Genomic DNA, 288,358 nt, shown 5'->3' on the forward strand with positions numbered 1-288,358 from the left:
TTTCCTACCCTTACCACCTGGGGGGCGGCCCGTCAGGAAGTCCAGGATCCAGTTGCAGAGGGAGGTTTTTAGTCCCAGGGTCCTTAGCTTAGTGATGAGCTTTGTGGGCACCATGGTGTTGAACGCTGAGATGTAGTCAATGAACAGCATTCTCACATACAGTTGAAGTCAGAAGTTTACATACACTTAGATTGGAGTCATTAAAACTCATTTTTCAACCACTCCACAAATTTCTTGTTAACAAACTATAGATTTGGCAAGTCGTTTAGGACATCTACTTTGTGCATGACACAAGTCATTTTTCCAACAATTGTTTACAGACAGATTATTTCACTTATAATTCACTGTATCACAATTCCAGTGGGTCAGAAGTTTACATACACTAAGTTGACTGTGACTTTAAACAGCTTGGAAAATTCCAGAAAATGATGTCATGGCTTTAGAAACTTCTGATAGGCTAATTGACATCATTTGAGTCAATTGGAGGTGTACCTGTGGATGTATTTCAAGACCTACCTTCAAACTCAGTGCCTCTTTGCTTGACATCATGGGAAAATCTAAAGAAATCAGCCAAGACCTCAGGAAAATAATTGTAGACCTCCACATGTCTGGTTCATCCTTGGGAGCAATTTCCAAACGCCTGAAGATACCACGTTCATCTGTACAAACAGTAGTACACAAGTATAAACACCGTGGGACCACGCAGCCATCATACCGCTCAGGAAGGAGACGCATTCTGTCTCCTAGAGATGAACGTACTTTGGTGCGAAAAGTGCAAATCAATCCCAGAACAACAGCAAAGGACCTTGTGAAGATGCTGGAGGAAACAGGTACAAAAGTATCTATATCCACAGTAAAACGAGTCCTATATCGACATAACCTGAAAGGCCGCTCAGCAAGTAAGAAGCCACTGCTCCAAAACCGCCATAAAAAAGCCAGACTACGGTTTGCAACTGCACATGGGGACAAAAATCGTACTTTTTGGAGAAATGTCCTCTGGTCTGATGAAACAAAAATAGAACTGTTTGGCCATAATGACCATCGTTATGTTTGGAGGAAAAAGGTGGTGCTTGCAAGCCGAAGAACACCATCCCAACCGTGAAGCACGGGGGTGGCAGCATCATGCTGTGGGGGTGCTTTGCTGCAGGAGGGACTGGTGCACTTCACAAAATAGATGGCATCATGAGGAAGGAAAATTATGTGGATATATTGAAGCAACATCTCAAGACATCAATCAGGAAGTTAAAGCTTGGTCGCAAATGGGTCTTCCAAATGAACAATGACCCCAAGCATACTTCCAAAGTTGTGGCAAAATGGCTTAAGGACAACAAAGTCAAGGTATTGGAGTGGCCATCACAAAGCCCTAACCTCAATCCTATAGAAAATGTGTGGGCAGAACTGAAAAAGCGTGTGCAAGCAAGGAGGCCTACAAACCTGACTCAGTTACACCAGCTCTGTCAGGAGGAATGGGCCAAAATTCACCCAACTTATTGTGGGAAGCTTGTGGAAGGCTACCTGAAACATTTGACCCAAGTTAAACAATTTAAAGGCAATGCTACCAAATACTAATTGAGTGTATGTAAACTTCTGACCCACTGGGAATGTGATGAAATAAATAAAAGCTTAAATAAATCATTCTCTCTACTATTATTCTGACATTTCACATTCTTAAAATAAAGTGGTGATCCTAACTGACCTAAGAGAGGGAATACTTTTTACTAGGATTAAATGTCAGGAATTGTGAAAAACTGAGTTTAAATGTATTTGGCTAAGCTGTATGTACATTTCTGACTTCAACTGTAGGTGTTCCTTTTGTCGATATGCGAATTGTAGTGGGTCTAGGGTTTCCGGGATGATGGTGTTGATGTGAGCCATGACCAGCCTTTCAAAGCACTTCATGGCTACCGACGTGAGTGCTACGGGGCGGTAGTCATTTAGGCAGGTTACCTTCCCTTTCTTGGGCACAGGGACTATGGTGGTCTGCTTGAAACATGTAGGTATTACAGACTCGGTCAGGGAGAGGTTGAAAATGTCAGTGAAGACACTTGCCAGTTCAGGTGCCGTTCGGGCAATTTCAAGTATTGATTGGGGATTTATTTGTGGATGAATGTAACTGTTTTTATGGGTGATTTTTGATGTTTTATTTGTGCTTACCATGACTGTGTTTTTGTATTCTAATATGTGTGTATATATACAGTGGGGAAAAAAAGTATTTAGTCAGCCACCAATTGTGCAAGTTCTCCCACTTAAAAAGATGAGAGAGGCCTGTAATTTTCATCATAGGTACACGTCAACTATGACAGACAAATTGAGATTTTTTTTCTCCAGAAAATCATATTGTAGGATTTTTTATGAATTTATTTGCAAATTATGGTGGAAAATAAGTATTTGGTCACCTACAAACAAGCAAGATTTCTGGCTCTCACAGACCTGTAGCTTCTTCTTTAAGAGGCTCCTCTGTCCTCCACTCGTTACCTGTAATAATGGCACCTGTTTGAACTTGATATCAGTATAAAAGACACCTGTCCACAACCTCAAACAGTCACACTCCAAACTCTACTATGGCCAAGACCAAAGAGCTGTCAAAGGACACCAGAAACAAAATTGTAGACCTGCACCAGGCTGGGAAGACTGAATCTGCAATAGGTAAGCAGCTTGGTTTGAAGAAATCAACTGTGGAAGCAATTATTAGGAAATGGAAGACATACAAGACCACTGATAATCTCCCTTGATCTGGGGCTCCACGCAAGATCTCACCCCGTGGGGTCAAAATGATCACAAGAACGGTGAGCAAAAATCCCAGAACCACACGGGGGGACCTAGTGAATGACCTGCAGAGAGCTGGGACCAAAGTAACAAAGCCTACCATCAGTAACACACTACGCTGTCAGGGACTCAAATCCTGCAGTGCAAGACGTGTCCCCCTGCTTAAGCCAGTACATGTCCAGGCCCGTCTGAAGTTTGCTAGAGTGCATTTGGATGATCCAGAAGAGGATTGGGAGAATGTCAGATGAAACCAAAATATAACTTTTTGGTAAAAACTCAACTCGTCGTGTTTGGAGGACAAAGTATGCTGAGTTGCATCCAAAGAACACCATACCTACTGTGAAGCATGGGGGTGGAAACATCATGCTTTGGGGCTGTTTTTCTGCAAAGGGACCAGGACGACTGATCCGTGTAAAGGAAAGAATGAATGGGGCCATGTATCGTGAGATTTTAAGTGAAAACCTCCTTCCATCAGTAAGGGCATTGAAGATGAAACGTGGCTGGGTCTTTCAGCATGACAATGATCCCAAACACACCGCCCGGGCAATGAAGTAGTGGCTTCGTAAGAAGCATTTCAAGGTCCTGGAGTGGCCTAGCCAGTCTCCAGATCTCAACCCCATAGAAAATCTTTGGAGGGAGTTGAAAGTCCGTGTTGCCCAGCGACAGCCCCAAAACATCACTGCTCTAGAGGAGATCTGCATGGAGGAATGGGCCAAAATACCAGCAACAGTGTGTGAAAACCTTGTGAAGATTTACAGAAAACGTTTGACCTGTGTCATTGCCAACAAAGGATATATAACAAACTATTGAGAAACTTTTGTTATTGACCAAATACTTATTTTCCACCATAATTTGCAAATAAATAAATTAAAAAATCCTACAATGTGATTTTCTGGATTTTTTTTTCTCATTTTGTCTGTTATAGTTGACGTGTACCTATGATGAAAATTACAGGCCTCTCTCGTCTTTTTAAGTGGGAGAACTTGCACAATTGGTGGATGACTAAATACTTTTTTCCCCCACTGTATATATATTTTGTGTTTATTGTGTATTTTATATTGTATTATACAGGGCACATTTGGAAAAGAGACCTAGGTCTCAATATGTCTTCCCTGTCAAAATAAATAAAACAAATATACATTACCGTTCAAAAGTTTGGGGTCACTTAGAAATGTCCATGTTTTCGAAAGAAAAGCAATTTTTTTGTCCATTAAAATAACATCAAATTGATCCGAAATACAGTGTAGACATTGTTAATGTTGTAAATTGCTATTGTAGCTGGAAATGACTGCTTTTTTATGGAATATTTACATAGGCGTACAGAGGCCCATTATCATCAACCATCATTCCTGTGTTCCAATGGCACATTGTGTTTGCTAATCCAGGTTTATCATTTTAAAAGGCTAATTGATCATTAGAAAACCCTTTTGCAATTATGTTAGCACAGCTGAAAACTGTTGTGATAATTAAAGAAGCAATAAAACTGGCCTTCTTGAGACTAGTTGAATATCTGGAGCATCAGCAATTGTGGGTTCAATTACAGGCTCAAAATGGCCAGAAACAAATAACTTTCTTCTGAAACTCGTCAGTCTATTCTTGTTCTGAGAAATGAAGGCTATTCCATGCGAGAAATTGCCAAGAAACTGAAGATCTCGTACAACGCTGTGTACTACTCCCTTCACAGAACAGCGCAAACTGGCTCTAACCAGAATAGAAAGAGGAGTGGGAGGCCCCGGTGCACAACTGAGCAAGAGGACAAATACATTAGAGTGTCTAGTTTGAGAAACAGACGCCACACAGGTCCTCAACTGGCAGCTTCATTAAATAGTACCCGCAAAACACCAGTCTCAACGTCAACAGTGAAGAGGCAACTCCGGGATGCTGACCTTCTAGGCAGAGTTGCAAAGAAAAAGCCATATCTGACTGGCCAATAAAAAGAAAATATTTAAAAAAAGATGGGCAAAAGAACACAGACACTGGACAGAGGAAGATTGGAAAAAAGTGTTATGGACAGACGAATCGAAGTTTGAGGTGTTCGGATCACAAAGAAGAACATTTGTGAGACGCAGACCAAATAAAAAGATGCTGGAGGAGTGCTCGATGCCATCTGTCAAGCATGGTGGAGGCAATGTGATGGTCTGGGGGTGCCTTGGTGGTGATAAAATGGGAGATTTGTACAGGGTAAAAGGGATATTGAAGAAGGAAGGCTATTACTCCATTTTGCAACGCCATGCCATACCCTGTGGACGGCGCTTGATTGGAGCCAATTTCCACCTACAACAGGACGATGACCCAAAGCACAGCTCCAAACTATGCAAAAACTATTTAGGGAAGAAGCAGTCAGATGGTAATCTGTCTATAATGGAGTGGCCAGCACAGTCACCGGATCTCAACCCTATTGAGCTGTTGTGGGAGCAGCTTGTCCGTACGTAAGAAGTGCCCATCAAGCCAATCCAACTTGTGGGAGGTGCTTCAGGAAGCATGGGGTGAAATCTCTTCAGATTACCTCAACAAATTGACAACTAGAATGCCAAAGGTCTGCAAGGCTGTAATTGCTGCAAATGGAGGATTCTTTAACGAAAGCAAAGTTTGAAGGACACAATTATTATTTCTATTAAAAATCATTATTTCTAACCTTGTCAATGACTACATGTCCTATGCATTTTGCTATATTTCCTATTCAAACTAATTTCATGTATGTTTTCATGGAAAACAAGGACATTTCTAAGTGACCCCAAACTTTTGAACGGTTGTGTATAGATTTTTTAAAATCAGAATTATTGACCTCACAATAAGCCAGATTCGATTAACTTACATTGTGGTACTGAAACTTGAAACAGCAGCCGCGCGCAATCAATTGGAAATGGACAACTCATGGTGTTGAAAGTAGGCAAATTCATGTAGGCATAATTGACTTCAACAGTCTTCATTTTAATTTGACTTTACTAACAACAAGAGGGCTTTGTGTTGGAGCCTATTTCTTCCTATTTACGAGGCCTACCTGTTTAAAACCAAGACTCGAATTGAGGGGGTATGACAGCGTATGCCATAGGCCTACGTTTTATTAAAGAAAATGGCAAAAAGCACAGGCCTACCTCGTGTTAGCTTAAGATTTTGAAGAAAATAAACCGGATCCGATTATATAAAGTGATCTATAACAGTACTTTGGTCCGCAATGCTTTATGCTAGACTCCGATGCATATGGGTATATCATTGTATATCACTGATTCATTTCTTTGACATTCAGAGGCTAAGCTACAACCTTCTATAGCCGAGGAGACAAAAAATTGACTTTGCTTGGGTAATCTAATTCTGTCACTATCAATTAATTAAGCTATTCACTCTCTGTACAATAGAACAGGGGTTCCCAAACATTTTCACTCAGGCTCCCCTTCCAGCATTGGGGAACATCCTTACCGTGAAATGCTTTCTTTTGCCATGTCTAATGTGTATTCATGTGATATTTGAGAATTTCAAACATTACTACAAAATCTATGGGCAAAAGAACCTGGCTAAAAAAACATTAGCTGACATGGTCTAGTTGATCTGGACATTTCTGACAAGTTATAAATAGCTCTCTAATGTATGGAATGACTGACATGACAAGAGGAAAACTGATGATACACTACACAATTTCAAAATTACACCTTGTGCATTCTACTATTACAACTTTGAAGAGTACTGAGTTCCTTTACATTTTTCTGCGTCGGTAGGCCTACTCTGACTGGGATGGAATGATACCATGCTCAGATTCCTAATGATTAAATTATTTACAAACAGGGACAGTTTCGTTGCAAACAAGACACACTGATTTGGCATTGGAGAAATATGATAAGATAAACACATAGGCCTATCTCTCTGTCCATTCTTAGCCTGTAATTTCTGTAATTTGAGTGGTATTAAAAAATATTCTGCTAATATGTAAAATGATGTAGAATTGCATGAAAAGTTTCTAAAAGCCATTTTTTTTCTCAGACATGCAAATACGATGATAGATTCATGCAATGCTTTTACTATAAAGGAGATCTTTCCACCCCTACTCTTGTCCACGGTGATCTGCGAACCCACAACCTTCTGGCCCTGTGCGCTATAAAAATTCCTACGATATCATGTAATGCTTACAGGGCGAAGAACGGTTTCTAAAACTGCATATCTAAGGCTCTGGTCTGTCCAAAAAGTGAGGGTAAACAGTAGACATGTTCTCTGCTATCCACTTTATGTTTTAATTATTATTTTGGGTATAGGGGAGGGTCACTTTGTTTTTCAAGTGTTCAGGGAGGGTTTAGGTAACCCTAACCCTATTTTGCAGAAGGGAGGGCCATCCATTTTCATTTCAGAGAGGTACCATTTTTTATACTGAACAAAAATATAAACGCAACATGCAGCAAATCTGACCATAACTCTATCCTCCTGATTCCTGCTTATAAGCAAAAACTAAAGCAGGAAGCACCAGTGACTCGGTTAATAAAAAAGTGGTCAGATGACGCAGATGCTAAGCTACAGGACTGTTTTGCTAGCACAGACTGGAACATGTTCCGGGATTCTTCAGATAGCATTGAGGAGTACACCACATCAGTCACTGGCTTCATCAATAAGTGCATTGATGATGTCGTCCCCACAGTGCCGTACGTACATACCCCAACCAGAAGCCATGGATTACAGGAAACATCCGCACTGAGCTAAAGGGTAGAGCTGCCGCTTTCAAGGAGCGGGACTCTAACCCGGACGCTTATAAGAAATCCCGCAATGCCCTCCGACGAACCATCAAACAGGCAAAGAGTCAATACAGGACTAAGATTGAATCGTACTACACCGGCTCTGACGCTCGTCGGATGTGGCAGGGCTTGAAAACTATTACAGACTACAAAGGGAAGCACAGCCGCGAGCTTCCCAGTGACACAAGCCTACCAGACGAGCTAAACCACTTCTATGCTCGCTCGAGGCAAGCAACACTGAAGCATGCATGAGAGCACCAGCTGTTCCGGATGACTATGTGATCACGCTCTCCGTAGCCGATGTGAGTAAGACTTTTAAGCAGGTCAACATTCACAAGGCCGCAGGGCCAGACGGATTACCAGGACGTGTACTCCGAGCATGTGCTGACCAACTGGCAAGTGTCTTCACTGACATTTTCAACATGTCCCTGACTGAGTCTGTAATACCAACATGTTTCAAGCAGACCACCATAGTCCCCGTGCCCAAGGACACTAAGATAACCTGCCTAAATGACTACCGACCCGTAGCACTGACGTCTGTAGCCATGAAGTGCTTTGAAAGGCTGGTCATGGCTCACATCAACACCATTATCCCAGAAACCCTAGACCCACTCCAATTTGCATACCGCTCCAACAGATCCACAGATGATGCAATCTCTATTGCACTCCACACTGCCCTTTCCAACCTGGACAAGAGGAACACCTACGTGAGAATGCTATTCATTGACTACAGCTCAGCATTCAACACCATAGTGCCCTCAAATCTCATCACTAAGCTAAGGATCCTGGGACTAAACATCTCCCTCTGCAACTTGATCCTGGACTTCCTGACGGGCCGCCCCCAGGTGGTAAGGGTAGGTAACAACACATCTGCCACACTGATCTTCAACACGGGGGCCCCTCAGGGGTGCGTGCTCAGTCCCCTCCTGTACTCCCTGTTCACCCATGACTGCATGGCCAGGCACGACTCCAACACCATCATTAAGTTTGCCGACGACACAACAGTGGTAGGCCTGATCACCGACAACGATGAGACAGCCTATAGGGAGGAGGTCAGAGATCTGGCCGTGTGGTGCCAGGACAACAACCTCTCCCTCAACGTGACCAAGACAAAGGAGATGATTGTGGACTACAGGGAAAAAAAGAGGACTGAGCACGCCCCCATTCTCATCGACGGGGCTGTAGTGGAACAGGTTGAGAGCTTCAAGTTCCTTGGTGTCCACATCACCAACGAACTATCATGGTCCAAACACACCAAGACAGTCGTGAAGAGGGCACGACAAAGCCTATTCCCCCTCAGGAGACTGGAAAAGATTCGGCATGGGTCCTCAGATCCTCAAAAAAATTCTACAGCTGCACCATCGAGAGCATCCTGACTGGTTGCATCACCGCCTGGTATGGCAACTGCTTGGCCTCCGACCGCAAGGCACTACAGAGGGTAGTGCGTACGGCCCAGTACATCACTGGGGCCAAGCTTCCTGCCATCCAGGACCTCTATACCAGGCGGTGTCAGAGGAAGGCCCTCAAAATTGTCAAAGACTCCAGCCACCCTAGTCATAGACTGTTCTCTCTGCTACCGCACGGCAAGCGGTACCGGAGTGCCAAGTCTAGGTCCAAAAGACTTCTCAACAGCTTCTACCCCCAAGCCATAAGATTTGACGAGATTTGACGTGACTTCCGTCTCGTTCCGCATTGTCTCCGTACTGCTGTGCTGTTTGTTGCTACTTGGCTACCTGCCAAACTATTCACGTTTTACTTTTAATAAACGTTTAATCAATCTTTGTGTTCAACAAATTTACCAACTTTTTAGTTTTGTCCTCACTCATCTTTTTTCGTTAAACTTTTTCACCCCGGACGTTTATCCCGAGACAGAAGAGTCATTTTCCTGTGCGTTTTAGCTGCCAACTTTACGTTATTTTCCTTTTTTCCATCGCAACTTTTTTCCCTTATTCAACTTTTTCACTCCGGACGCTTTATCTGGACATGGTTCATCAACATCTTCAACAGCCGAAGCTAAGTAGTAACATTAACATGATGTCTTCTAATTGCAGTCGCTGTACTCATAATATACAGGAGAACGATCGCCTTACGGCGAAAATAGCTGTGCTACAAGCCCAGCTTCAGACGCAATCGTTAGGCAAGGGTAATCTCAGTGTAGGAAAGGAAGAAACAGCGTCTGTGCCACCAGTAAGTACAGACAGTAACGTTAGTATAAATCCCCCCGCACAGTCCCCGCGCAGCCGGACAACTTTCTCATGGCTTCTGGAGGGAAATACTGTTGGAATGCTCAACCGGTGTCGCTCATTCAGCCGACAGAAACCTTCAACCGGTTTTCCCCATTATGTAGCGAGTCGGAGTCTGAGTCTGAGTCTTCTCTAGTCTCTACTCCTCCCGTTACGGGGTCTGAGACGCCGAAGGCTCCCACCATTAGCTCTGACAAATTGAAAACCCTAGTCATTGGCGACTCCATTACCCGCAGTATTAGACTTAAAACGAATCACCCAGCGATCATACACTGTTTACCAGGGGGCAGGGCTACCGACGTTAAGGCTAATCTAAAGATGGTGCTGGCTAAAGCTAAAACTGGCGAGTGTAGAGAGTATAGAGATATTGTTATCCACGTCGGCACCAACGATGTTAGGATGAAACAGTCAGAGGTCACCAAGTGCAACATAGCTTCAGCTTGTAAATCAGCTAGAAAGATGTGTCGGCATCGAGTAATTGTCTCTGGCCCCCTCCCAGTTAGGGGAAGTGACGAGCTCTACAGCAGAGTCTCAGCACTTAATCGCTGGTTGAAAACTGTTTTCTGCCCCTCCCAAAAGATAACATTTGTGGATAATTGGCCCTCTTTCTGGGACTCACCCACAAACAGGACCAAGCCTGACCTGCTGAGGAGTGACGGACTCCATCCTAGCTGGAGGGGTGCTCTCCTCTTATCTACCAACATAGATAGGGCTCTAACTCCTCTAGCCCCACAGTGAAATAGGGTGCAGGCCAGGCAGCAGGCTGTTAGCCAACCTGCCAGCTTAGTGGAGTCTGCCAATAGCACAGTCAGTGTAGTCAGCTCAGCCATACCCATTGAGACTGTGTCTGTGCCTCGACCTAGGTTGGGCAAAACTAAACATGGCGGTGTTCACCCTAGCAATCTTATTAGGATAAAGACCTCCTCCATTCCTGCCATTATTGAAAGAGATCGTGATACCTCACATCTCAAAATAGGGTTACTTAATGTTAGATCCCTCACTTCAAAGGCAGTCATAGTCAATGAACTAATCACTGATCATAATCTCGATGTGATTGGCCTGACTGAAACATGGCTTAAGCCTGATGAATTTGCTGTGTTAAATGAGGCCTCACCTCCTGGTTACACTAGTGACCATATTCCCCGTGCATCCCGCAGTAAGGCGGAGGTGTTGCTAACATTTACGATAGCAAATTTCAATTTACAAAAAAAAATGGCGTTTTCATCTTTTGAGCTTCTAGTCATGAAATCTATGCAGCCTACTCAATCACTTTTATAGCTACTGTTTACAGGCCTCCTGGGCCATATACAGCGTTCCTCTCTGAGTTTCCTGAATTCCTATCAGACCTTGTAGTCATAGCAGATCATATTCTAATTTTTGGTGATTTTAATATTCACATGGAGAAGTCCACAGACCCACTCCAAAAGTCTTTCGGAGCCATTATCGACTCAGTGGGTTTTGTCCAACATGTCTCTGGACCTACTCACTGCCACAGTCATACTCTGGACCTAGTTTTGTCCCATGGAATAAATGTTGTAGATCTTAATGTTTTTCCACAAAATCCTGGACTATCGGACCACCATTTTATTACATTTGCAATCGCAACAAATAATCTGCTCAGACCCCAACCAAGGAGCATCAAAAGTCGTGCTATAAATTCTCAAACAACACAAAAATTCATTGATGCCCTTCCAGACTCCTTCTGCCTACCCAAGGACGTCAGAGGACAAAAATCAGTTAACCACTTAACTGAGGAACTCAATTTAACCTTGCGCAATACCCTAGATGCAGTTGCACCCCTAAAAACGAAAAACATTTGTCATAAGAAACTAGCTCCCTGGTATACAGAAAATACCCGAGCTTTGAAGCAAGCTTCCAGGAAATTGGAACGGAAATGGCGCCACACCAAACTGGAAGTCTTCCGACTAGCTTGGAAAGACAGTACCGTGCAGTACCGAAGAGCCCTCACTGCTGCTCGATCATCCTACTTTTCCAACTTAATTGAGGAAAATAAGAACAATCCAAAATTTCTTTTTGATACTGTTGCAAAGCTAACTAAAAAGCAGCATTCCCCAAGAGAGGATGGCTTTCACTTCAGCAGTGATAAATTCATGAACTTCTTTGAGGAAAAGATCATGACCATTAGAAAGCAAATTACGGACTCCTCTTTGAATCTGCGTATTCCTCCAGGGCTTAGCTGTCCTGGATCTGCACGACTCTGCGAGGGCCTGGGATCGGGAGAGACACTTAAGTGTTTTAGTACTATATCTCTTGACACAATGATGAAAATAATCATGGCCTCTAAACCTTCAAGCTGCATACTGGATCCTATTCCTACTAAACTGCTGAAGGAGCTGCTTCCTGTGCTTGGCCCTCCTATGTTGAACATAATAAACAGCTCTCTATCCACCGGATGTGTACCAAACTCACTAAAAGTGGCAGTGATAAAGCCTCTCTTGAAAAAGCCAAACCTTGACCCGGAAAATATAAAAAACTATCGGCCTATATCGAATCTTCCATTCCTCTCAAAAATTTTAGAAAAAGCTGTTGCGCAGCAACTCACTGCCTTTCTGAAGACAAACAATGTATACGAAATGCTTCAGTCTGGTTTTAGACCCCATCATAGCACTGAGACTGCACTTGTGAAGGTGGTAAATGACCTTTTAATGGCGTCAGACCGAGGCTCTGCATCTGTCCTCGTGCTACTAGACCTTAGTGCTGCCTTTGACACCATCGATCACCACATTCTTTTGGAGAGACTGGAAACCCAAATTGGTCTACACGGACAAGTTCTGGCCTGGTTTAGATCCTACCTGTCGGAAAGATATCAGTTTGTCTCTGTGAATGGTCTGTCCTCCGACAAATCAACTGTACATTTCGGTGTTCCTCAAGGTTCCGTTTTAGGACCACTATTGTTTTCACTATATATTTTACCTCTTGGGGATGTTATTCGAAAACATAATGTTAACTTTCACTGCTATGCGGATGACACACAGCTGTACATTTCAATGAAACATGGTGAAGCCCCAAAATTGCCCTCGCTAGAAGCCTGTGTTTCAGACATAAGGAAGTGGATGGCTGAAAACTTTTTACTTTTAAACTCGGACAAAACAGAGATGCTTGTTCTAGGTCCCAAGAAACAAAGAGATCTTCTGTTAAATCTGACAATTCATCTAGATGGTTGTAAAGTCGTCTCAAATAAAACTGTGAAGGACCTCGGTGTTACTCTTGACCCTGATCTCTCTTTTGACGAACATATCAAGACTGTTTCAAGGACAGCTTTTTTCCATCTACGTAACATTGCAAAAATCAGAAATTTTCTGTCCAAAAATGATGCAGAAAAATTTATCCATGCATTTGTTACTTCTAGGTTAGACTACTGCAATGCTCTATTTTCCGGCTACCCGGATAAAGCACTAAATAAACTTCAGTTAGTGCTAAATACGGCTGCTAGAATCCTGACTAGAACCAAGAAATTTGATCATATTACTCCAGTGCTAGCTTCCCTACACTGGCTTCCTGTTAAGGCAAGGGCTGATTTCAAGGTTTTACTGTTAACCTATAAAGCGTTACATGGGCTTGCTCCTACCTATCTTTCCGAGTTGGTCCTGCCGTACATACCAATACGTACGCTACGGTCACAAGACGCAGGCCTCCTAATTGTCCCTAGAATTTCTAAGCAAACAGCGGGAGGCAGGGCTTTCTCCTATAGATCTCCATTTTTATGGAACAGTCTGCCTACCCATGTGAGAGACGCAGACTCGGTCTCAACCTTTAAGTCTTTACTGAAGACTTATCTCTTCAGTAGGTCATATGATTGAGTGTAGTCTGGCCCAGGAGTGTGAAGGTGAACGGAAAGGCTGGAGCAACGAACAGCCCTTGCTGTCTCTGCCGGGCCGGTTCCCCTCTCCACTGGGGTTCTCTGCCTCTAACCCTGTTGCAGGGGCTGAGTCACTGGCTTGCTGGTGCTCTTTCATGCCGTCCCTGGGAGGGGTGCGTCACTTGAGTGGGTTGAGTTACTGACGTGATCTTCCTGTCTGGGTTGGCGCCCCCCTTGGTTTGTGCTGTGGTGGAGACCTCTGTGGGCTATACTAGGCCTTGTCTCAGGATTGTAAGTTGGTGGTTGGGGATATCCCTCTAGTGGTGCGGGGGCTGTGCTTTGGCGGAGTGGGTGGGGTTATATCCTTCCTGTTTGGCCCTGTCCGGGGTTTCTTCGGATGGGGCCACAGTGTCTCCGGACCGCTCCTGTCTCAGCCTCCAGTATTTATGCTGCAGTAGTTTATGTGTCGGGGGGCTGGGGTTAGTTGGTTATACCTGGAGTACTTCTCCTGTCTTATCCAGTGTCCTGTGTGAATTTAAGTATGCTCTCTCTAATTCTCTCGTTCTCTCTTTCTCTCTGAGAACCTGAGCCCTAGGACCATACGTCAGGACTACCGGGCATGATGACACCTTGCTGTCCCCAGTCCGCCTGGCCTTGCTGCTATTCCAGTTTCAACTGTTCTGCCTGCGGCTACGAAACCCCTACCTGTCCCAGACCTGCTGTTTTCAACTCTTTAATGATCGGCTATGAAAAGCCAACTGAGAGACCTGAGCCCTAGGACCATACGTCGGGACTACCGGCCGTGGTGACTCCTTGCTGTCCCCAGTCCGCCTGGCCTTGCTGCTATTCCAGTTTCAACTGTTCTGCCTGCGGTTATGGAACCCCTACCTGTCCCAGACCTGCTGTTTTCAACTCTTAATGATCGGCTATGAAAAGCCAACTGAGATTTATTCCTGATTATTATTTGACCATGCTTGTCACTTATGAACATTTTTGAACATCTTGGCATGGTTCTGTTATAATCTCCACCCGGCACAGCCAGAAGAGGACTGGCCACCCCTCATAGCCTGGTTCCTCTCTAGGTTTCTTCCTAGGCTTTCGCCTTTCTAGGGAGTTTTTCCTAGCCACCGTGCTTCTACACCTGCATTACTAGCTGTTTGGGGTTTTAGGCTGGGTTTCTGTACAGCACTTCGAGATATTAGCTGATGTAAGAAGGGCTATATAAAATAAAATTGATTGATTGATTGATAAGACTCCTGAACAGCTAATCATGGCTACCCGGACTATTTGCACTGCCCCCCCACCCCATCTTTTTACGCTGCTGCTACTCTGTTAATTATTTATGCATAGTCACTTTAACTCTACCCACATGTACATATTACTTCAACTACCTCAACTAGCCGGTGCCCCCGCACATTGACTCTGCACCGGTACCCCCCTGTATATATAGCCTCCCTACTGTTATTTTATTTTACTTCTGCTCTTTTGTCTCAACACTTTTTTGTTGTTGTTTTATTTTACTTTTTTATTACAAATAAATGCACTGTTGGTTAAGGGCTGTAAGTAAGCATTTCACTGTAATGTCTGCACCTGTTGTATTCGGCGCATGTGGCCAATAAAATTTGATTTGATTTGATTTGGTAGAGCATGGCGCTTGTAACGCCAGGGTAGTGGGTTCGATCCCTGGGACCACCCATACGTAAAAATGTATGCACGCATGACTGTAAGTCGCTTTGGATAAAAGCGTCTGCTAAATGGCATATCATTATAATATTATTATTATTATTATTAAAACTACACATTTTAGAGTGGCCTTTTATTGTCCCCAGCACAAGTTGCACCTGTGGAATGATCATGCTGTTTAATCAGTTTCTTGATATGCCACACCTGTCAGGTGAATGGATTATCTTGGCAAAGGAGAAAATGCTCACTAACAGAGATGTAAACGAATTTGTGCACATTTTATTTGAAAAAAAAAAAAACGTTTTTTGTGCGTATGGAACATTTCTGGGATCTTTTTTTTCAGCTCATGAAACATGGGACCAACACTTTACATGTTGCGTTTATATTTTTGTTCAGTATAAATAATGTTACTACCTTACTACTTTTTAGCTACTTAGCAACTACTTAGCCTGTTAGCTAACCCTTCCCCTAACCCTAACCTAACCTTAATCATTTAACCTAACTCCTAACCCTTACCTTAACCCTATCCTTAACCCAAAACTTAACCCTAACCTTAACCCCTAACCCTAACCCCTAGCCTAGCTAATGTTAGCCACCCAACTAAAGTTAGCGTTAGCCACATAGCCACCTAGCTAACACTAGCCACAACAAATGGGAATTTGTAACATATCATACGTATTGCAAATTCATAACATACCACTATCATACGACTTGTAATTCGTAACATATCATATGAGTTGTAATTCCAAACATACCATACGAAATGGATGATGGACATCCACAAATTAATACAAACCATACCAAACATAACATATCACACTAATTTGAGTGTCCTGGATTTTTGTTTACAAATGAGTCCAGGTTGATTAAACACATGGAAACCATGTGTTTGATGTATTTGATACCATTCCACTGATTCTGCTCCAGCCGTTACCACGAGCCCATCCTCCCCAATTAAGGTGCCACCAACCTAATGAAAACTTAAGCGAAAAAGTACATTTTGTGTGCACTATGTCATCACGGACCGATTTTTATCCGCAACTGGTGGGAAAATGCGCATTAAAAAAATGTGGGCCCCGCTACAGATGGCTGATAGGTCCGATAATACAGGACTAGTAAAGGCCCAGTGCACTTACTTTTGTGTAAAGAAAATAACAATTCAATTTCTTGTAAAAAATACAATTATTTTCCCCCCGTTTTTTTCAGGTGGTGCTGCAGCACCCTCAGCACCCCTACTTCCTGCGGCTATGGACCTCACATGCTCATAGGAAATGGGAAAGTGGGAAGTGGGAAGTGGTAAATCCGACATGATTGTGTTCAACTGCTTTTGAAGTCGGAACAATTCTTCAACCAATAAGATTTTATTTAGCTTGATAAGCTAGCTAGCTAGCATTGCTAATAATAAAGTAAGCTCGCTTGGTTAGCATTGGCAATATGGTCAAACTAGCTAAATTATACATATTGATAAGGTTGTAATTGTCAAAAACTGATTTGTTTTGGTCAGTGGTGAGACATCACAACTTGGCAACTTGGGTAACAATATTTTCTCTGAGTTTCCCACTTGTATGAAAAAATGTATTCACTCACTAACTGTAAGTCGCTCTGGATAAGAGCGTCTGCTAAATGACAAAAATTAAAATTTTTGTAATTCCGACTTGGAGGGTCATTGAAGTGAAACTTCCCACTGGGAACTAGGAGCTTCCAATAACTCAGATAGCGCGTGAACGCAGTATAATAACCAAACTTGCGATTTCTAATGTTCCTGATAGGTCGATAGGGCGGGACTAGGGAGTGTTTTAGTTTAATTGTAGTCTCATTATGACATGAAATCGACTGATCTGCTGAGGGGTATACTACAAAGCAGGATCAATGAGTTAGCCAGCTAACTTGCCTAAATATTCTGAAATAACTATTTTTTTTTTTAATTGAAGGATAAGCTTGCATGAGCAGTGGAACACAACGATCATCCCCTGTTAGTAGCATTCTAACGCACATCTGCCTGCAGTTCTGTCCCGTGGTTGCGATTAGCCAAAAAGGTTTTAGTACTCTATTGTTTAAAAACAACAAGAATGTAAACAAACATTGTATACCTTCAAAATATGGTTAAACTATCTCTTGGATGTCATGGACTGCCAGTCCTTGCATCTAGAACGCTATTTTTGATATTTTAAGAGGGGTTACATATCCCTGGCTCCATTCCTTAGTTGTATACCAAAATAATTGACAACTCTATGTCTTTACTAATAATCTGTAAACACGAAATAATCTGTAAACAATCTGTATTACACTTATCTTTGTTCACAATTGTCTATTTCTGATACCCACCCCCACCCCCACTTCGCATGTATACTCATAATCATCACCACAGGGGATGAAGATGGCCACATGAGGGCGCCAGAGCCTCAATAGTCAGAGACTTCCAGTCTCAGTAATCAACTGATAAGGCTGCAGCTCAGTGAAACCCATGGCCATATTTTATCGTCTGTCCTTGATCACCTCTCTGTTTGATCTTTGTCATGGTTTGTTCACGGCTCACCGTACTTCTTAAAAAATTTAATTTAAGATGTTATGTATACCCAGGCAGTAAAAATACCATCATCAACATGTAAAATAGTATGATTGACCATTAGTAGCCTAAGCATGCACAATCAGTTCGCATGTTAGTAAGTATTATGTACGTCAGCTCTTTGGGGATACGGGGCAGTGGAGAGCATTTTGGGTATTCTACCCTAAAAGAAGTCCAGCTTGGATGTAATTTTCTCATTTGCATTCACAGTGGTCTATGTCAAAGCATTTTGATGGAGTTACAGTAATCATCAATTTATCTTATGCATTTGTTGTTCTAAATTAGGCATGCCAGTTAAAACTGTAACCTCAAAATAGCCCACATCCAGACCTCTTTAATTCCCAAATCAGAGTCTGATTAAATAGAATGAGTTCTTCCCCCTAATTTGCCCCTTGAACTCATTTTAGGAACAGGAGGACAGCTCTAAAGTATAAGAGGCTGCCAGATGAGTTTAAATACCTTGCAAACAGATTGGAGTCTTTAGGATATTCCTATAAGCAGAGCTTTGAGGATGAAATGCTGATACCAAGCTAAAGTGGGACACTCTCAGGGGCGGGGCCTGGAGGGTGTTTGGGGGAGGGGATACTCATCTTTAGACTTAAATGTGGCTGGCTGCACCATACAACTCAATCTATGTGCAAAGGAAATATTAAAATCTCCATTTTTAGAATGTTGAATTATTCAGGCTACTAGTCACAGACATGAGATGCTTATAGTTTTCATATTGATGTTATTGTGGCTGTATAAGATACCATAATGAGGCCCAACGCCCAAAATCTCATAGCTAAGCTAATAAGCCTCTGGACACCTTTGTCCAAATGCTGGCTACGTTGAAGTTGAATGAAGTTGACAAATAATCTGTAGCCATATGCGATCATTCAGTCTCCAAAGAAAATGAATACCTTCATAAGTAGCCTACTTCTTCAATAAACAAATCAGTGCAGTGAACCAAGTCTGCACAACAATGACTACCTGGATAAATTCAGCTCTTTTAAAATATGTCCCCATTACCCTGTGTTTAGTCTTTCTGTATTGGGGTGATATTCTTGTCAAGTGTATGGCCTGATCTTCCTCATCAGAAAGGATATGTGCTCTCTATATTGTAGGCTCCTGAGGCCAAGATCGAGGGGGAAAAAAACATATTTTTTGGTACTGTCAGGAAAAACAGAATCTTACCAACAATGGCAATCATTGCTGTTTGATTATCGAGGATATTTGTAACAATTCTTCACTTAAAACCGCCAGGCGACAATATTATTATTGTTTTTTTTACTAACCTTGAACCGAATGTTTAAATTTTTTCTGGTGATAGTGATAGAAGGTATAATACATAATACACACGATTAAACGCTGTTATGTAATTTCAATTTTTCACTCTTTTCTATACCCTCTGTCATTTGCTGGGATGTAAACTCTCTCTGATTTGTTACATGGACATGATCATATCCTCATCAGTCGAGAGTGTAGTTCCTTTTAAAATCATAGCCTTGAGAGTTACAGTACTGTATATCAGCAAGAATCCAATCACACTCTTCATACTGCATCCCTCACAATTTCAGAGCAAAATAATTTCAGTTTATCTGATCAGATATGTTTCAATATAAACTGGGTGTTTCGAGCCCGAAATGCTAATTGGCTGACATATACCACGGGTATGACAAAACATGCATTTTTACTGCTCTAATTACGTTGATAATAGCAATAAGGCACTTCGGGTGTTTATGATATATGGCCAATATACCACGGCTAAGGGCTGTGTACAGGCACTTGGCATTGCGTTGTGCGTAAGAACAGCCCTTAACCATGGTATGTATATTGGCCATATAACCCACCTCCTCAGGCCTTACTGCTCCATTAGACCACCATTGCACTACTAACTCCTCATTACAAGACTACAGTGTTCCCTTTAAGTCTTAATGAATTCAGATTTCATATGAATTGTTTGTTATTAATCACATGGAGTCCAGTTTTCATGTTCTGTCTTGATGAAGGCATCTCAGGCCTCCATGTGAACACTCATGCCGTTGGTCACAAGATGGTGAGGGAAATACAAAGTGACACCTTGTTTTCACCCTGAGGGTATTGTCTGCCTACCTTCCAATGATATCTTTGTGTTGAACCGATTGTGCTGTGGTCTTTAAAACCATAGTGTTACATCACTCCACATCAGTATGATCAGGCCAACAGTTTAGTTCATCTTATTGTACAATGATGTGTAGCCAGGATAATAAAAAAATTAAAATTAAACCATTCATCTCTAATTGATTTGAAAATATCAGTATTTTACATTGACAGGTATCTCTTTCAATATTGTGGATATTCTGAATAGTCAGGATGCTGGTATATATAAAGAGAGAAAACATCACAGTGTGCATGCACTAATGTACTATTTAAAATACGATAAATTTTTTACATTACCAGACTGCTTAAAAGCTATGATGAAGCAAGTATGGTCCTTAGATTTTTCTACAGTATTCCTGAGGAGTTCTAGATAGCACTCTTTGTCCTGTATAATTTATTGGTGTAGTAATTGCTACAGGTGTAATTTGAGCTGTTCCTTTGTATCTCTGGAACACTTATGTGCCATTGTCAGTCACTGTATAGCTTTAGACTAAGGATGGCAGTCGTGATGAAAAGCGCCATAAAGGCTTTTAAATAGATCATTTTTTCCCACCCAACAATAGATGTCATTTCAGGCGCACAGATGGATTTTTGGGGTAACTCTTTGTGAGTGTTTGGAAACATGGGAGGCCGAGTGGGGAAGGCTGTGGTGCTCTCCGTTTAACCTCATCTTAACTGTATTGCGTGATAGAGAATTACAGAGGATTACTCCTGCTGTGAGTTGTACTGATTATGCAGTGTACAGTTGTGGAACAGTCACTACATAGGGAAAGGCCCGGTGTGTGTGATGAGCACCTACACTCTTAGAAAAAAGGGTTCCAAAAGGAGAACCCTTTTTGGTTCCAGGTATAACCCTTTTGGGCTCCATGTAGAACCCTCTGTAGAAACGGTTCTATATGCAAATCAAAAGGGTTCTACCAGCAACCAAAAATTGTTCTTTAAGAAGTTTCTCCTATGGGGACAGCCCAAAAAACCTTTAAGGTTCTAGATAGCACCTTTTTTTTCTAAGACTGAACCTATTGAAATATTCCCCTCACTCTCCCTATCTCTGGCTTTTGATCCTCGTCCTCTCCCTCCCCCTCACTGAACTCATAGAGGGGAGAACAGGTCTCATGGTAAATCTTTGGTGGAATATAAATTGGTTATGATTATGTTGCCTCATTTCTGTTTCATGATATGAAGGCATCATTTATTTAGGCTACATGAAACAGCAGTACAACAGTAATACAAGACATGAAATATCAAGTTTTTTCTTTCACTCCTTATTTAATTTACAGGCTACATTTCAGTGTTCAGTGTAGTACACGTTAGGATTCAGTAAGTTTACATTACTTCATCTTCATAACCTGTTGATTGAGAAAGGGCATAAGATTAGCTCACACCCCACTCTTTGAAAACAACAGAGTTTCTATTGGAGCAGCTAGGACCTTTAAGAACATATGGCGCTTCCACCTGAACCCAATACGAACTCAATCATCCCAATTATTAGCTCAGTTGGCACAATTGGTCATTTTAAAACCCCAGTACACTGAGTGTAAACCCATGTCTCAAAATGTTGAGTATAATTGGGAGGCAAGTTTATTTTCAAAATATCACTTGTAACCAAAAGCACTCCAATGTAAAGGGTCAAGGGTTTTGACAAGAAAAAATAAATGTCAAACCAGGATAAAAATTACAGCTTGTGCTATGCTGTAAACCTCCACACAAGACTCTCCAGCTAAGCTGCCTGTGCTGTCCCCTAGGTACAGGGGCTTGTGAAAGTATTCACCCCCCTTGGCATTTTTCCTATTTTGTTGCCTTACAACCTGGAATTAAAATGGATTATTTGGGGGTTTGTATAATTTGATTTACACAACATGCCTACCACTTTGAAGATGCAAAATATTTGTTGTTGTGAAACTTGAGCGTGCATAACTATTCACACCCCCAAAGTCAATACCTTGTAGAGCCACCTTTTGCAGCAATTATAGCTGCAAGTCTCTTGGGGTATGTCTCTATAAGCTTGGCACATCTAGCCACTGGGATTTTTGCCCATTCTTCAAGGCAAAACTGCTCCAGCTCCTTCAAGTTGGATGGGTTCCGCTGGTGTACAGCAATCTTTAAGTCATACCACAGATTCTCAATTGGATTGAGGTCTGGGCTTTGACTAGGCCATTCCAAGACATTTAAATGTTCCCACTCAAGTGTTGCTTTAGCAGTATGCTTAGGGTCATTGTCCTGCTGGAAGGTGAACCTCCGTCCCAGTCTCAAATCTCTGGAAGACTTAAACAGGTTTCCCTCAAGAATTTCCCTGTATTTAGCAGCATCCATCATTCCTTCAATTCTGACCAGTTTCCCAGTCCCTGCCGATGAAAAACATCCCCACAGCATGATGCTGCCACCACCATGCTTCACTGTGGGGATGATGTTCTCGGGGTGATGAGAAGTGTTGGGTTTGCGCCAGACATAGCGTTTTCCTTGATGACCAAAAAGCTCAATTTTAGTCTAATCTGACCAGAGTACCTTCTTCCATATGTTTGGGGAGTCCCCCACATGCCTTTTGGCGAACACCAAACGTGTTTGCTTATTTTTTTCTTAAAGCAATGGCTTTTTTCTGGCCACTCTTCCGTAAAGCCCAGCTCTGTGGAGTGTACGGCTTAAAGTGGTCCTATGGACAGATACTCCAATCTCCGCTGTGGAGCTTTTTTGTCTCTCTCTTTTTTGTCTCTCTGATTAATTCCCTCCTTGCCTGGTCTGTGAGTTTTGGTGGGCAGGTTTGTTGTGGTGCCATATTCTTTCAATTTTTTAATAATGGATTTAATGGTGCTCCGTGGGATGTTCAAAGTTTTGGATATATTTGTATAACCCAACCCTGATCTGTACTTCTCCACAACTTTGTCCCTGACCTGTTTGGAGAGCTCCTTGGTCTTCATGGTGCCGCTTGCTTGGTGGTGCCGCTTGCTTGGTGGTGCCGCTTGCTTAGTGGTGTTGCAGACTGGGGCCTTTCAGAACAGGTGTATATATACTGAGATCATGTAACAGATCATGTGACACTTAGATTGCACACAGGTGGACTTTATTTAACTAATTATGTGACTTCTGAATGTAATTGGTTGCACCAGATCTTATTTAGGGACTTCATAGCATAGGAGGTGAATACATAGGAGGTGAATACACCACTTTTCCGTTATTCATTTTTTAGATTTTCTTTTCATTACACTTCACCAATTTGGACTATTTTGTGTATGTCCATTACATGAAATGCAAACAAAAATCAATTTAAATTAGGAAAAACGCCAAGGGGGATGGATACTTTTGCAAGGCACTGTACCTAGGTTGAATTCTGTAGTAAGAAGCTTATTCTGTTTGGAAAAAAACTGTCTTTACTACTGTACAGGACATAATCATGCTAATTGCAAACGTAAAACTCTTTAAATACATGCATTTACCTTGAATTACCACATTTGTTATAACTTGCCAATTTCTATCCCCTGGTAGCAAGTTATCTTCTATTAGAGGCTTTGTTAGTGAGTGCCAAGTGACATTACCCACAGAAAACACTGGGAAGCTTGGTAATTAGGCATTAATGACCTACAACAAGAGAGTTCTCAGGTTCTCTCTGTTGACTGAACAGGTTCTCAGGTTCTCTCTGTGGACTGAGCAGGTTCTTCACTAATGCCAGGAGTGCTATTAGGCAGCGTAAAGGAATTAGGATAGAAATACAGGTGGATGTTATTGTCTGGTCTGTGTCAACACTTACTGTTTCATATTTTAGATAGCTACAAATTTAAAACCACATCATCATGCCACACCATTGAACCAATTTGTATTTTACGTGCAGGCCTATTTGATTTCCGGGCGCCTGTTTGTAAAGCACATTGATTTCTATCCAGGCATTAAATGTGTTTAGAGCAAACCTCTGCCTTGATTGATGGAAGGATATTGAAATGTCCTCTCTCTGTTTCCCAATCCATTACACTATACACACACAATCACACTGAAGGAGCAAGGCTCTGATACTGAACGTTCCCACCAATCATGCTGGCTGTGATCATGATGAATGTTTTATGGCATTACTAGAACTGGTGGTGGTAGTCACCCTGCTTGCACTTGGCCTTTTCTGTAAACAGTCGTTAGCCCACCCATGATGACCAAATTTATAGGTAAGAGCTTCCAGTGGGGGACTGCTGCTGTTAGGTGTTCTGAAAGAGGTTTTGAATGGAGCTACAGATGCATGTTATATGATAGGATAGTGGTAGGTGGGATACTGGTGATGCAGAATGGGGGGGAAATGAGGGGTAGTTTCCTTACCATCTGCCATAGAGCTATACATACGTGAATAATGTGTACCACAATGTACTTCTCTTAAAATAACCAAATTCAACCCACACAACTTTGACAATCTTATAACCAATTGCTTCTTATATGCAGAATAAGTAATTGTAAGTCTACAAACGCTTCTCTCCCTTTGTTTTTTCCCCACCATAAATGGTTGATTCTTTTATCTGTGATTCTTATAAGCGGAAACCACTGTATTTGTAGGAGGATAATGCTAAAGGATAGTGCTATCTCTGTTGCAAAATGTTACTGTTACTCAGACTGTTATGTCTCATGCCCATTATTGGGAGTGATGTAACCTTCTTTTTTGGATAGAGTGGAAAATCTAACTAAATCTGCAGCGCCATGGGGTGCAGCCTTTAAGTGTATTCATTTTGCCTTTGCCATCTGATCCGAGGGCACACTGCTCTGCCAGGACTGATACTGGGGAGGGCCATGCCCATTTAGTACCCACAGCACAACCAGTGGCTTCCACTTCATATTGTGCCCAACCAGTCGCACTTTGACCAGTATTAGCGCAGTCGCTGGTTCTGGTAACACTTTACATTAACTTGCTATTATACCTGTGTAATAACCATGTTAGTAACAGCTATTTAGTTATTGAAATCTGATTGCATAGTAATGGAGTTCAAATAAAAATTTATTTGTCACATGCCACGAATACAACCTGTGTAGACTTAACTGCAAAATGCTTGCTTACAAGCCCTTCCCAACGAATACAAAAATAATAATACAAAGAAAATTAATAACACAATAAAATAAAATACACAAGAATGGAGCTATATACAGGGAGTACCAGTACCAGATCAATGTGTAGGGGTATGAGGTATTTGAGGTAGATATGTTCATGAAGGCAGGGTAAAGTGACTAGGCATCAGGATAGATAATAATAAGAGTCAAATAAAGAAAAGAGTAGCAGCAGCAAATGATGAGTGTAAAAGTGTGTGTGTATATGTGTGTTTGTGTTGTGTTGGTATGTGTGTCTGTGTATGTGTGTTTGTGAATGTGTGTGAGAGTGCAGTGTGTGTATTGTATATAGTGTGTATATATAGTCTTGTGAGTGTGCATAGTGTCAGTGCAAGATAGGGTCAGTGCAGATAGTCCAGATAACCATTATTTAACTATTTAGCCGTCTGATGGTTATTTAGCAGTCTTATGGCTTGGGGGTAGAAGCCTGTTGGTCACGAGAGCCAATGCTCTGGTATCGTTTGCTGGACGGTAGCAGAGTGAACAGTCTATGGCTTGGGTGGCTGGAGTCTTTGTAAATTATTCGGGCCTTCCTCTGACACGGCCTGATATAGAGGTCCTGGATGGCAGGGAGCTCGGCCCCAGTGATGTACTGGTCTGCCCGCTTTGTGGTCGAGGGTGGTGCATTTGCCATACCAAGCGGTGATGCAGCCAGTCAAGATGCTCTCGATGGTGCAGCTGTAGAACCTTTTGAGGATCTGAGGGGCCATGCCAAATCTTTTCAGCCTCCTGAGGGGAAAGAGGCGCTGTTGTGCCCTCTTTATGACTGTGTGTGTGGACCATGTTAAGTCCTTAGTGATGTGGACGCCAAGGAACTTGAAGCTCTCGACCCGCTCCACTACAGCCCCATTGATGTGGATGGAGGCGGGCTCTCCCCTGTTTCTCCTGTAGTCCACGATCAGCTCCTTGGTCTTACTGACGTTGAGAGAGAGGTTGTTGTCATGGCAACACACTGCCAAGTCTCTGACCTCCTCCTTGTAGGCTGTCTCATCACCGTCTGTGATCTACCACCATTGTGTCATCAGCAAACTTGATGATGTGGTTGGAGTCGTGCGTGGCCAAGTAGTCGTGGGTGAACAGGGAGTACAGGAGGAGACTAAGCACACACCCTTGAGGGGCCCCGTGTTGAGGGTCAGCATGGCGGAGGTGTTGTTGCCTACACTCACCACCTGGGGCCACCCCGTCAGGAAGTCCAGGATCCAGTTACAGAGGGAGGTGTTCAGTCCCAGGGTCCCCAGTGTTGAACGCTGAGCTGTAGTCTATGAACAGCATTCTCACGTAGTTATTTCCCCTCTTGTCCAGGTGGGAGAGAGCAGTGTGAAGTGCAATTGAGATTGCGTCATCTGTGGATCTGTTGGGGCGGTATGTCAATTGGAGTGGGACCAGGGTTTCTGTATCTTGACTGCTCCTTATTTCACTAACAAAGAACGCTCAAACCCATAACCATTACAAAGTGATTACTAATTCACCATGTAACCGCATGTTAATACAATGTTGTTACTATAGTAACAACATTACACAGGTAGAGAGCTACTGTTACTGTTTTACTACCTTGTTTGATGTATGCAAGGCTTTCAAGTGAGCTCATAATAAAAAATGAGAAACACAACAAACACATTGTGATAAAAACATTGGAATGAAATTAAACTAGCTGTGAAGCCTGTGAAAAGACATGCAAGTAGCTAAGGCAAAAAAATATAACATTTCATTTCCTAACAAAGCCCACCCATTGATTTTTGAATACTCCAAATGTTGAATGTGCATACTATTTTCCGGCCTTTTACATGGATTTTGCATTTTAACATTATATTCATACTATTCTGCAGTACTGTCTTTGCAATATTGCTGTAGAACTGGTCATTGAGGACCGGATTTTTCAAGATGAGCCATTGTTTGGAACCCGAGAGGCCACAGTACTGCGTGCACAAGCTGTTTCCCAGGCTGAAGCTCAGCAACACAGCTTGAGAAGCAGAAGTCCCCTTCAGTCGCTCTCTTTTTATCCCCCTTTTACCTTTATTTAACAATCGCTCCTTCTCCACTCCAACAGCCACCCCCAAACACTCAGTGAATAAAGTTAGTGCAACATGCGGCCCTTAAACCCACCCCAAGACTGCTGCCTGGCAGCCACACTCACAGAATTGTTTGTTAATAGTCCAATTAGATAATTGCCATCTTTCACTCCTTTTCCTCTCTGTTTCCCATAAAGGAATGAATGGTGTTCAGGGAGGGGGGCAGCTTGAAGAGGGCTTCTGGCCCCACAAGGTGACGAGAAGGGCCGGAGAATGTTCCTTGCACAAGGCCATTGGTTTGAATTGAATCATTGTAGCCTAATCAATGGTCTTATTGGATTACTGGCAACTGCTGTTCCCTGAGATATTGTCGCTCTGACAATGAAAATAGCTAAAAGTTGGTGGGTGGGTAGTGGGGTGGAAGGAGAGTGCTGGAGAGGGGGGCCGTTCCAGGGGTGTGAGTGTAGGCACTAATGACAAGTTTTGTCCCACTTTTTGTGTTTTTCAGATTGTGCAGGTTAAGATTATATGTGGTGCATATATTTGAATGGTGGGGACGCGGCTTTAATGACTAGGACCTTTGGGTTACTTTTCGTGCTGTTGTTTGTCGTGCTGAGTGACTTTAACACAGTTCCTGTTAAGCAGAGCTGGGTGGCTTTTGTGAATCAGCTGTCGTGGCCAGTACAAATTCCAATTGGGGTGGATTCACTTTTTTCTGTATCCTCTGTCTCTCCGCCTCTCATTTATTCTCTCTCTCGCTCTCTCTCTCGCTCTCTCTCTCGCTCTCTCTCTCTCTCTCTCTCTCTCTCTCTCTCTCTCTCTCTCTCTCTCTCTCTCTCTCCCCTCTCTCTCTCTCTCTCTCTCTCTCTCTCTCTCTCTCTCTCTCTCTCTCTATCCGTCTCTCACTCCCACTCGCCTGGGATAGCACTATAGTGGTGAGAGCTGTATGTTGCAGAGGGACGATCATTGGCGAAAGACACAGTAAATGCGATTAAAGTTAGCCATCGTGGCCAGACAACCAACTCTGGAGAAACATTGAAAATGGCTGGCCATGTTTCAGGGATCGAAGAATGAAGTGCCTGGGAACTTTTCTGGAAGTGTCGTACCGCTGTGATTGTGTCTGTGTGCTCAGGAAGGCTTTTTTGCAAAGTGAGACCAATAATTTCTCTTGATTCCCTTGCTGAGAGCTGGCTGACAGAGAGGGACGGAGCGAGCGAACCCCTCCATTAGGACCTGATATATTTCCCAAACAATTTAGTGTATTCATGAGGCTACGCAAATGTGGAGGCAGCAAAATTACCGTAATCAATTGAAACAGTGAGCGTGTGTCGTTCCATGGCTCTGATTATTTGGAGATCATCTATCAGCCTGATGTGTATGTAACAAGGCGAGTGGGCATTAAATCGCTGTTGAGTTTCAGTGATAAGTCCATGATCATTGGGCAAGTGAGTTGGACAACGATAATAGGGCACCTTGGCGGGTGAGGCAAGTGTTTCCCGAACATTAGGTAGCTGACTGTGGTCTAAAAGGTGCTGTTTTAAAACAAAGTCACACTGTTGAGACAACACAACGTGCAATACTCTCTGAAATCGCTTTTTTTCACCTGACAAAGGAAAAAAATAAAGAAACATTGAAGAGGATAAGTTAGTATGGAGGTCAGATACAACCAAGAGACAGATCCAGGGATGAGGCTGAAGAACGGCATAAAGGATGGGAAAGATAGCAAGGATTCCCAGGGAAACCTTTCCAAAACCTTCCTAAAGGATCAGCAGGAGTCCTTCTCGCCATCTGGGACGGTGGAAAGCTGTGAGAAGAACCGGGGGAGCACGGGCGACCCGGACTACTGCCGGAGAATACTTGTCCGAGGTGAGAGGATTTCCACTCATATTTACTCCTGTTGCAGTGTATGGGCTCTATTTACTCATTGCTTTAGTTTATATGTATCCACAGTATGAAATAAGATCATTTGCTATGTGAGATATGCTGAATTGCCAGACTGATGTTTTGGATATGGGATTCCAGTATAGGCTTTGTGTAGACTCAAGAAGCGTAGAAATAGCTTTTGGTTTCATAGACATACTGCTACATTGTTCCCAACCAAATTCTCTGTTTTTATACTGTATGTACAATATGTTTGAGGTATTGGGATCGATACAATTTTTCAACCGTTAGAATCGTTATACTTATTCATTCGACTTTATTTATTTGACACCAAGCAGCAAATTTCCCCCTACCGCTATTTGGTTTATGTTGTTGTTTTTATCTCTCTTTCATTTTCAGAAAAATAACAGGAAATTAGGCACCATCAGTTAACAATGCACTATAGTCCCGTTTGTAGCTTCCGGGGCATTCTTGGGTGAGAGTACAACATTATGCCAAAGAAGAAGAAAATAGAAAAACACACACCCCCACTCACTCTTATCTGTCTCATGGTAGTTTTAGTCATTGTAAAAGTATTTTTGGCTTTATCCTTAAACCATTTTGAATTCAAAGTAAATACAAACATACATTTTTTTTTGCACTTTTGTAAAAAATAACTATGTGCATATTTTTATGAATTTTCTTCTTTATGTTACATTTTACATTTACATTTTAGTCATTTAGCAGACGCTCTTATCCAGAGCGACTTACAGTTAGTGAGTGCATACATTTTTCATACCGGCCCCCCGTGGGATTCGAACCCACAACACAACCCTGGCGTTGCAAGCGCCATGCTCTACCAACTGGCCTTACTCCTGTGACATACTCCTTCTATCAAAATGGTTTGCATTCACCAACAATTGGGTTTCTTCTGAAATTGAATTATACAGCACACTTATAGAATCATAGAGCACATTTATTTAAGATATTAAGTACATTTGGTTTGAAAATTAAGGATGAATTTCATGCTACTATATATAATCTATCTCCATTAAAATGCTATTTTATTTGAAAGCAATATTCACACAAGTTTCAAATCATAAGATACACAGGTTTTCACTATCTTATCTTATTCTGATACAGATGATGAATAAGTAATACTAATGGAGGTCAAATGCACTTGCTTACATCATCTTGTTCTAAATAATATAAGGTATTTCATATGTAGTTAATACAAAGACATTAGTTAATTGTTATGTTGTTTTAGTACACTTTCTGAGTGTCATCTGGCCTCAGGGGTAAATTGTAACAGAATAAGCGCACATCATTTATTTAATCTGTTTAACACAGTTGGTCAAACATGGAGACTGTTTGAAAACATGAATATATCCTTGCTAATAGGTATGGAAATAATTTAGCAACTAAATGAAAACTAAATTCAAACAAATGTTTATACTTTCAGGTTATCTTTTGCTGCTTTTAGATGATGAGAGAAATAATCATAATTTAAAAAGTAATAATACATTTTAGTTCATTGAGTAAATTCTTAAGAAATAACCTTTTTCTATTATCTTTTCTATTTTCTCTCTTTTTTATTAAGTCATTAAATGCTCATACAGTTATGGAATAAATATCAAGTTATCTAAAGGTATATCCTTTAATTATTTTTTCGTTTACATTACAAAAGTACAACTTTTTAATTACACATTACATTTTGATTGTAGAAAACTATAGGGGGGAAAACTATTTTGAGGTTAGTTTACTCAATTTAGGAGAGAGTACTGATTGAGATGATAAAATATGATCATTTAGACTAGCGTATTGATGCAATTAAATGGGTTGACCAAAGGAAATGATCACAATAATAAATAAAAAAGTATCATTGTATTTTGTAGATGTTTTATACTTTTGATCAACTTTCTTCTAATTAAAGACTGTTTTTTTTGACTGGTTTTAATGTGGTTGAGGTTATCCCCTAGTACATTTGGAAAGTACACTAGTTGGTTGGGAAAATGTCAGTGTATTAATTTAAGTAATGCATATTACTGTGGTTGATATTGTGCATTTTATGCATTCATATAAATAATGTACCATATTCATGTGCATACCTGGATGGTTAATTTTTCAATTTTGCATACATTCTTGGTTATCTGAAAACATTGTATTGTATTGTGTGATGTAATTGAATAGAAATCCTCAGTTTTATTACCCTAAATGATGTATTTTATTATGTATTTAATGTATTTTACTTCGAAAATACAGTAAAATCATCATAGATATCTTCATATAGCTTTATGCTATGCACTGCAACAAGACCTAAATCTTTCATTGACGGTAATCATTCATTTCATGGACAACAGAAGGCCTACACATATTACTAAAAATTATGAATGGTCATTCTAATGTTGTGATAATGATGAGCCAAAAGTATTTCTAAATTTGAATATAGTTATCATTGACAAATCTTCAATGGTCACTTGTTCTTTTTTGTAGATGCCAAAGGGTCTATCCGAGAGATCATTCTGCCAAAGGGACTGGATTTGGACCGTCCCAAACGAACCCGGACCTCTTTCACTGCAGAGCAACTCTATCGTCTGGAGATGGAGTTCCAGAGGTGCCAGTATGTGGTTGGGAGGGAACGGACAGAACTGGCCCGCCAGCTAAATCTATCTGAAACGCAGGTAATTCAAGCAATACAATACATGTACCTATTTCACTCTGGCCATCAGTAAATAAATACCAAATCCACATTCTGTGTTATCATAGATATGTTATGGGTCATTCCACAAATAGAGTGCCTTTTGGGTAGTGTAATTTGGTCCAAAATAACTATTTTTTTCACCTAATTTTTACATTCTGTCAAAAGAGCACATGCTCAACTTCATCAAAAATATGTTTTCCCATCTCAAGACGTTAAGTAAAATAAAAAAGACTATAAAAGTGGAAATTAAAGTAATAGGGCTGACCGTAACAGGGTTGACCGTAACAAAGTTGACAATTTCATCTTAAATCAGCCATAACTCCACCTGTGACAGGGGAAATTGAAGCTTGTTGTGTGCAACAGGGAGGGGCAATTGAATGCATGCTTTACAAAAAATTTTAGCTAGCCTGTCTATCTTGTGTAACAGGCGTAACATGTTATGCTCGATGCACTCAGTTTTCTACCACAAAACACCAGCAAATGGCCAAAAGGAGTAGAACCAGTTCACCTGCTTTTACACTATGATTTGACTATTAGATGTTCAATGTTTATTTTGTTAATCACTAAATCACAATAAATAAATAATAATCTTCAGAAATTACTTTGTCAAAGCAACAAAAGAACAAGGGCTTTACAATGATGGTGAAAACTTGGTGAAATCTTGGGATTAAGTGGGTTACAATCTTCCTAGAAGTCGGACAAACATGAAAACACTACTATTGGAATATTTAACATAGTTTAGTTTAGTTAGAGCATAGATGTATTTGATCTAACTGTTACATTTAGTGGTTTATCAAAATGTACACAGATAATGTCACAAGGACATAAAAGGCACTCTATTCGTGGAACGACCCTTATGTATTTCAAAATCTTATCTCAAATGTGAAAAATAGTGTGTATGATTACACACATTTATGTAACTTACACAATGCTTTCTACGTTGTCATCATGCTTATGTAAGCATATCCCATTCCAATACAATCTATTACAGTTTTACTATAACCCTGACATTTTTTATTTAGCGTACTGATTAGTTAATAAAAAAATATTTTTGGAAGATAATTTAGAAAAAGGCAGACTGCTTCACTGATCATATAGCTCAAGCAATAGTACTGTTGAGTTATGATCATATACAAAACTAAAATCAAATCAAATCTCTTTCATTGTATTTAGCCTAGTGAACTATGCATCTCGTTTCACTGCTATCCCAACGAATTCTATAACCTTGTTAGCCTAAATTGTTGCATTAAGGAGGCTCATTTTCAGTGCAGAAAAAGTATGTTTCTAGTCCACAGGTCTTAGCTATGGGGTCAGGGAAAGGTCACACTGCGCCCACTGTGGGTGAACTGTATTTGCTCTTGTCTGCTCGTTCTCGACAAGAGATACCAAGCTTAGTCACCCTTCAATGTATAATTTTCACTTCAGGGAAATCTTGCTCTCTGCTTCAGAGCTTAGTCCAAAATATTTGGAGCACAATTTTATTTATTTATCTTGCAAGCTGGCTAATGGCATAGTCAGCCACATTTACCTTATATGTTTATTACGTACGTCATGAATGTTTCAGTGGGCCTAAACAACCTTGACCTTGGACAGAGGTCATACTGCAGCATTAGACACGTGTTTCAATTATAAATGTTTTCCTGACCAATACATTTGGACTAATACATTTGATGCTTTTATTTTGTATTCAGCTACAGTATTCATGTAGTTTACCATGTCAGCACACAATTAATTCAGAATTCTTTGGTGGTTTTTAGAATAGAATAATAGTGCTTTAGACACACAGCCCTTAGGTCCCCATTCATAGGGAGGACAATAGGCTTGAATGTCTTAATGTATTTTCACATGCAGCATTAAATGTTGCACGCAGCCATGCTCCTTGATTGCATTAAATCTTCAAATGTCTCCTTCATGCGTTGATGAAGTGGTCTCTAATGATGGCATCATGAAATTAACATTTTGTTCCAATGCACTCTTGGGGTGTTACATTAAGAAACGACAGCCATTTGCTGAAGTGTGCACACCTAATCATCTTTGTTTGGGTTGCTGGCTTCAGAGCCCCTCGTTAGACCTTGTTGAAAATGTATCCTCTCAGATAAAATATGTTCTCCAATAATTTAGGATATTCTTATAACATGAGGGAATATGGTAATCATAATGTAATTCCTTACTTCCGGAGTGTAAAATAGATTTGCGATTGACCCACTAACCTTGGGAATTTACTGAGTTGTTTATCTACAACAACTACATGGAGGAAAACATGCTATTCAGATGTGATTGAAGTAGCTGCAGTTTGAGGTACTGTAGCTGGAGGCTCATTGATTGAGACACATTCACTCTAATTATGGTCCGTATGAAAGCAATCGGGTTTAATTGCCACAGACTTGATAGAGGTGGGGAAATACATGAAGAAAACTGAAGAAAAAAATACAAACTCCTATTATCCTTTTTGGAAAAGGAATATGTAAAATAGAAATATATAAAATGCAAATGGGAAAAGAGAGGTCTATTTTCATTGTTGAATGACTATCAAACATGTGGAATGCAACATGTGGAATGCAAATGCAGTTACATTACCTCTTCAGCGTGAAAATGGCCTTTCACAAACACGTTTTTTCTTTATCCACATGAATAGGAATACAATAGCCATGTTTATCTGTATGCGCACTTTACTTTGTTATACTCCTGTCCTTGTTACAGTATACTTCAGACACACACACATACATACAGTATATACTCATTACTATCTGACCCTGCTTTTGTTACTTTCATGTCTTTGAGTTCATTAATTATTTTGAATTTTCATAAGATGAAAAAATGTCATGGAAATACATTTTATTCATTTCTAGCTACATTATCACTAGGAGAAAAATATGTTATAAAGTCATTCATGCCTCCTCTTACGGAAAGTGTTGTTCAAGTTTAGACCACAAACACAGTACTGTATAGTATATGTGTGACTCTGATAACATCCATTAATGTGACGTTGATACGTAAATATTTATATGGCATTAGGTTGTGATTTCATCCGTATTTCTGTAAATTAGCTACTAAATCTATCAAGGCCCCCTGGTCCAAGTCCCTGATCGTGCTACCAATGTTATTACTATCACAATTCAATTCATGTGGACATCAAAGTGTGACCTATGTGGTCCTCTGTAGCTCAGCTGGTAGAGCACGGCGCTTGTAACGCCAAGGTAGTGGGTTCGATCCCCGGGACCACCCATACACAAAAAAAAAAAAAAAAAATGTATGCACGCATGACTGTAAGTCGCTTTGGATAAAAGCGTCTGCTAAATGGCATATTATTATTATTATTATTATTACCTATACTGAGACCACAAGGGAATTCATAATTATTCACAACAATCCAAATTATTCAGTCATTTTCTACAAACATTGGTGTTGCAATAAATGCCTACAGATATTAGAAAATAGTACATATTAACCAAAGTATATTAATTTGGCTTTTGCAAATAGACCCTGTTGCTGAAGGTCTCTATTGCTTATTTTCTGGCTGATTTTGGAGCGGTTTTCTGTCCTCCCTCAAGGTTAAAGTTTGGTTCCAGAACCGACGCACAAAGCAGAAGAAGGACCAGGGCAAAGATTCAGAGCTGCGCTCGGTGGTGTCGGAGACGGCGGCCACCTGCAGTGTATTGAGACTCCTGGAGCAGGGCCGGCTCCTCACGCCGCCAGGCCTGCCGGGGCTCCTGCAGCACTGTGGCAACGGCACCCTGGGTGCCGCCATGCGAGGGCCCTCCATGGGCATGGCCAGCAACGGAAGCAGCAGCAGCAGTGGTGCCAGCTCAGGGACGGCTGGCGGCAGTCCCCCTCTGCCCATGGTGACGAGCTCAGGGACGGTGGCGGGTCTCCAGAGCTCCCAGTCAGCTCACGGCCTGTTCAGCTTTCCCATGCCCTCTCTGCTTGGCAGCGTGGCCACCCGCATGTCCTCCAACCCGCTCTCCATGGCCGGCTCCCTGGCCGGGAACCTGCAGGAACTGTCTGCCCGCTATCTGAGCTCTTCTGCTTTTGAACCTTACTCACGGACCAATGGAAAGGAGAGTGTGGACAAAAACGTTTTGGAATGATGTTTTTCAAAGGATTTTGATTCGTTTCGCTGTTCTCCTTGCTTTTTATTGTCTTTGTTTTGTTTGTTTGTTTCACCCTCTTCTGTCATGTTTGTGTTGTGGTTGTTGTTCATGTAAATCCAACTGAACATCTGATGCCTCTCAGAGGGAGGAAAACAAAGATATACACATGTACACATTTTCATTCTTACTTATGCACTAAATTAACATGTTATCTCCAAGTTCTGAATTTCAATACATATTATCAGAGGAACAAATATCCATAAGATTACCAAGGGGCAGCATTTTATTTTTTTTGCCACATTTTCTCACATTTATTTATCTGCAATAGTAATCACAAAGAAAACACATAAAACGAGTCTGTTTATGTTTGGGTAACACATCACAAATGTTTAGCTACTGGAGGTAATTGACACATTACACACAAAGTTTTTGAGTGGTTGGCCAAGGGTGTAACATGATGGTACCTTTTTGATTTTGTGTTTTATTATTTGCTTGTTTTGGGTAGACTTGTGTCACAGTGTGTAGACTTAGAGTTATCAAGCACTACAGCTTGTGCAATTCAGGTGACAGACTGTCAGTTTAGGACGGCATGGTGAACTTGGAGTTAATTCGGCCCTTTGTCAAATATGACATTTCCGTTTACGGAAATATCGCAGGTCTCTTTTTCCATTTGCAGATACTCATGAGGAACACAGGTATTTAACATACAAATTCCATTTACATATGCAGTTTTGCAATATTAAGCTACAATAACAGTCTTTTATACCAGTTTGTATTTGTTTTTATTTTTGGCCCAAAACAAACTAAAGAAAAATGTTGTCATACAGTATGATAGTTAAATGGTTCTGTGTTAGTTGTTTTCTAAATGGTTTTGTGAGGGTTTTCCCAATATGATTTTTAACACAGTCTAAATGTGTGACTTTCATGTCTTAAAGATGCAGTATTCCACTTTTTCGTCTGTGATTTTAATAATATTAGAGTGGTAGTCCAGATTTCCATGTACAGAGAAGACTTGGAGAAAAGCTTGGAAATGTGGGGTAGGGCAAAGAAAGTTCTGGGAAAGCTTTTGAACTTCAGAAAGCTGCTTGCATAGTTGGATATACAGAATTTAGCTTGATGCAACATGATTGAAAACGATGCAGAAGGTTTTGCAATCTTTAAGACAATGACTTTTCTCGTGTGAAATGTTTTAAGATCAGTCACCATTGCGGAAGGTTTAGAGGGAAATTAGCATGAGGTGACTGAGTAAAATTACTGTAGTATAAAAGAAAAGAAAAAAATGAGAATTGTACCTAAAATTGTTATTTTATTGTAAATTATTCACGTCTGTAATTAATAGATGATTAGTATATCTGCAAAATAATGAATGAATGAATGTAAAAGAGGGGGGTGATAAATCAATCAAAGCTCCTTGATGCTGTTGTTGTGGAATATCTTGAACTTTGTGAAATGTGTGGTATGAGTGTGGATACATATTATATATATATATGGCTACCAAAAAAGCCAAGTGTGTTTGTTTTTTCAATTTCCTTCATGGATTCGTCTTGATGACAATCCAGTTATGATAAAAAGGCCATGTTGTACCTTCATTGACAATGGGTTTGAATAGCAGTTTATTTCACATTTTTTGGGTATTCAAATGAGGTCTTATGCCCTATGAAGAGACCTTCTTCTGTATTATTTTTGGTTGCAATGCTACTTATTGTAGCCTATTCAGTGTCTAGTGAAGCACTATAAAGGAAATGCTGACACAAGGGTAAGGAAAATTGAGTTCTTGAATTAGTCCCCCTAAGCTGGTAACCAGGATTGTGTTCAATAGTAGCATACGTGTTTTGGGGGAGTGTTTTTGTTTGCTACCTTAACCCTAACCATAACCACTGCCTCATGGGTAAATATACAGTACAGTGAGCTGCAGATGGAATCGCTATAAACATATCGTGTAATACAGTAAAATAAATAATGATAAGAGCATAGAAGAAAACTTTTTTTTATGTTGACACATTTTTACTCTTTAATTAATTTAAAAAATAGTGCACTTCAAAATGTTGTATTTACAGTATGGTCTTGAATATTACCACAAAAGTCAAAGTTAACTGAATAGAGATAATTATAACATAGAGGAGAGGAAGTGAGAGTACATAGTCTTAGATGCAAAACTATAAATGTAACCAATAGTTTGCCAAATTCAAAATCACAAATTCAAAAATTTGATTGAGGGAATGAAGGAGGCTAGGGAGAGGTGAAGAGATATAAAAAATATGGTCTGACTCACTTCTACAAAGTTTCGGAACTAGATGGGGTTAGTTGAAAGATTACAATTGTTAAGATTGTTATAGAACTGTCAAAATGGACACTGAAAAAACGTTGTGTCTGGAAGCCAAGCTATGCAGCGAAAAGAGCCTTTGCAGTCTCTGTCTTCAAGAACCCTTGGAGGCCTTTTCATTAGTACTGTTTTCTATGGAATAGGAAAAAATCCCACTCCGGCCTATGAAAAGAATTGAGTTTAACCATTCAAAACGCAAAAAAACGTCACACAAGGGGGTGGGGAGCAGTTGCAGTGGTCTTAAGTTACATTTTAAGATGCAGTTCCATTCCATCCATCTCTCTCTCTCTCTCTGCTGTGGGTGTGTGAAGTGATGCTTCAGTGGCATTGGAAACTGAGGGTCTTTTGTCTATCAGCAGTATAAGCGTTTTGACCACTGTGTCTTGGGAATCTCCCTGGAGAAAAAAACAAAAAAAAACACATCTTAAAAAAGCAGTTGCAGTGGTCAAAACCATGAAAGTCTGGCGACAAATATGATGATAACAACAATAAAGGTAGTACAGGGTTTCCAAACAAATAACCCACCATGTGGCTAAATGGCTTAATACCCCTGGAGTGGCTACTGCTCTACCATACTACATGTGTACCAAATTGCACGACTGTGTGTTAAACAGCTTTCTGTTTGTTTGAGTCAATGGAAATTGCATAAAAATAAGATATTTTCAAATGTATTAGCGTTAGCTTATATCAGCTAAGTTCATTAAGTTGTACCTGGTACATTGGCTGTCAATTATTGTCACATATTGAAAAATTCTATAGCTCTCTTTTGCCACAGCAACAACTTAATATGGACCAGTACAAAGAGCATGCACACAAAAGTACATGGCAATTCAACCAGTGATGCATAAATAAAGAGGAGAATAATCCAATATGGCTGAAGTTATGGTTCCACGTTAGACATTTATTTCCCTGTGTGCAGATGGAATTTGATAAAAATAATGTATATGTTTTTACTTTGATACCTAACTTTTAATTAGTAAAATTAGCATTTTAGTCATGTGTTACTGTGAAATATATGCTACAAGGAAACCTGACGATACGAGAACAGTCTGTGCCATTTAAATATTTGAACTCAGAGTGCTGATGCTGCACCTCCTATTACATTTGGGCTACCATGGGAACACAAAACCCTGTTCAGATTTAACATGCCATATAAAGTTATAAAACATTTCAGGACATGTTTGCTATGGGTCTTAAGTAAAATGTTAGGATGCAGTTCCATTCCATCCATCTCTCTCTCTGCTGTGGGTGAGTGAAGTGATGCTTCAATGGCATTGGAAACTGAGGGTCTTTTGTCTATCAGCAGTATGAGCGTAGACAGTGAATCTTACCTTTCCCACTGTGTCTTGGGAATCTCCCTGGAGAAAAAACAGTCATTTATACCAACCTTAGGTCTTAGGTCAAAACATGGATAGCCATTTTGAAGGAAAGGCTTGGCTGAACACAAATATTATAATTTTCAAAATATTGTCATTTCCATAATTACTTTGGAGAGGAAAAATTACTATTATGAATGTTACACTCTGTTATTAATGTTATAGAGTCAGATTTCTTGATCAAAATCTATCATAACACATTTGTTGAGATCTGGACAAATGTAAACAGAAGCCATAATACCTTAGAACTACATAATTACAGGTAGCTTGAATAGCATACTGCATAGGCTAAAGCCAGGCACCACACCCGAAATAGAGTATTTATTTATCGTTATATATATCAAAATAACCATTACCAGTTGAATGTAGACACAAATATGACATTATTATACACTTTCTGAAATATTGTATTAAAATATGCAAATTAAGCAATACACATTTGCCTATTCCGCCATTCCCACTCTTCTACACTTTTCTAAATTAACACGTCAACTTCATTACAAACACTGGGGGCCAGTTGTGAGTGGAAAAACACTCATAAAAGTATGCATACCAAAATATAGCCTATAGGATAATTAGGAACGTGGTTTCATTTAGAAAAGGCAACGATTTTTCCTCTGGTTGACGTTCTGCTGGAATTGCCAAAGTAGTACCTTCATAGTTTGTTTAGTCGTAAAATCATCTCAAATTTGGACATTAGAGGACCTGCAGTCCAGGTGACCAGTGCACATGGGATTTCACATATTCTTACAGTGCCTTCAGAAAGTATTCATACCCCTTGACTTATTCCACATTTTGTTGTGTTACAGCCTGAATTCAAAACGGTTTAAAATATTTTTTTCTCACCCATCTACACACAATAATGACAAAGTGAAAATATGTTTTTAGAAATGTTTGCAAATGTATTGAAAATGAAATACAGAAATATACAATTTACATAAGTATTCACAACCTTGAGACAATACATGTTAGAATCACCTTTGGCAGCGATTATAGCTGTGAGTCTTTATGGGTAAGTCTCTAAGAGCTTTGCACACCTGGATTGTACAATATTTGCACATTATTCTCTGTCAATGTTGATTATTGCTAGACAGCCATTTTCAAGTCTTGCCATACATTTTCAAGCTGATTTAAGTCAAAACTGTAACTCCAGAGTATATTTGGCCTTATGCGTTTTAGATGATTGTCCTGCTGAAAGGTGAATTCATCTCCCAGTGTCTGGTGGAAAGCAGACTGAACCAAGATTCCCTCTAGGATTTTTCCTGTGCTTAGCGCCATTCCATGTATTTTTTATCCTGAAAAACTCCCCAGTCCTTAACGATTACAAGCATACACACAACATGATGCAGCTACCACTATGCTTGAAAATATGGAGAGTGGTACTCAGTAATGTGTTGTATTGGATTTGCCCCAAACATAAGACGACGTGTTTAGGACAACATTTGAATTGCTTTGTCACATTATTTGCAGTATTACTTTAGTACCTTGTTGCAAACAGGATGCAGGGACTTTTGTAAAAGGGCTTTATAAATTAAAACATAGCAATGTATCAACCTACGTGACATCAAAGAGGGCCAACCAACTTTCTGGTAGAGAATGCAGTGATGAGTACTAAAATTGTTGCCCGTAATAAAGCGCAGTGCGCTATGATAAACGGCATCTAACGGCTTTAATGAAGTGGCAACAGTGTTCATATAGATGATGTGGCCATAGTCTAGGACCGATAGGAACATCGACTGAATATTCTGCTTTCTACTATTTAGCGAGGGGTAGGACCTATTTCTATAGAAGAAACCCATTTTTATTCTCAGCTTCTTAACTAACTCATCAATATGCTTTTTAAAAGACAGCTTTTCATCTATTCAGGTGCCCAGATATTTGTAAGCAGGGACACGATCAATATGGACACCATCCAAAGTACATATGATTAAATCATCAGTTATTTTTATGAGCTCTAGAGAACAACATACAGTATACTTAGTTTCAATACTAATTTTAGGTCAATAAAGTTGTTCTGTAATACAATGAAGGCAGACTGTAGTTCAGATAGAGCCCGGTCAACCATGGGGGCAATGGCATACACAACAATATCATCGACATACAAGTGCAGGTAAAATGTTTTTACAGACAAGTCGATAATGTTAATGTAAACAGTACAAATTACAGGACCCAGAATCAACCCCTGAGAGACACCTTTCGTAATATACAGGAAACCTGATCTAACACCATCAGTGGATACACATTTAGTTCTATCTGTCAAGTAATTTTTAAACCAGTTACATGCAGCCTGGTCTAGGCCAATTGAGGAAAGCCTCTGAATTAGCAGTGAGTGATCAACAGTATCAAAAGCCTTTGACAGGTCTATGAACATTTGTTGTGTGTAGATGGGTGAAAAAAAAAAAAAAAAATTAAATTCAGGCTGTAACACAACAAAATGTGAAAAAAGTCAAGGGGTGTGAATACTTTCTGAAGGCACTGTATATGAAGGCCTCCACTCATAAGCAAGCTAGAACCACTGGGGTGGGCTATCAGCTGATCATACTAAATCTAATCAAATCAAAGTTTATTTGTCATGTGCACAGGATACAGCAGGTGTAAACAGTACAATGAAATGTTTGCTTGCAGCTCTTCCTCAACGTTGCAGTAATACTAAGTCATATAAAAGAAATACACACGAGAAATACAAAAAATATACACTATATACAAGATCAACATCAGTACCGATTAATGAAAGGGATACTGGTGACAGTTGTGTAATCAGGGTTAAAGTTAAAATGATTGAGCAGCAGGATAAATATAATAAATAGTAGCAGCAGCGAATAAGATGATTGTGTGTAGATGTAATAATAATTTTGGTGCTTATATTTGTCCTGTTCAAATTCATCCCAAAGGTGTTCGATGGGGTTGAGGTCAGGGCTCTGTGCAAGCCAGTCAAGTTCTTCCACACTGATCTCAACAAACCATTTCTGTATGGACCTTGCTTTGTGCACGGGGGCATTGTCATGCTGAAACAGGAAAGGGCCTTCCCCAAATTGTTGCCACAAAGTTGGAAGCACAGAATCGTCTAGAATGTCATTGTATGCTGTAGCGTTAAGATTTCCCTTCACTGGAACTAAGGAGCCTAGCCCAAACCATAAAAAACAGCCCCAGACAATTATTCCTCCTCCACCAAACTTTACAGTTGGCACTATGCAGTCGGGCAGGTAGTGTTCTAATGGCATCCGCCAAACCCAGATTTGTCGCCGGACTACCAGATGGTGAAGCGTGATTCATCACTCCAGAGAGCTTTACACCACTCCAGCCGATGCTTGGCATTGCGCATGGTGATCTTAGGCTTGTGTGAGGCTGCTCGGCCATGGAAACCCATTACATGAAGCTCCCGATGAACAGTTCTTGTGCTGACGTTGCTTCCAGACGTAGTTTGGAACTCGATAGTGAGTGTTGCAACCGAGGACAGACGATTTTTACACGCTATGTGCTTCAGCACTCGCTGGTCCCGTTCTGTGAGCTTGTGTTGCCTACCACTTCGCGGCTGAGCTGTTGTTGCTCCTAGACGTTTCCACTTCACAATAACTGCACTTACAGTTGACCAGGGCAGCTCTAGCAGGGCAGAAATTTGACAAACTGACTTGTTGGAAAGGTGGCATCTTATGACGGTGCCACGTTGAAAGTCACTGAGCTCTTCAGTAAGGCCATTCTATTGCCAATGTTTGTCTATGGCGATTGCATGGCTGTGTGCTCGATTTTATACACCTGTCAGCATCAGGTGTGGCTGAAATAGCCAAATCCACTAATTTGAAGGGCTGTCCACATACTTTTGTATAATATATTGTATTTCCACAATATCCCCATACATCTTATTACCTGGCCTGTCTGGGGGGTGTAACAGGCTGCGTAGTAAATTAAATGTATTCGGCACTATCACACAAAAAATGTAGGCACAATTTTGTCCATATCAATGTCATTTGCAATAACAAAATATTCAAAGTGTTCTGTATATGAGTTCAACAGCTCAATACTTTCATCAAACTGTCCAATGTTTCCATCAATTCCAGCCATTTTTCGTTCCTCAAAAGGCTCCTGATTGTCACTTACTTCATTATTGTCCTTAACATGGTAACGTTCTGTTCTGCCACAGCAATATTTCCCTCAGTCACGTGATCTTCATTCACGTCACTCTCTTACGTTTAATCCTCAAATTTGCTAATTAAGCAGTTTTTAATTCCAAAGTTAGTCTTCACAGTTGAATAAATGTCCTTTCCTTTACTCACTGTATATTCCTCCCTTTTTAGTAATGTTGTTTTCACAGACTGTACCATGGAAAATAACAGATTTAAACTTGTAAAAACTGACTTCTTCCAGACAGAATATTTACTGTAGGTTCAGACTTACTTTTAGCAAAACTTTTGTTATGTCTAGTGGGTTTCATAACTACGTCTTTAGAACAATTAAATAATGATGAGACGGGAGACAGGAATTCAGTTCAACCATTTATCTAGAATGTGATCATCTCAACACACATAACCCCCATGATGCTCTGCGGCACAACTCTAACAATCAGTCCGTGCAAAGCCAGGTGTTACAGAACATTTTATTTCAACTTACTCGGTCGGTTGTCTGGGTGATTAGTCCTTATACCGTTGGGAATTTAAGATAAAATATCCAAAATAATGTATTATTAAACAAACTTTCCAAATGTGGGTCTGCTGCCTGACAAATCACTTCCTCACTGCTTCACCTCATGTCAAAGTAAAAGTCCTGCACATGCACCATATGTGCCCAAGTAAGCGATAGCTTGCAGATAACTTTTATTTCGACATGAGGTAAGCGGAGAGGAAGTGGGTCTGCAGCAGACCCATGTTTGGAAAGGTACAGCGACTGTCAACCCAATACCTTAGCCAAAAAAAAAACTTTAAAAAATAAATTTAAAAAAAAAGTGACAAAAAGAGGACTGAGCACGCCCCCATTCTCATCGACGGGGCTGTAGTGGAACAGGTTAAAATAAATAATAAATAATTGGTCATTTAGCAGACGCTCTTATCCAGAGCGACTTACAGGAGCAATTAGGGTTAAGTGCCTTGCTCAAGGGCACATCGACAGATTTTTCACCTAGTCGGCTCGGGGATTAGAACCAGCGACCTTTCGGTTACTGGCACAACGCTCTTAACCATTAACCATTAAGCTACTTGAGAGCTTCAAGTTCCTCCACACCAAGACAGTCGTGAAGAGGGCTCGACAAAGCCTATTTCCCCTCTGGAGACTGAAAAGATTTGGCATGGGTCCTCAGATCCTCAAAAAGTTATACAGCTGCACCATCGAGAGCATCCTGACTGGTTGCATCACTGCCTGGTATGGCAACTGCTCGGCCTCCGACCGCAAGGCACTACAGAAGGTAGTGCGTACGGCCCAGTACATCACTGGGGCCAAGCTTCCTGCCATCCAGGATCTCTATATCAGGCGGTGTCAGAGGAAGGCACTAAAAATAGTCATAGACTGTTCTCTCTGCTCCCGCACGGCAAGCGGTACCGGAGCACCAAGTGTAGGTCCAAAAGGCTTCTTAACAGATTCTACCCCCAAGCCATAAGACTCCTAAACAGCTAATCATGGCTACCGGACTATTTGCATTAGTCAGTCGTCCCCCCTTTTACGCTGCTGCTACTCTGTTTATACACACAAGGGGGGAGCAGTTGCAGTGGTCTTAAGTTACATTTTAAGATGCAGTTCCATTCCATCCATCTCTCTCTCTCTGCTGTGGGTGTGTGAAGTGATGCTTCAGTGGCATTGGAAACTGAGGGTCTTTTGTCTATCAGCAGTATAAGCGTTTTGACCACTGTGTCTTGGGAATCTCCCTGGAGAAAAAAAACAAAAAAAACACATCTTAAAAAAGCAGTTGCAGTGGTCAAAACCATGAAAGTCTGGCGACAAATATGATGATAACAACAATAAAGGTAGTACAGGGTTTCCAAACAAATAACCCACCATGTGGCTAAATGGCTTAATACCCCTGGAGTGGCTACTGCTCTACCATACTACATGTGTACCAAATTGCACGACTGTGTGTTAAACAGCTTTCTGTTTGTTTGAGTCAATGGAAATTGCATAAAAATAAGATATTTTCAAATGTATTAGCGTTAGCTTATATCAGCTAAGTTCATTAAGTTGTACCTGGTACATTGGCTGTCAATTATTGTCACATATTGAAAAATTCTATAGCTCTCTTTTGCCACAGCAACAACTTAATATGGACCAGTACAAAGAGCATGCACACAAAAGTACATGGCAATTCAACCAGTGATGCATAAATAAAGAGGAGAATAATCCAATATGGCTGAAGTTATGGTTCCACGTTAGACATTTATTTCCCTGTGTGCAGATGGAATTTGATAAAAATAATTTATATGTTTTTACTTTGATACCTAACTTTTAATTAGTAAAATTAGCATTTTAGTCATGTGTTACTGTGAAATATATGCTACAAGGAAACCTGACGATACGAGAACAGTCTGTGCCATTTAAATATTTGAACTCAGAGTGCTGATGCTGCACCTCCTATTACATTTGGGCTACCATGGGAACACAAAACCCTGTTCAGATTTAACATGCCATATAAAGTTATAAAACATTTCAGGACATGTTTGCTATGGGTCTTAAGTAAAATGTTAGGATGCAGTTCCATTCCATCCATTCTCTCTCTGCTGTGGGTGAGTGAAGTGATGCTTCAATGGCATTGGAAACTGAGGGTCTTTTGTCTATCAGCAGTATGAGCGTAGACAGTGAATCTTACCTTTCCCACTGTGTCTTGGGAATCTCCCCTGGAGAAAAAACAGTCATTTATACCAACCCCCTACCCCCACCCATTATCTCTCTTCTACTGCAGTCCAATTAGACAGAAGGTCGGGAGATTTTGTAAGTGGGGGGTCAGGGAGCCGGTGGAGTTGTTGGGGGGAGTGTCATAGCTTGAGACCACCAACACATTTCTCCCATCACATGACCTGTCTTTAAGCTAAGGCCTTGGGAGGAAAGAAAAGCTGCATCCAGTCTGTTTTTGTTCTTTTTGTCCACCTCTTTCCTTTTCCTATTTGTGCATATGTATGGGGATTAGAAAGTAAACAGGTCTTATCAAAGCGTCAACCCTCTCATGCCACATAAGACCAGCGAGAACTAGTGACCTCAGTTCCTGAAGTGCGACAAATCTAGAGGATTTCCTAGTCCTTCCCAGACTATTAAGTGACCCGCCTACCTTGGACAGGCTGGTAACCTCACTGAATAATTAATCCAATTATGCAATCAAAGGATTGAGAAGAGAAAAAACCCTTAAAGTGACTCATCTCCTATATGTCTGTACTATGAGACTACTTTGAGTAGTGGGCCATTCCAACGTTATGGACATTACATTTGCATGCAAAATCACAACTTTAATGTTTCACAGAATGGACAAACGAAATATAAATGAAACTGTAAGTCTCTATAGGTGGAGCGTATAGCCCAAAAAGCAGACTTCTAAATATTGGCATGTTGGAGAAATAAAGTAAATAAGAGGCGTCATGGATGTTACATGAAATTGACAAGCTTTTTGCGGAGACTGAACATATTACCAAAAGTTTGTGAGTTTGTAAGTCTTAGGTCAAAACATGGATAGCCATTTTGAAGGAAAGGCTTGGCTGAACACAAATATTATAATTTTCAAAATATTGTCATTTCCATAATTACTTTGGAGAGGAAAAATTACTATTATGAATGTTACACTCTGTTATTAATGTTATAGAGTCAGATTTCTTGATCAAAATCTATCATAACACATTTGTTGAGATCTGGACAAATGTAAACAGAAGCCATAATACCTTAGAACTACATAATTACAGGTAGCTTGAATAGCATACTGCATAGGCTAAAGCCAGGCACCACACCCGAAATAGAGTATTTATTTATCGTTATATATATCAAAATAACCATTACCAGTTGAATGTAGACACAAATATGACATTATTATACACTTTCTGAAATATTGTATTAAAATATGCAAATTAAGCAATACACATTTGCCTATTCCGCCATTCCCACTCTTCTACACTTTTCTAAATTAACACGTCAACTTCATTACAAACACTGGGGGCCAGTTGTGAGTGGAAAAACACTCATAAAAGTATGCATACCAAAATATAGCCTATAGGATAATTAGGAACGTGGTTTCATTTAGAAAAGGCAACGATTTTTCCTCTGGTTGACGTTCTGCTGGAATTGCCAAAGTAGTACCTTCATAGTTTGTTTAGTCGTAAAATCATCTCAAATTTGGACATTAGAGGACCTGCAGTCCAGGTGACCAGTGCACATGGGATTTCACATATTCTTACAGTGCCTTCAGAAAGTATTCATACCCCTTGACTTATTCCACATTTTGTTGTGTTACAGCCTGAATTCAAAACGGTTTAAAAATATTTTTTTCTCACCCATCTACACACAATAATGACAAAGTGAAAATATGTTTTTAGAAATGTTTGCAAATGTATTGAAAATGAAATACAGAAATATACAATTTACATAAGTATTCACAACCTTGAGACAATACATGTTAGAATCACCTTTGGCAGCGATTATAGCTGTGAGTCTTTATGGGTAAGTCTCTAAGAGCTTTGCACACCTGGATTGTACAATATTTGCACATTATTCTCTGTCAATGTTGATTATTGCTAGACAGCCATTTTCAAGTCTTGCCATACATTTTCAAGCTGATTTAAGTCAAAACTGTAACTCCAGAGTATATTTGGCCTTGCGTTTTAGATGATTGTCCTGCTGAAAGGTGAATTCATCTCCCAGTGTCTGGTGGAAAGCAGACTGAACCAAGATTCCCTCTAGGATTTTTCCTGTGCTTAGCGCCATTCCATGTATTTTTTATCCTGAAAAACTCCCCAGTCCTTAACGATTACAAGCATACACACAACATGATGCAGCTACCACTATGCTTGAAAATATGGAGAGTGGTACTCAGTAATGTGTTGTATTGGATTTGCCCCAAACATAAGACGACGTGTTTAGGACAACATTTGAATTGCTTTGTCACATTATTTGCAGTATTACTTTAGTACCTTGTTGCAAACAGGATGCAGGGACTTTTTGTAAAAGGGCTTTATAAATTAAAACATAGCAATGTATCAACCTACGTGACATCAAAGAGGGCCAACCAACTTTCTGGTAGAGAATGCAGTGATGAGTACTAAAATTGTTGCCCGTAATAAAGCGCAGTGCGCTATGATAAACGGCATCTAACGGCTTTAATGAAGTGGCAACAGTGTTCATATAGATGATGTGGCCATAGTCTAGGACCGATAGGAACATCGACTGAATATTCTGCTTTCTACTATTTAGCGAGGGGTAGGACCTATTTCTATAGAAGAAACCCATTTTTATTCTCAGCTTCTTAACTAACTCATCAATATGCTTTTAAAAGACAGCTTTTCATCTATTCAGGTGCCCAGATATTTGTAAGCAGGGACACGATCAATATGGACACCATCCAAAGTACATATGATTAAATCATCAGTTATTTTTATGAGCTCTAGAGAACAACATACAGTATACTTAGTTTCAATACTAATTTTAGGTCAATAAAGTTGTTCTGTAATACAATGAAGGCAGACTGTAGTTCAGATAGAGCCCGGTCAACCATGGGGGCAATGGCATACACAACAATATCATCGACATACAAGTGCAGGTAAAATGTTTTTACAGACAAGTCGATAATGTTAATGTAAACAGTACAAATTACAGGACCCAGAATCAACCCCTGAGAGACACCTTTCGTAATATACAGGAAACCTGATCTAACACCATCAGTGGATACACATTTAGTTCTATCTGTCAAGTAATTTTTAAACCAGTTACATGCAGCCTGGTCTAGGCCAATTGAGGAAAGCCTCTGAATTAGCAGTGAGTGATCAACAGTATCAAAAGCCTTTGACAGGTCTATGAACATTTGTTGTGTGTAGATGGGTGAAAAAAAAATAAAAAAAATTAAAATTCAGGCTGTAACACAACAAAATGTGAAAAAAGTCAAGGGGTGTGAATACTTTCTGAAGGCACTGTATATGAAGGGCTCCACTCATAAGCAAGCTAGAACCACTGGGGTGGGCTATCAGCTGATCATACTAAATCTAATCAAATCAAAGTTTATTTGTCATGTGCACAGGATACAGCAGGTGTAAACAGTACAATGAAATGTTTGCTTGCAGCTCTTCCTCAACGTTGCAGTAATACTAAGTCATATAAAAGAAATACACACGAGAAATACAAAAAAATATACACTATATACAAGATCAACATCAGTACCGATTAATGAAAGGGATACTGGTGACAGTTGTGTAATCAGGGTTAAAGTTAAAATGATTGAGCAGCAGGATAAATATAATAAATAGTAGCAGCAGCGAATAAGATGATTGTGTGTAGATGTAATAATAATTTTGGTGCTTATATTTGTCCTGTTCAAATTCATCCCAAAGGTGTTCGATGGGGTTGAGGTCAGGGCTCTGTGCAAGCCAGTCAAGTTCTTCCACACTGATCTCAACAAACCATTTCTGTATGGACCTTGCTTTGTGCACGGGGGCATTGTCATGCTGAAACAGGAAAGGGCCTTCCCCAAATTGTTGCCACAAAGTTGGAAGCACAGAATCGTCTAGAATGTCATTGTATGCTGTAGCGTTAAGATTTCCCTTCACTGGAACTAAGGAGCCTAGCCCAAACCATAAAAAACAGCCCCAGACAATTATTCCTCCTCCACCAAACTTTACAGTTGGCACTATGCAGTCGGGCAGGTAGTGTTCTAATGGCATCCGCCAAACCCAGATTTGTCGCCGGACTACCAGATGGTGAAGCGTGATTCATCACTCCAGAGAGCTTTACACCACTCCAGCCGATGCTTGGCATTGCGCATGGTGATCTTAGGCTTGTGTGAGGCTGCTCGGCCATGGAAACCCATTACATGAAGCTCCCGATGAACAGTTCTTGTGCTGACGTTGCTTCCAGACGTAGTTTGGAACTCGATAGTGAGTGTTGCAACCGAGGACAGACGATTTTTACACGCTATGTGCTTCAGCACTCGCTGGTCCCGTTCTGTGAGCTTGTGTTGCCTACCACTTCGCGGCTGAGCTGTTGTTGCTCCTAGACGTTTCCACTTCACAATAACTGCACTTACAGTTGACCAGGGCAGCTCTAGCAGGGCAGAAATTTGACAAACTGACTTGTTGGAAAGGTGGCATCTTATGACGGTGCCACGTTGAAAGTCACTGAGCTCTTCAGTAAGGCCATTCTATTGCCAATGTTTGTCTATGGCGATTGCATGGCTGTGTGCTCGATTTTATACACCTGTCAGCATCAGGTGTGGCTGAAATAGCCAAATCCACTAATTTGAAGGGCTGTCCACATACTTTTGTATAATATATTGTATTTCCACAATATCCCCATACATCTTATTACCTGGCCTGTCTGGGGGGTGTAACAGGCTGCGTAGTAAATTAAATGTATTCGGCACTATCACACAAAAAAATGTAGGCACAATTTTGTCCATATCAATGTCATTTGCAATAACAAAATATTCAAAGTGTTCTGTATATGAGTTCAACAGCTCAATACTTTCATCAAACTGTCCAATGTTTCCATCAATTCCAGCCATTTTTCGTTCCTCAAAAGGCTCCTGATTGTCACTTACTTCATTATTGTCCTTAACATGGTAACGTTCTGTTCTGCCACAGCAATATTTCCCTCAGTCACGTGATCTTCATTCACGTCACTCTCTTACGTTTAATCCTCAAATTTGCTAATTAAGCAGTTTTTAATTCCAAAGTTAGTCTTCACAGTTGAATAAATGTCCTTTCCTTTACTCACTGTATATTCCTCCCTTTTTAGTAATGTTGTTTTCACAGACTGTACCATGGAAAATAACAGATTTAAACTTGTAAAAACTGACTTCTTCCAGACAGAATATTTACTGTAGGTTCAGACTTACTTTTAGCAAAACTTTTGTTATGTCTAGTGGGTTTCATAACTACGTCTTTAGAACAATTAAATAATGATGAGACGGGAGACAGGAATTCAGTTCAACCATTTATCTAGAATGTGATCATCTCAACACACATAACCCCCATGATGCTCTGCGGCACAACTCTAACAATCAGTCCGTGCAAAGCCAGGTGTTACAGAACATTTTATTTCAACTTACTCGGTCGGTTGTCTGGGTGATTAGTCCTTATACCGTTGGGAATTTAAGATAAAATATCCAAAATAATGTATTATTAAACAAACTTTCCAAATGTGGGTCTGCTGCCTGACAAATCACTTCCTCACTGCTTCACCTCATGTCAAAGTAAAAGTCCTGCACATGCACCATATGTGCCCAAGTAGCGATAGCTTGCAGATAACTTTTATTTCGACATGAGGTAAGCGAGAGGAAGTGGGTCTGCAGCAGACCCATGTTTGGAAAGGTACAGCGACTGTCAACCCAATACCTTAGCCAAAAAAAAACTTTAAAAAATAAATTTAAAAAAAAAGGGACAAAAAGAGGACTGAGCACGCCCCATTCTCATCGACGGGGCTGTAGTGGAACAGGTTAAAATAAATAATAAATAATTGGTCATTTAGCAGACGCTCTTATCCAGAGCGACTTACAGGAGCAATTAGGGTTAAGTGCCTTGCTCAAGGGCACATCGACAGATTTTTCACCTAGTCGGCTCGGGGATTAGAACCAGCGACCTTTCGGTTACTGGCACAACGCTCTTAACCATTAACCATTAAGCTACTTGAGAGCTTCAAGTTCCTCCACACCAAGACAGTCGTGAAGAGGGCTCGACAAAGCCTATTTCCCCTCTGGAGACTGAAAAGATTTGGCATGGGTCCTCAGATCCTCAAAAAGTTATACAGCTGCACCATCGAGAGCATCCTGACTGGTTGCATCACTGCCTGGTATGGCAACTGCTCGGCCTCCGACCGCAAGGCACTACAGAAGGTAGTGCGTACGGCCCAGTACATCACTGGGGCCAAGCTTCCTGCCATCCAGGATCTCTATATCAGGCGGTGTCAGAGGAAGGCACTAAAAATAGTCATAGACTGTTCTCTCTGCTCCCGCACGGCAAGCGGTACCGGAGCACCAAGTGTAGGTCCAAAAGGCTTCTTAACAGATTCTACCCCCAAGCCATAAGACTCCTAAACAGCTAATCATGGCTACCCGGACTATTTGCATTGTCGTCGTCCCCCCCCTTTTACGCTGCTGCTACTCTGTTTATTATCTATGCATAGTCACTTTAACTCTACCCACATGTACATATTACCTTTAATTACCTCGACTAATCAGTGCCCCCGCACATTGACTCTGTACCGGTACCCCCTGTATATAGCCTCCCTACTGTTATTTCATTTTACTGCTGCTCTTTAATTATTATTATTTAATTATTTTTTACTTCTCTTCTTTTTTTTCTTACTGCATTGTTGGTTAAGGTCTTGTAAGTAAGCATTTCACTGTTAGGTCCCCTGATGAGGTCGCTAGGTGTTGGGTTAAGGTTGTTACAATATAACTAATGCCTCACAAGCTTAGTTCAACTGTCTTACCCTATCAGAACCCAAAATATAAGCTTGTTTTTACTCCGATGTTTGTAAACAATGTAATTGTAAACAAAGACTTTATAGCTTCAAAGGGGTTTACTGTTTTTTGAATCCCGGATTGCCCCTTTAAGTGGCCTTAATTGAAACAATAACAATTTAATTGCAGTATTTACCATTATATGTACAGACAGTATGTCATTCTTATATAAGGGCATTCTGTAGGCATGATGACTCAACCTCAAGTAATGTATTTCAAAGGGCTTTTACATTTTTCGAGGATGTGGGAAACAAACTAATTTCGTGTAGGTCAATTGGCCTTGAAATATACGATTATAGAAATCTTTGTGTAGTCATATCAATACATTTTAGTCAAATTAAATAATACAAATGTAGCTACTAACAGCCTGATCAAATAATAGGCCTTTATTATTTTATCCATTTGTTGGTGGATCTAACATATCAACTAACACCAAATGTTGGTTGATTTAACATATCAACTAACACCAAAAGGGGAATATATTTTAATATATTTTAAAAAAAGAAAAAAATGTATGTATATGTAGGTATGTATATAAAAAAAAAAAATACAATGGCCTCACCTTTACAGTAACACAATGAGCCGGACAACATATAGCAGCACTACACTCGCATCTATGAATATTCCAGGTAGCTTAGGTAGGTAGTAACAAGGTGTTTGTGCAAAATCATATCCTTTGAACTCATTTTAAAATACTCAGGAAAAAAGCTGATATTTTTTAAATGAGGGCAGTGCTCCTGTGGGTGGGCGCCCTTCAGTAGCATTAATTTGCTATTTTTTGCATGCAGTCTGAAACGTTTGGATAGGCTCTCCAGGGACTACGGGAATGGGTTGTGTCGTCAGCTTCACCGCTGCAGCGCTTACCCACTTCAATTTGTAGTGCTTTTTCTGCCATCAGAGAGCTGGTGTGTATGTGTGTGTGTCAGTTGGGTAGGAGGCACCAGTTCAAAACCATCTTCAAACATTCGCTTACAACCTATTGTGCTGGACGTGCTGCTTCAAGTGAAACAGGATCAGTGCCGTTTTTTTCCTGTCACTCAAAATAAGTGATAATGCACTCACCAGGACATTGTGTGAGTGTGAGGCACATGTGATTTCAACAATCTGAAGCCAGAAGGCTACTAGCTCAAACTAAGGTCACGATGCACTAGCAGATCACAGATTTTGACAGATCATCTATCTCGTACAGTATACCAATGTGCTGTAGGGTAGCAATAGGCTATGTGGAATGCGATGTAAGATTTCAGAGAAAGCACCTCTCTTTTGCCAGAAATTCCATCAAACTAAATTATAATGTGAGAAGTCATGATTTTCAGTCATGAGATTCCAGTGGGCATTGCATACTGCTGTTCTCTCATAATTTGCTAATAGCGTACCTGAAAACACACAACTTCATAAGTTAAAAAGTTAAAAGAAAAAACATTTTCTACGATAATAGACACTGAACTAGGTTTTACCGGAACACTGGCAGTGTGAGAAGTCATCCAATTTGGGCCTTTTGTAGCCCTGTTCAGGTATTCTAACTGAAGTGTCCTACTTTCAAGGACCTTTAAAACTGTAGGCCCTCAATATACAAGTACCACTATAACCAAAAGGCGGACATGCTGGGAGAATGTCCATCTCTAGATAGGCTCCCTGAAATGCAATCCCCACATGTGCTGTGAAAGACAACCTAGATAATCACGTTTTCATTTGACTTTATGAAATCTATTAAGTGTGTGTGTGTGTGAAAATGTTCACCTTCTTCCTCCAATTATTCGGTTGACAGTCGTGTTTATATGATTACATAGCGTAGGATCGGTCTGTAGGCTATCCCATATCCACTGTAAATTCAGAAAGATCATTGTTCTGAGGCGCATCCAACTGCAATGATAATGATGAGAACGAGCCCTTGTCTTCCTGTATACGCAAACATCCGGTCGTCACTAGTTACCACAGCCACAAAGTCATAAACCCTGCCCATTTATACAATTTATCTTCATAAAATCGGATTTTAAATTTAACCTTTACGACAATGATAACCTTATGCATAAACTTAAACTCAAATTAAGACCCAATAAGCAATAAAGAAAAGTGCTATAGACAATTCTGACTTTGTGGCTGTAGTAACTAGTGGAAACCCCAAACATCCGGCTTCCAATGTCATATGACTAGCCTCCGCCGAAGTAAATTTTAATAGCCTCACAGCTAGCAGCACACCGCCAATACTGTAACGTAGCAGGTAACTAGTGAGGTTCGTGTATTTAACCATGGCAACATTGGTGGGAAACAGGACAATGGACATCAACGGCCCTGCTGCGGCAAGGACACACACACAGGCTGTGACCAGAAACTACATCTCACAACCAAGGCTGAGTACGTACCTAGCCAGAAGCTTAAACGCTGATTCTCCATAGCTTGGTAGCTAACCTCGTTTGTTTGCGCGAAAACAAATGCTTACAGTGTCTGTGAAATATCCAATATAAAAAACATTTTGCATTAACATTGAACTTGACCGACTGTCACTGCAGGTGACTTAAGTAAAATTCGAAAAGGAGTTAAATGACTAGCTAGCAAGCTAACATTAGCTAATGTGCCCAATGGTTAGCATTAGTTAACCTGTCTAGTACGCGGAGCTGTTTTGCAAAACAGTCTAAATAATTTTTGCTTGTATGTTCTGTACAATATTGTAATCAGTTTAATAATAGCGTTATACATATATGCATGCAAATATGTACTATATTGGACTTGGTAAATCAAGCGTTAAGCGAACATTAGCTAGCTAGTTTCCAAGCAAGTTAAACTAACGTTAGCATTGCCAAGTCAGCTGACTGTTCCTGACTGAATAACCGTGCAACGGTAGGGAAATATATCGTGTAACGCAATCAACGCCTTTAGTTACTTTTTAAAAATATACTGCAGCCTTCGATTTTGCTATGTAGGTAGCTAGCTAATTGTATTGGGTTGTGGAAATTGTTTCTAGGAAGACATGAATAGTGACAGATGGGTTGATTTTCCCACTCATGTGACGTAATCACGTGAGCGGCTGCAGGAACAGCGGAGAGGGTGGTGTCATGCATTCATTTTCATCGATGAATTCCCTCTTGTAATGCCATCCTAGCTATAATTTACATACATATGTTTAAACGTTTGACAATGACTTTGTCTATGACACTGAAAAGAGTAAAACTAATAGCCAGTTGATGCCCCATTCTAAAATATCAATTTAAGGGTAATTCCTAGTGTGCAGTGCCTTTTATGCCCCCTTTATTTAGTGTAAAATGTGGATTCTAAAAGGATTTAAATAAAAGGTCAGGTGGCCTTTACCTTAACACAAAAATATGGATCTTGAAAGGGAATTTTATGCATTTTTTATATTATTTTTTTCATTGGATGTAAGAGTTTTTGCCATGTCCCAGGATGTTGTTCATCAACTTCTACAAGAAATATAAGGCATAAAATAATACAATATTTAAAATATCTCATCAAAACCTTTTTTTCATGAATATTGTATTTTTTATTGTATTTAACACGTTCTGTGTCCCTGATATCACTTTCCACCCTGTTAGTTTGTATTAATTATCCTTTTAAGAAAACCGCCCATTCCAACAATGACATCACATTGAGGAAGTGTCATTGTTTTGTTGGGAAAACAATGGTGCATGCTAAATAAATATGAACACTCGGTTTTATCTATTTTTCCATGTTTCATGATTTTAGTCTGTTTCACTCCTACATTTCGTCCCGCTTAGGCTAAATTATAGAGAAAATTAATCAAATTCTAAAATGCATTTAATATAGAAGTTACAATCCTCAAGTATTTACCATTATACTATCTTAATCTCAATCACCCACAGAGCAATGGCTAATTTAGGCTCCAAATGTCCACCTTGTTAGGTTCCACCGTGTTACAATTATTCAATGACTGTATGAGATTATGCAGCTAACAGGGATTTAAGTGTCTGAGTGACCCAATATGTTTTCTGAAAGTCAAACGTGTCCCTTTTTCTGATAGAATACCAAAAAATAAAAATATATAATTTTTCCCTCCAAAAGTTAAGGTCCAAAAGGCACCGGATTGTAGGACTGAACCAAAAGGTTGAAATTGGCTCCCAAGATGTAGCCTAGCCATCTGCAATTTGGATAAATTGGCTAACGTTAGCATTATCAAAGTACTCTTTAATGAATAATAACAAATTATTACCAGCTTTATCAATTAAACTGGAGCTTGTAATGCCTTTTGCTTGTCAGAACAAAATACCTGTCTGCATAGAGTTTAGTGTTGTTGCTAAATTTCTAATTAACGTCCTTGGCTAATAGTCTCTTTTTGCAGCTCAGATTCATACATTTAAAGTAAAAACTATGTATAAACACTTATGAAATGGGTGTTTTGATGTGTTCTTCAGCAGTGGCCAAAATAATTAATACAGGATTATATGAAAGAGAACATATAGAGAAATCATATCCCCATGTTAATATTTCAAGGAACAGTTAATGGAGTCACCATCCATCTGTGATATGCCTCCATCTCAGAGGCCTTTTAACAGTGGTGTATTGGGAAGAGGGTGCCTTTCAGCCATCTATTCTTCACCAGGGTGTGAAAATAGGCCTGGCCAACATCCAGCTGTGGTGTTGAATCTGCTGTCTCTGATTCCGGCTAAAGGCAGTACAGACACGACCTTAGAACCATAGAGGCTAAATTCAGCCTCTATCTGCTCTTGGTGACGTGTGGAAGGACATTGGATGTAGGCATATAGGCTTATATTGTATGTTTCGAGTTTGAACATAAAATGGTAGCCCATAGGCCTGCCTGTCAACATAACAAATGAGTATGCCTAAGTACATCTCTGTAAAGGACAAGACACACCATAATGAGCAAAACAAGTGACTTAAGCGACTTTGAGTGTGGTATGATATTCGGTGCCAGGCGCGCCGGATCCAGTATCTTAGAAGCGGCCGCCCTCCTGGGCTTTTCACACACGACAGTGTCTAGAATTTACGGGAATGGTGCGACGAACAAAAAACATCCATTCAGCGGCAGTCCTGTGAGTGAAAACAGCTCGTTGATAAGAGGTCGAAGAAGAACGGCAAGAATCTTGCCAGCAAACAGGCGGGCCACAAACAGACAAATAACGGCGTAGTACAACAGTGTTGTGCAGAACGGCATCTCGGAACGCACAACTCGTCGTTCCTTGCCATAGATGGGCTGTTGCAGCAGACAACCACACCAGGTTCCATCAGCTAAAAACAAGAAGAAGCGGCTCCAGTGGGCACGCAATCACCAACACTGGAAAATTTGAGGAGTGGAAAAACATTGCCTGGAACATGAAAGCGAGTTCAGTTTACTTGAGTGGCCTGCACAGTCCAAAGACCTCAACCCAATAGAGCATCTTTGGGATGAGATGGAACAGGTTGTTCACAGCATGAATGTACCGTCATCCAATCTGCAGCAACTGCATGATGCCATCGTGTCAGCATGAAACCAACATCCTTGTGGAACGTTTCCGAGACTTTGTAGAATGTCACAATGAATTCGGGCTTTTCTGGAGGCAAAGGGGGTCCGACTCGGTACTAGATGGGTGTACCTCAATAAACTGGCCAGTGAGTGTACATGTAGGTTAGTTTATGATGGGAAGCGGGGATTGTTAATGATACATTTTAAGTGGCACTTTCAGGGTGGGAAATTAACACCTTGTGCCATTATTGTGATGTTGCTATTCATTGTAAATGTTTGTAGGCCTATGTAGCCAAATTGTATCTATGATCGTATGCTATCCATTTATGTGTTTTATGTTCTATTTATATCTGTAAATTAACCAATGATATCAAGCCACACCCGGCCATGATTACAGACACCTGTGTGTGTGTCCTTTGACACTATAAACTAGTGACCTGTGGTGTTTGTCATTATACCCTGATGAAGACAGCTTGTCTGTCGAAACGTTGGTTATAAATTATTGCATCTGAGCTCCTAGAGTGTGCGGCTCTCCTTTTCTTTTTCAAGGGAAATTAACACCTGCCAAATGCAGGTAGATTTTGGCATTGGCAGGTAAGAATGTCCTTTTCACCAGCCACGTTGGCGGGTGGTCAAACAGCATTCGGGAACAGTAAAAAAAAAAAAAGAAGGTTTTTATCCAAAGCCCAAATGTAGAAGTTGGTCGAATTGACCTGAAAGGTCTACTAACTGTCCTTGTGCTTCTTGGCTAGTTACATAGTTTTGTTCACATGCTAGATTGTTTTTCAATATTAGTTTGAGTTTGCGGCAACATAGATTCTAATCTCTGAAAGACACGGAGTGCCGTTACCACGGTAATGGCCCGCCCCTTAAAGGGGCAGCTGAACATTTCTCACCTAATGACTCAAATATTTTTGTGGGTACATTGTGCTTGATTGAGCATGGAACACTCCAAAAACCTTTTATTCATGAACTTTTAGTAATTTCTTATCATTTAAAACACTCAAATAATGTAATTGTGCTCATAAATGCACAGTTAAGCTTAAATTAATAGGCTGGGCTTTTATTTGCTTAAATCACTGAACAAAAGGCGCTTATTATAGACAGACTTCTATTTGAGCCAGGCCTCTATTTCCTTAATGCACACTATTTGAGCCAGGCCTCTATTTCCTTAATGCACACAGCTTTTGCTCATTTTTATAGTTAATTGTTTAATTCCTGCATTCACTATCAGCATTTTAATAAATGTCTTCATTTCCTGCACTGTGTTATCATTTACACACTGTCATGTTTCTTTTTGTCTTAGTATGCCTCTATTAAAAAAAAAAAAAAAAAAAAAACTTTTTGCCCGTTAACTAGAAGTTCTCAGCTGTTAGCGGCCAATTTTTTTGAGTCATTACTGAATTATTTAATAAACCGTGTAAACATTCATGGTAACCTCGTAAGCAATTCATTTAGACCCAACGTTTATTTAAAATGGGTGTTTATTTGCTGAAATGTGTGCCGTTGCCTGGCTATTAAAAGGGACAGGTGACTATTTAAGACTCAGCGTTACATTTTATGGTATTTGTGTGCTCCTAAATATTAACTCCTTGTAAAAAAATGTCTGCATTAGAGCTGTGAACTAATAATAATAAATAAGCCGTATCACAGCATTTTGTGGCAGGGCAGACACTTGATTCTTGATGTTCAGTTGTAGAACATAAAAATGTATGCACTCACTAACTGTAAGTCGCTCTGGATAAGAGCGTCTGCTAAATGACTAAAATGTAAAATGTAGAACTGTTTATCTGTTTTTGCTATTGTCTAAATTATATATTTTAATAGTTGATATTTCTGCTCTAAATCAACGAAGAACTTGTATTGAATATCTATTTAAATATAATTTATGTTTCTTGTACAGACATGTTTTCAGGACATATTTTAAGGTCTTACTACGTACACAATGTTCCTGCTTTAGACAATAGCTGGAAATACATTTTCAATATGAGATTTTGACTAAACGTCTTTAGCCTAAAGACTAAAAAGATTCCATATATAGGGCCGACACTATTTAGGTTACATTTAATAAGCTCGGATTGATAATTTAAAAAAATCTATTTACCTTTGCATAGGAAATACAGGTAACTAACTAAATAAAGGAAACACCAACATACGTGTCTTAATAGCCAGAACAGATTCAATGCACCTTGGCATAGATTCTGCAAGTGTCTGGAACTCTATTGGAGGGATGCGACACCATTCTTCCACCTCGACTAACCGATGCCCCCGCACATTGACTTTGTACCGGTACCCCCTGTTTATAGCCTCCCTACTGTTATTTTATTTTACTGCTGCTCTTTAATTATTTGCTATTTAAATTTTTTACTTATCTTTTATTTTTTTACTTAACCAACAATGCAGTTTAAGAAGAAAAAAAGTGTTAAGGGCTTGTAAGTAAGCATTTCACTGTAAGGTCTACACCTGTTGTATTCGGCGCATGTGGCTAATAACATTTGATTTGATGAGAAATTCCATCATTTGGTGTTTTGTTGATGGTGGTGGAAAACGCTCTCGCAGGCGCCGCTCCAGAATCTCCCATAAGTGTTCAATTGAGTTGAGATCTGGTGACTGACACACACACACACACTTTAAACCCCCTATGCTCCTTTGAGATCCCTCTTTCAGTCTCTGAGATCTCTTCTTGTAGCCAAAATAATGGGCAACTGGGCATTTTTATACATTATCTTTTAAAGCATGATGGGATGTTAATTGCTTAATTAACTCAGGAACCACACCTGTGTGGAAGAACCTGCTTTCAAAATACTTTGTATCCCTGATTTTACTTGTGTTTTCTTTATTTTGGCAGTTACCTGTAGATGGTACCTCATATTTCCTCTTTGGCCGTATCTCACTGATGTTCTTCACTGTCCCTCATTAATTTACACCTCAAACATGTCCTATCATAGAGCTAGCCAGGTGGTATTTTTCCTTGAGTATCAGAGGAAAGCATGGACTAAAAGCCTGTTAGCATACTGGAAGGAAATTACTTAATGGAGCGGCCATCTGAAAGCTAAGGCGAAGATGCTGCTTTGCGTTATAACCCTATTCCCCCCCCACCCCCATCCTACTTTTCAAATGTCCCCTCTAATGTAGGCATGCCACATTGCACCATTTTTCATGCTCATCAAATATCATACTGAACAGCCACCATTCAGTGCATGCTTATAGTCCGGGCAGCAATTTGAACAAATAAGAAAATTTTAGAAAACAATTTAGCCTTCTCTATGTTATTCTAGTGGTGCATGAGCTGGCACATTCTTTTCATAAGAAGGCGTCCTGTTTTTGTTCTTTTTATAATTTGTTGAAACCGGTATGAAAATAGTGACAAACACCCTTTTCATTAATAATTTTAAAATGTTCAATGCATACTATCATAGTAATTAGTTAGCGTACTTGCAGTACCATACATGCCATAGGCCCAGCTTTATTGGGAGAGGTTGGTGGATAGCCTATAAACCTGTACTTTCAGAGACTTTGTTCAAAGAAACCATTTCCCTGGGGTAGCTATATGAGTGCAACCTAGGGTATAAGATCACGATGTACCAATGCTTTGCATTACATCAGTGAATCAACAGGCGTCTGAGCAAGGCAATGAAAATATTCTCTGAAATGGAGGAGAAATAAACAGGTGTACAGCAAGTCTTTACATTTTTATTGTATAAAGGTCCTTTGTCTCATGTCAATTTCAACAATGGTCATTAACCCAGTGGATGGCTTCCCATTGTTTAAGTTGGACACAGTCAGTGTTATAAAGACATTGTGCAAGGCAGACTATTTATTTTCAAATAAGTAATTAAGGTAATGATGTAGTAGGCTAATGATAAACAAATGCCTCAGATGTCACATTGAAAATAATTTCTACGTACAAAACCTGTCCTAAACAATAGTGTTCATTTTATGTCTCTGCAAGTGGTTAAGCAACTGGCTTTTCAGATAAATAAATACTTTCTGTGGGCGTTTGTCTTAACATGAAAGAAAATGAACATGCCGCATTCTTTTTGCATTTGTATGAGGAGAAATCAATCCAAGTGAGTTGAGACATTTCCTCAGCTTGGTGTTTTTTCACATTTCTTCACATGCCTTCCGTAGACTGTAGTGAGCCTTATGGAGAAGTGAGAGGCCAGTTTATTTTCCATGTCAAGAAATCCCCTCTGTTGCTCCATTGATCACTTCCTCCAAGATCAGAATAGTGATTTACTATTTTCAGTTACTGTATGTTGTAAGTGGCTACCCTTTTAAATTACCCAGTGAATTACTAGAATTTGTTAGAATTTAAAGTATTATAATTTACTTTGCAAATATTCAGTGCATTTCATGACTGGAATTGAATTCAACCTTCCTTTGCTCCTGCCGACAATGAGGGACCCAAACTGAGCCATCTCTAGACAGGTTAGGCTACGAAGAGAATGACAATGCTCCTCGCCCCCAGCAAATGGCTCTAAACTGTTGCTGTGGCATCGTTCTTGTTTCGATCTGTTATAACTGCACCACTTTGCCACCTTTGCAGATAGGCTCTGGGGTTAACCAGCAGTCTCTCTGTATAGGTGTCCCCCATCAGTATGCTCCCCACCAGCAAACTACCCCACAGATTAGTGTTCCCACCCTGCCAGCCAATTCTCCCCTGGTCCGAGCCTGATTTACATGCTTCCCAATCAATGCAGTCAGGTGGGGAGTCCTCTTTCCATAGTGGGGCCATCTACCTGCAAGGTTAAAAGCATGCCCATTTGATGGGGTTGTCATCACTAAGAGGAGCATTGTTAAAAGAGATGAGTGTTAGAAACAGTGGTGGGTAGCAGGTACTGGCAAATTGGGCAGTATCCCAATTTTTTGTCAATGCCCCTGTAAATAACTATTATATTTATTAATGTAACCTATTCATACTATTTGACACCTGTCTTAATCATTTGCATACTTACCTTTTTATGATCCATACAAGGGACATTATAATTGTGACACTTTTCATATTTTGAGTTTCTGCCATTTCAATAAATGATTTACAAAGTCTGTAACATACTAATTCCTGTATGCAGGCTTTTGTAGCCTTAACAGAGTTGTCAGGAAGCAGGCTGATTAGGCTATTCAATTCCAAATTCATCCAAAATAATCCTGCTCAGCTGTCCTTGTGCCATAGAATATACTTTTATATATTGATTTCCGTTTGTGATCTCTCTTACACTGGTTTTACAAGCAATTGAGATTTTATCTGAAGGTTGCTTTAATTCAGTTTGGCAAGGTCCGTCTTGACTCCACCCAATAGTATTTCAATGTATTACTTTTTTTGTGCTGTGGTAGAAATAGGCTTATTTTCTCCCACCAGCCTGAAGGTTTGAATTGTTAAACAATTAGGCCAACATCTTGTCGAAATGGCACCGCAAAAACAGTTAAATGGGGATAGTTAAGGTATTTTGACATGGGTATGTTAATGCTTGTCTACAGTAGTTGGCCTAATCTTTGGAATTGCCATTTTAACACCGCCATCATGATCCTTGTATGACTTAATCACCCCTACTATCCAGAGTACTGCTGGTTTTCTGTTCTACCTGATAACTAATTGTATCCACCTGGTGTCCCAGGTTTAAAGTAGCTGTTTCCAGATTTCTCAGAAATATGATCTATAATTAATTACAAATGTTTTCCTTCTGAATGTTTATTTTTTATCAAGTATGTTAAAAAGCAGATTTTCTGTGTTTTGAATGGTGTGGGCGTACCCAACAACAAAATTGTGTGGGCATATAGCTGTCAATAAAAATATTAATGACAAGTAACAGCTGATTTGCTAGCTCAGCCAATGAGACAACTTGGTCAAAAACATGACTTCATCCTCTGAGGAAATGGCAAGCATTATTGAAACGGTCTGTTTTAAATAACAGTTTGAGGTGGGTTTTTAAAGTAATTTTTTTATGCTTTGGTCACATGCAAGTATAGGATGAGTCAACAACATTATTTGGGTATGAGTTAACAGATTGAGCTTTTAAAAGTGAGATTTTCACTGGACAGTTACTTAAGCAATAAGGCATGAGAACTCGGACTATCGGGTGATAACTCCCAACTAAGGGCTGTTCTTAGGCCCGAGGCGGGAGTTATCACACGATAATTACCGGGTTCGAGGGCCTTATGGCTTTTATAAAATGGTTGCCAACATGTATAAAAATAATAATAATAATTAATTACATGTTTTCATTAATGTTATTTTAATGGGTAAGTTAGTTTTATTTCATCCTTCCACCAGATGATATAGTCTAGGCAAAAGCCAGTTAGTTCTGAAGTTGCTGACCAAACAGGCTGGTCGTTAATTCTGTTCTCATGTTTTGACCCAGTCATTCATTCTATTTGTTCCAAGTTGCTATGCTAAAGAAATCATTGGCATGTAACTAGCTAGCAGAGGTTCAATGATGACTAAAGACAACTTCAATAAATAATGATTTAATAAATAATGTTTAAATGGTCAACAACCAGCTGATTGTCGATTCAATAATATAGTTCTGGAGGATAGCTAGGCTAATGTTACTTCTCCTTTCCCAATCAACTAAACCTAACACACTCACATCAAGCAGCTGAAATAACTTGTTATTGTAATTTCTGCTAGCGTCAGACTAATTTTGTGCTTCAGTTGCACTTCTCCACTCTGAGAATTCACAAATGGGCATTCTATCAGCAGACAGCGCTGACTGATGTTTAGCTACTTTTCTCTGGTACTTTTCTCAGTGTAGCCTACTTTTCTCTGGTAATATGCAAGATTAACTATAAGCAAAACATTAGGAAATGTAGCTGGCTACATTCTTTCTATGATAAACATTAGAAATATGATGGCCATACAATTTCAACTTCAATGATGTGACGTCAGAGTTGGGACGTCCCAAGGAACCTGTTTTAGACTTTTATTTTTGGTGGAGTGGGTTTGTTGGCTAAGTTGGATGTTTTAGTATGAGGAGGTTCCCTGGTTTCAGGCTTGGGCCAATTAGCATTCCCATCTCCTGGCGGCCTGTGAGAAGCCCCCTGTGCATGCTTGTGGTCGGGTAGAATGTGTGATTGTGAGCCGCACATCACTGTTACCACTGCTTTGTACCATTTATTCAGCATTCAAATGATGATGCACCCCATCTCCATCCCAGCACCCCCCTAGATCCTCCTCTTTCAGCTGGGAAATTGAATTGTGTTGGAATGCTCTGTGTCTCTTTTCTCTGGTACTTGAATGGGCCCTTTAGTATTTCACACCAAGGTGTTCTTCAGGGTGCGAGGTCAGGCTACCAAAACAGCTTCTAGTGGCGGATTAGGACCAATTAACATCTTTGTACACAAAGGGCTCTGGCAGCTGAACAGGCCGGAGGGTGACCCACACTGCCGTTGCATGCCAAGCCAGGGGACCGCTGCACTTGAGCTCAAGTAGCAAAAGACGGGTGGAGAAAGTTTTTCAAACCTAATGGGAAATGTTGCTACTTCACACCATATGAATGTATAGCCCATTGATGAATCGTTATCTTGTGTAATGAGTGGCATACTATATTTTTTTAGCAGTGTGCAACTGTCCCAGAGGACGCCTTTTGAATTGTTTTTCATTATTATATGTTCTGGTGGGCCTAGTCTAAACCATAATTGCAACAATGCGTTTTGTTGGAAGGACTTTTTTTGGGTGTTTTAGGAGAGGACCATCCACCAGATGCTGCAAGCATAATTTATTTTCTTACAATAAATGCTTAGATGAAGTGTCTGAAAATAGGCCCATCTTAAAATTGAGCTTACGTTCCCATTTGTTTTCATATATTTTCATTAGCACTTTGTGGACTTTTATACAGCTGCAATTTTCTTGCATCATAATTATAACCCTTCAGAAAATAGCCATATGAATCTCCTTTTTAGACATATGGACAATTTTGTAAGGTAAGTGTAGCTATTAACTCCATAATAGGTCCAACCAATGTACATTCTGCAATTTGTCTGAGGGGGAAAAGGGGCGAACAAAAAACATTTTCTAAAGGGGGTATCCAAGATTTGTTGGAGGCGAAAGCATAATCCTGTCAATCATGAGGCTAATCTTTTATTTAGTGCAGCCAAGACTGAGCTTGTTGGCCAATAGGAGTGACACATTTTTGCTGGCCTGCACTACACTCATTGTTGGGATATTTGCGGTGCTTCTGCATATTTCTGCATTCATATTACTGTATTTTTAGTTTTGGGAACAATTTTGAGTGGAAACTCAATGGCTTTAGGCAATGAAAGAAGTCCTCAGAGAGGAGGTTGAATTTTGCCAGATTTTAGATACGAGGTAAATGACAAGTTTTAAATATAAGGTTTTTAGTCTGCGGATATGCCATCAGTGACCCCTAGCCTAAATAAGTAAATTATAATTAAAGATGGGCATATTTTGTTTATTAGAATGCCTCGCCTGGTTCACCAACTCGCCTGGTTCACCAACTACTTCTCAGAGTTCATTGTGTCAAATCGGAGGGCCTGTTGTCTGGACCTATGGCAGTCTCTATGGGGGTGCCACAGGGTTCAATTCTTGGGCCGACTCTTTTCTCCGTGTATATCAATGATGTCGCTCTTGCTGCTGGTGACTCTCAGATCCACCTCTACACAGACGACACCATTTTGTATACATCTGGCCCTTCATTGGACACTGTGTTAACAAACCTCCAAACGAGCTTCAATGCCATACAACACTCCTTCCGTAGCCTCCAACTGCTCTTAAACACTAGTAAAACTAAATGCATGCTCTTCAATCGAACGCTGCTGGCACCCGCCCACCCGACTAGAATCACTACTCTCGACGGGTCTGACCTAGAGTATGTGGACAACTACAAATACCTAGGTGTCTGGTTAGACTGTAAACTCTCCTTCCAGACTCACATTAAGAATCTCCAATCCAAAGTTAAATCTAGAATCGGCTTCCTATTTCGCAACAAAGCCTCCTTCACTCATGCTGCCAAACATGCCCTCGTAAAACTGACTATCCTACCGATCCTTGACTTCGGCGATGTCATTTACAAAATAGCCTCCAACACTCTACTCAGCAAAATGGATGTAGTCTATCACAGTGCCATCCGTTTTGTCTCCAAAGCCCCATATACTACCCACCACTGTGACCTGTACGCTCTTGTTGGCTGGTCCTCACTACATATTCGTCGCCAAACCCACTGGCTCCAGGCCATCTATAAATCACTGCTAGGCAAATCCCCCGCCTTATCTTAGCTCATTGGTCACCATAGCAACACCCACCCGTAGTATGCGCTCCAGCAGGTATATCTCACTGGTCATCCCCAAAGCCAACACATCCTTTGGCCCCCATTCCTTCCAGTTCTCTGCTGCCAATGACTGGAACAAATTGCAAAAATCTCTGAAGCTGGAGACACTTATCTCCCTCACTAACTTTAAGCATCAGTTGTCAGAGCACCTTACCGATCACTGCACCTGTACACAGCCCATCTGAAATTAGCCCACCCAATTACCTCATCCCTATATTGTTATTTATTTTGTTCTTTTGCACCCCAGTATCTCTATTTGCACATAATCTCTTGCACATCTATCATTCCAGTGTTAATTCTAATTGTAATTATTTTGCACTATAGCCTATTTATTGCCTTACCTCCATAACTTGCTACATTTGCACACACTGTGTATATATATTTTCTGTTGTATTTTTTTGACTGTTTTTTTACCCCATATGTAACTCTGTTGTTTTTATCGCTTTGCTTTATCTTGGCCAGGTCGCAGTTGTAAATGAGAACTTGTTCTCAACGGGCTTACCTGGTTAAATAAAGGTGAAATAAAAATAAATAAAAAAGAATGGAATCTCAAATGCTAGGCCATATTATGATGCGCCATAGTTAATTTAGGCTACTATCTCCAGTCAAGATATCATCTAGGCTAGCCTAAATCATGATTATCACCACCGCATGCTTATATTTAATTCATATAGGCCTACTTACAGATTTGAGTAGTGACAAGTTCTGAATTAAAGTTATGAAATAGAGCTAACCAGGATTCATAGCTAATTAGGGTTCATTTCAATAAGTGTTGAGACTGAGGAGATCGTAGGCTCGCACTGAGGCTTAGCACAGTGTTAATTAATGCTAGACGACTCATTAGCCTACATTCAAGGCCTGTGCCACAGGGTAGAGGGAGGCAAAACGGAATCTGTGACTTTGTAATTGCCTTTTCATGGATAGGCTCTGTCTCTATCTATCCGGTTCAGATGAGGTGCTGCGGAATTGCATTGTGGATTTTTGAATCTTAAATAGTCTATTTTCGGCTCTACAAATGTCTTTACTCCCAGTGCAGGGAGTTGATAGTCATAGCAGTCCAAGCAGAGGCAGTTTATTTGGAGAAGGAAGGGCAACTAGCACCCCTCTGTTGTGGTGGTCCTTTTATCACACTTGAGCACTCCATCTGTCTCTCACACTGTCTCGCTCTCTTTCTCTCCCCCCCTCTCTTACGCTGGGTAATAGGGTTTGAAATGCAGGTGAGTGTGTGGGAAATGGCTATAGCGCATTGATGGGTTATTTGTTGGCCGCTGCCTAATTAGTGGCATAGTGGATGCACCCCGCCAGGCTTTAGTGCTCAGTGTTAGAACCAGTCTGCTCTAATTTCCTTGCAGCTTTGATATTGGCCAAGAGATTGACGGTCCACACAAAAAAAGAAACAAGGGCATGATGGAAGACCTGGTGGAAACAAAGCCCCCAACCCCCCCTCCCATACGGCCCTGCTCCTCACCTCCCCATGCTACAGATGTGCGAGGAGAAGCAGGCGGAGGCCCACGTTTTTTGCAGACACTGACAAATTGGCTCCAATGTCAGCAGAGCTAATGTTTTCCCAAAGAAAGTAAGAGGACAAAGTTTGGACCACACCCATACTCTTCTGTTTGTCTCTACTTGGGCCTTTAATGACAGCCTCCAGGCCCGCCTCCACCTATTCATCCACCTGCATATTTCCCATGACAGTGACAGCTTGGGTTCCTCAATACCCAGTGCGGTGAGTTTGGCTAGTTAACCCTATCAGTCCCGAGACCCCAGCAAAAATCAGCTTTTCATTTATCTGCATGTCCAGAACACAAACCAATTTTGACAGTTGCATTCATGAGTTTTATTGACAAATGTCAAAAAAAATAATAATAATAGTAATAAGTCAGCTAAATCAAAAGCCTTAATTAAATGTATATGAATGCTGTAAGTACAGAAATTATTTACTCAGTGAGAAATCGATAACCAACTAGTCAGTGACAACTGTTTGGAGTTTGTGACAGTAACTATGTGAGTTTATTACAGTATTATAGACACTATGCCCTAGGACTTCCTATTGTCTTCTATGTAGAAGAGCCTCTTGCCTTGTAACCAGTCTTGTGTAGCTTGTGAGTATCATGTGCGTGATCGTGAGGCTTTTTATAGATAGGTTTTAATAGTTTGTAGCTCAAACCATTCGGACTCTACAGACATTTTAGTAAGAAGGCCGGGATCCGCCCTTGTCTCACAAACATCACTCAGCCCCCGTTAATCACATCGACTAATGGTTGGTATCTACGGAAGCAGAAGAACGCGCAATGTTTAAAAGTGGTTAGAAGTCCAAAACGCGCAGGCATTACGGTGGAACTCATTGGGTGAAAAGTCCTAGTTCAGATGAAAAGATCCACCAAAACATTTTATTTTTTTCTTGGGCATTTCTTAAAACATGTATGATCGCCTTGTTTGATGGTTTTGATGGGGTGAGCCGGTATCTGTGCATTTGTGTTTTGGAAGCAGGAAATGGCCCCATGAAGCCATGCTGTAGTAGAAAGTCTGTTTAGGAGGGCTTTGAGCACTGTGGTGGTGTAGAGCTACTGGCCCTTAGGGGAGGGATGTGGCCCCTAATACGGTCAGAGTTCTAATATGTGTATTTAACAAAGGGGTTTAGAGTCCCGGACCCAAGTGAACACAAAAGACGTCTGAGTCCTTGAACCACCTAAAACTGACGTTTTGGAGATGGGTGAAAGTCATTTTAAAGAATGAGAAATTAGGCCAATTGCTTATTGCGCAGACAAAATATATGGTTGGGGCCAAAAAATAAAAATAAACTAGCCAAAGTGGAGACACTGGGGTGAATGTGAGTACAGGGAATTAATAAATGGATTGTGCTAAGGTGGACCTAAGTTATAATTCTGAAATTCACTGTAAATACAATAACAATCACCTCTACATGTCTGTCCTGTTGTTTAAGAAATTGTAGACTTTGACCTAGGTAAATACAATATTACCCCATATGTTCAAAGTGTGTCATGTATTTTCCTTGACATTTGCCTGGCCTTGACATTTGGCCATGAAATGCATGAAAGCCATTTAAACCCCTTTTACGAAAGGTCACTTTGTAATTACTAACGTAGGTATCCTTAAACACTAGTCTACTTATTACCATATGATTGTTGGCTTTCATGCAAAAAAGCCATGCACCTTTCTTAACCTCTCACTATTGCTTTTAACATTTTGTTTCCAAGGTGTCGCATCTCTTGTCTAACATTAAGCCCTCTCTTGGGACTGGTGGACATGTTTTTCATGTTTTTTTTCCTCCTATACTGAAGGTCATGGTCTTGATCTACTTGCAAGCAAAACCATTTTGCATTTATAGCTAGGTTTCCGTCCAATTGGAGACAGATTTTCATGCAAATATTTAAAATCTACGTGAAGGAAATATGCGCATTTTCCCACCAGTGTTTCCATCAAACGGACTTGTTGCGGTTAAAAATCATTGTGTGATAACAGTGCACACAAAATGTACTTTTTCGCTTAAGTTTTCAATAAAAAGTTCAATGCATTTCCATCGCGTTTTCAACTCTACCTGATAGTTTTGTCACAAACTGTTGTGTTAAATAGCAAATGTGCCTACTCAGGTCTTGGCATGTGTGCTCTAGCCAACAGCTTGCAGATGCTGTGCGGGTAGGCTGTGCTGGTAGGCCAGTCTACATGAGATTATTATGGATAAGAGCGAGAATATTTTTATAACTCAAACGGCAGTCAAGCATCGATCATGTCACCAGAATAAGACCTTGATATTTACAGTGCCTTCGGAAAGTATTCAGACCCCTTAACTTTTTCCACATTTTGTTACGTTACAGCCTTATTCTAAAATTGATTAAATTGTTTTTTCCCCCATCAATCTACACACAATACCCCATAATGACAAAGCAAAAAATTAATACATTTTTCTAATTTATTACAAATAAAAACTATCACATTTACATAAATATTCAGACCCTTTACTCAGTACTTTGTTGAAGCACCTTTTGGCAGTGATTACAGCCTCAAGTCTTTTTGGGTATGATGCTACAAGCTTGGCACACCTGTATTTGGGGAGTTTCTCCCATTCTTCTCTGCAGATCCTCTGAAGCTCTGTCAGGTTGGATGGGGAGCGTTGCTGCACAGCTATTTTCCGGTCTCTCCAGAGATGTTAGATCGGGTTCAAGTCCGGGCTCTGGCTGGGCCACTCAAGGACATTCAGAGACTTGTCCCGAAGCCACTCCTGTGTTATCTTGGCTGTGTGCTTAGGCTTGTTGTCCTATTGGAAGGTGAACCTTCGCCCGAGTCTGAGAACCTGCTCCAGAGCGCACAGGACTTCATCAAGGATCTCTCTGTACTTTTCTCCGTTCAACTTTCCCTCGATCCTGACTAGTCTCCCAGTCCCTGAAAAACATCCCCACAGCATGATGCTGCCACCACCATGCTTCACTGTAGGGATGGTGCCAGGCTTCCTCCAGACGTGACGCTTTGCATTCAGGGCAAAGAGTTCAATCTTGGTTTCATCAGACCAGAGAATCTTGTTTCTCATGGTCTGAGAGTCCTTTAGGTGCCTTTTGGTCAACTCCAAGCGGGCTGTCATGTGCCTTTTTACTGAGGAGTGGCTTCCGTCTGGCCACTCTACCATAAAGGCCTGACTGGTGGAGTGCTGCAGAGATTGTTGTCCTTCTGGAAGGTTGTCCCATATCCACAGAATAACTCTAGAGCTCTGTCAGAGTGACCATTGGGTTCTTGGTCACCTCCATGACCAAGGTTCTTCTCCCCCGATTGCTCAGTTTGGCCAGGCAGCCAGCTCTAGGAAGAGTCTTGGTGGTTCCAAACTTCTTCCATTTAAGAATGATGTAGGCCACTGTGTTCTTGGGGACCTTCAAGGCTGCAGACATGTTTTGGTACCATTCCCCAGATCTGTGCCTCGACACAATTCTGTCTTGGAGCTCTACAGACAATTCCTTCGTTCTAATTGTATGGTTTTTTCTCTGACATGCACTGTCAACTGTGGGACCTTATATAGACAGGTGTTTGCCTTTCCAAATCATGTCCAATCAATTGAATTTACCACAGGTGGACTCCAATCAAGTTGTAAAAACATCTCAAGGATGATAAACGGATGCACCTGAGCTCAATTTCGAGTCTCATAGCAAAGGGTCTGAGTAGTTATGTAAATAAGGTATTCCTGATTTTTTTAAATTTTATTTATAAATGTGTAAACATTTATGAAAACCTGTTTTCACTTTGTCATGTGGTATTGTGTGTAGATTGCGGGATTTTTATTGAATCCATTTTAGAATAAGGCTGTAACGTAACAACATGTGGAAAAAGGTAAGGGGTCCGAATCCTTTCCGAAGACACTGTATTTTAAAGGTGCATCAAGCTCATTACCGTGCACTTTCACCAACCTGTGAAGTTCATCATAATTGATTTAAACTGTAGCCTAATAAACTGCATGGTTTCGTGGTGGGTGGATCACACACACCATATCACTTCGATATGATGGTTATTATGTCAATATTTGCGCATAAAGGCATTTCAACTGCCATTTCTCACATAATTAGTTTTACAGACACAAAAAGATCCGACCATGTCAAACAAACAAATGATCTGTCGGCAATTAAAGTTGTACCGAAACTTCCTGTTTCCATCACAGCTGTCGTGATATTTTTATATTTTTTATACGGTACAACTTGACTCTCATAAAAACTGTGGATGGAAATGTGGTTAGTGATGCAAAACAAATTGACTGTTATTCTCTATTTCAGCTTATTCTACAGTGTCTGGAGTGAATGGCCCCCTGGTAATTCTGGATAATGTGAAGGTGACTGAAGATTTAACATTACTTCTCTATTAATCTCTCGTGGACAGACGCACGTAACATAACTGGTATCGTAACGTCTGTCAACAGACTGTTGGATGTGACGGATAACGAGGAACTTTTTTCTGGTATGCAGATTGTTTGTCACTGATCATTTGGACAAATCATGGTATCTCAATGCTCGCATCATTCGAATTTCGGAATCATGGTATCTCTTAACGTCGCCCCCAGAACTTAATCGAGCATCTGATGCAATTACGCACGAATTTAGTTCTGTATTTCCGAGTTTACTTCTCTATAATCATTTGTGTTCTGGCTTGCTTATTGATATTCTTATTCTCTGCAGGGTTAGCCTTATTCTAGGCCATGTATGTTTCCTGTTTTGAAAGACCGAAAGAAACATGTTTGTTAAATTGTGTTTTTCCACCTTTTTATGTGGCAGTTTCCCAGGTATGCTGAGATTGTGCATCTGACTTTACCTGATGGCACCAGGAGGAGTGGCCAGGTGCTGGAGGTGATTGGCACCAAGGCTGTCGTACAGGTGAGCCCCCCCCCCCCCACACACACACATACACACACACACACACACACACCACAAACGACTCAAAGATACTGTTTAATTTAATGTCATTTTCAGGTGTTTGAGGGGACATCTGGTATTGATGCCAAGAAGACGGCCTGTGAGTTCACTGGTGACATCCTGCGCACACCTGTGTCTGAGGACATGCTGGGTAAGATGAGCCCTCCACAACAAGCTGAGTGGCATCCCGTGGGCGCTAGGCAGGAGGAAGCATGAAATCTACCGCTGATTAAGACTTAATTAGGCTGCTCTACGTCTGTTTTCATCAATCTGTATAACTGTTTCCTCCTCCCCCTTTCTCACACAAAGAAGAACATACCCTGTAAGCTTTACTCTCTTAGTGTGCTTAATACAATTGTTCTGCTCCATTTTTACCTCGCCTCTGTTAATTCCTCAATTTGTGTCCTGCATTGAGTCTTCCCGCTCGTGACTTAGGGGAACAAAACATTTAAGAAAATCTGAGGCTTTTAGGACCTTTTGTAAATGTCACACAACAAGGTCAGGTGTATTTGAATAGTAGAGAGTGAACCATCTGTTGCTAGAGTATTCTGAGTAATGGGCCCAAAATGAATGAAAATGTTAAATACAGTATCTCCGCTATTGGCTGAAACCTGAAATAACTGTTCATATTTATTAAGGAATCAGAGGCAGATATACTTATGTTGATAGCAATCCATGTACTATGAAATTAAACCAATCGAGAATGTCTTTCACTTTTATTTCAGGACGTGTTTTCAATGGCTCAGGCAAGCCCATTGACCGTGGCCCCACAGTGCTGGCTGAGGACTACCTGGACATCATGGGTAGGACGGAGCTATAATTCAGTTCATTCACGATGAAGACAACTTGTCTGTCGAAATGTTGCTTATTAGGTTATTAAATGATTGCATCTGAGCTCCTAGAGTGTGCAGCTCTCCTTTTCTTTTTCAAGCATTCACCAAGTTAAAAATATTCCTAGATAACATTGTCTGTGTTGAAATGAAATTGACCCCAACCCTGACATGATAAAAAAAATAGAACCATGGTACCTTGACTATATTCATAATATACTGAGCTCACAACGGATAAGCGTCCGTCCCTACTCTGCTAGTGGACCTAGATGTGAAGCTGTACTTTAGCTTGTATAGTGTGATTTCAGTCTTTAGTTGTATCTCACTGCCACAAGGCCAATATTGACTGTTGATCCCACCCCCGAGTCCCTTTCACATGTAGCATGCCATCGTGTAGGCATGGCATCCCAATGAATAGATGACTTGAAGAGGGTCATGAGTCTTCCATCTTAAGGGAAACAATGTGTTTGACCCTGATTTCTGGTCTGACCTTTCGTTCCATCTCTGCACCATGTATTGCTGTGAAACCTTATGGATTTTGTACATCTCCCACACGTGTACTTTCTAAAACCTAGTTTACCTGTGTGCAACTGCGCATAGTGTAAATAGCTGAATTAAAACTATTAGAAGGCCAACTCTACCATTTTTAAACCCCTTATATTACATCGACCTGTCCAATACCTGGGTTGGAAGTGGCTTACCTTCTGGTCTGTGTTTCTGTACCTCTGCTGTGACCTCTTCCCTGTCCCAGGCCAGCCCATCAACCCTCAGTGCCGTATCTACCCTGAGGAGATGATCCAGACTGGTATTTCTGCCATCGATGGGATGAACAGCATTGCTCGAGGACAGAAGATCCCCATCTTCTCCGCCGCCGGCCTGCCCCACAACGAGGTACGATGGAGACGCTAGCTCTGGCAAGGCTAGGCCACACAAACACATAAGCTATATGTGCCTTAGGCTGCATTTTGCCATATTATAGCCTCAGTCAATAGCATTGGAGAGGAGTTTCTAACACTAACAACAGAACAATGTGATCTGTAACATTAGGCAGTTCATTCTGTTAGACGCCTCAGAAATTTGCATTATCGCAGCCAGGGGATTCTAATTTAGTGTAATCTGTTTTGGTTTGTAGTAATCTATTCTTCTGTGCTTTATTTTTTTCTGTCAAACACCCCTTGTGGAGTGTTGTGCTCGCACTTAAGTGTGCAAGTGAATGCGTGTATGTGTGCGTGTGCACGTGTTTATTACCAGCAACTTTAAATTATTAGTGCTAATGGGCTGAGGAGATTTTGTTTTGTCCCTGTGGTGCAGAAACAGCGAAGTGGGTCAGGAGGACATCTCAGAAATCCACTGACATTTTACTGCCTGTGGAGGGCATTTTCTTATTTCACACAGAGCCTCACCCTCTCTCTCCATCTCCACACACAGGACTACAGAATGCCAAACACATCTACTCATTTTACTGACTACTTGGAGTCAATTGAGAGCATAGGTCTTGTGTCCTGTGCGGCTCAGTTGGTAGAGCACGGTGCTCGCAATGCCAAGAGGTGTATGTTTGATTCCTGCTGAGGCCACCCATACATAAAAATGTATGCACTGCTAAATGACGTATATAGCAGTGTTCGCACAATCGTGCGCCTGTCACATTTGATAGTCTGTGTATCAGACACACTGTTAACTAGACACGTGTTCTCATTTCATTTTAGGCTTATATTAACAGCCTATTTAGTCAATGGTATTATTTTTTATTTAACCTTTATTTAACCAGCTAAGACCCATTGAGGTTAAAAACCTATTTTGCGAAGGCGACCTGGCAAGAAGGCAAAACAGGGAAATAGCAACGTGTACATAAAATATTACAGAAAAATACAAAATGAACACAAAAGACAGTGTCACAAGTTACAGATACAATTGAAGATTAGAAACAACTGCAGCTATCACAAACAGTGTTGTCAATCAGAGTCTTAAAAACAGGCAAGGACACTAACACATTTAACCTACTAAAGAAAAACCTGAAGGTGGCATAATACCATATTCTAAAGCACTACTTAAAATCTTTTGAATATGTCAAAAATGATTTAGTTTTAAGTTAATGTTATTGTGCCATGAAAGTTGCTAACCTGCCTCTAAGTATGAGTCAGATCCATGCCTCTGTGTTGTTGTTAGTTATTGGCACATGGCAGCTGTCTGGACTTCCCATCTCAGTTTAAAAATAGAATTGACCAACCAACCCCCCTCCCCCCCTGAGTTCTTCTGGTGCCTTGAAGTATTTCATTAGGATTTGGACAAATGAGAGTTGCAACGATTTGCTTGTACCAGACAGTCATTTTAAAATCTGATTAATTGGAATAGTTATCTTATTGTTGTGAAGTGCCACAGTTGGCCTACTTTGAGTGAACTCAAGTGAATAGGACATTTAGCAACTCGAAGGACAGTGGAAGTTGATAAATGCTTATTTATTGTTCAAATTAAAACCAGTGCATTTTGGCCTTTAGCCTTCATCAGGGTTTTACCTTTGACTGAACCTGAAAAGAGAGGAATGAAAAAGATCCGTTGGTCATTGCCAGCTTGACTTTTGTTCATCTAACTCAATTTTGTGAGTTATGGCACGACATAGGGGCAATGTGCTGGGCAGTGTCAAGGAAGTCAATCATTCTCCATTCCAACATATTCTTATTACAAGCCTCGTTCTGTGTCAGTTTGATCATTCTCTACTAACCTCTCCACTGAATCTCAGGGACAAGATAAGAAATATCAGTGCTAAAGGACTAACCTAAAAAGTCCAGACCGACAAACTATTGCACATTGACTTTGGAAAAGAGATTTTAAGAGTTTCAATAGTTCATATATACAGTCTAAACAAGTTTGAGAGTGTGCCGCATAGTTTCATGAGTTCATATTGTCATATCAGACAGTCTGAAGGGAGGCTATTTTCTAAATCCTTGGAGAGAGAGCTGAGGCCCCCTGGTTGAACTGGTAAACGAATTAAACCAATAAGACAATGATGGCGAGAGGGGATTAGGCGATTGTGTGAATGGCACTTATTAATATAGGATCGTAGCCCAGCCATGAGGCTGTTAACGCTTGAGGTGGCTGTCCTCTCACCAGCCATCACAGTTTGCAAACAGCCTCATTATGACCTTCAGGCCAGACAATAGAGGCCCAACACTTGAGTTTTTTTTGTGTTCACAGAAAGCCGTGTTGTTGGTCAGGGCAGACTGCCAAATTGAAACATGCGCGATCAGATTCTGGCAGAGAGGGAGCCTCAATCAAATGCATAGAATCCCACTGAAGCAACAGGATGACAACGATTTTGGGCAGTGTATATAAAAGAGAAAATCCGGTCCCTTTATTAGCAACTGTTTTGAATGTGAATAAAATGAAGATCCTGCAATCTGGAAGTGCATGATCAAAAGAGGGTGGTTGGATGGAGCGCCCACTGTAGAATCCCACTGTACTAAAAACGGTGAACAGGGTACGCCTTGTCTGACTAATGATGCTGGTCGACTTCTCGCGTCACTGGAATGGTATAAAGCGCTTCTCGTTTCATTAAACAGATGTCATGGGGTCATTTTTGCCGCAGTTCTCTATGGGCCAGGTGTCTCAGCTCGGGGTGCACTGAGAGGTCAGCCCGGATCAACAGGCGGCAACCATTACATTAAGCGATAAGCGTGAAATTCCTCCCCTCTAGATTCCTAATCACGGAGTTGTTCTTCAACTATGCACACCCAAATACCCCACACGCAACGCTCCAATAACTAGCTAGCTGGACGGGGCACTCGCTGATGTCCAAACATTTTTAATAGACTGGCTGTTATATCAACGTGAATGTTTCAAGACCTCATCATTTTTAATCCTGTGTATGTTTTGGTTCTCAGATTGCTGCCCAGATTTGTCGTCAGGCCGGCCTGGTGAAGAAATCCAAGGATGTGATGGACTACAGCGACGATAACTTTGCCATTGTCTTTGCCGCCATGGGGGTGAGCTGAGCGGCACTAGATAGACAAAAATGTTTCTCTCTTTATCTGATCTGTTTTTTCCTCTAGTGTTAGGCTAATCCCTCCTCTTAACCCCACCGTGACACACTCCTCCTCTCCTTTTCTCACTCTCATTCACCAGGTGACTTAGCGTTTAAGTCCCCTGTTACGTCTGCTCCTCTGAGCAAATTCTGGCCACGACGACAGGTTATTATTCAGCCGTCTTGAACACATTCAGCCTGCCAGTATCAAATTCTCTCCAGTTCAGCTGCTCTGCTCTTGACTATTTAACACCGTTTGGGGAATCTTCTGTGACCTGTGGCAGAGATGTTAGTGACCCCCACCTCTGGCCTTCATTATCCTCTCCCTGCTGATGGCAAATTGACACACCATTGAGGGCTTTGTAACATAAGTACTAACTCTCTAAAAGGGTAGTGGAAATGCAATGCATACTGGCAGACGGGTATGAAAAGGGATTAGGAAATGTTTAAAGCGTATGCACCAGTTTGGAAACTGGTAATATACACTGAACAAAAATATAAACGCAACATGTAAAGTGTTGGTTTCATGAGCTGAAATAAAAGATCCCAGAACTTTTCCATATGCACAAAAATATATCTATATGCTTATTTCTCTCAACTTTTGTTGTTTACATTCCTGTTAGTGAGAATTTCTCCTTTGCCAAGATAATCCATCCACCGGACAGGTGTGGCATATCAAGAAGCTGATTAAACAGCATGATCATTACACAGGTGCACCTTGTGCTTGGGACAATACAAGGCCTCTCTAAAATGTGCAGTTTTGTCACACAACACAATGCCACAAATGTCAAGTTGAGGGAGCGTGCAATGGCATGCTGACTGCAGGAATGTCCACCAGAGCTGTTGCCAGAGAATTGAATGTTAATTTCTCTACCACAAGCCGCCTGCAACGTCATTTTAGAGAATTTGGCAGTACGTCCAACCGGCCTCCCAACCGCACACCACGTGTATGGCAGTGGGGTTATGGTATGGGCAGGCATAAACTACGGAAAACAATTTTTGTATTGATGGTAATTCGAATGCACAGTGATACCGTGACGAGATCCTGAGGCCCATTGTTGTGCCATTCATCCGTCGCCATCACATTTCAACATGATAATGCACAGCCCCATGTCACAAGGATCTGTTCATAATTCCTGGAAGCTGAAAATGTCCCAGTTCTTCCATGGCCTGCGTACTCACCAGACGTGTCACCCATTGAACATGTTTGGAATGCTCTGGATCGACGTGTATGACAGCATGTTCCAGTTCCCGCCAATATCCAGCAACTTCGCACAGCCATTGAAGAGTGGGACAACATTCCACAGGCCACAATCAACAGCCTTTTTGTCCACCCGCCTCTTGAAGATCGACCACAAGTTCTCAATGGGAGCAAGGTCTGAGGAGTTTCCTGGCCATGGACCCAAAATGTTAATGTTTTGTTCCTCGAGCCACTTAGTTATCACTTTTGCCTTATGGCAAGTTGCTCCATCATGCTGGAAAAGGCATTGTTCGTCACCAAACTGTTCTTGGATGGTTGGGAGAAGTTGTTCTTGGAGGATGTGTCGGTACCATTCTTTCTTCATGTCTGTGTTCTTAGGCAAACATGTGAGTGAGCCCACTCCCTTGGCTGAGAAGCAACCCCACACATGAATGGTCTCAGGATGCTTTACTGTTGGCATGACACAGGACTGATGGTAGCGCTCACCTTGTCTTCTCCGGACAACGTGTTTTCCGGATGCCCCAAACAATCGGAAAGGGGATTCATCAGAGAAAATGACTTTACCCCAGTCCTCAGCAGTCCAATCCCTGTACCTTTTGATGGGTACATTTATTTTTAAATATTTTTTTTATCTGTTTTTATTGCTCGCTTGAGTAACCTGGGGTGGCAGAGTGCCATGTAGTCATGGCTCTATTTTAATACTGTGCATTTCCCAGCCTCTGTTCTGTACCTGGGGACTGTGAAGAGACCTCTGGTTGCATGTTTTGTGTGGTACCGATGAGTGTCCGAACTGTGTGAGTGTCCGAACTGTGTGCCAACTGCTTGAACAGACAGTTCGGTACCTTCAACACCTCACACAAAGGCCAATAGTGATGTAATCAATCTCTGCTCCATTTTGAGCCAGGAGAGATTGACATGCATGTCTTTGACATTCACCCTCCGTGTACATTTTAAGTGCAATATGTGCTGCTCTGTTCTGGACCAACTGCAATTTGCCTAGGTCTTTTCTTGCCGCACATGATCACACAACTGGGCAGTAGTCCAGGTGCGACAAAACTAGGGCCTGTAGGACCTGTCTGGTTCATTTGAGATGTCAAGAAAGCAGAGCAACGCCTTCTCATGGACAGACCTCATCCCTTTTTTTAGCAACCTTGGAGTCTATATGTTTTAACCATGACAGCTTGCTATCTAGGGTTACACCCAGCAGTTTAGTCATCTCAACTTGCTCAAACGCCACATTATTCATTAATGGATCTAGATGAGGTTTAGGGTTGAGCGAGTGATTTGTCCCAAAAATATGCTTTTAGATTTATAGCACCAGCCTATTGCTAGTTACCCATTCTAAATCTGACTGGAGCTCTATGTTAAAGGTGTCAGTTATTTATTTGACTGTCGTAGCCGACATGTATACTGTTGAGTCATCCGCGTATATAGACACAGGCTTTATTCAAGGTCAGTGGAAGGTCATTAGTAAAAACTGAAAACAATGGCCCAAGCCGGCTGCCCTGCGGTACACCACACTCAACCGAATTGGTATTAGTCTTCCATTAAAGAAAACCCACTGTGTTCTATTAGATAGGTAACTCTCAATCCATGATAAGGCAGAGGATGTAAATCCATAACACCTACACTTTTCCATCAAGAGGTGTTCTGATCAATGATGTCAAAAGTTGCACTGAAGTCTTAACAAAACAGCTCCCACAATCGTATTATCAATTTCTTTCAGCCAATCATCAGTCATTTGTGTCGATGCCGAGCATGTTGAGTGCCCTACCCTATAAACATGCTGAAAGTCCGTTGCCAATTAGTTTTCTGTAAAATAACATTGTATTTGATCAAACACAATTTTTTCAAAAGTTTGCTAAGCACCGGTAAGACTGATTGGTCGGCTGTTGGAACCATTTAAAGGGTGCTTTGCTATTCTTGGGCAGTGGAATGGCAAAGCACAACACAGGGTGCATTGGCCAATTCATTGACAACTTCAGCTTTAGCTTGCTTATATAGAGTGGGTACTAACTACCTGTTTGCTGAAATGGGTGCTAGAGGGTGAAGTTCATAATGTCGCTCGAGCACTTTCACGAGGTGTTGAAACCCCCTATTCTTCTCAACCACCGAAAATGGGCGCATATCCGCAGCTATAAACAAACCAGTCGCTCTTATAATTTCTTTGGCCCGGTCAGAATCAGCTGCGATGGCTGCTTGAATGTAGAGGGGAGTTGCCATAAATCCAGTTAGGTGTATTTTTATGAAATGTTGTAATTAGGAGGTTGTTCCTTCACATTTTGTGATAGCGCATACTTTGGTCTATTTAAAAAAATTGGTCTGTTAAAAAAAATATTTGTGGAAAGAAAAGTTGATTATCCCAGCTTTCAAGAATCCCAGATGTATTTTTATACGGACGGGGAAAAACTGACTTGGTGAGAAAGGGCCTTAACACTTAACCATGTTTTCACATAACATCAGAACATGTAAAATTACCCTGAGTAGAAAGCTACTGAACCAGTAAGCTGCAACATAATTTGCAGTACATTGCCCTCTGTTTAGGAAGAATTTGCTCTAATTTCTTGTGATATTTGCAAACGGACACTCTCATTTTTCTGATATAGGCCTGTTTTTTTTTTCTTGTCCGTGGGCGATTCTTATACAGTATATTCCTGCTTTTGTTGAAGAATGTTCAAGGCCTTCTACTGTCAACTTGGTATGTAATCACATCTACCTTTTTTTCCCCTAACCTTCTATCTTTTCAGGTGAACATGGAAACTGCCCGCTTCTTCAAGTCGGACTTTGAGGAGAATGGATCCATGGACAATGTTTGCCTGTTCTTGAACCTAGCCAATGACCCCACGTGAGTTTATGTGCATAAGCTCTGTGCCACATCAGTAATGGACTAGCTTCCTCCTATAAGTAATAATTGTATGGTACATCTATGGAATCAGGAATTCAAGGCAATAACGTGTCTGTAAAATATTGCTGTATAAAGGCAAGCCTGTCATTTTCACATTTTCAACAGAGTATTATGTTAATGGTGGAAACCTTTAATTCCTTCCTTGGTCTTTCCTTTCTCAGTATTGAGCGCATCATCACCCCTCGCCTGGCTCTGACCTCAGCTGAGTACCTGGCCTACCAGTGTGAGAAGCATGTCCTGGTCATCCTGACTGACATGAGCTCCTACGCCGAAGCTCTGAGAGAGGTGGGCAACCAAACTAATTCAAGGAAGTCTGGTGTTTACTCCTGAAAAAACCCTCATACTTTCTTTTTGTGAAGTGTCAGACTTGCACCTTAATTCTGTATAAGTTTTAGAGCCATAACTTTTCTTTTGATTATGGGTCGCAAAATCAATATGCCAGTTAAAGTGTAGTCAATACAGCCTACATGGTTGTGATATTGAAAACCTCCACATCCCACAAAAGATGACCTTGACACAGTAAATGAGGTGAGGAATAATCTCAGAGGTGGGGTATGTGCATTCCACGTCAAGGAAATACATTCGGGGTGGAAATTACACCTAGGTATCTGAATCAAGGTTTTCAACCTGAAAGATGTTACATGGCCTCATTTGTATGACCGAACAGTATTGTTAAGAATCCTATGCAGGTTGTTAGCAGATGGGTACATTCTGTAAAGATTATGGTCCTCCAGATAGTGTCCACACTCCCACCTTCCAAATCTTCAATGCTGCCTTCTATTATATTGGTCCTCAATAGTGGAATAAGTCCATGAGTTTTGAAGGCTCAAGTGTGTGAAGACTTAAATAACCTTCCTTAAGCAAGAACGCATATTATAATACATACAGTGGGGGGAAAAAGTATTTAGTCAGCCACCAATTGTGCAAGTTCTCCCACTTAAAAAGATGAGAGAGGCCTGTAATTTTCATCATAGGTACACGTCAACTATGACAGACAAATTGAGAGAAAAAAAATCCAGAAAATCACATTGTAGGATTTTTTATGAATTTATTTGCAAATTATGGTGGAAAATAAGTATTTGGTCACCTACAAACAAGCAAGATTTCTGGCTCTCACAGACCTGTAACTTCTTCTTTAAGAGGCTCTTCTGTCCTCCACTCGTTACCTGTATTAATGGCACCTGTTTGAACTTGTTATCAGTATAAAAGACACCTGTCCACAACCTCAAACAGACACACTCCAAACTCCACTATGGCCAAGACCAAAGAGCTGTCAAAGGACACCAGAAACAAAATTGTAGACCTGCACCAAGCTGGGAAGACTGAATCTGCAATAGGTAAGCAGCTTGGTTTGAAGAAATCAACTGTGGGAGCAATTATTAGGAAATGGAAGACATACAAGACCACTGATGATCTCCCTCGATCTGGGGCTCCATGCAAGATCTCACCCCGTGGGGTCAAAATGATCACAAGAACGGTGAGCAAAAATCCCAGAACCACACGGGGGGACCTAGTGAATGACCTGCAGAGAGCTGGGACCAAAGTAACAAAGCCTACCATCAGTAACACACTACGCCGCCAGGGACTCAAATCCTGCAGTGCCAGACGTGTCCCCCTGCTTAAGCCAGTACATGTCCAGGTCCGTCTGAAGTTTGCTAGAGTGCATTTGGATGATCCAGAAGAGGATTGGGAGAATGTCATATGGTCAGATGAAACCAAAATAGAACGTTTTGGTAAAAACTCAACTCGTTGTGTTTGGAGGACAAAGAATGCTGAGTTGCATCCAAAGAACACCATACCTACTGTGAAGCATGGGGGTGGAAACATCATGCTTTGGGGCTGTTTTTCTGCAAAGGGACCAGGACGACTGATCCGTGTAAAGGAAAGAATGAATGGGGCCATGTATCGTGAGATTTTGAGTGAAAACCTCCTTCCATCAGCAAGGGCATTGAAGATGAAACGTGGCTGGGTCTTTCAGCATGACAATGATCCCAAACACACCGCCCGGGCAACGAAGGAGTGGCTTCGTAAGAAGCATTTCAAGGTCCTGGAGTGGCCTAGCCAGTCTCCAGATCTCAACCCCATAGAAAATCTTTGGAGGGAGTTGAAAGTCTGTGTTGCCCAGCGACAGCCCCAAAACATCACTGCTCTAGAGGAAATCTGCATGGAGGAATGGGCCAAAATACCAGCAACAGTGTGTGAAAACCTTGTGAAGACTTGCAGAAAACGTTTGACCTGTGTCATTGCCAACAAAGGGTATATAACAAAGTATTGAGAAACTTTTGTTATTGACCAAATACTTATTTTCCACCATAATTTGCAAATAAATTCATAAAAAATCCTACAATGTGATTTTCTGGAGAAAAAAATTCTCATTTTGTCTGTCATAGTTGACGTGTACCTATGATGAAAATTACAGGCCTCTCTCATCTTTTTAAGTGGGAGAACTTGCACAATTGGTGGCTGACTAAATACTTTTTTCCCCCACTGTACAGTCAACTAGAGTATTCTTCCTAGAACTATTTTGATAGAATGTGTTCCTTTGAACCACACACCCCAATTCCTGATTGTGCGTGCATGCATGTGGTATTTTTCTGATAAAATGCATCAGTTCTTGGTATGTCACTCAAGTACATCTTAAACATAAATATAATAATGATTTAACTTGTATTGCGCTTTTCATTACAGAAAATAATCTCAAAGCGCATAACAAAAACAATTTAAATTGAGATGGTAGAGATGGAGATTTAATGTCTCTATTTGGCTTCTGATGAGTTGATGCAGTTTGGATTGGAAAAGCTTTAGTGGAGGGGTCATCGACGGTACAGCCAGAGAGAAACAAAGACAGTGTGACAAACAGGCCTGGAAAGCTTCATTAGTGCACCACTTCTGCTTCTCCGATGGCCAGTTCCTCCATAGGACCCGCTCTTCCATAGGTACTGGTCCTCCATTGCCGAACATGAGGCACCCACCTGGGTGATGCCACAGCTGCTGAAAAGCGCACGAAAAGCCACCATCTTGGCAGTGGTTAATAACAGTCCCTGAGCCTCTGCCATCTCTGGACACAGCATGCCGTACTTGTTGTAATTCTTCCCAACAGATGAAACTAAAAGCTGGGGCTGCATTATTTGAATCCAAACAGCCAGCCAGCTAGCTAGCTATAACAAAAAAATTGACTTGTCATCCCAATTCCGCAACTCTGAGAGTCAAGACCACGAGATGTAAGTGATCAACCCCCAGACCAGTCAAACCCCAAAATATAATTAATTAGGCTATGGAGATGACATAGCCGAGTACAGACAGAAGCATGTCTGTTCTACGAAATATATTCTCAAATAAATGCCATGTAATGTTATTTAAAACAAAACCAGACAACCCCAGAATAGTTTACCTATTTACCTAGTCGGCTTGTGTGTTCTATGCGAGATAAATAGGAGGGAAACGTATTTTGACAAGCAGTCAATGCACAACAATTCTTAATGCATTCGTGGAAAAACACTTTTGAAAGCAGTTTTGGCCTTTGTTAAAAAAGAGGGGGATCCCAGTTTTACATTGCTACCACGTTTATTTCTCTACTCTTTCAATTGCACTTCGCATCGTTTTACAAAAGTAGTTTTACGAGTTTCAAGCATGGTTTAGGACCCCCTAAGCAAGGGGACTGGAATTTGTCAAACTCTGTTTAATACAAGTACACAATTATCCTCGTTCCGTAAAAGCATGATGGTCATGACTTTCTTACATGAAAAGGGAGGTTAACAATCGATCTGAGATCAACTTAAGTTTCAGTCATGGGACTTTTTTTTGCTTTAACTCCTGCCCATATGTTATAACTAGCACAGAATCCCCCAGCAATAGGAACACTATTTCAAGAATAAGTAGTTTGGACTACCAAACTTTGGCTCCTAAACATCTCATGAGGTGTTGGCCAAGTGAAGTACTCTCTAATGTCCACTTCTGTTCTCAGTGAAAGGCAGAATAGTGTGACCTTCTGCCTTCTGGAAAGGCCTTAACTTATTTCTCAGAAGCTTAGTGTGAAGCTTTCTGTGGTGTCAGACCTTCTCAACTCTTTCATGCCTGTAATATTCATTTTATGTAGCAGAACATGTTTCAATATTCCAGCCGCACAACGAGAGTTTGAAATGTTTTTTATGTTCATCTGAAAACATAGCTCCCTTTCCTCGTTGTCTGTCTGTAACCTTGGGCACGTGCTGTTTCAATAAAGCGTTGGCTAAGACTCAGGCTTGTAGGGTATTTAACCACTTACAAAGAGCGACAGGGGCATTAACGTTTAACTTATTTTTCCATTCACCCGCTCGAAGGTCGAGTTTCGAATTTAATCCGCAGTTCATCTCCATCCTCTGGAGCTCAGGATGAATACAAGTGCATTTCTGCTCTGAATTCAACTAACTGAACAATTTGAACAGTGATTGGCTTTGGCCTGGGTTCCGAGTCATTTATTTTATACCAGGTCTGCTGAGAAAATGGCAGCGCTTGACCTCTCTTTTGTTGATTTGAATAACACTTCACACAAAAAATAACAAAAATAAATAACACTTCACAACAGGTGATTAAATGAGAATATAGTACAGTATTATTAGTCAACTCCAATTCCTATTATTTTGTCCTCCTATAGAGTGGTTTTATTTGTGTGTATTCATTCATTCATTCATTCATACAGTGAGGGAAAAAAGTATTTGATCCCCTGCTGATTTTGTACGTTTGCCCACTGACAAATAAATTATCAGTCTATAATTTTAATGGTATGTTTATTTGAACAGTGAGAGACAGAATAACAACAACAAATTCCAGAAAAACACATGTCAAAAATGTTATGAATTGATTTCCATTTTAATGAGGGAAATAAGTATTTGACCCCTCTGCAAAACATGACTTAGTACTTGGTGGCAAAACCCTTGTTGGCAATCACAGAGGTCAGACATTTTTTTGTAGTTGGCCACCAGGTTTGCACACATCTCAGGACGGTTTTGTCCCACTCCTCTTTGCAGATCTTCTCCAAGACATTAAGGTTTCGAGCCTGACGTTTAGCAACTCGAACCTTCAGCTCCCTCCACAGATTTCCTATGGGATTAAGGTCTGGAGACTGGCTAGGCCACTCCAGGATCTTAATGTGCTTCTTCTTGAGCCACTCCTTTGTTGCCTTGGCCGTGTGTTTTGGGTCATTGTCATGCTGGAATACCCATCCACTGCCCATTTTCAATGCCCTTGCTGAGGGAAGGAGGTTCTCACCCAAGATTTGACGGTACATGGCCCCGTCCATCGTCCCTTTGATGCGGTGAAGTTGTCCTGTCCCCTTAGCAGAAAAACACCCCCAAAGCATAATGTTTCCACCTCCATGTTTGACGGTGGGGATGGTGTTCTTGGGGTCATAGGCAGCATTCCTCCTCCTCCAAACACGGCGAGTTGAGTTGATGGCAAAGAGCTCGATTTTGGTCTCATCTGACCACAACACTTTCACCCAGTTCTCCTCTGTATCATTCAGATGTTCATTGGCAAACTTCAGATGGCCCTGTATATGTGCTTTCTTGAGCAGGGGGACCTTGAGGGCGCTGCAGGATTTCAGTCCTTCACGGCGTAGTGTGTCACTAATTGTTTTCTTGGTGACTATGGTCCCAGCTGCCTTGAGATCATTGACAAGATCCTCCCGTGTAGTTCTGGGCTGATTCCTCACCGTTCTCATGATCATTGCAACTCCACGAGGTGAGATCTTGCATGGAGCCCCAGGCCGAGGGAGATTGACAGGTCTTTTGTGTTTCTTCCATTTGCGAATAATCGCACCAACTGTTGTCACCTTCTCACCAAGCTGCTTGGCGATGGTCTTGTAGCCCATTCCAGCCTTGTGTAGGTCTACAATCTTGTCCCTGACAACCTTAGAGAGCTCTTTGGTCTTGGCGGAGAGTTTGGAATCTGATTGATTGCTTCTGTGGACAGGTGTCTTTTATACAGGTAACAAGCTGAGATTAGGAGCACTCCCTTTAAGAGTGTGCTCCTAATCTCAGCTCGTTACCTGTATAAAAGACACCTGGGAGCCAGAAATCTTTCAGATTGAGGGGGTAAAATACTTATTTCCCTCATTTAAAATGCAAATCAATTTATAACATTTTTGACATGCGTTTTTCTGGATTTTTTAGTTGTTATTCTGTCTCACTGTTCAAATAAACCTACCATTAAAATTATAGACTGATCATGTCTTTTCAGTGGGCAAACGTACAAAATCAGCAAGGGATCAAATACTTTTTTCCCTCACTGTACATACATACATACATACATACATACATACATACAGTGGGGGGAAAAAGTATTTAGTCAGCCACCAATTGTGCAAGTTCTCCCACTTAAAAAGATGAGAGAGGCCTGTAATTTTCATCATAGGTACACGTCAACTATGACAGACAAATTGAGAGAAAAAAATCCAGAAAATCACATTGTAGGATTTTTTATGAATTTATTTGCAAATTATGGTGGAAAATAAGTATTTGGTCACCTACAAACAAGCAAGATTTCTGGCTCTCACAGACCTGTAACTTCTTCTTTAAGAGGCTCTTCTGTCCTCCACTCGTTACCTGTATTAATGGCACCTGTTTGAACTTGTTATCAGTATAAAAGACACCTGTCCACAACCTCAAACAGTCACACTCCAAACTCCACTATGGCCAAGACCAAAGAGCTGTCAAAGGACACCAGAAACAAAATTGTAGACCTGCACCAGGCTGGGAAGACTGAATCTGCAATAGGTAAGCAGCTTGGTTTGAAGAAATCAACTGTGGGAGCAATTATTAGGAAATGGAAGACATACAAGACCACTGATAATCTCCCTCGATCTGGGGCTCCACGCAAGATCTCACCCCCGTGGGGTCAAAATGATCACAAGAACGGTGAGCAAAAATCCCAGAACCACACGGGGGGACCTAGTGAATGACCTGCAGAGAGCTGGGACCAAAGTAACAAAGCCTACCATCAGTAACACACTACGCCGCCAGGGACTCAAATCCTGCAGTGCCAGACGTGTCCCCCTGCATAAGCCAGTACATGTCCAGGCCCGTCTGAAGTTTGCTAGAGTGCATTTGAATGATCCAGAAGAGGATTGGGAGAATGTCATATGGTCAGATGAAACCAAAATAGAACTTTTTGGTAAAAACTCAACTCGTTGTGTTTGGAGGACAAAGAATGCTGAGTTGCATCCAAAGAACACCATACCTACTGTGAAGCATGGGGGTGGAAACATCATGCTTTGGGGCTGTTTTTCTGCAAAGGGACCAGGACGACTGATCCGTGTAAAGGAAAGAATGAATGGGGCCATGTATCGTGAGATTTTGAGTGAAAACCTCCTTCCATCAGCAAGGGCATTGAAGATGAAACGTGGCTGGGTCTTTCAGCATGACAATGATCCCAAACACACCGCCCGGGCAACGAAGGAGTGGCTTCGTAAGAAGCATTTCAAGGTCCTGGAGTGGCCTAGCCAGTCTCCAGATCTCAACCCCATAGAAAATCTTTGGAGGGAGTTGAAAGTCCGTGTTGCCCAGCGACAGCCCCAAAACATCACTGCTCTAGAGGAGATCTGCATGGAGGAATGGACCAAAATACAGTGTGTGAAAACCTTGTGAAGACTTACAGAAAACATTTGACCTGTGTCATTGCCAACAAAGGGTATATAACAAAGTATTGAGAAACTTTTGTTATTGACCAAATACTTATTTTCCACCATAATTTGCAAATAAATTCATAAAAAATCCTACAATGTGATTTTCTGGAACTTTTTTTTCTCATTTTGTCTGTCATAGTTGACATGTACCTATGATGAAAATGACAGGCCTCTCTCATCTTTTTAAGTGGGAGAACTTGCACAATTGGTGGCTGACTAAATACTTTTTTCCCCCCACTGTACGTACATACATACATACATACATACATACATACATACATACATACATACATACATACATACATACATACATACATACATACATACATACATACATACATACAGTACCAGTCAAAAGTTTGGACACCTACTTATTCAAGGGTTTTTCTTTATTTTTATTATTTTCTACATTGTAGAATAATAGTGAAGACATCAAAACTATGAAATAAGACATGGAATCATGTAGTAACCAAAAAAGTGTTAAACAAATCAAAATATATGTTATATTAGAGATTCTTCAAAGTAGCCACCCTTTGCCTTGATGACAGCTTTGCACACTCTTGGCAATTTTTGACTGGTACTGTATATGTATGTGTGTGTACAGTGCCTTCGGTAAGTATTCTGACCCCATGACTTTTTCCACATTTTGTTGTGTTACAGCCTTATTCTACAATGGAATTCATTTTAAAAAATGTTCTCAGCAATCTACACACAATACCCCATAATGACAAAGCGAAAACCGTTTTTTTAGAAATGTTTGCACATTACTATTCAGACTCTAAATTGCGTTCAGGTGCATCCTGTTTCCATTGATCATCCTTGAGATGTTCCACAACTTGATTGGAGTCCACCTGTGGTAAATTCAATTGATTGGACGTGATTTGGAAAGGCACACACCTGTCTATATAAGGTCCCACAGTTGACAGTGCATGTCAGAGCAAAAACCAAGCCATGAGGTCGAAGGAATTGTCCATAGAGCTCCGTGACAGGATTGGGTCGAGGCACAGATCTGGGGAAGGGTAGCAAAACATTTCTGTAGCATTGAAGGTCCCCAAGAACACAGTGGCCTCCATCATTCTTAAATGGAAGAAGTTTGGAAGCACCAAGACTCTTCCTAGAGCTGGCCACCCGGCCAAACTGAGCAATCGGGGGAGAAGGTCCTTGGTCAGGGAGGTGACCATGAACCCGATGGTCACTGACAGAGCTCCAGAGTTCCTCTGTAGAGATGGGAGAAACTTCCAGAAGGACAACCATCTCTGCAGCACTCCACCAATCAGGCCTTTATGGTAGAGTGGCCAGACGGAAGTAAAAGGCACATGACAGTCCGCTTGGAGTTTGCCAAAAGGCACCTAAAGGACTCTCAGACCATGACAAACAAGATTCTCTGGTCTGATGAAACCAAGATTGAAGTCTTTGGCCTGAATGCCAATCGTCATGTCTGGAGGAAACTGGCACCATCCCTACGGTGAAGCATGGTGGTGGCAGCATCATGCTGTGGGGATGTTTTTCAGCGACTGGGAGACTAATCAGGAACGGAGCAAAGTACAGAGATCCTTAATGAAAACCTGCTCCAGAGGACTTAGGACCTCAGACTGGGGCGAAGGTTCACCTTCCAACGAGACAACGACCCTAAGCACACAGCCAAGACAACGCAGGAGTGGCTTTGGGACAAGTCTCTGAATGTCTTTAAGTGGCCCAGCCAGATTGAGGGGGGAAAAAAACAATTTAATCAATTTTAGAATGAGGCTGTAACGTAACAAAATGTGGAAAAAGTAAAGGGTTCTGAATACTTTCCGAATGCACTGTGTGTGTGTCGCCTTGCGACCCCAAGGGGTGCACGTTTTGGTTTTTTCCCTAACACTACACAGCTGACTCAAATGATCAAAGCTTGATCATTAGTTGACTATTTTTGAATCAGCTGTGTAGTGCTAGGGCAAATACCAAAATGTGCACCCCTTGGGGTCCTGAGGACCGAGGTTTCAGAAACCCTGCTATGAATGAATCAATGAGTTCATGCTCATTGATTCAGTCATACGCTGTTACAATTAAGTGTTCAGAAGTGGAGTTTGTGTTCAGGGTCCCATCTGTTATACCCTGATTCCACTTATGGCTCACTTGTTTGTCTCATGTCTCCCCAGGTGTCAGCTGCCAGAGAGGAGGTCCCTGGCCGTCGTGGTTTTCCTGGTTACATGTACACTGATCTGGCCACCATCTACGAGCGTGCCGGCAGAGTGGAGGGCAGGAACGGCTCCATCACTCAGATACCCATTCTCACCATGCCCAACGATGGTATGACATGCCGGCTTTTCTCAGAGGAAAAACAACCTAGATCTATTTAAAAAATAATGTATTTATTAAAGTTTTATTTATTAACTTTTTTTACATGAGCAATTCCGTTGAATCTCCTGTTTCGGCTGATATTTTTGTATGCTTTCCGTTACGATAGCAACATCTTTGATGGGCCTCCAATCTGTTTTTGAATGGTAGTCCCCTCTTTTTAACATCAGAGGAACATTTGTGCCATCATATTTTAGAGCACTATCCTCGCAAGTTGCGGATGTAGGTCAAAACACTTATTGTAATGTCCTTAAAATGGGAAACGCTTTAAAAACTATACATTGGATCTGCCTTTCAGTATCTAGGCATTCTACTGTAAGTTGTAGACATTTAAAGTGTATGCCTGGTTCAATGTATTTATTTTGGGCGAAGTGATCTAGGACCGTGCTCAGTGCATGTGTTTGAATATGGGCCTGTATCGGTTTGATATAGGCCACTTGATTTAGCGTGACTTGAACCCTGGATATTATCTCTTGACGTTGACCTCCATGTAAACTGTGTTTTCCAGATATCACCCATCCCATTCCTGATCTCACTGGGTACATCACTGAGGGACAGGTCTATGTGGACAGACAGCTGCACAACAGACAGGTATTCCCATTCTCGCTTATACGTCTCCAACCAACCCCTTGTGACCTTGCTATTGAGTAGTGTATCTAGCTATTGAGTACTGTCATTCTCTCTCCTGACAATTGTCCAATGATAATTTGTTTACTACTTCTTTGTTGAATATTGACTTGACTTCTATTACTTCATGTTTTCCCTTCAGATCTACCCACCCATCAATGTGCTGCCCTCTCTGTCTCGGTTGATGAAGTCCGCTATCGGTGAAGGAATGACCCGTAAAGACCATGCTGATGTCTCCAACCAGCTGGTAGTTATTGTCACTCTGCACACTGCCAAAAGATTCTCTATAACATGAATCATTTGTTGCATAGAACAACTTCAGCTCTCTGTCCCTCTCAGTATGCCTGCTATGCCATTGGTAAGGACGTGCAGGCCATGAAGGCCGTAGTCGGAGAGGAGGCCCTCACCTCCGATGATCTGCTCTACCTGGAGTTCCTGCAGAAGTTTGAGAAGAACTTCATCGCTCAGGGTAAGACACTGGAAAACAGATGAGACTCCACCTATGACAGTAGCACCACAACCAGAGCGCATGGCTATTGAAATTATTTTAATATTTTAACCTTTATTGAACCAGGTAAGTCATTGAGAACACACCCTCTTTTACAATAACGACCTGAAATTCTAGTTGTATAAAATCAAAAGGTGAAAACAGGGGCACGGCAACCGCACTGTATGTGACATTCCCCCGGGTCAAGTATTTGGTAACAGAATAAATGGGAGTGTTGGCAGTCTTTTCACACCGTTAAGTGGGAGGCATTAGGCTGCACTCGGCCAGGTCATTGACCCTCTCCTGCTCTGAGATCTTGTCTGGTGAGTTTATTTACTTGTCTAAATACTGTTACATTAAATATAAGATATTATACCTTTGCCACCTTGGCTTTTCCTGTATCCAATGTTTATGCTACCTTTATTCTAGTAATTCCTTGAAATCGTTGACCCATTTTGTGTTGCCCTAGGTCCTTATTACCAGAAATCCAGCCTGCATAGCGTTATCATTCAAGTGTGATATTAAAATGGAGATGAAAAAATGTGTCTCATTAGAATTGATGAGTCTACTGAATTGAATTAAATTAAAATACCATGAAATGCAAGTATCATGTCAGACTTTTGCATCCCTTCTCTGTTGAAACATAGACAAATGGAGCCATCTTTTGGGCAAAGAACAAGAGCCTGCCGTTCAGTCGTCTTGTCCTTCAGATGATTTACAAGCATTTCGCTACACCCGCAATAACATCTGCTAAATATGTGTATGCGACCAATTAAATGTGATTTGATTAGATTGAAAACTAGGGATTGCACTATTGTAGGCTATGCATCATGGGGATCTACTGCATTTAAACCTGTTGTGACACCATATGATTGACTTAATATCTAGTCTATCAATGATATCTTTCCGACAGAGTAAGCTGTGAGTTAGGGTGGGGTGCATTTCAGACATGTTAGCTCCATGACCTGACGTTGACTAAAACAAGTGTTATGAAAAAGATCTGAATCACTGGGGAATATTGTTGTATTCATACTCCTATTAAAACCACTGAATGAGTCAATTGACAACTAGTCGTCATAAGGAATATTGTGAAATGTCATAGCATTTGAGACCTAAAACGCTGTCACCTCACCCCTCAGGCCCCTATGACAACAGGACCGTCTATGAGACCCTGGACATTGGCTGGCAGCTGCTACGAATCTTCCCCAAAGAGATGCTGAAGAGGATTCCCCAGAGCACCCTGGCCGAGTTCTACCCCAGGGAGTCTGCCGCTCGTCACTGAGCACCTTTCGGATGCTCTGACTCCACCCCCGCAACCCTCTCACTCCCTTAGACCAGTGTTGACCCCCCCAACCACTCAGAACAGAGCAATGATCTCAGCTCCCTCTGTAGATGTATTCTACTGTATCTGTGTCCAGAAATGCGTATGGATAGTGTCTGTGATTGTATCTCTACATTTTGTTCAGAGATGTGAACTTAAATCAAAGAATGATCCTGTTATTTATTGGGTTATGTTACTGCTAGGTTTTGTTCATGGAATGTTGTCCCCACCTAAATTAAACCTTCCAAAAATATAAAAACATCCTATACATTAGAGCTCGACGGGAATTGGTATGTTCTCTTTTACATTTTCAATGGTTTGAATTTGTCCAATATGTTTGTTAGTCACCCTGAAGATAGCACTTCAATCACTTATTTCAGATGAGGGGAAATTACTTGTTAACCATATCTGAAATTGTAGGACTTCACCAAACACCCAGGAGGTCAGGAAAGTGTCATGACGTACTTTAATTTAGTAGACTGAACATCATTGGTACTTAAATGTTTACTTTTATAGGCTTGAGGTAAGAGTTTTGATATTTGACAAACTTTTGGGCCATTTGAAATTGTCTATTGTAGATCTAGACCTTTGTGTGAACTGTGATTGCTTATTTCTTTTTGGCCTCTGTTGCTTGGTGTAATTACTATCGAAAGAAAATGTTTACATTGTTTGCTGTATGTATGTGCTGTTAAAAGAAAAATAATACTAACCATTCCCATGTTGCATTGCTAATTCTCTTTGTTTGCAGAAATCGGATCTGTGTGTTTGTTATATTGATTCCTGTGTTTTCCTGCCCATAAATAAATTATATTAGAATTATGAGGGGTGACATGTTTGTAATCCCACCAGACAATGCACACAACTAATGTTGAGGTTGGTCGTTTTTCACACACTTAGCCAACATTATTTTGAATATGAATTGGCCGTCATAAACCATATATACAATGCATTTGGAAAGTGTTCAGACCCCTTGACTTTTTCCACATTTTGTTAAATTACAGCCTTATTCTAAAATGGATGAAGTTATTTTTTCCCCTCATCAATCTACACACAATACCCCACAATTACAAAGTGAAAACAGGTATTTTAGAAATTTCTGCAAATGTATTAAAAATAAAAAACTGATATCACATTTACGTAAGTATTCAGACCCTTTCCTATGAGTCTCAAATGAGCTCAGGTGCATCCTGTTTCCGTTGATCATCCTTGAAATGTTTTTACAACTTGATTGGAGTCCACCTGTGGTAAATTAAATTGATTGGGCATGATTTGGAAAGGCACGCACCTGTCTATATAAGGTCCCACAGTTGACAGTGCATGTCAGAGCAAAAATCAAGCAATGAGGTCGAAGGAATTGTCCGTAGTGCTCCGAGACAGGATTGTGTCGAGGCACAGATCTGGGGAAGGGTACCAAAAAATGTCTGCAAGCATTAAAGGTCCCCAATAATACAGTGGCCTCCATCATAAATGACTCTCAGACCATGAGAAACAAGATTCTCTGGTCTGATGAAACCAAGATGGAAGTCTTTGGCATGAATGCCAAGTGTCACATCTGGAGGAAACCTGGCACCATCCCTAAGGTGAAGCATGGTGGTGGCAGCATCATGCTGTGGGGATGTTTTTCAGCGGCAGGCACTAGGAGACTATTCAGGATTGAGGGAAAGATGAACGGAGCAAAGTACAGAGAGATCCATGATAAAAACCTGCTCCGGAGCGCCCAGGACCTCAGACTGGGGCGAAGGTTCACCTTCCAACAGGACAACGACCCTAAGCACACAGCCAAGACAACGCAGTAGTGGCTTCGGGACAAGTCTCTGAATGTCCTTGAGTGTCCCAGACAGAGCCCGGATTTGAACCCGATCTAACATCTCTGGAGAGACCTGAAAATAGCTGTGCTGTGCAGCGACTCTACCCATCCAACCTGACAGAGCTTCAGAGTATCTGCAGATAATAATGGGAGAAACTCCAAGAATACAGGTGTGCCAAGCTTGTAGCATCATAGCCAAGAAGACTCGAGGCTGTAGTCGCTGCCAAAGGTGCTTCAACAAAGATCTGAGTAAAGGGTCTGAATACTTATGTAAATGTAATATTTAAGTTTCTTTTTTTTATACATTTGCAAAAATCTCTAAAAACCTGTTTTTGCTTCGGCATTATGTGGTATTGTGTGTAGATTGATGAGGGGGAAAACGATGTAATCCATTTTAGAATAAGGCTGTAACGTAACAAAATGTGGAAAAAGTATACTTTCCGTGCATACTTTCCGAATGCACTGTAGGTCCAAGTCAACAAACAGTTGATCAGGGGAAAAAACACGCATTCGAAGCCTAGATCAGACTTGACAATGGCCAAAGGTGAGATGTGTGCACAGGTGTGTCAAATTATCATTTCCTGTTGCACGTAATGTGTAACCACCTCGATGTGTACTGTAAATTATATAATTTCTCACAATGGCGGCCCCAGATGAACTATATAAAATGAAACTCATTACAGAGCTGTCCAATCAAGGTAAGAGTTCTTCTTAGTCGCATGGCTAGGTTAGTGTTTCTGTTCGAAATATTCGTTATGTATTTGCAGTTCAATGACTCCAGCTCTTTCATAGCCTGCCCGTTAACCGTTGACATTCAACATGGATACGTAGCCTATTGAATGTAACCTACCGTAATTTGAATGAAATGTATAGGACTTTTTCTGTCTTCATTTGTATCTGTGCAGTTTAGTACTCTCATTAGTTAGAGCGCTGTTGCGTTCAGGGCAAGGGCAAATTGTGTAAGGAATAATGTAGCCTAGGACTTTATCTGAGGGGTCTTATCAATGTTTTCAATGGCTTTTTGTTTATTTTGTACACGTTTTTCATATGCCCTTGCTGAAGAGAGCCCTTGCCATATCTATTGAATAAAAAGAGTAGACGTTTTAAAGGAATAGTTAGGGATTTTTGCGAAGAGGCCCTTTATCTACATCTCCAGAGGAAGATGAACTCGTGGATGCCATTTTTATGTTTGTCTATGCGTTCATTTTGAAGAAAGTTGCTGGCTAACGAGCGTTAGCTCAATGACTGGAAGTCTAGCGTTGGCTCGTGAAGCTACCTATACAATTTCCTTCATACTGGACGCATAGTAATTTGCCAAAATCCCGAACTATCCCTTTAACATTCTGAGTTCAGATACAAATAACTCTGATTGTTAAAGGTATTTATATATATAATATAAATGGCTAAAGAAACACCCACCCAGAATGACAATGACGCCTCAGAACTTCCTCAGAAGTTCTAGGCTTATTTCTCTCACCACAAAACATACATGAATTCACAACGGATGGTCATCTCCCTTGATTTAAACTGTCTTTCAGTTCCTCATATTTCTTTATTCAATAAACGTTTTCCGACACGTTGTAAGGGGGAATAACAAAAGTTCCATACGAGGTCTGTGTAGTCTGAGGTGCCCTCTGAATCACCAGAATATTATTTGGAACACCATATGAATACACATTGAGTGTGCAACTCCAGCAAAAATGAATCACTGCATTCAGAGTGGGGAGACGTTGGGGGTAGGGTGCGGCTAGCCAGCATGATGTGGTGTAAGAGCAGCAGTGTTGAGTAAGCACGTGACCTGAATGTTGGACCCTACAGGAATAAGTACTTGACCTGGTTTTCAGATTTAAATATGAATGCACAGTGCCTCACAGTAGGGTGTCTACTAAGCAACCAATGCTGATTATGTTACATATACACTGAACAGAAATATAAAATGCAACATGTAAGGTGTTGGTCCCATGTTTCATGAGCTGAAATAAAAGATTCCAGAAATTTTCCATACACACAAAAAGCTTATTTCTCTCAAATTTGGTGCACAAATTTGTTTACATCCCTGTTAGTGAACATTTCTCCTTTGCCAAGATATTCCATCCACCTGACAGGTGTGGCATAAAACAGAGGCTTATTAAACAGCATGATCATTACACAGGTGCACCTTGTGCTGGGGACATTAAAAGGCCACTCTAAAATGTGCAGTTTTGCCACACAACACAATGCCACAGATGTCTCAAGTTTTAAAGGAGCGTGCAATTGGCATGCTGACTGAATGTTCACCAGAGCTGTTGCCAGAGAATTTAATGTGAATTTCTCAACCATAAGCCGCCTCCAACGTCATTTTAGAGAATTTGGCAGTACGACCAACCGGCCTAACAACCGCAGACCACGTGTAATCACGCCAGCCCAAGACCTCCACATCTGGCTTCTTCACCTGCTGGATCGTCTGAGACCAGCCACCCGGACAGCTGATGAAACTGTGGGTTTGCACAACCAAATAATTTCTGCACAAACTGTAAGAAACCGTCTCAGGGAAGCTAATCTGCATGCTCATTATCCTCACCAGGGTCTTGACCTGACTGCAGTTCGGCGTCGTAACCGACTTCAGTGGGCAAATGCTCACCTTCGATGGCCACTGGCACGCTGGAGAAGTGTGCTCTTCACGGATTAATCCCAGTTTCAACTGTACCGGGCAGATGGCAGACAGCGTGTATGGTGTCGTGTGGGCGAGCGGTTGGCTGATGTCAACGTTGTGAACAGAGTGCCTCATGGTGGTGGTGGGGTTATGGTATGGGTAGGCATAAACTACAGACAACGAACACAATAGCATTTTATCGATGGCAATTTGAATGCACAGAGATACCGTGACGATAGCGTGTTCCAGTTCCCGCCAATATCCAGCAACTTCGCACAGCCATTAAAGAGGAGTGGGACCACATTCCACAGGCCACAATCAACAAACAGCCTGATCATCTTTATACGAAGGAGATGTGTCGCGCTGCATGAGGCAAATGGTGGTCACATTGGGTACTGACTGGTTTTCTGATCCACGGCCCTAACTTTTTTTTATCTGTGACCAAGAGATGCATATCTATATTCCCAGTCATGTGATATTCATAGATTAGGGCAGGGATAATCAACTATATTCAGCCGTGGGCCAATTTCTTCTTGAGCGGATGGTCGGGGGGCCGGAACATAAATACAAATAATTTGTAGACTGCAAGAAGCCCAAACATATAATATTGGAATAAAACATCAATCTTGCTTCCATTTGTTTTTGATCACGTGTCTCTCTATTATTCGTGGAAATACTTGGGAACAGATTTCCCAAATTAAAATCACTTGAAGCTGATTTGCTGGTGTTTTTACCGTTTTTTATATCCAACAATGAAAATTCAACAATATTAATTAATTAATTTGCTCAGAAAACTTTGGGGGCCACATAACACCACCTGCGGGCCAAATTTGCACTGCCTTTACTACTGCATTTAGTAGTAAAGGTACAGTAGTAGACTTTTATCATACCACTGTGTATAAATATATTATTGTTATGCTTCCTGACTGTGAAACATAATGGACCAAGGTATAGGCTACATGAAGGGAGAGCTTCAACATCAAATGATCATCAAAATAATGCATGTTTTGTTGATGTTTTAGATCTACTTTCACAGTGGCTATACATTCCAGTATCCAGTTCTTTGTAAAGATCCAGGCATTCATAGATGCAGCTTTATGGAGCGAACCATACATGGGTCTGCCCAGACTTTGTAAAAAAGCACCCTCATGACACACTGATGATCTTAGCAAACAGCTGGGTTTGGAACAACCTTTATTCCATGTCTTTCTGTATTGATAAACATTATTTTCTGTGGTTTTAATCTAAACTAACTCAAGTATATGTAGCAGAGCATTGAGACTATTTTTAAGGTTGGTGTGAGGAATAGTCATGTTTCACTTAGGATATGAATCCAGTCATTGGGTTGGAATGAATAAATATGTTTCCACATGGTTGTTCTGTTTTAAGAAACCCAATAAGAGTTCAAATATGTTTCCTCTTATGGGATGATGAACAGTTGAAGATGAGTGACTGCAATCCTTTGGTCCCTACAGCTGTCCATGAGTATGAGGGTCTTCAGAGGCAGCATGAGAGAGACACCATGGAGGTCAGTGTTGTATAAGGCTTGTTATAACTGTTCAGTTCATGTGTATAGGTATCCATGCTAGAGGTCTTGGGGAGATGTGCATAATTTTAACTGTGTTTGCAATTAATGAATGATAGTGATTATCGATTAAAGAAAATAAAGGTTTGTTTATTTTTTAAATTATTGTATGTGTGAAAGAGAGACTGTGTGTGTGTGTGTGAGAGAGAGAGAGAGAGAGAGAGAGAGAGTGAGAGAGAAAGAGATCGAGAGAGAAAGAGATCGAGAGAGATGCTTTATTATTATGCTTTCAAGAGAGAAAAGAGAACATTAATTGTATGATCACATCAGATTTAAATACTGTTGTGATAAACTTTCAATCTCATATAATATGTACTCTATGCATTGTGCCTCGGGGATATCAATGTAGTCTGAATTTTTTGCTTTCATCATTTCACTTTAAGGTATGTGGTGGTGGTTTATATAGAACTTGTTAAGGTTCACATAAAGTTCATATTGGGAAGCCTTTTTACAGAGTCCATCATCTTCATGACCTCAGCTGTTCTCCCACTGAAAATGTCATTCTCAGATTGAGTTCAAGTAGAGTATGATCTTTCATAGACTGGCTCAATGAAGGTAGGACACTAATGTAAATGAAAAATAGATATTGTCAAAGTGTTTTGTTCTCTTTTGTGATTGGGTCATATCAGTGTCAACGGATGCAGGCAGAGAGAGACGAGGCAGTCAAAAGGCTTGAAGAGTTTCAAAAAGGTGAGAACATAAAGAAAATGTTTTGTCAAATCCATCTTTCGTCAAAAATGTTTGATCTAATATTGATCTGATATTCTTGCATATCAGATTGATATTGTTTCCCCCCTGGTAACATATGCATCATATTGGAAACTAGTCAGGGATTGTATAGGAGGGACTGTAAACACCTACAGTTCTGTTATGTAATGTTTACCATAGCATTCTTTTCATGCCAACTATCAACCACACTATCTCTGCTGCTGTGACCTTTGAACCCTGGACTCACTATGAACTGTGTGTGTTTGACATTTACCTTGGGTAAAAGGCACACCCTTTAGGCGGTAACACAGCTTTGTTTACTCTTATGCTGCCCCTTCAAATTGATTAACCTTCAGTTATATCAGAGAAACATAGTCATATGATTTTCTTTTGTAAATACTAGTCTTCAGAATGCAAAATGACACTTAAAGCATCTTCTCTGCTGCTTCTCCATTTTTACTGTTTCCTTCCGCACATACAAATGTGCTTGAAATACAATGCATTTCTGTGTTTTTTTGCAGGGATATTTTTTCTTAAAACCAAAATGCATCACACAAACCACTCAAGACAGTAATTTGATCTCTGGAATTTTTGAAAGTATAAAAATGTCAGAGATGATTGAAATAGTTGTTCTATGTAATCACGGCAGTCGAGGGATTTTTATCTGAATAAATGTGGCCTCTGCTCATACATGTAGTATTTCTCCAGCCAAAAAACACATATTTTGTTTGACTTCCAATTTAATAGAGGCTGCCTTGCTATGCCAAACAGCTGCATATTAGGACCTATTACGTGATTTCATAGCTTTGAGAAAATTGCTCCTATTCACAACGAAACGACGGGGCGAAGAGGGAGAGAAAAAAAGCCCCCAACACACAATCACGTCTTTTCAATTGACGATGGCAAGGTTGATGACAACATGACCATTGTGTTATAATGATAAGACCACAAAGGCATCTGCCCCCTCATCAAGGCTTCAGTACGGCTGCAGATACAATTTAATTCACTTCTCTGTCTGCGCGCTGATACCATTATGCCGTACGTCGGCACAGGGGTAATCACTGTCTTCCCTGACAGGAGGGAAAAAGATGGGAGAAAAAAGATGGCGCGATGATGGTGAGGCCGAAACGTACTATTAAGACGGCCGATTCTGACGTGTCAGAACCCCTGTCGCCCTGCACTTGTACACTTTCCACTTCCACTTCCAGGCCTGTTTATTTACCGTGCCTATCAGTAATTACAATTAACGTGTAATTTATTTAAAGGCGTCCTTTGCTGGTGTTGAGTGTGTTGGGCATTATGGAGTCTGTGAAAGAGCAGAGCAACAGAGATGCTGGGATGAAACTGTCAGCTAAGTGCTATTGAATGACTGATGTGGAGAGGGTGCAGGAGGAACTTTGATATCGCAGGCACAGACGTTCATCAAGTTTCAATTAGGTGTCATTGGGAAGGGATAGGTCTGTGCTAACGGCATTAATTCCTATTTTTCCCCTTCCACCACAATGTTTAATTAGTTAAGTGGCAGTAAGCCTGTTCTCTTTCATTGGGGTTTGTGATTAGGCCTGCAAATGATGTCAACGTTTAGAGCATTAAGTGTGTCTGAATGTTTTCTTTTCTTTTTTCTTTTATTTACTGGCTAAAGGGAGCTTTTATACTTCACAGTTTAAAAAGTCTTACATTAGGGGCTAGAGAATGGTCCCTAAATAACTTTAATATTTTATCCAACCTCATGCCCTTTGAGTTTCCATCAACAATTTCCATCAACAACTACTAACTAACTAACCACTCTGGTGATATGATCCATTATGGTTCTATAATCTTTTGCTATATCTGACCATGAACACACAATGACATTAATTAAATTGTAATAAAATGCACCCATTGTTGCAGGGAGATTGTTTTCTTTGACCTTCCTATAGTGGTTTTACATAGTCTCAAATGTGTTTTCATAGTTCCACTGATGGGATTTTTCCAAAAAGCAGAATAAATAAGACCTCAGTTCATTAGTAATATTAGTCAACTTACTTTTAAATTGACAAGAGAATATACGTGGTTCATGGCAAATCTCTGACACAAAATAAAACACAAACATACGTACTTATATTGTCAAGTGTTGTGACCTTGTGTTGACATGAGTACATTTCTTAGTAAATGTAGCAAAAGTATCAGATTCCACAGTAAGTGAGTCAACAGAAATGCTAATGTTATCTTGTTTGGCTTGTTTTGTAAAGAGCGCATAAGAAGTGCACAATGCCCTAGTCGTCTCATCCTTCAGGGTTTACGTTACCTCTAACGTTGGGATGGAAAGCTAGTTGTAAATGCAACTGAATATTTCCAACCAAAGACATGTAAAAAAATATATATTTATGATATTCAAGATTGAAACATAAAGATATGAGCTCCAATAGAGTTCCACAGTATGAGTCATAAGGCACTTAACCCTAATTGCTCCTGTAAGTCGCTCTGGATAAGAGCGTCTGCTAAATGACTAAAATGTAAATGTAAAATAATACCCATAAAACCTAGCTGTCAAACAGGGAAATGGTTCCAATCGTTTTTCCACCATACATTTTTCCCATAGGGGATCTTAGAAACCCTTAAAATAAGGTCTGTGTTTCGTGTACGCTTACCCTGGCGTGACGTTTTGATAACTGTGTAAATCTCTCTAGGACAAGGTGACTTTTATCAATATATTCACCTGTATTTACCCACCCAAAAATGAAATGCTAATTAGCTGCTAATGTGGCTATCATAAAGAACTACAAATGCCATGATGATCTGGACGAGACTGCCGAATCGAGGCAAAGGTAAGAATCTCTGGATTAACTAATGTTAGCTAAATGTAGAAATGAATAAATTGGCAACATTTCTTTAAATGGACAATTCTGTAAACTGTCATGTGTAAGTTTAAACAAAGGTGTCAGCTAGAAATGACGTGCAGGAGCTTGCAGGGATTTGTAGTTTTACATGATGTCTACTTTGATGCTAATTAGCATTTTCGAATCTGAGAGTAAATAGAACGAAATATATTGGTAAAAGTCACCTTGTCCGAGAGAGATTTACGTGGTTATCAAAATGTCACGCCAGGGTAAGCCTACACTAAACACAGCCCTTATGTTAAGTGTTTTTAAAATCCCCTATGGGAAACATTTATGGTGGGAAAACGATTGGAACCATTTCCCTGTTTGATCGCTAGGTTTTATGGGTATTATGACACCTCCACTGTGGGTCTCTATAAGGTGAACCTTAGGATCAGACCACATGGCAAAAATGTTGCCTACAGTATGCCAACAAGAAATCTAGTGTAGGTCTACCTCTGTAGTGTAACTCTGCTATTGATCAAAATAGATAAATTACTTAGGCCCCAATTCTATCAACCACAGATAAAGAAAAAAACGCACTACACAATGTTTACGCCGGATTGGAGGTGTTCAACAGTGTTGTTTCTCTCACTCTCCTACAGTGTCCCACATGGTCATTGAAGAGGTCAACAGCATTCAGGAGAACCTGGACATAGAGAGGACATGCAGACAGAGTGTGGAAGCCCTGGCCTCCAAGGTGGGTCAGCCTAACGAGCAATGAAGGAATTAGCTCATTGTATGCTCCCAATTCTTCCCGTGAAACAAATATTGCTCCTAATTTCTATGTAGACACCATAAATCTTTGTGCAAAAAAATTTCTGGCCAAAAATTGGTCCTGTAATCCAGGGCACAGTTATTTTGTGAAATGCTTGCCAAATGTTTAGGTCTGATTCAGAGTGGGCAGAGTGATTTCTCAGCCCGCTGATGCTGGACTCATCACTCTAATCATTACCCACACAATTCTTTGGACAGAAGACTTCTGTTTCCACCTGGCAGTTCTGCCAGGGGTGGGAGAGAGCTTCTGTACAATACCTCCTCCTCCTCCTCCTCCTCCTCCTCCTCCTCCTCCTTCTCCTCCTCCTCCTCCTCCTCCTCCTCCTCCTCCTCCTCCTCCCAACAATCCAGTCCCAGCCAGGCATGGTGGGCTACATGCAGCTGTGCTTTCTACACATATGAATGTTTTTGCTATAATATTGTTTATTAAAAAATTATGTTCTGGGAAAAACTCTGATGGTGATCATTGCATAAGGATTAGTTGATGTTATTACAGTTGCTATTGGGCATCCATATGGCCATCTATGTATATGCATATTTTATAACATTTGAAATGCTATTTGATTACAGTTTATTATTTTTTTGCTTTGGTGCAATTTTCACAAGTACAGTATGTGATACATTTTCACAACTCCTAGTACAAAACTCAAAACAGTTGTTTCAAAACTCTAAGCACATTTTCAATTGACTAAGTACAACACACAAAATCATACAGTCACTTTTTCACCAAACTTAATCAGTGTTTCACATGTTCACATAAAGTAATTGCCTTGCACAATGCAATGATCACATTACTTTTGATATAATGATCTTCTCTTTTGTTCAAATACATTTTACTATTACTTAATCAGCGTGCTCTTAATTGATGATCACATAAACGTTTGGTAAACCTATAGATTTGACATGTATACTGGTTTGTCTACTATAGATTTTGACAACTACATAATGAAAATGTATATCTGTAAAGTATAAACATAAAAAGTATGACACACTACATTACCAAAAGTATGTGGACACTTGCTTGTCGAACATCTCATTCCAAAACCATGGGCATTAATATGGAGTTGGTCCTCCCTTTGCTGCTATAACAGCCTCCACTCTTCTGGGTAGGCTTTCCACTAGATGTTGGAACATTGCTGTGGGGGTTTGCTTCTATTCAGCCACAAGAGCCTTAGTGAGGTCGGGAATTGATTTTGGGCGATTAGACCTGGCTCGCAGTCGGCATTCCAATTCATCCCAAAGGTGTTAGATGGAGTTGAGGTCAGGGCTCTGTGCAGGCCAGTCAAGTTCTTCCACACCGATCTCGACAAACCGGTTCTGTATGGACCTCGCTTTGTGCACAGAGGCATTGTCATGCTGAAACAGGAAAGGGCCTTCCCCAAACTGTTGCCTCAAAGTTGGAAGCACAGAATCGTATAGATTGTCATTGCATGCTGTAGTGTTAAGATTTCTCTTCACTAGAACTAAGGGGCCTAGCCCGAACCATGAAAAACAGCCCCAGACCATTATTCCTCCTCCACCAAACTTTACAGTTGGCACTATGCATTCGGCCAGGTAGCGTTCTCCTGGCATCCGCCATACCCAGATTTGTCCGTCGGACTGCCAAATGGTGAAGCGTGATTCATCACTCCAGAGAACGCGTTTCCACTGCTCCAGAGTCCAATGGTGGCGAGCTTTACACCCCTCCAGCCAACGCTTGGCATTGCGCATGGTGATCTTAGGCTTGTGTGCGGCTCCCAACGAACAGTTCTTGTTCTGACATTGCTTCCAGAGGCAGTTTGGAACTCGGTAGTGAGTGTTGCAACCGAGGACAGACGATTTTTACTCGGTGGTCCCGTTCTGTGAGCTTCTGTGGCCTACCACTTCGCGGCTGAGCCGTTGTTGCTCCTAAACATTTCCACTTCACAATAACAGCACTTACAGTTGACTGGGGCAGCTCTAGTAGGGCAGAAATTTGACGAACTGACTTGTTGGAAAGGTGGCATCCTATGACGGTGCCACGTTGAAAGTCACTGAGCTGTTCAGTAAGGCCATTCTACTGCCAATGTTTGTCTATGGAGATTGCATGGCGGCGTGCTCGATTTATACACCTGTCAGCAACAGGTGTGGCTGAAATAGCCGAATCCACTAATTTGAAGGGATGTCCACATACTTTTGTACTGTATACAGTACATTTACATAAGTGTTCAGACCCTTAACTCAGTACTTTGTTGAAGCACCTTTGGCAGCGATTACAGCCTTGAGTCTTCTTGGGTATGACACTACAAGCTTGGCACACCTGTATTTGGGGAGTTTCTCCCATTCTTCTCTGCAGATCCTCTCAAGCTCTGTCAGGTTGGATGGGGAGCGTCGCTGCACAGCTATTTTCAAGTTTCTCCAGAGATGTTCGATCAGTTTCAAGTCCAGGCTCTGGCTGGGCCACTCAAAAACATTCAGAGACTTGTCCCAAAGCCACTCCTGCGTTGTCCTGGCTGTGTGCTTAGGGTTGTTGTCCTGTTGGAAGGTGAACCTTCGCCCGAGTCTGAGGTCCTGAGGGCTCTGGAGCAGGTTTTCATCAAGGATCTCTCTGTACTTTGCTCCATTCATCTTTCCCTCAATCCTGACTAGTCTCAAATCAAATCAAATCAAATTGTATTGGTCACATGCGCTGAATACAACAGGTGTAAACCTTACAGTGAAATGCTTACTTACAAGCCCTTAACCAACAATGCCGTTTTAAGAAAGAAAAAAAAAGAAAATAAGAGCAGCAGTAATAATAACAATAGCAAGGCTATATACAGGGGGTACCGGTACCGAGTCAATGTGCGGGGGCACCGGTTTGTCGAGGTAATTGGGGTAATATGTACATGTAGGTAGAATAATTAAATTGACTATGCATAGATAATAAACAGAGAGTAGCAGCAGCGTAAAAGAGGGGTGAGGGGGCAATGCAAATAGTCAGGTAGCCATTTCATTAGATGTTCAGGAGTCTTATGGCTTGGGGGTAGAAGCTGTTTAGAAGCCTCTTGGACCTAGACTTGGCGCTCCGGTACCGCTTGCCGTGCGGTAGCAGAGAGAACAGTCTATGACTAGGGTGGCTGGTGTCTTTGACAATTTGTAGGGCCTTCCTCTGACACCACCTGGTATAGAGGTCCTGGATGGCAGGATGCTTGGTCCCAGTGATGTACTGGGCCGTATGCACTACCCTCTGTAGTGCCTTGCGGTCGGAGGGCGAGCAGTTGCCATACCAGGCAGTGATGCAACCAGTCAGTATGCTCTCGATGGTGCAGCTGTAGAAACTTTTGAGGATCTGAGGACCCATGCCAAATCTTTTCAGTCTCCTTAGGGGGAATAGGTTTTGTCGTGCCATCTTCATGACTGTCTTGGTGTGCTTGGAACATGTTAGTTTGTTGGTGATGTGGACACCAAGGAACTTGAAGCTCTCAACCTGCTCCACTACAGCTCCGTCGATGAGAATGGGGGCGTGCTCGGTCCTCTTCTTTGTTCTGTAGTCCACAATCATCTCCTTTGTCTTGGTCACGCTGAGGGAGAGGTTGTTGTCCTGGCACCACACGGCCAGGTCTCTGACCTCCTCCCTATAGGCTGTCTCGTCGTTGTCGGTGATCAGGCCTACCATTGTTGTGTCATCGGCAAACTTAATGATGGTGTTGGAGTCGTGCCTGGCCACGCAGTCATAAGTGAACAGTGAGTACAGGATGGGTCTGAGCACGCACCCCTGAGGGGCCCTCGTGTTAAGGATCAGCGTGGCGGATGTGTTGTTACCTACCCTTACCACCTGGGGGTGGCCCGTCAGGAAGTCCAGGATCCAGTTGCAGAGGGAGGTGTTTAGTCCCAGGGTCCTTAGCTTAGTGATGAGCTTTGAGGGCACTATGGTGTTGAACGCTGAGCTGTAGTCAATGAATAGCTTTCTCACATAGGTGTTCCTTTTGTCCAGGTGTGAAAGGGCAGTGTGGAGCGCAATAGAGATTGCATCATCTGTGGATCTGTTGCTGCGATTTGCAAATTGGAGTGGGTCTAGGGTTTCTGGGATAATGGTGTTGATGTGAGCCATGACCAGCCTTTCAAACACTTCATTGCTACAGACATGAGTGCTACGGGTCGGTAGTCATTTAGGCAGGTTAGTGTTCTTGGGCACAGGGACTATGGTGGTCTGCTTGAAACATATTGGTATTACAGACTCAGACAGGGAGAAAATGTCAGTGAAGACACTTTCCAGTTGGTCAACGCATGTTCGGAGTACACGTCCTGGTAATCCGTCTTGCCCTGCGCCCTTGTGAATGTTGACCTGTTTAAAGGTCTTACTCACATCGGCTACGAAGAGCGTGATCACACAGTCATCCGGAACAGCTGATGCTCTCATGCATGTTTCAGTGTTACTTGCCTCAAAGCGAGCATAGAAGTAATTGGCTCATCTGGGAGGGTCGTGTTGCTGGGCAGCTTCCCTTTGTAGTCTGTAATAGTTTGTAAGCCCTGCCACATCCAGCGAGCGTCGGAGCCGGTGTAGTACGATTCGATCTTAGTCCTGTATTGACGCTTTGCCTGTTTGATGGTTCGTCGGAGGGCATAGCGGGATTTCTTATAAGCTTCCGGGTTAGAGTCCCGCTCCTTGAAAGCGGCAGCTCTACCCTTTAGCTCAGTGCGGATGTTGCCTGTAATCCATGGCTTCTGGTTGGGGTATGTACGTACAGTCACTGTGGGGACGACGTCATCGATGCACTTATTAACTATACCTCAGCATTCAAAACCATAGTACCCTCCAAGCTCATCATTAAGCTCGAGGCCCTGGGTCTGAACCCCGCCCTGTGCAACTGGATCCTAGACTTCCTGACAGGCCGCCCCCGGGTGGTGAAGGTAGGAAACAACATCTCCACTTCGCTGATCCTCAACACTGGGGCCCCACAAGGGTGCGTGCTCAGCCCCCTCCTGTACTCCCTGTTCACCCAAGAATGTGTGGCCAAGCACACCTCCAACTCAATCATCAAGTTTGCAGACGACACAACAGTAGTAGGCTTGATTACCAACAATGACGAGACCGTCTACAGGGAGGAGGTGAGGGCTCTGGGAGTGTGGTGCCATGAAAATAACCTCTCACTCAACATCAACAAAACAAAGGAGATGATTGTGGACTTCAGGAAACAGCAGAGGGTGCACCCCCCTATCCACATCGACGGGACCGCAGTGGAGAAGGTGGAAAGCTTCAGGTTCCTTGGCGTACACATCACCGACAAACTGAAATGGTCCACCCACACAGACAGTGTGGTGAAGAAGGCGCAACAGAGCCTCTTCAACCTCAGGAGGCTGAATAAATTTGGCTTAGCACCTAAAACCCTCACAAACTTTTACAGATGCACAATTGAGAGCATCCTGTCGGGCTGTACCACCGCCTGGTACGGCAACTGCACCACCCACAACCGCAGGGCTCTCCAGAGGGTGGTTCGGTCTGCCGAACGCATTACCGGGGGCAAATTACCCGCCCTCCAAGATACATACAGCACCCGATGTCACAGGAAGGCCAAAAAGATCATCAAGGACATCAACCACCCGAGCCACTGCCTGTTCACCCCGCTATCATCCAGAAGGCGAGGTCAGTACAGGTGCTTCAAAGCTGGGACCGAGAGAATGAAAAACAGCTTCTATCTCAAGGCCATCAGACTGTTAAATAGCCATCACTAGCACATTAGAGGCTGCTTCTGCCTATTGAAATCACTGTCCACTTTAAGAAATGGAACACTAGTCACTTTAATAATGTTTACATATCTAGGACTACTCATCTCATATGTATATACTGCATTCTATTCTATAACATTCTACTGTATCTTAGTCCATGCCGCTCTGTCATTGCTTATCCATATATGTATATATTCTTAAATCCCATTCCTTACTAGTTTTGTGTGTTTTGGGTATATGTTGTGAAATTGTTAGCTATTACTTGTTAGATATTACTGCACTGTCGGAGCTAGAAGCACAAGCATTTCGCTACACCCGCTATAACATCTGCTAAACACGTGTATGTGACAAATACAATTTGATTTGATTTGATTTGAAGCCAGTAACTGATGTGGTGTACTCCTCAATGCCATCGGAAGAATCCCGGAACATATTCCAGTCTGTGCTAGCAAAACAGTCTTGTAGCTTAGCATCTGCTTCATCTGACCACTTTTTTATTGACCGAGTCACTGGTGCTACCTGCTTTAGTTTTTGCTTGTAAGCAGGAGGATAGAATTATGGTCAGATCCAAATGGAGGGCGAGGAAGAGCTTTGTACGCGTCTCTGTGTGTGGAGTAAAGGTGGTCTAGAGTTTTTTTCCCTTCTGCTTTCACATTTAACATGCTGGTAGAAATGAGGTAAAACGGATTTAAGTTTCCCTGCATTAAATTCCCCGGCCACTAGGCGTGCCACCTCTGGATGAGCGTTTTCCTGTTTGCTTATGGCCGTATACAGTTCATTGAGTGTGGTCTTAGTGCCAGCATCGGTGGTAAATAGACATCTACAAAGAATATAGATGAAAACTCTCTTGGTAGATAGTGTGGTCTACAGCTTATCATGAGATACTCTACCTCAGGCGAGAAAAACCTTGAGACTTCCTTAGATATCGTGCACCAGCTGTTGTTTACAAATATACATAGACCGCCACCCCTTGTTTTACCAGAGGCTGCTGTTCTATCCTGCCGATACAGTGTAAAACCCGCCAGCTGTATGTTATTCATGTCATCGTTCAGCCACGACTCGGTGAAACATAAGATATTACCGTTTTTAATGTCCCGTTGGTAGGATATTCGTGCCTGTAGTTCGTCCACTTTATTATCAAGCGATTGTAATAAGTTGGCCAATAGTATCGATGGCAAAGGCAGATTAGCCACTCGTCGCGGGCTCCTAACCAAGCACCCCGATCTCCTACCGCGATATCTCCTTTTCTTTCTACTGTGAATGACGGGAATGAGGGTCCTGTCGGGTGTCTGGAGAAAATCCCTCTCGTCCGACTCATAAAATAAAAAAATGTCATCCAGTTCAAGGTGAGTAATTGCTGTTCTGATGTCCAGAAGCTCTTCTCGGTCATAAGAGACGGTAGCAGCAACATTATGTACAAAATAAGTTACAGACAATGCGAAAAAACACACAAAATAGCACGATTGGTTAAGAGTCTATAAAACAGCAGCCATCCCCTCCGGCGCCATCATTGCACTCCAGCGCCATCATCCCAGTCCCTGCCGCTGAAAAACATCCCCACAGCATGATGCTACCACCACCATGCTTTACTGTAGGGATGGTGCCAGGTTCCCTCCAGACGTGACGCTTGGCATTCAGACCAAAGAGTTCAATCTTGATTTCATCAGACCAGAGAATCTTGTTTCTCATGGACTTAGTCTTTTAGATGCCTTTTGGCAAACTCCAAGCGGGCTGTCATGTGCCTTTTACTGAGGAGTGGCTTCCGTCTGGCCACTCTACCATAAAGGCCTGATTGGTGGAGTACTGCAGAGATGGTTGTCCTTCTGGAAGATTCTCCCATCTCCACAGAGGAACTCTGGAGCTCTGTCAGAGTGACCATCAGGTTCTTGGTCACCTCCCTGACCAAGGCCCTCCTCCCCCGATTGCTCAGTTTGGCCGGGCGGCCAGCTCTAGGAAGATTCTTGATGGTTCCAAACATCTTCCATTTAAGAATGATGGAGGCCGCTGTGTTCTTGGGCACCTTCAATGCTGCAGACATGTTTTGGTACCCTTCCCCAGATCTATTCCTCGACGCAATCCTGTCTCGGAGCTCTAGGGGACAATTCCTTCGACCTCATGGCTTGTTTTTTGCTCTGACATGCAATGTCAACTGTTGGACCTTATATAGACAGGTGTTTGCCTTTCCAAATATTGTCCAATCAATTGAATTTACCACAGGTGGACTCCAATCAAGTTGAATAAACATCTTAAGGATTATGAATGGAAACAGGATGCACCTGAGCTCAATATCGAGTCTCATAGCAAAGGGTCTCAATACTTATGTAAATAAGGTATTTCTGTTTTTTATTTTTAATACATTTGCAAAAAAATCTAAAAATCTGTTTTTGCTTTGTCATTATGGGGTATTGTGTGTAGATTGATGAGGCAAAATATTATTTAATCAATTTTAGAGTAAGACTGTAAAGTAACAAAATGTGGAAAAAGTCAAGGGGTCTGAATACTTTCTGAAGGCACTGTATATAGTGTATATACTCAAATGTACTACTATGATGATGATTATTATGGTTTTACTTCACAGTAAGTTTTTTAACATGTTATATTGACATGATCAGAGTGCCTTCAGGAAGTATTCATACCCCTTGACTTATTCCACATTTTGTTGCGCTAGTGACTGAATTCAAAATGGATTACATTTATTTTGTTTCTCACCCATCTACACACAATAGCCCATAATGACAAAGTAAAAACATGTTTGTAGAACATTTTGCAAATTTATTGAAAATTAAATACAGATATCTAATTTACATAAGTATTCACACCCCTGAGTCAGTACATGTTAGAATCACCTTTGGCAGTGATTACAGCTGTGAGTCTTTCTGGGTAATTCTGTAAGAGGTTTGCACACCTGGATTGTGCAATATTTGCCCATTATTCTTTTCAAAATTCTTCAAGCTCTGTCCAATTGGTTGTTGATCATTGCTAGACAACCATTTTCAAGTGTTGCCATAGATTTTCAAGCAGATTTAAGTCAAAACTGTAACTCGGCTACTCAGGAACATTCACTGTCTCTTGGTAAGAAACTCCAGTGTTGATTTGGCCTTGTGTTTTAGGTTATTGTCCTGCTGAAAGGACATGTCCCAGTGTCTGGTAGAAAGCAGAATGAACCAGGTTTTCCTCTAGGATTTTTCCTGTGCTTAGCTCCATTCCATTTATTTTTTATCCTGAAAAGCTCCCCTGTCTTTAACGATTACAAGCAGACCCATAGCATGATGCAGCCACCACTCTGCTTGAAAATACGGAGAGTGGTACTGAGTAATTTACATTTTAGTAATTTAGCAGTGCAATGATTTCAATCCAGACCTATGTCAGGCTTGGAATCGCAATGCCAAAAAGTTTTTCCCAAGGTGCATGAACAATGAGGATATTTACTGCGATTTCAATGAGAACCTATGCCCAAACGCTCAAGACAGGTTTGATGCAAACTAGTGCTGCTAAACATAATGTTTCTTTCATTTCTTTCATTTGATTACATTGTGAAAGATGTCTTCAATGATCACACCTTTGATCACACATGGGATAGAGATTATGGTAATGTAATTTTTAGTAAATTTTAATGGGTAGTGTGTTGCCTAATGTGAAAACAGTGTAATATACTGTAATTTACGGTATTGTGGCATACTACATTCAAAGGGCAATTTTGAAACATTACATTTACATTTAAGTCATTTAGCAGACGCTCTTATCCAGAGCGACTTACAAATGTATCTTAAATTTTTTGCTATTGGATTAGCTGGTTGTTAAAATAACTAAATTGAGAAGATATCATTATGTTGTGTTTTGGTGATTAAACTAATGTACTCATTATACAGTATTTCACAGTAAACTTCTATTTTGGATAAATGATTGTGTGGTGAAAGATGTCTACAACCAAAATGAATGCACAATGAAAGGCTTAGAATGTAAGACTTGCTGCAGTGCAAGTGTTACCAGTTTGGAGTTTTGTACTAAGAGTTTAGAAAATTCACCACATACTTGTGAAAATAGTAAAGAATGTAGAACACATGATAACAAATGAATTGTTGTCGACGACAACCACCTGGAAATATTGTACTGTTGTCCGGGGGGAAAAGTGTTAATGTCGCTTCCCTTTTTCTTGTATTTGCGCATTACTTTTGTGAAGTAACTAGAACACACTGTAAAACTTTTCCCTGTAAATGTACAGCATTATACTGGCAGCTTAAGACACTAATATGATGCATCACGGCTGTTTCCCAACAAGTAAACAATGGAATCAGGCCGTTGCCCTAATATCAGTCAAGGTGGCTGTGTCATTGGAAGAGGAAGTGTAAACTCTAACATAGCCTATTAGCTAGAAAGATAACTTCAAACACATTTTTGCTAAGAGTAGGTGTTCAACTGGTTAAACAAAGGTTAGCCATGTGTTGGCAAAAATGTCCAAGTCAAGAAAACTTACCAGCACTGGCCTCACTGGTAGCCTGTTCGCGGGTGTGTAAGTGTAATTGGCTCCAATTAATGTCATTTGCTCAATATTAGGTGTTAAGAAAAGAAGTTCACATCATTAGAAATAAGATATTCTTCAGTTTTCTACTGTAGGTATGTAATATTTCTGTAATTTATTCTGTAGTTGCTAGCGATATTCATAACAAAATTTAACAAAAAATAAAAAAAGTATTCTTCAATATTTTCAATGACCCCTTGCAGGACCCGCAGTTGAATACCCCTGACCTAGACAGTATTTCCGATATGACTACAGCAGGGCGAGGTGTGAACAATACGAGGAGGATGTGTGAGGTGGTACACATGTTAATGGAATACAATGAGATCCAACTAATTTGTTATTTTTGCAATAAGGCATTAGGATAGTGTGTGGTAAAAAAAATCATAAATGCAATAATAGAAAATGTATTAAATGTGTTTGAATCCAACAAGTGTCATTATGAAGATGACACAAAATATTTTGGGTGGTCTCACGTAAAATTACATTTTCTTGAGCCCAACGCTGGTAATTTTGCCTGCCAACAGCACACAAGGAAAGCCGGAGAAAAACAAGTTCCATAAAAATCTTAAACTCTCCAACATTTTAAAGTAAAAAGCAATAATAGCGGGAGCCTGCTATTTGTCACCAGTCAAATCAGATGTTTTGTGTTGATGTTTGATCAAAGAAGATGAGGGGGCTGTGACTTTGTAATGGTGACCTCTGAAGCGCCGCGGATAGCCTTCCTGCGAGCCGGCCTGATTTCTCTGAGTATGTAATTTCATACATTCGCTCTCATCAATAGTAGAGTATTATCAAAGACTGTGATTCTGTGTTATGTATTGTTGATTGCATTTTTAAAAGATGCACTTTAAAGGGCATCATCAGAAAATGGAATTGCTGCAATCTGCCCTGACTAGGATGTCATTAATAAATGCCTCTTATAGCTCTGCTTTTTTTTTCTTGCCACACTTTCCGTCTGAAATCACATCAAGAAATGTGCATAATTTTCATCCATCCTCTTGCCTTAGGCTTCATTATTCTTTACTTAGTAGTAGTATGCCTAATTGACACATATGGCTGTCTTGATGATAGAACTTAAGAATTTGAATGTTTCATACTGGCAGTTCAATATGGATGGCTTAGGCTGAACTGATCAAATTTCGTGGAATTTGTAAAGAAAAGGGATACAAAGTCCAACATGCCATAGGAATGAGGGATGTACTGTAAAAATGCGTTTCATAAAATACTGTGATTGTGTCTAAAAGCAGTGATACATTGTCGTCAGGCCTTTTCCCCTGGCTCTTTCTAATGAGATGGTTGATTATTCCTTGTGCATCCCTCCCCGATGCCACTTACAGGCACAGTGTGATTGAAGGGACGATGAATGAGGAAATCGGACCAACATTTTATCTGGCATATCTTGGCCACATTTCCTATTATTTGTGCTTTCCCCCCATCTGTATTATATGAGATGCTGTCTGGATAAAAAAATAACCTAACATTTGTTTTGTGTACATTTCTGCGTTTTGCCTTATCTTTAGTGAATTGCTTGCTTATGGAATATGCTATGAGCTGCAAGGACAGGTAGGCTGCACTCAAGCCACTACCAAGTGAAATTCAATCAGTGTTCAAACCTATTTCATGTGGTTCTGAGCAATAGTACTAACCTATAACAACCAGAACATCATGACACTTTACTATAATACAACTATAATAGTTTGACCATAATTGCAGCAGATTTATGTTTATTGGGATAAGTCTTGTCCTGGAGGCAGAACTGAGTGATTTCCGCTAGATGGGCCAGCTGCAAAATCAAAATTGCCTAGATTGTCGAAGTTCATGGAAACAAACATCTGCTTTTTTGGTCTTAAAGGGGAAATCTGCAGTTTGAACAATAACGAACCCCACCACTAATTTGGTAAACAGCTGAGGGATGTGGCTGGAGAAATGTATCTACGCTCATGGACAGCGCTATGGATACAGGGACTGACCATCCATGGTATCAAAATTATAGTTTGAACCATGTTTTGAGGCTAAACATTGTTTTAAAGAAAACCCATTTACATTGTTTACAAACAAGGAGTAAAACTTGCTTATATTTGGGGTTCTAATGGGGTACAACTAAGCTCAATGGGTATGTGTGTATATATATATATATATATATATATATATTATATTTAAAATACTAAAATTGGAAGTAGCAACTGCAGATTGCCCCTTTAATTTAAGGTTAGGGTTAGGCATTAGGGTTAGCATTGTGGTTAAGGTTAGGGTTAGGGTTAGGTTTAAAATCTGATTTTATGACTTTGTGGCTGTGCCAGCTAGTGACCACTCTGCAGAGCTGCCTCCAGAACAAGATTCATTACGAAAATCGCTAACCTGCATAATTACATGCTAATGACATACCATCAAAAAGAGGAGAAAGACCAATTATAGTAAATCCAAAGCACCAGGTTCTCTCTATATGAAAGCTCTGAAAGAGTTCAGTCAGCCTCTTCTGCATCTGTTTTCATAAGGTCATAAGGTCATCTATTTCTTTCCCTCTCTCTCTTTCTTCCTCCAGTTGAACCGGCAGAACCGCTCCTTGAAGAGGAAGAGTATGTTGTACCTGGCCCACCTGGGACCGGAGACCATTGCTGAGATCAGCCTGAAGGATGAAGAAGAGGAGGAGGAGGAGGAGAGTGGGGACACTCAGGTAGAAAAAGAGTGCTCCTCAGCCCACTGCCAGAGCACCATCACAGGTACTGGATGTCACCCTGCTGTCCCCATTCCCACATATCCACAGCAGCTATTCCAAATAGTGTCCATACCGCTTTTACTCGAAACACTGATGCACTGATATTACACACAGATTTCAGATCTATCACAGGTTGTCTTAGATGGCATTCCTGATGAATGGAAGAGATCTCTTTTGTTGTTACTTATTTGACCGATAGACTATTGGTATTCTGTACGATCTAGTACATACAACATGATTGATCATTGATTGCAAGATTGAGTGCCTTGCAAAAGTATTCATCCCCCTTGGCGTTTTTCCTATTTTGTTGCATTACAACCTGTAATTTAAATAGATGTTTTATTTGGATTTCATGTAATGGACATACACAAAATAGTCCAAATTGGTGAAGTGAAATGAAAAAAATACCTTGTTTCAAAAAATTCTAAAGAATAAATAACGGAAAAGTGGTGCGTGCATTTGTATTCACCCCCTTTGCTATGAAGCCCCTAAATAAGATCTTGTGCAACCAATTACCTTCAGAAGTCACATAATTAGTTCAATAAAGTCCACCTATGTGCAATCTAAGTGTCACATGATCTGTCACATGATCTCAGTATATATACACCTGTTCTGAAAGGCCCCAGAGTCTGCAGCACCACTAAGCAAGAGGCACCACCAAGCAAGCGGCACCATGAAGACCAAGGAGCTCTCCAAACAGGTCAGGGACAAAGTTGTGGAGAAGTACAGATCAGGGTTGGGTTATAAAGAAATACCCGAAACTTTGAACATCCCACAGAGCACCATTAAATCCATTATTAAAAAATTGAAAGAATATGGCACCACAACAAACCTGCCAAGAGAGGGCCACCCACCAAAACTCACGGACCAGGCAAGGAGGGCATTAATCAGAGAGGCAATAAAGAGACCAAAGATAACCCTGAAGGAGCTGCAAAGCTCCACAGCGGAGATTGGAGTATCTGTCCATAGGACCCCTTTAAGCCGTACACTCCACAGAGCTGGGCTTTACGGAAGAGTGGCCAGAAAAAAGCCATTGCTTAAAGAAAAAAATAAGCAAACACGTTGTGTGTTCGCCAAAAGGCATGTGGGAGACTCCCCAAACATATGGAAGAAGGTACTCTGGTCAGATGAGACTAAAATTGAGCTTTTTGGCCATCAAGGAAAACACTATGTCTGGCGTAAACCCAACACCTCTCATCACCCCGAGAACAAGAATGTTTTTCATCGGCAGGTACTGGGAAACTGGTCAGAATTGAAGGAATGATGGATGGCGCTAAATACAGGAACATTCTTGAGGGAAACCTGTTTCAGTCTTCCAGAGATTTAAGACTGGGACGGAGGTTCACCTTCCAGCAGGACAATGACCCTAAGCATACGGCTAAAGCAACACTCGAGTGGTTTAAGGGGAAACATTTAAATGTCTTGGAATGGCCTAGTCAAAGCCCAGACCTCAATCCAATTGAGAATCTGTGGTATGACTTAAAGATTGCTGTACACCAGCGGAACTCATCCAACTTGAAGGAGCTGGAGTAGTTTTGCCTTGAAGAATGGGCAAAAATCCCAGTGGCTAGATGTGCCAAGCTTATAGAGACATACCCCAAGAGACTTGCAGCTGTAATTGCTGCAAAAGGTGGCTCTACAAAGTATTGACTTTGGGGGGGGTTTGTCTTATTTCTTGTTTGTTTTACAATAATAAATATTTTGCATCTTCAAAGTGGTAGGCATGTTGTGTAAATCAAACGATACAAACCCCCCAAAAATCCATTTTAATTCCAGGTTGTAAGGCAACAAAATAGGAAAAATGTGAAGGGGGGTGAATACTTTCGCAAGCCACTGTACTTATTTTGAATTTTCATGGGCCAGAACTGAAGAATAAATTGGAGTTGACACTGGAGGAGAAAAAGCAAGCCGCCATTGATCATGAGGCTACAAGAGAGGAATTAAGGGACATTAGAGAAGAAGTAAGTCTGAATATAGATTTGGGAGTGGTTTAAAAATACTATTTGTTGCTATTAGTTTCAAAGAAAAGCTGCACACTACTCTTGCTTGTATCATTTACTTTATTTAAGCTTACATGTCGGCCTCTTGGCCTTCTTCAGAGCTTTTTTTTGTTGCTATTTGTTTCAAAATCCATCTCTGAAATAGAACATTTGTGTTGATCCTCTCGGTGAAACAGATTAATCATGCGCAATGTCCTTATGATGTTGTCATAGAGTAGGCCTATGCACATTCATACAATTAGGACAAATAATAAATGGAGACCTAGAATGATTTCCATCTCCAGTATTCTAACAATAGGGTCGCAATTCAATTATTTGAGAAATCAATTAACAGCACAATCAAATTAACTCTCTTCTGTCTTTTTCTCTTCCTCTCTTCACTGTAGTTGCTGACAGAAAAACATGATAATATGGTTTTGATTGCTGAGACAGTCCGACAAAAGAAGCTCTTGGCGAAATACAACAGAGGTCAGAGAGTCTTCTCAACTGCAATATTTTCGCTTCCAACGCCACGGCTAGGCCAAAGAGACTAGTGTGACATCCGTGGCCACCTTTCTGCATGGCAGTTAAGGCGCCCTACTCTCTGTGGCTTTTTGTACAGCGCAACCTTGAGTGGGGTTACATTTGACAGAAAGAAGAGTCAAGTGAAGCCTGAACCCCCTTACTGTGCTGTGAATGCTGGGTGATCCTTAGTGACTAGAGGCATATTTCTTACAGAAATATTCATTTGGTCCTTGGCTGGCTTGCTTTTCAGGGGGCATGTTGGTTGTGAAAAGTGAATTCCCCCTCCACATCTTGAGTTTCAAGGTTTTCCATAACGTTTTATACTGCCTGCTAATTGCAGAATGTATTATTTTTCACAGTTTAAATTTATATTTTAGGTTACCAGTTTGCAGTTAAGCTTTGTTTGAAGGTGTGGGTTAAGGTTAGGGATTAAGACTAAGGTTTAATGTTGAGATTAAGATTAAGGTCAGATTTAAGGTTAAGGTCAGGGTTAAGATTAGGGCCAACTGACCAGAAAAAAGGGATAAAGGGAAATATGCAAGAAAGCTTGATCTACACATGAAATATGCAGGTGAAACAGGTGCGCTGTCAGCAGATTTGTGCCGTTTTACAAGTTCTGATTAGATATTTTCTGCTTCCAGTGTCGCTGTTTGCTGTGGAGGAGTACGAGGCCCTGCAGGAAAACCTGGATCTGGAGAGGGACCTGAGGGCAGAGGCAGAGAAATTTGCACGAGAGGTAAGCTCTCTCTAGGTACCCATAATAGGCTTAGCAGCTTTGGATGGGGTATTTCTGTCAGCTCGACATGTCTCCTTCCCCCTGGGCACAGACGTCAATTGAACGTCTATTTCACATTGGTTCAGTGTAATTTAACTGAAATTACGTGGAAACAATGTTGATTCAACCATTGTGTTCAAAGTGTGTTAACTGTGATTAATATGCTTGTTCCCAATCCCATTTTGCGGGTACCTGATCATGAACTTGTTTTCCTACTGACTCATCGCTTAGACACTAATATAATGCATCATGGGCATGGCTGTTTCCCAACAAGTAAACAATGGAATCAAGCCATTGCCCTAATATCAGTCAAGGTGGCTGTGTTAATCTGTAAGGGGTTGATTCCGATTTAGGACATTTACGCCTTTCCTACGCACTTCTCAGTAGTTGGTATTTAGACTTACCTTATGCAGGTGCATAACGGGCTTTGCAGGCCTGGTTCCCTTGCATGCGCTGAATACGTTTAATTAAACCGCTAAAAACCCTCCCACTTGCTGCCCAACAGATTTTCTCGTGGAGTTTTCATTCAATAGGGTTTTCAGTACATTTATCTTAAGACATCTGTTTAAATACGGGGTACCTTAGATTAGAATTTTGTCGACAGAATACATTGAGAGAACGGGTTCAGAATATAGGGATCAATTAAAGAAATCCATCTAAATATATGCATATTCGTCTCCGTTTCAGCACCAACTGGTAGATTTTAAAATACTCTGATTTTGTAGATTATTTTGGCTCATTTTGGGTTTAGCAAAGTATGTACAGTTGAAGTTGGAAGTTTACATACACCTTAGCCAAATACATTTAAACTCAGTTTTTCACAATTCCTGACATTTAATCCTAGTAAAAATTCCCTGTCTTAGGTCAGTTAGGATCACCACTTTATTTTAAGAATGTGAAATGTCAGAATAATAGTAGAGAGAATGATTTATTTCAGCTTTTATTTATTTCATCACATTCCCAGTGGGTCAGAAGTTTACATACAGTCAATTAGTATTTGGTAGCATTGCCTTTAAATTGTTTAACTTGGGTCAAACGTTTCGGGTAGCCTTCCACAAGCTTCCCACAATAAGTTGGGTGAATTTTGGCCCATTCCTCCTGACAAAGCTGGTGTAACTGAGTCAGGTTTGTAGGCCTCCTTGCTCGTATACGCTTTTTCAGTTCTGCCCACAAATGTTCTATAGGATTGAGGTCAGGGCTTTGTGATGGCCACTCCAATACCTTGACTTTGTTGTCCTTAAGCCATTTTGCCACAACTTTGGAAGTATGCTTGGGGTCATTGTCCATTTGGAAGACCCATTTGCGACCAAGCTTTAACCTCCTGACTGATGTCTTGAGATGTTGCTTCAATATATCCACATAAATTTCCTTCCTCATGATGCCATCTATTTTGTGAAGTGCACCAGTCCCTCCTGCAGCAAAGCACCCCCACAGCATGATGCTGCCACCCCCGTGCTTCACGGTTTGGATGGTGTTCTTCGGCTTGCAAGCAACCCCCTTTTTCCTCCAAACATAACAATGGTCATTATGGCCAAACAGTTCTATTTCTGTCCCCATGTGCAGTTGCAAACCGTAGTCTGGCTTTTTTATGGCGGTTTTGGAGCAGTGGCTTCTTCCTTGCTGAGCGGCCTTTCAGGTTATGTCGATATAGGACTCGTTTTACTGTGGATATAGATACTTTTGTACCTGTTTCCTCCAGCATCTTCACAAGGTCCTTTGCTGTTGTTCTGGGATTGATTTGCATTTTTCACACCAAAGTATGTTCATCTCTAGGAGACAGAACGCGTCTCCTTCCTGAGCAGTATGACGGCTGCGTGGTCCCATGGTGTTTATACTTGTGTACTGTTGTTTGTACAGATGAACGTGGTACCTTCAGGCTTTTGGAAATTGCTCCCAAGAATGAACCAGACTTGTGGAGGTCTACACATTTTTTTCTGAGGTCTTGGCTGATTTCTTTGGATTTTCCAATGATGTCAAGCAAAGAGGCACTGATTTTGAAGGTAGGCCTTGAAATACATCCACAGGTACACCTCCAATTGACTCAAATGATGTCAATTAGCCTATCAAAGCTTCTAAAGCCATGACATCATTTTCCTGAATTTTCCAAGCTGTTTAAAGGCACAGTCAACTTAGTGTATGTAAACTTCTGACCCACTGGAATTGTGATACAGTGAATTATAAGTGAAATAATCTGTCTGTAAACAATTGTTGGAAAAATTACTTGTGTCATGCACAAAGTAGATGTCCTAACCGACTTGCCAAAACTATAGTTTGTTAACAAGAAATATGTGGAGTGGTTGAAAAACGAGTTTTAATGACTCCAACCAAGTGTATGTAAACTTCCGACTTCAACTGTATGAATCATTAAAAAAAACAAGTTTGGAGAGCCTTTACGCACAGAATATTTTGATGATGAAAAAATACAGTGGTTTGATTCATCCAGAAAGTTAACATGATACAAATTGTAAAATATAACTGAGAAAGGGCTGGGCATATAATTAAAACATTCTAAAGTGCATACAGTACATCAACTCTGCAGGTATAGCCCTACAGTAGCCTATAGCTTGGGTCTCAAAGTTATACCCACAATTATTTCAGCAAATTATGAGGGCACACAATTACAATTCTCAATAGCCTACTTCACTGTGGAAAATGGGGCGCAATACATGTCATGTGATATGATGATATGATTTTCAGTTTGCTTCCAAATGACTGGTTTCAGATTCATCTCCAGGGATCATAAGGAAATGTCATCTAAAACAATTGCTATGTGTATTTACAATACCTTCTCCAAACGGATTACTCATTTACCTAGATCTTATCAATAGCTCTTATTAATTTATAAATTACTGTGAATGGAGAATGTTGTTATTTTATCATAAAAAAGAAAGTAGAGGTTCGCGCGACCTTATTCATGGCTTCCTCGCACGTAAAGGTGGTGGAATTATGAAGACTTTTCTGTAGACACACCTCAGCCACACCTTCATTTATTCCATCTCCACCCCGAACGAATAACGGTTGAATAGCATGCTATTCTCATGCTTAAATTCAAGGTCAGAATACGCATAGAGAGAAAAGTGCATAAAAGGGAATTAGGTTCCATTTACGCACGCTTAACTCGGGTCGGAATCGGCCCCCATATGAATTATGAATTTGGGCTGTAACATTGGACACCAGTATCCAATGGTATACCGTTTTTCTTATGTTGAGAAAATGTGATGCCGCTGTGTTTAAGATATGGCATGAATATCTTAGAAGTGCCACATAATTGTATGACATGTATGTTCTATATGGTGTCCAGATTAGTACTCTTCCCCCTTGCAATCTAATCAGTATTCAGGAACACTCTATTCATTATGTGTTATCACCAGAGATAATTTTTAAGACCATATATAGATAAGTGAATGACCACACTAGGCATGCTGCATAATGAGACCTCTATATATGGCATCTCTGCAAACCCACATTTTGAATAGCCTCACTGGTTTCTATACATGCTCAGGTGCTTTTATCGGCATACTGAAATATTTGTTTATTACACTAAAACTACAGGTATGGTTAATTTACTGCTACAACAGGCTGGATTATACTTATTTTCCCTTGAGGTATTACACATTTCAAATGCAGTAATGTATCAACACAGTTAACACTGCTGTTAGATATTGACAGCTTCTGTCCCTTGTGTAAATCCTCCTCCCATGCAGATGCTGGTTGAGCAGAAGAAGCTGAACAGACAGAGTCAGATTGTGCTAAAGAGCTCCTCACCCAGTGAGGCCCTGCAGGCAGCCCTCAGTGATGTTACCAGGCTCACCCAGGTCCTGGAGACCCAGAGGCTGGAGCACCAACAACAGGTCACACACCAACATTAACACCACATTACCAACACCACACCAACAACAGGTCACACACCAACATTAACACCACATTACCAACACCACACCAACAACGGGTCACACACCAACATTAACACCACATCACCAACACCACACCAACAACGGGTCACACACCAACATTAACACCACATCACCAACACCACACCAACAACGGGTCACACACCAACATTAACACCACTCACCAACACCACACCAACAACGGGTCACACACCAACATTAACACCACATCACCAACACCACACCAACAACAGGTCACACACCAACATTAACACCACATCACCAACACCACACCAACAACGGGTCACACACCAACATTAACACCACTCACCAACACCACACCAACAACGGGTCACACACCAACATTAACACCACATCACCAACACCACACCAACAACGGGTCACACACCAACATTAACACCACATCACCAACACCACACCAACAACGGGTCACACACCAACATTAACACCACATCACCAACACCACACCAACAACGGGTCACACACCAACATTAACACCACACCACATCACCAACACCACACCAACAACAGGTCACACACCAACATTAACACCACATTACCAACACCACACCAACAACGGGTCAGACACCAACATTAACACCACATCACCAACACCACACCAACAACAGATCACACACCAACATTAACACCACATTACCAACACCACACCAACAACGGGTCACACACCAACATTAACACCACATTACCAACACCACACCAACAACGGGTCACACACCAACATTAACACCACATCACCAACACCACACCAACAACAGGTCACACACCAACATTAACACCACATCACCAACACCACACCAACAACAGGTCACACACCAACATTAACACCACTCACCAACACCACACCAACAACGGGTCACACACCAACATTAACACCACATCACCAACACCACACCAACAACAGGTCACACACCAACATTAACACCACATCACCAACACCACACCAACAACAGGTCACACACCAACATTAATACCACATCACCAACACCACACCAACAACAGGTCACACACCAACATTAACACCACACCAACAACACCACACCAACAATGCAATGCTTCTTTAGTGTTATGAAAATTGTGTCTAGAATCTATTGTCAGCTGAGATATTTTTTCCCTCATAGTCAAATATTGCTTTTTTATAATTACTAAATATCTAATCTGAAAGAAATCTACTCCAGTTTTGCACGTGGAACCAATATGAATGTGTATCTGAAAAAGACTGAAAGTCAGTTAGCTCGTCAATTAAACTGTGAGATCCCCTTTTGAATGATAATGGTCACAGGGAGCACTTTAGGCAGCGACTTGCTGTGTCCATACTGATAAGGAGTATCAGAGGCACCATTCACTCTCAGCAGCATTCGGATGGATGAAAACAATTAGGAAAGCGTGGGATCACTGATCTCTCCTGGTATAGGGTGGAGGTGAGCCATACCCTCCATTTAAAGAACAATTAACACATTATTTGAGGAGTAGAGAATTCTTTTGGGACTGGCACCTACCCAAAGCTACTTATCAGCAATTATCACCACAGGAACTGTTTGTGGTGCAGGCTCTGAGCAGCTTACGTTTTGTTCCATTGTTTTGTGTCAGTGTGCATGAGTGTGTGTGTGTGTGTGTGTTTTAAAGCAGTACCACTTATCACTATTTTTGCCTCAACATTTTTCTGTCTGTAGTGAAGAACAATTGTTTGCCTTGTAAAACCACCATAACATACTCTTTATTTCCTAATATTCACTTCAAATTTAGTAAGAATGACCCAGGTACACGGCATATCTTGTAGGGTTGTGAGTGAATGTGTAATGCTTGGCGGGAACAGATGAAGGTGATTGAGGAGCAGCTCAGGGGTTCAGAACTACAGAAAGAGGTGGTGGCGTTACAGCGCAAGCTAGAGCTCCTGGCGGAAGAGAGAAGGGAGCATGAGGAGAGGTGTTCCAAGGCTAAGGTGGAGGCCAAGGATCTCAAGTTTACTGGTGAGTGGCACAGCAGAATTGGAGGACTGCACAGAGTAGCTGCAGGGAATGAGGGGGCTTTGTCAAAAGGTTCATGTTATTCTCATGGTTTGACAATGGGATTCCAACATGTTTTCAACTGAAGCCAACTTTGGGTTTTAACTGTAGAGAAATGCACAGAACGCCCTTCATTTGTTAGCAAAAGCAATGGACTCCATATCTTTTTTTTTATTAGAGCACTTTATAATGCATTTGTAGGTTAATCATCTCAACCCGCAGTTCTCTAAACATTTTCTGAGCCATTTCCATGCATTTCAAGTGTTTGTGATGTTGAGCCTCTCCTAAATGGATGATGATATATATCAGAACTTTCTTCAGTTGTTAACAAAAGCAATGGACTAAAAACAGAGTTTCATGGGGCACTTCAGAATCCATTTTTGGGTTAATATTCTCCTTCATTTCCATTCAGTTTGTAATATTATGTATTTTACACCTCTCTTAATAATTGGATGCTGATGCTACTCGTCCATTTGTTCTATTGACCAGTTGAGGAGCTGCAGAAGAAGCTCCAGGCGCTATCTAACCCTCTTCCTGCTCCAGCTCCTCCACCTCCGCCACCCCCTCCTCCACCACCAGCCCCACTCACCAACCCTCTCAGGTGAGATACGATCAAATGGGAATCATTTACAATATACATTTTACATTAACTATATCTGCTTGAAGTATTCATACCGGGGACCAGGCTTACTTCCTGGTCAGGTCACATGGTTAGGACAAACTCCCTATAGGGCCCTATATATGGTCCAAGGTCAACTCACTCTTTTCTGTTTCTTTACAGTTCACTGCTATTGATGATTCGCAAAAAGAAAGATATCAGTAGGGATATTCCATTAGTGGTTCAAGACTCAGCAAAGGAGCCAGGTACAGTAAACAGAAAAATACCTAAAATCTATATTTTAAGACTTTGACAAAATGCTCTTATAACTTCTCTTTGGTATGTCTTCGGTTGTAACGTTTAACTGCAAGCACTGTATGACCTTATACTATTTATTTGATTGTGCTGGCACTGAACATTTGGACAGTAGTTCAAGGGTGTCATCGTACAGCACTCCCCCCCCCCCCTTTCATGTAAACTACAGTGGGGAGAACAAATATTTGATACACTGCCGATTTTGCAGGTTTTCCTACTTACAAAGCATGTAGAGGTCTGTCATTTTTATCATAGGTACACTTCAACTGTGAGAGACGGAATCTAAAACAAAAATCCAGAAAATCACATTGTATGAGTTTTAAGTAATTCATTTGCATTTTATTGCATGACATAAGTATTTGATCACCTACCAACCAGTAAGAATTCCGGCTCTCACAGACCTGTTAGTTTTTCTTTAAGAAGCCCTCCTGTTCTCCACTCATTACCTGTATTAACTGCACCTGTTTGAACTCGTTACCTGTATAAAAGACACCTGTCCACACACTCAATCAAACAGACTCCAACCTCTCCACAATGGCCAAGACCAGAGAGCTGTGTAAGGACATCAGGGATAAAATGGTAGACCTGCACAAGGCTGGGATGGGCTACAGGACAATAGGCAAGCAGCTTGGTGAGAAGGCAACAACTGTTGGCGCAATTATTAGAAAATGGAAGAAGTTCAAGATGACGGTCAATCACCCTCGGTCTGGGGCTCCATGCAAGATCTCACCTCGTGGGGCATCAATGATCATGAGGAAGGTGAGGGATCAGCCCAGAACTACACGGCAGGACCTGGTCAATGACCTGAAGAGAGCTGGGACCACAGTCTCAAAGAAAACCATTAGTAACACACTACGCCGTCATGGATTAAAATCCTGCAGCGCACGCAAGGTCCCCCTGCTCAAGCCAGCGCATGTCCAGGCCCGTCTAAAGTTTGCCAATAACCATCTGGATGATCCAGAGGAGGAATGGGAGAAGGTCATGTGGTCTGATAAGACAAAAATAGAGCTTTTTGTTCTAAACTCCACTCGCTGTTGTTTGGAGGAAGAAAAAGGATGAGTACAACCCCAAGAACACCATCCCAACCGTGAAGCATGGAGGTGGAAACATCATTCTTTGGGGATGCTTTTCTGCAAAGGGGACAGGACGACTGCACCGTATTGAGGGGAGGATGGATGGGGCATGTATCGCGAGATCTTGGCCAACAACCTCCTTCCCTCAGTAAGAGCATTGAAGATGGGTCGTGGCTGGGTCTTCCAGCATGACAACGACCCGAAACACACAGCCAGGGCAACTAAGGAGTGGCTCTGTAAGAAGCATCTCAAGGTCCTGGAGTGACCTAGCCAGTCTCCAGACCTGAACCCAATAGAAAATCTTTGGAGGGAGCTGAAAGTCCGTATTGCCCAGCGACAGCCCCGAAACCTGAAGGATCTGGAGAAGGTCTGTATGGAGTGGGCCAAAATCCCTGATGCAGTGTGTGCAAACCTGGTCAAGACCTACAGGAAACGTATGATCTCTGTAATTGCAAACAAAGGTTTCTGTACCAAATATTAAGTTCTGCTTTTCTGATGTATCAAATACTTATGTCATGCAATAAAATGCAAATTAATTACTTAAAAATCATACAATGTGATTTTCTGGATTTTTGTTTTAGATTCCGTCTCTCACAGTTGAAGTGTACCTATGATAAAAATTACAGACCTCTACATGCTTTGTAAGTAGAAAAACTTGCAAAATCGGCAGTGTATCAAATACTTGTTCTCCCCACTGTATGTAGCTAAGAAGCACTGTCTGGAAGACTTGAATCTGTGACCCAATTCCTTCAGAGCCTGGCACTATAGCAGAAGCTCTGATCTTTGGGTTGCACTTTATTTGGATAGTGCCTACTATGTTTTAACCTAACATGGCTCTTATTGATACAGTACCTAGACGTCCACGTTCAGACTTTGGACAACCTGTCCAATCCACAATCTCATCTGTTTCTCAGTTCATCCACATTGTATACAATACATTTAAAACTGTATACAATACATTTTTATTTCACAAATGTTCCCCTCCTCGATGCAATTTGTAGAAATTCCTCGAGGGAATTGAATGGCAGCTCGACTTAATTGAGGGCCATTATTGAACTTAAAATTAAGGTTGCTCTCGAAGTAATTTCTATTTTCTATTCTATTCTATTCCAGAATCACTATGGGTCAGTTGTGTCACTTTTGTATGAGGAATGTAGACATTAATAATTGAGTAGTCGAAGGACACACGTCTGTGCTTTATGAGCATTTATTGGGGATCATTGACGGGCCATGTCAGTTAAAGGCCCAGTGCAGTCAAAAAAGTGATTTTCATGTGTTTTAAATATTTTTCCACACTATGAGGTTGGAATAATACTGTGAATTAGTGAAAATTATGATAATGTCTTTTTAGTGTAAGAACTGTTTGAAAAGCGCCTGACATTTCAGCCTGATTTGGTGGGATGGAGTTTTTGGCCTGCCTGGCGACATTACCAGGCGGTATAAGTTAATAGACCAATAACAAAGACAGTTTTAAACCTCTCTGCCGATAACAGCTAGTTTTCAAGTTACATATCCCTCCCATTAGGCTCGTCCAATTAGCCCCCTCACTTAAACCATGCCCAGATAATCCTAGCAAAATCCTTGCTTTAGAAATTGCTCTTTGCGAAGAAGCATTTTTTTCTTCTTTTTGACCATTTTAATTGAAAACAGTCACAGTAAGGTACTTAATTGTTACCCAGAAATTATTTGATATTGAGATAAAAAATGGCTGCATTGGACCTTTAAAGTTCCATTCTGCATGGACAAAAACCAAACCTTGAATAGTTGGAGTGGGTGGTACATTTGTATTTTCTGAACATAAAAAGATACTTGTTTTGTTACCAGTCATTCATTGTCTGTATTTTTCTTTTATTGGGCGCTCACTACTGTACCTGGTTGCCCCTAGAGGTTGAAGAGATCGGTCATCAATTATCTTTTTCATTTGAATAAGAACATTTGAATAAAAAAATATATTTCTTTAATACTTTGAATATTGCTTTGAATACTTTGGAGTACAACATTTTCATAACATTGTGAGTTATGTGCCAGCTAACAATGGCTTTGTTGTGTAATCTTAATTGAAGGTTACAAGGTGACTAGTGTTACCCATTCAATTGTTGGGAGCATAGAGTGTGCAACTTTCTAAAAAAATATCTACAGGCTGTTAAATGAAATGTCTCCATCTTTTGTCAGCTGCAAATAACTTGTATTTTCTTGTAGAATTTGTAAAACTTTTCTTGTTGAACTTCTGAATGAAAACATAATGGTTGTTGAAGGAGTTCCGAAGCCATTTGTAAAGACCACTGTATGAACTTTGGCCTGTAATGTTTGCCATCAATACTCGCCTTTATGGAACGTATAGACTGCAATAGAGGAGGATGGAGGCAATGCTTTTTATTAAATCTCCTACTGAAGTTGTACTGTATTGTTAGTATGGATCAAAATCCAGACAGTTGTTTTTGGCCTTCGAGAAAAATAACCTGTGTGCTCTTTGTGTGTTGTCTTCTAGAGATGGACATCAGGCAACAGGCTGTGGATGAGATGATGCAGAGAATCAAAAGGGGGGTTCACCTCCGACCCGTGGGCCAGGCCCCTAACAAAACCAAGCCCGTCCAGGTACATGCAGTATATACAGTGGGGGAAAAAAGTATTTAGTCAGCCACCAATTGTGCAAGTTCTCCCACTTAAAAAGATGAGAGAGGCCTGTAATTTTCATCATAGGTACACGTCAACTATGACAGACAAATTGAGAATTTTTTTCTCCAGAAAATCACATTGTAGGATTTTTAATGAATTTATTTGCAAATTATGGTGGAAAATAAGTATTTGGTCACCTACAAACAAGCAAGATTTCTGGCTCTCACAGACCTGTACCTTCTTCTTTAAGAGGCTCCTCTGTCCTCCACTCGTTACCTGTATTAATGGCACCTGTTTGAACTTGTTATCAGTATAAAAGACACCTGTCCACAACCTCAAACAGTCACACTCCAAACTCCACTATGGCCAAGACCAAAGAGCTGTCAAAGGACACCAGAAACAAATTGTAGACCTGCACCAGGCTGGGAAGACTGAATATGCAATAGGTAAGCAGCTTGGTTTGAAGAAATCAACTGTGGGAGCAATTATTAGGAAATGGAAGACATACAAGACCACTGATAATCTCCCTCGATCTGGGGCTCCACGCAAGATCTCACCTCGTGGGGTCAAAATGATCACAAGAATGGTGAGCAAAAATCCCAGAACCGCACGGGGGGACCTAGTGAATGACCTGCAGAGAGCTGGGACCAAAGTAACAAAGCCTACCATCAGTAACACACTACGCCGCCAGGGACTCAAATCCTGCAGTGCCAGACGTGTCCCCCTGCTTAAGCCAGTACATGTCCAGGCCCGTCTGAAGTTTGCTAGAGTGCATTTGGATGATCCAGAAGAGGATTGGGAGAATGTCATATGGTCAGATGAAACCAAAATAGAACTTTTTGGTAAAAACTCAACTCGTCGTGTTTGGAGGACAAAGAATGCTGAGTTGCATCCAAAGAACACCATACCTACTGTGAAGCATGGGGGTGGAAACATCATGCTTTGGGGCTGTTTTTCTGCAAAGGGACCAGGACGACTGATCCGTGTAAAGGAAAGAATGAATGGGGCCATGTATCGTGAGATTTTGAGTGAAAACCTCCTTCCATCACCAAGGGCATTGAAGATGAAACGTGGCTGGGTCTTTCAGCATGACAATGATCCCAAACACACCGCCCGGGCAACGAAGGAGTGGCTTCGTAAGAAGCATTTCAAGGTCCTGGAGTGGCCTAGCCAGTCTCCAGATCTCAACCCCATAGAAAATCTTTGGAGGGAGTTGAAAGTCCGTGTTGCCTAGCGACAGCCCCAAAACATCACTGCTCTAGAGGAGATCTGCATGGAGGAATGGGCCAAAATACCAGCAACAGTGTGTGAAAACCTTGTGAAGACTTACAGAAAACGTTTGACCTGTGTCATTGCCAACAAAGGGTATATAACAAAGTATTGAGAAACTTTTGTTATTGACCAAATACTTATTTTCCACCATAATTTGCAAATAAATTCATTAAAAATCCTACAATGTGATTTTCTGGAATTTCTTTTCTCATTTTGTCTGTCATAGTTGACGTGTACCTATGATGAAAATTACAGGCCTCTCTCATCTTTTTAAGTGGGAGAACTTGCACAATTGGTGGCTGACTAAATACTTTTTTTCCCCACTGTACCTCACAAAGGATCACCAACATTGTACCACTTCAGCACAGAGAAAAGCTGTGTTTCAACATAAATGTACTCTTTTTCCTTGTTACTCGTGAAATGGCTTTATGACCTGTGCAATCATGTTCATGGACCTGTGTCTCTGTTTTTTTAATGTATATTTTCCTAAGAATAGTGTATGTAGTTACTGAAGTGAGCTTGTTTTTGTACGCTGTAAGACATCTAAGTCATGTCAACATGGAGCTCTGTACAGTATGTTTACCTTAGAGAAAAGCTGTGTTTCAACAGAAACACAGTGAAAGGCTTTATTACCTGTTGAAATCATGTTCATGGGCCTGTATGTTTCTAAGTAGCATAGCGTCGCTGACGGAAGAAAACCTTGTATCTCCAAAACTGAAACTTTTCAGGAAATTGAAAAACTGCCGTATTTTACCAATAACTTCCATACGACTATGAAACTTCAGAAGCTATTTTGAACACATTGTCACATTCTGACAGGGATGACAGTGTACTGTATGTGATTACCGCATAAGCTTGTTTTTGTAAGTTATTATGAGATCTCTAAGACATGTCAACATGTAGCACTTAGCACTCTGCCCACAGTTCTCTCAAAATTGGAGACCATTAGGACCTATACTTTACCCAAATTATTTTATAATGTGTAAATTGTCAGTTTGCATGCGAAATTAAATAATTATACTGTATGTGGACATGTTCTTTTTTTTTTTTTTTACCCTTATTCTGGTCTGTGGTATGAAGAGTGGTCTAGTGATTCACAACAATGCTAAGAGGTTCTGTAGGCTGAAACAGTGATTGGGATAAATGTGTCAAATATGTGCTGCTTATTTACCAAACCCATCTTTCTATCTGTTCTCATCCTCTTGCCAGCGAGAAAGGGTACCCTCCAATTCTGCCATTCAGGAACTTAAAGGAATTCTGGTAATGGAACCTTTTAATAATAGCAGTAGTCCTTTTTGAGGTACTTTTCTTTTCCAAAATGTTGTTATTTGTTGTTGGTGATAAAATCATGATTTGTTAGACACTACAGTATACAAACAATATTTTATAATACATAGCTACATTAAGTTGTTAGAGGTTATTCTCAAGACCATACCAGATTCTGTTTCCCTTTATGTTCCAACTGTGCAGGACACTTTCAAAAGGCCCTCCCCCCACCTTAAAGTTGGATCTCCATCAACAAACACTGAGTCTGAGCTGGAGAGAGTTCTACAGAGACGGCGGAGCGCGTTCCAGACCTCACAGGAAAGTTGTGAGTTTTGTCTCCTTTAAATATATACAACTAAAGAATGACAAGCCCGTACTTACTCTGGAGGGGGTTTCAGTGGTCGTAAAGATGACAAATGATATTGTATCACTTTTTGTCAATTTAGACAAAGGCAGTCTTATGTCCTGCTAATAGTTTCAATACGAATAGCTAAAGGATGGGCTCATGGAGACAGTCTTGTGGAACAAGGAATGGGTAAGATTCCATCCGTAGTAGAGTATAATAACTAAACGTTTCTCTATCTGTTTTTGCTTTATTGTTAATATTAAATTAAACAAGTGAAATTACATTTAGGAAAATATGTATATGAGGCATTTTCAAATGTATTTCCAATAATTAATGCAAGAATAAGGTTATTGGCTTACTCCCTTCACCTTCGTTAATTAAATAAATATAAATCATTTGCGAACAATTGTTCTAATTACTTAGTGAAACAACATATTGCAAAACTCAAAATATGACATATCTTCCACACAGCCCTCCCATGTTTTGTAGTATGGACACCACTTTCTGCTTTACTGAGGAGGTGGTTTCTGGCTGCTGGTAGTGGATTTTGTTAAATGTTCAATTATTTTACACTCCTCTGCAATGAATTAAACATAAAAAGAAGTTGTGCCGTGTTGCAAACATACCTACAGAGTAATATCAGTTCTCTGTCACTGCAGATCCTAACATCAGACAAATAGGTAAACATACTGTAGGCCTACAATAGCAATTTCCAACTGTTGACTAGAAATACTGTGGATCTATATGTCATTATTATTATTTTTTTTGTCATTTAGCAGACGCTCTTATCCAGAGTGTCTTACAGGAGCAATTAGGGTTAAGTGCCTTGCTCAAGGGCACATCGACAGATTTTTCACCTAGTCGGCTCGGGGATTAGAACCAGCGACCTCTCGGTTACTGGCACAACGCTCTTAACCACTAAGCTACCTGCCGCCTCATATGTGATTGTGTTTGTGTCTGTCTCTGTGAAGGTTCGCCATCCTCGCCTCGTCCCTTCCCCAGCAGTGTTCTGGATGTCACCAGGGTGAGAGGGGACCAGCCCCAGACCAAGCAGAGCTCCCAGGAATCTCAGGACTCTGTCCCGCTCTAGGCCCACTCAGTGGACCTGAGTTCTGGCCACTAGCACCCCAGGGCCCTGGGTAAGTATGCCTCACAGCTGGAATCACTGCATGATTTACAGTGAAGTTTAAGTCCCAAGACCCAACTGGTCGAAAATGAGAAACCTACTTATTTATGTAGGATAAAGCATCATAAAGAATCAGTCTGGCCCTGGTTGTTTCTGATGATTACAGGAATAATTAGAGCAGCTCTGAGACCAAGTGCACCGTGGCTTCATGTTGTATTAAGCTGTGATGTTTTCACACTGCTGCCTGTTTTGTTTTGGGGAGGGAGTGCACTACAGTATGAAGGATTACCATGGAGCAATTGATTTAGGTGAAATGAAATACTTTGTTCCCACAACCGGAGGCTTTGTTAACATTTATTTAATGGTGAAGGTGAAGCCCACATTTTTGACACAGTCTTTGTTTGCACTGAGAGGATCCGTCAGCCGGCTTTTGTAGCCTTGAACATTTGCCAAAGCAAGTATGTCTTTAAATTGGTCTGTCTAGACCAGTATTAACCTTGTAGCCTCCCAGTGAGCAATTACAGGGCACTGTGGCAGATTTTGTTTCCACTACTCCCCTCGCTTGATACTCTCCCAGTCTTTCATGGCCCAAGATTATTTTTTGTGCAGGCTTTATTTGAAGGCATTTTTGTAAAGATTTTTTATAGCACAATCTATTTCAAGACTAAAGAATTTCAAGCATGTAAATGTACATAGAGCATCGTAGCTGGTAGTACTGGAGCTTTAGATGTTAGTCAAATGCTTGGCATGTCAACTAGAGGTTAAGCTGTTCTGCTAGGTGTTTGTTACGGAACAATTGGATTGGGATCAACTTGCTCTCAGAACGCCACAATGACCATCACGCTTAGTTGACCATGAGGATGGGCTTTTTTCCCTCACCTGCACAAATTCGTTGGACTATTTCTGAAGTGAGGGGGAAATGTGAGAGCCAGAAACAGGAGTGTGACGTCCTGTAGCCATTGTGTGGGGCACTAATTGAGGATTTGGGTCTCATTTGCCACTAAGGCACAATTTCCACTTGGAGCACAGTTGAGAGAAAGGGTCAAATCCCCCAAGATTATGGAGGAAATTCAATTTGAGTGACTTTTCTTTCTGTCATCTTGTTTACATGTATACTACTTACCCCCAAAAGCCTGTGTGAGTATAAAGTGTTCTGTATTAGATTATATATATATATATCTTCCAGGCGCATCAAGGGGTTCAGACTTCATCTTAAGACCGGGGGCGGCAAGTAGTTTAGTGGTTAAGAGCTTTGTGCCAGTAACCGAAAGGTCGCTGGTTCTAATCCCCGAGCCGACTAGGTGAAAAATCTGTCGATGTGCCCTTGAGCAAGGCACTTAACCCTAATTGCTCCTGTAAGTCGCTCTGGATAAGAGCGTCTACTAAAATGTAAAAATGTAAGACCTATTGGCTCTGCACATTCATTCATCAGCTGACCGCTCCAAAATACAGACAGGGCTACAACATTGTTGGAAGAGGAAGTCACTGTAATTTTATTTAACAGTAGAATTCCCCTCAACAATGGCCTTGCAGACAAAGGGAGCAGTAGACAAGGGGACTTTGCTTGCACCAAGGAATCGGAAATGACTAGTTGTGCAGACTGACATGTTTTTGTTATGGCCCTCCATTTTCTCATGTTGAAGGAAGATGAGGTTAACAAAGACTTAACTCAGATAACATCCAAGGAGATGAGAGTGTCATTGAGCAGCAGACCTTGCTTGAGTAAGCCGCTCTACGTGCTGGACAGACAGACAGACAGACAGACAGACAGACAGACAGACAGACAGAGATAGAGATAGAGATAGAGAGAGAGAGAGAGAGAGAGAGAGAGAGAGAGAGAGAGAGAGAGAGAGAGAGAGAGAGAGAGAGAGAGAGAACACCTTAGTAATAATGGATGTTATAGCAGAAAATGGTGCCACAGGCTGGAATTCAAACACAGATAAACAACCTTCGCACTGCGATCCTGATTCATAAATGTCAAATATTGCCTTCATTCCAACTGTGTTAACTGTCAAAATGCCAATACAACTGGTGTACAACCTCCTGATTATATACAGCTGTGGAAAAAATTAAGAGACCACTGCAAATGTTTCTTAAATCAGCATCTCTACATGTATGACAGCCATTCCATTCCAGTGTCTGTTGAATTCCAACACAGGCACACCTCATTCTACTGAATTAGGTACTGATTAGGTGATCACATGAACCAAATCTTATTTAACGAGGAAAAGTATAAAAACCACTGCTGTGGTCATCACTATCCTCTTGCAATAGGACCAGCTGGATGGCAAAAACAGTGCTAATAGTACCTCAAAAGTAATATTAATCAAAAAATAACTATTGACCAGGCCAAAAGAGTTGAAAAGGAAAGTTTTGAGTGAGGAAAAGAAGGGGTCAATTCTGGCTTTACTGGCAGAGGGATACAGTGAGCGTCAGGTTGCTTCCATCCTTAAAATTCCAAAGACGGCGGTTCATAAGAACAAGGTCAAGCAGCAGACATTGGGGACAACAAAGCTACAGACCGGCAGAGGGCGAAAACGACTCTCTACTGACCGGGATGACCGCCAACTCATTCGAATGTCACTCATCAACCGTAGGATGACATCAAGTGACCTACAAAAAGAATGGCAAACGGCAGCTGGAGTGAAGTGCATGGCAAGGATGGTTTGAAACAGGCTCCTAGGGGCAGGGCTGAAGTCTTGCAAAGCTAGAAAAAAGCCCTTCATCAATGAGAAGCAAAGAAGAGCCAGGCTGAGGTTTGCAAAAGACCATAAGGATTGGACCGTAGAGGACTGGAGTAAGGTCATCTTCTCTGATGAGTCCAATTTTCAGCTTTGCCCAACACCTGGTCGTCTAATGGTTAGACGGAGACCTGGAGAGGCCTACAAGCCACAATGTCTCGCACCCACTGTGAAATTTGGTGGAGGATCGGTGATGATCTGGGGGTGCTTCAGCAAGGCTGGAATCGGCCAGATTTGTCTTTGTGAAGGACGCATGAATCAAGCCACGTACAAGGTTGTCCTGGAAGAAAACTTGCTTCCTTTTGCTCTGACATTGTTCCCCAACTCTGAGGATTGGTTTTTCCAGCAGGACAATGCGCCATGCCACACAGCCAGGTCAATCAAGGTGTGGATGGAGGACCACCAGATCAAGACCCTGTCATGGCCAGCCCAATCTCCAGACCTGAACCCCATTGAAAACTTCTGGAATGTGATCAAGAGGAAGATGGATGGTCACAAGCCATCAAACAAAGCTGAGCTGCTTGAATTTTTGCGCCAGGAGTGGCATAAAGTCACCCAACATCAATGTGAATGACTGGTGGAGAGCATGCCAAGACGCATGAAAGCTGTGATTGAAAATCAGGGTTATTCCACCAAATATTGATTTCTGAACTCTTCCTAAGTTAAAACATTACTATTGTGTTGTTTAAAAATGAACATAAACTTTTTTTCTTTGCATTATTCGAGGTCTGACAACACTGCATCTTTTTTGTTATTTTGACCAGTTGTCATTTTCTGCAAATAAATGCTCTAAATGACAATTTTTTGGGGGGAATTTGGGAGAAATGTGTCAGTAGATTATAGAATAAAACAAAAATGTTATTTTTATCCAAACACATACCTATAAATAGTAAAACCAGAGAAACTGATAATTTTGCATTGGTCTCTTAATTTTTTCCGCAGCTGTATATGGCGCAGTGGTCTAAGGCACTGCATCGCAGAGCTAGCTGTGCCACTAGAGATCCTGGTTCGAATCCAGGCTCTGTTGTAGCCGGCCGCGACCGGGAGACCCATGGGGCAGCGCACAAGTCGTCCAGGGTAGGAGAGGGAATGGCCGGCAGGGATGTAGCTCAGTTGGTAGAGCATGGCGTTTGCAACGCCAGGGTTGTGGGTTCGATTCCCACGGGGGGCCAGTATGAAAAATAAAAAAATAATGTATGCACTCACTAACTGTAAATCGCTCTGGATAAGATCGTCTGCTAAATTACTTAAATGTATATACCGGTACATCATTTCATTCAAACAGAAAATTCAAGGGAGAAAACATTTTCATTGATTTGATGGCAGTTACTGCGGTTCCACCAAGTGCAGTGCGATGGCAGTAATCTGCGTTTGTTTGAATCCTGGCTCCCCTCAACCTCTTTGAAATGATTGCACTTGAAAAGTATGTCAATGTAGGTCTTCAGTATTTCATACTGCACCTGATTCTAGAAGTCACAGACAGTATCACCGACTACGGCCAGCTGATGCTTGCTCTCCTTGGAGCTGTTGTTTTCAGTCCATGGACAGCTCAACAGCTCAGCGTTGAAACAGAGTCCATGACCTGGTCAATGACTTTCCCTGCTTCCTCTTTAGCGATCTGCCGTCTGACATTGATTGACAAGCAGTAAACATTCTGCCGATCAGGGCGACAATGTAATTACCCAGAGGCATGCTGTATCCCTTTTTATTTTGGTGAGAGCCATCTTTACCGCTCTCTATTTCTGTTGCCATCAGCCAATACAATGGAACGTTTTGTTGTTTTTTTCCCCCGAGAGGGATTGGCAATTAGGAAGCCTCTTTTTAGTGTGTCTGGGAAACACTTCATTTAGCCTATTTTGTTAGTAATTCCGTTTATTTTCCAAACAGAGTAATTGCCTGGTGGGGAACCATGGCTGCTCAGGGCCAAATCACAGGGCGGCTTTCTTTCTGCCCGCTATGTCTGGCTATCCACATTCATTGATTAGAGGATTTCTGTAGATCCTGTGCACTCCCTAACTCTCTCTTTCTTTCTCTCCTTCCTTGGCTTGTTTGGATATTCAGTAGATGGCTAGATGAACACAGAATATTCTCATATCTTTATCAACAATTTGTATTACATACCATAGTAGATGAGGCAATGCCGAGCTAAGCACTTTAAAACCAAGTGAAATGCAGTCTATTAAGATGCTTACAATCTTTAGTAAGTTGATATTCCAATTGAAATGCAATTTTACTCATGTTAAAATGTTGTAAGTACGCAGGTATGCTTGATAATAGGAGTAATTGTGCTTTGTGCCATGTTCAGCTTTTACTCAGATAGAATTATATGTATGTAAGTTACGATAAAGATAAGCCAAGTTAAATGAAATGATTCATTGAAGTATGGAAAAAATATCCTTAAATCATAAATCAAGTCAATTGATAGGTTAAATACAGTAATTAATGGATAATCATGTCGCTAAATCAACGTTGTATTTTGAGTTGAAAAGAGCATGAATGAAGGAGAACTCCTTTGACAGGCCCATTGATGCAGGCCGTAAGTGTTCCAACACAGCTGTGTGGTGTCTCTCCCTGTCTGTTGGTGCACAAAGCACCTCTGAACCGTCTACTTCCCGCTGGAACAACTGCCCCCTCTGTTACACTGATGCAGGGCATGCCGCAACTGTTTAGACCGGTGGTTTTGTCTTTAAAAAGGGCTACATAATCATTTCCTCTAGGAACTGTGTTGTGGGGTAGGATGAGGATATGACAAATTATGAAGGGGCCCTTTCTCAGTGTGTTGGCTTTACTTGGTGGTCAGCATTAAGTTGCTGTATGCTTTAGCATTCTTTTACGTCTGCTCTTTCAGATCCATCTGTCATCCTGTCAACATTGCTTAAAACAATAACTTATATCAGCACTAACATGTTGCATAAAGATATTGAGTAATAGTGAGTGCCACTAATTGAGTAATAGTGAGTGCCACTAATTGAGTAATAGTGAGTGCCACTAATTTCACAAATGTTTCTGTCAGTATCAAACTATTCCAGTACTTCGGTGGATTTTTAAATAAGGTCGATTTTAAAATTGTAGGCCCACCTGCTTTACACTCAAACACTAGTTAAGACGGATGAGTGTAGAAATCCATGGTCTTGCTCAGTGTTTCATCTATGTGCCTTTTCATCTATTTCCCTTTAGATGACAGACCTGCACCTGTCAATGCTGCAGTCAGCTCTCTGGTGAAGGAAAGAAGACCTCAGAGTACAAAGCCCGTCTGGTGTCCCAATTGCACTACACAGGGTTGGGGAGTAATGAACTACATGTGGTTCAACTAGTAATTTAATTACATTTTGCAGTAGCTTGGTGGTAGTTGAACTAAATTCAAATCTAGGTAGTGTTTTCATTGGTAATGACTTTTTTGCCATGTAGCGGTGTAGCTAACTACTGGAACTACACCCTACTTTTTTTCCTAAAATAAAATATGGGTGAAGTAGGCAATAATTTCCTTTCTTTTTCAGCATCAAACCAGCCTAATTCTCACTGTTTAATAGGCTAAATTACACATTCTGTTAACATATGACCAAAAAGTGATCTGTTCTTGCAATTTGTAGTCTATGACATTTCAAATTTACATATGATAATTTTTCAAAGTAACTTCAGTTAATTAAACAATATTTTTCTTAAGGGTAGCTTTAGTGTAGCTTAAATTCTTTCAGTGTTAAGTAATTGGTAGCTTGGTAAACTATATTTTCAGAGTAGCTACCCCAACACTGGCATTATACCATTAATGGAAAAATAGTCATAAACCACACAAAAATAATGGTTATTATATGGACAGGTTTATTCAATATAATCATGACCACAGTGTCTTACATTGATTTTTGTTGTGTGTGTGTATTTTTTATTCTTTGGAATTTGAAAATATATGTGTAAATATAATTTTCTGTTTATTCCAGAGTTTGCGATGCCAAATTATTGTGATTCCTTTATGTGGTCATTTTGATCAATTCATTTTTTTAAAATACAGATCAAGGCTGCATTTGGTTAGCGTGCAACCTTTTTGCACTAAGTGACGACTGAAAATTCATTCATTTTTATATGGGAAGAAATGTAATGGTGTATCATTTAAATAGATTGTATGAGCTATTCATTTTGAGACTTGTAATTACATTAGATTGACGTTAACATAAATAGAAAATGTCATTTTGGAATAAAAACATGATGGTATTAATTTAATCCTTGTCCTCAAGAATATGTAGATGACTGCTCCTCCGTTTCTCCAACAAAGATGGGGATGTGTGTTTTCTTAAATCTGCAGACAGAAAAAAAGTGAAATAAGTTGAATCGACAACAAAGGCTTTAAAAAGGCCAAAGCGAAACTAGCCCCTCCATGACAGTCTATTGAACATGTTATGTAGAGGTCTGTGCACATTGAACATGTCCCTCCTCACTTCAGGCCCCTCTATTCAAGGTCTGTGATTATTTCTACTGCTGTGACAGTACTAAAAATATATATATTCCACAGAGCCAGAACCAAACGGTATACAACAGTCCTGTATATGCAATTGGTGCAGAAGTTAATTCTTTATTTTATACAATGATGAACTCGCTTTTCAGTAATTGTTTAATGTCCCTGTCCCTTTTTTGGGAGGCATAATTAGGTGGCCAATTAACAGAAGGTAGAGTTTTTTCGCCAGCTCCTTTTCCCCCTCTTCATGATTCCTGACACACAGTTTCCTTTCACGTTCAGGGAGAAATGTGTTCTCACCAGCCCAGCCATTACTGCCTCTCCTCCCCATAGCTTTGTCTAGCCCCCTCTTTCTACCGGCTGAAAAGGCGAGAGGAAAAAGCCATACCCAGTATTCCCTGCTGGGCCAATTCTTCCTCTATAGAAATCAGACGGTTGTATTTAGTCAGCCGCTCTCCACGACTCAGACCTCCCAGTTTGACATACCCAACTCCCAGGCCTACAACCTGAGGGAGAGAGAGAAATGCACAATGACAAGAGTTTACGGACGCCGAGTGCCAATGTGCGACGACTGCTCATCGCCAACGGAAGGAGAAGATGCCGTCACTTGGCTTTGTTTTGGTGTGAGTATACAATGACAGACAAACTGTTTATTATATCACTTCAATAGAGGTTCTTGGGCATTGTAAATACAGACACTTGTATTATAAAACTTGTACAGAGCAGAATACATACATAAGTGATGAGTCTGCAATGGATTGTCAGATTTTCAGTCAAACAGATTGATAGATAAAGACAAACAGACAGAGAGAGAGAGAGATAGACATGTAAACATATAGATCTAAAGAGACACACAAAGCCAGTGAGTGGATGACTAAGCCTCACCACATCTGAGAGGGAGTTGTCACTGCAGGGCTCACCGCACGTCGTTCGAATTATTACCTCACCTGACATGTAAAAGGACACACACACACACACACACACACACACAAAAGTCATGTATTACCGGGTCAATTAATCAACTCTTTACACCAGGGATGGGCAACTTTGCGGCCCCCCTTTTGAAGGCCCTCGGATCAAACCAACCCCCCCCCCCAAAAAAAAAAATAATAATAAAGAAAACTTTTGAGGAACTCAGTTGGGGTCTGCATCAGCAGTTTTACTATTTTTATGTCAGTCACTGACAGTCAGTCAATTAGTCCATGTTAGCTAACATTTTTTAGATTGCTAAATTAGTTAAGCAGCCAGCTATCTACATTTGTTATCAGGGTCGAATTACTGGCCGGGGGACCCCCCTTGATTTTGTTAGTCAGTCTCACTCAAATATCATATTAAAAACTGCAAAAATTTCTCCCACCCTGTGGCAAAATGTGTAGAATTGCAGGAAATGAGCTGTAAAACTGCAACATTTTCTCTACACCCCATGTTAAAATGTGTAGAATTGCACGAAATTAACTCTAAAACGCTGTTTAAAAAAAATCTCTGCTGTCAAGTTGGGGGCCACTAAGACGTTTTGCTCGCAATGCGTTTTTTAATTGTTTTATATGTGACCCCCACTCCATCAAAGTTGCCCATCCCTGCTTTACACTATCTGTCATTACAGGGATTCATCTGAAATACAGTGCATTCCCCAAAATAAGCATGAACAAACTAACAAACCATAGTTTAATATAGAAGAACATTCATTTGAGTGAGATCTTAAGAACAAAGGTAATCTCGGACACCCAGAACTAAAATCTTGCGTAATTGCGTCGATGCTCGATTGAGTTCAGGGGGAGACGGGTTAGAAAATATACTAATGAGACTAGTTTCGGGCAAGTCTATGGGCCAAATGTCCCCTCTCCTTCAGAAATTTGAAAGGTGCGAGCACCTGCGAAATCATGATTTGCCCAAATGATCAGTGACACATCACCTACAGTTGAAGTCGGAAGTTTACATACACTTAGGTTGGAGTCATTAAAACTTGTTTTTCAACCACTCCACAAATGTCTTGTTAACAAACTATAGTTTTGGCAAGTCGGTTAGGACATCTACTTTGTGCATGACACAAGTAATTTTTCCAACAATTGTTTACAGACAGATTATTTCACTTATAATTCACTGTATCACAATTCCAGTGGGTCAGAAGTTTACATACACTAAATTGACTGTGCCTTTAAACAGCTTGGAAAATTCCAGAAAATGATGTCATGGCTTTAGAAGCTTCTGATAGGCTAATTGACATCATTTGAGTCAATTGGAGGTGTACCTGTGGATGTATTTCAAGGCCTACCTTCAAACTCAGTGCCTCTTTGCTTGACATCATGGGGAAATCAAAAGAAATTAGCCAAGACCTCAGAAAACAATTTGTAGACCTCCAAGTGTGTGGTTCATCCTTGGGAGCAATTTCCAAACGCCTGAAGGTACCACGTTCATCTGTACAAACAATAGTACGCAAGTATAAACACCATGGGACCACGCAGCCGTCATACCGCTCAGGAAGGAGACGCGTTCTGTCTTGTAGAGATGAACGTACTTTGGTGCGAAAAGTGCAAATCAATCCCAGAACAACAGCAAAGGGCCTTGTGAAGATGCTGGAGGAAACAGGTACAAAAGTATCTATATCCACAGTAAAACAAGTCCTATATCAACATAACCTGAAAGGCCGCTCAGCAAGGAAGAAGCCACTGCTCCAAAACCGCCATAAAAAAAGCCAGACTACAGTTTGCAACTGCACATGGGGACAAAGATCGTACTTTTTGGAGAAATGTCCTCTGGTCTGATGAAACAAAAATAGAACTGTTTGGCCATAATGACCATCGTTATGTTTGGAGGAAAAAGGGGGAAGCTTGCAAGCCGAAGAACACCATCCCAACCGTGAAGCATGGGGGTGGCAGCATCATGCTGTGGGGGTGCTTTGCTGCAGGAGGGACTGGTGCACTTCACAAAATAGATGGCATCATGAGGAAGGAGAATTATGTGGATATATTCAAGCAACATCTCAAGACATCAGTCAGGAAGTTAAAACTTGGTCGCAAATGGGTCTTCCAAATGGACAATGACCCCAAGCATACTTCCAAAGTTGTGGCAAAATGGCTAAAGGACAACAAAGTCAAGGTATTGGAGTGGCCATCACAAAGCCCTGACCTGAATCCTATAGGACATTTGTGGGCAGAACTGAAAAAGTGTGTGCGAGCAAGGAGGCCTAGAAACCTGACTCACTTACACCAGCTCTGTCAGGAGGAATGTGCCAAAATTCACCCAACTTATTGTAGGAAGCTTGTGGAAGGCAACCCGAAACGTTTGACCCAAGTTAAACAATTTAAAAGCAATGCTACCAAATACTAATTGAGTGTACAGTGGGGAAAAAAAGTATTTAGTCAGCCACCAATTGTACAAGTTCTCCCACTTAAAAAGATGAGAGAGGCCTGTAATTTTCATCATAGGGACACGTCAACTATGACAGACAAAATGAGATTTTTTTTCTCCAGAAAATCACATTGTAGAATTTTTAATGAATTTATTTGCAAATTATGGTGGGAAATAAGTATTTGGTCAATAACAAAAGTTTCTCAATACTTTGTTATATACCCTTTGTTGGCAATGACACAGGTCAAAGTTTTCTGTAAGTCTTCACAAGGTTTTCACACACTGTTGCTGGTATTTTGGCCCATTCCTCCATGCAGATCTCCTCTAGAGCAGTGATGTTTTGGGGCTGTCGCTGGGCAACACAGACTTTCAACTCCCTCCAAAGATTTTCTATGGGGTTGAGATCTGGAGACTGGCTAGGCCACTCCAGGACCTTGAAATGCTTCTTACGAAGCCACTCCTTCGTTGCCCGGGCGGTGTGTTTGGGATCATTGTCATGCTGAAAGACCCAGCCACATTTCATCTTCAATGCCCTTGCTGATGGAAGGAGGTTTTCACTCAAAATCTCACGATACATGGCCCCATTCATTCTTTCCTTTACACGGATCAGTCGTCCTGGTCCCTTTGCAGAAAAACAGCCCCAAAGCATGATGTTTCCACCTCCATGCTTCACAGTAGGTATGGTGTTCTTTGGATGCAACTCAGCATTCTTTGTCCTCCAAACACGACGAGTTGAGTTTTTACCAAAAAGTTATATTTTGGTTTCATCTGACCATATGACATTCTCCCAATCCTCTTCTGGATCATCCAAATGCACTCTAGCAAACTTCAGACGGGCCTGGACATGTACTGGCTTAAGCAGGGGGACACGTCTGGCACTGCAGGATTTGAGTCCCTGGCGGCGTAGTGTTTTTACTGATGGTAGGCTTTGTTACTTTGGTCCCAGCTCTCTGCAGGTCATTCACTAGGTCCCCCCGTGCGGTTCTGGGATTTTTGCTCACCATTCTTGTGATCATTTTGACCCCACGAGGTGAGATCTTGCGTGGAGCCCCAGATCGAGGGAGATTATCAGTGGTCTTGTATGTCTTCCATTTCCTAATAATTGCTCCCACAGTTGATTTCTTCAAACCAAGCTGCTTACCTATTGCAGATTCAGTCTTCCCAGCCTGATGCAGGTCTACAATTTGTTTCTGGTGTCCTTTGACAGCTCTTTGGTCTTGGCCATAGTGGAGTTTGGAGTGTGACTGTTTGAGGTTGTGGACAGGTGTCTTTTATACTGATAACAAGTTCAAACAGGTGCCATTAATACAGGTAACGAGTGGAGGACAGAGGAGCCTCTTAAAGAAGAAGGTACAGGTCTGTGAGAGCCAGAAATCTTGCTTGTTTGTAGGTGACCAAATACTTATTTTCCACCATAATTTGCAAATAAATTCATTAAAAATCCTACAATGTGATTTTCTGGATTTTTTCTCTCTCAATTTGTCTGCATAGTTGACGTGTACATATGATGAAAATTACAGGCCTCTCTCATCTTTTTAAGTTGGAGAACTTGCACAATTGGTGGCTGACTAAATACTTTTTTTCCCCACTGTATGTACTATTTTGACCCACTGGGAATGTGATGAAAGAAATAAAAGCTTAAATAAATAATTCTCTCTACTATTATTCTGACATTTCACATTCTTAAAATAAAGTGGTGATCCTAACTGACCTAAGACAGGGAATCTTTACTAGGATTAAATGTCAGGAATTGTGAAAACTGAGTTTAAATGTATTTGGCTAAGGTGTATGTAAACTTCCGACTTCAACTGTATTTATTCCAAAATATTTATACTGTCGTGTTCATACTACTGTTTCCATTCACAGTATTGATGTTGTGATGGCAATTATTTTAGGTCAATCTGGCCAGTTTGTCAGTTTATTCCCCTAGCATGGATTTGACCTCCAATCTTTCTTGACATTCCATCAATAAAATTATGCATACTGTACATTTGACCTACAATAGGACAATGAGTAATGTATTAGTAAACAATAGCTCTATGTAAAACTCCACCAGTGGCTCCCTTACCTTTGTGCTCTGTGGTGACGTGGGTCAGGTCAGTGACTTTATTGGTCTGATTCAGGATGTACCCCTGGAAGAGATGGGGAGTCTTCCTGTGAGCCGTGACACTGGGGGCTTAGAGGAGATGTCAGTGAGCAGGCTGCAAGAGGCTCCAACCACACTGCTCAGTCTCTCCCACTGCTCCTTACACATTGGGTCACACACATACCATGAGTTTCTATAAGCACACCAACGCATGTCTTTCGTTTGCTGTGGAATTGTGTTCAGAGGGGTGTTCACGTCTTACCTCTTTTTTCAGAGGATCGATCAGGGCTACGACAGCTGGGTATTTACTAATCAAAGCCTCAACATGTCCACTAGTTCATCATGAGACTTGGGGGTTCCTGTAATAACGTCATACTTTCCTTTTGGCTGTAGAGGAGCAAAGAGAGAGAAAATAAAATCTTAACTTCAAAGTAGATATCTTTTCCAGATTATATTTTGTTTTGAATGACTATGTCAACTTCAAATTCTAATTGTAACTAACAAAATCGTTGTTCAATGTTACACATTGGTTTCAATGGTAAATCAAATCACATTTTATTTGTCACATGCTTCGTAAAACAACAGCTGTAGACTAACAGTGAAATGCTTACATAAGGGCCCTTCCCAACAATACAGAGAGAAAGAAAGAATAGAATAATAATGAGTAAGGATAATTTGGCTATATACAAGGGGTACCAGTACCGAGTCGATGTGCAGGGGTATGAGGTAATTGAGGTAGATATCTACATATTCTGTAACTAGGAATAAAGTGCCTATGCAACAGGATAGATAATAAACAGTAGCAGTAGCGTATATGATGAGTCAAAAAGGTTAGTGCAAAAAGGGTCAAGGCAGATAGTCCGGGTAGCTATTTGATTAACAGTTTAACTAAATATTTAGCAGTCTAATGGCTTGGGGGTAGAAGCTGTTCAGGGTCCTGTTGGTTCCAGACTTGGTGCAACGGTACCGCTTGCCATACCCGCATATAGAATTGTACTCACTGCGCAAGGACACTGCCTGTTTTAACGTTCTGTTTACGTACATAGTCAATTATGTCGTGAGCAGCACAGTTTACGGCTAAATGCATCTCCTTTCCAAGTGCCAATCCAAGGTTGTTAGATGCTTTGGTAATTAGATCTAGAGGCTGCTTAGGCGCTCATACTCAGCAACTAAGACTCCAGAGTCAGACACTGTTGTCAGGAAAGAGAAGGAATGTCTAGTCAGCCATCAAAAATGTACACAATGTCATCGTTAATAATATGCCTATATCTGTGGAGAGAAGTGCTGGATCATACTGTATGTCAGAGATGATACATTTTCCTCCTGCAGAGCTACTGGGTATGCAGGTTTTTGCTCCAGCCCTGCTCTAACACACCATATTCAGCTCACCTAGTAATTCTCCAGGAGGATGGGTTGCCACCTCTACTGAACATTAATTATATTTAAAATGCATGTACTTTAATTAGGTTAGCAGGTATGAATAGGATTTAGATGTTCCTGTTTCTGAAGCTTTTGAAGGTATTACATGGGATATATTTAACCCACCATCAATAATATTGTTAATCCTATAAATGTGGGAGCGAGCTGTTATCGTCTCATCTTGTGATGTCCATCACATAATAAAAGAGGGAAAGCGATTTCCTATCGACAACCTTTTATCTATTCGCCATTAGATAGTGCTTCTAGTGCTAAACGCAGGACGTTGCTGAGGGGAGGACGGCTCATAATAATGTCTGGAATGGAGTGAATGGAATGGTATCAAACCCATGGAAACCATGTGTTTGAGGAGTTCGATATCATTCTAATAATTCCGCTTCAGCCATTACTATGAGCCCATCCTCCCCAATTAAGGTGCCATCAACCTCCTGTGGCACTGCTAAACCATAGACAGACTGCATTGAATTGATTCTAACTTTGAAGAATGTAACTACAACTTTTAAATTGTGATATACTCAGAGAGTTGTCATGTAATGTATATATTCAGTCTTAGAAATAAATCATAAAAAAAGCATATCTATATCTACCAAAATGTATTCGCTTTCTTTTCTAGCAGGTAGAGTAGGAAAAACAACACTGGACTGTAGACCCTGACTCAACTGTGAGTGATAAGTGACAAATAGCACCCTAAACTGTACAGTAGATCCACTATGCCGCAATATTCCTTACCCCTGTTTTTGTAGCAATGTTGAATATTTTAATCTTCTCCTTTTGAAGATCAAGGACCATTGTCATGATCTATTGGGGGAGTTCACAGATGGTTTTAGATAAATGTTTTTTTATACTATGTACAGTGCCATGAAAAATTATTTGCCCCCTTTCTGATTTTCTTTATTTTTGCATATTTTTTTATACTGAATGTTATCAGATCTTCAACCAAAACCTATTATTAGATAAAGGGAACCTGAGTTTACAAATAAAACACATTGATACTTATTTAATTAACAGTAATTAACAGATGACATGCGTCCCATTATGCCTGGCGAAAACCAAACACTGTATTCTACAGTAAGAACCTTATACCAACGGTCAAGCATGGTGGTGGTAGTGTGATAGTTTGGGGATGCTTTGCTGCCTCAGGACCTGGACGACTTGCCTTAATAGAAGGAACCATGAATTCTGCTCTGTATCAGAGAATTCTACAGGAGAATGTCAGGCCATCTGTCTGTGAGCTGAACCTGAAGCACAGCTGGGTCATGCAGCAAGACAATGATCCAAAACACACAATCAAGTCTACATGAAAATGGCTAAAAAGCAACAAATGTGAAGTTTTTGAATGGCCTATTCAAAGTCCAGACCTAATCCCAATTGAGATGTTGTGGCAGGACTTGAAACGTTCATGCTTGAAAACCCACAAATGGTGCTGAGTTAAAGCAGTTCTGCATGGAAGAGTGGGCCAAAATTCCTCCACAGCGACATGAGAGACTGATCAACAACTACAGGAAGTGTTTGGTTGGAGTCATTGCAGCTAAAGGTGGCACAACCAGTTAGTGAGTGTAAGGGGGCAATTACTTTTTCACACATGGGCATTGGGTGTTGCATAACTTTGTTCATGAAATAAATTAAATGTGTAATTGTTGTGTTATTTGTTCACTCAGGTTCTGTTTATCTAACATTAGGTTTTGGTTGAAGATCTGATAACATTCAGTATCAACAATATGCAAAAGTAGAGAAAATTAGAAAGGGGCACTGTAATACCAAAGCTTGGCAGAGAAAATGTGTTTGAAAATAATCAGCAATATTGGTTGAGTTAACCTCAACACTCTCAAGACAAGTATTCAATACGTGTCCTGATATAACACAAAGAATAAACCTGAGTGTTTGATAAACTATCGCTGTAATACTGGGCAGATTGAGAACAAAGTGTGTATTATAACTTGAAATGGGAGAATAAAGGATGAAAGGATGTTGTGGTTGCAAGTGTCAATACTTGTTTGAGTCTTTGTCCAGCTTTAGGGATGACAATGACTTCCTCCAGTAAATTGAGTTTTCCTGGGGACATCTTGCCACAGCTCAACAAAGTTACTAAGAGCACAGATATGTGCATCTCTTTTGGACACGGCTGTTAATGTAAAGAAAAAGCATAGTAAGACTTAGAAGACTTAGTGAGGTGTTAATGAACACTTCAGTTACAGTAGCAGATGTATTTTACATCTATATGGAGAAGATCTAGAATATACAGTGCATTCGGAAAGTATTCAGACCCCTTGACATTTTCACATTTTGTTACATTACAGACTCATTCTAAAATGGATTCAATTGTTTTCAAGCCCCCTGTAGCTCAGTTGGTAGAGCATGGCGCTTGCAACGCCAGGGTTGTGGGTTCGTTTCCCACGGGGGGCCAGTATGAAAATGTATGCACTCACTAACTGTAAGTCGCTCTGGATAAGAGCGTCTGCTTAATGACTAAAATGTTTAAAAAAATCAATCTACACACAATACCCCATAATGTCTAAGCAAAAACTGTTTTATAGGAATTTTTGCAAATGTATTAAACATAAAGAACTTAAATATTACATTTATATAAGTATTCAGACCCTTTACTCAGTACTTTATTGAAGCACCTTTGGCAGCAATTACAGCCTTGAGTCTTCTTGGGTATGACGCTACAAGCTTGGCACACCTGTATTTGGGGAGTTTCTCCCATTCTTCTCTGTAGATCCTCTCAAGCTCTGTCAGGTTGGATGGGGAGCGTCGCTGCACAGCTATTTTCAGGTCTCTAAAGGAGATGTTCGATCGGGTTCAAGTCCGGCCTCTGCCTGGGCCATTCAAGGACATTCAGAGACTTGTCCCGAAGCCACTCCTGCGTTGTCTTGGCTGTGTGCTTAGGGTCGTTTTCCTTTTGGAAGGTGAACCTTCCCCCCAGTCTGAGGTCCTGAGCGCTCTGGAGCAGGTTTTCATCAAGGATCTCTCTGTACTTTTCTCCGTTCATCATTCCCTTGATCCGGACTATTCTCCCAGTCCCTGCCACTGAAAAACATCCCCACAGCATGATGCTGCCACCACCATTCTTCACCGTAGGGATGGTGCCAGGCTTCCTCCAGACGTGATGCTTGGCGTTCAGGCCAAAGAGTTCAATCTTGTTTGTCATGGTCTGAGAGTCCTTTAGGTGCCTTTTGGCAAACTCCAAGCAGGCTGTCATGTGCCTTTTACTGAGCAGTGGCTTCCATCTGGCCACTCTATCATAAAGGCCTGATTGGTGGAGTGCTGCAGAGATGATTGGCCTTCTGGAAGGTTCTCCCATCTCCACAGAGGAACTCTGGAGCTCTGTCAGCGTGACCATTGGGTTCTTGGTCACCTCCCTGACCAAGGCCCTTCTCCCCTGATTGCTCAGTTTGGCCGGGTGGAGAGCTCTAGGAAGAGTCTTGGTGGTTCCAAACTTCTTCCATTTAAGAATGATGGAGGCCACTGTGTTCTTGGGGATGTTCAATGCTGCAGAAATTTTTTGGCACCCTTCCCCAGATCTGTGCCTCGACACAATCCTGTCTCCGAGCTCTACGGACAATTCCTTCGACCTCATGGCTTGGTTTTTGCTCTGACATGCACTGTCAACTGTGGGACCTTATATAGACAGGAGTGTGCCTTTCCAAATCATGTCCAATCAATTGAATATACCACAGGTGGACTCCAATCAAGTTGTAGAAACATCTCAAGGATGATCAATGGAAAGAGGATGCACCTGAGCTCAATTTCGAGTCTCATAGCAAAGGGTCTGAATACGTATGTAAATAAGGTATTTCTGTTTTTTATTTGTTATAAACTTGCAAAGATTTCTAAAAACCTATTTTCACTGTGACTTTAAGGGGTATTGCGTGTAGACTGATAAGGCTGTAATATAACAAAATGTGGAAAAAGTGAAGGGGTCTGAATACTTTCCAAATGCACTGTAGATGCTTCTATATCTGCATAGCTTACTCTGGAGTTTTAGGCTGGGTTTCTGTATAAGCACTTTGCGACATCTGCTGATGTAAAAAGGGCTTTATAAATACATTTGATTAATTGATTGAAGAGAAGATGGTCAATATTATTGTTAAACACTTAACACTTTTTTTTTAACTCCACGCTACATGTTTAATATGACAACTATTATTATATTATTATTATTATTATAACTAGATGAAATAGCCTCCCTAAACACCCACACATATACAGTGAGGGAAAAAAGTATTTGATCCCCTGCTGATTTTGTACGTTTGCCCACTGACAAAAAAAAAGATCAGTCTATAATTTTAATGGTAGGTTTATTTGAACTGTAATGAATACTCTGACAGAGTGGTAAGATCCAATCGCAGAATAGCGATGCTTTATTAGAGTACAGACAAGGGAATAGCTTAATCGTAGTCGGGCGGGCTGTGGTCAAAACCGGGCCAGGCAGAGACAGGCAGAGGTACCAAGGGAGCGGGCGTAGTCGTAGTCGAGGGCACAGGCACAGGGTCAGAGTACGGTAATCACTGGGATAAACAAGCAGAGGATTAAGCAATTCGGGAGTCAAACAACAAGGCACAGGTCGGATACACGGGTAATCAAAACAACAAACCTCTCTCTCTCTCTCGGAACAAAACGCTTAGCAAGTCACAATGGAACAATACCTCGCACCGACTGAGCTTCTGAGCACACCTTATATCCTACACTAATTACTGACAGGTGTGCTCAGAACTCAGGTGAACCAGATCGAGTCTGATGACTCCCCCTCTCTGTAGATCGGGGAAGTGTCAGACTCTGTCTAGACCCAGCCAACCCCCGATCCCTTACATGAACAGTGAGAGACAGAATTACAACAACAAAATCCAGAAAAACGCATGTCAAAAATGTTATAAATTGATTTGCATTTTAATGAGGGAAATACAGTGAGGGAAAAAAGTATTTGATCCCCTGCTGATTTTGTACGTTTGCCCACTGACAAAGACATGATCAGTCTATAATTTTAATGGTAGGTTTATTTGAACAGTGAGAGACAGAATAACAACAAAAAAATCAATTTTAATGAGGGAAATAAGTATTTGACCCCTCTGCAAAACATGACTTAGTACTTGGTGGCAAAACCTTTGTTGGCAATCACAGAGGTCAGACGTTTCTTGTAGTTGGCCACCAGGTTTGCACACATCTCAGAAGGGATTTTGTTCCACTCCTCTTTCCAGATCTTCTCCAAGTCATTAAGGTTTCGAGGCTGACGTTTGGCAACTCGAACCTTCAGCTCCCTCCACATATTTTCTATTGGATTAAGGTCTGGAGACTGGCTAGGCCACTCCAGGACCATAATGTGCTTCTTCTTGAGCCACTCCTTTGTTGCCTTGGCCGTGTGTTTTGGGTCATTGTCATGCTGGAATACCCATCCACGACCCATTTTCAATGCCCTGGCTGAGGGAAGGATGTTCTCACCCAAGATTTGACGGTACATGGCCTCGTCCATCGTCCCTTTGATGCGGTGAAGTTGTCCTGTCCCCTCAGCAGAAAAACACCCCCAAAGCATAATGTTTCCACCTCCATGTTTGACGGTGAGGATGGTGTTCTTGGGGTCATAGGTAGCATTCATCCTCCTCCAAACACGGCGAGTTGAGTTGATGCCAAAGAGCTCCATTTTGGTCTCATCTGACCACAACACTTTCACCCAGTTCTCCTCTGAATCATTCAGATGTTCATTGGCAAACTTCAGAAGGGCCTGTATATGTGCCTTCTTCAGCAGGGGGACCTTGCGGGCGCTGCAGGATTTCAGTCCTTCACGGCGTAGTGTGTTACCAATTGTTTTCTTGGTGACTATGGTCCCAGCTGCCTTGAGATCATTGACAAGATCCTCCCGTGTAGTTCTGGGCTGATTCCTCACCGTTCTCATTATCATTGCAACTCCACAAGGTGAGATCTTGCATGGAACCCCAGGCCGAGGGAGATTGACAGTTATTTTGTGTTTCTTCTATTTGCGAATAATCGCACCAACTGTTGTCACTTTCTCACCAAGCTGCTTGGCGATGGTCTTGTAGCCCATTCCAGCCTTGTGTAGGTCTAAAATCTTGTCCCTGACATCCTTGGAGAGCTCTTTGGTCTTGGCCATGGTGGAGAGTTTGGAATCTGATTGATTGATTGCTTCTGTGGACAGGTGTCTTTTATACAGGTAACAAACTGAGATTAGGAGCACTCCCTTTAAGAGTGTGCTCCTAATCTCAGCTCGTTACCTGTATAAAAGACACCTGGGAGCCAGAAATCTTTCTGATTGAGAGGGGATCAAATACTTATTTCCCTCATTAAAATGCAAATCAATTTATAACATTTTTGACAATGCGTTTTTCTGGATTTTTTTGTTGTTATTCTGTCTCTCACTGTTCAAATAAACCTACCATTAAAATGATAGACTGATCATTTCTTTGTCAGTGGGAAAACGTTCAAAATCAGCAGGGGATCAAATACTTTTTTCCCTCACTGTATACTGAAACTATTTTCTGTAAGTATTTGACGCCTTTGCAAAACATGACTTAGTACTTGGTGGCAAAACCATTGTTGGCAATCACAGAGGTCAGACGTTTCTTGTCGTTGGCCACCAGGTTTGCACACATCTCAGGAGGGATTTTGTATCAATATCATATCAACACCATCATGCCAGATACCCTGGACCCACTCCAATTCGCATACCACCCCAACAGATCCATAGATGATGCAATCTCTATTGCACTCCACATTGCCCTCTTCCACCTGGACAAGAGGAACACCTACAGTTGAAGTCGGAAGTTTACATACACTTAGGTTGGAGTCATTAATACTCGTTTTTCAACCACTCCACAAATTTCTTGTTAACAAACTATAGTTCTGGCAAGTTGGTTAGGACATCTACTTTGTGTATGACACAAGTAATTTTTTCCAACAATTGTTTACAGACAGATTATTTCACTTATAATTCACTGTATCACAATTCCAGTGGGTCAGAAGTTTACATACACGAAGTTGACTGTGCCTTTAAACAGCTTGGAAAATTCAGGAAAATGATGTCATGGCTTTAGAAGCTTCTGATAGGCTAATTGACATAATTTGAGTCAATTGGAGGTGTACCTGTGGATGTATTTCAAGGCCTACCTTCAAACTCAGTGCCTCTTTGCTTGACATCATGGGAAAATCAAAAGAAATCAGCCAAGACCTCAGAAAAAAAATGGTAGACCTCCACACGTCTGGTTCATCCTTGGGAGCAATTTCCAAACGCCTGAAGGTACCATGTTAATCTGTACAAACAATAGTATGCAAGTATAAACACCATGGGACCACGCAGCCATCATACCGCTCAGGAAGGAGACGCGTTCTGTCTCCTAGAGATGAACGTACTTTGGTGAGAAAATGCAAATCAATCCCAGAACAACAGCAAAGGATATTGTGAAGTTGCTGGAGGAAACAGGTACAAAAGTATCTATATCCACAGTAAAACGAGTCCTATACCGATATAACCTGAAAGGCCGCTCAGCAAGGAAGAAGCCACTGCTCCAAAACTGCCATAAAAAAGCCAGACTACGGTTTGCAACTGCACATGGGGACAAAGATCGTACTTTTTGGAGAAATGTCCTCTGGTCTGATGAAACAAAAATAATACTGTTTGGCCATAATGACCATTGTTATGTTTGGAGGAAAAAGGGGGTAGCTTGCAAGCCGAAGAACACCATCCCAACCGGGAAGCAGGGGGGGGCAGCATCATGCTGTGGGGGTGCTTTGCTGCAGGAGGGACTGGTGCACTTCACAAAATAGATGGCATCATGAGGAAGGAAAATTATGTGGATATATGGAAGCAACATCTCAAGACATCAGTCAGGAAGTTAAAGCTTGGTCGCAAATGGGTCTTCCAAATGGACAATGACCCCAAGCATACTTCCAAAGTTGCAAAAAGGCTTAAGGACAACAAAGTCAAGGTATTGTAGTGGCTATCACAAAGCCCTGACCTCAATCCTATAGAAAATGTGTGGGCAGAACTGAAAAAGCGTATGCGAGCAAGGAGGCCTACAAACCTGACTCACTTACACCAGCTCTGTCAGGAGGAATGGGCCATAATTCACCCAACTTATTGTGGGAAGCTTGTGGAAGGCTACCCGAAACATTTGACTCAAGTTAAACAATTTAAAGGCAATGCTACCAAATACTAATTGAGTGTATGTAAACTTCTGACCCACTGGGCATTTGATGAAAGAAATAAAAGCTGAAATAAATCATTCTCTCTACTATTATTCTGACATTTCACATTCTTAAAATAAAGTGGTGATCCTAACTGACCTAAGACAGGGAGTTTGTACTATGATTAAATGTCAGGAATTGTGAAAAACTGAGTTTAAATGTATTTGGCTAAGGTGTATGTAAACTTCTGACTTCAACTGTATGTGAGAATGCTGTTCATCGACTACAACTCAGCGTTCAACACCATAGTGCCTTCCAAGCTCATCACTAAGCTCAAGACCCTGGGACTGAACACGTCCCTCTGCAACTGGATCCTGGACTTCCTGACGGGCCACCGTCGGGTGGTGAGAGTACATTTTACATTTTAGTCATTTAGCAGACGCTCTTATCCAGAGCGACTTACAGTTAGTGAGTGCATACATTCTTTTTTGTATTTTTTTTCATACTGGCCCCCCGTGGGAATCAAACCCACAACCCTCGCATTGCAAACGCCATGCTCTACCAACTGAGCTACATCCCTGCCGGCCATTCCCTCCCCTACCCTGGACGACGCTGGGCCAATTGTGCGCCGCCCCATGGGTCTCCCGGTCGCGGCCGGCTACGACAGAGCCTGGATTCAAACCAGGATATCTAGTGGCACAGCTAGCACTGCGATGCAGTGCCTTAGACCACTGCGCCACTCGGGTAGGCAACAACACATCCGCCACGCTGACCCTCAACACGTGGGCCCCTCAGGGTTGGTGCTTAGTCCTCTCCTCTACTCCCTGTTCACCCACGACTGCGTGGTTGGCGCACGACTCCAACACCATCATTAAGTTTGCTGACTACACGACGGAGTAGGCCTGATCACCGACGATGATGAGACTGCCTATAGGGAGGAGGTCACAGTGACCTGGCAGTGTGGTGCCAGGACAACAACCTCTCCTTCAATGTCAGCAAGACAAAGGAGCTGAACGTGGACTACAGGAAACGGAGGGCTGAGCATGCCCCCATCCACATCGACGGGGCTGTAGTGGAGCGAGTCGAGAGCTTCAAGTTCCTCGGTGTCCACATCATTAAGGAATTAACATGGTCCACACACACCAACGCAATCGTAAAGAAGGTACGACAATGCCTCTTCCCCCTCAGTAGGCTGAAAAGATTTGGCATGGGCCCTCTGATCCTCAAAAAGTTCTACAGCTGCCCCATGGAGAGTATATTGACTGGCTGCATCACCGCTTGGTATGGCAACTGCTTGGCATCCGAGCGCAAGGCGTTACAGAGGGTAGTGCTTATGGCCCAGCACATCACTGGGGCCAAGCTCCCTGCCATCCAGGACCTCTATTCCAGGCGGTGTCAGAGGAAGGCCCTAAAGATTGTCAAAGACTCCAGCCACCCAAGTCATGGACTGTTCTCTCTGCTACCACACGGCAAGCAGTACCGTTGCACCAATCTTGAACCAACAGGACCCTGAACAGCTTCTACCCTCAAGCCATAAGACTGCTAAATAGTTCACCAAATAGCTGCCCGGACTATCTGCACTGAACTCTTTTGACTCATCACATACACTGCTGCTACTGTTTATTATCTATCCTGTTGCCTAGTCACTTTACCCCTACCTATATGTACATATCTACATCAACTACCTCGTACCCCTCCACATCGACTTGGTACTGGTACCCCGTGGAAATAGCCAAGTTACTTATTGTGTATTTATTCCTTGTGTTATTTTATTTTTCTATTATCTTTCTATTTTTCTCTCTGCATTGTTGGTAAGGGCCTGTAAGTACGCATTTCACTGTTAGTCTATACCTGTTGTTTACAATGCATGTGACAAATACAATTAGATTTGATTTTAGGTGACCAGATCATTGTATTTGAGAGAGGACAGAAAACTACAGTATGTTATGTCTCTGCTAGTACAGAGCCTTCAGAAAAAAACTCTAAAAATAAGCAGGATTTCTAATTATTTCTGAATTAGGGCTAATGCTAGGCTATTTCTATTATAATTTTTTTGGGCTGAGTAAGGATAGAGATGGAGGTACAAAGTAAACAAAACTTGCTTGATAAAAAAACTTACTTGAATGGGTATGTAAAAGCAAAGCACAGGGTCTTATTTTCAGTTGATATGTTTGAAACAAGTCTGTCATGTTAAACCACTAATCCACTGTATTTATGATCTTAACAAACAGGAGGCTAGAGGCCCCTTTCCATCCAAAACTATGTGCAAAGGCAACCCCAAAGTTACTTCAATGAAATAGACTAGGTTGGATGACATTTCCCCTCTGAGCAATACCAATAAAGACTCATAGGACACTCATAGGGCATCTCTGTTGGTTCATGTAAGGATGGTACAAAGGGACCAATAAGAAGACCCAGTGCACTGTACTCATATGATTGGCTCTGACAATCAGCAGCCAGCACAGAGCTTTTCTTCCCTGCATTACCTCACTCTGCAAGGTCAACAAATAGTGAGCTAAATTTGACCACATCTGTGCACACATGAATGAGACGCATTGGTGGATTTTCCGATAATTTTTGGCCGATAGGTCTATGTAGTGACATTAATAAAAACATCTAACCATCTAGCTGAATAATTTTACCGCATGGTGATACACTAATGAGAGAAAAAAGAAATGCTAGACACATTCAATAGCTGTTACTTGAACTTTGGTTGAGTTGCACAGTATTGATATACTGTATACAGTATATACCAAATCAAGACTGCTTCAGAAACAACCCAGATGGAAGTTTGATGACTTTCATGTTCGTGTCACTAACGCAATCCCCTTTAGGCAAGGGTATCTCATTAGATATTGCAGATCTGGGGGCAGGGGTAAAGCTATGCAGTGCACCCCTCCTCCATCTAACCCAGTGCCCTTGTGACTCCAGAGGGATGCCAACACCACCGCTTAACTCTGTGAGATCATATCATGTGACCATCACAGCTAATGCTGCCACTTGGAGAAGCGCCATGTCTTTCAAATAATTGAATGGGTATGGGCTGTTATACAAGTCTTGGCACTTTGGGCTATGCCATCTGACAATTAACCAACTTGGGGAGACAAATCTGAAAAATATCCCTCTAAGACGACTGGAATTTGGTATAAAGATTTGCTGGCTGGAGATTAAAGTTCTTTATTAATACATACATTTTTCAGGGAACATTTATCAGGCATTTATATATTGCACTAGGTTTTAGCACAAGCTACTTTTTATCTGCAGTCCCAGCATCTAGATCAAAACAACAACAAAATACACAGGCAAACCTGTTTCATTACTTCATTTGAATTGTTAGGGATTTTGTTTTTGTCTTTTGGGACATTCTATAAAATAACTAGATAATTATATATTTATAATTATATATTATATATTTATATTTTAAATATTTGCAGCCATGATAAACCATCTAATTACATTTTTTACATTAGATACTTTGTGGTCAACCTCAGGCTCCATTGAATATTTGCATTTCCTTAGTTATAGACTAACTAATTCTGTTTTGATGATTGCTAGGATTCATCCATCACTGACCTTAGCTTTAATTTAATTGACCTGGTAGTCTTCGGGCATGCTTGTTTTTATAGTTAGTAGTTACATATCCAACAATACCTTTAAAAAAGTAATGATTTCTGCAGTCTGCAAAAAATCATGAATTGAACTTGTACTATCTGATAATCATTCAATACCAATATCTTGACTTTCAGTATTGGCAACTACTTGTATTGTAAACATCTCTATCCACAGAATTTTAGAGAGGATGCGTAACTAAGTATTTTGTCCACTCCTGTCTGGTCACAGTGATCAGAGCCTATTAGGATTGTACTCAGTGATTCATGGATCCAGTGGGGAGCGGCCATCACAGACTCTCTCCTCTTATCATTGTTGATATTGGTCACACCACTTGGGTCCTGGAAACTGTAGTTGAAGACCTCACTGTGGTCAAAAAAAAAATATATGGTCCCTCCTCCATTACAAACCACAGGAGGTTGGTGGCCCGTTAATTGGGGAGGACGGGCTCATGGTAATGGCTGGAGCAGAATGAGTGGAATGGTATAAAATACATCAAACACATGGTTTCCATGTGTTTGACGCCATTCCATTCGCTCCATTCCAACCATTATTATGTGCCGTCCCCCCCAAAGCAGCCTCCACTGTTACCAACAAATGCTTACCATATGTCTATTCACATGGTCAGCAAACAATATATATTTTTTTGGTTCAAGCCGGGGGGGAAATAATGAGAAATTTTACCAGGGTGTTACAGTGTAATAAGTCAAACAAAACAGCAGAGGTCAAAAGCATTGCACTCTGCACTGAGTTAATGGCCCAATGTGTGAAACAATCAAATGATTGCACTGAGGCGGGACAGTGAGATAAAGGTTTGTTTGGATTTGCTCTTCCCTCTGCCTCGCCTGCCATCTTAAAGAGGGCCCAGACTTTGGTGAGCACTGAGGCAGGCAGCTTTGACACAGCCACCTCCCACTGACCTGAAGCCAGCAGCATTGTTAGAAGTATCTGAGTTAATATCCACTCTCCTCTCTCTATGCCTTTAGGTTCAACCACTAGCCTTGCTGTTCCCTGTCATGGCTGATTACCGTCAGCAATCTCACTGTATCTGCCAAATGGGCGCGGTAATAATCCAAGAGCATCACTCTACTAAAGGCTGCTAAAGCCAGTACGCTGTCCCTTATGCCGACTGTAAGAGAGGGACTCTGTGTCGGATCTAAAACTGCTGGCCTCAGCACTGTCTGTTACACATGCAGAGATGATGTAAATGAATGCGTTGTAGATGCAACTGTTTAGAAAAAACAGAGAGTTGATGATTATGTTTCTTTGGTAGCCCCTCTCTGCCCTCAATTCATGGTGTCACATCTCATTTCCCCAACCTAAAATACTGAAAAACTGAAATGGTAAGGGGCAGGGGTCAGTGGCTTTCCTCTGACCACTACCCTCCTAGCCTGCTTGTTTACCCAGCTGCCTCTTCACATTAGAGCTCCCTGTATGGCTGAAGAGCCCCAATAGTGTCATGTCAAACATTGCCATACTGTTATGTCTCAGATCCCAATTGAAAACCTAATCAGACGTTTTTTGTCAACAATGCCCCCACTTCATAGCAACAAATACAATTGATTGAATATCCATAATTTGACAGATGAACAAACTTTTTCCTGGAATTGTGCTAGAAATTAGGTTATATTACGAATCTATTGCAACCTCTACACAAATGTATCACGCATTCGGCTATATGAACTGAACATTTGGGAAGTGTGTAGGCTACTTCAACTTCCAACAAGGAAAAAGGAACTCGCTAGCTAGCTTGCTCATGAACTTACCTTTTCATTTTTTATGATGCAGAGGACCTCTGCCAAGAGGGCTAGTTGACCCTTTCCATCATTAATTTCTTTCCCGCGTAGTCTGTTTATCACAGGTGGTGTTGAGAATTAATCTGTTTACAAAATGACATAAAAATAGAAATTAGCACAGCGGAAAGAAACAACCAGCCACACTTTACATTACATACAGTGGGGAGAACAAGTATTTGATACACTGCCGATTTTGCAAGTTTTCCTACTTACAAAGCATGTAGAGGTCTGTCATTTTTATCATAGGTACACTTCAACTGTGAGAGACGGAATCTAAAACAAAAATCCAGAAAATCACATTCTATGATTTTTAAGTAATTAATTTGCATTTTATTGCATGACATAAGTATTTGATCACCTACCAACCAGTAAGAATTCCGGTTCTCACAGACCTGTTAGTTTTTCTTTAAGAAGCCCTCCTGTTCTCCACTCATTACCTGTATTAACTGCACCTGTTTGAACTTGTTACCTGTATAAAAGACACCTGTCCACACACTCAATCAAACAGACTCCAACCTCTCCACAATGGCCAAGACTAGAGAGCTGTGTAAGGACATCAGGGATAGAATTGTAGACCTGCACAAGGCTGGGATGGGCTACAGGACAATAGGCAAGCAGCTTGGTGAGAAGGCAACAACTGTTGGTGCAATTAATAGAAAATGGAAGAAGTTCAAGATGACGGTCAATCACCATCGGTCTGGGGCTCCATGCAAGATCTCACCTCGTGGGGCATCAATGATCATGAGGAAGGTGAGGGATCAGCCTAGAACTACATGGCAGGACCTGGTCAATGACCTGAAGAGAGCTGGGACCACAGTCTCAAAGAAAACCATTAGTAACACACTACGCCGTCATGGATTAAAATCCTGCAGCGCACGCAAGGTCCCCCTACTCAAGCCAGCGCATGTCCAGGCCCGTCTGAAGTTTGCCAATGACCATCTGGATGATCCAGAGGAGGAATGGGAGAAGGTCATGTGGTCTGATGAGACAAAAATATAGCTTTTTGGTCTAAACTCCACTCGCCGTGTTTGGAGGAAGAAGAAGGATGAGTACAACCCCAAGAACACCATCCCAACCGTGAAGCATGGAGGTGGAAACATAATTCTTTGGGGATGCTTTTCTGCAAAGGGGACAGGACGACTGCACCGTATTGAGGGGAGGATGGATGGGGCCATGTATTGCGAGATCTTGGCCAACAACCTCCTTCCCTCAGTAAGAGCATTGAAGATGGGTCATGGCTGGGGCTTCCAGCATGACAATGACCCGAAACACACAGCCAGGGCAACTAAGGAGTGGCTCCGTAAGAAGCATCTCAAGGTCCTGGAGTGGCCTAGCCAGTCTCCAGACCTGAACCCAATAGAAAATCTTTGGAGGGAGCTGAAAGTCCGTATTGCCCAGCGACAGCCCCGAAACCTGAAGGATCTGGAGAAGGTCTGTATGGAGGAGTGGGCCAAAATCCCTGCTGCAGTGTGTACAAACCTGGTCAAGACCTACAGGAAACGTATGATCTCTGTAATTGCAAACAAAGGTTTCTGTACCAAATATTAAGTTCTGCTTTTCTGATGTATCAAATACTTATGTCATGCAATAAAATGCAAATTAATTACTTAAAAATCATACAATGTGATTTTCTGGATTTTTGTTTTAGATTCCGTCTCTCACAGTTGAAGTGTACCTATGATAAAATGTACAGACCTCTACATGCTTTGCAAGTAGGAAAACCTGCAAAATCGTCAGTGTATCAAATACTTGTTCTCCCCACTGTAGCAGGCCTTTAGTTCCCAAAATAAAATAAAAACAACCAGTGGAATACTGAATAGGCCTATATTTAAATAAGAGGAAATACTGTAAGTAGAGAAACAACTTTTTGAGAAAATGTCACGATCGTTATTCGAAGACACGGACCAAGGCGCAGCGTGATAAGCGTACATTTATTTACAGTACACAACACACGAACAAAAACAACAAAACGATACGTGAAGTCCTGAGGTTAAACACACCAAACCTTTACGGAACAAGATCCCACAATAACTAGTGCCAAACGGGCTGCCTAAGTATGCTCCCCAATCAGAGACAACGAGCTACAGCTGCCTCTGATTGGGAACCACCCTGGCCAACATAGAACTAAACGATCTAGAACAAAAAACATGGAAACCTAAACATAGAAAATCCACACCCTGGCTCAACATTTAAGAGTCCCCAGAGCCAGGGCGTGACAGTACCCCCCCCAAAGGCGCGGACTGCGACCGCGCCACACAAACACCAGAGGGTAGGGGCCGGGTGGGCATTCCGCCTCGGAGGCGGATCCGGCTCCGGGCATGACCACCACTCTCTCTCCACCCCCCCGTTGCGCCCCTGGTCTGGTCCCGCTGGCCAGAGCTGGACTGGACACCGGTGGAGCGGATTGCTCTGGCTCCGGAGTGGAGCCGCTGACCGGTGCCGGACCAGGCACCGGTGGAACAGGCACGGGCCGTGCCGGACTGGACACACGCACCACTGGCTTGGTGCGAGGGGCAGGAACGGGCCGGACCGGGCTGGCGACGCGCACCACTGGCTTGGTGCGGGGAGCAGGAACGGGCCAGACCGGGCTGACGACACGCACCACTGCCTTGGTGCGGGGAGCAGGAACAGGCCGGACCAGGCTGGCGACGCGCACCACAGGCTTGGTGCGGGTAGCAGGAACAGGCCGGACCGGGCTGACGACGCGCACCACTGGCTTGGTGCGGGGAGCAGGAACGGGCCGGACCGGGCTGGCGACGCGCACCACAGGCTTGGTGCGGGGAGCAGGAACGGGCCGGACCGGGCTGGCGACGCGCACCACAGGCTTGGTGCGGGGAGCAGGTACGGGCCGGACCGGGCTGGCGACGCGCACCACAGGCTTGGTGCGGGGAGCAGGAACGGGCCGGACCGGGCTGGCGACGTGCACCACAGGCTTGGTGCGGGGAGCAGGAACGGGCCGGACCGGGCTGGCGACGCGCACCACAGGCTTGGTGCGGGGAGCAGGAACGGGCCGGACCGGGCTGGCGACGCGCACCACTGGCTTGGTGCGAGGGGCAGGAACAGGCCGGACCTGGCTGTGGAGGCGGACTGGAGGTCTGGAGCGGAGAGCTGACACAACCCGTCCTGGCTGAATGCCTATTTCCACACAATATGTGTGAGGCATCAGCACAGGACGTACAGGGCTGTGCACTCGTACTGGCGCTACAGCACGTGGCACTGGCGCAGGATATACGTGACCGAGGAGGGGTAATGGAGGCCACGAGCGTTGAGCCGGCACACCCCGTCCTGGCTGCATGCCCACCTTAGCACGACACGTGCGTGGTGCTAGCACAGGACGTACAGGACTGTGCCGGAAAACTCGCGGCACAGTACGTGGCTCCGCCAACCACCCTTTTAGCCCCCCAAAATTATTTTATTGGGGCTGTCTCTCGGGCTTCCTCCTCGGCCGGTACCCTCTGCGTTGCCGCTGCTCCTCTCTGTCCTTCTCCCTTAACGCCTCCAGAAGCTCCTCTCCTAGTCCGCAGACTCGCCCTGTAGCTGCCTCCTGCTGCCCCGTCATCCACGCCGAGTGCCCCCCCCAAAAATGTTCTTGGGGTTGCCTCTCGCGTGTCCGTCGTCGGCACGGTTGGCGCCGTTTCTCCTCTCCTGCCTGGGCATTCACCTTTGCCCATGGCCCTCTCCCCGCGAAGATCTCCTCCCAAGACCACCATTTGCCCACCTGCGACATCGCCATCTTCTCCTCCTGGGCACGCTGCTTGGTCCAGTTATGGTGGGATCTTCTGTCCTTCTCCCTTAACGCCTCCAGTAGCTCCTCTCCTAGTCCGCAGACTCGCCCTGTAGCTGCCTCCTGCTGCCCCGTCGTCCACGCCGAGTGCCCCCCCCAAAAAAATGTCTTGGGGTTGCCTCTCGCGTGTCCGTCGTCGGCACGGTTGGCGCCGTTTCTCCTCTCCTGCCTGGGCATTCACCTTTGCCCATGGCCCTCTCCCCGCGAAGATCTCCTCCCAAGACCACCATTTGCCCACCTGCGACATCGCCATCTTCTCCTCCTGGGCACGCTGCTTGGTCCAGTTATGGTGGGATCTTCTGTCACGATCGTTATTCGAAGACACGGACCAAGGCGCAGCGTGATAAGCGTACATTTATTTACAGTACACAACACACGAACAAAAACAACAAAATGATACGTGAAGTCCTGAGGTTAAACACACCAAACCTTTACGGAACAAGATCCCACAATAACTAGTGCCAAACGGGCTGCCTAAGTATGGTCCCCAATCAGAGACAACGAGCTACAGCTGCCTCTGATTGGGAACCACCCTGGCCAACATAGAACTAAACGATCTAGAACAAAAAACATGGAAAACTAAACATAGAAAATCCACACCCTGGCTCAACATTTAAGAGTCCCCAGAGCCAGGGCGTGACAGACAACAGAATTCACAATAGCAAGTGTGTAAACTCTACCCCAGCACAGGATTACGGATTCAACTAGGCCTAATCAAGGGCATGATTTTGTCATCAAATGATTTATTTATGGCCCATCCAGTTACATAGCAAAAATAAAGTAATTTTATATTTTGATATACATTAAATCTAGATAGATAGTACTTATACATTATACATCGTGTTTTCAGTCATAACTATTATAGAACATTAACTTTTAAATGAGATGATTAGCTAATCAGAGCCAAAATGGATTGAGAAATACTGTTATAGCTAGCTAGCTAACGTTAGATATCTGTGTTTTGTTTTACAAGGTAAGACTAATGTTAGCCGTTTAATACATTTCGTTAGCTGATTAACATTGACTTAGTTAGCTAGATAGCAAGCATGCTGATATGATGGTCAACAGTTCTGGCAATCAATACATTGGCAATCATACCAGGTAACCGTAAATATCATTGGGCTTATCTAAGAACCCTCTGGGCATACACTGGTTGAATCAACGTTGTTTCCACGTCATTTAAATCAAATGTTGTTCAGGACACCTATTCTCCGAGTCAATGTTCACGTCATAAGAAGGAATTCCCCTCAACCACACCCACAAAATGGGGAACCAAACATTCTTTCCCATTGACCCCCATTGTAAAAGAGGAAACTTCATTGTAGATTTTTTGTTATACAGAAATAACTAAACATGCCGAAAAGCTGCTGTGCTGTTCATAGTACATGTAACCAGGTCAAAAATTCCGACCTACGGTTCGCAATGCTCCCACGTAGGGAAATATGAGCCTGAGAGAAGAGCGCTGTGGCTTCAGGCTATTTGTGTTTGAGTGGGAAATGTGGGGAAACGGTGTCCAAGTAGGCTACACCAGGGGTTCCCAAAATGTTTCACTCGGGGTCCCCCTTCCAGCATTAGGGAACATCCCATGCTGCCCCTGCACGCGCACGCGCACGCACTATGTCTATTTCTATAGGCACAAGCACTGTTCATGACAAAAACTGTTTACACCCCTCTTGTTGGAGGAGAGAATTTTGCAGGTTTAAAGCTTATTTCCTGCAATTCTACACATTTTGTCATGGGGTGCAAAGAAAATGTTGCAGTTTTAAAGAAAATGTTCTTGCAATTCTATACATTTTGCCATGTCTAATGTATTGTGTATTCATGTGATATTTGGGTGACAAAAATTACAACAATATCTATGGGCTAAAGAAACTAAATAAAAAAAACATTAGCTAACATGGGCTAGCTGATCTGGACATTTCTGACAAGTTATAAATAGCTTTCTAAGGTATGCAATGACTAACATGACAAGAGGAACTGATGATGCACTACCTAATTTCGAAATTGCACCTTGTGCATTCTACTACTACAACTTTCAAGATTAAGTTTAAAGCCGGACCGAGTTCCTTAAAAAAAAGATATACAGTTGAAGTCGGAAGTTAACATACACTTAGGTTGGAATCATTTAAACTAATTTTTCAACTTTGTGCATGACACAAGTAATTTTTCCAACAATTGTTTACAGACACATTATTTCACTTATAATTCACTGTATCACAATTCCAGTGGGTCAGAAGTTAACATACACTAAGTTGATTGTGCCTTTAAACAGCTTGGAAAATTCCAGAAAATGATGTCATGGCTTTAGAAGCTTCTGATAGGCTAATTGACATCATTTAAGTCAATTGGAGGTGTACCTGTGGATGTATTTCAAGGCCTACCTTCAAACTCAGCGCCTTGTTGCTTGACATCATGGGAAAATGTAAAGAAATCAACCAAGACCTCAGGAAAGAAATTGTAGACCTCCACAAGTCTGGTTCAGTCTTGGGAGCAATTTCCAAATGCCTGAAGGTACCACATTCATCTGTACAAACAATAGTATGCAAGTATAAACAGCATGGGACCACGCAGCCGTCATACCGCTCAGGAAGGAGTCTGTCTCCTAGAGATTAACGTACTTTGGTGCGAAAAGTGGAAATCAATCCCAGAACAACAGCAAAGGACCATGTGAAAATGCTGGAGGAAACAGGTACAAAAGTATCTATATCCACAGTAAAACTAGTCCTATATCGACATAACCTGAAAGGCCACTCAGCAAGGAAGAAGCCACTGCTCCAAAACCGCCATAAAAAACCCAGACTACGGTTTGCAACTGCACATGGGGACAAAGATCGTACTTTTTGGAGAAATGTCCTCTGCTCTGATGAAACAACTGCTTGGCCATAATGACCATCGTTATGTTTGGAGGAAAACGGGGGTCACTTGCAAGCCGAAGAACACCATCCCAACCGTGAAGCACAGGGGTGGCAGCATCATGCTGTGGTGGTGCTTTACTGCAGGAGGGACTGGTGCACTTCACAAAATAGATGGCATCATGAGGAAGGAAAATTATGTGGATATATTGAAGCAACATCTCAAGACATCAGTCAGGAAGTTAAAGCTTGGTCCAAATGGGTCTTCCAAATGGACAATGACCCCAGACATACTTCAAAGTTGTGACAAAATGGCTTAAGGACAACAAAGTCAAGGTATTGGAGTGGCCATCACAAAGCCCTGACCTCAATCCTATAGAAAATGTGTGGGAAGAACTGAAAACGCGTGTGCGAGCAAGGAGGCCTACAAACCTGACTCAGTTACACCAACTCTGTCAGGAGGAATGGGCCAAAATTCACCCAACTTATTGTGGGAAGCTTGTGGAAGGCTACCCGAAACGTTTGACCCAAGTTAAACAATTTAAAGGCAATGCTACCAAATACTAATTGAGTGTATGTAAACTTATGTGTCACGCCCTGACTCAGGGGACTCTTAGTCTCCCGAGTGGGGCAGTGGTCTAAGGCACTGCATCGCAGTGCTAGCTGTGCCACTAGAGATCCTGGTTCGAATCCAGGCTCTGTCGTAGCCGGCCGCGACCGGGAGACTCATGGGCGGCGCACAATTGGCCTAGCGTTGTCCAGGGTAGGGGAGGGAATGGCCGGCAGGGATGTAGCTCAGTTGATAGAGCATGGCGTTTGCAACGCCAGGGTTGTGGGTTCGATTCCCACGGGGACCAGTTTGAAAAAAATATATATATATATATATTTATTCACTAACTGTAAGTCGCTCTGGATAAGAGCGTCTGCTAAATGACTAAAATGTAAATGTAAATGTTATATGCTGAGTCAGGGTGTGAATATTCTATGTTGTCTTTTCTATGTTTCAGTCTAGGTGTTATAGATCTATGTTTGGCCGGGTGTGATTCCCAATCAGACAGCTGTCGCTCGTTGTCTCTGATTGGGTATCATACTTAGGCAGCCTGTTGGCATGCGTTAGTTGTGGGATCTTGTTCCGTGTGTAGGCTTGTTTTGTGTTCAGCCTTAGGACTTCACGTTTCGTTTGGTTTGTTGTTTTGTTGTATGTGTATCGGTGAAATAAACATGTACGCATTTCACGCTGCGCCTTGGTCTGAACCGTCCTTAAACAAACGTGACAGAAGATCCCACCAAACACGGACCAAGCAGTGTGCCGAGGAGGACCGAACACCCTGGACACAGGTGGGGAAGATGTGGTCATGGGAGGAGATATTTGCGGGAAAAGGACCCTGGGCGAAGAAGGAAGCCCAGGCAGGAGAGGAGCAACGGCAACACAGAAGCTGGCCGAGGAGGAAGCCCGAGAAGCAGCCCCCCCCCAAAAAAATGTGGGGGGCTAAAGGGGTGGTCGGGGAGCGAGAGAGAAGAGCCCCGACCACTGCACCCGGTGGGTTTCCAGATTGAATCCCTACGACCATGGGAAGAAGAGTAGGAACAGTATTATACTGAGGAGTCGGAGGATGACGACGACGATGAGTTTCTGTTCCCTAACTCGTGGGGGCTCCCGGAGGAGTCCTCACTGGAGGAGGAGTGCCGAGAGAGAGAGAAGGATCGGATCTGCAGGGTAAGAGAGGAGGCCACCACATTACGGGGGCTGATAGATAGAATAGTGCGGGAGAGATCCTTTCAAGAGGAGGCACTGCAGGAGGCTCGTAGGGAAAAGGAGGAAGTAGAGGCACGGCGAGAGGAGCTGGTTAGGCAGCATCAGGAGCGGGGGTTAATAAAGGAACCCAGGTATGTGGAGATACGCACTGTGTCACCAGTGCACCTTCTCAGTCCGGTCCGGCCCGTTCCTGCTCCTCGCACCAAGCTAGTGTTGCGTGTGCCCAGTCCGGTCTGGCCCGTTCCTGTTCCTCGCACCAGGCCAGTGGTGCGTGTTCCCAGTCCGGCCCAGCCCGTTCCTGCTCCCCGCACCAAGCCAGTGGTGTGTGTCCCCAGTCCGGCCCGGCCTGTTCCTGCTCCTCGCACCAGGCCAGTGGTGCGTGTTCCCAGTCCGGCCCGGCCCGTTCCTGCTCCTCGCACCAGACCTGTGGTGCGTGTCTCCAGTCGGGTCCGGCCCGTTCCTGCTCCTCGCACCAAGATAGTGGTGCGTGTGCCCAGTCCGGTCCGGCCTGTTCCTGTTCCTCGCACCAGGCAAGTGGTGCATGTTCCCAGTCCGGCCCGGCCTGTTCCTGCTCCTCGCACCAAGCCAGTGGTGCGTGTCACCAGTCCGGCCCGGCCCATTCCTGCTCCTCGCACCAAGCCAGTGGTGCGTGTTCCCAGTCCGGCCTGTTCCTGCTCCTCGCACCAAGCCAGTGGTGCGTGTCGCCAGTCCGGCCCGGCCCGTTTCTGCTCCTCGCACCAAGCTAGTGGTTTGTGTGCCCATTCCGGTCCGGCCTGCTCTTGTTCCTCGCACCAGGCCAGTGGTGCGTGTTCCCAGTCCGGCCTGGCCCGTTCCTGCTCCCCGCACCAAGTCAGTGGTGTGTTTCCCCAGTCCGGCCTAGCCTGTTCCTGCTCCTCGCACCAGACCAGTGGTGCGTGTTCCCAGTCCGGCCCGGCCCGTTCCTGCTCCTCGCACCAAGCTAGTGGTGTGTGTGCCCAGTCCGGTCCGGCCAGTTCCTGTTCCTCGCACCAGGCCAGTGGTGCGTGTTCCCAGTCCGGCCCGGCCCGATCCTGCTCCCCGCACCAAGCCAGTGGTGTGTGTTCCCAGTCCGGCCCGGCCAGTTCCTGCTCCTCGCACCAAGTCTGTGGTGCGTGTCGCCAGTCCGGCCCAGCCCGTTCCTGCTCCTCGCACCAGACCAGTGGTGCGTGTGTCCAGTCCGGCACGGCCCGTGCCCGTTCCACCGGTGCCTGGTCTGGCACCGGTCAGCTGCTCCATTCCGGAGCCAGAGCAGTCTGCTCCACCGGTGCCTGATCCAGCTCCGGTCAGCTGCTCCACTCCGGAGCCAGAGCAGTCCGCTCCACCGGGGTCTAGTCCAGCTCCGGTCAGCGGCTCCACTCCGGAGCCAGAGCAGTCCGCTCCACCGGTGCCAAGTCCAGCTTCGGTCAGCGGCTCCACTCCGGAGCCAGAGCAGTCCGCGCCACCGGGGTCCAGTCCAGCTCCGGTCAGCTGCTCTACTCCGGAGCCAGAGCAGTCCGCTCCACCGGTGCCTAGTCCAGCTCCGGTCAGCGGCTCCACTCCGGAGCCAGAGTAGTCCGCTCCACCGGTGCCTAGTCCAGCTCCAGTCAGCGGCTCCAGTCCGGAGCCTGAGAAGTCCGCTCCACCGGTGCCCGGTCCAGCTCCGGTCAGCGGCTCCAGTTCAGACCCAGACGTCAGCCCCTCTCCAGGTTCGGGGTCTCCCACACCAGGGTCCAGACAGGGCTTGGAGTATCGTGGGAGGAAGGAGAGGGGAAGCAGCGCGCTGAGGTCCAGACCAGACCAGGGGCGCAATAGGGAGGCGGAGAGTATGTGGCCTCCGAGGCGGAATGCCCACCCGGCCCCTACCCTGTTATGTAAAGGTTGTGCGGTCGGAGTCCGCATCTTTGGTGGGGGGGTACTGTCACACGTGTGAATATTCTATGTTGTGTTTTCTATGTTTCAGTCTAGGTGTTGTAGATCTATGTTTGGCCGGGTGTGATTCCCAATCAGAGACAGCTGTCGCTCGTTGTCTCTGATTGGGGATCATACTTAGGCAGTCTGTTGGCATGTGTTAGTTGTGGGATCTTGTTCCGTGTGTAGGCTTGTTTTCTGTTCAGCCTTAGGACTTCACGTTTGGTTTGGTTTGTTGTTTTGTTGTATGTGTATCGGTGAAATAAACATGTACGCATTTCACGCTGCGCCTTGGTCTGACCCGTCCTTAAACGAACGTGACATTCTGACCCACTGGGAATGTGATGAAAGAAATAAAAGCTGAAATAAATAATTATCGCTACTATTATTCTGACATTTCACATTCTTAAAATCAAGTGGTGATCCTAACTGACCTAAGACAGGGAATTTTTACTAGGATTAAATGTCAGGAATTGTGAAAAACTGAGTTTAAATGTATTTGGCTAAGGTGTATGTAAACTTCCGACTTGGGCATCTCCGGCGCGGCTCACTCTTGGATTGCGTCCTACCTGACAGGTCGCTCCTACCAAGTGGCGTGGCGAGAATCTGTCTCCGCACCACGTGCTCTCATCACTGGTGTCCCCCAGGTCTCAGTTCTAGGCCCTCTCCTATTCTCGCTATACACCAAGTCACTTGGCTCTGTCATATCCTCACATGGCCTCTCCTATCATTGCTACGCAGACGACACACAACTAATCTTCTCCTTTCCCCCTTCTGATAACCAGGTGGCGAATCGCATCTCTGCATGTCTGGCAGACTTATCAGTGTGGATGACGGATCACCACCTCAAGCTGAACCTCGGCAAGACGGAGCTGCTCTTCCTCCCGGGGAAGGACTGCCCGTTCCATGATCTCGCCATCACGGTTGACAACTCTGTTGTGTCCTCCTCCCAGAGTGCAAAAAGCCTTGGCGTGACCCTGGACAACACCCTGTCATTCTCCGCTAACATCAAGGCGGTGACCCGATCCTGTAGGTTCATGCTCTACAACATTCGGAGAGTACAACCCTGCCTTACACAGGAAGCGGCACAGGTCCTAATCCAGGCTCTTGTCATCTCCCGTCTGGATTACTGCAACTCGCTGTTGGCTGGGCTCCCTGCCTGTGCCATTAAACCCCTACAACTCATCCAGAATGCCGCAGCCCGTCTGGTGTTCAACCTTCCCAAGTTCTCTCACGTCACCCCGCTCCTCCGCACACTCCACTGGCTTCCAGTTGAAGCTCGCATCTGCTACAAGACCATGGTGCTTGCCTACGGAGCTGTGAGGGGAACGGCACCTCCGTACCTTCAGGCTCTGATCAGTCCCTACACCCAAACGAGGGCATTGCGTTCATCCACCTCTGGCCTGCTGGCCCCCCTACCTCTGCGCAAGCACAGTTCCCGCTCAGCCCAGTCAAAACTGTTCACTGCTCTGGCACCCCAATGGTGGAACAAGCTCCCTCACGACGCCAGGACGGCGGAGTCACTCACCACCTTCCGGAGACACTTGAAACCCCACCTCTTTAAGGAATACCTGGTTTAGGATAAAGTAATCCCTTACCCCACCCCGTCAAAAAAAAATAAAAAAAATAATACATATTGTAAAGTGGTTATCCCACTGGCTATAAGGTGAATGCACCAATTTGTAAGTCGCTCTGGATAAGAGCGTCTGCTAAATGACGTAAAAGTAATGTAAATGTGTATATATATATATATATATATATATATATATTTATGGGGGGGTTTGAGAACCACTGAGCTACACGTTGCTAGTAACCAGGTGTGTGGAAAACATTTCATCACAGGTAAGACATTTAACTTGTTTAGTAGTGCGTTTGTAACTCCACTCACTACTTGTAGCTGTATAGTCCATTTGTTTGTGTTGCTGGTCTTGGCTAGCTTAATGTTCCGGTAGCTAGCTAGCATTCACATGGCTGCTAGCACATTTACATTTTAGTCATTTAGCAGACGCTCTTATCCAGAGCGACTTACAGTTTTAGTGAGTGCATACATTTTTCATACTGACCCACCGTGGGAAACGAACCCACAACCCTGGCGTTGGAAACGCCATGCTCTACCAACTGAGCTACAGGAGGCCCTGTAGCACCATCATGAAAATACAATATTGCGTTTTTCTAAGTAGTGAGAACGCTCGGGAGCAGGCAATGTTGAAAAGTAATCTTTAGACATGTTTTGTAATTGACTAAAACAAGCAGACAACAAGAAAATTGCATTTGAAAAAGGTAAAGTGTTTGCTGTGAGCCAATGGGGTAACCTAGGTAAGCACAGGTTGTTGTCCCCACAGGCGGGCGGGGCCGGGATGTTTTGTCTATCTGTGGGATGCCGTTTGCACTATAATATTCAGATGCTTTATTTTGTAATCATAAAACTCCTGTTCTTCTTTGGAGACACAACTGTTACAGCTTATAAAGCCTTTATAAGACATAGCTAGCTAACTGCTACTACACCAAGCAAGCTGTCAACAGAGCATTGTCTTTGTGTACAATTGTTGCTTAGAAACTTAAATGTGACATAGAACTTCTGACACAGGGTGCGTTTGTAAATTCACTCTGGCTGTCTACTCCGATTTCAGAGCACTCTCATCTGAGTGTGCCAGATGTTTTGTCTATCTGTGGGATGCCGTTTGCACTATAATATTCAGCTGCTTTATTTTTTAATCATAAAACTCCTGTTCTTCTTTGGAGACACAACTGTTACAGCTTATAAAGCCTTTATAAGACATAGCTAGCTAACTGCTACAACACCAAGCAAGCTGTCAACAGAGCATTGTGTTTGTGTACAATTGTTGCTTAGAAACTTTAAATGTGACATAGAACTTCTGACATAGGGTGCGTTCGTAAATTCACTCTGGCTGTCTACTCCCATTTCAGAGCACTCTCATCTGAGTGTGCCAGAGCGCAGAATAACTAATGAATTTACGAACGGGCAACACTCGTTGAATATAACCGTTGTCAGTAAATGTCGGCAAAAAAACATAATGTATTTGTTGCCAGCAGCACAGTTACAGTCACCAATGCTCTAAATAACATGAAAAGTAAAATAGTCCGAGTGAGGTGTTCTCTTATTTGTATGTGGAAGTAGCTAGCAGGCTAGCCAACTTTAACCAGTTAGCTTGGGTGCTTGACTGCTGTTGTGAGGTCAGAACGCTCGGATCAACCCTACTCCTAGGCCAGAGCGTCCAGTGTGCGCTCTGAACTCTCCGAGAGCAAAACGCTCTTAATTTAACAATGGACAATCTGACAACGTTCTGAATTTACGAACGCCCAGAGCGCACTGTGAGCGCACTCTGGCACTCCAGAATTAATTTACGAACACACCCAGAGAATATAGAACCAAATAGGGTTTGCAGTTGCATCACAAATCACCTATCAATCACACCAGGCGCCATATTGGAAGAACAGAGTCAGCCTGGTGGAACTTTGTTGCCTTGTTTACTCCAATCCTCCACATGGCTGGCTGCGTTTTGCTACTACCGAAAACATCGGCAAGATTGCCCATTATTCCAGAAAACAGAGGCAGTTGTATAAGTAAATATATTTTGAAAATGATTTTTTTGGGGTCTGTATCGTTTGATTTACACAACATGCCTACCACATTGAAGATGCAAAATATTTTTTTTTGTGAAACAACAAAGAAATACGACAAAAAAACAGAAAACCTGAGTGTGCATAACTATTCACCCCCCCAAAGTCAATACTTTCTAGAGCCACTTTTTGCAGCAATTAAAGCTGCAAGTCTCTTGGGGTATGTCTCTATAAGCTTGGCACATCTAGCCACTGGGATTTTTGTCCATTCTTCAAGGCAAAACTGCTCCAGCTCCTTCAAGTTGGATGGGTTCCGCTGGTGTACAGCAATCTTTAAGTCATACCACAGATTCTCAATTGGATTGAGGTCTGGGCTTTGACTAGGCCATTCCAAGACATTTAAATGTTTCCCCTTAAACCACTCAAGTGTTACTTTAGCAGTAAGCTTAGGGTCATTGTCCTGCTGGAAGGTCAACCTCTGTCCCAGTCTCAAATCTCTGGAAGACTGAAATAGGTTTCCCTCAAGAATTTCCCTGTATTTAGCGTCATCCATCATTCCTTCAATTCTGACCAGTTTCCCAGTCTCTGCCAATGAAAAACCTCCTCACAGCATGATACTGCCACCACCATGCTTCACTGTGGGGATGGTGTTCTCGGGGTGATGAGAGGTGTTGGGTTTGCGCCAGACGTAGCGTTTTCCTTGATGGCCAAAAAGCTCAATTTTAGTCTCATCTGACCAGAGTACCTTCTTCCATATGTTTGAAAGTCTCCCACATGGCTTTTGGCGAACACCAAACGTGTTTGCTTATTTTTTTAAAGCAATGGCCTTTATCTGGCCACTCTTCCATAAAGCCCAGCTCTGTGGAGTGTACGGCTTAAAGTGGTCCTATGTGTCCAGCTGCCCAGTGACACAAGACTCCCAGACGAGCTAAACCACTTCTATGCGCGCATCGAGGCAAGCAACACTGAAGCATGCATGAGAGCACCAGCTGTTCCGGATGACTATGTGATCACACTCTCCGTAGCCGATGTGAGTAAGACTTTTAAGCAGGTCAACATTCACAAGGCCGCAGGAACAGACGGATTACCAGGACGTGTACTCCGAGCATGTGCTGACCAACTGGCAAGTGTCTTCACTGACATTTTCAACATGTCCCTGACTGAGTCTGTAATACCAACATGTTTCAAGCAGACCACCATAGTCCCCGTGCCCAAGGACACTAAGATAACCTGCCTAAATGACTACCGACCCGTAGCACTGACGTCTGTAGCCATGAAGTGCTTTGAAAGGTTGGTCATGGCTCACATCAACACCATTATCCCAGACACCCTAGACCCACTCCAATTTGCATACTGCTCCAACAGATCCACAGATGATGCAATCTCTATTGCACTCCACACTGCCCTTTCCCACCTGGACAAGAGGAACACCTACGTGAGAATGCTATTCATAGACTACAGCTCAGCATTCAACACCATAGTGCCCTCAAAGCTCATCACTAAGCTAAGGATCCTGGGACTAAACACCTCCCTCTGCAACTGGATCCTGGACTTCCTGACGGGCCGCCCCCAGGTGGTAAGGGTAGGTAACAACACATCTGCCACACTGATCCTCAACACGGGGGCCCCTCAGGGGTGCGTGCTCAGTCCCCTCCTGTACTCCCTGTTCACCCATGACTGCATGGCCAGGCACGACTCCAACACCATCATTAAGTTTGCCGACGACACAACAGTGGTAGGCCTGATCACCGACAACGATGAGACAGCCTATAGGGAGGAGGTCAGAGACCTGGCCGTGTGGTGCCAGGATAACAACCTCTCCCTCAACGTGACCAAGACAAATGAGATGATTGTGGACTATAGGAAAAAAAAGAGGACTTAGCACGCCCCCATTCTCATCGACGGGGCTGTAGTGGAACAGGTTGAGAGCTTCAAGTTCCTTGGTGTCCACATCACCAACGAACTATCATGGTCCAAACACACCAAGACAGTCGTGAAGAGGGCACAACAAAGCCTATTCCCCCTCAGGAGACTGAAAAGATTTGGCATGGGTCCTCAGATCCTCAAAATATTCTACAGCTGCACCATCGAGAGCATCCTGACTGGTTGCATCACCGCCTGGTATGGCAACTGCTTGGCCTCCGACCGCAAGGCACTACAGAGGGTAGTGCGTATGGCCCAGTACATCACTGGGGCCAAGCTTCCTGCCATCCAGGACCTCTATACCAGGCGGTGTCAGAGGAAGGCCCTCAAAATTGCCAAAGACTCCAGCCACCCTAGTCATAGACTGTTCTCTCTGCTACCGCACGGCAAGCGGTACCGGAGTGCCAAGTCTAGGTCCAAAAGACTTCTCAACAGCTTCTACCCCCAAGCCATAAGACTCCTGAACAGCTAATCATGGCTACCCAGACTATTTGCACTGCCCCCCCCCCCCACGCCCACCCCATCCCACGCTTCTGCTACTCTGTTAATTATTTATGCATAGTCACTTTAACTCTACCCACATGTACATATTACTTCAACTAGCCGGTGCCCCCGCACATTGACTCTGCACCTTTACCCACCTGTATATATAGCCTCCCTACTGTATTTTTTTTTTCTTCTGCTCTTTTTTTCTCAACACTTTTTTGTTGTTATTAAAAAATAAATGCACTGTTGGTTAAGGGCTGTAAGTAAGCATTTCACTGTAATGTCTGCACCTGTTGTATTCGGCGCATGTGGCCAATAACATTTGATTTGATTTGATTTATGGGCAGATACTCCAATCTCCGCTGTGGAGCTTTGGTCTCTTTGTTGCCTCTCTGATTAATGCCCTCCTTGCCTGGTGCATGAGTTTTGGTGGGCGGCCCTCTCTTGGCAGATTTGTTGTCGTGCCATATTCTTTCCATTTTTTAATAATGGATTTAATGGTGCTCCGTGGGATGTTCAAAGTTTCAGATATTTTTTTATAACCCAACCCTGATCTGTATTTATCCACAACTTTGTCCCTGACCTGTTTGGAGAGCTCCTTGGTCTTCATGGTGCCGCTTGCTTGGTGGTGCCCCTTGCTTAGTGGTGTTGCTGACTCTGGGGCATTTCAGAACAGGTGTATATACAGTGAGGGAAAAAAGTATTTGATCCCCTGCTGATTTTGTACGTTTGCCCACTGACAAAGAAATGATCAGTCTATAATTTTAATGGTAGGTTTATTTCAACAGTGAGAGACAGAATAACAACAAAATAATCCAGAAAAACGCATTTCAAAAATGTTATAAATTGATTTGCATTTTAATGAGGGAAATAAGTATTTGACCCCCTCTCAATCAGAAAGATTTCTCGCTCCCAGGTGTCTTTTATACAGGTAACGAGCTGAGATTAGGAGCACACTCTTAAAGGGAGTGCTCCTAATCTCAGCTTGTTACCTGTATAAAAGACACCTGTCCACAGAAGCAATCAATCAATCAGATTCCAAACTCTCCACCATGGCCAAGACCAAAGAGCTCTCCAAGGATGTCAGGGACAAGATTGTAGACCTACACAAGGCTGGAATGGGCTACAAGACCATCGCCAAGCAGCTTGGTGAGAAAGTGACAACAGTTGGTGCGATTATTCGCAAATGGAAGAAACACAAAAGTACTGTCAATTTCCCTCGGCCTGGGGCTCCATGCAAGATCTCACCTCGTGGAGTTGCAATGATCATGAGAACGGTGAGGAATCAGCCCAGAACTACACGGGAGGATCTTGTCAATGATCTCAAGGCAGCTGGGACCATAGTCACCAAGAAAACAATTTGTAACACACTACGCTGTGAAGGACTGAAATCCTGCAGCGCCCGCAAGGTCCCCCTGCCCAAGAAAGCACATATACAGGCCCGTCTGAAGTTTGCCAATGAACATCTGAATGATTCAGAGGAGAACTGGGTGAAAGTGTTGTGGTCAGATGAGACCAAAATGGAGCTCTTTGGCATCAACTCAACTCGCCGTGTTTGGAGGAGGAGGAATGCTGCCTATGACCCCAAGAACACCATCCCCACTGTCAAACATGGAGGTGGAAACAATATGCTTTGGGGGTGTTTTTCTGCTAAGGTGACAGGACAACTTCACCGCATCAAAGGGACGATGGACGGGGCCATGTACCGTCAAATCTTGGGTGAGAACCTCCTTCCCTCAGCCAGGGCATTGAAAATGGGTCGTGGATGGGTATTCCAGCATGGCAGTGACCCAAAACACACGGCCAAGGCAACAAAGGAGTGGCTCAAGAAGAAGCACATTATGGTCCTGGAGTGGCCTAGCCAGTCTCCAGACCTTAATCCCATAGAAAATCTGTGGAGGGATCTGAAATCTGTGGAGAAGATCTGCAAAGAGGAGTGGGACAAAATCCCTCCTGAGATGTGTGCAAACCTGGTGGCCAACTACAAGAAACGTCTGACCTCTGTGATTGCCAACATGGGTTTTGCCACCAAGTACTAAGTCATGTTTTGCAGAGGGGTCAAATACTTATTTCCCTCATTAAAATGCAAATCAATTTATAACATTTTTGACATTAGTTATTCTCTTTTTTTGTTGTTATTCTGTCTCTCACTGTTCAAATAAACCTACCATTAAAATTATAGACTGATCATGTCTTTGTCAGTGGGCAAACGTACAAAATCAGCAGGGGATCAAATACTTTTTTCCCTCACTGTATACTGAGATGATGTGACAGATTATGTTACACTTAGATTGCACACAGGTGGACTTTATTGAACTAATTATGTGACTTCTCAAGGTAATTGGTTGCACCAACAATCTTATTTAGGGGCTTCATAGCAAAGGGGGTGAATACATATGCACGCACCACTTCTCCGTTATTTATTTTTTAGAATTTTTTTAAACAAGTTATTTTTTTCATTTCACTTCACCAATTTGGACTATTTTGTGTGTGTCCATTACATGAAATCCAAATAAAAATTAATTTAATTACAGGTTGTAATGCAACAAAGTAGGAAAAACTCCAAGGGGGATGAATACTTTTGCAAGGCACTGTATAGCTAGCTAGCTAGCTAAGTGGATTAAATAGCACCAGCTAGCTAACTTCACTCACATAACAGGACAAACAGAAAAAATGTATCTGCAGATGAAGAGGTCCCAATGAATGTCCCAAGAGAAGTTTAAAAGTCACACCAATGTATAAACTAGGGATATTAACGGTTAAATATATTTGACCGGTCATGCTTATCGGTCTATAGGTTAACTTGCATAATTTATGGAATTAAATTGGTGTGTGTGTATTATCGTTAGTCGTCATGTACAGTGCCTTCAGAAAGTATTCAAACCCCTTGACCTTTTCCACATTTTGTTGTGTTACAGCCAGAATTAAAAATTGATGACATTTAGATTTTGTGACACTGATCTGAACACAATACCCCATAATGTCAAAGTGGAATTTTGTTTTTAGAAATGTTTAAAAAATCAATAAAAAATGAAAAGCTGAAATGTCTTGAGTCAATAAGTATTCAACCCTTTTGTAATGGCAAGCCTAAATAAGTTCAGGAGTAAACATTTGCTGAACAAGTCACATAATAAGTTGCATGGACTCACTTACTCTGTGTAAAATACTACTGTTTAACATGAAGGAAGCCCGTACAGAGTACAAATATTCCAAAACATGCATCCTGTTTGCAATAAGGCACTAAAGAAATACTGCAAAAAATGTGGTAAAGAAATTCTCTTTTTGTCCTGAATACAAAGCGTTATGTTTGGGGCAAATCCAATACAACACATCATTGAGTACCACTCTTCATATTTTCAAGCATGGTGGTGGCTGCATCATGATATGGGTATGATTGTCATCGGCAAAGACTAGGACGTTTTTTTAGGATAAAAATTAACTGAATAGAGCTAAGCACAGGCAAAATCCTAGAGGAAAACTTGATTCAGTCTGCTCTCCAAAAGACACTGGGAGACAAATTCACCTTTCAGCAGGACAATAACCTAAAACACAAGGCCAAATATACACTGGCGTTGCTTATTAAGACGACATTGAATATTCCTGAGTGGCCTTGTTACAGTTTTAACTTAAATTGGCATGAAAATATATGGCAAGACTTGAAAATGCCTATCTAGCATTGATCAACAACCAACTTTTCAGAGCTTGAAGAATTAAAAACAGTATAATGGCCAAATATTGTATAATCCAGGACTGCAAAGAAAATAAAGACTCACAGCTGTAATCGCTGCCGAAGGTGATTCTAATATGTATTGACTCAGGATGTTGAATACTTATCTAATCAAGATATATATTTTTATAAATAAATTTAAAATATATACTTTTTCTTCTACTTTGGCATTACAGAGTATTCTGTGTAGACCGTTGGCAAAAAATTACAATTAAAGCTGCATCTTATTTATCACACAGGCACAGCATACAGAGCCTAATTTGAGGAGTGTAATGGCCTATCACCTGTCAGACAGCGCTAGAGCAGTTCCTCAAAAAGCTGGTACTGACGTGAAACGTGCTTTTATACCACAGTATGAGTCATAATACCCATAAAGCAGTTAAACAGGGAAATCGTTTTTCCACCATTCATTTTTCCCATAGGGGATTATAGAAACCCTTAAAATAAGGGCTGTGTTTCGTGTAGGCTAACCCTGGCGTGACGTTTTGATAACCGTTTAAATCTCTCTAGGACAAGGTGACTTTTATCAATATATTTGCCTGTATTTATCCCCCCCCCCCCAAAAAAAAAAAATGAAATGCTAATTTGCTGCTAATAAAGAACTACAAATGCCATGATGATCTGGACGAGACTGCCGAATCAAGGCAAAGGTAAGAATCTCTGGATTAACTATCTAATGTTAGCTAAATGAAGAAATGAAGAAATTGGCTCATATTGTGGGGATCCCTACAGCATTTTCTGTTGGTCATGTCATTTTACTGTTTAGGAAAAATGTAACAGTTTGTTGACCGGTTAATGAGGGTCAGTTAGTCGAAATTTGCATCCTCAGTGTAAACCTTTTACAACTGGAGCAGGCCAACCTTGCTGGGTGTGCAGGCTTCTGTTCCAGCCCAGCACTAACACACACCTGATTCAACTTATCATACCTAATTAACTGATAATCAAGTGTGCTATTGCTGGGCTGGAATCGAAGTCTGATAAACAAGTAGGTCAGGGATCAATGGAGCAAGGTTGGCCAGCTCTGGTATTGACCTTTTTTTGCTCACCTGAAATTATGCTTTAGTAATAATAGCCTACTTCTTACTAAGATGTCTAACCTTTACATATGAGTTAGCCTACTTGTTGTATGAAATAAAGTGTTGATTCTTTGAAGTGAAGTGTTTAAACTTGTTTTAATTGTTAACTTCACGTCCCCTGTAGCTCAGTTGGTAGAGCATGGCGTTTGCAACGCCAGGGTTGTGGGTTTGATTCCCACGGGGGCCCAGCATGAAAAATGTATGCACTCACTAACGGTAAGTCGATCTGGATAAGAGTGTCTGCTAAATTACTAAAAAAAATAAGAAACTTAAAAATATTATTCAAGAGGAACTATTGTCGATGTTGATTAATCATAGATCACAATTCTGCAATAAAGAAGTCTCTAATGTTTCTGTGTTGTATTCTCAAATGAACATTACCTTTCTGTTTAGTTGTACGTTTTATTTTATTGTCACTCTCTCAGGATATCAGCCATGTGAACACATTTCGCAGCTCGTAATGGCATGCATCGCCAATGCAGCCATAGGTCTACAGTATGATGGCATTAGCCTTATTGGCATTTGCAATGCACCCCTTGACATTGTGCATCTGAAGCAGAGAATAGCTTCATTCACACATTGTTTACATATTGTTGAGCTATACGTTCTCAATTTAAAAACAATACCAGTAGTCAATGTATATGAGGCTAATCATTATATCAGATTTTATACATGCCTTGTGCTGAAATGAAATTGTTTAGTGCAAATCCAACTATTGTAATCCAGGAGATGGGATCCTTAGCTTAAAACATACACACAACTACTACTACCAAGTTTAAAAAAAAAAAAAAATAGTTAGGCTATAGGAAATACATTTTATTCCATGGGGCATGGTAAAGCAGAGATGATACACAAAATGCTTTTAATTTTACCCATACAACAATATAGCCTATTAAAGTGCAGTATGTTTACAATATCATAAACAATACTCTTAAATCAATTACTGCCAAACTATATTTCTGTTTAATCAGCAGTTATTGCTACACCCTTCATTCGGTTTAAGGGGGCACTTTTGTCATGACGACAAGGTGAGGGTGCGCTCTACTCAAATGGCACAACAGAATCATTCAGATTGACCAAGGCACAGCATATGACAACCATTTTGTCTAACTGAGGGATGTCTCCTTTCATATTTGGAAAAGGACAAAGTAGTAGAAGTAGAAACTGATGCTGCTGCAGCATTGCTCATCTTCACAGGAGGAATCCAGTGGACATGGGTGTCTTGATAGAGGTCAGCTGGTGAACCTACAGTACATAAACAAATTAAAAGCCCACTTGATGTTAGAATATCACTTTTTCAGGTCACCTTTACCATCAGGGCTCTTGATTGTTTGGTTGTGTTTAATTCATTCAGGTGTTTTAGTGTCATATAAAGATAACATCTATTGTTAGGCTGGAACAACCAATAGTCAACATAGCAGGTTGTTCTATCCCATTGAGGCCTTTGTCCTATGCTGTAATGTCCATACATTTTCCCTCCTCTTATGAATAAAGAAATATACAAATTATCGTTGGGTCAGTGCCACTGGAGAGTGTTTTTGGACAGTAATGTTCTCCTCCAGCCTAGATGGACGTCATATTGTACAATTTGTGTCTCCCCTTTTCATAGGCCTAGATCAGATGGTTGCATTCAAGACAAGGTCGTTTTTATTGATCTGTTTGTCAGTGTCAGCAGAGTAGGCCTAGGCTACCCTGTAAATTGTCATAGAAAAAAATATTCTGCTAATGTCTCCAGTCATATAAAGTGTAGTAGAATTTAAAGAAAAAATAATGTAACAAGAGAGTTTAGAAACATATCTGGTTACATTGTAAACTATAACCTGAACTATGGAAATGTGGAGAGAAACCTTTGACATCCTTATTAGTTTCAGCAGCATTCAGGGAAAATCTAACATTTCCTCTCAACAATGGATATTAGTAGCTGTTGAAATCTTTATAAGTAAGCTATCAACTGTGAAAAAGTTTAAATGATTAAAGAAAATAATAATTGCTTTCAGCCAGTTTATTACTGTTGTTAAACTAGAGCACGACCGATATGTTTTTTTTGGGGGTCCGATACCAATTTTCAGAATTTTTTGGGGACAAAACTTTCCCATACCGATATATCTGCCGATATACTGTTTTACAGCAGGGAAATGAAAAGGTGACATTTTTCCATACGGAGTTCTCATGTATTGCCATAAAAAAAAAAAATGCTTCAAATGTTGATTTCTTAAATTGTGCTACATCATGACAGTGTTCAGATAAGCATGAGATTCCCTTTTGTCATAAACTTTTACTGAATATCGGTTATCGGTGAAATTATTGGCCAATATCGATATATCGGTAAAAGGCCAATATCAGCCGATAATATCGGTGAAACAATAGCCTATATCGGTTGGGCTCTAGGTTAAACATATGGCCACCAAATAGAACAATAATATGATCATAATGAAAATTTTATGAATTGCATAATAAGAATACCAAATAAGAAGAAGAATACAAAGAAGAAGAAGAAGAAGAAAAAGAAGAAGAAGAAGCTACTTGAGCATAAACAGACATTTCATTGTGATTATTATTAATAGTAGAAACAGCAAAAGGAGCTGAGGCTTATACACTGAGTTAGGAACACCTGCTCTTTCCATGACATAGACTGACCAGGTGAATCCAGGTGAAAGCTATGATCCCTTATTGATGTCACTTGTTAAATCCACTTCAATCAGTGTAGATGAAGGGGAGGAGACAGGTTAAAGAAGGATTTTTTAGCCTTGAGACAATTGAGACATGGATTGTGTATGTGTGCCATTCAGAAGGCGAATGGGCAAGACAAAATATTTAAGTGCCTTTGAATGTTATGGTTGTAGATGCCAGGCGCACCGGTCTGAGTGTGTCAAGAACTGCAACATTTCCCGTGTGTATCAAGAATGGTCCACCAACCAAAGGACATCCAGCCAACTTGACACAACCCCACATTGGAGTCAACATGGGCCAGCATCCCTGTGGAACGCTTTTGACACCTTGTATCCAAGCCTGACAAATTAAGGCTGTTCTGAGGGCAAAAGGGGGTGCAATTCAATATTAGGAAGGTGTTCCTAATGTTTTGTAGACTCAGTGTATTTTTGATAGGTCAGAAAATGATGGCTACGGTGTTCATAAGCCATGCAGCTGAAACAGGTATCACTGCCATACAGAAACCAAATCCAAAAATATTACAGTAGCCTATAGGCTCCCATCTTTGGGAAAATGACTTTGACGTCGGTATAATTAAGCAATAATGCCCGAGGAGGTGTGGTATATGGCCAATATACCATGGCTAAGGGCTGTTCTTAAGCACGACGCAACGCAGAGTTCCTGGACACAGCCCTTAGCCGTGGTATATTGGCCAAATATCACAAACCCCAGAGGTGCCTTATTGCTATTATAAACTGGTTACCATCGTAATTAGAGCAGTCAAAATAAATGTTTTGTCATACCCGTGGTATATGGTCTAACATACCACGGATGTCAGCCAATCAGCATTCAGGGCTTGACCCACCCAGTTTATAATGTCCAATAATCTTTAACATCATTCTGCTTTCCACATCTTTATTTTAGACTGCACTGCATCCCACCTTGCCTGAATCTCACAACTAACTGGCTTTAAGTTTGCCTAGAAATATGGCGATATCTTTGCATTATCCAAATGTATATATAGGCTATAATATTTATTTGATAATAACTCATGTCAGAAGAGAAGGCTGTATGCATAATTATCTGGGGTCAATCTGGTGATTCATTGAGGTTATACGGCTAGATTATCCATAGACAACAGTCTTCATTTTCTGTGGGTTTTCAACCCTAATTTTATTTTATGTTTTTTTAAAACAAGCAGACAAAAAACTGTGCCTTAGCCTAATTCCCAGAAATGATCATGCTAGGCATTTGAACGCTGCTAATATTAATTCTCAACAAACACTCATTTTGTTTAGCCTATAGGAGAAACAGTTCATGGTCGCATGGCTTGAGTCATGGTTGTTAACAATAAATCTAATGGATTAAAAACAGAGGTTGATGGCTGTTTAATTACCATTCATAGCCAAATCACTGTTTCTATAAAAAGTACATGCCTAATGACTGGCTTAGAGACAGACATCAATACACATGGGTTTGCTGCCAATTTAATAGCCTTCAACAACTAGGCCTATCTCTAGGCTAAACATCACTGTGGAATAAATTATATTAATATGTTTATCTTTCCTATAGAGGATATATCCATATAAAATACGTTTCACTTCATGATGTAAGGATGAGAGCATTCCGCTTTGTCTTTCCTTTTAAAAAATAAAATGTTTGTGACCTTAATCACTTGGGGTATATAGGCATACCATGGTGAACTTCTGACCATCTATTTTAAACCCTGTTAGAGGATAATGGACAAGCCTATCTAGCACGTAGTTATTTGCAGTCCAGTCTCGTGTTGAAGTCACAAACACTATTACACTATCGTAAGTCAGAACAGGACTCTTACATTCTGTTTTCATAGGGGTGAATTGGAGTATGAGGAGCGCAATATGCACAATTCAGGAATACTCTTCTAATTGCCAATCACTTTTACCAGCTCTGTCCTTATAGAGAATGTACAGTCAATTACAATATCCCCAATTTGCATCAGATTGTTTAATTTGCATTTTTGTATTTACCACATCCATTTCTAATAATAACACCAGGGAATTCAGGGTTGGCAGACAGCCAGGGTTCAATCCGGCAACACAGGGTCGAATAGCGGGCAGAGGTGAGATTAACACCAATGTGGCCATGTCTCGTTTAGTCTTCTATCAATAATCATGTTCGTCATCGAAATGCTCACCAGAAGCTGAGGCTGCAACCTGCACTCAGCGGTAGACATAACTCAACGGAAATCCGGGACACTCTGGGACACTCACATTTGGCATGCTGAAATGTATAGAAAATGAATATGACTGTGTTGAACAAATAAGAGATGTTGAACTTTTTCCATCCTCTTTAAATTAAACATTTACAGAAAAGGTCTACTGTTTCACAGCCTGATTATGTTTTTGTAAATATATTCACATCTTGGCAATATCTTCACCCCTCCCTTTACCCAAATTAATACTGTGGCCTACGCTAAGCAGTCCTAAAACCGCATTGGATGAACGGCCACACGGGCCAGAAGGCTCGTGTATCAGCTCAAGCTTAACCAGGGTTCACTCAAAGGGCAGTTTGCTCCAGGACAGGAAGTCAACGAGAGGGCACCAGCGTCGGCAACGTCATGGAATCGAGCGCATTCATTGGCTAGTATCCAGGTTGTGGCTGGGTATGCAGATGCCACTGACACAACAAAATCTGTTTTATGGAAAGACAAGCCCATCTCCATCACATTCACATAGAGCATGCATATTGGGTTGTTTTATATAACGAAAGCACAAATTATTGATCTAACAAAGTCATTTTCCCTGATATGAGTCCAGTGAGACAATTTTTACGGTTTAGTTAACTGTATCGGGCAACTAACTAACTGATTAGTTAATACATGATCAATCACTGTTCTCAAGACAAAACCAACCCTTTCCTTTAGAAATAAATGCCCTATAATTAATTGTGGGAAATGTCTTATTTGGATTACCGGCAGTGATTACAATATTGGTCCAAAGTCAAACAGTCAATGCAATTAATTGTTATGCACATTTAAACGTGTATTATTAATTATACATGCATGATTATTAGGTCACGTGGAGGTTCATACAAATAGTATGATTGCTTGTTACTGCCGCCATCGCCTGGACATAACATGAAGTAGTCATTGTACAGCCTTTTTATGATTTCAATATTCATAAACACAGGGGCGGACTGGCCATCTGGCATTTCGGGCAAATGCCAGATGGTCTGGTCCATTTTTAGCCCAGTGGGCCTGTCTAACTTGGGTTTTTTGGCACAAAATTATAATTATTTGGTTAATAATGGGGGCCTGAAAGAAAAAATTGCCAGGTGTGAGGCCTCAAGAAAAGAAATGGGCCAGTGTGGGGGCCTCAAGGAATAAAATGAGCAGGTGTGTTAGAAATACCAGGGCCGATTTCTGGCACGGCACAGCTTCAAGAAAACAGTCGCTTTCAAACTAGGGATTTTGTGGCTAATTGAGGTAAAACAGTAATTCTGTTCATAGATTATGCATTTATGAACTACACGTTGACACTTCCAGCCTAAAGCGGAAGGTTTAAAAATACTTTCTTAGTCTCCAAAGTACCGGAGCATGTTTTTAACATGTAATGGCATAACACAAGAGACTAGATAAAATGGAATGCCACACTCACTTACAGTTGCACAAAAAGAGCTGTGAGTAAAGAAATAACAATTTTCTGAACTGTAAAGAACCATTGAAGGGCTCAAATGATTCCTTGGGTCAGTATGGTTCCACATAGAACCATCATCCTTCCCAAAGAACCCTTTAGGAACCCTCTTTTCTTAGTGTGTTTTGAGGCAATATTGCAGAGCAATGTTTCCAGCAATGGTTGCTGCAACTTTTTCCATTGAAAATGAGCAACTTTTTATTATCTGGTGAAATTTGATTGGAAATGCCACCTAGTGTGCAATTTTTGGGGATCTTCCAATCAGAGTGCAGATATTAGCCTAATCATGTGATCACCATTCTAAAAATATTCACTCTTTAGAGTGAAATGTTGGCAATTCCTGTCTCATATGTTGCCTAACTACAATATTTGATTATGATATGTTAATACATGCCTACAAATGCTCAATTTTTTCGTTTTAGGTACTTTCGTTTTAGAACTAGCTGGCTAGCAAGATAGATACCATTCAGATCTACTGCCATTTCCTTTACTGGCAGCAGGTTGAGTGAATAGGCAGGGCAGTGGCAACACCTCTTTGTTGCTTGTTTGTTAGCTGATACATTTAAGTACAGCTGTGGCAGTCAACAGCCAATAACAAGCTATAAGAAACAACAGATGCTTGTGCTTTTCTTTCTTCTGTATTATATATCTATATGGTTGTCAAGGTTTGTGTCAAATGTAATTCAATTGTATATTGCGAAAGGAAACAATAAAATGACAATTGGGAAAATTTATTTCTGAACACTTCTAAATGCATTACAGAGACACAAATATTGCATCCCTATGATTAGTAATGGCTGGGAGGTTTCCCACTGGGCAAAAACTGTTTCAACATCATTTCAACAACAAAAATCAATGTGATGACGTTGAATCGTCGTGGAAAACTGATTGGATTTTTAAAAAGTCATACATTTAAGGGAATGTCTTATTTTTTTCACCCAATTTATAACCTCAATCCATTGACATGGTGACATTTTTTGTTGATTTCACCAAATCAACGAAATATAAAACCAAAATGGGATCCAAAACTAGACGTTGAACTGACATCTGTGCCCAGTTACATGTTGGATAAATGCAGGCAGAGTGCCAAAACAAGATACCAAAAATAAATTCCCTTCAAGACTAAATGAAAAGGATTGAAAGACAGAGATAACTTTTCATCAAACAGCACAACACCAAAACAGTACCCAGCACTCCGTTTGACAGCCGTTGTAAGTAGACAAAAAGTATAATAGAAATAAATGGTTAAAAAAAGCACAACTACGTAGCTGCCTACTCAATAGTCCCATGAAATCAAGTGCCACAACATGTATCAAATCCCAAAACGAATTCAATAAACAGGTTACACTAATGGGATGGCATTTTAAAAAACGTACAGATTTTGGACTTCCCTTTGTTGCCTCCCTGTGAAAATAGCAAAATACCTACCTGTGGGGAGAAATAAAGATTAGCTGCATTTTAGACCAAGCATATACGTTTGCTAAAATTGCTGACAACATATATTTTTAGAATAGGTAATGACAGCATTACCAGTAAAGCCATCACCTGAAGTAGCCTTACTTGAGAAGTAGACAAAAAAAGTACACATGATTGATGTTTCACTTGCAGAAATCGACAAGCGAATTTCCCAAAAAATACCAGCCCCGTCTGCCCAACCCCTTCTCGACAGTGAATTTGGGGCTGCATTTGGGGCCAGGGCCATTTCCCCCCCTGAGGTGGCCTACTGGGGTGCCTATAGACTTCTAAAGCGTACACAATTGCAACGTAGGACCCTAGGCTATTGCATTAGACTGTTGTGCAGCGTCCAATATGAATATGGTGGCTTACACAGGCCACTTGAATAATGAATAGGACCTGTTTTTCGAATCTGTCAATATAGGCTATGAATCCTTGAGAATTATGCGCATTATAGGAAAGGCCTTTCAAGAGATTGTGGAGAGGGTGGGGCGAGCAAGACTGTGAAGTCTATAGCACCGGCACCATAGTTATACAGTGGTAAAGATCACCTGTTGTTCAGTTATATGCCATGTTGCTTGACAGCTATTGTATTATTTTTAATGTCATCCCTATAGGCTACAACTCATCCCCAAGGAGATCATAGCAAATGTTATAGGCCTACGCATCTGTGATTGTCAGGCCAACCCAAGATGGGTGGTTCATCTGCATTCACACGTTTTAATTGTTTAACTAATCATGTTAAACAGCTTGCCAGGGGTCTTGGTGAGGTCACATGGAAAATGAGAGTTTCTACCTAATTAGTTGCGTCTTTTCCCAACCTTAAGCCGCCAAATGCACACCCAACGAAAGGATGTCATCTTTAATTGCCCCTAACTGAAACACCCGCATAGTCATGTTTTCAAACTTGACCAGGTGTTTGCTGAATTGGGTATTGATGGTCTTTAAACATGTTTTTCTAATCTAAACTAATGTTTCGCTCTTAGAATAATAGGCTACATTCTTGAAGCTGTATAGTAGAAAAACCTTCCTCAATTTCTTTCCAACTTGAAATTATTCTTTGTCGACAGTAAACGACTTTATATATATATAAAGTATAAAATAATATTTGTAGCCTATATAGAACATGTAGCCTAGACCTGGGCAGTTTAGTTCGAAGTCAGTAAAACAACAGGCCTAGCTATATATTTACAAACGCTGCTAAACAAAATGTCCAATATAGCACAAATGGGATGGTTGCTTGTGAATATTAAATAAAATAATACAATATTTAAACTAAGCAAATCAGTTGATTCTTCAATCGAACTTGAAGAGAACATTTTAACAAGTGCGTACTTCTTAATTATTTGGCTGCATACATCATGCTAATGTGAGTTATCAAAACGTTCATTGAATCCTTTAGCGGATAAAACATTTTTGTAATTGGATGGTCACCTAACTCCATTAACCGAACTTGTTTTCTTTCAGTTGAACTCTTAAAATACAGGTAAAAACTCAACGAAAAGGTTGTCATATGTTGAAGGACTTTGTATTTAATAGGCTGTTTGACTAGTTTGTTACTGATTTGATATGCCATCACATGGGACTTGTCACAACATTGACAGAATCCTTCAGCTGATCAAACCTTTTGTGTAGGATGGTCACCTAACTCCATTAAAACAGTTTAAACAAAAATGTTTCTCATTGCCAAAAGGTGGAACTATTTCAAGACCCTGAAAAAGCATTGGATCCCATTTAACTGAAACGCATATGCTAGTAGGCTATCAAATGTTGAAGGACCTAGTTGTTTATCACATGAAATTCGCCTTATTATTGTCCTTGCTCTTCTGCTATCCATTAAATTATGTTTGACAGCTATGCTATGGTGGAAAATGCATACTCATAGAGTGAAAAGGACAAGAGTTTTTCGGCATTTTCGTTAGCTCCAGATGGCGACGAAGGAAGAAAGGACAAATAATTCAATATATAATCCTCAAACATGTTCAGGTCCCGGAGCAGAGCAGTTTATGTGTGCCATTTACCTTTGCATAACGCAAATAAATGGTCGACCTATCCATGAACCCTGTCTCAGTGGGCTTAGGAGAGTGATATAAACAAGACCTAGTGAACTCATTAAGCCAAGTCTTAAGAGTGTACTTTACAGAAAATCCCTAATCTCCATGTTTTATACTTGCCAACAACAATTGTAATCTGAAACGACACTTGAACCACTGAACGATGTTTCTAACAAGAGTGTACAGTAGGTTGCACACATCGATCAGTTCCTACATGAGTAGATAACATGAAGAGAAAAGACATGGGTAGATGATATGGAGCAAGTCTGATATAAATTATTGTATGGGCAATATTGTATAACACCAGGTGCCAAAGAGCCCAAATTACAACTTTGCTTAGGCTTTAGGCTATGTCCATATCACAATCTCTTGTTGAAAAGACTCCAACCACGGACAGAATATGCTTTAGTATTGTATTACTTCCGATATCTATCTCGTTTAAGGATTTCAAATGGAAAATAATTGTCAAAATATTATATGATACCACTGTTACAAAACGCAAGCTTGAAAAAAACATAGAAATCCCAAACACCATTTTTTACTTGGAAAAAATACATAGTTCCATAATATACATTAATTAAAACTTTGTATAGCTATATCAACACTTAAAACGTATTGCACCATAACCTATCTGACTAATACGGCTATATCACAAGCAGGCCTAAGTAGCCTAGTTACATTATTGTTAAAACATTTTGGGCAACTTTATTGTTTCGTATATTGAAGTTTGTTGCATGTTTTTCGTTTAGGCAATAGCATGCTTACTATTCTGACAACATAACTTTGAAGAGCACATTTAATTCGTCTTTTTGAAGAACACATAATTCCTCTTTTCAAATATGTTATATTTCAATGAGATTTAGTGAACATTCTCATCATTCCAGTCATTTAAAATAACACGAGATTTACGAGCATATCTAGTTAATGTGTATTAGCCTTATCAAAATATGTGGTGTTTATTCATTATTAATAGTTAAAGATAAGATTGGCCACTTGTCAAATTGTACATAAGTTATTAGAAATAAAATAACTTATTATATATGTATAACTTAGCTTAAAATGTTACTTATGCAAAAGCCGTGTGCTGGGTGACAATGGTATAATGGACAGAGCCTGTTTGAATAATTGAACATGCACTGTAGTCATCTTGTTAATTATTTTTGTTAGTTCCTAAATATAAGGCCATGTCTCAAAATGCTAGCCTAATTCAAGGCCTGTAGCCTATATACAACAGAGAAGAATGATTAAGAAGCAAACAAAACAATTAAATTCATACTTATTTTCTCTTCTGTTACATTTTATTTAGAGTGATTGTGATTAGTGATTGTGATAGTCACTGAATTCACATAACATCTCACTCAACCTGTTGAGTTGGTTTTACAAATGTAGGCTACAAATGACATGCCCATAATATTATTTTAATTGTATTCTCCACGCACTTTTTTGGAGGGGGCAAATATAGGCTAGTAGCCGCGCTTGTAGTTTACACGTTGATCTTATCAGATCTTTCAAAGTTGATGACTTTATAATTAATTTTCGGGTATGGGTTCAATATAATTATTAGAAGACACCCCCGTGTAAAGAATGAAACGTCCCCTCCCCTCCGTAGGCTAATTCTGGTATTTTTTCTATTAAGCTTGTTAGAGAATGTGTTTTATGAATTTCTTGACCCTCCTGCAGGTGCCCGTTCTCCCCTGAACATAGCGTGAGGACAAAGATAGAGATGGTCGACACGACCCATGCTACAAGCCTTGACCGTCTCTGCACCGACACTCCCCTCTTGTGGACTAGGGAAGTGGTGATTTGGTTTCAGATCCATGCATCCAAATCAGTGTCTCATGACACGAGCATTATGCTAGCAATTATCTAGCAAGCCTTCAAAGTTTCTGCATGAAACTAGAACTTTTATAGGTATTTTGTAGTTTCCATGTGCTTCGGCATGGCAGGCTACTTTCTTTTCCCCGTTAATGTTATATGATAAGACTGTTTTCATTTTACACAAACAAAGTTGTTGTCAATGGTATACATAATCACTATAGCCTACTGTTTATGTTGTAAAGATCCAGTATAGCATCAATTTATATTCATTTGTACCACCCCTGAAAGGCGTTTGTTGGTCATTTGTCACTGTCAGATGCAAAAAGAGAGGTCAATTCATATTCATACAACACATAAATAGTGTAATACAATACAATACACTGGACTTTACAGTTACCATTTCTAGTACATTTACTAATCCCAATTCAAGATGGTAATAAATTGATCTAAATGGAAACAAGCTAATGGCAAAGAGCAGCCATGAATACAGTGCATCTGCAATCTGAGAAACAGAACCCTTTTTCCCAGTTGGATAATTAGCAGGGACATTTTGTGTTTACCATCCTTGAATATGTCTTGTACTCCAGGATTTTGCAAGCATTTTCCAAATAGGCAGATATAAATTGATCATAATAATGCTGCAAGACTGCAACAAGAAACAATGCTAGTAAAATCATTAGTGGTGGAACATGAATCCAGCTATACATAAAATGTTGCCTGATTCATCCAGGCCTTTATGCGCTTTGTGAAAGGCGAGAAGGGCCCTTGTCCTCACAACCAATATACACTTTTTAAGGCTCTTAAGCCCCATCACAGTGTTTGCTCCTGTGCTAGCATCATTAATGGATGTTTTTTCTCCCTTTCTTCTCCTTTAAAAAATATGATTAACCTGGTTTTGGAGAAGCTCCACTGCACTGCATGGCACGCCTGTACTGATTGTGCACGCCAGACCTGGGTTCAAATACAATTTATTGTATTACTTTCACATACATTATGAAATATTTTGATATTTTTTCTTTGGAAAATACAAGAACTTGAATATTGGAGTGTATTTGGAAATACACTTGGAAAGTATTGGCATGTATTTGAAAATACTCAAACACACAGACAAGTGTTTTTTCAAATAATTAAATACTCCATGCATTTAAGCCCAGGTCTGTTTGGTCCTATGGGTATTTGAAATAGTGTGTTTGGAAACAAGTTTGAAAATAGTTTCAAATAGTAGGCTATTTACAGGAAACTATTTGAAAATACTTGAAAATACTTCAAATTGAAGTAGTTGATTCGACCACATTATTTGAAAATACTCAAATACACAGAAAATAACGATTTAAAATACAAATATTTAAATATTTGATACATGGTCTGGTGTGTGCACAATGTATAGCTTGCCTTGGAAAATAAATGACAGACAAAGAAAATCCAAACTTTTAGAAAATTCTTAATTGTTGGCTGTTTTGTGGTATGGTAATGGTTTCAATGATTTTTCTGTTAGACTTATGGACAAAGGTGGGTGTGTTATATGTGTTTATTATATTGTCGTTTGGATGCTTGATGAAGAACCAATAATGGATGTCTTGGCAGTTTTGAATTTGAAGTTAATTGCTGTGTTCGAGTGCATCAAAACTGTGACGCATCATGGGTAAATTGTGACAGACTGATAAAAATAATAATATTGAGTTGTTATTTATGATGCAAGGTGATTTGTAGATCACTGCACTGTCGGCTGCAATGTTGAACAAGCTCATTGTATCGATGGCAGGGAGTTGCCTTGCTGTGCATGATGATGTCATATTCCTGAGTACTTATTCACACAATGTGAGTAAACAGATGACTCCTGATACAATAACTTGGAACTGTTGTATGGTGTGGGTGCACTAAACCAGGCAGATAACTGTAAGAATGTATTTTGATTAGAAAATAGTGAACTACACCACATTGTTTGCACTTAACCCATGTCAGGGCCGGTTCCAGGCTTAAGAGGCATAAGCGGTCACTTTTATTTTTAAGAACTCACTTGGGGTCTCAACTTACTATTGAAAGTAAGAATAGTAGAATACAGCTATCTAAACTTGTATTAATCATGGCCGGATAACGCCCGGGCACGCAGGGCAGGTGCCAAGGGGCCCTGACCTCCAGGAGGCCCCCATTGATTTTGTTAGTCATTCTCACTTAGATATTATATTAACATGGCATGTCATTACAAAATGTGTAGAATTGCATGAAATTAGCTTTAAAACTACAAAAATGTCTCTCCAACCCATGGCAAAATGGGTAGAATTGCATGAAATTAGCTGTAAAACTGCAATTCTTTCTCTGTGCCCCATGGCAAAATGAATACAATTGCATGACATTTGTTATAAAATTGCAACGTTTTCTCTCTGCACCATGGCAAAATTGCAGAAAACATGCTTTGAAATGGCAACATTTTCTCTACGTCCCATGGCAAAAAAAGAAATAATAGCAGGAAATGAACTTTAAAACTAAAATGTTTCTTTCCACCATCAAGAGGGGGGACACTCAAATATTTTGCCGCGAGATGGGGGGCCCCCAACCAAATCTCGCTTAGAATATAGCAGGCCCTGCCGCATGTGAAATTATCAGTCCACTGAACCAACATGTAGTACTACCATAATTGACTGACTACCATCATTGTGTTAGTTTGACCAAGAATGATACAGTGCCTTGCAAAAGTATTCATCCCCCTTGGCGTTTTTCCTATTTTGTTGCATTTCAACCTGTAATTTAAATTGATTTTTATTTGGATTTCATGTAATGGACATACACAAAATAGTCCAAATTGGTGAAGTAAAACGAAAAAAATTCTAAACAATAACTAACGGAAAACTGTATTCACCCCCTTTGCTATGACGCCCCTAAATAAGATCTGGTGCAACCAATTACCTTCAGAAGTCACATAATTAGTTAAATAAAGTCCACCTGTGTGCAATCTAAGTGCTACATGATCTCAGTATATATACACCTGTTCTGAAAGGCCCCAGAGTCTGCAACACCACTAAGCAAGGGGCACCACCAAGCAAGCGGCACCATGAAGACCAAGGAGCTCTCTAAACAGGTCAGGGACAAAGTTGTGGAGAAGTATAGATCAGGGTTGGGTTATAAAAAAATATCAAAAACTTTGAACATCCCACCATTAAATCCTTTATTAAAAAATGGCACCACAGCAAACCTGCCAAGAGAGGGCCGCTCACCAAAACTCACGGACCAGGCAAGGAGGGAATTAATCAGAGAGGCAACAAAGAGACCAAAGATAACCCTGAAGGAGCTGCAAAGCTCCACAGCAGAGATTGGAGTTTCTGTCCATAGGACCACTTTAAGCCGTACACTCTACAGAGCTGGGCTTTACGGAAGAGTGGCCAGAAAAAAGCCATTGCTTTAAAAAAAATAAGCAAACACGTTTCGTATTCGCCAAAAGGAATGTGGGAGACTCCCCAAACATATGGAAGAAGGTACTCTGGTCAGATGAGACTAAAATGTGAGCTTTCTGGCCATCAAGGAAAACGTTATGTCTGGCGCAAACCAAACACATCTCATCACCCCGAGAACACTATCCCCACAGTGAAGCATGGTGGTGGCAGCATCATGCTGTGGGGATGTTTTTCATCGGCAGGGACTGGGAAACTGGTCAGAATTGAAGGAATGATGGATGGCGTTAAATACAGGGAAATTCTTGAGTGTCACGCCCTGGCTCTGGGGACTCTTAAATGTTGAGCCAGGGTGTGTAGTGTCTATGTTTTGTTTTCTATGTGTTTCTTTCTAGATCGTTTATTTCTATGTTGGCCAGGGTGGTTCCCAATTAGAGACAGCTGTGGCTCGTTGTCTCTGATTGGGAACCATACTTAGGCAGCCTGTTTTGCACTTGTCATTTGTGGGATCTTGTTCCGTGTAAGGTTTGTGTTTGTTTACCTTAGGACTTCACGTATCGTTTTGTTGTTTTGTTTCGTGTTTTGAAGTACTCATTAAAAGATGTACGCATATCACGCTGCGCCTTGGTCTGCTACTTACGACGAACGTGACAGAAGATCCCACCAATACAGGACCAATCAGCGTGTTCAGGAGCAAAACGCCGGGAAAGGAGCTGGAGAAGTTGGCGATGGCCCAGGTGGGCCAATGGTGGTCCCGGGAGGACATGTTCGCGGGCAAAGGGCCATGGGCAAAAGTTAAAGCCCTGGCAAGAGAGGAGGTACGGCGCCAACAGTGCCGTCGTCGGACAGGCGAGAGGCAACCCCAAGACATTTTTTGGGGGGGGCACACGGCGTGGACGACGGGGCAGCAGGAGGCAGCTACAGGGCGAATCTGCAGAATAGGAGAGGAGGCCACCAGGTTACGGGGGCTATTGGTCATGAGGGAGCAGGAGTTAAATGGTCAGAGGGAGGAGCTACAGGAGGCGTTAAGGGAGAAGGAGAGTGTAGAGGCACGGCGAGAGGATCTGAGTAGGCAGCAGAGGGAGCGGAGGTTTATGAGGAAACCCAGTCCCGCTCCTCGCACCAAGCAAGTGGTGTGTCACCAGTCCGGTCCGGCCCGTTCCTGATCCCCGCACTAAGTTAGTGGTGCGTGTTCCCAGTACGGCCCGACCCATTCCTGCTTCCCGCACAAGGCCAGTGGTGTGTGTTCCCAGTACTGTCAGGCCCGTTCCTGCTCCCCGCACTAATTTAGTGGTGCGTGTTCACAGTACGGCCCAACCCGTTCCTGCTCCCCGCACTGGTGCCCAGCCGTCCTGCTCCCCGCACTAAGTTAGTGGTGCGTGTTCCCAGTCCGGCCCGTTCCTGCTCCCCGCACTAAGTTAGTGGTGCGTGTTCCCAGTCCAGCCCGGCCCGTTCCTGCTCCCCGCACTAAGTTAGTGGTGCGTGTTCCCAGTACGGCCCAACCCGTTCCTGCTCCCCGCACTAAGTTAGTGGTGCGTGTTCCCAGTACGGCCCAACCCGTTCCTGCTCCCAACACTAAGTTAGTGGTGCGTGTTCCCAGTCCGGCCCGGCCTGTTCCTGCCCCTCGCACCAAGCCTGTGGTGCGTGTCGCCAGCCCGGCCCGGCCTGTTCCTGCCCCTCGCACCAAGCCAGTGGTGCGCGTCGCCAGCCCGGCCCGGCCTGTTCCTGCCCCTCGCACCAAGCCAGTGGTGCGCGTCGCCAGCCCGGCCCGGCCTGTTCCTGCCCCTCGCACCAAGCCTGTGGTGCGCGTTGCCAGCCCGGCCCGGCCTGTTCCTGCCCCTCACACCAAGCCAGTGGTGCGCGTCGTCAGCCCGGTCCGGCCTGTTCCTGCTCCCCGCACCAAGCCAGTGGTGCGCGTCGTCAGCCCGGTCCGGCCCGTTCCTGCTCCCCGCACCAGGCCAGTGGTGCGCGTCGCCAGCCCGGTCCGGCCTGTTCCTGCTCCCCACACCAAGCCAGTGGTGCGTGTCGCCAGCCCGGTCCGGCCTGTTCCTGCTCCCCGCACCAAGCCAGTGGTGCGCGTCGTCAGTCCGGCACACCCCGTGCCTGTTCCACCGGTGCCTGGTCAGGTACCGGTCAGCTGCTCCACACCGGAGCCTAAGCAATGTGTTTCTTTCTAGATCGTTTATTTCTATGTTGGCCAGGGTGGTTCCCAATTAGAGACAGCTGTGGCTCGTTGTCTCTGATTGGGAACCATACTTAGGCAGCCTGTTTTGCACTTGTCATTTGTGGGATCTTGTTCCGTGTAAGGTTTGTGTTTGTTTACCTTAGGACTTCACGTATCGTTTTGTTGTTTTGTTTTGTGTTTTGAAGTACTCATTAAAAGATGTACGCATATCACGCTGCGCCTTGGTCTGCTTCTTACGACGAACGTGACATTGAGGCAAACCTGTTTCAGTCTTCCAGAGATTTGAGACTGGGACGGAGGTTCACCTTCCAGCAGGACAATGACCCTAAGCATACTGCTAAAGCAACACTCGAGTGGCAAAGAGACAGAATCATTAGATCATTTGTTTTGGTACTGTCCATTTGTAGCTTGTTTTTGGACACAGGTCCAGGAATGGCTAAAGGATTGCAATATTTACCTGGAGCTAACCTTGCAGATAGCATTACTGGGTGATCTGAAAAGTCATAGTCAATCGATCAATAATATAATAATACTTTTAGCAAAAATGTTTATTTTCAATTTACAATCTGTAGAAACAATTTTGTAAAACATCACAGTACAGTTGAAAAATATATGGCAAATATAAATCCTATATGGATGGTGTTAAGAGATAGATGGGTGGTGTTGAATGGAGTTGAAGGATGGGACTAATAACAACTAACAACAACTAATAACAAGATAACTAATAATGTAAGCATACTGTGTCCATAATAAGTATATAGGTTGTAGGTTGGGAGCTTTTGTGAAAGAGCACAGTTAGAAAGATATGGCATATAGAAGCAAACCGGATGGACATCATGAAAATGATCGGAGAGGTTGAGAGTAGAAGAAGTTCAGGAGAAAAAACAAACAAAATATAATTATTGTAAAATTGACTGTGTCCATAAAATGTATATAGTAAGTATAAGCTGGAAGTAGCGGCCTAAGCGTTGTTGTTCACTAGTTTACTCCAATTAGGGAAAGGGTGGTGGGGTTGGAAAGTAATAAAGGGGAATATATTTTTTTAAAGGATATGTATGTGTATGTATGTATGTGTATGTATGTATGTATATGTATGCATGTATGTATGTATGTATGTATGTATGTATGTATGTATGTATGTATGTATGTATGTATGTATGTATGTATGTATGTATGTATGTATGTATGTATATATATATATGTATATATATATATATATATATATATATATATATATATATATATATATATATACAGTGGGGAGAACAAGTATTTGATACACTGCCGATTTTACAGGTTTTCCTACTTACAAAGCACGTAGAGGTCTGTCATTTTTATCATAGGTACACTTCAACTGTGAGAGACGGAATCTAAAACAAAAATCCAGAAAATCACATTGTATGATTTTTAAGTAATTAATTTGCATTTTATTGCATGACATAAGTATTTGATCACCTACCAACCAGTAAGAATTCTGGCTCTCACAGATCTGTTAGTTTTTCTTTAAGAAGCCCTCCTGTTCTCCACTCATTATCTCTATTAACTGCACCTGTTTGAACTCGTTACCTGTATAAAAGACACCTGTCCACACACTCAATCAAATCGACTCCAACCTCTCCACAATGGCCAAGACCAGAGAGCTGTGTAAGGACATCAGGGATAAAATTGTAGACCTGCACAAGGCTGGGATGGGCTACAGCACAATAGGCAAGCAGCTTGGTGAGAAGGCAACAACTGTTGGCGCAATTAATAGAAAATGGAAGAAGTTCAAGATGACGGTCAATCAACCTCGGTCTGGGGCTCCATGCAAGATCTCACCTCGTGGGGCATCAATGATCATGAGGAAGGTGAGGGATCAGCCCAGAACTACACGGCAGGACCTGGTCAATGACCTGAAGAGAGCTGGGACCACAGTCTCAAAGAAAATCATTAGTAACACACTACGCCGTCATGGATTAAAATCCTGCAGCGCACGCAAGGTCCCCCTGTTCAAGCCAGCGCATGTCCAGGCCCGTCTGAAGTTTGCCAATGACCATCTGGATGATCCAGAGGAGGAATGGGAGAAGGTCATGTGGTCTGATGAGACAAAAATATAGCTTTTTGGTCTAAACTCCACTCGCCGTGTTTGGAGGAAGAAGAAGGATGAGTACAACCCCAAGAACACCATCCCAACCGTGAAGCATGGAGGTGGAAACAACATTCTTTGGGGATGCTTTTCTGCAAAGGGGACACCGTATTGAGGGGAGGATGGATGGGGCCATGTATCGCGAGATCTTGGCCAACAACCTCCTTCCCTCAGTAAGAGCATTGAAGATGGGTCGTGGCTGGGTCTTCCAGCATGACAACGACCCGAAACACACAGCCAGGGCAACTAAGGAGTGGCTCCGTAAGAAGCATCTCAAGGTCCTGGAGTGGCCTAGTCAGTCTCAAGACCTGAACCCAATAGAAAATCTTTGGAGGGAGCTGAAAGTCCGTATTGCCCAGCGACAGCCCTGAAACCTGAAGGATCTGGAGAAGGTCTGTATGGAGGAGTGGGCCAAAATCCCTGCTACAGTGTGTGCAAACCTGGTCAAGATCTACAGGAAACGTATGATCTCTGTAATTGCAAACAAAGGTTTCTGTACCAAATATTAAGTTATGCTTTTCTGATGTATCAAATACTCATATCATGCAATAAAATGCAAATTAATTACTTAAAAATCATACAATGTGATTTTCTGGATTTTTGTTTTAGATTCCGTCTCTCACAGTTGAAGTGTACATATGATAAAAATTACAGACCTCTACATGCTTTGTAAGTAGGAAAACCTGCAACATCGGCAGTGTATCAAATACTTGTTCTCCCCACTGTATATATATTAATTTTTATTTATTTATTTATTTTTAAACATGGGGGATTGGAAGTGATGCAGACAATTACATTGATGGAAGTTACAATCTATCTGCCTACCTTATCTACCCCCTAAAAACAAAAAAAAACTAAAAAAAAACACTTAAGTGGTTTAAGAGGAAACATTTAAATGTCTTGGAATGGCCTAGTCAAAGCCCAGACCTCAATCCAATTGAGAATCTGTGGTATGACTTAAAGATTGCTGTACACCAGCGGAACCCATCCAACTTGAAGGAGCTGGAGCAGTTTTGCCTTGAAGAATGGGCAAAAATCCCAGTGGCTAGATGTGCCAAGCTTATAGAGACATACCCCAAGAGACTTGCAGCTGTAATTGCTGCAAAAGGTGGCTCTACAAAGTTTTCTTTTTTTTTTTTTTTTTTTTGTTTCACAAGAAAAAATATTTTGCATCTTCAAAGTGGTAGGTATGTTGTGTAAATCAAATTATACAACCCCCCAAAAATTTTTTTTTAAATTGCAGGTTGTAAGGCAACAAAATAGGACAAATGCCAAGGGGGTGAATACTTTTGCAAGCCACTGTATATTATATTGACAAGATAGTCGAGTGACCGCTCTAACAATGGAAATACATGTCCTCAGCGATGGAAGGTAGGCGGGAGCTCAGGTAGGAATATTCTAGACAATTAGAGGGCAGATACGCGTGTGAACAACAGGGACAAATAATGTGTTTTTTTCAAAGTTGCCGGAATGCCACGTGCATTACGAAACTTATAATTGTTTAAATAAGCCTCACATAATTTGACACTCTCATAGACCTCCATACAAAAAAGGTTTTATCTAACGAGAAGTAAATCCTCTCTCTTTACCTCTTCCTCTCTGGTTTGACACTGAGAAAGTCACATAGCAAGTGACCACTAGATGGGGCAAGGAGCTGATATCTTGTGCAAAACGGGCTAGGACCCTGTAGTGACCTGTCTAGGTTCTTTTCTCTCTTTTTTTAATCAGTTGCCACAGTAACTGAATATATTTGGATCCCTCTCCATGAGACAATAGTGGAGGAAAATGTTTTATCTTTTTTTGGCTAGGGGTAGTTCTTCATCTCTCAAATGACTCCACCTTTCCTGCTTGAAAGGGGAGAGAGAAGAAGATTCCCCATTCGGCCTCTGTGAAGTATGTGCTGCTTTGGCTGTCTGGCTCTCCTCAGGCTGACTTCATTGGAAACTTGTGTAACATCACTCCAAAGTGTAGCTCTTCTTCTTCCCTGGATGGTTAACATTCACAAGGCCGCTGGGCCAGACGGATTACTAGTACGTGTAATCAGAGCATGTGCTGACCAGCTGGCAAGTGTCTTCACTGACATTTTCAACCTCTCCCTGACCCAATGTGTAATACCTACATGTTTCAAGCAGACCACCATTGTCCCTGTTCCCAAGAGCTCCAAGGTAACCTGTCTAAATGACTATCGCCCCATAGCACTCACATCTGTAGCCATGAAATGCTTTGAAATGGCTCACATCAACGCCATCATCCCAGACACCCTGGACCCACTCCAATTTGCATACCTCCCCAACAGATCTCTATTGCGCTCCACACTTCCCTTTCAATGCTGTTCATTGACTACAACTCAGCGTTCAACACCATAGTGTCCTCCAAGCTCATAACTAAGCTAAGGACCCTGGGACTGAACACCTCCCTCTGCAACTGGATCCTGGACTTCCTGACGGGCCGCCCCCAGTTGGTGACGGTAGGCAACAACAGATCCGCCACGCTGACCCGCAACACGGGGCCATTCAATGGTGCGTGCTTATTCCCCTCCTGTACTCCCTGTTCACCCATGACTGCGTGGCCACGCATGACTCCAACACCATTAAGTTTGCAGACAACACAATGGTGGTAGGCCTGATCACCGATGACAATGAGACAGCCTATAGGGAGGAGGTCAGAGACAACAACCTCTCCCTCAACGTCAGCTTGACAAAGGAGCTGATCATGGACTACAGGAAACGGAGGGCCGAGCACGCCCCCATTCACGTCGACGGGGCTGAAGTGGAGCGGGTCGAGAGCTTCAAGCTCACTAAGGATCTATCATGGTCCAAACACACCAACACAGTCCTGAAGAGGGCACTACAACGCCTCTTCCCCTTCAGGAGGCTGAAAAGATTTGGCATGGGCCCTCAGATCCTCAAAAAATTCTACAGCTGCACCATTGAGAGCATCTTGACTGGCCTCATCACCGCTTGGTATGGCAACTGCTTGGCATCTGAACGCAAAGGCGCTACATAGGGTAATGCGTACGGCCAGGTACATCACTGGGGCTGAGCCTTCAGTCATCCAGGACCTCTATACCAGTCGGTGTCAGAGGAAGGCACTAAAAATTGTCTGACTCCAGCCACCCAAGACATAGACTGTTCTCTCTGCTACCACACGGCAAGCAGTACCGATGCGCCAAGTCTGGAACCAACAGGACCCTGAACAGCTTCTACCCCCAAGCCATAAGACTGCTAAATAGTTAGTTAAGTAGTTAACCAAATAGCTATCTGCATTGACCCTTTTTTTCACTAACTTTTTTGACTGATCACATATGCTGCTGCTACTGTTTACTATCTGTCACTTTATTCCTAGTTACAGTATATGTACATATCTACCTCAATTACCTCGTACCCATTCACATTGACTCGGTACTGGTACCCCTTGTATATAGCCAAGTTATCGTTACTCATTGTGTATCTGTTATTACTTTTATTATTACGTTTATGTTTATATTATTTCTCTATTTTCTTTCTTTCTGCATTGTTGGGAAGGGCCCGTAAGTACGCATTTCACTGTTAGTCTACACCTGTTGTTTACGAAGCATGTGACGAATACATTTTATTTTATTTTATTTGATGATGTCACCTACTTAATGGTGTGGGGGGAGTGAGTTGAGTTCTTGATACATGGGACTACTATAGGGTCGTTCCATATGATTTAAATCACTTTCTGACTGAACCCATTTTGATTTGAATGAAACCTTTCAATACGTTTGCCCATGGTGGAACTGGTCAGAAAGTGCATTTTTGGACCTGAATGCCAAAACATTCCCAACCCTACTATGAGACGTCCGTCCATGTGTTTGTCACTGAAAAAGATACATGTTTGAGTTTGATGTCATTTGGGAGCTTATAAACAGAGTTTAAAAAAACATTTAAATGAAAAAATTATGTAATTTTTAAAGCTTTAACGTCAATGATCTAAAAATGCATATGTTGTAGCTTAAACCCTATTTTACATCATCTCTAGTGTTTGTACTGTGCCCATCTTTGGTTGAGACACAGCATGCTCTTGAATACAAGGTGGGTGTCATTTCAATCATAGAAATATAATTCATAGAATGGACCTATCCTTTCAGACCCCTGCAATTTAGCTGGTACACCATTGACATTTAAACGGAATTGAAAATTACTACTCGAAAGCTGGCCACCTGACCACCCACCATCAAATGTCAACTTGAATGGGAATGTCTACTATATGATCTATATTTCTATGATTTCAATAGGTTTCCTATTGAGGATTGACAGTTTAGCTTATAACAATAGATATTCCCGCTCAAGTCAACACTCTCTGATGTGCGGACCTCCAAACATCTTTGTGGTACCATTTGAAAGTTGAAATTTCACATTTTAGTACATTTATCAGACAAAACATGACACCCACCCTGTATTCAAGAGTATGCTGTCTCAACCAATGGCAGGCACAACACAAACACCGCAAATTCTTTATAAACCATTTCGAACTTTTTCACTGTCTATATTTCACCAGTTATAATGTGTGCAAATAAATAAAAAGAATTAGAATCTATAGAGCAGAGAATCTATAGAGCAGCTTGAAGTGATACTGTCACGGTTCAGACAGACGACCAGAGGACCACAATTGCGACACACCAGAAAGTTTATTTAAACTTAAGGGGAAAGGGATGTAGGGAGTGAGTGAAGGCTCCAGGGGTTATCCCGTCCGATGTGCTGGGTCTGTGCCTCCCCCCAGTGGCAGCGATGCGTCCGATGACGCCGGTGGTTGGTGGTCCAGAAGTCCTGGGGGGGGGAGGAAACACAGACACAACGGGGCGGAATGAAACCAGGCAGCAGTACAGTTCAAGGGAAATCCAAAATACGTAGTAGCAAGGCAGAAGGCTGGTCAGAGTTACCGGGATTGAAGAGTAGTCAGGAGTCGTAATGGCAGAAGCAGGTCTGGATCTCCTGAGGCAGAAGAGTATCAAAACCAGGCAGGTCGGGGGTCACAAAACCAGGGTGAGCCAGAAGCGCGAGCAAACAGGTTCCGGGTGTGAGCTTTGCAGACGATCTGACAAAGGAGAGCTGAAAGACAGGGCTATAAATACTGGGAGAGGTTAGTGGGTAATGCAGCGCAGCTGGCAGAGTAATTAGAGCCGAGCAGAGCAGGGACAGGTGGAGCTAGTTAGGCTGAGTAGAGAGAGTGGTGAGCAGAGTGGAAGAAAATTAAGGTGGTAACCCGGTGGAGTGAGAGGCTCATGACAGAACCCCCCAAGGGACGGCCCCAGAAGTCCCAAGAGCAACACCACGCCGGGCGGGAGGAGGGGAGCCGGAGGAGGGCTAGAACTCCTCCGAACGGTCCGAGTGAACGTCCTCATCCTCGGAGGAAGCCGGAGGGCCGTGGTCGGGGAGATGGGACAGGTCCCGAGACCGGATCAGGCACAGGACAGGAAGCCGAGCGGGCAGGACGGTTAGAGACCCCTCTGGGGCGGCCCCCTACGGATTGCAGGTTGATCAGGATGCCGTTGGTGGAAAGCGGTGATGAGAGTCCTATCCACAATCCGACTAGCTGGCACCCAGGTCCTTTCCTCAGGTCCATAGCCCTCCCAGTCAATGAGGTACTGGAGACCCCCTACCCCTCCGTCTGGACCGAAGCAGGCGGCGGGACGGTGTAAACCAGACCACCATCGACGAGCCGTGGAGGAGGAGGACAAGGCGCAGCAGGGACCAGCGGACTCCTGGGCACAGGCAGGGGCTGCGCAATCCGGCTGGGGGGCTGGCAGGACGACTTGTGTTGGTTGCAGATGGGGCAGGCTTGGACGAATTCCCGTACATCCTTCCTCAGAGAGGGCCACCAGAACCTCTGGGCGAGCAGGTTGTAAGTGCGGGTGGAGCCAGGGTGACAAGCTAGAGCGGGAGTCATGTCCCCACTGAACGACCTGGGACCTCAGGTCTTCGGGGGACAAAAAGGCGGTCAGCTGGGCAAGTGCTGGGACCTGGCTGGTTACGGAGAGCCTCCAGCACCTGTTCCTCAACAGCCCAGGTCAGAGCTGCAACGATGCAGGGACTTGGCAGAATCGACACAGGGTCCTTGGAGGGTCAGGAGCGGAGTTAGTAGGTACTGGCCGAGGGGGTAGTGCGGCGGCAAGCAGGCAGGTTCGGTGGCAGTCCTCTCCCCACTCCCTGATCACCCCGGTCACCCAGTCGAGCTGAGGGGTTGTGCCGGCGGAGCCATGGGTAACCCAGGATGAGGGGTTGGCCTGGAGAGGGGAGCAGGTGAAACTGGATAGTTTCTTGATGGTTTCCGGACAGACCCATCGAGACCGGGGCCGTGACATGAGTGACCGATCCGAGTAAGTGTCCGTCCAGTGCCCGGGCAGGAATAGGAGGTGTCAAACGGAGGTTCTCCAGTCCCAGTTGGCGTGCCAGCTTGATGTCCATTATGTTGGCTTCGGGCCAGAATCCACCAGAGCAGCCAGGGTGTGAGTTGAGTCAGGGAGGCGGAGGTGAACTTGCAGCAGGGGTTTGCGGTCGGAGGACTGGATGGTCATTGAACTCAACCGGACTCCCCCTATGCCCGGTGAGCTTCGGCCCTTTAAAGGGCAGGTTACCACACGATGTCCATCACCTCCACAATAGAGACAGAGGTTTGAGGTGAAGCTGTCGCTGGCGCTCTGCAGGAGTGAGAGAGGCTCGCCCAATCTCCATAGGCTCAGACTGATCAAGCTGACCTGGGTGAGTGGCAGTAGATGACAGGAACCCAGTCGGATCTCTCGAATGCCGGTAGTAGGTGGACCTTGGCGCCCCCTCTCACGACGGACGGGTCTGTATCCTACTGTCGATCCTGACAGTCAGTGCGATGGCTTCATCAAGAGTGGAAGGGCAGTTCCTGGGAGACCAACTCGTCCCTGATATAGTCAGCCAAACTATGGAAGAACGCGTCCCACCAACGATGGTGTGTTCCAAGAACTTCGTTCTAGCCAGGGTTCGGAAGTCGATGGAATGGTCTGCGACTGTACGTCTGCCTTGTCGAATACTGAACAGTTCACGAGACGCCTCTGCGGTTGGTGAATCCAGGTCAAACACCTTCAGCATCTCCTCGGCAAACCGGTCGAAGGTTGCACATGCGGGGTTTGACGTTCGAACTCTGCTGTTCCCCAGAGTCGAGCTCGGCCCCGTCAGGTGAGTGATGGCATACCCAACTTTAGCCCCCTCCGTGGCGAAGGTCCTTGGCTGCAAGGGAGAACTGAAGTCGGCAGCTAGTCAGGAATGGCCGGACCTGGGTTGAATCGCCGTTGAACCGCTCGGGGTTTCCAATCTTGGGTTCCGGAGCAGCGGCTGCAATGACCGGGGCAGGTAACTCGGGGGCAGGGCTGGTGGGCAGACTGGCTGGGGTCAGGTTGGTGAGGAGTTGAATGATCATGGCGAAGTTGTTGTTGCTGCTGCTGGGACTGCTGCTGGTGCTGCTGGAACTGCTGATGCTGTTGGTGGCCGACCTGAAGCAGAGAGGTGATGTCGCCGCTCATGCGGCCTAGCTCTCTCTCAGTGTGTTCCAGGCGTAGCATGGCGGTGGGTTGCTCAGGTTCTTCGGTTTCCATGTCGGGGAAGTGTGCGCTGAGTCCATGATGGTCAGATCGTACTGTCACGGTTCAGACAGACGACCAGAGGACCACAATTAGCGACACACCAGAAAGTTTATTTAAACTTAAGGGGAAAGGGATGTAGGGAGTGAGTGAAGGCTCCAGGGGTTATCCCGTCCGATGTGCTGGGTCTGTGCCTCCCCCAGTGGCAGCGATGCGTCCGATGACGCCGGTGGTTGGTGGTCCAGAAGTCCTGGGGGAGGGAAACACAGACACAACGGGGCGGAATGAAACCAGGCAGCAGTACAGTTCAAGGGAAATCCAAAATACGTAGTAGCAAGGCAGAAGGCTGGTCAGAGTTACCGGGATTGAAGAGTAGTCAGGAGTCGTAATGGCAGAAGCAGGTCTGGATCTCCTGAGGCAGAAGAGTATCCAAAAACCAGGCAGGTCCGGGGTCACAAAACCAGGGGTGAGCCAGAAGCGCGAGCAAACAGGTTCCGGGTGTGAGCTTTGCAGACGATCTGACAAAGGAGAGCTGAAAGACAGGGCTATAAATACTGGGAGAGGTTAGTGGGTAATGCAGCGCAGCTGGCAGAGTAATTAGAGCCGAGCAGAGCAGGGACAGGTGGAGCTAGTTAGGCTGAGTAGAGAGAGTGGTGAGCAGAGTGGAAGAAAATTAAGGTGGTAACCCGGTGGAGTGAGAGGCTCATGACAGATACAGTCTATTGTGTGCTCAACCCACCTCTGTTCTCTCTCCACCTGCCCCCTTCTGTACCTTTCTCGGTGTCTTGTCTGTTGCTGTTTCAGGTTCTTGTTTGTTACTGTCTCATTTGTCTTTCCTCTTCTGTTATGGCCTGTTCTGTTCTTCTGGTGTCTATTCCCGTTGCGACGACCACGAAGATCCATCTGCTAGCCCCGGCCCGCTAGCACACGCAAACTACAACTGTGCTTCCTGCTAGCTGTGCTGAAGCACCAATTTGAACTGCTCTCGTACTCACATATTGCTGTTCACTGGACCTTATGATCACTCAGCTGCACAGCTGATGCCTGCTGGACTGTTCCTTTACACGGTACCCTGTCCTGTGTATTCTGTTTAGCCTCAGCCCAAACTTTATCGCTATTACCAGTTGTTGTCTTAGCTCTCTCTAATAACACCTGTGATTGCTTTATGCCTCTCTCCCATGTCAATATGCCTTGCCTATTTCTGTTTGGGTTAGTTCTTATTATACAATTTCACTGTAGAACCCCAAGTCCCTCTCAAACTGCCTCAAATAGTTCCTTTGTTCCACCCCCCATACACGCCGAGACCGGCTCAATTGGTGCCTCCAGTGATGCTATCTCTTTCATTGTTACCCAACGCTTAGGTTTACCTCAACTGTACTCATATCCTTTCATATCATTTTCTGTACATAATGCCCTGAATCTTTTCTACAACGCCCGGAAATCTGCCCCCTTTATTCTCTGTACCCAACGCACTAGAAGACCAGTTCTTAAAGCCTTTAGTCGTATCCTTATTCTACTCCTCCTCTGTTCCTCTGGTGATGTAGAGGCTAACCCAGGCCCTGCAGCCCCCAGTATCACCTACTCCCCAGGAGCTATCATTTGTTGACTTCTGTAACCGTAAAAGCCTTGGTTTTATGCACGTAAATATCAGAAGCCTCCTTCCTAAGTTTGAGTTATTCACTGCGTTAGCACACTCCGCCAACCCTGATGTTCTAGCAGTGTCTGAATCCTGGCTTAGGGAAGGCCACCAAAATTCAGAAATTTCCATCCCCAACTATAACATTTTCCGTCTAGATAGAACTGCCAAAGGGGGTGGAGTTGCAATCTACTGTAGAGATAGCCTGCAGAGCTCTATCATACTATCCAGGTCTGTGCCCAAACAGTTTGAGCTTCTACTTCTAAAAATCCACCTTTCCAGAAATATATCTCTCACTGTTGCCGCTTGCTACAGACCCCCCTCAGCCCCCCAGCTGTGCCCTGGACACCATATGTGAATTGATTGCCCCCCATCTATCCTCAGAGTTCATACTGCTTGGTGACCTAAATTGGGATATGCTTAACACCCGGCCATCCTACAATCTAAACTAGATGCCCTCAATCTCACACAAATTATCAACGAACCTACCAGGTACAACCCTAAATCCGTAAACATGGGTACCCTCATAGATATCATCCTGACTAACTTACCCTCTAAATACACCTCCGCTGTCTTCAACCAGGATCTCAGCGATCACTGCCTTATTGCCTGCGTCCGTAACGGGTCCGCGGTCAAACGACCACCCTCATCACTGTCAAACGCTCCCTAAAACACTTCAGCGAGCAGGCCTTCCTAATTGACCTGGCCCAGGTATCCTGGATGGATATAGATCTCATTCCGTCAGTAGAGGATGCCTGGTTGTTCTTTAAAAGTAATTTCCTCTCAATCTTAAATAAACATGCCCCATTCAAAAAATACAGAACTAAGAACAGATATAGCCCCTGGTTCTCCTCAGACTTGACTGCCCTTGACCAGCACAAAAACATCCTGTGGCGTACTGCATTAGCATCAAATAGCCCCCGCGATATGCAACTTTTCAGGGAAGTTAGGAACCAATATACACAAGCAGTTAGGAAAGCAAAGGCTAACTTTTTCTAACTGAAATTTGCATCCTGTAGCACTAACTCCAAAAAGTTTTGGGACACTGTAAAGTCCATGGAGAATAAGAGCACTTCCTCCCAGCTGCCCACTGCACTGAGGCTAGGAAACACTATCACCACCGATAAATCTACAATAATCGAGAATTTCAACAAGCATTTTGCTACGGCTGGCCATGCTTTCCACCTGGCTACCACTACCCCGGCCACCAGCTCTGCACCCTCCGCTGCAACTTGCCCATGCCCCCCCCGCTTCTCCTTCACACAAATCCAGACAGCTGATGTTCTGAAAGAGCTGCAAAATCTGGACCCCTACAAATCATCTGGGCTAGACAATCTGGACCCTTTCTTTCTAAAACTAGCCGCCGAAATTGTCGCAACCCCTATTACTAGCCTGTTCAACCTCTCTTTCGTAACGTCTGAGATCCCCAGAGATTGGAAAGCTGCCGCGGTCATCCCCCTCTTCAAAGGGGGTGACACTCTAGATCCAAACTGTTACAGACCCATATCCATCCTGCCCTGCCCTTCGAACGTTTTTGAAAGCCAAGTTAACAAACAGATCACCGACCATTTCGAATCCCACCGTACCTTCTCCGCTATGCAATCCGGTTTCCGAGCTGATCATGGGTGCACTTCAGCCACGCTCAAGGTCCTAAACGATATTATAACCGCGATCGATAATAGACAGTACTGTGCAGCCGTCTTCATCGACCTGGCCAAGGCTTTCGACTCTGTCAACCACCGCATTCTTATTGGCAGACTAAATAGCCTTGGTTTCTCAAATGACTGCCTCGCCTGGTTCACCAACTACTTCTCAGATAGAGTTCAATGTGTCAAATCGGAGGGCCTGTTGTCTGGACCTATGGCAGTCTCTATGGGGGTGCCACAGGGTTCAATTCTTGGGCCGACTCTTTTCTCCGTGTATATCAATGATGTCGCTCTTGCTGCTGGTGACTCTCAGATCCACCTCTACGAGACGACACCATTTTGTATACATCTGGCCCTTCATTGGACACTGTGTTAACAAACCTCCAAACGAGCTTCAATGCAATACAACACTCCTTCAGTAGCCTCCAACTGCTCTTAAACACTAGTAAAACTAAATGCATGCTCTTCAACCGAACGCTGCTTGCACCCGCCCACCCGACTAGAATCACTACTCTTGACGGGTCTGACCTAGAGTATGTGGACAACTACAAATACCTAGGTGTCTGGTTAGACTGTAAACTCTCCTTCCAGACTCACATTAAGCATTTCCAATCAAAAGTTAAATCTAGAATCGGTTTCCTATTTCGCAACAAAGCCTCCTTCACTCATGCTGCCAAACATGCCCTCGTAAAACTGACTATCCTACCGATCCTTGACTTTCGCGATGTCATTTACAAAATAGCCTCCAACACTACTCAGCAAAATGGATGTAGTCTATCACAGTGCCATCCGTTTTGTCTCCAAAGCCCCATATACTACCCACCACTGTGACCTGTACGCTCTTGTTGGCTGGTCCTCACTACATATTCGTCGCCAAACCCACTGGCTCCAGGCCATCTATAAATCACTGCTAGGCAAATCCCCGCCTTATCTTAGCTCATTGGTCACCATAGCAACACCCACCCGTAGTATGCGCTCCAGCAGGTATATCTCACTGGTCATCCCCAAAGCCAACACCTCCTTTGGCCGCCATTCCTTCCAGTTCTCTGCTGCCAATGACTGGAACAAATTGCAAAAATCTCTGAAGCTGGAGACACTTATCTCCTCACTAACTTTAAGCATCAGTTGTCAGAGCACCTTACCGATCACTGCACCTGTACACAGCCCATCTGAAATTAGCCCGCCCAACTACCTCATCCCTATATTGTTATATATTTTGCTCATTTGTACCCCAGTATCTCTATTTGCACATCATCTCTTGCACATCTATCATTCCAGTGTTAATACTAATTGTAATTATTTTGCACTATAGCCTATTTATTGCCTTACCTCCATAACTTGCTACATTTGCACACACTGTATATATATTTTCTGTTGTATTTTTGACTTTATGTTTTGTTTTACCCCATATGTAACTCTGTGTTGTTGTTTTTATCGCACTGCTTTGCTTTATCTTGGCCAGGTCGCAGTTGTAAATGAGAACTTGTTCTCAACTGGCTTACCTGGTTAAATAAAGGTGAAATTAAAAAAATTAAAATTAAAATCTCCATCATATCCTATTCTTCTGTTGCTGTCTCTTTGTCTTGTCTCGTGTCTCACTCCATCACCTATTCTTCTGTTGCTGCCTCTGTCTTGTCTGGTGTGTTTCTTTAGTTTTGCAAGCCAAAACGGTCAAGGGGATACTGGGGTAGCTTAACTTGTTTTGGGCCTGTGTCTGGGTCACCTAAAGCATCCTCTTCCCTACCAGTTTCCCCTGGCTGCTGCTGTTCTATGTGCTCCACTGGCATGCTGTACTCTACTGAAAGGTAGCAAGGTAGAGGTGCAACATGTCATTAGTTAGTTTTAAAGGGGCGAATGCACTTCCTGATTTGGCCTTGTTTTAGATTTGGTTCATTAAGAAATACTAGCGGCCATGACTTAATTCAAACGTGAGTTGGTTTCGGGGTGTGGTTTGATGTGGGTGTCTCGTGTGTGTGTTCGTGTTCGCAGGTGGGAAGATTTAGCCAAATTATTTTGACAATTAGCTTCAGACCATGGCAAAGTTGGTTTGACTTTAGATAGCCTATCTCCAGGGCAAGTTAGGGACCGTCAAAAAATTACACAATGTAAATGAGACAATATTTTCATGTTGCACACCTTTTAGTTTTCTCATTAATCAATATTTTTGTATGAATTTCTACTATTTATAATTGGTTTGAGGTTTTTAAGTCATGTAAATTGGGAGCTATTGAAATTTTAACATATTACATTGTGTAATTTATCGATGGTCGTTAATTAGCCCCATAGGTACAGTGGGGAGAACAAGTATTTGATACACTGCCGATTTTGCAGGTTTTCCTACTTACAAAGCATGTAGAGGTCTGTCGTTTTTATCATAGGTACACTTCAACTGTGAAAGACGGAATCTAAAACAAAAATCCAGAAAATCACATTGTATGATTTTTAAGTAATTAATTTGCATTTTATTGCACAACATAAGTATTTGATACATCAGAAAAGCAGAACTTAATATTTGGTACAGAAACCTTTGTTTGCAATTACAGAGATCATACGTTTCCTGTAGGTCTTGACCAGGTTTGCACAAACTGCAGCAGGGATTTTGGCCCACTCCTACATACAGACCTTCTCCAGATCCTTAAGGTTTCGGGGCTGTCGCTGGGCAATACGGACTTTCAGCTCCCTCCAAAGATTTTCTATTGGGTTCAGGTCTGGAGACTGGCTAGGCCACTCCAGGACCTTGAGATGCTTCTTACGGAGCCACTCCTTAGTTGCCCTGGCTGTGTGTTTCGGGTCGTTGTCATGCTGGAAGACCCAGCCACGACCCATCTTCAACGCTCTTACTGAGGGAAGGAGGTTGTTGGCCAAGATCTCGTGATACATGGCCCTATCCATCCTCCCCTCAATACGGTGCGGTCGTCCTGTCCCCTTTGCAGAAAAGCATCCCCAAAGAATGATGTTTCCACCTCCATGCTTCACGGTTGGGATGGTGTTCTTGGGGTTGTACTCATCCTTCTTCCTCCTCCAAACACGGCGAGTGGAGTTTAGACCAAAAAGCTATATTTTTGTCTCATCAGACCACATGACCTTCTCCCATTCCTCCTCTGGATCATCCAGATGGTCATTGGCAAACTTCAGACGGACCTGGACATGCGCTGGCTTGAGCAGGGGGACCTTGCGTGCGCTGCAGGATTTTAATCCATGACGGCGTAGTGTGTTACTAATGGTTTTCTTTGAGACTGTGGTCCCAGCTCTCTTCAGGTCAATGACCAGGTCCTGCCGTGTAGTTCTGGGCTGATCCCTCACCTTCCTCATGATCATTGATGCCCCACGAGGTGAGATCTTGCATGGAGCCCCAGACCGATGGTGATTGACCGTCATCTTGAACTTCTTCCATTTTCTAATAATTGCGCCAACAGTTGTTGCCTTCTCACCAAGCTGCTTGCCTATTGTCCTGTAGCCCATCCCAGCCTTGTGCAGGTCTACAATTTTATCCCTGATGTCCTTACACAGCTCTCTGGTCTTGGCCATTGTGGAGAGGTTGGAGTCTGTTTGATTGAGTGTGTGGACAGGTGTCTTTTATACAGGTAACGAGTTCAAACAGGTGCAGTTAATACAGGAAATGAGTGGAGAACAGGAGGGCTTCTTAAAGAAAAACTAACAGGTCTGTGAGAGCCGGAATTCTTACTGGTTGGTAGGTGATCAAATACTTATGTCATGCAATAAAATGCAAATTAATTACTTAAAAACCATACAATGTGATTTTCTGGATTTTTGTTTTAGATTCCATCTCTCACAGTTGAAGTGTACCTATGATAAAAATGACAGACCTCTACATGCTTTGTAAGTAGGAAAACCTGCAAAATCGGCAGTGTATCAAATACTTGTTCTCCCCGCTGTATATCCAAAGTCAACCCAAATTTACCACAGATATTACGATTGGGTCGCCTGCAGTTGCACTCCGAATTGATGATTATTTGTGTGCTGCCACAACTAATGATCAAAAAACAAAATGTGCACCCCTTGGGGTCCCGAGGACCGAGTTTGGGAAACGCTTCCCTAGGCTATATGAGTATAAAGAGACATCAGCCAAAATAATTGTCCTCCCCTTTCCCTTCTAAGTCAAGTTCATGTTTGTTTATTTGTCATATACACATGATATACAGTGCATTCTGAAAGTATTCAGACCCCTTCCCTTTTTCCACATTTTGTTACAGCCTTATTCTAAAATGGATTAAATTAAACATTTTCCTCATCAATCTACATGCAATACCCCATAATTACAAAGCGAAAACAGGTTTTTATAAATTTTAGCACATTTATAAAAATAACAAAAACAGAAATATCACATTTACCTAAGTATTCAGACCCTTTGCTATGAGACTCGAAATTGAGTTCAGGTGCATCCTGTTTCCATTGATCATCCTTGAGATGTTTCTACAACTTGATTGGAGTCCACCTGTGGTAAATTAAATTAATTGGACATGATTTGGAAAGGCACACACCTGTCTATATAAGGTCCCACAGTTGACAATGCATGTCAGAGCAAAAACCAAGCCATGAGGTTGAAGCAATTGTCCGTAGAGCTCTAAGACAGGATTGTGTGGAGGCACAGATCTGGGGAAGGGTACCAAAACATTTCTCTTCCTAGAGCTGGCCGCCCGGCCAAACTGAGAAATCGGGGGAGAACGGCCTTGGTCAGGGAGGTGACCAAGAACCCGATGGTCACTCTGACAGAGCTCCAGAGTTCCTCTGTGGAGATGGGAGAACCTTCCAGAAGGACAACCATCTCTGCAGCACCACCAATCAGGCCTTTATGGTAGAGTGGCCAGACGGAAGCCACTCCTCAGTAAAAGGCACATGACAGCCCACTTGGAGTTTGCCAAAAGGTACTTAAAGGACTCTCAGACCATGAGAAACAAGATTATTCGGTCTGTTGAAACCAAGATTGAACTCTTTGGCCTGAATGCCAAGTGTCATGTCTGGAGGAAACCTGGCACCATCCCTACAGTGAAGCATGGTGGTGGCAGCTTCATGCGGTGGGGATGGTTTTCAGCGGTAGGGACTGGGAGACTAGTTAGGATCGAGGGAAAGCTGAACGGAGCAAAATACAGAGAGATCCTTGATGAAAACCTGCTCCAGAGCGTTCAGGACCTCAGACTGGGGCGAAGGTTAACCTTCCAACTGGACAACGACCCTAAGCACACAGCCAAGACAACGCAGGAGGGGCTTCGGGACAAGTCTCTGAATGTCCTTGAGTGGCCCAGCCAGAGCCCAGACTTGAACCCGATTGAACTGGAGAGACCTGAAAATAGCTGTGCAGCGACGCTCCCCATCCAACCTGACAGAGCTTGAGAGGATCTACAGAGAAGAATGGGAGAAATTCCCCAAATACAGGTGTGCCAAGCTTGTAGTGTCATACCCAAGAAGACTCGAGGCTGTAATTGCTGCCAAAGGTGCTTCAACAAAGTACTGAGTAAAGGGTCTGAATACTTATGTAAATGTAATATTATTATTTAATTATTTATTATACATTTGCAAAAATTTATAAAAACCTGTTTTTGCTTTGTCAATATGGGGGGAAATGCAATTTAATCAATTTTAGAATAAGGCTGTAATGTAACAAAATGTGGAAAAAGTCAAGAGGTCTGAATACTTTCCGAATGCACTGTACATGGAGTGCACAGTGCAATGAAATGCTGACTTGCAGGTTAACCTCTCGACAATGCAACAACAATAGAAAAAGTAAGTAGCTAAGTGAATAAAAAGTCATAAAATATTTCGACCATCTTTATATTACCCTTTTAGCAAGACAGAATGTCGGTTTCAAATACATTTTTTACAGACTGCTTCAAATATTTTTTTCACCAACTGCTGTTTTACCAACTTTTTATCAATTAATTAATCTTGGCATTTCTTTATTTACTGATAGTTCAATGATTTTATTATTGTCAATGTTCATTGGTGTGTCCGTATTGGTTGGTGCAATCCAATTTCCCCTTTGGGGATCAATAAAGTAGACCTTAGGCTTATCTTTGTGCCAGCCACTAAGAGGTTGTCATGAATGTCTGTGGAATCCGGTAGGCCAGAGTCAAGCGCAGGACACTGAATGAAATGAATATATACTTTACTGTATAGTAAAGAAACAAGCAAAACCTCCAACACAGGGAGGAGCAAACCCGCTCACAAACGACACTCGAAACAAGTAACAAACACGCACAACACACAGTGGGAGCGAACAGGTTAAATAGGGAAGGACATAATCACATAATGGGAAACAGGTGCAACACTAGATAACAACCAGATGAACATAGAAACATAAAACATAGATCGGCAGCAGCTAGTATTCTGGTGACGACGAACGCCGAAGCCTGCCCGAACCAGAAGGAAGGGCAGTCTCGGCAGAATCCGTGACAGTACCCCCCACCCCCCCACAACGCGCGGCTCCAGCCGTGCGTCGACACCGGCCTCAGGGACGGCCAGGAGGACACGGCGCAGGGCGAGTCGGATGACTTCGATTTTTTTTTACTTTCCAGCATTCACAATAATAAATGGCATATCTTGATAGATGTCTCTAAATCCCCAAAACATGTCACTGCAACTCTACTCATCACTACCAGGACAAGCCAATTTGCTTGTCCTAAGTACAATGCATAAACATTACAATGCATAAACATAAAGTTTTGCAGTATGTTTGCATTATGTTTGCATTATGTTCGATCAGTGATAAACAGTTCAATATAAACAAAAACACATGTAACATGTAGCCTGACTTTTTGTCATTAAAAGTGTTTTTCATGGTTGCAAAGGTGAGGGATGCAAATGCCACTCCAATTCAAGAATGACCCACCTCTGTCACGGATTCTGCCGAGACTGCCCTTCCTTCTGGTTCGGGCAGGCTTCGGCGTTCGTCGTCACCAGAATACTAGCTGCTGCCGATCTATGTTTTATGTTTCTATGTTCATCTGGTTGTTATCTAGTGTTGCACCTGTTTCCCATTATGTGATTATGTCCTTCCCTATTTAACCTGTTCACTCCCACTGTGTGTTGTGCGTGTTTGTTACTTGTTTCGAGTGTCGTTTGTGAGCGGGTTTGCTCCTCCCTGTGTTGGAGGTTTTGCTTGTTTCTTTACTATACAGTAAAGTATATCTTCATTTCATTCTGTGTCCTGCGCTTGACTCTGGCCTACCGCATTCCACAGACATTCCTGGGCAGAGATGGCAATAAACTCCAACCGCCACTCCTCGACTGACCTTACTCCTTTCCAGTCTGTGTTTGGATATCAGCCGGTCCTGGCCCCTTGGCATCAGAGCCAGATCGAGGTACCTGCAGTGGACGAGTAAGTTCGGCGCTCGCAGGAGACCTGGGACGCTGCCCAGGTGAAAACCTGAGGTAAGGCTAACCGAGATCCCCAACCGTTTCATGAACGCCCTCCAAACCCTTGAGGTGAATTGGGGACCCCGATCAGACACTATATCGTCAGGCACCCCGTAGTGCCGGAAGACGTGTGTAAATAGGGCCTCGGCAGTTTGTAGGGCCGTAGGGAGTCCGGGCAGAGGAAGGAGGCGACAGGACTTAGAAATCCGATCCACAACGACCAGGATGGTTGTGTTCCCTTTTGAGGGAGGAAGATCAGTCATAAAATCCACCGATAGGTGGGACCACGTCGTTGTGGAACGGGTAGGGGTTGTAATTTCCCTCTGGGCAGGTGTCTAGGAGCCTTACACTGGGCGCACACCGAGCAGGAGGAAACATAAACCCACACACAGTGGGAGCGAACAGGTTAAATAGGGAAGGACATAATCACATAATGGGAAACAGGTGCAACACTAGACAACAACCAGATGAACATAAAAACATAAAACATAGATCGGCAGCAGCTAGTATTCCGGTGACGACGAACGCCGAAGCCTGCCCGAACCAGAAGGAAGGGCAGTCTCGGCAGAATCCGTGACAGTACCCCCCACCCCGACGCGCGGCTCCAGCCGTGCGTCGACACCGGCCTCGGGGACAGCCAGGAGGACGCGGCGCGGGGCGAGTCGGATGACTTCGATGAAATTCTCTCAACAAGGAGGGATCGAGGATATCCCTCCTAGGAACCCAGCACCGCTCCTCCGGACCGTACCCCTCCCACTCCACGAGATACTGCAGGCCCCCCACCCGACGTCTCGAATCCAGGATGGAACGGACCGAGTATGCCGGTGCCCCCTCGATGTCTAGTGGGGGCGGAGAACCTCCCGTATCTCAGATTCCTGGAGTGGACCAGCTACCACCGGCCTGAGGAGAGACACATGGAACGAGGGGTTAATGCGATAATCAGTAGGAAGCTGTAATCTATAACATACCTCGTTCAATCTCCTCAGGACTTTAAATGGGCCCACAAACCGCCTACCCAACTTCCGGCAGGGCAGGCGAAGGGGTAGGTTTCGGGTCGAGAGCCAGACCCGGTCCCCCGGTGCATACACCGGGGCTTCACTGCGGTAGCGGTCGGTGCTCGCCTTCTGCCGCATGATGGCCCGCTGCAGGCGTTCATGGGCAGCGTCCCAGGTCTCCTGCGAGCGCCGAACCCACTCGTCCACTGCAGGTACCTCGATCTGGCTCTGATGCAAAATCCCTCCTGAGATGTGTGCAAACCTGGTGGCCAACTACAAGAAACGTCTGACCTCTGTGATTGCCAACAAGGGTTTTGCCACCAAGTACTAAGTCATGTTTTGCAGAGGGGTCAAATACTTATTTCCCTCATTAAAATGCAAATCAATTTATAACATTTTTGACATGTGTTTTTCTGGATTTTTTTGTAGTTATTCTGTCTCTCACTGTTCAAATAAACCTAACATAAAGATTATAGACTGATCATTTCTTTGTCAGTGGGCAAACGTACAAAATCAGCAGGGGATCAAATACTTTTTTCCCTCACTGTATCTGCCTCCAGATTGTTTTCCTTAAATGGACATAGAACCTGTACTTTGAATAGATGTTACAATACAGTTATTACTTATCAGTAAGAAACTCAAGTCAAACCCATACCTAAAGCAAAAACAAACCCGCATGTGCTGCTGTGTCAGGTTGCCAGAGAGCATATACACTACATTACCAAAAGTATGTGGACACCTGCTCGTCGAACATCTCATTCTAAAATCATGGGCATTAATATGGAGTTGGTCCCCCCTTTGCTGCTATAACAGCCTCCACTCTTCTGGGAAGGCTTTCCACTAGATGTTGGAACATTGCTGCAGGGACTTGCTTCCATTCAGCCACAAGAGCATTAGTGAGGTCGGTCACTGATGTTGGGCGATTAGGCCTGGCTCTCAGTTGGCGTTCCAATTCATCCCAAAGGTGTTTGATGGGGTTGAGGTCAGGGCTCTGTGCAGGCCAGTCAAGTTCTTCCACACTGATCTCGACAAACCATTTCTATATGGACCTCACTTTTTGCAAGATGGCATTGTTATGCTGAAACAGTTGGAAGCACAGAATCGTCTAGAATGTAATTGTATGCTGTAGCGTTAAGATTTCCCTTCACTGGAACTAAGGGGCCAAGCCCGAACCATGAAAAACAGCCCCAGACCATTATTCCTAAACTTTACAGTTGGCACTATGCATTGGGGCAGGTAGCGTTCTCCAGGCATCCGCCAAACCCAGATTTATCCGTTGGACTACCAGATGGTGAAGCTTGATTCATCATTCCAGAAAACGCATTTCCACTGCTCCAGAGTCCAATGGCGGTGAGCTTTACACCACTCTAGCTGACGCTTGGCACTGCACATGGTGATCTTAGGCTTGTGTGCGGCTGCTTGGCCATGGAAACCCATTTCATGAAGCACCCGACAAACAGTTATTGTGCTGACATTGCTTCCAGAGGTAGTTTGGAACTCGGTAGAGAGTGTTGCAATCGAGGACAGACGATTTGTATGCACTACGCGCTTCAGCAATCGGCAGTCACGTTCTGTGAACTTGTGTGGCCTACCACTTCGCGGCTGAACCGTTGTTGCTCCTAGATGTTTCCACTTCACAGTTGACCGGAGCAGCTCCAGCAGGGCAGAAGTTTGACAAACTGACTTGTTGGAAAGGTGGCATCTTATGACGGTGCCACATTGAAAGTCACTGAGCTCTTCAGTAAGGCCATTCTACTGCCAATGTTTGTCTATGGAGATTGCATGGCGGTGTGCTCGATTTTATACACCTGTCAGCAATGGGTGTGGCTGAAATAGCCGAATCCACTAATTTAAAGGGGTATCCACATACTTTTGTATATATTGTGCATGTAAACAGCCTGCATATCCTATATAGAAATGAATCAAGATTGTGGTGTGCTTGATTCTAATGACCACATGGTGTAGTACAGTACAAGTTTATTGATGTAATAGTCAAAAAGAAAAACATGAGAGGTAGGCTAACCTGAAAACCATTTTATAGATTTGGGAGGGGTTCTTATTTGCATAATGAGGAGATGACTAATGAAAATTTGCCAGTGCAGGACAGCAGAAACATAGATGATGATGATGTACAGGCTACCTAGTGCTGCAACCTTGCAACCCCTACTGTAGATTTTTAGGTCTGGATTATTAGGAGACATTCCTTGCCAGAACAGCCGTGTGAGCTGAAGGGAGGGGCGGGACAGAGGGCTACCTAAGGATCGGAAAGTAGCAGCCTGGGTAGCAGACCTCCTTTCTTTGGAGGTGTAGATCGGCCAAACTCGACGACAAGCTTTCAGTTGAATGGGTCAACCCCTCTGTGCATCCTTTACATGGGATTTTTAGCGCGCCATCCATAGCAAGCCCTATTTTCCAGTTAAAGGAACTGAAGAGAAAGAAAGGAGGTTTAAAGGGAATACTCCGAGTGAGAGAATTGAGCTTTTTTTCATCCATCTAATGATTCAGACTGGCAAGTAAACAAGGACAACCTGCATGTGTAACTGTTTAGGGGAGATTCAAGGAAAGATAACACAGCTGGACATGATGACTGAGAAAGAATTGGCAACAGACAACATAATAGCAGGTAAAATGCTTCTTTCTAACCCTCTTTTGATTCCGAAGTATCCTTCAGAGGCCTCTACGCTATTATTGCAGCATCAAAGCTAAGCTATAGGTGCGCTCATTCAGTACGCATTAGGAGCCTTTTTGAGATCTTGTCAGGAGACTCCTTTTCCGTTTTCACGTTTGATTTGGCCAATAGTCGTCCGGGTTACGTGATGGCGGTGGTATTGAGGTATTCGCGCTTGTTATATTTATCTATGAGAAATGGCAACTTATACAAAGTTTTATAATGAAGATTCTTGGAAAGCGTAGGGTATAGGCTACAGTTGTGGCCATGCAGCTTCAAGAGAGCTCTGCCGCAACGTGAAGGAAACAGCCTACCTCTGAGAACTCACCTCGAAAGCAACACATGTAATTATTATAATCATAATTTTACTCTGCAGAACATTTCCCCTGTAGCCCCAGAAAATTGGCACACACACTAACGCCCTTTTTCCTTTGGCAGAAAATGTATAAATACCCGCGCAGTAGCCTATAGTTTGGTCTTCCATAACCACGCAGAGTTTGGTCACATGGTCAGTCCCATCGGAGGATTGACTCAATGCAGCAAAAGTCAGAGTGCCCCACCATCACCCCAGGTGTCGCATTCGCAGCAATGTGGTTAAAACGTCTGATTAGAAGTAATCCCTATATAATCTGACTGCTCTGATTAAATGCACCGATAGGAATGGTTGGTTCCACTATTATGGAACACAATGTGCGTAATGTGCGGATAAATTACTGAATTTCGATTGTCTTCAATCTCAACCAGTGCTCATATTTTCATGTTGTTTTACTTATTGAACGTTTTCTTCGAGGTTCTCATGTCTAACGTGTCATTTAGGACTAGGACTATTCACTTTTATTTCCATCCCCCAAAAGCTTCACAGATGTATCATATCGGCCCTTCTGCAGGACATATGGTGCTTTCACGACAACTGGGAACTCTGGAAAAAAACGAGGTCATATCATGACGTCAGTGATCTTCAGATCGGAAAGACAGAGCTCTAGAAAGATGCCCGTGTTTAGGACATGGAATTCCGAGTAGGATGACTGTTCAAAAGATTATTCCCAGTCGGATAACTTTTTTTCTGAATTCCAAGTTGTCATGAACGCACTGGAGTCAGAAGTCAGAGATTTCCGCTAAATCATCTGACACCTCTCCCATATTATGTAATATTGGAGGGTAGAATAATTGTGTACAGTAGGCCCTATGTACTTTTGGTGGGGCGTGCTTGAAATCCAAAGGTGAGAGGCCTAGCGTGAAAGTCCGTTATCCCGCCTGTGATTGTGATGCCCCATTGAGAAGTCAAAGTGAACAGAGGGGTCTGTCATCTCCTAATTTTCACACTTCATCTCAGGATGTTGGGCGTGCATGTTATTTGTTGACACCCAGTTGTCAATATGTTAATTATGGTGTTGTCACAATTAACTTGAGGCTTGACCATTTGCCTGTTCTACCTTTGGGGTTGGTTGTTGTGAAAGTTTATTGAACAGCTTAACTTTGTTTGCTCATATGTTCCACAAGTCACAAATTGATTAAATCCCAATGCATGCTTGTCTTTCACGTTCCCACCGTGAAACGTTGAAGTTGCTGATAAAGAGAACTTTGTTCATTTTGGGGGCAGCCAGGATGCGCGCACACAGAGGCTCGTTCACCGATTTAGCCCTTTCCTGGGGGACTGATGTCACACAGTGACGATAAATGCAGCTTGTTAGTTATTTTAACATCATCTGGGTGAAATGATACAGTAATAATATTAACACATGTTCTTGTGTTTTGAGCATTAGAGCTGGTTAGAGAGAAAGTTTTAGAGAAAGTTTCGTTCCACAGTGTTATGAATTAGGCCTACTCATGTATAATTCTTATGGTCTTCATTGTTGATCCAGATAAATATGAAGAGTTAATATCCAAAACACTATAGGCCTATATACACATTTTTCACATTTGTGGTTTTTCCTCAGAAATGATTGCTTACCTTCATGTGTGTGTAAAATATTACTGTTCTCAGATTTTTCATTCATAGATTTTAGATGTGTATGAAAATGATTATTTTTTAGCAAAACTTTATACATCCATTGTTTAGTTGGAATGGAATGTTGGTATCCTGTATATTTGACTGTGATATGTCTCACCTAGCTATCTTAAGATGAATGCACACTGTAATTCTCTCTAGATATGAGCATCTGCTAAATGACTAAAATGTCAAATGTAAATGTTTTACATACAGATCTCATATTACTGTATTGAAACATTAAAACAATTTTTTTATTTTTATATTGATGTCACAAATGTATAATTTGTACATGTCTTTATAAAAAATGTAGTTATTTGTTACATTTGACTGTGTAAAACCTAGCAGTACTACTTGTTTCTCTGAGTGTGAGGCGGATATATAGCATTATGCAAAAATAACATGATTATTTGTCTCTCTGAAATGAAACCATTAAGTGATAGATTTTGAACAAATACATGTCTGTCATTGAACAATGCCATGCCATGATTAGATAGTAAAAACACCAATCTCTTTCATAATTTCTTTAAACAATAAAAGCTAATTTACCAACATTTCTGAAAATGGATATATGGCATTTTGGAATGAAACTCAGTATCAACATACATGCAAGTATTTGATTGAGAATAATTTAATAGGTTGTGACAGGGTGTTTCAAAAGTTTTGAACAGACTGCGTTTTTTTATGTACAAGGCACTGCACTATTTTGGTAGTGCTGCCAATCCTAATCTTTCCTGCCAGGCACTCCTGACCTTGTGAAATGGTGGGTGGGGATGTGCACTAACAGCACCTACTTCCGTGAGCTCAGCTGCAACATTGGGATGAGGCAGATGCAGTGGGACGTTGCCTGATCTCTCTCTCCTTGTCTGCTCTCAGTCTACCCTGGTTTATCCGGACCCCCTGAAGAAGAGGAAGATGGGGGAGAGTATGGGTGGCCCTGGCCCAGCATGGTCTGCTGCTCAGTCTGTACAGCACCCACCAATCATATTTGGGAATGGGAAGGGGGGACAGCTACCTTAAGAATCACTGATATAGAGGTTGCCAGCACAGTCACTGTGGAATCGATCAATATGTACATTTGAGCTTTGAAGCAGAATGGGACAATGGAGTCCCTATACTATTCAGGGTCACAGTCAGAGGAGCGACACATGTTCATATAGTAATGTTGTCTTTTTCCGATTATTGATATGCTGTGTTTGGCTAATATTAGGCACTTTAATTGTGTGCAGTTAAATGTGTGAATGTAACAAATTGGCATCAACTGATTTTGCACTCAGCTGATTACCTGAGATACAGGGACCATCTCATCGTGAGAGCTGATTATTAGCTGCGCTCAATGCCTCAAGTACCTATTAGTGTATAGATACAAATCCCAGAGATGACAAATAACATGTGACCCCTATGATTGAGCTAGTATATGATCGCAGATTCCAAAAGCACAGATTCATCTTGTGTTGCCTTTGTAGATAGCATTGGCGACAACTTGTTGCAACAAGGCATTAAACTAGAATGTGACATATAAAAGTAATCTATCACAAGCCAGTTCGTTAAACAGTCACACATTCTTGTCTCCATCTGAAAGCTCTTCAATCAGCCCAAGTGTTTTGCTCTAAGTGGATTCTCTAGATTAAGTATACTATGATCTAGGAATTCAATCAGATTCACTGTGATAGACAACTTTTAGCCCTGTTGCTCAGCCCAGTTTTCCTCTGGTCTGCTGAGCTGCACAAAGTGGACCTCATCAGTGGGTTATTTTCTGTGTTCTCTGTCCAGCTGTTCTACAGTATATCCAAGTACTTACGCACGCTCCCACACATGGCTCCAGCCAACCAACATGTGATGCCTCCACAGCAATCATCAATGAGAGGATAGAACATTTGTAGAGTATTTTTTAAAGACTAGGGTCAGCGTTTTACATTCCATGCATGCAAGTAACCTATCTTGAGTGTCAATAAACAAAAGAGTATAAATGTAATGAGGTCAGGTCAGATGACATTTCAGAGATGACATTGAAATGCCTTGAGTTAAGGAGATATTTTACCATAAGATAGCGATGTATGAATCACTACAATGTCATTCATGTCATGAATCAGCTGGGTGACTAATAGGTGAACAGTGACAAGCATTGAAAAAGGACTGTACAATATATTACAATACCTCAATGTGACTCAAAAACAAATTGCACCACAGCTGTGCCACTAGAGATCCTGGTTCGAATCCAGGCTCTGTCGTAGCCGGCCGCGACCGGGAGACCCATGGGGCGGCGCACAATTGGCCCAGTGTCGTCCAGGGTAGGGGAGGGAATGGCCTGCAGGGATGTAGCTCAGTTGATATAGCATGGCGTCTGCAACGCCAGGGTTGTGGGTTCGATTCCCACGGGGGGCCAGTATGAAAAATAAAAAAATTATGTATGCACTCACTAACTGTAAGTCGCTCTGGATAAGAGCGTCTGCTAAATGATTAAAATGTAAATGTAACATTTTTTAGATTCCCATAGCAACCAACACATTATTAGCTTCTTGATGAAGTAGGTGGGGCATTCTTACAGCACAACACCAGTAATGTTACAACTGAAGTACCGCTGCAGCTACCACAGTGAGAAAGCGGTTATTATATTAAACATGTACAGCCTCTGTAGGAGACCCTTGAGCTCTAGTATACAATTGCCCTTTTCATTTACTTAAATGTATTGAAGCAAATTGCCTCACTTGCAGCCATTGTTGGCGTCTATTTGTGAAATGCATGGGGGCGTTGGGGGTTGGTGGCTGGGCAAGGAGTTCAGACCAGGGGAGGGGGTTAGGCTGCAGTCAGAGGTGATTTAAGGCCCCAGCCATTAGCATCTCTGTTTGAGGTCAACCCAATAACTGGGAGTTCTTGAGACAGAGTGGGAGGGGGGGGGGGCTGAACCTGATGAGCCAGGACCAGGCAGGAAGTTGTCTTTCAGAGGCCCTAAAGGGCTCCACACAGTCTACGCAACAGATCCGACTGTGCTTCTTTTGCGTAGCTCTCTACGTAGTTCTACATACTTTTGTGCTGCTGAATTTTTGGAACGTGACGCTCCGTAGCTCCGTTTGCGTAGACTGTGAAATCACTGTGGCGAGCCCTTAAGGTCGGACAAATCCAATCGCCACTCCGAGACGAGACACACACCAGAGGGCCCACCCCAACACAGGTGTGTCCTCTCTATCTAAACGTTTTTTTAATGTCGTGACTAGGTGACAATGGTGATATTGATCACATTATGATCACAGTTTTGTTATTGCATATGTGACCCTTTTGGATAACACATTAAATTAAGTTGGTCTTATACCAGTATAATAATGCTGTAATTACTACAGTAATAACGCGGTTGCTACATTTTACACGAGTAATTGCTTAGACAAGTGGAATAAGGAGCATACTAGTGTAATTACATTGTTACTACACAGGTATGAGAGCAACTTAATGTAAAGTGTCACCCAATTGGGTAGGTGACCAATATCCCTGATAATCTCTAGTATTTTATCATGGAACATGTACTTTGAGAGAATTCACCCTCTCAGCAAGGGATGTTCCTCTTTAACAAAATCAAGGTTGAACATTTGAATTGGGATGCAAATAAACCGGGAAGGGACAAAAATCCTATGCTCAGCATTATTTACATTTTTAGTCATTTAGCAGACGCTCTTATCCAGAGCGACTTACAGTTAGTGAGTGCATACATTTTCATACTGGCCCCCCGTGGGAAACGAATCCACAACCCTGGTGTTGCAAGCGCCATGCTCTACCAACTGAGATATTGTCTGTGTTACCTTCAAGAGGACCCATTCTGTTGAGAAGTAGGAGGGAGACGCTTTTCACATGACATTGGATTGTAAAGACCAAAACAGCTGTTAGACATCAGCAGTCTGACATCTTTTCGATTACCCAAGAGGCCCTTCATGAAATTACTGTAAACTGTCTGTATGTGTCTTTGTCGCTCTCCTCCATCAAACTCAATGTACTCCACAGAAGGCTGTACTCTTTGTACTCTCACCAGTTCAATGTTAGAAACCAAAGCCTACTGAAGCACACGCAAGTTTGATGTCCAATGAAGCGGTAATTGGTTTCATATGTTTCAGTGGAATTTCAAGTATAGAAACACTGAATGTGTTTGTTTGTTCTCTTGTAGCTCTTGGTTTCGTCACATCTCTCACTCCCATCCCAATGCTGTCAGGTACAAGCTCTTCCACATACCACAGCAATGTACACTAAGTTTACAAAACATTAACGACACCTGCTCTTTCTATGACGTAGACTGACCAGGTGAAAGCTATGATCCCTTATTGATGTCACTTGTTAAATCCACTTCAATCAGTGTAGATGAAGGGGAGGAGACCGGTTAAAGAATGATTTTTGAGCCTTGAGACAATTGAGACATGGATTGTGTATGTGTGCCATTCAGAGGGTGAATGGGCAAGACAAAAGATTGTGCCTTGGAACGGGGTATGGTTTTAGGTGCCAGGCGCATCGGTTTGTGTGAAGAACTGCAACGCTGCTGGGTTTTTCATGCTCAACAGTTTCACATGTGTATCTAGAATGGTCCACCACTCAAAGGACATCCAGCCAACTTGACACAACCGTGGGAAGCATTGGAGTCAACATGGGCCAGCATCCCTGTGGAACGCTTTCAACAGCTTGTAGAGTCCATGCTCTGACGAAATGAGGCTATTCTGAGGGCAAAAGAGGGGGGTGCAACTCAATATTAGGAAGGTGTTCCTAATGTTTGGGATACTCAGTGTATACATCCTATAGCAATGTCTACATCCACCTTTCAAAGTGTTTGGGACCTTTGACAGATTTACGTCAGAACCTTCACTGAATGAAGGTGTTGCTCTTAGCTACCTCACTTCAAACAACAAAAAGCACAAAAAATGCAGGACAACCTAAAAACTCACAACAGTTGAATATATGGTGTGCTGTCTGATGTCTAGGTGGAATTACTTTAATAAACACCTGGGCAGATTCTCAGCCAGATTTAACTCAAAGCACCATCGCTATGTGTAACCCACAATTAATGATATGCTCTGGTAAAAATGAAGCTTCAAATTATTCTACTGTGTTAAATTATTCAGCTTTAGTTCTGCCTTCAGAGCATCTGGGGCCAAGAAAAGCATGGGAGGGGATCCAAAAACACATTGGCTGTTTAGTTTGACATTGAAATCGACGATAGCATGAAAGCACTGATGGGTCATGTTGACGTAAAGTTTGATATCTTGAGCATGAGCTTGCCAAGCTGATGTTGTTGAAAGAGGATGCTTTTGAAAGTGCAGTGTTGACATTTCTGCAATATGTACATAATGGGCAGCTATTTGTATCTGTTTTGTGTCAAATTGAATTTCGCCGTGGTTTTGTTGTTATAAGGGTCTCCAGCGTAGAGAGAGAAGAAGAAGGAAGTCTATTTTTTGTTTTTTCTGAATTTCCTTAGTATTACCTAAACGCTCTGCCCTTGTAGGAAACCAGGCTCACTCTTCCTTTCTTTCAAATGCCATTCACCATTGTTCCATATCGTTGTTGTAGGAGTAAGACCAGTCACGAAGGACCTTTACACTATTCTCATGTTTGATCTCAGTTATCTATCAGAATGTGTGGTGTTGAACCTTGCATGTTATTTTGAACAGCTACATGTACTCACAAAGTTGGGAATAGTGGACAAAAAATAGAACCGAGGGATGCTATAGGGCAGGGCTAGGCAACTAGATTCAGCCGCAGGCCGATTTTTGTCGGAGCGGATGGTCAGAGGGCTGAAACATAATAATAATAATAATAATTTTGAACACTGCAAATTGACCACAACTAAGCCCCAAAAGAGATTGTATTTGAAAATAACAATAATTGAATACCTTTATTACATTGAGACACAATCACATATGCCTCTATTAGTGGGAATACTTGAGAACCAATTCATTTTCCTAAATTAAACTCATTTTTTATTTATTTGTACTAAAAACTTTGGGGTTTGCTGACCCCTGTTATAGGGTGTTATGGGGTGCAGTAGACTGTTCCACATAAATGAAGTATATTTGGGCATATTTAAGAGAAAATTAACTAATGAAAATGACAAAAAGTACATACACAGTGAGCCAGCCTTGACAAATTGACAAATCTGTTTATGTTTATTTTTGCTTTCCTGTTCCCACCATCTTGTCATTCATAGGTCATAGGTTGTAATGGCTTACTATCTGTGTTTCCCAGCCCCTCCCCTGCTCGGTGGGCCAGTCAAAAGCACAAGGTGTACAGCCACTGAGCTGTGTACTTTGAGGCTCCTCAAGCAACTGATGCGCTGCTGTCAAAATGTCACACTGATTTACCTCCAGACCGATCTGGAACAAGGCCTTTTCTCTCTAAACGGTCCGGCTGGGAGACGCTAGCGGGACATGTTTATTATACAACAGTTGAGGAGATTTCCCTACCTCCCCATCTCCTCCACTCTGTTTGGAGGATACCTGACACCAGCATAGAATGACTCTCACACTCACAAGAGGGCATTCATGGGTCCTTCCTCAGAGAAACCATGTGGTGTCTGCATTGTACCTTGACCATTGAAAACATGCAATACCAGTCATGGTTGGAAGCCCCTCAATTTCTTATCAGTTATATTCCCTCGTTTTTTCACTCCTCTAATACACTCTTAGAAGAAAAGGTGCTATCTAGAACCTTAAATGGTTATTCGGCTGTCCCCATAGGAAAACCCTTTGAATAAATATTTTTGGTTCCCGGTAGAAGCCTTTTGGGTTCCATGTAGAACCCTTTGCACAAAAAGGGTTCTACCTGGAACCAAAAAGGGTTCTCCTATGGGGACAGAAGAACCCTTTTGGAAGCATTTTTTCTAAGAGTATACCATAGAGTTTATATTACTTGACATATAGGCCTGCACCATTTTATCTGCAGATAATATAGGGGAAAGGTTGAGCTATGCATATCTACAGCACTATCTATAGTAGGTGAGGATATGCTGATCAAGTTAAACCTAGTTGTGTTCTATGGTAATCAGTTCATGCTTCACTCAGTGCAGCGGAGGTGTATTTCTGTCTGATCTGCAGATTCTCCACTGCTGGGATATCGCTTGACCGTGAGCTGCACTAGACACAGATCTCCAGATTGATTTCTGAGTCCAAGGCATGTTATATCAGCACCTTCCTCAGCAATTCTCGCTACATAAGTTAGTCCTAAATATTTCAAAAACTAAAAACATTGTATTTGGGGCAAATCATTCACTAAACCCTAAACCGCAACAAAATCTTGTAATGAATAATATGGAAATTTAGCAAGTTAAGGAGACTGTAAAGAGACACACACACAGGCACAGACACACGCATACACACACATGATAACATACGCACTATACACACACGTACACATGGATTTTGTGTTGTAGATATGTGGTAGTACAGTAGTGGCCTGAGGGCGCACACTTAATGTGTTGTGAAATCTGCTTTGAAATGTATTGTAACGTTTTTTAAATGGTATATAACTGCCTTAATTTTTGTTGGACCCCAGGAAAAGTAGCTGCTGCCTTGGCAGGAACTAATGGGGATCCATAATAAATATGAATACAAATAAAGTGGAGGGAGAATCTGTACATTTTCAAAATATACATCACACTGGAATTGCATTTGTATTGACAAATGAAGTACAGTGGGGGAAAAAAGTATTTAGTCAGCCACCAATTGTGCAAGTTCTCCCACTTAAAAAGATGAGAGAGGCCTGTAATTTTCATCATAGGTACACGTCAACTATGACAGACAAAATGAGGGAAAAAAATCCAGAAAATCACATTGTATGATTTTTAATGAATTTATTTGCAAATTATGGTGGAAAATAAGTATTTGGTCAATAACAAAAGTTTCTCAATACTTTGTTATATACCCTTTGTTGGCAATGACACAGGTCAAACGTTTTCTGTAAGTCTTCACAAGGTTTTCACACACTGTTGCTGGTATTTTGGCCCATTCCTCCATGCAGATCTCCTCTAGAGCAGTGATGTTTTGGGGCTGTCGCTGGGCAACACAGACTTTCAACTCCCTTCAAAGATTTTCTATGGGGTTGAGATCTGGAGACTGGCTAGGCCACTCCAGGACCTTGAAATGCTTTTTACGAAGCCACTCCTTCGTTGCCCGGGCGGTGTGTTTGGGATCATTGTCATGCTGAAAGACCCAGCCACGTTTCATCTTCAATGCCCTTGCTGATGGAAGGAGGTTTTCACTCAAAATCTCACGATACATGGCCCCATTCATTCTTTCCTATACACGGATCAGTCGTCCTGGTCCCTTTGCAGAAAAACAGCCCCAAAGCATGATGTTTCCACCCCCATGCTTCACAGTAGGTATGGTGTTCTTTGGATGCAACTCAGCATTCTTTGTTCTCCAAACACGACGAGTTGAGTTTAGACCAAAAAGTTCTATTTTGGTTTCATCTGACCATATGACATTCTCCCAATCCTCTTCTGGATCATCCAAATGCACTCTAGCAAACTTCAGACGGGCCTGGACATGTACTGGCTTAAGCAGGGGGACACGTCTGGCACTGCAGGATTTGAGTCCCTGGCGGCGTAGTGTGTTACTGATGGTAGGCTTTGTTACTTTGGTCCCAGCTCTCTGCAGGTCATTCACTAGGTCCCCCCGTGTGGTTCTGGGATTTTTGCTCACCGTTCTTGTGATCATTTTGACCCCACATGGTGTGATCTTGCGTGGAGCCCCAGATCGAGGGAGATTATCAGTGGTCTTGTATGTCTTCCATTTCCTAATAATTGCTCCCACAGTTGATTTCTTCAAACCAAGCTGCTTACCTATTGCAGATTCAGTCTTCCCAGCCTGATGCAGGTCTACAATTTTGTTTCTGGTGTCCTTTGACAGCTCTTTTGTCTTGGCCATAGTGGAGTTTGGAGTGTGACTGTTTGAGGTTGTGGACAGGTGTCTTTTATACTGATAACAAGTTCAAACAGGTGCCATTAATACAGGTAACGAGTGGAGGACAGAGGAGCCTCTTAAAGAAGAAGTTACAGGTCTGTGAGAGCCAGAAATCTTGCTTGTTTGTAGGTGACCAAATACTTATTTTCCACCATAATTTGCAAATCAATTCATTAAAAATCCTACAATGTGATTTTCTGGATTTTTTTTTCTCAATTTGTCTGTCATAGTTGACGTGTACCTATGATGAAAATTACAGGCCTCTCATCTTTTTAAGTGGGAGAACTTGCACAATTGGTGGCTGACTAAATACTTTTTTTCCCCACTGTATATTTACCCTCTTTTACCCACTTAGTGTGTTGTAGTAGGACACCTGAAAAGCAGGTCTGGAATCTGTTAGATATAATTGTGTGTATATGCATGCAAGTGTGTGTGCGGACTATAAAGGGTGCTATAAACAGTTGGCCACAGCTGTTGTCAGGCTGCTGCCCTGCACTGTGTCTGGGCACTTGGCCAGCTGGATGCAGTTGGAAAAGAGGGAGGGTGGATGAAAGCGGCCTCTCTCTCTCTCTCTCTCTCTCTCTCTCTCTCTCTCTCTCTCTCTCTCTCTCTCTCTCTCTCTCTCTCTCTCTCTCTCTCTCTCTCTTTGTCTCAGCTTCCCTCTGACTGCTTGCTGTACTAGCTGCCACATGGCATGATGGGGGAAGAAGTGGGACATTCTCTCAAAAGGAGAGCCGCCCAGTCTCATTTTCCCTTCATCTACATGAATGTAGCCCTTTGATAGGGATGTTTTGTGTGCCACTGAATCTTTGTGACAGTGAATGTAATGGGGCATCTCTTTGCCTTTGTAGGTGTTGTTGATTACGGCATAAATTGTGTCTGCTCTGCTTCGTTCATGCTGGCCCAATCAGTGTCCACTTTCTGGAGAAACTCTGTTGATCCTGTCTGTCAGCATTTACACATTGTCTGATGTTTACAGTATCTATACATGCCACTATATCGTACATACAACTATGTATTGAATTGATTACATGCACCATGGACACGCACATGTCCTATCATTGTTGTCATTTAAGGCTGAAGTTCTAAGTCTGTGTGCCTATGAGGCCAACCTTGTGATCAACTCTGGAACTTGTGCAACGTCTTTCAAGTAGATCTAATCAGACATGCAAAGAGACAAGAATCTCACTTGTCTATTGTTTTAAATTAGCCTCTGTGTGGACTGTGGGACAATATGAACATGCACTTGCTCAATATTTGTTAGTTATTTAACTACAATTTTGTGTTTATTTTTGCCCTAAATGTAAAGAATGTTTTGAAAACGTGGTTTATTGCTCCAGTGACCTATTTCAATTAGCTTAAAGGAAAACTCCAAACAAAAACTATCTTTTGGTATTTGTAAATGTATTTGTTTCATTAGTCCATTGTTGATATAGTCCCAAAATGTTTTGCATGTCAGCAATCAAGTTTTCAAGATATATAGCTTTCAAAATATAGAAATACAGCTGGTATGATGCAAAACACATTATACTGGCTATATTTCTGTATTTTGTTTAAGTTAATCAGGCCTTGCACTGTGGGCTATTGAGTCCTCTACTCCTGCCATTCATGAAGGTATATTACAGTATATGTTTGTATATAGATCATGTTTCAAAACAGACTTGCATGATAATGCACCAATCGTGAACTCACTACTTGATAAACCAGCAGATGATACAAAATGAAGATGTGTTTTCTTTTTTGAATCCACAGGACCAGAGGTTAAAACTTGGATTGGATTATTAGCCTCTTTTTTTCTTCATCACACAGGCATTCATTGAGAGTGGGCTATGAAGATCACACTGGATGACACAACAATGTCATTAGAAAAAATAGATGAAGCGCTTGTCAATGTACCCAGGTTTCTAGAGGTGGAAATAACCTGTTTTTAGCTGAATCTGTCAATTCTTGCTGTCTATTTTAAGCTATCCCAAACCATTTGTGTCTTAAGGATTCAAATTACTATTAGATTACAACTTGTTAGTGTGGTAGTGTGTGGTAGTGTGTGGTAGTGTGGTCTCTGTATCTGATATATCAAAACTCTGCCTTTGCCTATAGAATACCAGATTTGCACAAAGGATAATAAATTGCTAGTCTGCTAGTGCCCAAGATTATTTATTTATATAAACTTGTAATGAACTTTAACAACCAGTTTTAAATTCCTGTTCTTGCTGTTCATATGTGTTATCAAAAAACCTCCATTGTGCAGTCATAGGTTGGGGCCTAGTTCTCCTGTATAAACCTAGTCTGACATCTGTACTGAGGGTCTGAAAAATGTAAAGAGTCGTCTGGGGAAACAGAGGAATGTGATGAGAACAGGAAGTAAAATCTCCTCCTGCAGAGAGGAGAAAAAAGTCCTGGCGCAAAAAACAAGAGCCTCTCTTTCCACTCAGTTCAGCTCATGTGCTCACTCAAGCAGCATAGTTTCTGTATCGCAATACACCAATTAATTGAAGATTTGTTTTTCCACATCTGGGCATCTGCTGCAATCTTTATTTGGGGGCCGGGGGAGTCTGAAAATGTTTTCAACTTTATAGACGCAGCACACATAAAGGTAATTCCAAAATAAAGGAAACACCAACATAAAGTGTCTTAATAGGGCGTTGGGCCACCACGAGCCAGAACAGCTTCAATGCAACTTGGTATAGATTCTTCAAGTGTGTGGAACTCTATTGGAGGGATGCAACACCATTCTTCCATGAGAAATACCATAATTTGTTGTTTTGTTGATGGTGGTGGAAAACAGGCGCCTCTCGAGAATCTCCCATAAGTGTTCAATTGGGTTGAGATCTGGTGACTGAGACGGCCATGGTATATGGTTTACATAATTTTCATGCTCATCAAACCATTCAGTGACCACTCATGCCATGTGGATGGGTGCATTGTCATCCTACGGGGGCATAGCCATGGTAGCAAAAATAATGGCCTGCCCAGCATTTTTACACATGACCCTAAGCATGATGGGATGTTAATTGCTTAATTAACTCAGGAACCACCCCTGTGTGGAAGCACCTGCTTTCAATATACTTTGTATCCCTCGTTTACTCAAGCGTTTCCTTTATTTTGGCAGTTACCTGTATCAGGCTGTTTGGCCTGTCAGTCACTTATGGAAGACGAATGGCCCTTGACCTCCTCTGTTTTCTGCCAGAATGTGTGTAGAACATTCCAGGCAGCAGGACCACTCTGCTAGGATGTAGGGAGGGAGGGAAGGAGGGGAAAGAGGATACTCAATCTATTGCTTCATCTAGCAGCTCATTTTGTGGTGGCTAAATGTTTATTTCTTCACTTATTGTTAGAAGAAAATGATCTTGTGTGGCTGGGACTTGATTTTATTTGGACTATTATAATTCAGGATTGTAGGCTATTCTAGGTCTTCTCCGCTTCAGAGATATGTATGGGTTGAATAGTGAAGGGAGCAACAGTACATTCATTGAAACATTGATTCTTTAGCACTCATTCTGAAGAAATGTTGTTGGCTGTTGATAGGTTGAGCAGGAGCATTGTTTGCTTATTTCCATGTCTCACCTTAGGATGAATACACATAAAGGAAACCCTTATTAACGCTTTTTCAGAGCCCAACATTACCAATAGGATTTAAACACAATAATGGGGGATGTTGAAGGAAATCCTTATACTGTATAACACTACATATGCTTTGTGAGTGCGAAGGCACCACACTATTAAATGAACTGATATATTTGCTGTTGCCAGTTACGTCAATTACTTACATTTATATTGCCATATCCTTAATGAGATTGTGAGTGATCGATCGATTTCGACACCACTTTGTAGTTTCTGGTTGACCTGTATTACCAACAGTTAAGGATTTATTGGGTTATTCAAGGAAATTCTAAAGAAATTAATGGAAAATTCTCACCCAGATGCCCAAATAAACTTGCACTAATTAGTCAGAAAGATTGTCTGCATCGACATTTTGCAACTGCTTGTATGGAACTCAATACAATTTAATAACATTTCTCATGAAGTATTTTATGCTGCCAGGTAAACAAACACAGACTGCACTGGAACACATTTACCACTAGAGCCACAAACAGTAACAAAGCATACACCCTGCTACTGTTTTTGGTGAACAGCTGAGGGATGGGGCTGGAGAAATGTAACCACTCTCACTCAAATTCATAGACAGAGCTATGGATACAAGGACTGACCATGCATGATATCAAAATGATAGTTTTAACCATGTTTTTAGGCTATGCAGTGTTTGCTACAATGATTATTATTTTTTACAAACAATTAAGTTAAACAGGCTTATATTTTGGGTTCTGATGGGGTAAGCTCATGCGGCCTTTATAAGTTATATTATCCAAGAATCAATAGATAAATATGATTCATAAAAATAAAATAAAAATGGATGTAGCAAACGCAGATTGCCCCTTTAAAATATGACTCAAGGTTATGATTTATAGGTGGGGGTATGGGGGTGGGGGTGGAGAAGATGGAGTCTATCCACAGGTGGTCTGTAATTCCACACAGTAATTACCAAGCAAAGTACATTGTGGGGATTCGGACCACTCAGCCACTCTGTAAGGGCGAGAAAAGGGCGAGCGATGTGGAAAACTGACAGATAGCGTGATGTCCCGTTGAGACTGAGACCATCCCCAGACACTTAAAAACATAGAGGAAGCACTATTATTGTGCATTGTCAAAGGGCCTTTTCACAAGCACTATTAAGTGAAGCTAATGAAAGTGGTGGCAAATGGACAATCTTTCATTCATTTCAAATGCCAATGTGTTTAAAAGGCAGGTGCATCTGCCGTTTTCTCTCAAACTAAGAGTTGTTAGATAGCCAGGAGTTTCAAACAAAAGGTTAGAATGGTAACATTCTTTGTAGTGCATTATCAGAGGACGACTGAAAAATCAAAACTAAGATCACAGCTGCACAATTTCTTTGAATTGTTGAGAAATAGGGAGTGTCAGTGTGCTAATGGAAATAAACTATGTCCTAAATCAGATTATTTTGATTAAGCTTTCTGTTGTTTATTGTTGCTAAGCTAAGTTGACTCATGTTGTATCTACTTGTCTTTGTCTCCTCAGATGCAATGGCAACTCCCTCTCCAGCAAAGAGCATGGGTGACCCCGGAATCACCCCACTGTCACCCTCACACATTCAGGTAAGAAACACACCATGGAATATTCTGCATGGCGATAGATCCACAAGAGCTGTATGAAGTCTGTACAAACAACTCCATTACTTTGGAATGAGAGATTGGTATGAGAGATTCACCACACAGTTTTCTTAAGTCGTCAACTAGCCACCAGCTTTTCCATCCAGAATAAATCACACATCTCCTTAAACGTTCTTCGTTTGTTGACTACAGTTTTCTGTCCTCTCCACCTCAGCAAAATGACACGGACTCGAATGCCCACACGGGACCTTCGTTCATCGTGGTGGTTGCTGTCGACTTTGGCACCACTTCTAGCGGCTATGCTTATGCCTTCACTAAGGAGCCAGAATGCATTCACACCATGAGGTGAGCCAAGCCAACACTGCAAGGCAGTCGCTGGGAGCAGGAGGAGAGATAGAGAGAGACAGATATAGATTGAAGGAGTCATAGGGAGGTGCACTCAGGTCAGGTTGTTCTGTTCTGTAGCAGAGTCTTATTGAATATTATCTGGCAGGTGATGCAGGAGAGATGGAGAACCAAGAATGCATAGTGCTACTTTCTGTTCTTAGCTCTTATTTAGGCATAATCATACCAGAAGGGTTGCTGATAGCCAGGTTAAAGGTGTTTATCAAAGTATTGCTCCTCAAATGTATTGTCATCATATGGAGATATAAAGGGCCATGGAGGCTTCTAACTGGATTCCGATGACTGTCCTTAAAGGTCAGAAGAAACTGTGTTTGCTCCCTCTCTCACCAGATAATATGCCTCATTGGCAGTCATCATGTCATGGCCCCAGTCAGTGTAATGCTCCTGTTAGCACTGGTAGGAGGAGCTGGTTCATTTTGCTGAGGAACCAGCTAGACTGCAGTCCTGAGACCTGTAGGATCCGCTGACCCATAAAACACACAGGTCAACTCTTTTCCCTGTGTGTGTCAGGCACAAGGGCCAACCTCCATACCTTGCAGTCCCTCACAAAACAGAATGGTTTCATGCACTAGTTTTAAGGGGGCCATGTTTGAACTTTGAATTCATGGCATATCTTAGAGTAGCTGTGGCCAATCTGATCCATAGAGGGCCAGTGTGTTGCAGGTTTTAGTTGATTTGAATTATTTTTCAATTCATAGCTAAACTTCTTGATATTTAACTGGCAATCACCAATAGTTCTAAGGAGTTTTACATAGAGAAACCATGTCTGGAAACTCTATATACAACTTGTTACAGTTGTATGCATGACTTTCCACCAAAATCTGCACTTTCGCTCTTGCAAAATATCAACAGAAAATGGGTAACACTTTCTAACACCAAAAAATCTGTCAAAGGTGAAACTCTTAAATTCTGTAATAGTTTAAACAAGGGTTGTGGGTTAGACTACGAGGTAGAACAGTTACACTGAGATGTAGCAATTCTGTGCTGAATAATACACACATCTTTCTATGTCTTGGACATTTCTCTGAGAAATAAGTTGTTTTGCAGGAGTACTAGATAAAATGGAGTGTCATTAATGTCACATCCTTAGGGTGATGCAATACAGAGAGACACATAGAGAGAGCCAGACTGGGAGAATGGTCAATTGGGGAATCCTCTCCTGTCATGGGTCATTAACTCCAGACATCAGACAACAGTTGAGCAAGATATTTTTACTGGTGCTACCAGACCTTGCAGCGAAAACAGCCAGAGCCCCAAGATTATTTAGTTTGGATTGAACCATCTGCTCTCCAAATCCTTACATAAACAATAATAAGCCCTCCGAATGGATCTGTAAAGTTTGCCCATACCTCGAGGGAACTCTTTTGGGGTGCTTTAATGTTTTAGTTCTCTTATGATAGAGATTTCAGTGTATAACTCCTCTTTGAATAGAGGAGGAATGCATTGGTGTATTGATAGTGAGCATTAGCCAGTTGCATCTCTATGACATTTACATTAGCATTCCTTCCCTGTCCTCACTGTTGCTGACCCTCACAATGGAGCAGGATTCCAATTACGAATAGAAAACCAACCTGAGATGAAAACAGCTATTCGGACATGGCTGCCAGTTCCTCAAGAACTTCCCAACACTCTTACTCTCTCAACTGACAATATGTTTTATTGTGTGTAGATTTTTTAGATATAATTGCTGCTCATGCTACGTTTGACAGTAAGCCACCCTTTAGTAATATGTAGGCTACAGTACGTGCACTAAGGCTTTTAGATGGTGATTGTCAGAGGTCTGAATATAAGCTTGTCTGGCCTCCCACTGCACGAAATGCCTGTCTTACAGACTGTATGCACAGTGAAAATAAATGCATAATTTACATACTTTCACTCCTTACAGCAATTTTCAGTGAGGCATATTCCAGTCCAGACCATCTAAGGTCATATTATACAGTAGGCTAGCTCTTTTTCACCTGTCATGTTCTTACATGTAGACCAGTTTAGCTATACTGTGAAGTTATTTGCATTCAGCAACAGTTTGAATCACAACAAAAAAAAAATATTTCTGTTACAACGACTAACTCGCAGACACTGTCACGTTGAGGCTATGTTGTTGTGACGGAATTAGTTTTGAATAAATAGGCTACAGGTTTGGATTTTTAGATTGTATCAAATTACCATGTCAATTAGGGTATACGTTTTAACCAAACATAGATCATTCAAAAATATTAGGGCTTTATCGAGCGTGATCATGCTGTGATGTGATTTGGAGAAGAATTATCTGTCTATTACATGTGGACATACCATCGGTCTATAGGGCTGTGGTGATGATGAATATTGTCATGACGATTATAAAGTGCTGTTGAATGATAAACACAGATTGTACGCAAAAGAGCCTAAGATAATCTCCATCATATTTGTAATGTTAAAGTTTGTGAGAAAAAATGTTGTACTCAGCAGTGGTGGAAGAAGTACTCAATTGTCATACTTGTGTAAAAGTAAAGATACCTTAATAGAAAATGACTCAAGTAAAAGTGAATGTCACCCAGTAAAATACTACTTGAGTAAAAGTCTAAGTATCAAAAGTAAATGGAATTGCTAAAATGTACATAAGTATCAAAAGTAAAGTACAAATAATTTCAAATTCCTTATATTAAGCAAACCAGACGGCACGATTTAAATGTTTAATTTACGGATAGCCAGGGGAACACTCCAACACTCAGACATATTTTACAAGCAAAGCATTTGTGTTTAGTGAGTCCGCCAGATCAGAGGCAGTAGAGATGACCAGGGATGTTCTCTTGATAAGTGTGCGAATTGGACCATTTTCCTGTCAAAATGTAACGAGTACTTTTGGGTGTCAGGGAAAATGTATGCAGTAAAAAGTACATTATTTTCTTTAGGAATGTAGTGAAGTAAAAGTAAAAGTTGGTAAAAATATAAATAGTAAAGTAAGGTACAGATACAAAAAAAAACTACTTAAGTAGTACTTTAAAGTATTTTTACTTAAGTACTTTACACCACTGGTACTCAGGGCACCATTGGGAATGAGTCCCTGGTCTCAATTGGGCTACCCTGAATAAATAAAAGTTGAGGAAAAATATAAGAATCGTAATTTAGATTAGCAGTGAGCATCCAGTCATTTCCCCCAAATCTTCCAAATGAGTCCCTCACAGCAGGCTTCTCCCCCAGTGAGACTGACCCATAATACTAAATTATAATTGTAATTATTTTGCACTATGGCCTATTTATTGCCTTACCTCCATAACTTACTACATTTGCACACACTGTATATAGATTTTCTATTGTGTTATTGACTGTGCGTTTTGTTTATTCCATATGTAACTCTGTGTTGTTGTTGTTTTTTACGCACTGCTTTGCTTTATCTTGGCCAGGTCGCAGTTGTAAATGAGAACTTGTTCTCAACTGGTTTACCTGGTTAAATAAAGGTTAAATAAAAAATAAATAAAAATAATCTCATCAGGGCACTTAGCAAACATACGCTCATCTCCAAGGGAACCAAACTAATTATAGTTATCCTTCATTTGCCCAGAACTAGTGTAGCACAATTAGTGTGTAGGTCATGTTGTGTCTCTTTGTTAACAACAGCTGGTGCGCGAGCTCTAATATTAAGGAAATCTCGAGGTTCTGCTCGCTTGAGTTAGAATACCTCATGATAAGCAGTAGACCATACTACTTAACAAGAGAGTTTTCATCTATATTTTTTGTACCTGTCTATTTACCACCACAAACCGATGCGGGCACTAAAACCGCACTGAACGAGCTGTATAGGGCCTCAAGCAAACAAGAAAATGCTCATCCAGAGGCGATGCTCCTAGTGGCCGGTGATTTTAATGCAGGGAAACTGAAATCAATTTTAACTCATTTCTACCAGCATGTGCAACTAGAGACGAAAAAACTCTAGATCACCTTCACTCCACACACAGAAATGCATACAAAGCTCTCCCTCGCCCTCCATTTGGCAAATCTGACCATAACTCTATCCTCCTGATTACTGCTTACAAGCAAAAACTCAAACATGAAGTGCCAGTGACGCGCCCAATACGGAAGTGGTCAGATGAAGTGGATGCTAAGCTACAGGACTGTTTCACTAGCACAGACTGGAAAATGTTCTGGGATTCATCCGATGGCATTGAGAAGTTTACCACATCAGTCACCGGCTTCATTAATTTTTACATTTACATTTTAGTCATTTAGCGGACGCTCTTATCCAGAGCGACTTACAGTTAGTGAGTGCATACATTTTTCATACTGGCCCCCCGTGGGAATCGAACCCACAACCCTGGCATTGCAAGCACCATGCTCTACCAACAGAGCTACATACAGTGAGGGAAAAAAGTATTAGATCCCCTGCTGATCCTGCACGCCTGCCCACTGACAAAGAAATGATCAGTCCACAACTTCAATAAGTGCATTGACGACGTCATCCCCACAGTGACCGTATGTACATATCCCAACCAGAAGCCATGGATTACAGGCAACATCCGCACTGAACTAAAGGCTAGAGCTGCCGCTTTCAAGGAGCGGGACACTAATCTGGAAGCTTATATGAAATCCCGCTACGACCTCTGACGAACCATCAAATAGGCAAAGCGTCAATAGAGGACTAAGATTGAATCCTACTAAATCGGCTCTGACGCTTGTTGGATGTGGCAGGGCTTGGAAACTATCATGGATTACAAAGGGAAACCCAGCCGCAAGCTGCCCAGTGACGTGAACCTACCAGACGAGCTAAATGCCTTCTATGCTCGCTTCAAGGTAAGCAACACTGAACCATGCATGAGAGCACCAGCTGTTCCAGACGACTGTGTGATCACGCTCTCTGTAGCCGATGTGGGTAAGACCTTTAAACAGGTTAACATTCACAAAGCCGCAGGACCAGACGGATTACCAGGACGCGTACTCAGAGCATGCACTGGCCAGCAGGCAAGTGTCTTCACTGACATTTTCAACCTCTCCCTGACCCATTCTGTAATACCTACATGTTTCAAGCAGACCATCAAAGTCCCTGGGGCTGAGCCTTCTGTCATCCAGGACCTCTATACCAGTCGGTGTCAGAGGAAGGCACTAAAAATTGTCTGACTCCAGCCACCCAAGACATAGACTGTTCTCTCTGCTACCGCACGGCAAGCAGTACCGGTGCGCCAAGTCTGGAACCAACAGGACCCTGAACAGCTTCTACCCCCAAGCCATAAGACTTCTAAATAGTTAGTTAAATAGTTAACCAAATAGCTACCCGGACTATCTGCAACTTTTTTGGATTCATCACATACACTGCTGCTACTGTTTATTATCTATCCTGTTACCTAGTCACTTTATTTCTAGTTATATGTACTGTGATGTCACGAGAGGCTACACAGCTTTCAGCGGGATTGCTCAAGTAGTGCAAGGAGACCAGGTTCAACCAAAACAAGGATTTTATTAAAGGTCTTGGGAAACTAACGAAAGTATAACACAATTCTGTTCTCTGGTGGCTCTTTAAGGGTTAACAGTTCAGGGATGTCTCTTCCACATCCAAAATCATAACTCTCCCTCGCTCAAATAACTTTTCCCCAGTCTTACTGTATTCCACGTTGCAGCTAGTGGCCAACCCAGCAAAACGTCCTTCCAAATGTCCCACACGTATTTCCACAGGTGCATATATCCAAAGGTGAGTATTTCCCAAAGGTAAGTATCTCCAAATCCTTATATTCCTCATGGAAGTGGACGTGCAGCACTCTTGTCCTCCAGAGAGCCCCCCCTGGAGACCGTGTCTCTTCCCTTCCCAAACCTTCAGCTCATCAGCTCATTTGTTTCAGCTGCGTAGGAAGATTGGCCATAGAGGGGTGGAGTTCCCGACCATACCAGCAGATGGAGCCATAGCTGTCTGGGTTTGCAGCCACCTCAGGGGGATGTAACGTCCCTCCAGGACACAGCCTCTCGTGACATCACAGTACATATCTACCTCAATTACCTCGTACCCATGCACATCGACTCGGCACTGGTACTCTGTGTATATAGTGAAGTTATCATTTCTCATTGTGTATTTATTATTACTTTTATTATTATGTGTTATTGCTTTTCTATTATTTCTCTATTTTCTTTCTTTCTCGCATTGTTGGGAAGGGCCCGTAAGTAAGCATTTCACTGTTAGTCTACACCTGTTGTTTACGAAACATGTGACAAATAAAATTGTATTTGATTTGACTTGAGGTTCAGAAAGCCATTAATGACTGACAACGAGGGACAGATGAGGACACACTATTTCAGTTTGTGTGATTGACCTTCGACGTGTCTGTTGTCTGTATAAATTTTTGTTCAGGTTGTAATATTGACAGTATACATGAATGCTTTTAAATGCATTCCGCCTTATTCAGACATATTGAGCCATTTGACACAAATAGAGGAAATGCACTGCAGGGAACTGTCTGGTGGTTTCAACAGATGAAAGATAGATGAAACTAAGATGAAAAGGAAACAGATGAAAGATAGAGGCCCACCCACAACCAAATTGGAGAATGTCCCCCTAATAAAGCACAAGATGCCGAAATGTACTCTTTGTTGTAAAAAAATCATCAAATAGCTGCCATAATTCAGTTGCTCATTGGTTTTAATTTTTTTGGTCTTTCCCAGACGCTGGGAGGGCGGTGACCCCGGAGTATCCAATCAGAAGACGCCTACCACCATCCTCCTGACCCCGGACAGGAAGTTCCATAGTTTTGGCTATGCAGCACGTGACTTCTACCATGACCTGGACCCTACCGAGTCCAAGCACTGGCTCTACCTGGAGAAGTTCAAAATGAAACTCCACACCACTGCAGTAAAGACATACATGCACGCACGCACGCACGCACGCACACACACTTCCCTTATTACTCTGTGTCTGCCCTTGTGCAGGACTGGCAGTTTGGCTGCCCTGAGCTGACTTTGCAGCAAGCTCTTGAAGTTCTGTGTTCTGTGCCAAGTAGGAGGTAAAAGAGCCAGTAACTGTTGGCTCAGGCTAGTGATATTGCACAAATCTCACCATAGATGTATAAATGGACATGATTTGGATAAGGCTGTTCGAGTATGTTGGCTCATTCTGCCTTAGTGTTTATCAGTAGATGTTTGTATGGTGTTTCAATTAAAATATTACGATAACATGGAACTTTTGTTTTCTTTGTCATTGCTTCTTTCCCCCAATCAGAATCTCTCCATAGACACAGAACTCCATGCAGCCAATGGGAAGAGAGTAAAAGCTATTGACATTTTTGCATACGCTCTGGCGTTCTTCAAGGAGCAAGCACTAAAGGTAAAGTATTAACAGGTTCTACTGCATGGTATATATTTTATGCAAAACAATACACTGAGTGTACAAAACATTAGGAACACCTTCCTAATATTGAGTTGCACCCCCTTTTGCCCTCAGAACAGCCTCAATTCGTCGGGGCATGGACTCTACAAGGTGTCGAAAGCATTCCACGGGGATGCTGGCCCATGTTGATTCCAATGCTTCCCACAGTTGTGTCAAGTTGGCTGGATGTCCTTTGGGTGGTGGATCATTCTTGATACACACGGGAAACTGTTGAGCGTGAGAAACCCAGCAGTTTTGCAGTTCTTGACACACTCAAGCCGGTGCACCTGGCACCTATTACCATACCCCGTTCAAAGGCACTTCAATATTTTGTCTTGCCCATTCACTCTCTAAATGGCACACATACACAATCCATGTCTCAATTGTCTCAAGGCTTAAAAATCCTTCTTTAACCGGTTTCCTCCCCTTCATCTACACTGATTGAAGTGGATTTGTATGAAAATGTATGCACTCACTAACTGTAAGTCGCTCTGGATAAGTGCGTCTGCTAAATGACTAAAATGTAAATGTAAAAAATTTAACAAGTGACATCAATAAGGGATCATAGCTTTCACCAGGATTCACCTGGTCAGTCTATGTAATGTTTTGTACACTCAGTGTATATTGAATACATGTATCTGTTATGAATTAGAAATAGCTCTTAATACTCAGTGATAGTGCTGATGTTATGGTGGGTCAGGGAAAAGAGATGCCGTGATTAATGTGATCCCGTGCAGGAGTTAAGTGACCAGGCTGGTGCAGAGTTTGACAACACAGACATCAGATGGGTCATCACAGTGCCAGCGATCTGGAAAATGCCAGCCAAGCAATTCATGAGGGAGGCAGCCTACAAGGTGGGTGGGCCCCTGTCAATCAACACACGTCCATGTGCACACGCATGCAATCACACAGAGAGGCACATACGCTCATGCATATACACACACAGACACAAAGTCAAATATTCCATTCAAAGTACTGTCTGTCTGCTGTAGTCGGCTCTCAACATTTCAAACGACAATGTTGTTGCAGATCAAACCCTCTATCCCCCTCAGTGTAAATTATGCTTCCGCATAGTCTCACCACTAGCTCTTAAGAGGAAAGCCATCTGTCGTTTGACAAAGGTACTGCAGGTACTTGGGAGAGAAAGTGATGACGGTGCATGATTAGCTTTACCGCTGCTGTGATGTATTGCAGATAGGAGAGAGGTGGGGGGCTGCTCTGGAGCTGCAGTGGCAGACAGTTGCAGAACACCCTCCTCCCTCTCGCTCTCTCCTTTATGGGGGCAGACAGACTGATAGAGGAGAGGGAGGGGAGCTGGAGGGAGCCACCGGGGAAAGGGATTACTTCATTACAATGAGTTGTACCAAGAGAGAAGGATGAGGATAGGGCAGTGGGACAAGAGATAGCAGGGAGAGGGTGTATACTGAGGATGAGAATAGAAGAAGAGAATAATAATAATATATATATATATATATATATATTAAAAAGAGAATGAAGTGTCTATTGTGAGAATTCTACAATACAGACATGCCAGCTTACAGCATCACAGCATAGTAACACAGGCAGGGTTGTTTCTTTCCCCCAGAGGAGAAGAGTGGTGGGAGGTAGCTGCAGAGCTGTATGATGAGCACATGGTAGTATGGGTGTGGTACTCTGTGTAGACTATAGAGGAATGTCAGGGGAGAGGCCTGGAGGAGTGGGTGTGTGCGGAGGGAGGGGTGGGGGTACAATCCATGAGAGAAGGTCAAATCCCACTGGGCAAAAACTGGTTGAATCAACGTTTCCACGTCATTTCAACAGAAAAATTATACTTGAAGACGTTAAATCAATGTGGAAAACTGATTGGATTTGTAAAAAGTCATCAACGTAAGGGAATTTTGAAAAAGTACGAAAATGTATGCACTCACTGGATAAGAGTGTCTGCTAAATTAATTGTGTATTTTTCCCCACCCAACTTTTAACCTAAATCCAATGACATGGTGACATGTTTTGTTGATTTCACATTGAATTAATGTTAGTTGACTCAAATGTACAAATGTAAATCCAAACGAGATGTTGAAATGCCGTCTGAGCCCAGTGGGATGGGTGTGTCAGTCTGTCTGAGGCTGCAGCCGGCAGAGAGAGACACCACCCTCCCCTCTGCAGTGAACAAAGAGGATGGGCTGGGGAGAGAGAGGGGGGAGGGGGGAGAGAGAAATAGAGGGAGACGGGGAAGGGGAAGGAGAGATGTGAGAGGAGGCGAGACGGAGAGGAGAGAGGCTTTTTAGATGGCTTGATCACTTGATATCTGCAGAGGGGATTGAGGCACAGTAAGAGGGGGAGGATGTTCGGGGGGGCAGTGGCGGTGGGTAAGGCTGCGTATCTGCAGTGACTCAGCATCCTCTGGCTTGATCATTTATTATTGGTACTGGGTGAAGCAGGCACACCCCTCCCTTACCCACTCCCTCTCCTCCACTCCTTCACCACGACATGCAGATCTCACAGAGCGGAGAGATGTGATGCAATGCTCAGATTTTATACGTAGTCTGTTTTATGTGTGTATTGTGGACAGAAACACAAACCAGCCATCACAGCATGTGTTGATCGATATGTCTCCATTGTTCTGTTGATCGATAGGACTCCTTTGTCTCCATTGTTCGAATGCTGTAAAAGCAGTGGTTGCTTGAGAAAATGTAATAGCTTTAGGCAATTCCTTTTATGTTAGGATTGCATGATTTATCCCTTGAATATTTTCATGTTCAAATCTGTGGCTTTCCCAGATCCCCATACTTTCCCCCAAGCTATTTATCATTTAGTAGTGAACTAGATTGTTTTATATTAATTATGGTTGTGTTAAATGTTTCCAGCTGTAGATGGTATTTACACAGTATTGTATTACTGTATAAGTGTATGTAGACAGTATGTTTGCTTTTAGAAAATTAATTATTTGAGTAGTGATGGCCATATTGTCTTACTTCCTATTTTGAGGTATCGTGAATCCTTAGCATACCCTGAATACTTAGCAATGAGGGATGTCCACAGTAACTTACTAGGACAGTTATTCACAATGCAAGTTTTATTGGGGCCCTGTTAAGGAAAAAGCAGATGTCCTTTATTTCCTGTCTGTGCTCTGCCTTCCTCTAGGCTGGTCTGGTTCCCCTTGACAACCCAGAGCAGCTGATCATCGCCCTTGAGCCTGAGGCAGCCTCCATCTACTGCCGCAAGCTCCGCCTCCACCAGATGATTGACATTGGCACCAAGACCACCCAGAACGGTTTCAGCCCCGCTGAGAATGTGGGGGCAGGGATGACCCAGGGTAAATCTGACCCCTGCCACCCCACAGGCCAATCACAATATGAGCATCACATTCCACATCACAATAATGTACCATAATAACATTTTGCATTCCCATGTGACGATTTCATACAGTATGTGCCTCTCAAATTAATATTGGACTATAGATTGGTTATTGGTTGACAAGCATGCTTATCATTCCAAAAGTGTAAAATCTGTGTTTTTGTCTGTTGAGTTTAGTCTGGATAACTTTATTCAGCATGGAGGGGTAGTAGTTGGCCGGGGAGAACCATCTTCCAACTGAAGTCTGGTCACAGGTTATTGCAGTGATATTGTAGGTTTTTTATTGTGGTATTGTAAGTTTATGTAAAATGCTGCTAATAGTCAAACAACCAGTGCCTTCAATTCATCTTAAACATACATTTCCTCTCAACGGATATCATGTATGGGACAATATCCTCAGCTCTAACATCACTTTTATTTTCATATTCAGACACTAACAATGCATGACAAATTTCAAATAATGTCTATTTGCTTTTGCTTCTTTTAACTAAAATGCCCTTGAATACTATGGGAAAATTGGCCTATGTACTGTATATTTCAATTACTTGTTGTATTCAGGATGTAACATGGCAAATATACTGATATCTGATTGTACAGAAGGTCATTCAAACAGTAAATAATGCCACCTTAGAACTGGTCCATATTATCCAATGAAATCCAATCTAATATTTGACAGCATGTGAATCAGCAATAGCAAATGACTGTAAACTCCCTCAAGCCTTTCCTCTGTCTCACTCATCACTCTTTTGTTTCAGGAAATAGTTTTTGTTGTCCGTAGATGATCTAAACCAGAGATTTAGAAGCTTAGTGCCTTCAGTCCTATCTCTCTATGCTATTGACTGGGGATATGACTGAATGCCACTCACAGTAGCATTCACTTGCATGCATGGAAATGATTAATCTCCCCTTTCTTTTAGTTCATCAGCTCATTTACCTTATGCATATTGAAGAGGTCAAACTTCCATAAATGTTTTGTCCCTCAAAGATGGAAATAGGATACTTCACTCTACCTCAAGGCAAAGTTTCCTCCATAATGTTCTCCATCCCTGAGTTCTATCAAAGAAAGGCAGATTGTAATAATGTGACATTTATTTCAATTTTCTCTCTTAGAGATTGTATCAGCATTTATGGAGATTGTTGATCTTTGACAGTGTATTACACCTATGTTGGTTCAATTGACGCATTGTGTCATCAGCATCAATCAAAGACGTCATAGACCTATTGATGTAATAGGTGCTGGGAGCCCATGGAACATGGATTGAATCCAGAGGAATCATGCCCATAGGGGGCACAGGGGCACGTGCCCCTTCAGATTTGTCGTGTTGAAAAATGAAAAATAATTGTAACAATTTTTTTCTTCTCCTTTTTTTATTCTCTGTAATACTACTAGCCACCTAGAAATGTTATGAAGTTGGCTTTAGCTAGCCCGGATAAATTCCCAATCTCTCAACCTCATAACTACTACATTTCAGGCTATCAATCAAGTCTTAGCTGGCAAGGTTGGTAGACTTTAGAAAAGCAAGCAATTACGAAATGTACTGAATAAGACTCACATTCCTTTCAATCATTTACCCAGATTTTAGCAGAGATGCAGAGAAGCATATTTCCTTTAAAAAAATAACCACCAGTCAGGAGGATACAGACAGCTCAAGAGGTATGCTTAGATATGCAGAAAAATAAACATATTTCTGTTATAGAATTAAGCATAATGATTATGGATCTAGATTGCAGTAAAAAGCAGTTTCAAGTGTTTGAAAAATGCAAAATTCTCCAACTTTAGTACGGTGGGCCTCCCTCTGGACCACCCCCAGCCATCCTCATGTACTTTGTGCCCCCTCAGATTTTTGGGGTTCATGACGCCCCTGATTGAATCCATTCTTCCAGGTGTCTGTGACCTTGGTGAGAGGCTGACATTTATCCAAGGTGTCAATTCAAAACTATAGGCTCCAGTCCTTGAATGACAAGTATTTTATGTCAAACATATAATTTATACCATCTGTCAAACATATAATTTATACCATCTGTCAAACATATTATTTCCTGAATGGGATTCACTTGTTATAGTAGTACTGTAGCTTTAGTTTGAATTCAATATGATTCGCCCACACATTCAGTAGAGGGAACCCTGTAGGACAACAGTGCACATGGTATACTGTCTTTAATAAGAACTGAGATGAGAGATGATATACTGTACTGTATAGACTATTATTGTTGATTCTGAATACTCACTGCAACAATATGAAAACAGTATTCAATCTGTAATTGGACACTTGTTGCCTTACCGATCTTGGATGATGGTCATTGCATTGATGGAATGTTCATTGCCTCCGTCATGGTTTACAATGCTCTAACCGCATGCTGTAACAAGGCTGAAGGCTATTGGTGTCTCTTTGGAGCAGATGTGTTCCTATGTTTTTCCTTTATAGACTCTCTAATGGCCTGTTTTAGGCTGTGTCTGGTCAGCTTAGGTCTATGATTATGACCACATACTTTAAGACTAGCAGAGTTTGTATTTTTCCTATATCTCTACATTCCTGTAAAATGCTTAGTTTATTGTCCAAAATGGTGCTCAAAGTGTCCCAAGGCTATATACAGGATTTCAGAACTAGCGAGGACAATGTAGCACCATCCAACGGATATATCTTCTACTAATAATACTTATGGAATATTTAGTTGGTTTGAAATAAACCCTGTGATGAATAGTCAGATTGTGTGTAGGCTTACCGCCTTGCCTCCAGTAGCAATGCAGAGGTCAGAGAGAGGTTTGAAAAAAAGAACAGGGCACAAGTCAATATCCCCAAGTCTAATGCTGGGGTTTCCAACAGGATGTTACAACTCTTTTCCAATTTAGGTATTTTTGTGTTGGAAGAGAAGTGTACTCTCTGTCCAGCTGCTGCTGTTTCCTCCTTACATTAACTTTCCCATAATGGTCGCTCCTCTACTCGAGTAGCTTCCACCATCGCTAACTCACAACATTCTCACAGCGTTCCTGGAAGGTTATTCCTTCATTTTGTTGTCTGTGTTTTGACATGTTGATGGAAGAGGTAATGGTGAGATAGATAGACCCCACTCTCACGCCTTCCTGAGAACTAATAGGAGTAGGAAATTCCTCCTTCCCCTGTTGGAGGAAATGTCCTTCTGACATCTTGATCGCTGTGATCATGCTACTACTACTGTCTCTTCCTGTTTTCAACCAGTGATTTCAAGGTCCATATGTGATTAATCCCATCATTAGCCCATAAGTACTGATCATAAGAGCATTCTCCAGTTTTGAACATTGAGTGTAGAATGTCCTTTACTTGGCCAGTGTTCTCTCATCCCTTTGCAGCTAACACGTTTTTTTCCCTATGTAGGAAGAACATTTCATCAGCGAATATAATGATAAAGCACAGTTTCAATATGAATACATAAACTAAAACACTAGAAACTGTCAACACAGTTTCTCTGAGATGGGTACCTGTGATTAAGCCATATAGACAGTTCTAGAGTTCTATCGCTGACTTCACTCCTAGACATCATATAGCCCTACCATCCTGTCGCTTGACTTACATTGTATGACCCACACAGCTTCACCAAAGCGCTTTCATCCTTCTCACACTCGGCCATTCTCTTTCTGTCAATAACCAGCCAAGGAGCATGTCCGAAGCAAACGGCAGAGCCGCACCTTTTTGGTGGAAAATGTCATAGGGGAGCTTTGGTCGGAGCTGGAAGAAGGTAGAGTCTTTTTCTCTCTTTTACACTTCTGTTTCTCTCTCCCTCCTTCCTCTCTCTACATTATTTGCTCTTGCTGTTTCTTATACTGCTGATCATGCATCGTGCTGGTTATTCACAACCCTAAAAAACAACAACATGCTTATTGAGTGGGAGGATCTACTCTACTTAATATCTTGTTTTTGCTAATAACCTCATGCTTTTACAGTCTAATCGATTACATTTCTCTACTAATCAAATGCTTCCTGTAGGTTTGGCTGGATGTTGACATGTCAGTGATCATATGGTTGTTTACATCAGTGGTTCCCAACCAGGGGTACTATGACCCCTGTGGGTACTTGGCCTATCCACAGGGGTTACTTGAGAAGACTTATGAGACCATAGGCTTACTGGTAAAATGCACATGAGGGGGTACTTCAGGGGTACTCCAGGCAGAGCAAAATTCAGTTGGTGGTACAGTAAGCGATAAAAGTTGGGAACCACTGGTTTACATGATCACATGGTGATTACTGACCACTGTGACAGTGTGGGCATGGTGATAGTATAGGTTATCTACTGTATGAAAGGACTGAAATCCAGTATAGCAATTGGTTTCTCCTCTATCTCCCTCCTCCATGCCCCTGTTGTCCCAGTGTTATAGTAGCTACACTGTACCAGGTCGCCAGTACCCACTTGGGATTTTAGGGCGTGACGGTATCATGACTACTCGTGTTCAACATCCTCTGAGTGTGTCCCAAAAACAGAAGCTGCTTTTAGAGGAAAATGTCAGAAGTCATGCTTCAGAGGCGCTATTGGCTACCGCTATAGTCTTCTGCCCCTTGTCCTCCAATGACGTTTCTCTCCATGTTGCCAGGTGACCGCTATGTGGTGGTTGACTGTGGTGGCGGAACGGTTGACCTCACGGTCCATCAGATACAGCTCCCTGAGGGACATCTCAAGGAGCTCTATAAGGCCTCAGGTACAGAGACTTCTCAATGCTCATATAGCAGCTCTCGCTGTATGCATGTTACACTGAGATGGATCTAAGCAGTGTCCTCAATACAACAACAATCACATTATTCTGGCTGTTATATTACATTGTGGGGTTGATGCTTGGACTCCTAGACTAAAAAACACTTTCATAGCAGAAGTCTAGCAGTAGGCTTAATCAGGGTCCATGCAACCACCTCTATGAGTTCTATGGACTCTTGAGTCATTTGAGCTGTTATTGACCGACACTAATTTTCTCCTCCTCAGGCGGTCCTTATGGCTCCATTGGTATTGACTATGAGTTTGAGAAGCTCCTGTGTAAGATCTTCGGGCCCGACTTCATCGACCAGTTTAAGATTAAGCGGCCGGCTGCCTGGGTGGATCTGATGATCGCGTTTGAGTCCAGGAAACGGGCAGCGGCCCCGGACAGGACCAACCCCCTGAACATCAACCTGCCCTTCTCCTTCATTGACTACTACAAGAAGTTTAGAGGTCACAGTGTGGAACACGCCCTGCGCAAGAGCAAGTGAGTGTGTGTATGATTGGGGAGAAGGGTTAGAGGATTGGTACAGGATACAGCATACACTGAAATTCTAGAGCTCAATCAACTCCCTATTGAGTGATTACACAATTACCCAAACATGTGTCTGAATAAGTATGTCCTAGCTGTCAGATGTAATATACACTGAGTGTACAAAAAATAGGAACACCTGCTCTTTCCATGACATAGACTGACCAGGTGAATCCAGGTAAAAGCTACAATCCCTTATTGATGTCACCTGCTAAATCCACTTCAATCAGTGTAGATGAAGGGGAGGAGACAGGTAAAATGATTTTTAAGCCTTGAGACAATTGAGACATGGATTGTGTATGTGTGCCATTCAGAGGGTGAATGGGCAAGACAAAATATTTAAGTGCCTTTGAACAGGGTATGGTAGTAGGTGCCAGGCGCACCGGTATGAGCGTGTCAAGATCTGCAACACTGCTAGGTTTTTCAGGCTCAACAGTTTCCTGTGTGCATCGTTTTGGAAACTAGGCGTATATAGCGCGTCACTACTTCACAGGAGCGCCATTTGAACATAAACTTTATTTTATTTTTACATGTTCAAATATTACACGTTTCTAATTTTGTCAGAAAGTCATTTTCATTTCAAGTTAAAGTGTACTGTTAGCTGGCTGGCTAGCTAGCTAACGTTATGTGTATGATCTGTGTAGTAATATTATTAGTATCTCAGAGCCATTTGCATTGGTAGTTATAGCCTAATGTTAGCTAGCTAACATTGCACCTGGTTGGTTAGCTACCTGCAGATTCATGTAGGGTAGTAACGTTATGAGTCGGGATTTTGGTTCATTGTTTAGCTAGCTACATGTCTAAAAAAAAGACTCCACAATGCAAGTAACTATTTCAATAGAATGTTTATGATGTCACTGCGACAACTGTCAATAGACGTAGCTGGTAAATTCTCTCTGGCTATCTACGCCGATTTCAGAGCACTCTCTAAGAGTGTGCCAAAGGGCAGAATAACTGACATATTTACGAACGCTCAACACACGTACAAGCATGGCCGGTGTCAGTAAACGTTAGCAAAAAAGCGTTTTGACATTTTTTCCAGCAGCACAGTTGCAGTCACCAACGCTCTGGATAACATAAAAACAGCCTAATCAGCTCTGCTAGGGCGAGTAAAATGGTCAGAGTGAGCTGTTCTCTCATTTGTGTCTGGAAGTAACTAGCAAGCTAGCCAACTATAGCCAGTTAGCTTGGGTGCTTGACTGCTGTTGTTAGTCAGAACGCTCGGATCAACCCTACTCCTCAGAGAAAGAGTACAGATTACATTTACACCCGTAATATAAACCAGCCTTTAGACTTGAAATCTTTTTTTGTTTAGTACATAGCCTCACATGTGAACCTTAAAGAGATGGATGGGGGTAAATCTTAAGAGGGTGTGAACGATGCTGAATGGCTGTCGACAAAGAAGAGCTCTCCAGTAGGTACCAAAACATTCAAGGGCGAACTATTAGGAAGTTATGTTTTGTACACTCAGTGTATGTTTACTTGGTGTATGTATCCATGTGAATACACACAAGCTTCCTCTGCACAGATTTCAATTCCTTTAACCAAACATTTAATGACCAACTTGCGACATATGACCATATATTATCCATTATATACCAGGGAATTTAGAATTCACCACCTTTCCCCCTCCACCACCTTACAGTCAGCTCATTAAGAGACAGCAGGCGTCTCAATACACATGCAAGACCTTACTGTTAACAGTCAGACTAGAGGGTGGTATCAAAGTGAGACAGGGTCTTTATATAAGCAAGCTTTATTTTAATGTTATTCAGTCATTTTTTGTGAATTCAAGTGCACAATACTGCACCAAACATTAATTACATACTACTGTGTGTAGGCAGAAAGAAAGCATTTCAGACTTGTCTTGGCTGAAGTAATTTGAACTGAATGAACCTGAGTGAGAATACTTAGTCAGCTAATTACACCAGTCTAGTGTATTGTACATACACTAGACTATTGTCTAACTTTGATACCACCCTGTGGTCTGGGTGTTAACAGTCATTTCTTGCATGCATACATATTTTCATCCCATATTAAACTCATGGGACCCTTAAAGACATTCAGATTCCCAAAAACCTGAGCCTCCAGCAGTCCTGTGGGTCCTCTGACTCAGTCATAACTGTAAATAATTTAGTCTGTCTCACTCTGCTGAAAAAGCCTTTGTGTAAAATAGTGTGTGGCAAGCACACGCACTCACAAACACCTTGGAGAATACTCAAACGATACCAGATGGATTCTATACACTCCTATAAGATATGTTACAATAAGAGCAGAGTGAGGGGAAGGAGTACATATAGGAAAACACTGGTCTCATGAAAGAAACTCACGTGAGCTACTGCATGGAGACAGACACCACTTATCCATTGTTCTCCTACAGACATAAAGGCAACCCACCAACTCAATTCAGTCTAATGTAGCAACATTTTAATATACAGTGGGGAGAACAAGTATTTGATACACTGCCGATTTTGCAGGTTTTCCTACTTACAAAGCATGTACAGGTCTGTAATTTTTTATCATAGGTACACTTCAACTGTGAGAGATGGAATCTAAAAAAATCAAGAAAATCACATTGTATGATTTTTAAGTAAATCATTTGCATTCATTTTATTGCATGACATAAGTATTTGATCACCTACCAACCAGTAAGAATTCCGGCTCTCACAGACCTGTTAGTTTTTCTTTAAGAAGCCCTCCTGTTCTCCACTCATTACCTGTATTAACTGCACCTGTTTGAACTCGTTACCTGTATAAAAGACACCTGTCTACACACTCAATCAAACAGACTCCAACCTCTCCACAATGGCCAAGACCAGAGAGCTGTGTAAGGACATCAGGGATAAAATTGTAGACCTGCACAAGGCTGGGATGGGCTACAGGACAATAGGCAAGCAGCTTGGTGAGAAGGCAACAACTGTTGGCGCAATTATTAGAAAATGGAAGAAGTTCAAGATGACGGTCAATCACCCTCGGTCTGGGGCTCCATGCAAGATCTCACCTCGTGGGGCATCAATGATCATGAGGAAGGTGAGGGATCAGCCCAGAACTACACGGCAGGACCTGGTAAATGACCTGAAGAGAGCTGGGACCACAATCTCAAAGAAAACCATTAGTAACACACTACGCCGTCATGGATAAAAATCCTGCAGTGCATGCAAGGTCTCCCTGCTCAAGCCAGCGCATGTCCAGGCCCGTCTGAAGTTTGCCAATGACCATCTGGATGATCCAGAGGAGGAATGGGAGAAGGTCATGTGGTCTGATGAGACAAAAATATAGCTTTTTGGTCTAAACTCCACTCGCCGTGTTTGGAGGAAGAAGAAGGATGAGTACAACCCCAAGAACACCATCCCAACCGTAAAGCATGGAGGTGGAAACATCATTCTTTGGGGATGTTTTTCTGAAAAGGGGACAGGACGACTGCACCGTATTGAGGGGAGGATGGATGGGGCCATGTATCGCGAGATCTTGGCCAACAACCTCCTTCCCTCAGTAAGAGCATTGAAGATGGGTCGTGGCTGGGTCTTCCAGCATGACAATGACCCGAAACACACAGCCAGGGCAACTAAGGAGTGGCTCCGCAAGGAGTGGCTCCGTAAGAAGCATCTCAAGGTCCTGGAGTGGCCTAGCCTGTCTCCAGACCTGAACCCAATAGAAAATCTTTGGAGGGAGCTGAAAGTCTGTATTGCCCAGAGACAGCCCCGAAACCTGAAGGATCTGGAGAAGGTCTGTATGGAGGAGTGGGCCAAAATCCCTGCTGCAGTGTGTGCAAACCTGGTCAAGACCTACAGGAAACGTAGGATCTCTGTAATTGCAAACAAAGGTTTCTGTACCAAATATTAAGTTCTGCTTTTCTGATGTATCAAATACATATGTAATGCAATAAAATGCAAATGAATTACTTAAAAATCATACAATGTGATTTTCTGGATTTTTGTTTTAGATTCCGTCTCTCACAGTTGAAGTGTACCTATGATAAAAATTACAGACCTCTACATGCTTTGTAAGTAGGAAAACCTGCAAAATCGGCAGTGTATCAAATACTTGTTCTCCCCACTGTATATATATATTTTTTACATTGGATGAAAGTATAGACTCAGAGCTACAACATGGTATATCATACAGTGCATTTGAGGAACAATGGGAAAGTAATTCTGGATAAGAGCGTCTGCTAAATGACTTAAATGTAAATGTAAATGTAATGCTTTGTATGTTGATAAACTTGTAACCCCACTTTTGAGAAAATGACCCTTTGTCTACACCCATTCATCATCGTTCACACCCTCTTAAGCCTTAGCCCCACCCATCTCTTTAAGGATCACATGTGAGGCCATGTGCTAAACAGAGTAAGTAAGGTAGTGTAGTAAACAACCAAAGATTTCAAGACTAAAAGTGGTGAAAGTAATAGCAAAAAGTAGTAGTAAAAATACACTATCTAGTCCTTGGCCTATATCCTAATCTGACTTTGGTGCAGGTCATGTTGTTCTTCACATTACCATCTCTGGTAAAGACAAGTGTATTTGTCACATGCACAGGATACAGAAGGTGTAGGCAGGTAGCTTAGTGGCGGCAGGTAGCTTAGTGGGTAAGAGCGTTGTGCCAGTAACCGAAAGGTCGCTGGTCCCCCAGCCGACTAGGTGAAAAATCCCTTCGATGTGCCCTTAAGCAAGGCACTTAACCCTAATTGCTCCTGTAAGTCGCTCTGGATAAGAGCGTCTGCTAAATATGTAAAATGTAAAATGTGTAAACAGTACAGTGAAATGGTTACTTGCATAGTAGCAATATCAAAAATAGACTGTCTAAATTGATGCGTCATGTGAAATAAATTATATAACCACCTCCCAGCCGCATCTAGCTAAGTGGATGGGTCACTATAGTCTAGACATGTACACATGTTCATTAAATACAATAGATGGCCGTAATCACCCCTAGATACACCTGGCTAACTTAATAGGTAATGTAATCATCTGGCGGAGTGTAGTCTTTTGTTTAGACACGTAGCTAGCTAGCTAGCTAGCTAGCTAAACAATGAACCATAATCCACACCATACAGTACAAACGGATTGTGATAGCTAGCCACCATGCATGAAATGCTGTGGTATGAATCTGCAGGTAGCTAAAGCTAACCAACTAGCTAGATAACATTAGGCTATAACTAGCAATGCAAATGGCTTTCTGAGATACAAATAATATTACTACACAGCGAGCCAGCAAGCTAACGTTCACTAGCTAGCTAACAGTATGCTTTAACTTCCAATTAAAATGACTTTCTGACAAAATTAGAAACGTATACTATCTGACTCTTACCCATATACATGGATGAACGCTTGTTTGGCCCATTGTGTCAAGTCACTCCGGTTCACACTGACTGTGTACAGAAAGTAGTCCATCACAACCTTTTCCCACTGATCTTTGTCGATAGTGCCTGCTAAATTCAGGGCAGCAATGTTGTTGAGAGCAGTAGCAACACTTTTGCAGTTCTCCATGGCTAACATATTTTTCAAAAAAGCTGCAGTAGCAAGGACACATACGTTCAAATGCCTCTCCTGTGAAGTAGTGACGTGCGACATACGCCTAGCTTCCTGAAACGGGTCACAAATGTATTCCATAGAGAGCTCACTGTGTTAAATCTCCATATAGATAATATACCAAGCACAAGGGGTAAAACGTAGTGGTAGACACAGTAATTTCCTTATATCCATTCAGGGGACTGTAAAAAAAAGGTTTTGTTTCCTAAAGACATCATAGGTCACATACTGTACTGACGGAGAAGGAAGTCTGGTTCAGAGTGCATTGTATCAGTGCTTTTACAGTAGCCTACCAATCTACTGGTAATCAGAGCAGGGTTAATAATGGCATGCTTATCTCTCCTCTCTTGTCTCTGCAGTGTGGACTTTGTGAAGTGGTCCTCCCAGGGCATGCTGAGAATGAACCCTGATGCCATGAATGCCCTCTTCAAGCCCACAATAGACCACATCATTCAGCACCTCAGTGAGTAGCAGCTCTTACTAATACAAAACCTATTTTTTTGACACACTGGGGGACTACATATACTGTACAGTATACCAGTAGTATCTGAGAGATGTAGTCTGTGACTATTATACAGTAGGAAGCTGTCCATGTGTTTGCCTGCAAGGGTTGAAACCTGAAAGTCAAAGCAGGATGAGTAATAGACACAGTGTGGAAATGGGTGTCACTCATCCATTTTAATGAGCTGAGATTTCTGAACTTACATTCAAAATGGCTGAAGTTCCCAATGTTTCCTTGTAACTCGCAAATCTTGGGTTTAGCAATACTGCAGCCTATCTAATGTTAATCTAAGGTGTTGGCCCTGCTGCTGTCTTGAAAAAGAGACATATCTCAACTGATCTAGGTGAATAAAGCATGATTCTGTTTTCAGTTTGGATCATATGCATCTCTATACTGTATGTGAGCGGTCCACCCAGGCTTAATTGAAAGCATTCCCATCCCCATTCCTAGTTCAATGGAGTTGAGATCCCAGAAGAGACATTTGGGGAGTGCACACTGCACCCCTAAGGGTTCCTCTCACTGTACATTGAGCAGTCTACCCAGTACTCCCACCTAAAATAAACCAACGTACTTCAATAATGCATGCAGTGGTTTTGGACAGAGTAAGAAGTTGGTCACATTACTGAATTCCTAGAGTAAACAACTTGTTTGTTGAAGTTGTTGTTTTTAATGGTGTTACTAATGGAATAACACATAGCCATCTGCTAATGCCTGCAGAAAATTGACATTTTAATAATGCTTCACATACTGTAGAGTAGAACTCCTGTTGAATAACAACTCTCTCCCTTTCAGCTGATCTCTTTGATAAGCCGGAGGTGTGTGACATCAAGTTCCTGTTTCTGGTGGGCGGCTTCGCTGAGTCGCCCCTGCTGCAGCAGGCTGTGCAGAACATGCTACATGGCCGCAGCCGCATCATCATCCCCCACGACGTGGGCCTCACCATCCTCAAAGGGGCCGTCCTCTTCGGCCTGGACCCCAGCGTCATCAAGGTGCGCCGCTCGCCCCTCACCTACGGTGTGGGCGTCCTCAACCGCTATGTGGAGGGCAAGCACCCACCTGACAAGATGCTGGTGAAGGACGGCATGCGCTGGTGCACCGACGTCTTCGACACCTTCATCGCCTGCGACCAGTCCGTGGCCCTGGGCGAGACGGTGAAGCGCAGCTACACGCCCGCCAAGCCCAGCCAGCAGGTCATCGTCATCCACATCTACTGCTCGGAGAAGGAGGGCGTGGGCTTCATCAGCGAGCCGGGCGTGAGGAAGTGTGGCACGCTGCGGCTGGATGTGACCGGTACGGAAAGCACTGCAGCACGCCGTGAGATCCAGACGCACATGCAGTTCGGGGACACGGAGATCCGGGCCATGGCGGTGGACGTGGCCACCTCGCGTACCGTCAAGGCTAGCATTGATTTCCTTACTCAGTAAATAGGGTGACAGAACCAGAGGGTCAAAGGGTCATAGGAAGTGAAACCTCCAGCAGCACAGCACACACACAATGAACCAGGGGACAGTGGCTAGAATGCTGTAGCAGTATATTGTTCTTTAGGCCTGTTCAAATTCCCTGTAGCATGATAAGTGCTAGTTTGTTTCTGCTTTAGCTAACTCCTTGGTCAGAAACAAACTAGCACTCAGGTTTCATACCATCTGTGTATGTATTGTGTCTAGTCTTAAATGCAGGCTATATTGATGTGCTCTGCTCTAGAGATCTACACAGATTTGCAGATATTGCTACTGATACATGCAGCCTTGTTTCAGGTTCATTGTGTGTTATCTGTTGTGTGCTGTTTTAGGTCATGGTAGATGGATACTGTAGTACTCCTCTTACAGTTACAACACCATGCTATGACACAATGCTGCACAAAGCTCAGTGTCCTCTTCAACCCTGGCTCATGGGACCGTATTTTCATAACTCCTATGATTATTAATCCCATGTAGCTCAGTTGGTAGAGCATGGCGCTTGCAACGGCGGGGTTGTGGGTTCATTTCCCACGGGGGGCCAGTATGAAAAAAATAAAAACATGTATGCACTCACTAACTGTAAGTCGCTCTGGATAAGAGCGTCTGCTAAAATGACAAAAATTAAAATTAAGACATTTAAAACCGAACCCCTGGTGCTTCCATGAACAGCAGTTATATACATTATCATTCAGATACTTAACCTACTCATCAGAACAGAGTTTTATTAAGTCAAGGTTGGAGAGTACCTGAGATGACGAGGGAAGGCAGTGGTTCTCCAACAAAAACACTCAATTTAATCAGTTTTCAACAGTAAAACGTTACAGCAGGAGTGTCAAACTCATTCCACGGTGCAGAGTGTCTGCAGGTTTTTGGTTTTTCCTTTCAATTAAGACCTAGATAACCAGGTGAGGGGAGTTCCTTACTAATTAGTGACCTTAATTAATCAATCAAGTACAAGGGTGGAGCGAAATCCCGCAGACACTCGGCCCTCTGTGGAATGAGTTTGACACGTGCTTAACAAGATAGCTTTTGAATCTGTATTTATCTCTGCCGTCTCCTGTGGTTAGGCCTAAGTGTCATAAAAAGGAGTTATATTACCTTACGCAAACCAACTTGGTGCATTGGCTTTAAAAATGTTTGGTCAAATTTAATCAGACAGTCTCCTATCCTGTCAACAATATATGTTTAATGGTTCTATGTGTTAGAAATATAGAGAGACTAACAGCCACCTGTTTAGACATCAGGCTTGATTGTCACGACGTTAATTTCTCACAAACAATGTAAAAATCCACCTCACTGGTTAACATGTTGCGCTGATCCACAGCAAAATATAAATCCTTGAATGTGAAAAGTGGCAGAGTTGACAATGCTGCTAGCTGAAGCTGCAAACTGATTTGAATATAACCATTGCAATGTGCTTTGTTGTTGGCTTCATTTGTTATGCTTATGATACGACAGAGGACAAAAAGCCACTGCATTTCCTTTTTGAATATTTCTAATTCAGGAGATTTCTGTACAAGTGCAGGCCCTTAAAAAGGAAAGATTCAATTGAAAATATGTTTATTTCTGTAAATACAGTATTTAAATATTGTACAGATTTTTAGCGTTGTTATTTTAGCAGCTTTAGAACAGTGTGTGCTTTCACACAGACACCTTATTTCATTATTCTCACCAGCCATAGCATGAGTCAAGGCAGAATTTGAATGGCATATTCATCGACAATGAAGTGAAAGGGAGCGTTGCCTGTGTGTTGCTCAGCGATTGAAAAAAGAAACTTGAATACCTTTGCCCTTAAAACATGAGTGGTTATTGTTATGGAACATGGAGTTTCTTTGGGTTGGGCAAATCCTCTTTTTTTTTGTGATTACATGGACAAGAAACAAGCGACAAGACAAACATTTCCCCTCCCAACCCCCTCCCACAGGACTTCCCTAACCCATAGCTAGATTAGTGGTTCACAGCAGCAGTCTACAGAGTCATACGCTGATGAAAGAGCAATTATGTTTCTTTCACTACAGATGTAGGATCATAATTTGATCACACTTTTGTTGATGAGAATTTTTCTGCACAGCAGGAAATGCAAACTTGTAGTGTATTCAAGGTTTAAAAAGGCTTCTAAAGTTTGTAATTTCCACTTTAAAGTTTCAGACTTGATTTGCCCTAACGTAAAATGTATCAACCCCTACAAAAAATGTCCATTAATTATAATCCACATAATAATTCACATTTCCTGTTGCTGCTGGATTATTTGCCTCCTGTAGCAAATTGACTCAAATTAAGATCCTACATATGCAGCCTCATGCGTACGTGCTACAGATATTTCCATGTGGGCAAAACATTTTGTTTGCTTTGTAACTCAATTTGTATTTAGTTTAAAAAAAAAAAAAAAAAAGAATTAAAAAATCTTTGTATTAGTCCCACTTGGCTTATGAAAAACCTGTATTCTGCATTCAAATGATCGATAGAAAATCTTTCTTGGCTCTTTCTAACGACAGTAATTGCCAATTCAACACTATCCTTCAACCAACCTGCAAATAATATAAAGTGACAGTTCCAAATCTCTGCCCTTCTCTCCCAAACAATGGTAATACAAGAGTAATAACACCTTGCAATTACAAGGTATTGTTCCTTACCACAATTGAACACAACCATAAAAAAATGTTGTGCTGTGCTTCCATTTGAAATTTGTTTCAAGGCTGCAGCTACTGGAAGCTGCTGTTGAAAGTATTATCCCCTAAATCAAGTATTGATGGAAGGAAGGAAATGACACAATAAAAACAACTTGATATTTAAAGATTGTGAAAATCTATAACCTTGTTCAATGAAATAAAAATATATAATTAATAGCTTTACACTCTGAAAAAAAGTTTATGGCCCAACATACAATAATCTACACAAATGAATGCCTGACATAAAATGAGATGTCAAAACGATTCACCATATAGACACAATGCATTTCTCTAGTCTTGATTCCAGACAGAGGTAGTGTATTACTCACTAGTAACTGATGGTCACATTGGATTTGAATTGATTCTGTTTCCTACAATAGCTGCAGTTCGTAGATGCACTCAATTTGAGTGGTTGGTTACAAGATATAGCGCAGACGATGCATGATAACCTTACTTGAAGGTTTATGGTCTTCCTGCAATGTTTCTCTCTGAGAACCCTACACTACGGGGTTTAAAACTCCTAAGTTAGATCTTCACTGAAGACTCTGTGAATGTAGGTCGGTCTCCCTTGATTTGTTGATGTGAAAAAGTGCACAAGCTTTGATCTCTGATGCTGCCTTTGGCACTTTCCTGCAATGCACATTTTGCATGAGTAACTCTTTTACGAATGATGAGAAAACAATTTCTAACAACACTTTTTAGGTTTGAGGTAAGGTGGTGATAATGTTATGCCACCATGTGTGGAGAAAAGTGTGGCCTTTTCAACTCCAGATGCAATGACATATTAACCATTAACTGCGAAGGCAACGTTTGTACATGTCCCAATCACTCATCTCACACACTGTTATCAGAGCAGATCTGTTCAATCTTTGGAAAGCCGTGAAGTGCCCAGATCTGCCCTCTCCATTCTAACAACTAATATCATGTTTATCTATCATGTTAATCTACACTTTCCTCATCCCCACCATTATATGGAGGTCAATGTATGACTATTAAGTTGAATGAAATAAAAATAAATAATTTGTTTCTTTAATGTATTGCTACTTTGATAAATACCATGTATTTTGTGCAGCCTCCAGTATTATGTAATGCACAAGATGCTGTATGTAGCTGCGTTATATTCAAAGCTATGTCGGAATTATATGTTTAGCTAAAGTTTGCATTGTATTTAGTTTATAATGGAGCAGAAGATGACAACTGGCACACTAAAGAGAGTACATATGTTGAATTCTATGGTAATTTATGAATCTGGAGTTGAATGGGTGGATAGGCAATTAAGGAGCATAATTGTAGCTAGCTTCTGCATACCAAATTGAAAGTTCTTAACTCTTAATCTAGAACTTAAAATATTACAGTTCACTGCTACTTGATTCTGTGCTTCTTATAGAATAAGTGACTTCACTATTCAGACAAAATTGCCACTCTTACTTAAATGTTTCATAAATCACACGTTTTTTCAGTGTATCTTTGGGTTGACGCACATGTGATTTTTATACTGTTGAGTTACAAGTCCCCTGCTCTTACCATTTTAACTAACATTTGTTGTATTTCAATGCCAAGTATCCACAGCCAAACTGTCATCCAATAAAATGTGTGTATTTCAAAGAATATCTGACTACCTATTGTTATTAGTTGGTGGTTTCATGACAGTCTGAGGGCATGCTGGTTTCATGACATACATGCTACACATCAAAAACACTTCTGACAACCCTTCACACATAAATAACAGGAAGAAAGGCAGAAAACAGACTATATAATACTTTTACATTTTGCCAGTGCAGTGTCTATAACCAGTCAATTGTGTTGTATCACTCAATTGGAAACAACAGTTACAATGTATTCTGCAATAAATCAAAATTTTGGAAATCCAATTCAATCTAATTTATATTTGTCTATGTATTCTATTCAGTGTTAGGAACATTTGATGAAGAAAGATTTTTTAAATGGGTGTGACCAATTTGGGTCTGTGCCTTCAGGCTGAGTAAGAGCCAAGAACGAGAATATCTGAAAAGCAACACTGCTCTCCGGTGGATACTTTTAGAAACTACAGTACCTGAGAATAGTATGTAATACAGCATTGAAATGATGGAATATCTAGTACTTTGCTTAGTGATACCCTGCTTCACCAACTGTACCTGTTTTTGAGACAATTCCAACTCAGTGGTTTATATCATCATGATAATGACAGCTCTAAATTATTTCAAACTGCTGCTCATCTGTTTCTGATCTCTCCACCCAGTCCGGAAGAGCTTATTAGCAGAAATAACAGTAGATCCAAAATAAGCTCCAGCTGTTTTTGTTGGAATTCAAGACTAATTGATGTGTGCTGTGTCGAGTTGTGACGTTATGGAGACATGGCTCCATATTGTCCTCTGGCTGCCAGTATCTATTAGACCTAATGGCTTTGGAGTGCCTTATGTAGTACTCCTGTAGTACAACGATGATTGGTACAATTTGTCCCAGGTTTGATAACAGAAGTTGTGAAATAAGCTCTGGCTTCAAACCAGCCTCACTGTGCTATTCTCTACTTGTACTGCTGTGCCATTATTTAATTCACATGTTCATCGTTTTGGATTATACTGTAAGTCCTATGCTAAATTGTAGTTAGCCTCAAGCACCCTTGCTAATGATCCAACAAGCTGAATATGAAACTAAACACAGGCACTTCTTATTCAATCACTGTGTGCATTTAGGAGCGAGTGTGTTATTCTAACAGGAGTGTTAGTGGAGAGGCTCTCAACCCCACATAGGGCAAGGTTGTTTTTAGTTGGTGGATGTGTGAGAGGGGGATGGGGAGGGTGTGGGCGCCAGATAGGTGTGCTGGTTGCCCCCGAAATGGCTGGAAAGTAGGGCAGTTGCTACGGTAATTTCAAGGGGGAAATCTCTTGAAGTAGGCCCTTCAGTCGCTGGTGTGATCCCTCCCACACACTCTCACATACTCTTACACACTCATATACTCTGTCAGGGAAGCAGTGAGGTTTGGTGCTGTGTGTGCCTGTCTACCAATAACATCATGCAGAGGAAAAGTGGGAGCTTGACACGTTTTCATTCCTCTGTCAGGTTACCTAGCCATTATTTGATTTCATTAGTATTTGTTTGGTTAGCAGACACCCTTATCTAGGAGATGAGTGTCACTGAATGTTGATGAGATGTCTGTTTGGGTAACCTCCCTCCCCCCACACACACATGCGCACACGCACATACACACAGGCACATACATATGCAAACAAACTGTGTACATGAGAGGAATGGAGCTGTCTAGACTGTGAGGCCCATCCAGACTGTAACATATTCCAGCTCCAATTACAGTAAAATAATCCAGTGTCAGAAAGACCCAAGACCGATTTATTGGTCTGGAAGGCAGACTGAACATGTGACTGCATGTTTGTGCATTTTTTGTGTGAATTTTATATGAATAACTGTTAGATATTCTAGTAGGGGTTTATAACAGCTATTAGATATTCTAGTAGGGGGTTTATATGACTAACTGTTAGATATTCAAAATCACGGGACAGTCAGCTGAGATCAGACCAGTGGCTTCATTAGGTCTGGGCTTCTGATGCTTCAGTCTGATATGAGTTTCTATAACCACACATCACTTTGCAGTTTTTCCTGCACATTTTTATGACAAAAATAAACAATACAATACACTGCGCTAGGCAGTAGCAGGCACTGCAAGAAGCCCCTGGAGTGACACGGTGCCTGCTGTGATTGGTCGAGATTTCACAACGCAGAGGACCGCTTACGTCCCTTGACCCCTCCCCCACCCTTACAGCACCGGTTATATGTCAATGTCGTCACTCAGTGTCTGCAGCATATCACTTCATAGGATAGCATAGGAACTTCCAAAAGAGAGGCCAAAAAAAGCGAGCAGGTTGAGGCAGCAGTGAATGAAATGGAGAGGGTAGAACAGCCAGAAAGTCAAAGTGCAGCAGCAGAGTTAGCCACAGGTTTGTGCAGGGTTGGTGGTAGCTAACTAGCTAACTTTAGTCTCCCTCAGTATAAGGTTGGCTAATGCTAATAAACTAGCGTTAGCATCCTTAAGCTATTGGGTGTCAGTCAGAGTTATTTAACAGTATATTTAGTGAGTGGGCAAGCTAAGGATGTTGATATAAGTCATATAAAGTGTTTATTTCTAGAGAGTGTACTTGATTGGTTTCGTTTTTGTAGCTAGCTACTGGCTGGCTATCTTGCGGAGACCGAAGAGATGAGAGAACGTTTTGACTGAAGCGCATATCTTCTGACAGTGACACAGTGCCCCCCTGTGGACTGAAGCTGAACTTTACTACAATTTTACATTTTACCCTTTTTAAATTAGCAATGTTGAGGTGGTAGAACTGACTAAATAAAATTAATCATAGAGGTCTTATAACCAATTCCATTCTACAGGTAAACATGCTTGGCTCATGTCTGTTATTTCCATTTAGTTTTTTTTTTCATTTAGCTTTTATTTGTATTACTCTTTATTCACTTAGCTACTTGCTTTTTCTATTGTTGTTGCACTGTGTACTCCATGCATATGGGGACACTGCCTTCCCTCCAGGACACCTACAGCACCCGATGTCACAGGAAGGCCAAAAATATCAAGGACATCAACCACCCGAGCCACGGCCAGTTCCCCCTGCCATCATCCAGAAGGCGAGGTCAGTACAGGTGCATCAAAGCTGGGACCGAGAAACTGAAAAACAGCTTCTATCAAGGCCATCAGGCTGTTAAATAGCCATCACTTACTCAACCCTGCACCTTAGAGGCTGCTGCTCTATAAACATGGACTTGGAATCACTGACCACTTTAAATAATGGAACACAATTAACTTTAATGTTTACATACTGCTTTACTCATCTCATATGTATATACTGTATTCTATTCTACTGTATTTAGTCAATGCCACTCCGACATTGCTTGTCCTAATATTTATATATTTCTTAATTCTATTCTTTTACTTTTAGATTTGTGTATTGTTGTGAATTGTTAGATAATACTGCACTGTCGGAGCTAGGAAAACAAGCATTTCACTACACCCGCAATAACATCTGCTAAATATGTGTATGTGACCAATACAATTTGATTTGATTTGATATCATGTGTTCATGACAAAAAAATCTGAATGCAGAGGAAAAGAGGGAGCTCAACACGTTTTCATTCCTCTGTCAGGTTACCTAGCCATTATTTGATTTCATTAGTATTTGTTTGCTTAGCAGACACCCTTATCTATGAGACACGTGACCATCACATCAAAAACCACACCCCGAAACCAACTCACGTTTGAATTTAGTCATGGCAGCTAGCATTTTTTAATGAACCAAATCTAAAACGAGGCCAAATCAGGAAGTGCATTCGCCCCTTTAAAACTAACTAATGACATGTTGCACCTCTACCTTGCTACCTTTCAGACGAGAACAGCAGGCTAGTGGAGCACTTAGAACAGCAGCAGCCAGGGGAAACTGGTAGGGAAGAGGATGCTTTAGGTGACCCAGACACAGGCCCAAAACAAGTGAAGCTACCCCAGTATCCCCTTGACCGTTTTGGCTTGCAAAACTAAAGAGACACACCAGACAAGACAGAGGCAGCAACAGAAGAATAGGTGATGGAGTGAGACACGAGACAAGACACAGAGATAGCAACAGAAGAATAGGCACAGGGGAAGCAACAGAATAGTAAATGATGGAGAGAGACACGAGCCAAGACACAGAGATAGCAACAGAAGAGTAGGATATATAATAATAATAATAATATGCCATTTAGCAGACGCTTTTATCCAAAGCGACTTACAGTCATGCGTGCATACATTTTTGTGTATGGGTGGTCCCGGGGATCGAACCCACTACCTTGGCGTTACAAGCGCCGTGCTCTACCAGCTGAGCTACAGAGATATGATGGAGAGAGACACACCAGACAAGATACAGAGGCAGCAACAGAACAGTAAATGATGGAGAGAGACACGAGACAAGACACAGAGATAGCAACAGAAGAATAGGATATGATGGAGCGAAACACCAGAAGAACGGAACAGGCCATAACAGAAGAGGAAAGACAAAGAAGACAGTAACAAACAAGAACCTGAAACAGCAACAGACAAGACACAGAGAAAGTGACAGAAGAGGGCAGATGGAGAGAGAACAGAGGTGGGTTGAGCACACAATAGACTGTATCACTTCAAGCTGCTCTATAGATTCAAATTATAACAGGTGAAATACAGACAGTGATGAAGCAAAACATGATTTACAAAGAATTTGCAGGTGAGGTGAAAAAGACTGGCAAATTACTATCAGAACAATTGTTTACTTTTACACTTTTTACAACCAGGACAGGACGAGAGAGGGTAGACGAGACAGCAACATAAAATACTAAGAGACAGCAACAGAAGAGTGAAGATGAGAGACGGCAACAGACGACACAGAGAAAGTGATGGAGAGAGGCAGAGGGGTGAGCACACAATAGACTATCACTTAACCCATAGGAGTCCTAATAATGGCGCCGGTGGCGATGGCAGCTGTTTTACAGGCTCCTAACCAATTGTGCTATCGCGTGTGTTTTTTCACGTTATTTGTAACTTATTTTGTACATAATGTTTCTGCCACCGTTTCTTATGACCGAAAAGAGCTTCTGTATATCAGGACAGCGATTACTCACCTCGTACTGGACAAAGATGTATTCTTTAACGAGTCGGGCGCGAAGGATTTACTTCAGACACCCGACAAGGCCCAAATCCCTGTCATTCGCAGGAGAAAGAGACTGAGATATCGGGGACGTAGGTCGGGATGCCTTGTAAGGATCCGGCAGCGAGTGGGTAATCTGCCTCTACCATCAGTCCTATTAGCCAATGTACAATCATTGGATAACAAAATAGATGAGCTACGATCATGAATATCCTACCAACGGGACATTAAAAACTGTAATATCTTATGTTTCACCTAGTCATGGCTGAACGACGACATGGATAACGTACAGCTGGTGGGGTTTACGCTGCATCGGCAGGATAGAACAGCTGCCTCCGGTAAGACAAGGGGTGGCGGTCTGTGTATATTTGTAAACAGCTGGTGCACGATATCTAAGGAAGTCTCAAGGTTTTGCTCGCCTGAGGTAGAGTATCTCAAGATAAGCTTTAGACCACACTATTTACCAAGAGAGTTGTCATCTATATTTTTCGTAGCTGTCTATTTACCACCACAAACCAATGCTGGCACTAAGACCACACTCAATGAGCTTTATAAGGCCATAAGCAAACAGGAAAACGCTCATCCAGAGGCGGCGCTCCTAGTGGCCGGGGACTTTAATGCAGGGAAACTTAAATCCGTTTTACCTAATTTCTACCAGCATGTTAAATGTGCAACTTGAGTAAAAAAACTCTAGACCACCTTTACTACACACACAGAGACGTGTACAAAGCTCTCCCTCAACCTCCATTTGGCAAATCTGACCATAATTCTATCCTCCTGATTCCTGCTTACAAGCAAAAACTAAAGAAGGAAGCACCAGTGACTCGGTCAATAAAGAAGTGGTCAGATGACGCAGATGCTAAGCTACAGGACTGTTTTGCTAGCACAGACTGGAATATGTTCCAGAATTCTTCCGATGGCATTGAGGAGTACACCACATCAGTCACTGGCTTCATCAATAAGTGCATCGATGACGTCGTCCCCACAGTGACCGTACGTACATACCCCAACCAGAAGCCATGGATTACAGGCAACATCTGCACTGAGCTAAAGGGTAGAGCTGCCACTTTCAAGTAGAGGTACTCTAACCCGGACGCTTATTAGAAATCCCGCTATACCCTCCGACATACCATCAAACAGGCAAAGCGTCAATACAGGACTAAGATTGAATCGTATTACACCGGCTCCGACGCTCGTCGGATGTGGCAGGGCCTGCAAACTATTACAGACTACAAAGGGAAGCACAGCCGCGAGCTGTACAATGACACAAGCCTACCAGACGAGCGAAATTACTTCTATGCTCGCTTCGAGGCAAGCAACACTGAAGCATGCATGAGAGCATCAGCTGTTCGGACGACTGTGTGATCACGCACTCCGTAGCCGATGTGAGTAAGACCTTAAAACAGGTCAACATTCACAAGGCCGCAGGGCCAGACGGATTACCATGACGTGTACTCCGAGCATGCGCTGACCAACTGGCAAGTGTCTTCACTGACATTTTCAACCTGTCCCTGACTGAGTCTGTAATACCAACATGTTTCAAGCAGACCACCATAGTCCCTGTGCCCAAGAACACTAAGGTAACCTGCCTAAATGACTACAGACCCATAGCACTCACGTCTGTAGCCATGAAGTGCTTTGAAAGGCTGGTCATGGCTCACATCAACACCACCATTATCCCAGAAACCCTAGACCCACTCCAATTTGCATACCGCCCTAACAGATCAACAGATGATGCAATCTCTATTGCACTCCACACTGCCCTTTCCCACCTGGACAAAAGGAACACCTACGTGAGAATGCTATTAATTGACTACAGCTCTGCGTTCAACACCATGGTGCCCTCAAAGCTCATCACTAAGCTAAGGACCCTGGGACTAAACACCTCCCTCTGCAACTGGATCACGCCCCCAGGTGGTAAGGGTAGGTAACAACACATCTGCCACGCTGATCCTCAACATGAGGGCCCCTCAGGGGTGCGTGCTCAGTCCCCTCCTGTACTCCCTGTTCACCCATGACTGCATGGCCAGGCACGACTCCAACACCATCATTAAGTTTGCTGACGACACAACAGTGGTAGACCTAATCACCGACAACGATGAGACAGCCTATATGGAGGAGGTCAGAGACCTGGCCGTGTGGTGCCAGGATAACAACCTCTCCCTCAATGTGATCAAGACAAAGGAGATGATTGTGGACTACAGGAAAAGGAGGACCGAGCACACCCCCATTCTCATCGATGGAGCTTTAGTGGAGCAGGTTGAGAGCTTCTAGTTCCTTGGTGTCCACATCACCAACAAACAAACTACAGCTGCACCATTGAGAGCATCCTGACTGGTTGCATCACTGCCTGGTATGGCAATTGCTCGGCCTCCGACCGCAAGGCACTACAGAGGGTAGTGCGTACGGCCCAGTACATCACTGGAGCCAAGCTTCCTGCCGTCCTGGACCTCTATACCAGGCGGTGTCAGAGGAAGGCCCTAAAAATGGTCAAAGACTCCAGCCACCCTAGTCATAGACTGTTCTCTCTGCTACCGCATGGCAAGCAGTACCGGAGCGCCAAGTCTAGGTCCAAAAGGCTTCTTAACAGCTTCTACCCCCAAGCCATGACTCCTGAACAGATAATCAAATGGCTACCCGGACTATTTGCATTCCCCCCCACCCACCCCCTCTTTTACACTGCTGCTACTCTCTGTTTATTATCTATGCATAATCACTTTAACTCTACCTACATGTACATATAACCTGAATTAACTCGACTAACCTGTGCCCCCGCACATTGACTCTGTACCGGTACCCCCTGTATATAGCCTCCCTACTGTTGTTTTACTGCTGCTCTTTTTATTTTTTATTTTATTTTTACTGATCCATTTTTTACTTAACACTTATTTTTCTTAAAACTGCATTGTTGGTTAAGGGCTTGTAAGTAAGCATTTCACCTGTTGTATTCGGTGCATGTGACAAATAGAATTAGATTTGATTTGAGTCTAAGCCCTGTCTAAGCCGGGGGTGGGGGTACTACTAAGCTATATGGAATTGTTTTAAGAAGGTCATACCAATGATCATTGTGCTATAGAATTTTAAGACCCATTGAAGTATAAAAAAAAACATATAAAAAATGTTTTTGATGACAAATTGTATTTGGCCTTACAAACTCATTGAATAACAGATAGCCCCCCCCAAAAAAATCTAAAGGAACTTTGTTCTGAAGTGTCTATCCTATATCTGAGAGATATAAGAAAGATCAGGAAACATTTGTATATATATATATATTTTTTTTTTGTACATGTATTTAACCCCTTCTTTTTGTCACTAAACAGTCTCCATATATACTTCCATTAATTTTTTCAACTGGTACTAGGGGACCTTCAGACGAGTCTTGTGAGGCCTGTGGGCGTCCTAGAGCAAAACATGTTTGTGTTTGTGAGAGTCTCACCTTTACACAGAGGTGTCATATTAGTGTATAGCCCAAACTGTTCGGATGCTACAGACAGAAGTTGGCAGATCGGCTGTACCGACTTGAGACGAGTCCCAAGATGCTTGTGGAGGTCGTAGAGCAAAACGAAGAACACCATAGTTTTGTGCCAAACCGTTCGGACGCTACAGACGATTCTGTGAGAAGACTGATTTTCGGGATGTCTCATGGTCTGACAAACACTGCTCTAGCTCTGTCACCTTTCACCGCAGATGTGGAAGTGTTACATAGGCGGATGCTGTGAAATAGACGCATCCAATGAAAAAAAATATATATCTCTAGTTAAACTGACAGATTCGATTTCTGTGGAGTGCGGACATCGACATTAGGGGGTTAAAGCTTCTCTATGGATTGTAATTGCTACACAGTGTGTGTGTGTGTGTGTGTGTGTGTGTGAGCGAGAGAGAGAGAGAGAGACTGTTTGGGTACTCTGGGATTCTTTAATCAGTTTGGCTCATTGGACAGGTCAGAGTCTATGTTTGAAGTTACCTGAAAAATATATATTCTCTCAATGTTCTAATCTCTCAATGATAATCTCAAAGTGCACAAAATTAATGCATTTAGCTGTTGAAAATAAAATTTTCTTTGCCGGGGGAGAATGCCCCCGGATCCCCCTACTGCCTTTGGGCTAAGCCCTGAATGTATTCAAATCCTAGAAACGCCCCTGGATCAGACCAGCAACCCTTTGTTCCTAATGTGGGCACAACAACTTCAGTTTGATTAGCCCTCACACACTACTGAGCAGTACTAGTATGCCAAGGGCCCGATAGGTACCAAATTATTCTGATATTTTTCACTCGCCAGGAAACATCCTAATCCATTTATGAGTCTATGATAATCTAGATAACCACACCCCAACCATATTTACATTGACATTTTAGTCATTTAGCAGACATTCTTATCTAGAGAGACTTACAGTTAGTGCATTCATCTTAAGATAGTTAGGTGTGACAACCACATATCTCAATAATAGTAAAATAAACATTCAGATTTTTTGCTAAGCAATTATTCAGAAGATTGGTATTCAAGGAGTCCCCTGTAGCTTAGTTGGAAGAGCATGGGGCTTGCAACGCCAGGGTTGTGGGTTCGTTTCCCACGGGGGGCCAGTTTGAAAATGTATGCACTCACTAACTGTAAGTCGCTCTGGATAAGAGCGTCTGCTAAATGACTAACATTGAAAATGTAATGTAAATGAGTCCAAAAAAGTCATTATCTAGCCCAACCATTATCTAATCCAAAATTACCAAAGTACCAAACCCTCTCTCTGTCATTCATATAGTAGCATGCTTTTGTATACACATCCAATTATATAACTGTATACACATTGAAAAATCTTTTATCTGTCATCTGTCGTGTTTTCCCCTGTTTTAAGTATACCTTGCTAATGCTTAACCTGACTGTCCTTTGTTAGCTCCAAAGCCACCCCCAGAGCTCCGGGAGCACTGATCAAAATGAAACGCTGTCATACACAAATTCCCTCAGACAAACAGCCATAATTACTGGAATTAGCCAGCTATTTTGTCATTAGCCTCTGCATTCAATGAGCCTATTAAAAAGAAACAGAAAAGAAAGACAGTGACGGATGTCTAGGGCGGATTTGAAGACACAAGCATCCCCCCCACCCCTTAGCCCCATATTTAATTCAGTGTCTAATACCATAATGTAGTCACTCTCAGAGCTGTGGCTCTACAGATTGTTCTGATTGGTATTGTGTGAGTGCTGATGGCTTGACTCGGAGAAGTCACTGCATACAAATGCACTTTGTTAGCATTCTGATGAAAATGGCAGCTTGCCTTTTAATGCTGTATTTTCCCCAGCCATAATCATAGGGTGGGTATTCAAATAAATGAAGCCAAAACAATGAGACCCAATCAGGACTTCATAAGCTGGTGAAAGGCCAGGGACACGTTAATGAGAGCTGTGAACACATTCGATCTGTTGGAATTACACATATCTGACACATTAGGCAGGCTTTTTTGCTGGCTGCGCTTTGTGTCTAAATGGGAAAAGGAGAGAAATGATCTTAACGTGTAATTTAGTGTAAATCTGTGTTTGCACAAATGCAGCCCCCAGTCTTTCAACATTAATGATGGTAATAAAGAGATGTGGAACTTTCTTTCTGCAAGCATCGTGCACACTTTATGCAAATCACATCTCAAGTCATGATTTCAACTCTGCATATTCTTTCATATGGTAGTTTATACTTTTTGGGCATTCCAAGCATTTGTTTGTTCTTGAACAGGTAGGGATATACGGATGGCCTCTATCTTTCACTCATGTTGCTGCAATGCTCCATTGTTTAGATGTCTTTACACAATTGTAGAAAGGATCAGATGACTGTGACTCATAGAAAGAGTTCAAATGCCTTAACTTTATTGTAAATCTCTGTGAACCATGTTTGGTTGTCCTTCACTCAGGTCTGCATGGATCAAGGGTCTGGTGCACGTTCTCATGCACCCTCTTCTTTCCACAGAGCAAAAAGCTGCAACAGAGAGGAGAGAGATGATAAGTCAGTGGAACTGAATGGGTGAACATCTATCACAAATGGTGGTCTACACTGCCCTCTAGTGTTATACAGAGCAAACATCTTTCAGAGAGCTGCTCTTTCTTTCTCAAGATAATCCCTTGTTATACAGCATATTATAGGCTACAGTCCATGTTTGCCTGTGTAAACAATACATTAAAAACAACTAGCAGCACGTAATTTAATGTGTTCCTCCCTTCTTTGGTTTACGCTCGTTAAAATCTGTATAAGGGTGCATAGGCAGTAAATCATATTGCAGTAATAGTTTTTGTTAGGGCTGAGTTTGAAGCCTCAGGGGGCCATATTAGCACCAGGGGGTGTACATCTAGCATTAACAGAATGCCCTTGCTTGTCCTCCTGAGGCTCAGACAGCTGCCACACAAGTGGGACTGGCAGGGCAGGGGAGGGTAGATAGAGATGCAAGGCAGACCGGCAGGATAGACAGAGAGACAGACGTACAATTTGCTATCCTTCCCTCGGAGCAGCTCAATCTTGGTGGCATCATACATGGGGCGCAGGGGGTGGATGATGTGGTTGTTCCAGCGGAACTATATTCCAGTCACCTCGCCAATGTTAGTCTAAGCATCGATGAAGAGCTTGTAGGTTTTACCAGGTCTCAGGAGGCCACATTAGGAAAGAGCAGAACATTTTCATTCCTTAAGTCAGTTTAGATTGGGGCAGGATCAGTCAGTTGTCCTATGAATGGATCTTTCTGTTATTCAAGTTCAACAGTCTTCAGAAATCCAAATGATTTTATGGGCTGTGATGTTGTGACACTTACAATTAGAAGAATTAAATAGAAATTAAACAATTTAAAATGTGTGTGTGACATTACATGATAAGCTAGTTTATATCAGGAGTGGACACATACAGTTCATGTAAACCTGATACTGGCGGGTGTTGCCATGCTCTTCATACAGACCTATATGTTCATTATCCCTGGCTGGGATCTTCTGCCATCGATGATTACATTTGCTTTGTAGCGGTACCCTGGAATTTGAATACATGGGAAAAACACAAACGTAGTACACAGTTAGTCATTGCATTATTTTATCCACTGTAAGTGTAAAGAACCATGCTTATTTTATAGAGGTGTCAGAGGGAATTTTCACAGAGTACAGTCTGAGATCCACATTAAGCCAGGGAAAGGCCACTTATGTGCAAAGGGCTCAGCATCTCCAGTGTTCAGGTAGAACTTCATATTGGATGGGCCACTGGGGATGGGGAACGTGTCAACATAGTGACCCATAATTGGACATGGTTTGTCTGCACATGGGAAACACCTCCCCTAAACACATACACACAGAATCCGGTGAAAGAAGTCGCCATGCGGTCAATGAGTAAACATTGATGTTAGACAGTGGATTTGATAGGGCAGAGGGACCCGAATATAGAATATGACCATATACTGTATGGTAAGGTATAAAAATAGAATTTGTAGACTTTTCTACCCGGAGACATATAATTTAGGCATTTCAGTTTGAAAATAAAGATTAAAGCTTAGTATTTAAAAACAATTGCCATTTGTGGCCATTCAAGAGGATTAAAAATAATATAAAAGCATTGGTCAGCTCGTTTTGCACGTTTCATAACACATAAGTCACTGAGCTGCTGTTAATATTCTGCTCAAGGTGAAATGGGAAAAGGGATCTTTCATTCTACGACCCAGCGCTTTCAGCATCTTTACGCCTACACTCTGAAGCCTTTCTGTGAGTAATCATCTTTTCTCATAGCAGTTTCTCACCACCCATGTCAAACACAGGCGGCTGGTGGCACCGTAATTGGGGAGGACGGCTCATAGTAATGGCTGGAACAGAAAAAATGGAATTGTATCCAACACATCAAACACATGGTTTCCATTAACGCCATTCCAGCCATTATTATGAGCCGTCCTCCCCTCAGCAGCCTCCTGTGGACTGTCAACACCCTTGGCTTTTCGAGTACCCACTAGCAGAGGGAGAACCCTCAAAGGCTTTTTTCTCTCCTCTTAACTTTTATGTGTCTTAGATCGCCACCCTATTAAAATGTAGATCAGGATGACATCAGTTTATAGTGGTTTATAGTGTGGGAACAGCCGAGTTTATGGCTGTCAACTGGACGAAGGAATAACACCCAAGGGCGTTTACGAGGTGAACAACAAGGAGGCGTCGGTCAGCCTCTCTGCGGACAAAGTCATATGAGGTCATGCACCACGCTCCCGAGCTGTTTGATTGGGACGCAACCCAAAGCAGGGATAAACTTTCATTCACGTGGACAGCTGCAGACGCAGGCCCCTCCCATAGAAGAATGGGGGAAGCCTGTCTGCTGTGGTCCTCGCTGAACCCAATCCTGACGAATCAACTTCTAAAACCTAGAAACAGTTCACAGCTGTATCAATGTCATGTACAACAACAGGTGGTCCCCCCTCCACATACCCCAATCCAGGGCCGTCTTTGCAGCAAGGGCCGTCTTTGCGTCTTTTCAGCCAGGGCCGTCTTTGCACCTCAGAGCAACCCCAGCAAGTTTTGGGGAGACCTTCACACCCAAATAAAGAAACGCATGGCTTTCTCGTGGCTTTCTTTTGCAAAATAACCATGAATTAACAGACATTTACAAATAATTGTCAACATACACTGAGTATACCAAACATTAGGAACACCTTCCTAATATTGACTTGCACCCCCGTTTGTCCTCAGAATAGCCTCAATTCGTTGGGGCATGGACTTTACAAGGTGTCGAAAGCGTTCCACAGGGATGCTGGCCCATGTTGACTCCAATGCTTTCCACAGTTGTGTCAAGTTGGCTGGATGTCCTTTGGGTGGTAGACCATTCTTGATACACATGGGAAACTGTTGAAAAACCCAGCAGCGTTGCAGTTCTTGACACAAACTGGTGCGCCTGGCACCTACTACCATTCCCTGTTTAAAGGCACTTCAATCTTTTGTCTTGCCCATTCACCCTCTGAATGGCACACATACACAATCCATGTTTCAATTGTCTCAAGGCTTGAAAATCCTTCTTTAACCTGTCTCCTTCGCTTCATCTACACTGATTGAAGTGGATTTAACAAGTGACATCAATAACGGATCATAGCTTTCATCTGGTCAGTCTATGTCATGGAAAGAGCAGGAGTTCATAGTGTTTTGAATACTCAGTGTATAACACCATATTAAGGTGTGGGACATTCACTGTATTACAAGGAACAAAAGCAGGTCTATTTTGCTCAAGCAGCTGGCATATTCTGTCTGTTCACAATTCATCTGTGGGAACATGGCGGCTCTGAACACCAGACAACAGAAAGAGTTGGCTACTACTATCCGAGAGATTGTGAGGAAATTACCTCTGCCCTCGACATGCAATTAAAACCGGTAAATGAATCTATTGCACTGCTCACTTCTAAAGTCGATACCTACTTAACTAAAGTGGAAAGTTTGGAGACAGTGGCCAATATGAAAGAGGGGCAACTCCATGACCTGGAAACAGCGCAATCTAAGCTAGACGGGGAAATCTATCTTCCCATCGCTGTGAATGTCTCACAGAGCTCTAGCTTGGCTTCCTGAACTCGTTAGGAACTCTCCTTTCATCTCATGTTAATCTTGTCTGTCTATGACAAGCAGAATGTGTTTTTGGTTTAAAATCTAGGAATGATTTTAGATTACTGGCTATAAATTGATCTGTGAATGTGCTACAGCGACGAAACCACTCTCCTGCTGCGCGACGATGTAAGGATTCCAGGCATATGTGTTGTTAGTGGCTGTAAAGTAGGGTTCAGCCAGGAGTTGATGGACAGTCGGAAGAGACAATGAAATGGTAGGAGGGACATCCCAGCATCAAGTGGTGTCAGATGTCACATCCTGCTTCACACAGGCAAACGAGACATACTCCTGTGTCTGTGAGAATCAGGGCTACCGTTCAATGCAAGCCATTTCGATGTGTCCACAGATTGATTTATACACTAAAATGTCGGTCAACCGGTACCAGAACCAAGCAGGTCCCCAAAACAGAGGACTTTACATCGAAAGATGCACTATGCAGAAATCGCTCTGCCATCTCCTGGTTGCTAAAATTCTAATAGTTCACCCAATTTCAGTTTATGTGACTAAATAAGTAAGTATAGTGTAAAGAATCATTGTACCATCTAAACCGCTGTGAAATATATTTTCCATAACCAAAAATATAGTATTTTCAGCTGTTTGAAGCTGGTGTATAAAACCGAAAGTAAAAGACGCAAAAACAAAACTTCAGAATGGGAAGCATAGAAATAGCGCACATAGAACAGATCTACCGCTTGCTTTCAATGACAGATCTATAACACACATTTTTTATGTGAATTTGGTCAGGTCTCCCAAAAAGTTACACATTGCAGTTTTACTTAATTCAAAAATGAAAGGAGGGTGGTTAGTTGTGGTGGACGTATAACGCGAACAACTTTAGCATTTGAGCTAATTAGCAATTTTGCAACTACTTAGCATGTTAGCTAACCCTCCCCCTAACATTAAACCTTTAACCTAGCTCTTAACCCTAACCTTAACCCCTAACCCCTAGCCTAGCTAACGTTAATTCGTAACATATCAAAAGCTACATATAGAAAATGTGTAACATATTGTGGAATTGCAATTCGTAACATATCATACGAAATGGATGATGGACATCCACAAATTAATACATACCATATGAAACTTAATATATCATACTAAATGGAGGGAGACATATTTACTTTTGCTATGTTACATCTACCCCTGAGTCCAGAGGGGTATATTACCAAGCAAGCTAGATCTACTCAAGGTTTTCTAAAACTAACCAGCTTCAGTTAGCTAGTTGCCAAACTCTCCATTGAGACAATGCTGAAACATCAATCCATGGGCAAGTCAGTGCCACATTTTCATTTGTGCTGGAATCAAAATCAAAGAAGTTATATTACAAATTCTGCAGGCTATGGTATGATCGTTAATGTAGACTTTGGTGTGCTTATCAATGCACAATCACCTTTTTTCCAACTCCTATGATCAAATAATTGTATTAAGTCATACAAAGGTGTTACTGTGCATGAAGTTTAAAATGCATTATGTCATTACTATACTGAACAAAGTATAAATGTTGTGCACAAATTTGTGCACAAATTTGTTTACATCCCTGTTAGTGAGCATTTCTCCTTTGTCAAGATAATCCATTCACCCGACAGGTGTGGCATGTTAAGAAGCTGATTAAACAGCATGATCATTACAAAGGTGCACCTTGTGCTGGGGAAAATAAAAGGCCACTCTAAAATGTGCAGGTTTGTCACACAACACAATGCCACAGATCTCTGAAGTTGAGGGAGCATGCCATTGGCATACTGACTGCAGGAATGTCCACCAGAGCTGTTGCCAGATAATTTAATGTTCATTTCTCTACCATAAGCCGCCTCCAACGCTGTTTTAGAGAATATGGCAGTACATCCAACCGGCCTCACAACCACAGACCACGTGTAACCACACCAGCCCAGGACCTCCACATCTGGCTTCTTCACCTGCGGGATCGTCCGAGACCAGCCACCCAGACAGCTGATGAAACTGTGGGTTTGCACAACTGAAGACTTTCTGCACAAACTGTCTCAGGGAAGCTCATCTGCGTGCTTGTTGTCCTCACCAGGGTCTTGACCTGACTGCAGTTCGGCGTCGTAACCGACTTCAGTGGGCAAATGCTCACCTTTGATTGCCACTGTCACGCTGGAGAAGTGTGCTCTTCACGGCTGAATCCCAGTTTCAACTGTACCGGGCAGATGGAAGACAGCATGTATGGCGTCGTGTGGGCGAGCGGTTTGCTGATGTCAATGTTGTGAACAGAGTGCCCCATGGTGGCAGGTGGGGTTATGGTATGGGCAGGCATAAGCTACGGACAACGAACACAATTGCATTTTATCGATGGCAATTTGAATGCACAGAGATACCGTGATGAGATCCATTGTCGTGCCATTCATCCGCCACCATCACCTCATGTTTCAGTATGTCGCAAGGATGTCGCAAGGATCTGTACACCATTCCTAGAAGCTGAAAATGTCCCAGTTCTTCCTCTATGCGAAGGAGATGTTGCGCTGCATGAGGCAAATGGTGGTCACACCAGATACTGACTGTTTTTCTGATCCACGTCCCTACCTTTTTTTAAAGGTATCTGAGACCAATAGATGCATATCTGTATTCCCAGTCATGTAAATCCATAGATTAGGGCCTAATGAATTTATTTCAATTGACTGATTTCCTTACATGAACTGTAACTTAGTAAAATCTTAGAAAATTGTTGCATGTTACATTTATATTTTTGTTCAGGGTAAATCATGTCCGAACAATTGAATTGGCCACAGGTGGACTCCAATCAAGTTGTAGCGACAGCTCAAGGATGATCAAAGGAAATTGGATGCACCTGAGCTCAATTTGGAGCGTCATAGCAAAGGGGTGTGAATACTTACTGTTTGTAAATATTTCATTTTCAATAAAATATGTTTTCACTTTGTCATTGTGGGGTATTGTGTGTAGATGGGTGAGATTTGTAAAAAATATATACAGTTGAAGTCGGAAGTTTACATACACCTTAGCCAAATACATTTTAACTTTGTTTTTCACAATTCCTGACATTTAATCCTAGTAAAAATTCCCTGTCTTAGGTCAGTTAGGATCACCACTTTATTTTA

General features: G+C 42.2%; 4 protein-coding genes and 1 non-coding gene across 8 annotated transcripts; 4 read left to right on the top strand and 1 right to left on the bottom strand.

Annotated features, from left to right (window-relative positions):
- The first annotated feature begins 27,909 nt into the window (after positions 1–27,909).
- vax1 (ventral anterior homeobox 1) lies at positions 27,910–37,549 on the top strand. Its single transcript, XM_041866937.2, has 3 exons — positions 27,910–28,853; positions 31,341–31,528; positions 35,100–37,549. The coding sequence occupies exons 1-3, from the start codon at positions 28,637–28,639 to the stop codon at positions 35,634–35,636; spliced, it is 942 nt and encodes a 313-aa protein (XP_041722871.1). The 5' UTR covers positions 27,910–28,636; the 3' UTR covers positions 35,637–37,549.
- Positions 37,550–55,087: 17,538 nt separating this feature from the next.
- On the top strand, positions 55,088–96,286 carry LOC121553239 (V-type proton ATPase subunit B, brain isoform-like). Its single transcript, XM_041866266.1, has 14 exons — positions 55,088–55,314; positions 73,449–73,504; positions 73,944–74,042; positions 74,139–74,232; positions 74,807–74,884; positions 75,663–75,802; positions 78,790–78,891; positions 82,878–82,975; positions 83,197–83,320; positions 92,834–92,984; positions 93,541–93,623; positions 93,802–93,906; positions 93,999–94,128; positions 95,286–96,286. The coding sequence occupies exons 1-14, from the start codon at positions 55,209–55,211 to the stop codon at positions 95,426–95,428; spliced, it is 1,509 nt and encodes a 502-aa protein (XP_041722200.1). The 5' UTR covers positions 55,088–55,208; the 3' UTR covers positions 95,429–96,286.
- Positions 96,287–97,840: 1,554 nt separating this feature from the next.
- Positions 97,841–142,650, top strand: shtn1 (shootin 1). Of its 3 annotated transcripts, none has more exons than XM_041866945.2 (17): positions 97,841–97,972; positions 101,382–101,434; positions 102,121–102,181; positions 105,663–105,757; positions 118,563–118,740; positions 120,600–120,697; positions 121,123–121,204; positions 121,882–121,976; positions 125,720–125,866; positions 127,761–127,914; positions 128,440–128,551; positions 128,732–128,814; positions 132,425–132,531; positions 135,034–135,084; positions 135,295–135,415; positions 136,408–136,575; positions 142,481–142,650. In XM_041866945.2, exons 1-16 carry the CDS (start codon positions 97,915–97,917, stop codon positions 136,524–136,526), a joined length of 1,614 nt encoding a protein of 537 aa, XP_041722879.1. In that variant the 5' UTR covers positions 97,841–97,914; the 3' UTR covers positions 136,527–136,575; positions 142,481–142,650. The 3 variants fall into 3 exon arrangements, with proteins under 3 accessions (XP_041722879.1, XP_041722880.1, XP_041722881.1); XM_041866946.2 differs by having other exon boundaries at positions 97,909–97,972; positions 101,345–101,434; XM_041866947.2 differs by lacking the exons at positions 97,841–97,972; positions 105,663–105,757 and having other exon boundaries at positions 101,408–101,434.
- A 33,868-nt stretch (positions 142,651–176,518) lies between these two features.
- trnag-ucc lies at positions 176,519–176,594 on the bottom strand. The gene has a single exon. It is a non-coding gene; the product is annotated as a tRNA-Gly (tRNA).
- Positions 176,595–225,948: 49,354 nt separating this feature from the next.
- Positions 225,949–266,928, top strand: LOC121553279 (heat shock 70 kDa protein 12A-like). Of its 2 annotated transcripts, XM_041866304.2 has the most exons (12): positions 225,949–226,443; positions 242,497–242,573; positions 242,803–242,933; positions 249,612–249,798; positions 250,165–250,269; positions 251,049–251,165; positions 253,435–253,606; positions 257,275–257,361; positions 258,212–258,316; positions 258,595–258,853; positions 264,786–264,889; positions 265,721–266,928. In XM_041866304.2, exons 1-12 carry the CDS (start codon positions 226,353–226,355, stop codon positions 266,350–266,352), a joined length of 2,067 nt encoding a protein of 688 aa, XP_041722238.2. In that variant the 5' UTR covers positions 225,949–226,352; the 3' UTR covers positions 266,353–266,928. The 2 variants fall into 2 exon arrangements, with proteins under 2 accessions (XP_041722238.2, XP_045067541.1); XM_045211606.1 differs by lacking the exon at positions 257,275–257,361.
- The last annotated feature ends 21,430 nt before the right edge of the window (positions 266,929–288,358 follow it).

The sequence above is a fragment of the Coregonus clupeaformis genome, chromosome 37, assembly GCF_020615455.1.
Source record: "Coregonus clupeaformis isolate EN_2021a chromosome 37, ASM2061545v1, whole genome shotgun sequence".
Lineage (NCBI taxonomy): Eukaryota > Metazoa > Chordata > Actinopteri > Salmoniformes > Salmonidae > Coregonus > Coregonus clupeaformis.

Bases quoted from the DNA above. Each gene is read 5' to 3' on its own strand.
- shtn1 (XM_041866945.2), top strand. From the start codon at position 97,915: ATGGCGGCCCCAGATGAACTATATAAAATGAAACTCATTACAGAGCTG. The intron at 128,552-128,731 runs GTGAGATACGAT...GTTTCTTTACAG, and splicing joins CCACTCACCAACCCTCTCAG to TTCACTGCTATTGATGATTC. The intron at 135,085-135,294 runs GTAATGGAACCT...CCAACTGTGCAG, and splicing joins AGGAACTTAAAGGAATTCTG to GACACTTTCAAAAGGCCCTC.
- LOC121553279 (XM_041866304.2), top strand. From the start codon at position 226,353: ATGTGTAACTGTTTAGGGGAGATTCAAGGAAAGATAACACAGCTGGAC. The intron at 251,166-253,434 runs GTGGGTGGGCCC...GCCTTCCTCTAG, and splicing joins TGAGGGAGGCAGCCTACAAG to GCTGGTCTGGTTCCCCTTGA. The intron at 253,607-257,274 runs GTAAATCTGACC...GTCAATAACCAG, and splicing joins GGGGGCAGGGATGACCCAGG to CCAAGGAGCATGTCCGAAGC.
- LOC121553239 (XM_041866266.1), top strand. From the start codon at position 55,209: ATGGCAACATTGGTGGGAAACAGGACAATGGACATCAACGGCCCTGCT. The intron at 73,505-73,943 runs GTGACTGAAGAT...TTTATGTGGCAG, and splicing joins TAATTCTGGATAATGTGAAG to TTTCCCAGGTATGCTGAGAT. The intron at 82,976-83,196 runs GTGAGTTTATGT...TTCCTTTCTCAG, and splicing joins AACCTAGCCAATGACCCCAC to TATTGAGCGCATCATCACCC.
- vax1 (XM_041866937.2), top strand. From the start codon at position 28,637: ATGGAGGTCAGATACAACCAAGAGACAGATCCAGGGATGAGGCTGAAG. The intron at 28,854-31,340 runs GTGAGAGGATTT...TCTTTTTTGTAG, and splicing joins CCGGAGAATACTTGTCCGAG to ATGCCAAAGGGTCTATCCGA. The intron at 31,529-35,099 runs GTAATTCAAGCA...TCCTCCCTCAAG, and splicing joins TAAATCTATCTGAAACGCAG to GTTAAAGTTTGGTTCCAGAA.